This window comes from Phoxinus phoxinus (genome assembly GCF_949152265.1).
Source record: "Phoxinus phoxinus genome assembly, chromosome: 7".
NCBI classification, from domain to species: domain Eukaryota; kingdom Metazoa; phylum Chordata; class Actinopteri; order Cypriniformes; family Leuciscidae; genus Phoxinus; species Phoxinus phoxinus.
Genome location: NC_136882.1, coordinates 14,928,690 through 15,217,047, shown reverse-complemented (window position 1 = coordinate 15,217,047; position 288,358 = coordinate 14,928,690). Strand labels below are relative to the sequence as shown.

Here is a 288,358-nt window from a genome sequence, read left to right as displayed (position 1 = left end):
AGTTGTCAAGATTTTATGAGCACATTTGCATTGTTCTTTAATTTGTATAATTCTTCTAGGGAATCAGGCCCTAAAACATGCAGACAGTATAATCAAACAATGAAATGTGTGAAATTTGTTGTGAACTTTTTATTGTTGAGTGAAATCTTCCTTCCAAATTATGTAAATTATGATAGCATAAACCCTGATGATTTCTGATGCCCTGATGTGTCCTTTGGGTAGATTTTTTTGGACCCTTTTCACAGACTGTTATGACACGTTTCCAAAGTTAATAACATCATAAATTATAAAGTTTTTAATATAATCATATTAAAAAAATGTAATGTACATTCGTAACACTATACTTATTACCTTAGCAATAAATGATAGAAAACTAGTTAACGCTGCTGTGTGAGTGTTTAACGACTGAAGGAGTGACAGCAAATTTGTCTGTATTTCTCTATTCAAGAGATCAGTGCATAAATTTTTTTACATAAAAAAAAAAAGTAAAAAAAAAAAGTATGGAGGGGGGGTCATCAATAACCTGCGATACGCTGACGATACAACCCTGCTTGCGGAAAGTGAATAGGAGCTGGGATATCTGTCCCAAAGAGTCAAGGATGAAAGTGAGTGGAAGGGGCTACCCCTTAACGTCAAGAAAACAGTAATGACAACAGCAGGCAATGGCACAGGCCATATAATGGACAATGAAGAAATAGATTCAGTACAAGATTTCGTCTTCCTTGGATCCAAAATTGTCTGTAGCGGTGACTCAAGACCGGACATCAACAGAAGAATTACACGTGATGCAAGGAATGGCGAACTTCTGGAAGCAAAGATATTATCATTTCAACAAAGACCCGAATAATCAACGCAATGCTTTTACCAATCTTCATGTATGCATGTGAAAGCTGGATACTTAAGAAGATGTCTTCGAAGTTTGATCCTGTCAAACTGACCTTTGGTCATATAATGGAATTCCTTGGAAACAACTTTAATGCTTTGCATAGTCAGCCGGACAAGAAGAAGAGGACGTCAAAGAACACATTGGCTGGATGCAATCAAGACTGATACAATCATGCTTATGAAAGAACTGAAAGAAGCAGTCAAATGACCGAAAGTTGACCTTGACTGAATGGTAAATCACCATGCACATTATTATTATTATTATTATTAATTCATGTGCCCTTGTAATTTTTAATCAAAATAACTTCTCCCTCCCTCTTGCAGCGACATCTCTTCTCTGATGACGTGTTAACTGGCGTGAGGGCGGGACAACCTTTCAATCACATGGCATCACAGCAATAGCAAAACCACAACCATTCAACCATCCAATCAATTCCTGATTGACAGTCTCACCCTACATTTTTGTTTTGTTCAAGAAGCTGTTTTACTCAGATATACATCACAATATGAGGGGAAAAAGACTATCACAACTACAGCTTTAAAAGCTTACTGTGATTGTGAAAAAAGGAGATCGATTCTGGTAGGTAAACAGATGGATGTCAAATATATATTTGGGTGCATGTGTTTTTTAGATTTTTAGCTTGATAATTAGCACTTCAGGAGTAAAAGCAACCTGATCAACACCTCAGAAAACTCTCATGTGACATTTATCAGTGCTATTTATTCCACAGTCCTTTGTCACGTTCTGACAGAAATGCTCTCCTTGGCTCTAAACTAAACGAAACATCCTCATGCTTAATGAGTTTTTAAATATCGGCGCAACAGTACGCTGTCACTATGGTGAGCTTTTAATTTACCCAGCAATTAAGCACAGACTCTCATTCATCAACGCTGGTTTGTCTGGTGGGACTCACCGATGTTTATTGATGGCTACCACGGAAACACCGCGGCTAAACGAGCTCTCCCACTGCGGAGGTCATTTCTGCCCGTTTCTGGAAGTTACCGCGAAACTGACGTTGGAGATTAATGGGACTGTGGTTGGCCAAGCCAGTTACACCTTAAGATACCTGCGGATATCAGCAGACGCGACAGGGAAGGTCTTTAAGAGACATGATGGATATTTCTGTGCTTGTAGACGGCATCCACCATCTGGTTCTAAAACAGAGGCATTTTTCATGGAAGTAATAAGAAATCTGTCACTGTAGGAAGCACAAGTGTTTGTTCTTGTTTTCAAAAGGAAATCACCTCAACCTTGCTGTAAATGTTACATATCAAACAACTAAAGCATGGTTTCAAACAGGAATAGTATGTCTGGATTTCAAGGTTTAGACTAAGTGTATGAATCAGATAAAACATCCTCCATCTACAGCCCGGTCTCACCCCAAAACGTCATATACTGACGGGTCTTGACCATACGTCAACATACGACGAAAAGGGTATAACGTCAATATGAGACGCAGACATAAGCGCACCAGCAGCGCCTCCTAGCGGTACCCTAACGCATACCTAAACCCAACCATACCCGAATCGTCACACATGGACGTTATAGGGGTACCCTTTTCGTCGTATGTTGACGTATAGTCAAGACCCGTCAGTATGTGAAGTTTTGGGGTGAGACTGTGTTACCATCTACAGCATCTTAGCAGCTCTCACAGGGGCCACCTTGACCCTTTGACCTCCATGTGAATTGGTGATGCTTTCACAAAGCAAAGCTCACCAGACTTTCAGAAAAAAAAGAAAAAAACTGCTTCTTTCCAACATTTTCCCATCCCTCACCCCAACAGACATGAGATGACGGGGAAAAGTGCAGGAGAAGAATATTCTGTCTCCCTTGAGTAGCGGGTAATAAATTACACTTTCATCTACTGAGCGAATCGTTTGAGGTTCTATCCATCTCTCTGTTTTATCTCCTTGCACCCCTCGCTCTTCATCCTGACTTAGCTGTCAGGAACCACCTGGCCATGGATTCTCCTGTACTATGTGTGGCTGCAGTCTGCGCGGACTCTGTAACATTTGTCCAGTGTCACACTTGAGAATTCACTGACCTCCGTACCTACATCACTAATTGTTTCTTCAACTACAGGCACTTATATGTCCTCGGGTTTGATTTTTAATACATAACTAACCATCTTTTTGTAATAGAGTATTATGCACGTGCACAGATAGACCCCAATAACGTATTTTTACTAATTCTGCAAGACCTCACTGGCTTCTCCCACTCTAAGACATTCCTTGTCACAGCGCTGTACAGAGCAGGCGAGCAGCATTCCCCTCTCCCAGACATGCCTTCATTGGTGACAGCCAGGTAACCATCGTGTTTGCCCTAAACTTCAATAGCCTGACTGAGGGGCCATTTATACGACACCGTTTTCAACTAAAAGCGGAAAACTTCATGCGTTTTGGCTGTTCATTTCATAGACTGTAAAAAAAGATGGACAGCGCGTCTCCACTTCCTTCCACTGTAGAAAAATGAAGACAAATTATCCAAGTAACGGTAGTATATCATCAAATAACTAACTAAAACCAATATTATTTAGAAAAAGAATTCTTGAACATACGTCTAAATGATGAGAACTACTTATTCAAAATATGAATTGCCCTTGTCTGAGTTATTACTATATTACTAGATATTATAGTATAACATACTATAGTTAAGCAATATCACACAAGCAAGATTACTATTTTCTTAAATATCAGCACGATTGCAAAATACAACTCTTCACGACTGTTTTAGCTCTATTTGGCCAACGGAAATAGTTCTACCAGAAAGAATCGGGAGAATAAATGCTGTTACAATTAAACATTTATTAACAGCCCAGTAAGCAATCAAGTTATTTGGCGTAGGCCCCGTCCGTAGCTTGCAATCCGAGGGTCCGGACTCTGCATATCCTGCCTGAAGACGAAGGCCGACCCCCTGCAAGGTGTGGGAAGGGACCATCCTGATGGTGGTGGGGTGGATGGAGGGAAGAGACATCCTGGTGGTGTTGGGGAGGATGGAGGGAAAGACCCATCTTGGTGGTGGTGGGGAGCATGGAGGTGAATGGAAGCGTCAGCATCTGCGAACTCAGACGTGTGTAAGTACCGATCTTTTATACCAGAAGTATAAGAATATGATTGGATAGATGAGAATGTAATAAGTGACGTAACGATTGAGTCTTCCTGGCAGAACTTATGCTAAAGCTTTCATTTCCAAACAAAGCAGAACATTTGAGTCTCCCAGCAGCACATAGTGGTGATTCAGATTAACTGTTTTTAAACAAATCAGTTGAATGAATGATTCAGTGATTTTGTTTCATATAAAGCAGTATATTTCATTTTTCTCAATATTTTATATTTCAATATTCAAAATATATTTAGAACATTAAAATCATAACATTATTTAGGCCATTTTAATTGCCGCGTAAATGGATTTTGATAAATGGTAAGATGGATTTTGTTGATAGTGATTTCATTTTATATGTATAACAGCCATACAATATTATAGTATAGTATTAGTGTAGTGTAATAATGTTGATCAACATTTTATAAATTTATAAATAATTATAAGAGCACCTTAAGTGCCCCCCCCCCTCCTCATCCAATGTCTGTGCATGACAGAGGTCATTTTAAAACCACAATGTTATTGTAAAAAAAATTCTGAATATGAACATTTACAATTTATGACTTACAAATGAGAAAACACAATAGGCAATTTGTGAAAATCCATCACAGAAATATAGATTGATTCATTTTAGTAATATGATGATGTAAATAATGAAAGGTCTTTTCCAATCAAATACATTTAGTCAAATTGCAATATGCAAAATGTGTGAAAATATGATTTAACTGTGAATTAAATAAGCCCTAAACAAAGTGAAGCTACGCAAAAGGACATCACAGATGAACTGAATCAAATATATTAAATAAGCTCTAAACAAGTCAAACATTTTATTCACACCCAAAAAATTTTCTTTAATGTAATTTCCATCAGCTTGGTTGATTGAGTGGTCATCATTCCCCTGCACTGTATGTACATTCATTATTAGACATTATTAACACATTAAATAAACTACTGAGAGTCTGAAAAGTGTATTTTATGAGAGTTTATTTTCAGTTCACAAGTCCAAAAGCGGCTCCAGTTTAGGAAACACCCAACAAATGTATAATATCACTGGGTCTCATTTATTCATTCATTTTCATCGTTTTGTGATCATCAAGGTATTATAGATTGCTTTTTTTCCCTGTGATTCCTTCTATATATAGTCGGTTTTATGCAAACACACACTTGGAACACAGACAAAAGATTATGCGACTAATAGGTGGAAATTTGATGTGGCTAAGAAAGACAGACTGAAAATCCAAACAAAAGCCTCTTCATCCTTCACTGCACGCTTTTCCTCTGTTGCTCATTCAGGTTTTTTTTCCCCAATGCCCTCAATTAACATGAGCCGTACAAATATTTAGTTGCCAGCAGTGAATCCTCACATATTTGATTCAGTTCATCTGTGATGTCCTTTTGCGTAGCTTCACTTTGTCACGGTTTACAATAGATGGCCATTCATCTGCATCCTATCTTTCACTCCCCTCCAACCCCACCCCATTTCTATTTTCCTTCTTAACCTTCCTCTGATTCATACAGACTTATCGCCCTTGGGCAAAGCCAGTGGCATTTCCATAGCAACCGCCTGCCCCCTCAAGCTCCGTGGCTGCAGTGGATCAGCAGAGTTATCTCTCCTCCCTTTTGTAAAACTCTCTCGCTGTCTGTCACTCTCAGTCTTCCTCTTTAACTTCCTATTATCAGCGCACATAAAACGTGCATAATGCTCCTCTGTCCTCTCTTTCTCTGTGTCCCACTCTTCTCAGATGCCATTTTTCAGCAGGCAACCCTGAGGGCAGCCTAGGATGTGAAGCTTGAATGGAGTCGGTGCTGACATTTAACGAATGTCACGTCAAAATGCTGATCACAGAACAGTGCGCCCCTTCTTCAGCTTTACATACTACTATTATTGCAAAAGAAACATCATCCTGTAGGAAAAAACACTATTTACACCATATAATTCAATGTCATAATTTCATAATTTAATCAGTTAATTGCTCTAACCTGATTTTATGAAAAAATTTAACTATTTTACGAGGTGAATGAAATGTGATTTGAAATGTACGAAAATAGACATAAAAAATAAAATACAATAAAAACACTCCTAAACCTAACCATCAGTTAGGTGTACGCACGAAAATGTACACATGAGATCACACTGTCACATTCAGCAGCTGGAGTGCCCATGATCTCCACCAGAGGGCACTCCTTCCATCCGCTTTATCTCACCATGAACTACATTACCCATAACCCATTGTCTGGACTTATTATTGTTTGATCACTTCCACCTGTGTCTCATTATCTAATTAAACTCTGCATATTTAAGCCGGTATTTTCACTCATTCTTTGCGAAGTCTTGTATGTTGTTACACTGCATTTCTGAGCGTTACCCTGGTTTCATGTATCGTGGGTTTTTGATTCTCTGCCCATTTCCTGGATTACCCTTTTGTTTTCTGCCCGGTTGCTCATTTGGATTGTTTACCCGTGTGTTTGACCTTTTGCTTGGTGTATGGATTACGATTCCGGATTGTCCAAAGTCTCACAGCAGTCCGTAACACATATGAGTATTAGTCACCAATTAGCAAAAATACTTTTAAATGGCCATGACTGTCAGACTGCTCTCGTGAATAATTTTGACCACAGTTGTTCTATAATAATACTTGATAAAATGCTATGAAAATCCTTCTATTTTCCTAATTTCTTTATTCACGGTAAACATCACTCAGTAAAAATATTTTACTGTACATAATCGCTTCACATTTGTCTTATCAGTAGAAACTTCACGCAATCGGTCCTACTCGTGTAGTAAAAACAAATGGGTTATTTGGCGAGCATTTGTTGGTTTCCATTAACGGCCCACTTAAAGCGAAGTTATTAGTGATGCATTCTGAGATTGTCAAGAGTAGTTGTGTGAAACATTTTGACACCCTGTTGTGTCAACCAGCACTCACACACACGCTCACAAACAAACAAATGTTGTTATTTTGACCTCCACAAAAGTCTTGACCTAGACAGAGCATCATGCCCAGTATGAGAGCGGTCATTGTCTAGCTGTCTCCCACCCAGAGTGCTTCACCAACTTTCAAGGACTTTCAAGAGTTGCTGACACTCTGTTTTACTTTCCCCTCTATCCTTGTGCAATAAGTGGGCAGTTACCTGCTGAACACACTTGGGCTGATCATATGAGTGTGCCGCTCCAATTTCACTCCAGTGGGGTGTTGATGGTTGCCCAAAGATGGACAGTCGAGAGCCCTATCCACTCGCCTCCCTCTCTGGCCTCCTAAATGGCTATTCGCCACAGACACCTCTAGAACCAGCAGAAAGCCAAATGCTCTATTGTCAGATATTATCTTGGATACACACAAAACACCTTACCTGCACCTACGCATTGGTACAACATGCAGTTCTTGTCAGGTCTTCTCTGTAATACCAAGATTACAGCAATCGTACCATGTCATTATGAAAGTAATAGAGCTGTGAGAAGCCTCACAATTTCTCTCTTATTTGAGATGTAAGTATAACGGTGGAGAACGACCCGATGGTGTCTCTCCAGTAAAACATAATGAGCAGCCAGTTAAGGCTGCGGCTCCAGATAAAGTTAATGGAGCTTGAATTGAGCTCCTAATTGCCCTGTCTCTGTTACATTTATTTAGCTTCACCACGCTAAGCAACTGTGAATGGCTATCCAGGAAAAGATATCACAGGCTATGGAGGAGGTGAGGAACCAGAGACAACGAGAGGGGCTGCATCCTTTTTACAGACAGGACACTGGCGCTCGGAACACACTCTCCAGTTTTAGCAGTCGGTCTCCGGGAAAAACATTATATGAGATGTGACAATTGAGAAGATCGGAGAATTGTTTGAAACAGCCATGGTCTTCTCTGTGGAAAAGTGCCAGTGGCTGCATGGGGGGGAAAAAAACAGGTGCATCATTTATACTCATACAAACACACACACACATTCCACTTCCACACATACACAAAAACACATATGCACACACATTAAAACGTTTTTAGCAGATGAGGCACTTAGCTGTCTCTTAAAACGGAGTGTCACTCTCTGTGTCCCTGTGATGGGTTTGTGCACTGCAATTACACACACAATTAGCGCCACACACACTACCACATCTTTGCCATGGAGGCTTGTTAAGAGTGTGTTTTTCCTTCTGGGTGTGTAATGACAGCGAGAATCTGTATTTTTAGAGAATGTGTGTTTTTTTTTTGTTTGTTTTTTTAACTGTTAATACATATTAGCTCAAATTCTACCACAGTGTCCCCTATAAAGAGCTTGTTTTTAGCCCATGCTCATCAGAAACACGTGATTGCAAAACAAGTTATTATTTTTTCAATATTTCACATTATGATTACAGGGACAAATTATCAACAAATTAAGACAAATTTTTGCATGGTTCCTTGAACAACACATGACCTCAAAACACTCTTACAATAGTGCAGGATTAAAGGGTTAGTTCACCCAAAAATAAAAAATAAATTTTTCAGTAATTACTGACCCTAATATTGTTCTAACCCCCCGTAAGACTTTCGTTCATCTTCGCAACACAAATTAAGATATTTTTGATTAAATCTGAGAGCTGGCTCACTCCTCCATAGGCTTCTATTGTAATTGAAACTTGCCGGCCCAGAAAGTTAGTAAAAACATCGTTAAAAAAGTCCAAGTGACTACAGTAGCTCAACCTTAAGTTTATCAAGCGACGAGAATACTTTTTGTGCGCAAAAAAAAGACACAAATAACAACTTTATTCAACTATTCATTTTCTTCTGTGTGGGCCTCTGAGTGAGTTCACGTAGTGTAACAGCGCAGTGCTTCTGTGTTGTACGTCAGACCGTAGGCTAACTATTGGCCGACGCTGGTCGTGTGATGCGTGTGATGCTGGCCAATAATGAGCCTACGTTCTGACGTACAACACAGAAGCCAAAGCAGCATGGTTGGTTCCACAAATGTGTTTTTATCCCACATTTTCTTTTGTTAGGTTTGTTAAAGATTAGGTTTTAAGCAGAAATTACACGAATTTCAAACGCGATAGAGCTTCTAACTTTTTACCCAATAACCAATGTAAAAATACGTTGCCACAGTCACACTGAACTGTTACAGAGAACATTGAACGCTATTTAACACAACTCACTGGACATTTCATTTAGAAAGTGCCGTGAAACATTCTGTAAGCAATCAAATAATTTTGTTTTCAAAAATGTACTGTTAATTAATCTGCATCTGCAAAAGTGGGGGAAAAATTAAATCACTTTTAGTTTCTCATGGGAAGGGGCAAGCACTAAATGGTTGGGGAGGAGCACGTTCAGATGACCCAATCAGCATGAGAGGAGGCTTATATATAGAGAAGACTTTCCCCTGTTCCACGACAGTTTATCCAGCATCCCAACTCCTCACTCTCGGTTATTCCTATCCCAGCCAGGGATGGTTGGGGGGAGTGCTTTAGGTCCAGGTCACATTCCGATCTCGGAGCCCTCTCCTCAGACAGCACGCAAAATATGCATATTTTATACTATATCTGATTATATGTAAGTGTGAACTCATGAAAGAGTTCGATTGCCGCGGTTCTCTGATTGGTGCAGATTTCTTTTTCAATTCAACTGTTAAAAATGGAAATTTAAAAAACATGTTGAAATACCATGTCATTAATGGCTTAAACAACATCATCGGATTGTCATCATCAGAGCTTACAGTAGGTCTGTCTTTAAAGATTTGTAAGTTATCATTAAAAATCAGTTTCCCTATGGAGAAAATGACTGGATTTTTACTTCCAGGACTCAGCTGTAGCCCCGCCCACCAATACATCTCATTGGTCCAAAATACCACTCCTTGTAATTATTTTAAACATCAATATTAAATCATTAATATTCATTCCTAATTCCTAAACATTATGCTTATATGTAAGAGTTTGTAATTATTGGCCCGTGTGCATTAAGTAGGCCTGTATGAATGCTCTAGCAATATTTAGTACGCTGCTTCTAAATCAAATAATCAGCTCTTTGAGAATTTTTATATGCCCTTTTAATTACTGCTAAGTATCCTGCCTTTGCGCTAACATTTCCCAATATCCATTTACTACATTGCGTCCTAATTCCTTGTAAGCGGCCATTATTTCTCTCTCTGTCTCTAGCTGTGTATGCTGTGCGTGTGCATTGTGCCACAGTGTCATGTGGCTCCATGTTCGGTCCCTCGTCCCTGGCATGGGGTCCCTTATTTAGCGGATTAGCTTGCACAGACGTGGGCTTGAGTCCAAAGACTCATGGTTTTGTTGTTTCAAAGCCCTCTGGATATGGGGGAAATGGCCCATTGGAAGCAGTGCCAAGAACTCCAGCTAGCCTGTTGTGTCTGACATGTTGCCACAGACTCGGTAGGAAACCAATCTGACAACGCTGTTGATTATTTAGCGATTAGTCAGTCATCTCTCCAGAGTCAACAATCAGAGGTCACGTTGAGAGTGGGAGAGCTTCTCTGCACTGTAACTTTTACTCTTTTAAAGAACAAAATCACTTCTTAAGCCATACTAAACGTAGGCCGAAAGTAGCATGTAGCTTAGAGGCGTAAGTATGTTCCGTTCTCAGCAAAACTATTAACTAAATAATTACTTTGGACAGAACACCGTGTTTTTCTGCATGTCAAACAATGTCCGTATGTGGTCAAAACCAACAGGACTTAAGGGTCGGTCTTGCTGCTCCTGTGTGATAATTTGCACATAGCTCGAAGGAGGCTGTTGCTGACTATGTCAAGGGCTTCCTCCTCCACACTTGCTCCTCTTTCAGGCTCCCTGTCAATCAATATTCAGTTACCGCAGAAACCAAGGGCTCGTGAACCTGCTATTATGCAAATGCATGCACACTGATACTGTTTTCATAACAGCTCTTGGTCAGCCCACATCCGAAAACAATTGGTCATCACTTCATAGCTCAAGAAAGAAGAGGACGCGCATCCTTGTGTGCGTGTTTGTGTACGTTCATGTCAGTGACTCACTCTCTCTATGTGTGTTTGACCCTGGCACTGCCTACACAAACAGAGCCCAGCTGAGTGCCGTCTTTGTAATGGCTTTGTGTTGGCTCATCATTTGACCTTTGACCTAGCGAGTGCTTCCTCCTGCTCCTCTCTGCCACCGATTAACCTCTTCTTCGCTATTTATACAGCCAGTAACTGAGTAGCCTGCCACTGGCCTTAACCTACACATACTGAATGTAGCACAAATGCTACGCCAAACAGTTTATCATGCTAACTAATGTATGGGTAACAGCTCACAGCTGAGAGCTGAGAATAGCTTTAAGGCTAAATGTTGAATTTTATTTTTTTTAATGTGCAGCTGTTAACCTAGCAGGTGTTTTTTATTTATTTTATTTTTTTACATAGCATATCCCTCTAGGATTGGTTGCATGAATAGACCAGCCAATAGGTGGCATTATGCTGTTTATTGTGTGTTGGAGCAGAGCTGGTTACTTCTCTTCTCTTCTCTTTCACAACAATGAAATGGGGAGCAGCTGGAGACATTTCCTTAAAGTCCCTTTAAAGTCAAAATGTACTATATGTTCTGAGTTTGTCACACCACAGAAAAATGTGTTATTAGCCACCCAGCCAAATTTGAATGATAAACAAAGCCGGCAAGTACATAAAATAAGCTATCAAAATCGTGAAAAAATGAGCAGTAGTCTCTGCTCTCAAACGCTGGGGGCATGTCCGCTGGCTGCGCTGCAACTTACACTCGTTGGTGGGCACGCACTGCCGATGATGGCACCAGTTGTCGGCGCGACGGGAGGATGAAGGCCGAGGCGGGAGATAGTCGGTTCGGGCCCCATTCACCAGTAACAGCGAATCCCAGTTGTTTATAGTTTATAAAACTATCCTGTGTAAAAGGATCACTACAGAGGCGGGTTTTGGCGGTGATCCTCAGCTCTCCATCAAGGTGGCTCTTCACAAAATGAATCCACCTCTTCTTGATGTGATCGTTTTTCGTAAATTTAAATAAAGGTGCTCTAAGCGATGTCACGCATTTTTTAGGCCAAACATTTTTTTGTTGCATACAGCAAATATCTCCTCACTATCCGCTAGCTGAACACACTCTAAAAAAACGCGGTCTCTGTAGACACCCCAGGCTCCACAGACAGCAACAAAAACAAACTGGGCTAACCCGCACCACGAAACATAACAAACAGTGTTCCAGCCAATAACCGACAAGAAGGATTTGGGGGTGGGGTTTGGGGGGTTAGTGCGCAGATGAGGAGGAGGGAGGGTCTAGCTAGCCTCCGTTTTGTTTGACAATAGTTCGAACGTCAACAAGAAGTGACGTCACCCAGGATCGCTTAGAGAACCTTTAAATAAGGACACTGTTTTGTTTTGTACGTGATCGCATCCAGGTAGTACGCATTTCCGTGACGAAGGCATAGCTAGTTAGCAAACTGTAGGCTGTAGTAACTAATAGTACTGACAGTGACTCACGATTGAGCAGCAAACTCATGTGAATGTACTCTATTAATATTGTTAGGGGAGGGGCCAGCCTCAGTGGCTCCAGTGGGTCATCGACAGTAGGGGTGGGGCCAGGAGCTCAGGGGCTCCAGTACGTCATCGACAGTAGGGGCGTGTCCAGGAGCTCAGGGGCTCCAGTACGTCATCGACAGTAGGGGCGTGTCCAGGAGCTCAGGGGCTCCAGTGGGTCATCGACAGTAGGGGCGGGGCCAGGAGCTCAGTGGCTCCAGTGCATCATCGACAGTAGGGGCGGGGCCAGGAGCTCAGGGGCTCCAGTACGTCATCGACAGTAGAGGCGGGGCCAGGAGCTCAGTGGCTCCAGTGCATCATCGACAGTAGGGGTGGGGCCAGGAGCTATATTACTATATTATTTAGGTTTAGTTTAGGGTTAGTTGCTTAATTAACTATTTAAATACAGACTTTTCCTTTCCTGCTGTTCCGGTGTTTCTTCTGAGAGAAATCTAACAATGTTCCACAATCTCAACAATGTTTCAAAAGTCCTCCTACAGAATTATAGGAGACACTGTTATTTGAAGATTCAACGATATCTTTTGTTTTTGACTAAAAATTAAAAGGATGGCAAATGGAGTTTTTAGACTTATTCCCGCATATCAGATTTTTCTTCTTAGAAAAAGACCCCCAGTAATCTCACAAATTTAAGAAGAGATCTCAAACACATCTATCAAAGTAACAGAAGTCTGAGATCTATATGAAGTCAAACATTACTCATAAATTTCTCCGAAGAACAAATGGTCTGAACTATGTCATTAATGTTATAGTTCTGCTACAGTATTTATACTGTAATTGTCTCATTTGTGTCTATTTATATATTTTCTTCTCTTCTCTTCTCTTCTCTTCTCTTCTCTTCTCTTCTCTTCTCTTCTCTTCTCTTCTCTTCTCTTCTCTTCTCTTCAAATGATGTAACCCCCTTATCTAGGACAATAACCACACAAACTATACACTCAAAACACACACACATACACACACAGGACTGAGATCAGATGTAGAAAGGACACCATTGTGTGTGTGTTTGTTGCAATCCTCCTCTCCTGCGGAGCACTTGGGTGAATGCCTGGGTGTGAATGAGGGTCAGAGGCAGCCCTGGCCTCTCGTTGCATCCCGCCAAGTCTCATTTTCGCACATTAATCACCCCCATTCACAGATAATGGGCTCCCCCTCAGTACCGTTTAACCGCTCTCCCTGTCCTTTAGACCTGTTCATTTAGGGCTCAGTAGGGGGGATGGTGTCTGCTTGTGTAATTTCTATCAGAGCGATAAACAGGTTAGTCATCTTATCTGGTTTCTGGACACATCAGAACAAAGACGGGCTACATCAATGAACTCCACCCCCCCTACGCACACCCCACTGCCCCTTTTTCAGTTATGCCCATCCATTCAGTCCTTAATTCTCTACTTTGTTTGCTTTGTTTGAACCATGAAATGAAAGATTTAGGGCAATTTTCACATAAATCTGGTCATACAGACTTGACAGGAGTGGTCAGCTGCCCCGAATATGCTTATTTTGTGGACAAACATGAAACTGGAATAATGGTGCAGTTTGGGTGGTTTGTGTTCTTGTTTTGCTGTGAGAAAATTCAGTTAGCAAGGAGAAAGTATTGATTTTTTTTTTATACATATTGATTCAGAATTTTTTAAACGATTTCAATACTTATTTTCCACAGTATTGGTATACCGGTCGAAATCAAATTGTCATACAATGCAATGTTTTTATTTTTGTATTTATTAAATAACTAAATTGTCCATTGCACTGCATCTTTCAGAGTGAAGTGTGGCACTAAAAGAAAGTTGCACTGAAACAGGTGCTATCGCATTTGAGAATAACACACCACCCACACTAAACCCTACCCTAAACTTAATCGACAGTGTTAAAACGGCAAACGTGAGATAAAAACACATTTGTTGAATCAACTGTGCCATTTTATCTTGCTTCTACATGTCTTTTATCACAACTCATGTTTCACAGGACTCTTAAAAATGAACTAAAATATATTAAATAACTCTCAAAATAAAAGATTGAGGTTATTCATCTTGCAGTTGAATAAATTAAGTCATACACATTGTAATGTTACTGTTCTTGTGTCAAATGAATATACTTATTATGAAATATATCATTTTTAGGTCACACTTTATTTCTCACTATTAACTAACTACGACTTATCTCCCATCTCATAAATCTTTCCACCGCCATGTCCCCTTAGGGGCTCCGTATAAAATCTGCCTTAAAACTACGACTTTTGCCTCAATAAACTATCAATTACTGCTAATTAGTTAGTGAGGTAGTTGTTAAGTTTAGGTATTGTATTAGGTAAGATTGAATGTAGAATATGGTAATGCAGAATAAGGCATTCATATGTGATTTATAAGTACTAATAAACAGCCAATATCCTAGTAATATGCATGCTAATAAGCAATTAGTTAATTGTGAGAATTGGACCCTAAACTAAAATGTTGCCATTTTTTATTTTAAATTGCAGTTGTATTACAAACATATTCTGCCTTAATCTTGTGGCAATTTTTCAAAAAATGATTGAATATTGCTCAAGGTATTGTATCAAAATTCCAGTATACCGTGACAAGGTGTGGGCTAAAAATGCTCTTTAGCTGTAGCACAGCAAGTCTTATACAACAGCATACTCTCTCTTCATGAATGGACAGATTTCCAACTTGCTTCTAAGCTGAAAGAGGGAGAATGAGAATGGAAAAGGTATGTTTTCTGACATCAGTGTGTGTGTGTGGCGGTGCTGTAATATGAGTAATGTCCATAGGGATTGCCTCCTCATATCTCTGACAGTGGAAGCATGGTGACTAAGGGCTAATTAAAACATGCTATTAGCTGAGAGGCCACACTGACATGATAAGAAAGAACGAGGCTGAAGGAAATTAGCCAGCACAGCTGCTCTATCAAACACCTTTTCTACTGTGTCAGCAGACAGTGGGAGACAATTTTTCTCCCCAATTGTTTACTGCCTGTTCAAATTTCTGACATTTTTATGGGGCTGCTACCTACAGCAAAGTGAGCGGTCGCTGTCATGCTAATCCACAATAACATTTTTCTTTTGCCCTTTACTGTTTGCCTGAAATACAATGTGTTGAATCATTTTCTATCATAGCGATTTGACAAATACATTTATATTCCCCCCCCCCCCCTCAGCAGCAAGACTGTTAAAAAATGAAAAACATGTTCGACATTTGTAGTTTTGTTTTTATGCGTTTTCTGTTTTATGGGTTTTCCCGCCGCTCTACTGACCGAACACTAGTGCAAAGGATTCCCTCTCAGTGAGATTTGTGGTTTTCAAAACGAAGCGCACATCAGGGTCTGTGCGCTTTATGACCACGCTCACTTTCAAACGTTCGTTTCTGAGTTTATAGAAAGCCCTATAGAGCGAGATCAAAACCGAGTGCTGTGATTGTTCTCTCAATAATTACACAAGCTCTGCTAACAGGAAGAGTTAGCTGTTTGAAGAGTGAGATGGGTAAATCTCCTGGTGAAGTAAACAACCATGTGCCCCCGGAGGCAGCGCCGCCACCCCCTCTATACGCCCACCAAGCGCTCGCTCGTACACGCATGCACACCCGTACACAGAGGACGGGGGAGACGGAGACGGCATCCTTCCCGTTTCTCATCTGCTAATTCCCCCCTCAACCTCTTGTCCCAGAGATTCTAGTTTTCCAAGTTGTTTTGGATCAGACTTTGATGATTCCTCCTTTTTTTTTTTACTACTCTCTGCTCTCTCTGTACCTCCATCTCTGTCTGCTTCTCTGATGCTCTTGTGTTGTTGCCTCAATCTATGGTGGTTGTTATAAACAGTCTACGGGGTATGGAGAGGAGCAGGCTCATGCCATTTGTGTGGAAATATTACGAACAGGACGTTTACACAGGACATAAACGGGACACGCTGAAGACAGATGCATAGAAGCCCAGACAGCAACATATAGTCTCGGCCCAGATCCGGCCCACATCTGGTAAGTGTGGATTCCTCGTGCGTGTACCATATGAGGGCCGGATCTGGGCCGACACTATGTTGCTGTATGGGAGAGAACACAGACGTGCCATCAGAGCATAAAACTGTACCAGGCACAACACGCTCACTGTTCACGATACTCGAAATATAGGAAGAAAAATATAAATATTGAATTGGGGGTGGGACTTTATATGAATGTACCTCTGAAGGAAACGTATTGTCTTCAGAAAAATGTTGATGCCATTTTTTTCCCTGTTACTGTACCTCCGTATAAATTAGTAAGCGCCACCCTCTGTTTGAGACTGAGAGTAAGTTTGAATTTTCATTCAGTGCATCTGCTGTTTTTGTTTTGTGCAGGTGTCTTATGCCCGGTGCGCATTGCACAATTTTGGGCAGTCCCAATCGGATACACATGTAATCGTATTTGGACTGACAATGTGAACGTAGCCTTAGTTTGGATCAGGATTAAAATGCAGTGGTTGTCTCTAATTTCAAATGGCTACAGATTTTATTGTGTTTAAGTCCAGTTTGCCTGTTATAGAGCAAATAAACAATAAATCAATTTGCTTAATTAAAGAATAAAAAAAACGGTAACCGGTATCGGAATCTACGGAGCCCCTAAAGGGACATTGTGAAGGAAAAAAATGAAATGGGAGGAAGAACTATCTGGCAATGCTAATAAATAATATACATGCTACAGATAGCAGTTAGTCACATACCAACATTAATAGCGATGCACTGATCATGATTTTTCATGGCCGATTTAGATCTTTTTTTTTTTTACAAGCAAATTGGCCGATTCCTACGAAGCCTCTAAGGGGACATGGAGGTGGAAAAATATATGAGATGGGAGGAAAAATAAGTCAATGCTTTTGCGTTCTCTCGCAAATGTTTTGCGTTCCCTCAAGAAACTTTGCATTTAAAACGTTTTGTGAGAAAACGCAAACGTTTTTGCAAAGGAATGCAAAGGTTTTGCGAGTGAGTGCAAAGTTTCTCTGGGGAATGCAAACATTTTGTGAGAGAACGCAAAGTTTCTCGGGTGAACGCAAAACATTTGCGAGAGAACGCAAAAGCATTGACTTTTTTTTCAACCTCCATGTCCCCTTAGGGGTTCCGTAGGAATCGGCCAATTGTTTCTTAAAATAAAAGCCATTTTGGACAACACGAGGGTGAAAAAATTATGACAGAATGTGAACTATCCTTTTAATGCCTTTGATTTTGGCCATATAGTGTATATCTTGCATGAAAGACATTGTGATGCTCAATGAATGCGAGCAAGATGGCAATATTACTACATGATACTTAACAACTGCTCTAATTGGTCTGTAATGAATGAGATAATGAGTTTCCCGCACTAATAAGGCTGATATTAATTAGTCTGTTCAATGTTCACAATGTCTTACTGTCATAATCCATTATCTCTTACCCTACCATAGGCTATGTCTAACCATTTTCAACAAAAGTTTTTTTTTTTGTGTGCCTATAATTCATGCTCTTCACAGGAATGACAAGAGGAAACTTAAGTCTGAGAAAGTGGAGAATTACAGTTAAAATCAATCAGAGGAATGGCCCAAAGGAATAGTTTGCCCCAAAGTATACAGCTTATGTAAAGTAGAACCGTGAACATTCAACGTGATCTATGATTATTCATATGTATTTTTATGTAAAGTGTGGTTTCTACCACACATACATTTACTTACTTTCCCATAGACACTGAAACATACAATACTGACACTACAGAATGACAATATTGACAGCACTAAAGCATAAATGATTTACGCATGAACATCATTAACAATTAAATGATTTACGGATGAACAACTTTACAGTCGTACAAATGTTTATGAATCCTTATTTATCAATATTACAATTTTGGCATTGATATTTTGATTCTATTCTATTCAGTTGTCATATCAATGACATTGTTTTCTGTTACATTTATTAAACGATGTTCATCTACAAAAACAAATGCTTAATACTTAAAACGAAAATGAATGTTACCTGTAAATGTTACATATTAATCACCTGCTCGGCACGATGATGCAGATTTCCCATCTTCGGTTCTCCAGGCCCATGACTCCACCTCGTCCTGTCGGCCCGTTGCACTCCCTCGGCTCCACCCTGGTCCGTCTGCCCTAGGACTCCTCCAGGCTCCCTTGTCCCTCCAGTTCAGCCTCAGCCAATTGTCGCTCTGCCTCTTCCGGGTCTCGGGCTGTGCCTCAACCCTCCACCATTCCGACCGGTCTCCTCTTTCCCTCCAGCTTCCTCATTGTCCTCACTCCCTCCGATGTTGCCCCACTCTGCTGAGCCCGTCTCCACCTTGGTCCCGCGAGCCAGTGACTCCACCTTGGGCTTCCAGGCCATGGATGTCGCCCTGATCCGTTGGCCTCTCAACTCAGCCTGGGTCTCCATCACTTTTAGTTCCACCTCCATCAGTTTTAGTTCCACCTCCATCACTTTTAGTTCCACCTCCATCACTTTTAGTTCCACCTCCATCATTTTTAGTTCCACCTCCAACTTCAACCAAAGCTCCACCCTGGCTCCTCCAGCCATCAGCTCCGCCGTGGTGTCTCAGACTACTGGCTCCTCCTTGTCCATCACCAGCTCTGCACCCTCCTCCAAAGCCCCCTCTTTCCCTCCACTGTTGGATTATCAGTTACGGCATGAGGACGCGCCCATGAAGGGGGACTACTAAGGGGGTCACAGTTTGGACTCTTATTTTGACGTTCTTTTTTGTTTCCCTTAGTTCCTGTTTCCCGGCTCTGTTTAGTTTTGGTTTCCTTGGTTTCTGATAATGTCCCTGTTTGTTACTAAGGCTACTTATAATTATCAGCTGTGTCTTATTTAGTTCTTTGTTAACTCCTTCATATATATTCCCTGTTCAGTTCACTACTCTGTTGGTTATTGTCTATATGTTATGTGTTGTTTATTTCCTTGTGTTCATTCAATGATTTCCTGCATTCACCATTAAAGACTGTTAAAAATATGCCTAGTTTGTGCATGTTGCTTATGACACGTAACAGGAACATTTTGTTTCTTATTTTGTGTTCAGTAGAAGAATGAAAGTTATACATGTTCAGAACAACATGAGGGTCAATAATTGATGACATATTATTTCTAACCAGCGTAATTTACTTTGTCAACCAGCCATACCAAAAATATCAGCTAGATCAGCACAAAAACCACAACCCACCAGAAAGATTTTAGATTCCTATTTCTCTTTTTTTCCTACTCTTCAAAGAGACAGTGATTGAAGAGACAGAGATGGATATGTGTGTGACACACAAGTTCAGTGTAGCAATAGACTGTGTTTGTTTTGGAGAATCTCGGTATTCTTTCAGTTGTCAGATAAGCTGCTTCAGACTCCAGAGTGTTTTCCTACCGAAACTCCAGATGAACTGCACAGAGTGTGTCTGAGCTCCAGGCATCAACATTTTAAAAATAGGCCTGGCAGGCCTTGACGGGAAGAGCGGTGTCAGTCGCTCCACTCGTTTTTCTGTCTTGCAGCCTCACTGCTTCACTTTACTCTCACTGCATCTTCCTCACAATCTCCCTTAGGGAGCACTGAGTGCGTGTGTGCATGTGTTTTTGTGTGTGGACAGTGGATACGATAAGTGCCACACCACTGTGATTGCTGTTTGTGGAGGTGTAACTTTTTATTTAATGTCACAATAAGTGTACATGTTGAGCTGTAGCAAATAGATGTGGTGCTCATACAAGGATCTGGTTTGTGACATTTCCTGGTCAAGTTGGATTTCTTCTCCTCATGTTTCCTTCTCAATTGTATCAATAAGAGTGGCAAAAAAACAACAACAAAAAAGTGCTTTTGTCACATATGTAATTTGATAGGTCTTACAAAATTTTGACAAAAACATTTCAGCACACAATAAAACTTTGGGTATAAATGGATTATGAAAATTAGATGCGATTTAGAACCATAAACCATGCACAAGCCATATATAAAACTGTTCTTATCTGAACCCATCCATTTGTCAAATGATGTAAACTGTCTGTGTTTATTGCCACCTTTAAAGTCTACATGAAATCATAATAGGAATTGTGTGGCTTTTAGTCTATGTGACTAATATCAAATATGATGATCCCTTTACGAGACACCCCCTTCCTAAAATGTAATAATGAACGACACATTTATACTATGTGAGAAAAATAAAAATGTTATATTATGAAGACAACATGTTCTTTAAATAGGTAGGTATTGGCTTTTATGCTGTCATTGCACTAAAGCAATTTATTGTAATATTATTTTGACTGTAATGTAATGTATAGATTATAAAGGAAATGTTTTCAAATAAATTCAAATGTGCAAATTTCCGTAAGTATGTGTATGTAGATTTATTTCTGTCAAGTGTCAAAAGAATAAAACAAATAAATACGAATCTTATAATACTAATATCATATTAAATAAATACTGAATAATACTAAATAACTAATTCTATGATTTTAGACAGTAGAATTAAACAGTAATATTACACATTTGTGTTAAACATATTAGTATCATATGTACATGTTAATTTTGACATAATTAAAACAAAATTCACATTTTAGCAGATATTTGCATTTAAAATTTAAAGTGAACTGAACTACACATATTGGTGACTCATCCTGCACTACTCAGATTTTTGTCCAATCAATTGCTCTCTAATACCACCTGTTACCTACTAGCTAGTTTACGTCTGTGACGTAACAAAAACCTATTGACTGTTTAAAGCATGAAACAGAAATTGTGATGGTCTTTTCTTCCATTTTATGACATATATCCATGCAGGTAAAACAGCTTCTTGAACTAAACAAAAATGTGGGGTGGGACTTGGTTTTGAGCATTGAGAATTGATTGAATGGTTGTGGTTTGCTTTTGCTGTGATGTCATGTGAGTGACAGGTTGATCCCGCCCTCACGCCAGTTAACGCATCACCAGAGAGATGTCGCTGCGAGGGAAGTTGTTTTGATTAAAGATTATGAGGGCACATGATATTAAAATAATAATAATAATGCACAGAAAAATCGAATCCATAATCCATAAAAAAATAGGAACTGTCATTTTGATTTCACTTTGATAAAATGCAGGAGCCATTCCACATTCCCCAGCCACACTTTCAGTTTCAATAGGAAGTATGTGGACACAGGACAGAAAACTACACTTGTCAAGCGATTTCACCGGGTCTTTCACTCTTGTCTCCTCACTAATAAAAATCCAAACATGTCAGAGGTTTTTTCTTTCATCTCTCTCCTTCTTACAATATTCCCCCTCTCTCACGTAACTCTTCCTCTCTATCTCTTAATCCCTCAGCCTTGCCTGTTTCTACTGTATTTCTCCCTCTTTTTCTTTGAACATCAGACAGGCTTAGTGTGTCACTCCAGCTGGCAGCTAGTAGAGGATCTTTTAATTAGTGAGTGAGGAAGGTCTGTCAGAAGCATCATAGTTTGCTCTGTAAACATTACCTCATACTTCCTTCTCACCATGGTGCAGGGGTAGGGTGGATGGGTTGCCGTGGGAACGCAGGAGTGCAGTGCCCCTGCTTTAAGAGGGGCTCGCTATAACAAGCAGACAAAGAGGAGAATGCCCTAGCTCAGCTACTGGGTCAAAGGCACAGCCCCCAAACAATAGGTCACTCTGTCTGAAGTCTTCACGAATTGTGAAAACCCGTTGAGAGAGGTGGGAATGGTTGGGAAGAGAGGGGTGAGACGGGACGAGCAGAAAATGTAGCAGAAGTTTATGCTATTTTCAATCCATCCGTGTGCATCGATGCCCCGAATGCGGAATATCCTCCGCACCTGCAGACGACGCTGCTAAACAAGTGACCGAGCTGGAGTTTTTTTGCGAGTGTGTGTGGGACGGAGCGGTGGCGCAGAGCTCAGGAGAAACATCATTGTTTAGAGGAAGGGGGTGTGAGAAGGGGCACGGGGTCACACACGCATGAAAAGAAGGGGACACTTGTTCGGAGGAGAAAGCTCCACAAGTTGAAAGATCAGGGAAAACAATGCCAAGCCATTAGAAAGAGCCCTGGAAAGCACAATGCAATTACTTCCATTGCTCCTAGTAACCGTGTCTGGGTGGGAAGACACTATTTCACACTTGTAATGCGTTCAGTCGAGACTCACTGCGCCCGCACATTACGTTTAACATGCTCATTTGAAGCAGAAATTTACAATAAACAAACGCGAGGACACACGCGCCTTTGCTCGAAGTGAAATTCGCCGAAAGTGTCTTGAAGTCTCTGTGGAGTTGAAATGGAGTAGAAATAATCTAAAAGCACTTGATTTGAACTGAGAGAGTGCTCTCATGCGCTCTGTGTCATGCTGAGTTGTTAAGCTGTACTTTAAAAAGCGCTCTCTCTCTCTTTTTCTCTTCTTAGGATTGGGCAAACAGTTTCTTGATTTTCATACTGAGGAGTTTTGATGGAAAATAGAGAGGAAATGACAGTCTCTCTGTGTGTGTGTGTGTGCGTGTGTGTGTGTGTGTGTGTGTGTGTGTTGGGTGTTGGGGGGATGGGGTAGGCAATCTCTTCAATGCCACGATGAAAGCCCAAAAGAGGTGGCAAAGAAAAACCTCGGGAATGTTCTGGGGTTGCCACGGTGATAGAGAAGGCCCACTCACAGCGTGGCTTTCAGAAGTTTGGAGGCTTTATCAGTGAGACACAGCATTTGGCCTCAGGCCAGCACTCCAGGAGTACACAGGCAAACACACACAAACACACGGTCTCTTGCATACTCAAACCCAAATGCTATGAACGCTGAAATTCGCATACTTCGTTTTCCATCAAGGCGATTCCCAGTAACCCCACCATGAATATGCACTCATGCATTAAGAGTTACTTAACTGTTACCTGAATCAGAATCAGCTTCTTTAGTGTCAGGAGGGGCTTAAGTCAGCTACCATTAACAAAATTATGGTTTTAAAATAAAAAAAATATTCACGGAACACCAAAGTAATACAAAACTACCATGGATTTACAATGGTCTAGATAAGCAGGTAGTGTCATGGTGCTTCCATTTTTCCTCTAGTACTTGCACTCTATCGCAAAACCGAAAAGGATTTAAAGGCATAATAATCATGCTCATAAGGCTTAAAGTTGGTTCCCCTTGCAAAAAGTAAAGTGATCTCATGTGGTATTCAGCAATCATAGTTTAAAAGATGTCCAAAAAAAACATTGTAATGCCATGGTGCTCCTTTGTTGCATTTTTCTTGTAGCTCTTACATTATATTTATGAAATCATCTCATACTAGTGCTCTGTTTCAAAGTGAGCTGCCTACTTAAGCAGTATTTTAAGGCATCATAGGCGTGATAACAACAGGAAAACTGTTCCAAAAATAAAGAATTTTGGTCAAATCTTAATTATGGCTGTCATAAAATAAGATTTTCACTAAACAATGCTCATGGCCAAAAGAGTTCAGGATAACAATCAAGAAATATCTATATATAAAAAATAAAATAAAACTTAGTTCGTTTTGTGTTTTCTCTATTGAATCAAACTCAAATGATGAGTGTAGAGAGAAGAGAGAGTTTGTAAGCATAACTGTAGAAAAGCCTACAAGAGGATCATACTGTGGATCGACACTGGGGTATTTATTTAACACCCTATCATTTTAACGCAATCCAAATAACTCCCTCTCTGGCAGGGTAACTTTTCAGTCCGCATGATTTTGTGTGGCAGTAGCAGCTTCACACTGTCGTCTTTTTATTTTATAAAAACATTTTTATTTTAATGTAAAACCTGCGTTAAGGTGTAATACCACCACCCACTATGTTGGAGTATTAGCCAGATAGCTGCTGGTGCTGGATTATTTACTATATTATCCTATTAACAGTACTAATGCTATATAATTGTTTTATATTGCAAGCATCATGGTTAGCATCAGTACCAACTATATAGGCCTATTACAACACCCTTAATTCTAATATAGCACCTCATATATTCTTTGCAATGAAAGACATAACAGAATGCATTACACTCCGCTCAGTGAAAGTAAATCAGAGAGAATGTGAAAACATGGATTATCAATATATTGTTATATAGAAAAGTGTTAATGAAATCTAATTGTCACCAGCATTTGCAGTGAGTAATGAGACGAGCCGGATCTATTCGCAAAAGTTATGATTTTATTTTACAAAAACTCAAAACACTCTCGACTATAAAACATGAACAGAATAATCGTGTAAGAATGTGACGAGAACAGACAATGAACTGAAAGAAACCCAGAGCTTAAATACACAAACAAACAAATACACAAAATGAATGACAGGTGCGCATGATAATCAAATCGAACTGAAAACAAGGAAACAGAACTAAGACGTGACAAACCCAAACAAAACAGAAACAAAACTAATTACGCATAACATATCCCCCCCATCATGAAAACGCATAATTGTGCCTTCTAAACAACAATAATAATAAACAAAAAGTAAAACAGAGTACGGCAGAAGGTGGCGTAGTTGGGGACGAAGAGCAAGCCCAAGGAAAGTCCACAGGAGCCAGGGCGGAGCAGACAACATAAAGAGCTATAGGGAGAGGACGGCGGCTGCAGAAGCCAGGGAGTTAGCGGTAGGAGGAGCAGGTGTGGAATCCCCAGCCGGAACCCTACATAAGCCCACATAGTGGAGTCGAGGGAGGGAGGAGTCATGGTGAAGGCTTGGCAAACAGAACCAGGGGACAACTGACTCAGGCAGAATGTCCTGAACACAGAATGTCCTGGAGACCAAGGTGTAGCCACTGGGAGGAATGGCAGAGGTAAACCCAGGAGGACGGACAGTGGACTAAGGTGGAGCCGGAGGAAAGGCGGAGCCCATCGGAGCCAAAGGGGTGGAGGGTCACAGATGAAGTCCTATAAGTCTATGGCAAAGGCAGTGAAACGACTGACCATGGCTAAGCCACAGAGACGAGGAAGCCCGGTGGAGCCTTATGGATGACTGTCCCAGGTCGATGGGCTGAGTAGGAATAATGGGCTTGGAGGTTCAGGAGGAAACAGGTCCACAGTCCAGTTTCGAGCTGACAAACAATCAGCCCGAGACGGATACGCAATGCACCGAGCAGACAGAGCAGGAGGTGACGAAGGGCTGATAAGAGGAAGTGAGGACAGGGCTGAAGGACTGGGCAGTGCAGGCAGGGGGTTGACAAACGGTCTTCCTGGGCAATTCTGGATACACAGAGGATCTGAAAGCGGCGTCCTTGACTGATATAGAACAGGTAGATTTCTCAGGAATGGCCCTCTTGGCCAGAGCAGAACAGACCTAATTCTCAGAAACAGCTCTCTTGCACGTCTTGGCACCGGGAGAGGAGGTGGGAATGGGTGTCAGGATGGGGACATCAATGACATCAATAACTCGGTGTTAGACGATGAAACGGGTGCATCCACATCCACCTTAACTGACGGGACAGGGCTCCATTCCATCACCTCATATTCCACCAATAATCCCTCTGGGACAGACTATGTTGCCAGCTCAAGAACCTGGTCAGACTCGTACAGTTCGGGCTCTGTGGCGATAAATGGCTCTGGCTCTTGGATATCGCAGCAGGCTCGAGCTCTGCGTCTGCGGTGGGCTTAGGCTTCAGATCCGTTGGGACGGTGGCGGCAAGTGGCACAAAGTGTGTGGCATTGAAGACTGCATTGCGATCCTCCTCCATCTCACCGATGGTAAAGGGAGACCCACAGTGCACAAGACCCAGTCCAAGAAATCCTGGAAGCTCCCTAGAGGTCTGTTTCCTGACTGGAGATGGACCACGAGTGAGCTTCCAGGAGTCTATAAACATCAGATCCATTTTGTTTGGTCTGTTCTGCTGTCACCAGTGGTTGCAGCAAGGAATGAGATTAACTGGTTCTATTCGCATGCAAGTATGATTTTATTTAACAAAAACTCAAAACACCTTAGATTAGAAAACATGAACAGAACAACCGTGTAAACATGCCATGAGAACAGACAATGAACTGAAAGAAACACAGAGCTTAAATTCACAAACAAACCAATCAACGAAAGAATGACAGATGTGCATGACAATCAAATCAAAACCATATAAATGAATTGAAAGCAAGGAAACGGAACTAAAACACGTGACAAACCTAGCCAAAACAGAAACACAGATTACCTGTAACACTAACTAAAAATATACTATTTCGATTTTGAAAACATTGATTTATATGTTTTTCGGGCATCATGTCATTAGCTTAGCAACATACAAATGTAAACTTGTATGTAATAAGTATAAACTTACATTAAAAAAGCCACCATGAAATAAAAACCACAACCACCCAATCAATTCACGATGGACGAAATCAAGTTAAAGCCTGTATTCGTTCTTGTTCGGGAAGCTGTTTCACACAGATATACAGTATGTCACAAGAAGGAAGAAAAGACTATCGCAACTTTTGATCAAACATTAGCTTAGCAATACGCTAATGTTGAGTCTCCACTGTTTGTATGTTGTGCAGAGCTGCTACCTAGAGTGTTACAAATCAGTCACTTATGAGTTTCATCTAATTTGAAATGCTCTAAAAGCAGCTGCCTATGTAGGCAGTAGACAGCTTGGTTTTGGAGTTTAATCTTGGTGTTTTTGTTCATGTGATGTTTCTCACCACAGACCATAGCTTAACAATCAGTCATTATGTGGGGTGAAATAACGCAGGCGATCTGTTGAGTTTCTCAGTGCCAGTCCCTGAACATCATGGTGGATGGAGATGAGAAGCATGGTGTTGGGTTGAGACATATGGCATCATGAAGACATGCACCTTTTCTCAGGTGGAGAGACAGTTCTGATCATTCATCTTCATGGACACGGATGCTGCTTGAATCTTAAATTATTCGAGGGTGTGATGGTATGCGTACGCGTACGTGTTCAGGCCTTCTCACCCGTGAACCCCTAAAACTGCTGAACATAGTGATACGCACTGACATTCATAAAGATACACACATTCGGTTTCAATGGATTAGAGGAATAAGACTCAAACAGCTTAAAACACACACACACACACACTCGCATAGCTGATTTATATTCATTGCCAGTCACAAACTCACAGCAGGACATTGGCAGAGTGCCTTTGTGCAGTCTGCCATTACGGCTTGGCAATGTGCCAGTATCTATGGGGAGTCAGTGGGTCAAGACGACAGCGATGGGGCAAGAGCAACGGAGTCCCTGTAGAGCCAGGCTGCCCAGCCGAGTCCTCCTCCTCCTCCAGCACAGGGTGACTGCTCTCTGGACTCTGAGCATCTCTATACCCCCTGGAGGCCTGGATCTGCCAGTCCTCTCTACCCTAGAGCTGCCCTCCCTCTGCCAGCCCGGCTTTCCACATTCCCTGGGCAACACAGGCTACTAGGGCCAGCTGGCTTCTGAGTGCCATGGCAAGGGGTTTTTACTGGTAATTTCTGCGAAACACACACACAGAGTGAGCTGTGCCCTCTAAATGCATGCTGTAAATATGCAATGAAAACACTGACGCACAAAGACGCACTTTGTGTACTTAAGCTCGGTTGGACATCTTCTGTTGCTCTTACTTATTTTCAGTTACTTTAGATAATTTTGCTTGTGCAAATATTTTAATGTTTGCTTGCGAAGATGTTCGTGTTGTGCATCTACTAGAAAAGATTAACATTCCTACGTAGGATTTCTCGCAGGCGCCGCGATGCCAGTTATTCGGTGAGGTTGGCACTTCCTTTTTCTGCAGCATCCAGTGGAACACAGCAGGGATTACTGGAAAACACTTGGCAAGCCATAAATCTGTTTCAGCAGAAATGCTGTGCCATTGCAGCGTGTGAAGACGAGGCAGTGGTGATGTTTAGCACACCAGATGTCCTGCTTTCGAGAACTTTTAAAAACTGTACATCATTTCTGACCAAATGGCAAGCGTGTGTGTGCCAAATATCAGCGAATCGGCAGATTCGTTCGGTGGAAACTGGTGTACTGACAAGTCCCAGTGTCTTAAACTGTGTTGATTGCATTTGCTGCTATTGGGTGGTTTGCATGGGCTGAAAATAAAATGGGATAAGGGATAAGCATTTTAATGCAATGACTGCAGGTAAGATTGCTAGTCAGACAGTCTGCACTACAGGAAGAGAGGGAGGAGATGAAAGAAGATCCTGTGTCCACAGGTTATCAAACTTTAATACACACTGGGAGCAAAGAAGAGAGAGCAGCAGGAGAGTGAGCACAAATGCACACATACACACTAATGAGCATCTATCTATCTATCTATCTATCTATCTATCTATCTATCTATCTATCTATCTATCTATCTATCTATCTATGAAAAACTTACACGGGTCTAACAGGCTAAGGGATTTAAAAACAGAAATGTATTTTCTTCACCTACATGAATTGTATTTATTTATTTAGTTGTTTTTTTATTTGACCTGCAAATGTAGTTTGAAGTATGCGTCTCAGTCCACTTCGTATTTCAGTAATAATGTAAGTACACTGCTTAGAGTCCCATTGTCAGAATTGTTGTAATGCACCAAACCGTTCTCTTCGTAGAAGTTCCCAGAATGTTCTGTAAACAACCAGTGAACATGCACACCATTTTCTCACTTCCCTGAAATTTAGTACAATTTTCCATGTCCCTTCTAAACGGAGCTTGTTCATTTTGTTTTAGGCGAGTTAAATAGTTATGTAAACTTTGCATAACAAGGTTGGAAATCTCATTCAATCACATGTAATAATCAAATGTGTGCTGCTCCCGTCTCAGGTGGATTTTTCTTTTTCTATTTTAGTTTACATTATTACAATAGGCCTATAAAAAGGTCTGTATCACAGGTGAGATGTTCTAAAACAGTTGATAATAATCTTAATAAACTCTCTTCTCTTTGTCTGTTATCTTTAATAATCATTTTTTTCCCCAGGCTGAAGGCACATGTACATTTGGGTTCTGTTGTTGTTGTCCAGAGTGGACTGTATTCAGTAAGACTATCCACTAAACTCCATCAGTTGTGAAACTGCATTACTCTAGTGAAATTAATCATCTGGAACCTTTAGCATTAGGATGTCGGGAACATTCAGTTTGAGGACAATCAGTGTTAGAACAACAAGAATCAGCAGCCGCGACAGGGACCATCTGTATATAGAGAGAAACACTAGAAACATTCATATTTAGAGCAAAACACTTCATTTTTACAAATGAACAAACAAATGCATTAATGTTGTTAATGAATGCATAACATAATATTTGTCTTACATCTGTAAGGTGAAAACAATAAAGTGATATTGATTTTTTTTGTTATAATTTCTAGTTAACAGTAAATTAAAATCATGACACAGACTTGAAATTCTTCTGTCTGAAATATAATGTAGTAATCAAATGGGTGATATGTATGCAATAGTCAAATCCACATGACTTACAGTATTTGTAATATATTGTACATATACATATACACACACACAAACATCACACTATCATTTCCCATAAAGGAAACACATAACACTCTTATCCATGTGTGACTGACTATATAAACAGAGCTATTTTTGTTAGTTTGTATGACTTTAGTGTCTATGGGTAGATGTGTACATGTTCCCATACTGAGGTGTGTGTGCATGCGTGCGTGTGTCTGCGTGTGTGCATCTGCGTGTGTGTGTCCTGGTAAACCCTACATTACGGGGTAATTATCCCTACAAAGATGGCAATATCCAATGTCTTGTTCTCGTGGGAACATTTGTTGGTCCCCATGAAGAAAACAGCGTATAAATCATACTGAGTGATGTTTTTTGAAAATGTATACAAATGCAGAAAGTTTTGTGTGATGGGTAGTGTGAGGGGATATAAAATACAGTATAAAATTCATTATGTCTATTGAAAATCCCCATAAAACATGGAAACCAGGTGTGTGTGCGTGTGCAAGCATGCGTGTGCACGTGTGTGTGTGTGTGTATGTTTGTTTCTGTGTGATGTTGGTGCTTTTATGAAGCAGTGTTTGAGCAGTGACAGCCTGTTGAGCACGACAAACTGTGGAAGCTCTTGTGAGAAAGAGATAAGGGATGTGAAGAAAGACCAGAAAAGTGAGGGGAGGGGAATAAACCACAGAACAGAAAGAGTTTGCTAGAGAAAGAGAAGGAAAGCTTTATTTCAACAACTTTTAGTGCAGCTTTACAACTGCAGTTGATCTTCAGAGAAGTTGTGTTGCTCTGTCTGAGACGGGTTGATTGGGAATCTGCCTCCACACATTCACAGAATTGACATTCTCGGGAGTTATGAGTGGAAGGGGGTAAAGGAGATGCTTCATTGTCCTAAAACCTCATAAAGGATAAAAAAAGCAATGAGCTGCTACAGTTTCAAGCATATTTACAGAGAAATGTTTTGGTTTGTGATGAAACATTGTCACTGTAAACAATGTTTTACATTCATGCATTTGGCAGATCATTTTATCCAAAGCAACATACTCAAGGTAATATTTAAAAAATAAAAAAGAAGAAAAAGAAAATACCGAATCAGCAGTAATATATATATATATATATATATATATATATATATATATAGGCTATATATTCAAAAAAAGAATGTATGTTACATACTGTGTATGTATGTATATAATATATATTCATTTAATAGATGCATTTATACAAAGGCACAAATTATATTTGTCTAGACATTTTTTTAAGCATTTAAACATAGTCAAACATACAAGTGCTTAAAATTTTACCTCAAACTGTATGCGTAGCTGTCAACTTGAAAGAAGAGTTAGTAGATTTTTGATAATAGTTTTACAAAACATTTTTCAAGTAAAAAAAAAAAGTGCTTCTTGTGGTAAAATCTAATTCAACGTCTCATTCTGACTAAATCAACCTGACATATTAGGCTAGACAAAGCCATTTTCATCAATCTTAGAAAAGAAGGTTCTCACCCAAAGTTTCTTGACTCAATATTAAATAACCCTATATGCCAAAGAGGTTCCATATAAGGATAAATGTCTAAAATGATTGCATAACACGTTCATGTTTATGAGCTGTTTCATTCATAAAATCTACTCAAAATAAAAAAATGAATTACAACTAAATGAATTCATTAATACTAAATCCCAAGATATATAAAGCACCTGACAAAACCCTTAAATATTCTATATAGAACCCTTTCTTCCAAGAGTGTAGGTTAGGTCAAGTAAAAATAGATCGTTGAGGTAACATTGCAACATTGTTAATGTGCTTTTATGATCTGTGTTACTTATTTAGTCTCTTTCCCCAGTGTTCCCCCATCATCCTTCTCCCCTCAAGTTTGCTGAGGAAAACCGGTTCTCAGATCTTGACACAGGACACATTACATCCCTCTTATCGATGAGTGAAGAACAAAATTCTGTCCTCTTCTTTAGTCTTTTAGGCATTTGTTCCAAGTGTCCTAATGTTGTGATCACAAAGCACCTTTTCCCTTCCAAAGCTATAAAAGGTCACATGTTGAGGCACATGAACTCACACACACCACATCCAGAAGTAACAGTGGGAGATCAGGAGTGTATCGGGAGTTAATGGACTGTGTGTTAGTCAAACTGCACCTTACTATTCTGAGAATGCTACGTTGTCAAAACAGTCAATGTGTTTGAAGGGATAAACTCCTTTATGCGCATTAATCACGCAGGCACAGCAAAGCTACGATTTGGCACAAATTACCCTCAGGATATAGTCACTTGAATTAAGTTAAATCTTACTGCATTGTTGAAGGTTTTACAGGTTCTGCTTTTATCCCACACAAATAAACATCTGATAGGGTTTGAGTCATCCATGCGTGAAGTAAATAAATAAAATAACGGCGTTTTGGTTTTGAAAGTATTGCTTTATTCTTACACAATAAGTATTCGTGATTGTTATGGATATGAATTCATACCATACTGCCTCTGGCTATTTATATTAGACAGATGTAGAGACTCATTACGAAGTCAGACAATTCTGGAAGAGTGAAAGCTTGGCGTCTCTCAATAATGCGAAGACGCACAAAGGTGTGTCAGCCGACATATCTATATTTTAGAACAAAAGGAGACGTATTCCTGTCCTCTCTTTCGTGTGTGTGCGAGTGTGTGTGTGTGTGTGTGAGAGAGAGAGAGTAAAGATGAGAATCATCATCTGGCTTTGACTGGCATAATTGGCTCTTTTCTTCCCCGCCGCTACTTAGCGCTGATAGCCCAATTTAGCCGCCACATGCTAAAGACACTTTCAGAGTGTAATCAGAATTAAAGAGAATGGGTTTTACTCACTTTAAAGGCCCTCTGTGGGCTGAAACATTGATGGGTCCCTTTAGTTGTCAGAAGAGATGGGGGGGGACACATACGGTTGGCAGGGTCTGGGGATGATAACACGCCTGCGGTGTCCTCAGGTAACATGCGAGGACACTTCTCTGAGAATGACCCCGTTCCAAAAGACGGGCCCGCGTAATGCGTCTGCTCTACTGTAATAATGCCGGAGATCTGTAAATTGGTCTCGAGATACCATCAAAAGACTATTTAAGACTATCTTAGAGTGAAGATATCCATGGTTAGGTGACAAAAGAACGAGTGGATTGCACTTCGTCTGGCGGCGCATGCTGATGCATTTTTCCCATTACGGATGATGGCTTGTGACTATATAGGAAATGGACAGTAGCTTTGAGATTATCTCTCATTTCCTTTCAGTCAGCCTGTCTGTGTTCTTTTTCGCGTCTTTTATTCTCTCGTTCTCCCTCTCCTTCTTTCTTGTATGCATAGTGGATAGAGTTTTCTCGCTGCAGGCTATTTCTTTTGCTAAGCTGAGTAAAATGCAAATGCCGCTCACGAGAAATAAAGGAGGAGAGGACAATTCTGTGATTTTTGCTCCAGCTGCTTTGAGCTTTACTGACAGAAAACCTTGCTGAATGGCACCTTTGCAAGAGCCCTCCAGAGGCGTTAATGTTATTTCTAAAAGAAATGATTAAAATCTCTCAATGAGTCAATGTCGACCGATATGTGGTCAATAATGTAAACCTCTGTCCAAACCTACAGTGTGACTGTTTTCTGTACATTGCTAAAATACCTAGCCTACCTCGCTGAGATGCCGCGCTCACAAGAGAGAAGAGGACAGGAGGAAAGATAATCCTAGCCATCCCACCCCTATAAAGGAGCTTTCACTGAAAGAAGGCCTTGTGTGTATTGTGTTTATCAGAGGGACTTGCTCTTACCTGCAGGGGGAAAAGAGATTTGAATTGCAGTCGCTTGCGGAAGAAAGCACAGCACATTTGAAACTTTCCTCAGACTGAACGTAGAGCATGGAGACGTTGGTGACATCGCTGTGATGTCATTTAAATAAGGTGAGTCATCTGAAATGGTTTAGCATTCCTAATCACGCAACGCAACTCAACAAAATCGAAGCGGCAAATTCACTATAGAGCACAACATCAGGGAGAAATGTAGTTCCTGTTTTCAAGGGAGACATGAGGCTGTTTATAGCGATGCTAGCAAATGCCTTGTTTTAGCGAGGAAGCCCATTTATAGCAGCTTATTCAGTAGTGAATGTCAATAGGTGTAAATATTTCCCATGTATTCTCTTACAAGAAATCACTCAAAAATATGTATGGAAAATAACGGCCGGGCCGCTGAGGTAGGACTCTGTGATGTGATTCAATTTCACTAGGATTTACTGTGATCCATGTGTGGATTCCCTTGGGAAATATGTGCTTTGATTAATGTAATACAGGGACTGGGGGAAATAGGTGTGTGTGTGTGTGTGTGTGTGTGTGTGTGTGTGTGTGTGTGTGTGTGTGTGTGTGTGTGTGTGTGTGTGTGTGTGTGTGTGTGTGTATAAACAGCTTATAAATCATATAAGTGATGTTTTTTGAAAATGTAAAACTGCAGAAAGTTGTCTGTGATTGGTTAGGTATATCGGTAGGCAGGGCTGGATTTGTGCATGGACATTCAAGTCACAGGCCTACTGTTTTATTTGTTTGTTTGTTTGTTTTTTGGGGGGAGGTGAAATATATATATATATATATATATTCTAATTATTATTATTTCACTCTATTAGAAAATCAATGTAAGATTACTAAATCAACACATTTTTTAATATTTAAATACATTTAAATAAATATTTAAATATTGCCCCCCCCCCCCCCATCCCCCAATCCCCCAATCCTCCAATCCCATACATTTACATCTTTGCCCAATGAATAAATATTTAACCAATGAAAAAAAGCTAGTGACTAACCTCGTATCTCCACTGGAACAGTCACACCTCATTACTCCATAACCAGGCCTCTGTCGTGAATATAAGTGTGGCATGCAGTTTGGACCGTCTCTGCTTGTTTGCAATGCAAGGGTAAATAAAAAACTGGTTGTTTGAATAAGTGCAGCATTTTCTTTACTCAGGAATCTCTCTCTCTATAAATAAAGGCTAATGTTTTATTTGAGGAGCGCAGAAGACTGTTTTAGAATAGCATTTGTCATCTAGTCATAGCTAATACTTTCTTTAGTAGCCTGTGAGAAGCTCTTATGACATGAGATTTTGGACAAATTAGTGCCCATACACTCTAAAAAAAAAAAGTGTATACAATAAACTTTATAATCTGTAAAATTATGAAAACGTAAATTTTATTTTGAACTTGATATAAAGCCAAATAAAGCCACAATAGGCTATCATATTGACAACACAGTGTTTAAGTTTTTAAAATGTTCTTGACTTTTCCTAATTTCCTGAAAAGCCGGTTTGGACATTTGAGGTTTCCGCCCCAAAAGCGACGATTTATGGTTTTGTACAAGCTACAGGGGGTTATTAATCAATAGGTTGGCCTATATGATTTAATTTATTCATATATTTATGTAAACAATAACCCTCCATCAAGTTTCAGAAACTAGGAATGTGGTCTACAAAGTTACCTTATAATCTTAGATATCCCGTCAGTTAGGCTATTTTGCTTTGTCATTTTCTTAGAGTTCCCATTAGGTCCCTTACACTTTTCTAACTTGGTGATGGATTTTTAATGTTTTTGTATGCTAAAAGAGCATATAACAGCAGACATACTATACTATAATCCATGCTTATCATCATACCAAATTACATTAAAAAAAAAAAAAAAAAAAAAAAAATTTGGGGGGGGGGGTTGGGGGGGGGGCGGGTGGATATGTTTGTATGTGAGTCAATGACAAATAAAGTCAGAGAGTATAAAAATGACATGTACAACTTTTTAAAAAGGGTTTAATGTCTCTAAAAAGGTCAAATGGCATAACCATTAAGTATGAAATAAATAATTAAAAAAATTACTTGAGGTGGTTTCTTTGTATATTAAATATTTATAGGTTGTCCTGTTACTCCTTTAGACCTAATCAAAATGTGCATTTTTATAAAAAGATAAAAATATGCGATTTATTTTAGATGGTTAAATACCAACAGGCGGTGTAAAGGCGTCCACTATTTCATGGCTACTTTCATGCAAGACACGACTTTAACCACAAGTAAAACAACCTTTCTATAACAGGCGTCAATTAGTGCGCAAAATGAAGGCGTAACAAGAAATAAAGTATCTAAATTTACAAACGGCACACTGGGCCATTGTTGAGCATGACTTAGGACAGTGATTGATGGATCATCTGTGTACCAATGCCAGCTGATAGACTACATATTTCCCGTTACAAACTTATTGCATGACCTGTTACAGAGAGGGTCATGTTAGTCTTTGCAAATTAATTCAAAATGCTGTTCCGGCAAATATCTCACTGACACTTCACGTGGCTTTTTGATTGATCAACCTTATTTAACGTTTTAAGAAACTGATTTCATAAGCGAAAGAAACAAACAAGCAATTGAAATTAGCCTACAACTCGTCAACTAAATACTATTTTAACGCGCAATGTTATTGTTTAAAGACTTTTAAATAGCCTACATTTGACTGTGCTCCTCGTGAGAAACTGTCTTAAAACACTAACTTATTTGTTTTCAAATTGCAGATTAGAAAAAAAAATAAAACTCGATTAACTACCATTTTAATAACTACTTTGTCATATCTTTGGAACCTAAAATACAGAATAAGAAGCCTACCTTATAAGTCCATGATAAAAAGTATTAGAAGTCTTTGCTTAAGAAACTAAGAAGCTTAATGAAATTGTCAAGAGTTGATGTCATTAAACTCCCTGCATCCTTGTGCTATTATGCATTAGGAGCCTCTATTTGGCCCTCGCTATTCCGCATTTATTTATTTTTTATAAATAATGTGATTGTTTTTAGATTCTTTAGGCTATCAAAGTCAGCGCAAGGCCCTCACTGAAGAACACGATCTCAGATTTTACTGCCGATTTTACAAACGTGCAATACAACACGGCTCTTAAATTCAATATAGGCTACAAATTAAAACAAAACAATCAGGCAGAGAGAGTGAGAAAGAGAGGGAGAGGTAGATTTCTTACCGCAGGAATGAATCCAGCGCAGCTCCCTCTCTCTCTTCCTCCGTCTCGAGTGAATCCCGCTCTCCTCCGCTCCGCTATTATTTTCACTTAAACATATGAAAATTTATGCAAATGAAAATCAGCACTAACTGTTCATCGCTCGCAGTGCACGAGTGTCGCTGTCATCGACCCTTTTCAATAGGTTAGCCTATATAGGCAGGGTATATCAATGGTGGATCAATCCACAAATAAACAAACAACAATAAATCACCACCCAGGGATTAATACGGCGGGTTTTTTTTGTATTCACTATTCACCTGATATTTTTTGTTGTTGTTTTTTTCACGAAAGGACTAATATAGCCTACATTTCTTAAAGTTAGGTGCAAAGGATGTAGCCTACCAAAGTTACCAGTGAAACCAATAAAACAATATGAGATATTTGGTGTTTATGCGCTTGTGTTTATTTGTGCTTTGTTTTTGCATTTTAATGTTTTATTTATTTGACCTCATTAGGTCATAGATATTACTTAATCGAATAATTACATCAGTTTAAAAGTTTACAGTGCTGGTGCTTGAAACGGCTCTTCTTTATTCTAAGAATAAATCTGAATAGGCTAATGCTGTCCGTGAAGTTGTCAGTCACGTAGACATTTTCTGGATACAAATCTAATCTATGCTCACTTCATTTGTAAGCAATGCTTAAAATGCTTAATGTTTTTTTTTTTTTATCTGCCTGTTATTTGCTTTGCTTTATCTGTATCACATCTATTGTGATTTCCATGTTTGTTACTTGCCCATTGGTAAAAAATCAGACACAATTAGACTAAAATGAATAATCATCATCAGTTTCATTTCAACATTAAAATGTTGCGTACAAAAGACCGACATCGGTAAAATAAAACAAACGCTGAAGCGAATTCAAGCCAAACAGTTTCCTCTGCAAAAAAAAGAAAAGAAAATCAAAACAAAACATCTAAAGCTTCGTTAACCGAAGCCAATAATGCCGTACACTGCAATAGAATTATATAAGCTTCCTGTTCAGAGAGAAGGTCTAGTCACTTTTATTCGTATGTTGACATATCCAAATTAGACATAGCAAATTGCAACGCCTTAACGTGATTTCTTAGCTGTGCCCTAAGATCTGTCACTCTCCCGAAGGATATCCAATGAGCATCAATCTCGCAGAAACTTCCTCGCGGTAATTGGGTGAAGGATGTGGATGGTGTGCGCACGCAGGGGCTGAACGTAAACATTCGCGTGCACTCGCGCTCAGAGAGAGGAACGGAGCGAGCGAGGACAGTGAAAGTCTCCCTCGCGCGTGTATTTGATAGAGTTGTGTGCAGTGGAATGTATTGAAGATTAACGTCAGATGGACTCTGTGAAAGGAAGAAATATGAGTGGCAAGACTCTGTAAGAAAGGACCGGGGATCAGAGAGAAGTTTACAAACGAGCGTCTTCTGACAAGCCTCTACATAAAAGTCAAGAGAGCGTGCGATGAAGTTCGGTGTGGGATTTTTGTAATCGTCACGTGAAGTTGATGTGAAGAAGAAAAAGAAGAAGAAGCAACACTTTTTTGTTCTCATAATTGGTCTTTAAGACAATGAAATTAACAAATGGAATTCAATTGTAAAAGCAACTTCCATGCATAATGTGGATTTCTACGCTGAATGTATTTCTTTCTCCTTTTGCTTATAAAAGGAGGTGTTGACGGATATATTTTTTGCCATCTTTTGCTGTGTTGTCGGTGGACCAAATCAAAATACCACGCATATTTTTTCCAGCTTGAATAATTCATGAAATAGTGCGTGCCTTCGAGGCTTGGACAAAAAGTTACGACAATACGGGGAGGGGGGAATAATAAGTAGAATTGTTCAAAGTGGTGAGGGGGGATGGCCACAGCGGCTTCCAATCCTTACCTGGCCAGCAATAGCATTCTCTCATCAGCCTCGATCGTGCACTCGGAGTCCGGAGGTGGTGGCATGCAGCCGGGAAGTGGTGTCGTAACATCGGTGTCGGGAGGGTACAGAGGAGACCCCGCGGTCAAGATGGTGCAGAGCGACTTCATGCAAGGAGCCATGTCGGCCAGTAACGGGGGTCACATGCTGAGCCATGCCCATCAGTGGGTTACCTCACTGCCCCATGCCGCTGCCGCAGCAGCCGCCGCCGCAGCCGCAGCAGCGGCAGAAGCGGGCTCGCCTTGGTCCTCCAGTCCAGTTGGCATGGCCGGTAGCCCACAGCAACAAGACGTGAAGAGCAGTTCAAACAGGGAAGACCTGCACTCGGGCACCGCGTTGCACCACAGACCCTCGCATTTAGGGGCTCACCAGTCGCACCAAAGCGCATGGGGTGGCACCGCAGCCTCACACATCACCGGAGGACAGCAGCAGTCCCAGCAGTCTCTCATTTATTCCCAACCCGGTGGTTTCACAGTCAACGGGATGTTGAACCCTCCTGGGAGTTTAGTCCACCCGGGGCTGATGCGAGGAGAATCTCCAGAAATGGATCACCATCATCACCACCATCATCATCAACAGCAGCACCCTCATCACCACCACCACCAGCACCACCACGCCGGAGTGAACAGCCACGATTCGCACTCAGACGAGGACACGCCGACCTCCGACGACCTGGAGCAGTTTGCCAAACAGTTTAAGCAGCGTCGGATCAAACTGGGTTTTACTCAAGCCGACGTCGGGTTAGCCCTGGGAACTCTTTACGGAAATGTTTTCTCTCAGACCACCATTTGCCGATTCGAGGCTCTCCAGCTGAGCTTTAAAAACATGTGCAAACTCAAGCCGCTGCTGAACAAGTGGCTGGAAGAGGCCGACTCGACCACCGGTAGTCCCACCAGCATCGATAAAATAGCAGCTCAAGGCAGGAAACGAAAGAAGCGCACCTCCATCGAGGTGAGCGTGAAAGGAGCCTTGGAAAGCCATTTTCTGAAATGCCCAAAACCGGCAGCGCAGGAGATTACCTCTCTGGCGGACAACCTCCAGCTGGAAAAGGAGGTGGTTCGGGTCTGGTTCTGCAACCGACGGCAGAAGGAGAAGAGGATGACACCGCCCGGGGTTCCTCAGACGCCCGAGGACGTGTACACCCATGCCGGCAACGTGAGTGCAGACACACCGCCTCCGTCCATGGACTGCAAACGTATGTTCACTGAGACGTAGAACAAATAATTTTATGTACAATTCAAGACAGCAAGATATCATAAATATTCTATGTATATATTAGGCTACGAGATAACCCAAAACTGAAATCTTTAAAAGCTTTTCGTTTTTTTTAAATCCTCCAATGTCCCTAACGTTAAATGACTGTTTGCTCTGTGTTTCAGGGGAGTTTTGTGGTAGATTACTTAAAAGGTGCAAGTTTGAAAGATGAACCAGACAGCAACCACAACAACGTGACAACTACGAGCTCCTATGGCCAGGAGATTCTGGTGCACTGACACCGAAATCATAACCAGCCCAAAGCCAACATAGACTTTATGGATTGAAATCACAAAAGAACTCCCAAGGACATGGATCAATGCAGACGAACATTAAATATTAAACAGTGGAAGAATTTACCCCAGGACACGTATCAATTTTACGCACAGGAATTATATTACTCATTTTAACTAAACGGAATTGTCTTGTCTACTCTCTTGGAGCATTATGTGCAACAAACTACACCTTTTATAATTCATAGTATTTTTGTGGACTACACTTCTGTGAATAGCTTTTACACAGAGAAAACTCTTAAGAAAAAAAAAAAAAGAAAAAAAAAAGATTGATTACTCAGCTGCACTTATTTTCCAATTTCAGCCGACCCCTTGTAAACACTTTTTGTTGTTGTTTGGCTGAATCATCGTGGATATTGCCCTCTCTTCACTGCTTTTTCCCAGGCAGAAATTTTTTGGTGGGGTTTTGATAACAAGTCTGTGTAAATTTGGCAATATGAAAAATTAATGTGTTGGTTTAAATGATTTGCTTTATATTTTTCACTAAATCAATTTCAAATATTTTCAGGAGCAATTACAGATTTGTCGCGCGCTGTGATGACTTTCAACCTAGTAGCATCTCTTGTAGGCCTCCCCCCCCCCCTGCCATTTTAAATATTGATTATATTTTATACTGTTAGTATTACACTTGTTATTATATACAGATATTGTACACAAACGCATTGACGAAGCTGAAACAAACCGTTGTCAAACCGTTTCCCCCGTGGTTGTTATTTAAGTTCAGTACTGACTCAGCGAGAAGTGAATGAGAACAATAAATCTGATATAGCTTTCAGATGCATTGGTGCAACTTACTTACTTTTTTTTCTTTCTTTCTTTCTTTCTTTCTTTCTTTCTTTCTTTCTTTCTTTCTTTCTTTCTTTCTTTCTTTCTTTCTTTCCCAATTTGCTTAAATATTAAAACTAAATTCTAAATGAAAATTCATTTCTGATATTTGTTTGATTTGATTTACTGAGACTTGTTTCTGAAATGTATAGGCCTACAAGGGGAATTTTGAAGAGTTTCCTAAAATGGGCCTAAAAATGGGAGTCGAATTCACTTCGCAGTGTCATATTGTTGTCTTATTTTCCTTTGTACTGTATATGTTTTTTAAAAGAAACAATCATAACATGTAATTGTCTATTTAATATACATCTGCTATATTAACGGCGTTTAAGTAAAGATAAGCTTCACGTCATCGTTCCAAAAACAAATAATGTAATACATTTTATATTTGATTATAAAACTTTTTTTTTTTTACCCCCGTCAATGACTTACAGATTTTCTGAGACTCCAAATAGGCTAGTAGCCTATTTTGGTATTTTACCCATAGGCTATTATGCATTAGCTGACACCCACTATGCTGATTTAGATTATTTTCTTCTCAACTGAATATAAATGATCAAAACATTCAGAGGCCTTATTGGTTCTAAAAACACCGAAATGTCATAAATCATATTATAAATCACGATAGCATCAAAGTGACATGGAAATGTGTTACAGTATTCAGAATACGCTTCATCTCTCGTCCTCATTAAATCAGGGTAATAATTTCCATATTTTGCTTGACATGCATAACGTCCCACTAGAATGCTTTGGAAGTTTCTTTTTCTTTCTTGTTTTAAAACAAACACTCGACACAAATAGTTATCAGTAGCGACGTGATATTTGCCTTAATGGACAACTCATTTACCGCTTTCTTTGTAGTATTTTATGCAAACATTATTTTATTGTTTAGTCCAAGTCATTTCAGTAAATAGCCTAACTGATGAACACAACAACTGCAATATCTTAGCCTAAAACAAACAGCAAAATTGCATGTATTGTAGGCCTAATTAAAATACATCATATTCAATTCGCGTGCCTTCAGCAAAAAGTTGATTTATTTGGCTTTATTATAAGAACGTTCGTTTCGTAAAATTCCTCTCTTTATTTCCTCAAATTTAAATTTGAAAAAGCACGAGCGTCCCGCTCAGCGAGTGACGTAATTTGGAATCCATTCCGTGCACGCTCTAAAGCAGTAGTGCATTTGTATGCATGGAAATTCGTATGCTTGCCACGTAGCTCTCTGAGTGCAAAAGGGCCTAGATCCTTCCATCAGATTGCAATGTAAAAGCGTGCAAAAACGATTGTGTGACTGAATTGCCTTTTTCTGTGTAAACCGACCGTTACTACTGGGGAATAGCACAACCGTTGGCCCTTAATTTTCATCAAGACAGGTTTGGCAATTTCTCCCATTTGTATTCATTTCTGCTATGTTTGAAATAGCTTTGCACTCTTAAGGCGCAACACCAACCTTCCAGCTGAACGACGCTTCTGTTGAGACTTGAGAGTGCAGCTGATTTTTTTTTTTTCTGAAGAACTTTTGTGTGGTAGTGACTATTCAGCTAAACACACGGTCCTTCTATTGAAGATTTAAATTTCGCGGATGATTTACCGTACATCCGTTGCATGGCAACGAAATTCAACCTGTGGTTATAAGCACGCGCCCCACCCTTCATGCAATATAGGCTACTCAATGTTAATAGCACCGCTCACACACCCAGAATAACTGAGTTGTGAAGCTTGCCGTTTCTGTCTAAAATGCTGTCTAAAATGCACTTTTACTGAATAAAATAAGACTTTGATTATTTTCTAGTTTTAATTTTTAGCTTTACTTTGCATAAAATGCAATATAGCCTATTCGAAAATGAAGAAGCCTATATTTTTTGTAAAAGTATATTTTCACTGATTGCAAAGTAAACAATCAATTACATTGACTCAAAACAGTCAACCTTCAACAGAAGTATAGCCTGTCTGTCCACGCTCAATGATAAAGAGTATGACTGATGATTCTGAGTGATAAAAGATGGTTTCTTCTTCTTAGGTGTTAGACCCTGAATTGCATAATATAAAAACTCACTTACCTTAGGCCTATATCTTTTAAATTGAAAAATATGTGCGTCAATCTATTTATCGTTTTTGAGCTAGACTAACAAAAACAAAATCCAAAAACTATAAGCAACAACAACATCATCAACAACAAAAAACTGTAAAAACACGTAACTATAGCACGCAAAATTATTATTTTCTATTCTTTTTATTTAATATTTGTTAGCTCTGTTCTATGTGTGGATGATACGCATAGCCTAATGCTTTATTATGTTGTCATAACATATATATGCATAATATATATGTTATATATATATATATATATATATATATATATATATATATATATATAATATATATATAAACTCGGGCTTCTCTTGACGTGCCAAATGTGTGTAACTGAAAGTAAAACAATTAAAATGAAGATTCGAATTTAAATGTTTTTATGAATCGTTTTTGTTTTGTTTTCACACTGCTCTTTTAAATCATTTGTATAAACGTCAATTTTACCCAAATAGTGGATGGACCATAGAAAATAAATCATACCCTCTCATATTTCTTTAGCGCCATCTTTTGGAATTCCCTCCCGCACGAATTTAGAGCAGGCCTATCAATATCAAACCTTAATTTTTTTTATCGATAAAACAATACTGAATGAATGTTTAAAAACTACAATAATTATAATTACGAAAAACGTGCTGGTAATACTATCTCTGAAAACGTTTGAATTAACATTAGCCTACTATCTTTATTTCCTTTATGCATGTAATTTATTTGTTTACACAATAAAAAAAGAATAAAAAAAAGATAAAATTGGAGTTGCAAAATTATCGAAGATGGTGCAAAGGCTAAACATAAACCTTTAAATGCCTCTTTTAAAGATATTAAACTACATATAGTGTACACAAGCTTGGGATTACACAGACACAGAGAGATAGCCTAATTAAAATGTTCATAGTGATGCATTTATTTCTAATTTCTTAAAATCGGCTGTTTTGTTCCATGCAGACTGGCCTGGACACCTAACTGTGTCTCACTACGCAGCATAACGTTTGCTTTTCTCGCAATTCCCTTCAGTCCTTCATCCAATGGATGTGGTCCGAGGCTCATACAGGACGGCTGAATTAGTGGCCAGGGGACCTTCACTGTCCCACACCTGCTGCAAGCCCGTGGCACACTGCCAGCTGAGGTCAGTTAGCCCGCCAGGCACATTACCCTGGCAGCAGTTGCCAAGGTGACAGCATGTCAGAGCCTGCCCATTGAGGAGTGAATGGAGGGCTGACGGCCAACGCATCGCTGCCTCTGACCGGCCCCTGGAACTTCAGGAAGTGGGGGACCGAGAAGGCACGCATTCAAATGCTCAGCAATAAACTGACTCTACACGTGGCAGGGGCCTAAATCCTTAACCTCTATAATCTCAACATTAGTGCTGATATGTGATACTAAGTGAGTTAAACACACTTTTCCATCTCAGACTTGGTCGGCCTGGAAGTGCTTCGAATGACGGCAGTTAATTCTGTATAACAATCACAAATATGGATATGAGAGTGTGTGTGTGTGTGTGCGAGAGAAAGCAGGAGAGGATGAACAGCGATAAAAGACGCTAGTAGAGAACAGGAGGTGAAAGGTGTTCCTGCTTTTGTTGTAGCTATCACATTAAATGGAGGATGTGAAGCAGAGGGGAAATAAGCTGTGGGCTCTGTGGTTTAATAGATTACTTACAATTGGACACAGGTATTTGGAGTTAGCCATTATACCCTTGAGGCTCAAAAAAAAAAGGTAAAAGACAGATCACAATTCAAGAAAATCTGCCGCTGCTTCTCGCCTTTGTGTTTTTTCGAAAACAAACATATTCATTTGGCGTACTGTTTTGTGCTTTCAAAATGCGGCTGCGAATATTTGCATTAGCATGTTTTTGCTGTTTCTGAAGAACACTTACACATTATCAAGAGCCCTTTCAAGCATAAGCTCTTTTAAATTCAACTCATTGTAGTCACGGCACAATTTGTTAAGGTCAAATCTTTGTCTGAATGGATTGAGTCAGAATTGTATTGAGGTCATCAAAAAGCACAAAGCCATATCTCTTCAAGGGCACATCTGAATTTCAGCTAAGCTCTTAGAGCCTCAATCTCCCTCGGAAAGAAAGGGATAAAAATGTAGACCCAAACCCACGGAATAAGGTCTCGGCATTAGAAAACGGCCCCGGCAGGCCTCTCCTGAAACGCTATTACAGTATGCGGAGACTGAATTCAATATGCACGTATACGACGCGCCATTTGGCAGCTCGAGAAAATCATCCTCAACACATATTTCCAGGATTGTTTGGTTTTAATCTTCTGTTTTCGAGAACTCGCAAGCCCCATAGTGAAGGATTCGGTTGGGATGTCAAATCCAAATTGTCACTTCAGAGAGATTTCTCCTTGGACCACGTCATTATTAGCAAAAATGGCAGAACAACAAAATCCTTTCATAGATGAGAGGATACTTTTCACTTTCTCTCTGCTCACATTTCACTGTACTTATAGAGGATAAGTGCAGGAATTCCTGTTGTTCAAGCCTCTCCAAACATGTCACATACGACGTAGCGTAGAGTTTGCGGGCTGAAATAAAAGTAGCTAATTGATGCAATACACCAAGGACATAATTATCTCTTTGAATAACTGGCGGTGGTTTAATTGCTGGTAATTGTTCTCCAAACCTTGTTCAGAAGTGATGAACACAAGACTGTTATTATGCATCATGTGTTAATCCTGCTAGTCTGGCTTAGTCATTAGGGCTTCTGTATCAAAGCGCCACGATAAGGGCGGCAGAGAGGGGAAAATATCATACGCACACACACAATGTACACGCATAATTGTGACATAATGCGTTATAGTCCCGCATTTCTTCTTGCTAACCCTAGCCACACACTGCACCTAAATGCAAACAGAAATAAACAGGCAATGTGTGTGCCAACTATTCACGGTCCTCTTCTTTGTGCTGTCACACGCTCCGGTGCGAATTTTCCCTCAGATGTCATATTTATAACAGTGGGGTTTCTGTTATCCTGTGTTTGCTGTTAATTATTGCCACATTGCAACACCAGACTCCGAGCTCTACAGGAAACAAACACTGATTAACGTGATTGGGCCTGCTGAGAATTGCGGGTCCGGTTGAAGTGTGTTGATTGTTGAACTGTTCCCACCCTCTCACCCCAGCAGTCTTGCCCTCTTGCCCTCTGAGCCTTGTGAGGCCGTTCAGTGGCAAATACTTCAAAAGATGTCTGGGGTTTGCATAATCTGAAGTAATCCAAGATCTGATCGCAACTGCTCGTGTTTTTTTTAAATTACAATGAGAATGTCAATGAAGGAATATTCTGGGTTCAGTACAAGATAAGCTCAATCGACAGTGTTTGTGGCATAATTATTAATTATAAAACTAATAATTACTTTTTAACTTGTCCCTTTTCTTTACAAATGGCAAGAATCTGGGTTACAGGAAGACAACAGTAAAAAGACAGTAAAAAGTGAATGGGGCCAATACGTAAACGTTCAAATACGTTTCCACAGTTTAGCCACAAGATATACAGGTGAAACTTGAAAAATTTGAATATCGTGCAAAAGTTCATTTATTTTGCCGCATTGAGGCAGTAATTCATTCAAAAGGGGCCCAAACCAAATACTGATTATGCATGATTATACTTTTCAGAGGGCCGACAATTTCTGTAAGCTGTAAGACATAATCATCAAAGTGATAAGAAATAAAGGCTTGAAATATCTCACTCTGCATGTAATGAGTCTATAAAATATATAAGTTTCACCTTTTAAGTTGAATTACTGAAATAAATTCACTTTTGTATGATATTCTAATTTTTCGAGTTTCCCTGTAAACAACAGCCATTCACTGAAGAAAAAGAAAAAAACAACAGTTTCTGCCTTAAATATTTAAGTACAACCAACTTGGAAGTTTAAGTCATTTTAACTTAAATTACATTAGACTGACTTTAAAAACGGAGTTGAATCTAGTATAACTTGAAGCAAAAAAGCAACTTTATATGATCATGTTTTTTTTTTTTTTTTTTTTTTTTTTACAGTGTGTCAACAAGATTTCAGTGTGGAAAAAGGGTCATTTAGTCACCTTTTCTGTGTAAAGTTATGTCCAACTTTGTTTCCATGTCATCAACAAAAATGTTATAGCAGCTCAAATAATACAGTTTTAAACAGAACAGTTATAGAAAAAGTTCAAAGCATGATTTTACATCAAATTGATCAAAAGGGACAGTGTATATTTTTACATTGATACAAGAAAAAGTTACATTTCAAATAAATGCTGTTCTTTTGAACTTTCTATCAAACTATCTTAGGGGTTTCAAATGCAACTTATGAAAAAAAGTTATAAAAAAGCTTAACTTATTTTGATGAGTTAAAGCAATTTAAAAACATGTTATCCTAACTTATTGATCATCATTTTTTACAGTGTACAAATGCAGTCGATTAAGCTTGAATTGTTTTGATCGGGGAATATTTATTTAACATTACTCGAAATAACCTAAAGGGGAGCACGGATCTTAATAATACAAATACAAATAACACGACAGTTAAACATGAAAGAACAGAACAATAGAGAGCACAGCACGTCATCTCAACGCCCTTTTTTCTAATTCCAGTTCATCTTAAAGTAGATGGATGTGCAGCAGGCTGGCAGTGCTGTTTGATATTCAGACTCAGCACTTTGGCTGAAGGGGGAGAGGAAGTCTATGTGGCTCTTTCCTGTCTCATTCCTGAGTCTCACGGGCTCATGTTTCACCTGCTGCATCTGAAGTCTGCCACATGTGTGTATATGAGAGTATTTATCTTTCTGTTTTTTTTTTTTTTGGAGCAATGAATTCCTTCCGTTTAACAAAATAGCTTTTGACTGAACATGACCAGATGGAGCAGGGGTGGTGTTATGGATAGGGCCGGAAGTTTCCAATGAAGCGGAAGTGCTTGAATTAACATGTTCATCATACTGACAGTTGATGTGCAAAATAGATCCAGGGTTTGTATAGTTTTAATATCACTGTGATAGGGATAATTCACTGAATTAACGGATCATCACTGCCCCCTGCTGGTTTTTAAATTATTCAGACACATATTACTAAATTATTGAGATGATTTATCAAGATTAACACTTCCTTGGTGCAACGCTCTAGTTCAATTACAAGGAAAAGCAAATGAACTCAGTGAGAACATCTAACATGAATTTTCACCAATACAGTCACGGAGTATTTTAATTCAATTATTCTTTCATCAATCTTTTGAAGATCAAATATATCTGATCAAAGCCATCTGGACATATGTAATGTATGACTCTAAACTGGATTTGTGGCAACCTGACAAAGCATAACGGTTTATTCATGGTCTTATATGCCACAAACTGTAAGAATATTTGTACAGGGATTTGTATGAGAGGCTATGCTGAATAAATTACATTTAGGCATGATGGTAATATTCAGACCGATCTGTAATCCATGATTCAAGCCACCAAAGCGGTTAGAGAATATGATAGCAATGCCCACAGAAGAGAATAAAAACTCATATAAGCCACATCATGGATTGATTCTAAAAGATTGTCGCTCCAAATGCGCCTCATGCTGCTATTTTTTCTTACAGTCGCGTTTTATTTCACTATATATTCAGAGTATAGTATTTAGTAATACATTTACGGAGACAACCATTCATTCCAATTGGATTACACTTAATTTCATTAAAATTAAAGACAGCAGTTTGCAAATTTAGGCTATACGTGTTGAAATTCTGGCGTCATTTACTCACCTATATCAAATGGCATTATAAAATGTAAAATTAGCACACAAATCAAATGGACTATACATTTTTGGAGCTTGGAAAAAATGATGATTCTTCTTGCACGTTTCGTGAGATTTTCAAAGTGAAAGTGTAAAAGCATTTTGAATAACGAATACAAAAAACGGATAATTGCTTGTTGTACGTATCGCAGCAGTTCGGAAATGAAATACCCGTTGAGTAGCGTTAAAAGATTCATGCTCTATCGCGCTTGAAAATAACGTAGCCTACCACCTACTCTAAACCTAACCGATAGTGTTAGCAAAGGCAACCGCGTGCACTTGCTAAAGCAGCCATGTCATTTTAGCTTGCTCTACAAGCCTTTTATCGTGACTCGTGTTTCACGGACTCGTACTGCTCCACATCACAAAATAAGCTCTTATTATTGAGCTGAGCCAAATGATCTGGTTCTGGTCAGGTTGAATCCACATGTACCAGATGTGGCCCGGATCTGGGGCGACACTCTTGGCACTTTTCCACTGCATGGTATGGCTCGGTTCGCTTCGGCGAGGCACGTTACGGCTCGCTTCGCTTTTCCACTGCGTGGTACGGCACGGCTTGGTTTGCTCGGTTTGCTTTTCCACTGCAGTTAGTACCGCTTCAAAGTGGGTTATAGACTAATCGCTATAGTTTATCCGCTTGGCAACCAACGAGAGGAACGTTCGCACTTCGTCCACTGACCACGATTCAGCCATTTTTTTTTTTTTTTTTTTAGTTTTTCTTCTTCAAGCAAGTACTTTATAAACAGGTGCTACAGCGGTGGCTGTTGGCTATTTAAAGGGGTGGTAAAATGCCCTTTTCACAAGATGTAAAATAAATCTTTGATGTCCCGAGTGTGTGTGTGTGTGTGTGTGTGTGTGTGTGAAGGTTTAGCTCAAAATACCTCACAGATATTTTTATATATAGCATGTTAAAGGTGTCACTTTTTGAGGGTTAGCAAAAACGCACCATTTTGTGTGTGGCCCTTTAAATGCAAATTAGCTGCTGCTCCCAACACAGAGGGCGGGTTTTCAAGAGCTCGAGTGTGTTAGCAGCTTCGATTACCTCACGCAGACACACACTAAAATGACATTAACTGTTCTACATTTTCTGTTTAACCGGAATGATGGAGATGACTCAGACAATGATGGAGAGACTCATGAAGAAGTGACAACACGTAGAATGCAACAGGACGTCTCTGGATGGTTAGTTGATAAATTTATGTAGCTGATGTGGCGTTACAGTAACTATCTTCAATTAGCATATTCTGTCATGATAATCTATAAATCGGTCATATAGGAACTGTTGTGAGATGCACACAGAGTGACTTTCTATTGCATGTGAAAAGACGGATGCTACAGTTTGAGCTGACTCACAAACAACTCTTCTCAACATGGACGGGGGCGGGGTTTATGTAAATTTTAGGATTGGTGATGTCACTAAAGGCCATTGCACACTGAGTCCGAAATTCGCATCCGAAATTTTCGCACGTTAAAAAATAAATACGACCTCACGTTATGTCAATCACGCTTGCACACTGCCTCCGAAACTTTCGTTCGTCATAAAAAAAATCTAAACGGGTTCGATTTTCTGCGTTTTTCGTATCCGTAAGAAGCAGTTTGAATGGTGTTTGAATGGTGCTTTGACAATTCAGAGCCACCGAATCACGAATACGAAAAAACGCATACGAAAATTTCGGACTCAGTGTGCAATGGCCTTAACCCGTGAGGAATCTCCCTTTGCTTTGAACTTTGACCGTTGTAACTTTGCAGATTTTGTTTATGCTCAAACAGTAACATTACACACTAAAGTTAGAAAAGTGAAATCATACTCAACCACCCGATTAAATCTAGCGGGTTTGGTGTCTTGTGTCGCAACAATGCCGCTGGTAGTGACTATTCTGTCTGACCAATCAGTGATATGCAGTGTTTTCATGTCACATTTTAGTATCGGTACGGTACCCTTGGAACCTCAACAGAGGTGGTACCATAAAGCGAGCCGCACCGTACCTTACCAGTGGAAAAGCGCCATTGTTATTGTTTTACTGCCAATGTTCATTTCAGATGGAAACTTGAGTGAACTGTATAGGTACATTTTTGTAACAATGGAAATATAGTGGCACGTTTTTCAAGTGACCCTATGTTTCAAAAAGAGAAAGAAAGTCATAGAGGTTTGGAAACAATATGAGGGCGAGTAAATGACGACAGCGTTTTAATCTCCGGATGAACTATCCCTTTGAAGGAGTTTTAAGCTTTGAACTGTGAAAGTCAAGTTTTCACATGGATGTACACAGTCATGGCTCCTCTGTCTGAGATTATGCTACAGGTTAAGTCATTAATGAGTTTCCAACTGAGGGCAAAGATGTCTGCATATGTCTTTTAACTGTGAAAACAAGCTACAAGAGTGCAGGAATGATTAACCTGCGCAGCCACAACAGGCAGGTGTCCCTCCGGTGGTTTGTTAAACGCTGAATTACACTTCCTCGGCCAGCACTCTATGCCTCTAATCACATCTGCAATTACAGAGCAGAAATATTGCCCCTAATTGATACGGCCCGCCGATTTGTTTCGATTTCTCGTCGCCTCAAGTCATTTTCTCCCTTTACCCGCTGGCTTCTAATGAATGGACTCGTTAGGAGGGGGCGTGTCTAAGTGAAAGTGACTCTAAGCACAGCTTTGCCAGATGTATGATGGCAGGGAAAAGGGACAGTGTTAAAACAGCAGGAGGTGTAATGGCACCTCAGAGCGGGATAGACGGGGAGGGAGTGGGCACCTGTCCATTAGGCCCTCCTGAGGGTGGAAGTGTTAAGTGTCTGGGTTGCAGTCAAACTCTAGAGGGACAGTTGTCATAGAGACACAGCTGTCAGCCAGTGACTGAGTTTGGGAACTGTGGCTATACGCTGATGAAGATCGCAGATTAGATGGTGCAAAAGACTGACTAATATCTGCACCTCTCCTCGCTTTCACCCACACCTGAGAGAGACGTTTGTCTTTTGACGAGGACTGTGAAGAGGACTGATAAATGAGCACCAGATGAGGGACAGATGTAAGTGTGGGAGTTTGGATCCTCTTAGCGTTAGATTAATCCTGGATATCTGGCCGCGTTTGGACCGTTTCGATTTGTGAACCTAGTCCTCTGCAGCATATCTTCATCCCCTTCCAGAACAGTTGCAAAAGCGAACTTAGCTCATTTAAAAACAAACGCATGGGGAGGTGTCACATACAGGTGCAGCAGATGCAGGTGCACTTAAAGTCTGAGACTACTATTTAGCATTTTCAAATTTTAATACTTTTTCCACTACTAATTACATTATCAAACATTTTGAGTGATTGAGGTTTCAGACTTTAGAACATACATAGAAATGTTCTAAATCCTAAAACTTAAATAATTTGTCTGAACAGACATTAAATGCCAGATTTTCAGTGAGGTTTTCAGACTTTTGGACCCCATTGTATGTCCTTCAGAAAGTAAACATTTTAAAAAATAAATAAATAAATAAACAAACAACAATTCACATGCTAGCATCTTCATTTATTGAAAGTGATAAATCACTTCTTCTTCTAAGGCCATTTCCATGTTAATTTCCATGTCTAAGTAGACTTTAAATTTGAGATTACAATGATGTTTCAGACTTAGTTTTTTTTTTTTTTTTACCCCATTGTATTTCTTTAAAACAATAAATAAATAAATAAAACAGTTCTCACGCTGTCTTTCTTCATTTATTGAAAGTGCAAAATTCCTCGCTTTCTCTTCCTAAGACTATTTTGTGTATACTATTCATGAGAAAATGCTTTATAGGTACAACATCTTGTGAGAGACTAGAGAAAAACTATCGTCTGTATCTGAATAAGTTCCCAGCATAATCAATTGTATCCCTATTCATTGATTGCCATTAAAAACGACATCTCATTCGGTTATTCATAAATCTATCATTCAATGTCTGCATCTCTTCACCTGTATCCATTTAAACTGAGGGAAATTCTTGTGTTCCTCAAATTGGCATTTTTTTGAGTGCGGGTTGGCGGATTAGAGCGGCTCTGTTGAGATTGCATTAGAGCAAACATCTGAGAGGTAATTGACAGGGAGATGAGCTCTCGTAGTGCCAGTGTCACTCTGCGTGATCAGCATACCTGTACGCCAGCGCCTTGATGGGCATACCAGACTGCTGGATTTGATGCCAATTTAGACAAGTGTGCCTTTGTAGTCACCTCACACACACGCAGGTATATTACACCCCACACTAGGCTATATGAAGAAGAAAAATCACCTTTTAAATTCAGGATTCAAGTGACTTATATTTCTGTACACTTATATATTTATGGCAAAGGGAGAGGAGGGAAGTTAGTTTTCATAAACACTTATCGTAATGCCACATTTATTCTATAATTAAGGTAACACTATATTTTGATGGTCCCTTTTGAACATTCTGTTGACTATAAGTTACTTTTCAACTAGGCCTACTTTTAAACAAACTCTCATTAGAGTATTAGTCTGCTACACTTTATTCTGATGGTCCCCAACAGGCATTACTATACATGTCAACTTAGTAAAGTGTATACACACACACACACACACACACACATAATTGAATATATAAATTTGCCATTTTTCAATGACTTTTGGAGTTCAAGCCTTCTTTACCCTTGTAGCCTACTGTATAATTGTGGATGAATTAAACATTGTGAAATACATTTGAACAGAAATAAACATGGACTCTTAATAATAATGATGAACAGAAAAAAGGAAATCTTGCACATGAAATTATATCAAAGTATGAACTAGTGTAGGCTAATATGCTTACACTACAAGCCTAAATCAATGACAAGGTGTGCTGTCCCATTCACCCGAAGGTTGTGTTGTGTCCCACAATCACCCAAATGTTACAAAAAAAGGGGTTTTTGCTCAGTTTACATAAAAGTGTATGTCACGCATCCTTTCATTAGACTATAATATGAACTTGTTTCCTTTAGAAATGGATAGGTAACATCTTCAATTTTACAGAAATGTTTCATGGGGTGATGTTTTTAATTCATGACAAGAAACCTTGCAAAAGGCTGAAATTCAAAAACACAATCACCCTTAATTCCCCCTTGTATCTTTCAACATACCTGTCCTGATGGTCAGTCATGTTTTTCTCTTGCTATAACTTGACTTGAGCTCCGCGTTGCCACTTGAACTGATTGCCAACTGAAATGCGAACTATCACGTCACATTTTTTCCAAAACACCATATGTTTGAATTTTGTGATAAAATTGACATATTATGAAAGCTAATACTTTGTTTCACATCACAAGTAATAAAGCACAAATCGCTTAGCTATTATTGGATGGGGGGAGCGCTAAAAAATAATGTTTGGTGTAGGGAAAAACTTTGGACCTGGCAACCTTGGATTGAACTACCAACACAGTCTCACTCCCTTCTCGTCAAATGTCTGCACTGGGTATACCTTTGGCGTCATTTTTCAACGTGCAGGGTAGTCCGATAGACTTCTATAGAACCCAACAGCGTTGAAATTTGACGTCTTGGGTCAGCACACCGCAATCTGTTTATCTGCATTATGGGTCAAGACTACAATAAATACAAATAAACATATCAACAGTGTCAGGAGGACAGTAGTTGGTTATCTCAACGCTGCTTTCCAACATCCTAGTATGAGCACCAGTCTTCCGACTGTAGCTGTGACTAGCTGTAGCAGAAAATAAAACCCAAATCAACCTTTAACAGGATTACAATTCCATATATTTTGACAAGCTAATTTTATTCCACACAATGATACAAACTTTTATTGGCCCAATTTCGTTGTCTATACCACTTTGGATGAGTATGTAATAAAAACCTCATATCTCATACCAGACACATGGCTGATTCATGTATTCAATCCCAAGTGGTAAAACAATCTATATCTCCGTTTTAGATATATGTGAAAAATCCTTGAGTTATCCATTAAGTAATATGACTGAAAAAAGAAAACTGACCCGTTTGGTTTCGGGATGATCTTGGTCTGCCATAGACACCATTTCCTTCACTGTCTCTCTTCAGCCACCTGACTGGTTGATGGCTGGTGGATGGTGCTGCCTCCTGTTCTCCCGGCATCTTATTGATGGAATCTTCCAAGGTCTGGAGTTCATAATTTAATATAGAATGTTCAACAAGCTCATCAAGCTCATTAAGGACCTGTTCCAAATTGGAATTGTCACTCATGATGAACCAGGACAAACAAGACAACACTAAAGGGATAGGGGGGAAGAGCAAAAGAGCAAGAACAACAGAGAACCAGACGGACTGACAACAATTAACTAGACAAACGTGGCTCTTAAAAGTGCCTTTGTTTTTGCTTTGTAACGAAGCTGAAGTTTTACTGAAGTAAATTATGAAGGGACTAGGGGACCTGTTGAGAGAAGGAAAATTATATAAATTCAAAATTGAAGATCATGCTACATAGCCTACAACTACATACATACTGCTTAACTGAAAGGTTTAAGAACTTGAGAAAATGTTGGTCTAGTTTGCCCATGCTTTGGGATGTGGTGGTGACCAACCATTCAAAATGCCAGTTTGGCTGATAATCAGTGGCATTTTTTAATCTGTTTATGTTATTAATTCTAATTTTGTATTAACAAGGAAGCACGTTTCTTTAACTGGATTATTGCCTTTTCCCTGGAATCATTTTGATCAAAAACTTCCCTCAGCAGTCATAGTAGTTTAGAACACTAGCTTTTAATTAACACTGAAATTTTGTTAATATGCTTTTTTATTTTAATGTCTATGCTTTCAATAGCACAATTATAAGTTACACTGACAAGCATGTGTATACATGGCCACAAAACACTGGGCAAAGAGCACAACCACAAGAAGAATCCCAACGCAGATACAGCTAACACTTACCATTGTGTGGTATGTCTCATGAAAATCTTACATTCCCCTATGATTGTACATTACATGATTATATGCGACACAAATGAACTTAAATTCAATTAGCTAACTTTGCTAGCCTGCACATTTGGTGCAGAAACTAAGCTTTATTTTTATAATGTCTTCTATCATTTATATCGTCATAAGAAATGGCCACATTACAAATCTAAAGTTTCTAAACACAACTTCTTGTCCAGATTCAACAGTTTTTGATGTATAAATGTAAGAATAGTATCCATCTCTATTAATTAACTCTACTTACCGAGTGGAAAATCGCAATGGTCCTTGGGATCGCCCATACGGTGACGTCAGCGTTATTAATTTAGAGGATTTAATAAAAAATAAAAAAAATAAAAGATTAATTGAACACAATCGTTGCATATTTATTATATATATTTAGTAAAATCAACAAACCAGATAAAAAAATACGTTATCCAGATGCTATAGTTAAAGCAGTGTCCTACCTATAACAAGAAAACGCTTAAACTGCTTACTTGCACGCGACTGGAGCGTTGTTAAACTCACCTTTTAATGCCGTTTTACCTGCAGTTGAGCGTTTCTTAGGTCAAACTCACCTCTGAATGCCGTTTTACCTGCAGTTGAGTGTTGTTTAACTCTCCGCTGAATGCGGTTGCACACCATGTGCGTTGTTAAACTCACCGCTGATAAACGCGCTATAAACCTTTGCGCAGAGGGCACTTTGATATCAGATTGCGAGGGTTTTTAAACATAAAAAAACAGTTGGAGGGGCAGATAAAAATGATATGGGGGCCGCCATTTGACTCGCCCTGGCATAGATCATTTTTTTGTAGCCTATTCCTTTTTATTTGCATTTATTGTAGTCTTGACCCATAATGCAGACAACAGATTGCGGTGTGCAAGACGTCAAATTTCAACGCTGTTGGGTTCTATAGAAGTCTATCGGACTACCCTGCATGTTGAAAAATGACGCCAAAGGTATACCCAGTGCGAGGTATTCCCTTGACCATGCGTCAGACATTTGACGAGAAGGGAGTGAGACTGTGTTGGAACTACGGGTGATTCATAGGGTCAAACGGAGCCTGCTTTTAAAGTGTTAATGCGTTATATTGTCGCGTTAATTTGCTCTAAATTCAACAGGAATTCAACAGGAGAGAACACACACACGCACGCACGCACGCCCCCCCCCCCACCCCCCACCCCCCACCCCACACACACACACACACACACACACACACACACACACACACACACACACACACACACACACACACACACACACACACACACACACACACACACACACACATTTTACATACTTTATTTGAATCCACATTACAAGGCAGCAGCCATATCACCTTGTAGCCCAAGACTGGTTTCCCACTAAAGCTAAGCAGGGCTGAGTTTGGTTAATGCCTGGATGGGAGACCTTTGGTTGCTGCTGGAAGAGGTGTTAGTGAGGCCAGCAGGAGGTGCTCACCCTGTGGTCTGTGTGGATCCTAACATTAGAGTTGGGGTACTCGAACTCGGACTCGGACTCGAGTCCGGTCTCGAGTCCAATTTTGAATGGACTCGGACTTGTCACGCACTCGAATGAATTTGTACTCGGACTTGACACGGACTCGGGACATTTTAGACTCGGAAAAATGTCCGAGTCCAGTCGAGTCCGGGCACTGGATGACACAAAACGAAATTTTGTGAATTTTTTTTATTCAAAAACGAAACGAAACAACGTTGTTTCAGCGTTGAGCATTGTAACCAATCACAGTTAAGTGCATAAACACAGTGGCAAATCAGAGGCGTTTTAGAGTCCACATGCGAATAATTCGCTCAAAATGTATGTTTAGAATCAGCACGAGCTTTATCCTTTCGCAAATCCCCTCATAAACAACAAAGTCTCTCTAGACGCAATATAAATAAGATATTCATGTGCAGTGCGGACAACTTCAGTCAGTGTTTATGACGAGAGTTTTAGGGAGAGTGCCGAACGCGGTAAGTGATGGCTTAAAGGGAGCGCTGTTAGTTTTGTTTTTCATACTTCTAGAGGACCAGTGGTTACGTTCACACTGTAAATTATAAAAAATGATAACTGCATTTAAATGTGGGATTGAATCCACTTAATTTTTGTCCTTTGAGTCATGAAATTGCGATGATTTGACACATAGCAACATAAGAACGTGTTAACCATAACAACATTTTGGCGTCTGATAATGTTATCATTTTTGTTGCATTTATACTTTAGTCATAAGTTTACATACTCCTTGCAGAATCTCCAAAATGTTATTTTTATATGTTTTTTAATAAGACGGATCATACACATTGTTTCTATTTAGTACTGCCCTGAAAAAGCTTTTTCACATAACAGATGTTTAATAGCCTAAATAAAATACAAACACAAAATAAAGACAAATTACATAGGCTCGATTTTAATATTGTGTCATTACCTGAATGATCAACAACTTTTTTTTATTTTCTTTTTTTAATGGTTGAGGAAAAATCATCCAGCTCCTGCACATTCTTTGCTTTTCCAGCATCTTCTGCATATTTGACTCCTTACTAGCAGTGACTATGATTGTAAGATCCATATGTCCACACTGGTGACAACTGAGGGACTCATACACAACTATTACAAACCCTGCAAACATTTAGTGATGCACAAGAAGGAAGCATCCGTTAAGAGCCAAGAGGTGTAAACTTTTGAACTGGATCATTGGTGTAAATTGGTCTTATTTGTTTAAAAATGCATTCATTAATTTATTCCAACCCTTCAGAGGCTAAATAAGATATTAGCATGTACAACACAATAAGAAAAATTTAAACATCATCATCTTGCTCAAAAGTTTACCCCTGGCTCTTAATGCATCGTGTTGCATTATTAAGCATTACCTTGCAGATTCTAAAAGATGTACAATAGGTAAACGTATGACTGTAACTATACATTGCAATCATTTTGTAAGGTTTAAAATATTAATTTAAGAGCTCAGTGTTGAGACCTTTCGCCGGGATTTGATTGACAGGTGATCTGACCAATTATAATGCAGATACACGCCATTTTTGTTCGACAAACAAACCAAATCAGTTAGTAGATTAAAGGCAGTGGACTTGAACTTGAAAAATAGTGTGTATTGATTTCTTTTTTAGAAATTTGTGCTATAACTAGAAGAGATTATCAGTTCACGTGCTGCTTGAACTGAGGCCTACACATTAAAGCACCACAAAACAGTATTTATCGTTTGAATTTCATAAAAATTAAAAAAATTTGAAAGCTGAGACTTTATTTCAAACCAAAAGTACCCTGCTCTGTCTTGTCTGTTGGCACATTGTTAGTGTCCTCTTTGCTCCGACCGAGAACATGTGGAGTGAGAGAGGAATGGCTTGTCGGACGTAGCAACAGTAACCAAGAGGGGCGGGTCTTTGTGAAAGGTCAATTTCAAATCATTTAAATCTTTGTGGACTCGGCCGGACTCGACTCGGACTCGGATGTTAAGGACTCGGACTCAAGTCCGACTCGACCCTCTTTGAACTCGGACTTGGACTTGTACTCGGTTATTAAGGACTTGGACTCGACTCGGACTCGACAAAGGTGGACTCGGACCCAACACTACCTAACATATTGATGGGAACACTCAAAGTGCACCGTCCTTCGGATGGGACTTTAAACCGAGGTCCTGACTCTCTGTGGTCATTAAAAATCCCACAATCCCAAATTCTGGCCAAATTTGCTCATTTGCTTCTAGTTGCTGAGATTTATCATACCTTGCCAACTGTTTTTAGAAATGGCCCCTATTTTAGAAATCCCCACAATGCAAAGTCCACGGATCACCAGCCTGTGTACATGACCTAGTCCTATACCAAACACTAGCACAATAAACTGACATACCCATGGTTCTCGATATTAATGACTGATATTTTAGAATCTTAGAGCAGTAAGAGTCCTCCATAAACTAGTCAAATGCACATGACACCTCAAATAGTGTAAATGTTTAGGCATTCTGAGAGATGTTAACAATATCTGGTGTATTAGCAATTCCTAAAAAAGTGTTTGCAGGTGAGTTGAACCATTCAGACTGTACAGTATGGTGTTTAAAGATCTGCTCATCAGCCACACAGGGAATCTGAGCAGCAATGAGGTCCACAAGTCTGTCATGACTCATGTCTGGCATAGTCCTTTAAGTGATGAACAACTGTTCATGATGTGGGCTACTGACCCCAGGTGGGTCAGTAGCCCACCTGGGTGGAGGGAAACCACAGTGAGATAAGTTGTATTTTGTAGGAAGAACCTGCAGACGTGTTTTTAGAAAGTGAGGATCTCCTCACTCATGGTGGCATTACTATATGGTGTGTGATACAGAGTGGTCCGACTTTTGCCAACTTTCCTTGGAGTTTCAGACTGGACCAATACTCAATATTTTGGGCTCTTTGAATAGAAAAGATAGTCTGCCTTGATGCTCTAGGCTTGAGCAGTTGAACAAAGTTGTAGCCTGGCTTCCACGGTGACAGATGGGTCCTCTACGACTGCATCAGAGACCTCTACAGGCTGTTAGTGAGAGGTCCACTTCAGTTCAGTACCTGTCCTCCAGCATAGGTCGTTTAAGTCTGGCCAGTGATGATAGACCAAATCCCTGTGCCTGTCCATCCAGCTTTCCATTGGTCTTTCTCTTAAAACCCTGGAAGCTGTCTTCACCACCTTCCGTCTTTTAAAATCCAGCAATAAAACACACACACACACACACACACACACACACACACACACACACACACACACACACACACACACACACACACACACACACACACACACACACACACACACACACACACACACACACACACACACACACACACACACACACACACACACACACACAATTTTCTTGTTATTTAGATATTTAAGGATGCTGAAAATTCAGTAATGATTATTATTCAATGATATTATCTGTGTCTAATACAATGCATTGTTCACCATACAGATAGAGAAGCTTCCTTTAAACTGTTCAGTTATAAGCTGGACAATGTTGCCATCTTCTGTTCTGACATAGAACTGCATATATTATGATTCTGAGAGCATATTCCAGGTCATATATTTAGGCTTACTTTAAATTGATAGTATAGATAGTAGCCTACATAACACGTACATTGGCATCATTTATTATAATCAATCAGTGAAAGTTATTAATTCTCTAATAATCTGCTGTTTCATTTTTAGAGGCTTTGTTGTAGCAGCATTTTACTCGAGTTATATAGACAATGGTATTTTAGAGTCGCAATACTTTTGGCATACGCAAAAAAAGGAACAGTTTAACACAGTGTGAGCATGCAGCACCTATGGATGAAGGTCATGTTTATACATATCAAGTCTCAGTCATTTTAATACTTAATATAAATGAGAATGAGGAGCAGTTTCATTTGGCTAGAGGTATTTGAGTTTTTCAGAGAATCTCATTCTCATGTGGGTATTGCTGTAAGTGTGTGACGTGACATCTCAGTGAGCATCAAAGAGTGAGAGAGGGTCTATAGAGTACAGAGTGTTCCATTATTGACAGGCCAGAGATGGAGAGGTTACTGTGGTGACAGGCACAACACAATCATCTCAGAGGCCAACAGCAATGTCACTCTCACTCCTGCATCATCCAAGACATATTAATATTAAACCAAACTGCAAGTGGATCATATTTTCTGCCTGCTTCTTTGCCTGTCTCAACTGTTACAGAATGACTGACCATAATGGATCCAGCGCCAAGTTAAAAGATCATTCGAGGACCGCAGCCGAGAATTCCTGGACGTTGCTTATCTAACGGACTTGCCAGATTTTGCCCTCATTGACTTTTATTGTTACTTACAATGAACAATACCAATCTAAACTCATCGTGATGGTCCTTGAGGATGTTGGGAAAGTAGAAGAGGATGCTTCCGCTAAACATTTTTTGGGGGGAGGGCAGTGTGCAGAAAGCTCTAAACCCTCTGTCAGCCCAGATATGACCACAGAGGTCATTCTTGAACCGCCTGTCTACTTTGACTCGACCACAGAGGCTGTTCATGAACTTCCTTTCTGCCCTGAGATGACCACTGAGGTCCACCTTGAACACCCTGCTGGTCCTGTTAGGACCATGGAGGATGCCCTTGAGCTCACTTGACATGGCCCCGGAGACCAACCCTAGCCTCTCTGTGCTCTGTATTAGAGTTTGGCCTGATCCGCCGTGGTGGTCTCCAGTTCCGCCAGATCTGTCCTGGGGGTCTTCGGCTCCACCTTGGTTATCATCAACTCTGCTGATTCTTCAGTCTTACCTGCTCCGCTGTGGTGGTCTTCTGGTCCTCCGTGTTATTCTTCAGTCTTATCTTCTCCACTGTGGTGATCTTCAGCTCCTCTGTGGGGATCTTCAGTCCCGTTCGCTCCGCTGTGGTGGTCTTCTGCTCAGCCGTGGGGATTCTTCAGTCTTACCTGCTCCGCTGTGGTGGTTTTCTGCTCCGCCGCGGGGATCTTCAGTCCTGTCCTCTCTGTTGTGGTGGTTTTCTCCTCCTCTGTGGGGATCTTCAGTCCCGTCCGCTTCGCTGTGGTGGACCCCCCATATGCCTGTGGTGGTCTTCTGTTCCTCCGTGGGGATCTTCAGTCTCATCCGCTCCACTGTGGTGGTCTTCTGCTCCGCCGTGGGGATCTTCAGTCCCGTCCGCTTTGCTGTGGTGGTCTTCTGCTCCTCCGTGGGGATTTTCAGTCTTATCCGCTACGCTGTGGTAGTTTTCTGCTCCTCCATGGGGATCTTCAGTCCCATCCGCTACGCTGTGGTGGTTTTCTGCTCCTCCGTGGGGATCTTCAGTCCCGTCCGCTTCGCTGTGGTGGACCCCCCATATGCCTGTGGTGGTCTTCTGTTCCTCCGTGGGGATCTTCATTCTCATCCGCTCCACTGTGGTGGTCTTCTGCTCCTCCGTGAAGATTATTCAGTCCCGTCCGCTTTTCTGTGGTGGTCTTCTGCTCCTCCGTTGGGATCTTCAGTCCCGTCCGCTACGCTGTGGTGGTCTTCTGCTCCTCCGTGGGGATCTTCAGTCCCATCTGCTTCGCTGTGGTGGTCTTCTGCTCCGCCGTTGGGATCTTCAGTCCCGTCCGCTACGCTGTGGTGGTCTTCTGCTCCTCCGTGGGGATCTTCAGTCCCATCTGCTTCGCTGTGGTGGTCTTCTGCTCCTCCGTGGGGATCTTCAGTCCCATCTGCTTCGCTGTGGTGGTCTTCTGCTCCGCCGTTGGGATCTTCAGTCCCATCTGCTCTGGTGTGGTGATCTTCTGCTCCTCCGTGGGCATCTTCAGTCCCATCTGCTCTGGTGTGGTGATCTTCTGCTCCTCCGTGGGTTTCTTCAGTCTTATCTGCTCCACTGTGGTGGTCTTCTGCTCCTCCGTGGGGATCTTCAGTCCCATCTGCTTCGCTATGGTGGTCTTCTGCTCCTCCGTGGGTATCTTCAGTCTTATCTGCTCCACTGTGGTGGTGGTCTTCTGCTCCTCCGTGGGGATCTTCAGTCTTATCCTCTCCGCTGTGGTGGTCTTCTGCTCCTCCATGGGGATCTTCAGTCCCATCCGCTCTGCTGTGGTGGTTTTCTGCTACTCCGTGGGGATCTTCAATCTTATCCTCTATGCTGTGGTGGTCTTCTGCTCCTCTGTGAGGATCTTCAGTCCCGTCCGCAACGCTGTGATCTTCTGCTCCTCCGTGGGCATCTTCAGTCCCGTCTGCTCTGCTGTGGTGATCTTCTGCTCCCCAGTAGGGATCTTCAGTCCCGTCCGCTCCGCTGTGGTGGTCTTCTGCTCCGCCGTAGGGATCTTCAGTCCCATCCGCTCCGCTGTGGTAGTCTTCTGCTCCTCCGTGGGTATCTTCAGTCCCATCAAGTCAGTGACAGAGTGCAAGCATATTCATCTAAAATGATTCTGTATTTTCAGCTTCAGAATCATGAATATTTGTATGGTGTCACCATTGTCCTGTGCATTGGATTACCAGCACAAGTTCAAACCTATTTATTTACACCCACAATGTAATATCAAATTTAGCATTTTAATCACCAGAACATTTTTTGTTAACCTTTTATCATATGTCTTGGAGTATGGCAATAATATCATATCGTGAGTTCAGAATCGTGATATGTATAGAATCGTGACATGAGGGTATCGTTACACCACTAGTGTAACATGATCCTTCGTAAATAATTCTAATAGGCTGATTTGCAACATTTGTTTTGGGAAAACATGATACATCAGGATTCTTTGATGCATACAAATTTCAAAATAACAGCATTTATTTAGATTATAATTTTTTTAACATTATAAATGCCTTTAATGTCTCTTTTTATTAATTGAATGCTTCCTTGCTGAATAAAAGTATTCATTTCTTTTAAAAAACATCTTACCGACTTGTGATAGTGTGAACTGAAGTGTGTATTTGTTATTTACAATTTATTTTTTAATTATAAGCTACTTATTTATTAAGTAGGCTAGCTAAATATGAAAATAATAAAAATCTGTATGTCCCCATTTAGCCGTACAAGTGTGGGTGTGAAAATAGAGCTGAACAAAAAATAAGCATGATGAATGATCAAATTTCAAGGACAGCAATTTGTGTTGTTTTCAACCCAATGATCCAGCAGCAGGTTGTGTTGACATGTCTTTCACTGAAAACGTTAATATTTGAATCGTCTCTACGAAAAAAAACGTAGCCTATAGGTTATTTAACCCAACAGTCGGGTTATAGGCTACTAAAAACTACCCAACGATAAAAATAAATAACCCAACATATTGGCCCAATATGAGTAAACTAACGGGGTTGGGTTGAACAAATAACCCAACGTTTTTTTACTGTGACTTTTCTATAGACAGACTCAAAAGCCCAAAACATTTTTGATAAGAGGCCTGTCCTTGGTTGAACCATTGAGCTTTTATTCTTCTGAGAACGTCAAAGACCTCCTGATGCAGTTTGCCATCCGTGTACCTCTGAAATCCTCAAGGATGAAGCTCATACTAGCCGCCTGTGATTGATTGCCGTTGTCACACCTCCAGAGCTCCACACCCCGACGGATGTGTTTCATGCAGCAAGAAATCGCATCAGTGGAAAAACAATGGCAGTCCTCTGACTGAAATCAAAACTACAACGGGCAGCCACTACAACATCTTGTCCTTCATCTATTTTGGATTGTTACGGCTCACCGCCCAACAGATACACGGACTTCAGTAGATAAAGAGGTAAAATCACACAATCTGGCTGTGCAAATTACATCACATCTGCTTAGCGCGCCAGTGCACGTGAACTGTAATGTTTCATCAGTGACATGTATCGTGTGATAAATGCATAAATCACAAGGGTGCGATAGTGATACCAAATGTCATGCATATCACGCTTAGACATTATTGAAATAATTAAATTCTAATATAAGCCTATTTGTTTCCTATCGTGTGATGCAGATGCAATTGGAAAACATTCAGTTCTTAATGTTTTGTGCATTTGTAAACAATTATTCTAGCAGTTATGCCCCAACCTTCCACATATCCGCTGCTTTATATAAGAATTGTGTTGTGAATAACCCATGAATATCTCTCTGAATGCATTTGTTTGCTTTCTTTGTATGTGAATTTCTTCGTTTTTAGTCTTTCTATGTGAGATTGCCTTTTTTGTGTGACTGATATTTACACTAAATCGGTTCTGTAGAATTAGCTGCACCGATGAATTCCATCTTTTTTTCTAAAAAAAGAATTTTTTTTCTTTAAAAAAAAATAGCACCCAATATCATCATTAACGCTATTGTTGAATAGGAAACAGCTTGGATAATGTTTGTACGCATAAGCATTCGTGCTTAAATGATATGTCATGTGTGTTCTAGAAATGCTGTAGCCTACATATTCTACTTTATAGCATGCAAACATTGCCTATATTGTGCCATGATCGAATAGGATTAGTAATGTAATAGTGTGGAATGAATATAAACAACAATTTCAGGGTCATCAACCATCTTTGCAACTAAACAGGTTAAACTAATTATAATAATAATGCATATTATTTTATTGTTAATATTATTATTATTATATTATTTATCATTGTGTTAAGTAAGTCAAGTCACCTTTATTTAGTACAGTTTGTTTCAAAATCAGATTTACAGTGATAACAGGAAAACGATGCATTTCGGCTGTTGTTCAGCTCAAGTCAGTTCAGTGTTGATTCAGTTCCAGATCATCAATTATTAAATTAGTTCATTTCATCTATAAAGCAGTTCTGCAACAAATGATGTCATCGCCCAGCTCAGTTCAGTTCTCATACAACAGTCAGTACAGTCAGATCAATAATATTGTTGAATATTAAGTGTCCCCAGCTATAAGCAAGCTAGAGGCGACAGCGGCAAGGAAACCGAACTCCATCAGGCGGCAGAATGGAGAAAAAAAAAAAATATTGGGAGAAACCAGGCTCAGTCGGGGGACAAGTCCTCCTCTGGCCAATGAACAACACGGTGTGATTAGGATTCTGTCCAAAGAAAAACAGAAATAACACAATCAAAAAATCTGTTTTTGGACACTTCAACATACAATTATTCATGATCGGCATTGGCCAGAAAAGCAACATTGGTCAATCTCTAGTTTCTAACACTTAAGTTGATGGCTTGTATGGGTGACAACATGGACACCAGGGTGAATTAACACATTGAGGTCTGAGAAACAGCATGACCAATACTTACGTGTGCAACTGATGGATTTAGATCAGTTTCCTCTTTGTGCACAAGTTGCTGCTAAACATTTGACTATTTACCAGGTTGAAAACACAGGTGTTGTTATTGTCAGCTCATAGTACATAGCTTGCATGAAGTATACCAAAATATGGTTTATTTGTACACATACTGTATATCATAATATATTTATTCTGGTTCCATTTTTATTCCACTGGTCCATTATTATATATTTATATTTTTACATATTTATATCTCTTTCTACATAACACCATCCTGCATATTTCTATTACTTAATTCATGCTTCTGTCCTCAATGTCTCGCCTGTACCCATTATCTGTCCACACACCCCAAAATCTTTAACAATATATGCTGATAATTGACTATTATTACCAAAGTAGTGGATTGAATATGTAATGGAATTGCATGGGAGTTTTTAAATAGATTGTCACCAGTATTTATAGACCTGAATGAGAAAAACCCAATATATAACACTGTCCCTCTCAATTTGATAAATGGACATAGACAATATATTTCATTAACCTTGTGTAACTGTGTCCTGCTATGTGTCTTTTCTAGGGCAATGGAGGTGTCAGATGATGACATGAAACATATGATGAATTTTTGGAATTTACGTCCCCCTTTATATCTGCACTATCCTTAGCAAAGAACTACCCAGAGTAACCATGGCAACAGCAGCATCCTCCGAGTGAGCATCATTCCCTCTTTCATCTCTAAACATGATGATTGTGGTTTGTAGATGCTCACCATATTGCTCATTTTGTGCTGCTCACAGATTGCTCTGCAGATGTAGATGTTCATGGAAAAAAGTAATTATTACAAAATTGTTTTAACTATGTCTGAGGCATACCATTGAATGTGCCTGTAATCGTTTTATTGATTATGCAGTTTTCAACTGGTGTGAGAAAAATGTCCATTGCTGAAATCCTATCACAGATAACCTCGTTGCTCTTAAAGGGATAGCACCCAAAAATTAGCATTCTGCCATCAGTTACTCACTTTAATGCTGTTTCAAAAAGTGAAGCACAAAATAATATATTTTTAAACATCTTTTAGCTGATTTTGTTTATGTAACGAAGGTTCATTTGTAATATTTTACCTAGTAGCTTTTTAGTTTTTCAAAATCCTAAGACCTGTGCAAAAGTTTGAGGTCGGTAAGATTTTTTCAAATATTTTTGATAGTCTCTTCTACTCCCCAAGACTGCATGAATCGTCGAAGGTCAAAAATACAGTAAAAACAGTAATATTGTGAAATATCATTACAATTTAAAATGACTATTTTGTAATATATTTTAAAATGTAATTTATTCCGGTGATGGCAAAGCTGAATTTTCAGCTTAATGTGTTTGTTTGTGGAACCTTTTTTTTTTTCAGAAACTGATTTCTTTTGAATTCAGATTTCTTTTGAAACATGAATTTTACAAATAAATCTTTTGTAAAATTATTTACCGTCACTCTTGATCAATTGAATGTGTCCTTGCTGAAAAAGGCCATTCACACCAAAGATGATAACTATAACAACAACTACCACTATAAAGTTTTAATACTTGTTCTAATTCTATAAGAATAGTCCACACCAAAGCGATAGTGAAACAAAGGAACAATATTATAGGAATCACTGTTTATTTCCAGCTGAAGAACGATAAAAACCAACAAAGAGCCAAATAGAATCCAAACACTTTAAAGAGCTTGAGCATTTAAAGCAGCACATACTATAGTTATATATGTGTGTGTGTGTGTGTGTACACATACATACACACACACACACAATGTATATTAGTGCTGTCAATCGATTTTGATATTATAGATATGTTTTCTGTAATCGCACATAACATTAAAGTTTTTAATATAATTGTATATTGTAATAATTTCACATTTAATCTCCAAATGAATGTAGAAACAACATAAAGACAGTAGCTTATTTTAAATATTTGTTTAAATGAATGGCATCTTTTTACGAAAGAAGGCCATTATCACAGACACCAATACTGCTACTATGATATCTCGATGTAATCGTAATTAATCGTATCCAAAATAAAAGTTTGTGGTTACATAATATATGTGTGTGTGTACTGTGTATAATTATTTTGTAGATATAAATATACACACATATGCATGTATATATTTAAGAAGTATTTGCATGTATTTACTGTATATTTATACATCATTTATATTATATATAAATAAATAAAAAATCTTAAATATACACATGTACAAGAACACACACATATATTATGTAAACACAAACTTTTATTTTGGATAATTTGGCGATTAATCGTTGCCCAGCAATATACAGGTATACGAGTAAAAGTATACAAACTTTATGTTAGATTTGATTAATCACGATTAATCGATTTGACAGCATTAATAACTTTAGTAGGTAGTGTAAGTTTGTATTGTTATTAATATACCTCACACTTTTGGTCTTCTGTTGCAGGTAATGTTTTACAGCGTCTTCAGTGTGGAGAGTAATTCTCTTAACGGGAGCTCACATAACCATTGCAGTGGTTTAGCTATGACTTTCCAGGCTTGAATGGATGATACCCGGTAACAGCTGCCATGTTCGCCTGTAATGGCAGCTCACTGGAGGGGTGTGGCCTTCTTGAACCAATAGAAACTGAGACGCAAGAGGCTGATACTGCCCTCATGCCCACCACTCTCAGGGTGGCACTGGCTGCCATCATGATCTTCATGATCACCATCGGTTTCCTCGGCAATGCCATTGTGTGTCTGATAGTGTATCAGAAACCGGCCATGCGTTCAGCGATTAATCTGCTCCTGGCCACGCTGGCCTTCTCCGACATCATGCTGTCGTTGCTATGCATGCCATTCACCGCCGTCACTCTCGCGACTACGGACTGGAGCTTCGGAGTGGGATTCTGCCGCGTGTCCGTCATGTTGTACTGGTTATTTGTTCTGGAAGGTGTGTCCATCCTTCTGATCATCAGCGTCGATCGCTTCCTCATTATAGTTCAGCGGCAGGACAAGCTAACGCCGCATCGGGCGAAAATTCTCATTACCGCGTCATGGGCTCTGTCGCTCTGCGTGTCCCTACCGTCCGTGATCGGCTGGAGGACGGCCGGGATCGGCGCACAGGTGCCGCAATGCATTCTGGGATATAGCGAATCGCTGGCGGACCGGGGTTACACGGTTCTGCTAGCCGTCGCGGTGTTCTTCGTGCCATTCGGTGTGATGTTGTATTCCTACCTGTGTATTCTCAACACGGTGCGGCGCAACGCGCTGCGCATCCACAATCACACCAGCGAAGGCAGTGTCGCCATCAACCATGTCAACAAGTTGGGTTTAACCGGTCTTCAGCGACCACAAGTCAACGTGGACATGAGTTTCAAAACCAGGGCCTTCACCACCATCCTCATCCTTTTCATCGGCTTCTCCGTGTGTTGGTTGCCACATACGGTGGTGAGCCTGCTGGCGGTGTTCAGTAGACGCTTCTATCTCAGCCCGGCGTTTTACCCCGTCAGCATCGGGGCGCTGTGGTTGAGTTACCTAAAAGCGGTTTTCAACCCTGTGATATATTGCTGGAGAATCCGAAAGTTTCGTGAGGCCTGTCTGGAGTTTATGCCCAAGACGTGTCACCTCTGTCCCAAGATTCCCGGACGAAGTCGTAGGCGGATAAGACCCAGCAACATCTATGTGTGCAGCAGCGAGACCCAGTCTTCAGTCTAGCATTCGCACCAAAGTATGTTTAAAATTGACAAGCCAAGAATGAAAGATGATGTTTAGATTTGACACACTTGGTTTCAAGGGACTGTGTCCTTGAAATCCCGTGGAGATGAGAACGCTTATGAATTGAGTACTTGATAAATACCTCCTGCAGTGATGAAGGGAATGCATTAGCTGTCTGAAATTCATCAAAGCATTATTCTTATATATTCCTGAACTGGGTCCTGAACTGAATTTCTTTTTATTTCAATTGGAAAAGATTTTACAGGTTGGCAAATAAAGTATCTAAACTGGTGATTTACTGAACATGTTTGGTAGAATTTTTTCATGCTTAGGTGAGGGAGTTTTGTTCTTGTTCATTATTTACATTCACATTTTGTAATGCCCAAAGTGAAACTGCATCCATGCTGAAAAAACAAACAAAAACCGGACTAAGTTGATTGGCTGGTCTTCCAGCCGGGTCATAGCTGGTTTAGAAGGCTTGTTTTAGAGGGGTTTTGGCCAATTCTCTAGAAGGCCAGGCTGGAAGACCAGCTTAAACCAGCTACATCTAGCTTAAAACTACCTTAAACCAATACCATTTTCACATGTTCTACCAGTTTGACTGAAGAATTTTGCTTTTGCTTATACATATCGATACTGAGATATTAATGGAACCGTATGTAAGAAATGTATTTCAATTAATCATGAAATGGCCCTGATATGTCAGTAGACATTAAGAAATCATGTTCATTTCAAATACTTATATCACTGACAAAAGTAGTCTGGCCAGGATATTGTCATTTAAAAGTGAAATTGCAGCCCTCAACTGATGTTGATGTTGTCATCTCCACCTATCTACCAATCACGAAGTCAGTAGTGTTTCGGCATCCGGGTTGCCAGCTCTGCTCTAGTCTAGGCTCCTTGTAGCAGCCTACGTTCCTGCTGTATCCTGCAGCCTATCTGGCAACCTCGAGTCAGGGGGAGGGGGAGGGGATACACCGCTCTACAGTAATTTGAAAGTGATTGCAGTACCAGTTTTGGCCACCACCTTAAATACGGTTCCTTAAATATTAAATTCTCCTTTTCTGCAGTATCAATACACCGCTACCAGCTGTTAGGGGCGGACTGGCCATCTGGCAGACCGTGCACTTTACCGGGGCGATATGCTTTTTGGGCCGATTCATCTCGACACAAAAAAAAAAGTGTTTTGTCTGAACGGCCCATAAAACTCGTACATAAAACATCAGCAGCCCATCCGTTTTTGTTTTGCTTAACTGGCGGCGCTGGGGTCTTTGTGCCGGTGTAATGCATTGGTAAAAAAAAAAGAATCAATGGTCAAAAAAGTCAATGCACAAAATTTTCTTCCGGGGGGGGGAACCCCCTTTGATTGAACCCCACCCCCCTAGACGGACAGAGGTCCACCCACCACAGTTTTACTAAAAATCATGTGGGAAACACTGCTATTGCTATACCAATGCAGCTTATAGCATGTTTTAGGATTCATCACTGTGGAGCATAGTTCAATTGTATTAATAAATGACAATTTTGGAGCTATTTCCTCTGTTAACTCTCACTCATTCCTACTCACTCATTGCATGGCTTTAGTAGTTTTAATGAATGGGAGTTTATATAGGGCATGCATAGATGGGTGGTGTTTATATGTAGTGCCACATGAACATGCCAGGGCCGATTTTTTTGTCCCAGTTTAGCCCTGTCAGCTGTACATTCTCTCTCTTCTCTCTGACGGCGAATTGACACACAAACCCGTCTCATCTCATTCGCTCCCGTTGAATAGTGTTGATGGTACAGGTCCTGAATTTCAGCACGGGGGTTGCATGTATTTTGCATAATTCTACTCATTCCCGCAGGTTAAGTGGCTTATATAAGCTCTTTTTTTTGTGACTTATTGCTCTTAAACGGTCAAACACACAAAATTAAGTCAGAATGCCCGTCTTGGTGAGTATCCTGGTGAACACAGTCAGTTTTGAAATGTAAATAGTTGAAAAACAAATCACATGTGGTGTAACAGTATAGGATCTGTGCATATAAGTTATCTTATATGTTATCTTAAAGTGAAAGAAATGCAGATTGTCCATTTTAATGGGGTTTCTTAATCAGTAATTTGGGAACTATGCCTATATAAAAGCCAATACTCAATACTGAAAATGAAAAAAAGTGGTTGACAAGGCTGATATCAATGTCAAAAGAGCAGAGTTGCAGATGGCTGATAAAATGTAAACAGACACAATTACACAATAAATGAAATGTTTATTCAAACAAGTGGACATGGTTACCAGCCAGTGCTAATCGTTTGTAAATGGCTAAATATTGGCCTGTTAATTGTCTGGCCAGTCATTGATATAGGTATAATTTATTTCAGAGCTGTAAATCCATGTGCAAATCCATGTGTAAATATGATATAACTTCGTCAGGTTACTGTGTCAATTCTGTTTGAAAAAGAAGTACAATTGCCCTAGCACACTGTAGATGGCAGTAATGGTCATGTGATGTTAAACGTCTCTCGCATAAGCGCAGAACAAGAAAGCTTTTTCCTGTGCTTCCGGAAATGGACTGAGAAATATGGCGTCGCACAGGGGTGACAGAACGAGAAACCCTACATCAAATGCTGGAGATGTTTCCAAAATCGACCTTCTGCTTCACCCAGAGCTCCTTTCTCAAGAGTTCATTCAGCTCATGTTACATGAGGTGAGACTCGGAGCCACAAGAAACCAGTCGGGTTACTGTAGGCCACATCGCATAACCTGCTTGTTCCTTATATGACAATAATAATTATAATAGTTGGGTTATTTTTGTTCCGTGCGTCTTTTTCTGTATAGTATAAATTTACCAGACAGTAAATATACCTGAAATCTGAAGAATGAATACATCAACAGTCATTAAACAGCAGCAAACGAGTCATGCCTGCGTTGTGTTTTAGAGGAAGATAGCAGTGGGTGATCATGAGGACCGCGACCGGCTGACAGGTCTGTACCTGCGACATGTGCTTCCTCTCCCGCAGAGAGATCTGCCCAGCAGCCGCTGGGGGAGGAGGATGGAGAGGAGCAGAGCGCACAGGTAGTCTCTCTCACACAGGTTATGATGCTGTCCCGCCTCTCCCGCTATTAATGCACTTGCATGAAAAGAATGATGTGTGCGCGTTCACTTTGAATAATGCCGCTAAAGCGTGTGCGCGCGCTTCAGATGATCAATACAATCACAGTTCTAATCGCAGAACGTGTCAAAATGACGATTCCCAAACTTTAAAGGGTTAGTTCATAGAAAAAATTAAATTCTGTCTCCATTTACTCACTCTCATGTTTGCTTAATTGCGTCACCCATGAATTTTTAACGTCCGTGTTTGTTTATCCTGACTAATAGTTTACACCACCGATGCATATCGTCGCATTTTGATATCACTATTTAACAATTTATCGTTACACGGTACCTCCCGGAAATGAGTTTATGCATTATTTATTATTGTTATCATCATCATTTATTATAATTTTAGTTGTACAGAAGGAACACAAACACTTTCACAGATGAGTGATCAGTTATACAGTGTTGCCCTGGACACCAATTAATTCCAAAAATATTTTGCTTTGTAATAATCACATATACTTTTCCTCTTTGCTTAAATTCTTAATGAAAACAAAATGGTCAATTCTTTTTTTTAATGTAAGTTTGCAGTATTTATTATAAGTAATTTAACCATCTAAATCTATTTATTTATTATTCTTTTGCTTTCGTAATCTTTAATCAAAGATTTAACCATTTTCTGATGATGTGTTTGTTGGCGTGAGGGCGGGATCAACCTGTCACTCACATGACATCAGCAATTGCAAACCACAATCATCCAGTCAATTCCCCATGGACGCAATTAAAGCCCCGTCCTACAGTTTTTTGTTTTTTTTTGCTCGAGAAGCCGTTTCAATTGGATAAACATCATAATAGGGAAGAAAAGACTATCACAACTTCGGTTTCATGTATACTTAAACTTGCTTCACATCTGGTTTGATGACATTTGGTGGCAAAACTTGTTTACAGTACATATTTTTGAACAAATCTCAATACAAACTGTATTGAAATTGTAATGTATTATAACTCTGTTTTGTTTCAGTTCAAGCACCGATAGTGGCAGGAAGAGGCCGCTGATTGTGTTTGATGGCAGCTCTACTAACACTGGCGGTGTGAAGCTGAAGAAAGCTGATGCTACAGCAGCACCTGTCACCACAGACCGAATAAAGCCGCCCGTTTCCAGCGTCAGTCTCACAAACCCCATACGCAAGCTCACTGGGACCTCTACAAACTGCTCTTCCTCAAATTCCTCTAACAGGACGCCAGTGTCATCGCCGGGGGCCAGCAGTCCCAAAAGCCCCTGTAACCACTCGAACACTGCCAACCCCTCGCTACATTCAAACAACACCACGTCTAAACTAAAGCGCTCGTCCCCCAGCGACGGAGAACACGACACTGCTGTGAGTATGACACTGACACCATGGAGATCTGTGATGTATGTGTAAGAGTGAGATTTGGTGGCGAATTGTCTTGACAGTAAGTGTGAATTAAAATGTTCTGATTTATTTGTATTTGTTTGTGGCAGAAGGACATCAAGTCACCTGATTCAAAGAAAAAGATTCAACATGTCACATGGCCATAATCTCTGATGTCATCTCTGTGTTGGCCAAGAAAGACACTCCTGATGGGACACATGAATTTGAAAGATGGGTTCTTGTCACACACCTCAAGTTGTCACTCTTTACTTACCAGCCTCAGGAAAAGTGACTTGTGCAATGTGCCCCTCCGGTTCATTTCACACCAGGAAATGCTTTGGCTTTCGACTATATGGAGTGGTGAAGGACCTGACACATTCCTAGCAGTTTTATGTTGGACTGCACCGATTTTCCCTTTAGAAATCTTTCCTGCAATGAATCAACTTTTCATTGCACGTGAATCATGTTGACGGCAAACCCACCGAGAGGAAATAGACGGACATGCTCTTGGTTTGTTTTAGAGATGTCTGCTGTGTTTTACTGACGGGAAGAAATTGCTCTTTTCTCCAATAAGATGTTTTACAAGTTGATCTGTGATTTAGATCGGAATAGGCCCATTCAACTTAGGCCAATATCAAATAAATCCCTTGATGGTTTTGTATTTATAGCCCCTATAGGGTCAAAATGCAGTTGTGATGTGTGTTGCATCATGCATTGATGTATTTAAGTGAGAAGGCAAAATGAAGGGTGTTTCACATGCCAGTGTTTTAGTGAAGGTTTTTCTAGGCATTATGAATTGAGTTTTTTTATTGAACTGCATGGAAAGTTCCTCACTGACAACAAGCCTGATGAAATAAACGGCTGAGAGTGTTGATCATGGTGTGTTTGTTTTAGTTTTTTTTAACTAACACTTCAGTCAATCCTAAGTACACTGCCGAAGTCCATAAAATAAAAGTTAATTAAATATTAATGGTGTTTGAATTTCATTCCATTCATAGGTCTGCTTTGTTACGGATACAGTACTGTTGAAAAGCTTCTTCTTTTTTTTTTCTTCTTTTTTTTTTTCAGTTTAGAAAACAGTTTTGTGGAAACAATGATACATTCTTTTTTTCCCCAGGATTTTTGGGATGAATATAAAGTTCAAAATAACAGCCTTTATTTAAAATGAAAATCTTTTGTAATATAAATGTCTTTACTGTCACTTCGATCAATTTAATGCAACCTTGCTAAAAAATTTTTTTTATATATAAGTGTTAAAATATTACTGAATCCAAACCTTTGAACCATAGCGGAAATTCGAATGACAATTACCCAAATTATTCTTGCATTTTTTTATTTATTAAATGGGACCTTTTATGCAATATTCACTTTTATGTGGTTTTTGAACAAATATGTCAGCAGTGTGTGTACAAATCCACCGACTCCTTTGAATCCCATAAATCATGTCGTTGTTGGCAGAGTATGAGAGGCACCAGCTGTAAAGGCTCTGCCCTGTTCTGGAAAGCCAGCAGCTCATTTGCATTTAAAGATACATGCACAAAAACAGCATGCTTTTCCTTCCACTAAAAAATGGGCATTTACAACAAGATATAATGCTATTTTGAGCTGAAACTTCACAGACACATTCTGGGAACATCTTGTAAGTGTAAGTGGCATAATAGGTCCTGTTTAATATAAAAGTGAACAATGATGGAGACAGTAAAGGTTATAATGAGGTTAACAGCCTTTTCACCATTGGTTTGTTCTCTGTAGTTTATATTAGAGATCAGAGGACTTCTACTTTGTTCTTTCGTTCTTGTCAGCTCACACTCTCTCGCTCATTCTCTCTCTATTCAACTTTCAAACACCCCACTGCCTGCTATTGGAGATGCTTATTTTCCATGCAGTTGCATCTCCGGTTTTTGTCCCAGTGGAGTCATTGAAATCCCAGAGCTTAGCTTCTCTCCTTCCCCACTGTTTGAGAGTTTTCCTGAATACATATAAACATCTCCCACCATTACAAAATGCACTATACCTGTCAAAAGTTTGGAGACGTCTACTTATAGTTTTATATTACTTTTACTCTAAAATGTTGAAAATAGTAGTCATCAGAACTATAAAATAATACAAATGTGTGAATTAATGGCTTCTGGGTCACCCTTTTCTAGATTCCAAAACCAGATCTACTCTTACTCGGCCCACTTCATGAGGTGCATCCTGGGATGTGTTTACATTGGAAATTGAAGGAGTTTCCATGTATACTAGAAACTTCTTGACTGCATTTCCTTCACTATCAACTCAAACTCCAAGAGATGCATACCTAGTAGTAGGCATACAGTAATTTGCATTTGTCTGCAAAACTAATTTCAAGCATTTAATCATAAACCTTTCCTTTAAAAGCTTCATACCACGACTGACAAACTGATTGCATGATCATTTTTAAACACTAGGTGGCTCTATTGTCTTATATTTGCTTGCTAGTCTTCATTCGTGAGAAAAACACAACACATTTTTTAGTAAGCTTTATTGATTTTTCATTACTATTTATATTTCATGTATAACTGTTAGATACACAAAAGGGCCAACATTATTTTGTGTGCAAGTTAAGACATGGGTTATGCAAAACATCCGATAATAATGCATATTATTTTTATTATTCAATTTGATCTTTAGAACTAATTCTTTCTTCAGTCTTCAAGTTAAAGCAAACTCAAATAACTCTCTTGAAATAAAGAAAATCGGTCTCTTGTTAATCTATTATAATCTTTGCTTTACTATGTTTCCATGGAGTAGCTACATAAATCTATTCATTGTTTCATTTTAAGCGTTGTGGATGCTTGGTTGTTTTCTCCATGCACGCTTTCAGATGTCTTTTCCACACTCGGGACACAGGATGTCATCTCTCTCGGTGAGGAAACCTCTGCCCACCAGAGACACTGAGCACTTCTTGCAGTTGAAACAGTCGTTGTGCCACTGGCGTTCCTCAAAGGAGATGTACTTGCTTCCTCCAAGTCCTGCGTGCGATGACAAACATGTTATGAGCACTAGCAACAAGCAGATGAAGCTGTGTTCCAGAGAAGTTCATGGAAAGCCGGTAGATTTGAGCTCTTTGAAACAGGGTTGAGCGAAATTCTGAATTTAAAAAGTGCCTCCAATTCAGTTTTTTTTTGGAATTCGAATTGGCCATGTGCCACAGGATGTTGAACAAGGTGAGGAATTTATACTGAGTTTTGCAACTTTGGGGAACATTCTGGTCCAGTTGATTTATTGAATATATTGAGAAAATGGATTATTAAAATGATCTAGGCTGAAATAGGCCCATTCAAATGGTTTGGCCAATATTAAATATTAGATAGTTGATAACCCTTGATAATTTTGTATTTATAGCCCCCATAGGGTCAAAATGCAGTTGTGATGTGTGTTGCATCATGTATTGATGTATTTAAGTGAGAAGGCAAAATGAAGGGTGTTTCACATGCCAGTGTTTTAGTGAAGGTTTTTCTAGGCATTATGAATTGAGTTTTTTTATTGAACTGCATGGAAAGTTCCTCACTGACAACAAGCCTGATGAAATAAACGGCTGAGAGTGTTGATCATGGTGTGTTTTAAAAACATTTTTTTTTACTAACACTTCAGTCAATCCTAAGTACACAGCCGAAGTCCATAAAATAATTATTTTTTTGATAAATGAGGCATGATGAAATGATTTTAGTACAATAAAAGTACTATATAAATAGGCTACACAATCATATAAATTAAACGTTTGGTGGCACTTCAAAATCATCAATGTTTCTGGAAATACAACATTTGTTTTATGGTGACACGTTTTTGAGTAATTTAGAAAGAAAATGAAATTTGTTATTAAAAATAACAATAATAATTTTAAATATATATATATTTTTTACATGTCTGCATCCTGTATGTTCCACCAGTATTATTTTAGTATTACTTATGTAGTAATATTATAGTATTTAATATTTTATTTTTATATGAGTTTTTAGTTTTTCCATTTAATTTTTAGTTTAAGTTTTAATAATCTTGTTATGTGCTTTTGCCATTTTATTCATTTTTTTTTTATTGTTCTATTTAGCTTTCATTTAATTTGATTTCAAGTTAATATTAGTATTTCAGCTCAAGCTTATGGAAATCAATATGAGATTTGAGAAATCAAATCCACCTTGATCTTTGACATATTTTGTACCATTAAAACATCCTCCAAGTTTCATAGCTTAAAACCTAATTATAAGCAAAACTTTTATTTAATCAAGCTCCAAAAATGGCTGGTTTGGATATTGTGGGATCTGTAACGTCACATGCGCAAATATATTTGTCCGAAACCACGCACTGTCTGTGTAGGTATACATTTGAATTTACTTTGTGACCATTAACAAAATTATGATATATTGTACGAAGGAAATTCAAGCTTACTACATCCGCCATATTGTTACGAGTTACATATTTTTGTTACATATGATATGACCTACCAGTGTCTGTTGCGTCAATTCACTTTCATAAAAAAATCCTCTCCTGTGGCCTCATGGGATAGTAAAGTGTCTATTGTATGCACACTTCAGAATCTCATCGGAAGTAGGTCATCTGGGGACTTTTACGCCTACTGTTTTTCTAATACTATGTATACTACATTTTTGGCGTACTGTTTTTCCGCATACTATACAGAAGATAATTATTCAATTTCAGACACAGTGTATTTGCACATACCACTGATGGGGGTGGTGCAGGAGGCACATTTCTTGGCGTACAGGTTGCAGAAGCAGTTGAGGCAGTAGGCAAAGTCGTCACGAGAGGTGAAGCGCTGGCCAGACAGCTGTTGCTTACAGCCAGTGCACAAGAAACAGTCCTTATGCCAGGGCTGGTCATGGTACGTCACACCGCCAGTGGTGATGGGCTAGACAGAGATTAAATATGATCAGACTACCATGTTTAATTTCTGCACAGTATGCAGATTACTTGTAAACTCTAAAAATGCTGGATTGTTTCAACCCATGTTTGGGTCAAATATGGACAAACCCAACTCAAAAACCACCTGTTGGGTTTATTTGACCCAAACATGGGTTGAAACAATCCAGCATTTTTTAAAGTGTATGCATAGAATAACTAGATTTTCGCAAAACGTGCACCACTGCATGGAATACTGTATCCCATAATGGAAAGTGATCAGCTCATAGAATGTAGTGCACATGCACTCTAAAAAATCTTGGGTTATTTTTTCTACCCAAATCCTGGGTTGAGCCTTTTGGGTAATTTTTTTGGGTTATTTTTTCAGTGTTTGGGTAGTTTTTGTGTTACCCAGATCCTGGATCAGATATAACAATCCAGGAGTTGACTTATTTATCGCAGGCTTTTTGTGACCTCATCAGGAGAGTTGGTGCGTGTCTTTGTTAAAATACAGGTTTGTGTCCTGTATTTCACAAGTAACCTACACAAGTTTAAAGCAGAGCTATGCATTTTCGGGAATTTCTTCGCTGTATTCTCGTTGCTCGCAGGTTTCTCTATAGAGCTCCCCCTACAGCTTCGGAATAGATATTTGACAACACTGTCGTAAAACTCGTTGGCGACTCTCAGATACCAGAGTTAGTAGATCAACGACATCAACGCAGATGGGACATTCTTTAAAACGTCTTCTTCATTCGGGTTCGAACAGCGTGAGGGAGCGGTATAATGACAGAATTTTAGCAGATCTTTTTTTGCCGTAAAGCAATTCGTTACATCGTGAGACCTGATATCATGCGATACTTCCTGACGCTGAGGCCGGCCCGCCGGCCCACCGGCCCAAAGTTGCAAGGGTGGTTTTTCCGCTCACAGGCACCAGGGGGAAGCGAGACAACCACAATTCAACCTGAAAAATGTCATATGACCATTCCAATGTCTCTGAAGCTGTACCCCGGCATAGTTCCCCTTTAAGTTAATCCAAAAACATTAATTCATGTATGAAGTAAAATTAAATAAAAAAGCTTGTACTGTAGTAAAAATTTATCAACCCAGTATGATGGGTTAAATTAACCTATTATGCTGGGTTAAATAAACAACCCAATTTGTTGGGTAAAATTAACCCAACATGTGTGTCCTATATTTACCCAGCCCAGTGTATTTTAGAGTGTGTATTCAGTAAGTAGTAAACTACATTCTGAGCAGCACTTTATGCTTAATTAAAGAGTTTCTGGAGTCTTACAAAGTTTCATGTAAGTGTATACTTGGTGTAGCCTATAAAACATTCAAAGTTTGTTTTAGTTTCCTTCAACTGTGGAATCTACCTTCTTGCAGTGAATACACTGCATGGCAAACTGCTTTTCGTAGCAGGGCACGCAGTAGTTATAGTTTTCTTTGGGGATGAAGCTCTTGGTGCCAATTGGCTGCTGGCAGCGCTGGCAGGTGAAGCAGGTCTCATGCCAGCTGTTTCCTTTATGCTCCATCTTCCTCGAGCCTGAGGGAGAAGAAGAGAGCCATCTTATCTCAAATACAACAACATTCTGCTTATGAAGAGATGATGGAGGAAGTTTGTGCAGAAGGTATAAGTCCTTGTCCAAAATATCAAGTCATGTTAGATAATCAGATACTTTCTATGTTCTTATTATATACAATTCTAATATCTAGCCCAGATATTTTGTAAAGTACACTACAGTTGAATTGAATTGAATTGAATTGAGTGGGCTGTGTTTAATTGTGTCAAAAAGTAAAATAGTAAATTCTGTAAAGCTGAATTTTCAGCATCATTCCTCCAGTCTTCAGTGTCACATGATCCTTCAGAAATCATTCTAATACGCTGAGTGTGTGCTCAAGAAACATTTATTATTATTAGAAAGGTTGAGCTGCTTACTATTTTTTGTAATCTTTTATAAATAGAAAGTTTAAGAGAATAGCATTTATTTGAAATGTAAATTTTGACATTTTTGTAACATTATAAATGTCTTCACTGTCATTGTTGGTCTTTTAATTTATCTTTCTTGAATAAAATAATTACTTTAAAAAAAACTTTTAATGGTAGTGTATGTGTAGACAAACATAAGTTTGATTCATTTGATATTGAATGTAAATTAGTATTTATGCATTCATACAAATATGCATGTGGACTTAATATCCATTTATACATTTGCTTAGTTATTTTTTTCTTTATCCATTCTGCTTGTTTGCATAAGTGAGCATTTAGTCACATTCAAATGGCTTAGTAGCCTATTTTTATATAAAATATTTTCATGAATAGAGTTTTACAGAATAGAATATGTTTTACAAATTCTTCATCAACACATTCTATACACAGTAAATAATCTTTACAGGATAACATGCAACAGAGAGTAGTCTATTCTTATCAGATTCAGATATCAAACACAGATGATTTATTATCTTCAGGATTTCATATAAACTGTAACGTAACATCAAAGTTGAGCTGTTAAACAGGCATAATTCTCTTCAACACATCCAGATGAAAGTTCAATAAATACCAGCAGTGGTGCAGTGTAAACAGACGCAGGACAGAGTTTCATTGTTTTCAAAAGGCACATATCTTTTAAGTCCATGTGTTGACATTTTACGTTTTAAAAGCATAAAACATACTGGGTCAAAGAGAGTCCAACACTTTCACATAGTCATGAGGACGCGTCTTTAAAGATTTATGAATTAACATTTATTACCAGTGTGCAGATCACTTAGTCTATTGCTTTGACGTCATTATGGGCCAGTAATATATCGTTATAATGACCGTTATTCTTTCTTCACAAGATCTGGGCAAAGATCGACCCTGCGTGAAAGGAAGGAGTTCTCATTTGCTTTAATGGAAAGAATGTGGTGCTGAATGAATTATGATTTTATGGCAGTGCTGAGTATAAAATTGTTGAATGTTCCTCCCATGGTGAAGAATCTCTTACCAGGCATAATGGTCTTCTTGCAGTCATGGCATTTGGAGGAGTACTCATTAGAATAGCACTCGGTGCACAGCAGCTGCTCGTCTTTAGTGGAGAAGGGCTTGTCCACCAGTGAGCGCTTGCACTGGAAGCAGTGGAAACAGTCCTCGTGCCAGTGACGGTCCTTGTAGGACAGATCCTAAAGCAGCAAAAGACGGCAGTCCTGGTTGAATTTGATTCATTTTGAGAAATACCGAATCTGTTTTTTTCTGCAAGTAAGATGAGTAAATGCATGCTCAGGTCTAGAACTATACAATAACCATCATGTTTACACAGCGCACACAACTCCTCGGCACTTACTCCAATTTCTGTCGTAAATGTAAAAGTAATGTGTTACTTTAGTTACTTGAAAAAGTAATCTGATGCGTTTCCCCAAACAATGAGAAGTATGGTGCATTTGATGACAAAAACACTTTCTCGATCTGCAAGCTCTAAAACGATTGGCTGGTTTTATGCAACTTCATACATGGTACTATGACTAATGTTACCCTGCAGTTGCAGCCGATGGGTTTCTTGCACTCCTCACAGGTATTGGAGTACAGGCTCTCATAGCACTTCACGCAGTACGGGTTTTCCTCACGAAGAACATACTTCTTCCCAAACAGAGACTCCTTACAGTAGTGGCAGTCATAACGCTCTGTCATCTTTACTTCAGCCTTTCAGTCCTGTGATGGAGAGAGGTTGAGGAAATTTGAGAAAAATGCTAGGCATTCTGATAAGATGATTGTAATCCGTGTTGATATAGTATTTCTTTAGCGCAAACCATCATTGCTGTGAGATATTCAGAGATAATATACATGTGTCCAGAAATCTGAGACCACCTTGAAAATGGAATCCTGTTGATAAAATGATTTTAATATATATATATATATATATATATATATATATATATATATACAACAAATAGATATTATGACTAAGACATATACAAGATTCTGCAGCATTTTAGGTCACTAATCTTGTGAAATCATTTCCAGATGTTCTTGCCTCCACTGAAGTACGAGATGCTTTTTGGATCATTCTCAAATCATGCTGGAGAACAACAGGATCATCGGGATTTACTTGTGGAATTCATGAAACATTAAAGCAGTGTTATTTTAGTATCAATTGGTCACACTTTATATTATGGGACTTTAACTATGTAGGCACTTACATTAAAATAATAATAATAACTACAATGTACTTATTGTGTTCATGTTGTATTGCAAAACACTTTTTCTGGTATTGAGGCGATCTGGGTTTAGGGACAGGGTTGGTGGTATGGGTAGGTTTAAGGGTGGGTTAAAGGAGAACTCCAGCGCAAAATGAACCTTTGGTCTAATTACACATTGTTACCTAGTCAACCGTTATCTGAGATTTGTTTTCATGATTATCGAATGTAAATAGTTTTATCTCTAAAAACAGTTCAGCCTATAACGCTAGTATAACGCCAGTATATGGGGCATAGAGTAATGACAAATACAAATCACTTGTTAATACCACTAACAAGGCTCAAAATAGCCCCACACTAACACGGCAGCATAATGAGGGTCCCTACCTTTAAACCGAAGCATTGAGAACTTTGACAGTGTCCAGACAGTTTAATAAGAAGATATTTTATACATACAGTCGTATACAAGCAGAAGCCATCTTTGAAAAACAGACTCGATCAGTCGATCAACGAAACGCCGATCTAAATGCGCTGAACTGTGTAGAATCTCATATGGTCCAGCGCATTTAGATCGGCGTTTCGTTGATTGACTGATCGAGTCTGTTTTTCAAAGATGGCTTCTGCCTGTATACGTGAAGTTGACTGTATGTATAAAATATATTCTTATTAAACTGTCTGGACACTGTCAAAGTTCTCAATGCTTCGGTTTGAAGGTAGGGACCCTCATTATGCTGCCGTGTTAGTGTGGGGCTATTTTGAGCCTTGTTAGTGGTATTAACAAGCGATTTTTATTTGTCATTACTCTATGCCCCATATACTAGCGTTATACTAGCGTTATAGGCTAAACTGTTTTTAGAGATAAAACTATTTACATTCGATAATCATGAAAACAAATCTCAGATAACGGTTGACTAGGTAACAATGTGTAATTAGACCAAAGGTTCATTTTGCGCTGGAGTTCTCCTTTAAGGTGTAAGAGAAGGGTCAACAGTCCAATTATAGATGCAATTAATGAAATCAATTTTAAATTTTATTGATGAAACATCTTTACTCTTAAAATATTGAGTACATACTGTAGCAGGGTAACACTTTATTTTGATAGTCCACTTTGGACATTCTACTAACTAGAAGTAACTTTGCAACTACATGTCAACTAACTGTCATTAGAGTATTAGTAGACTGTCTGTGGACTGTTAGGTTATGGTTAGGTGTTAGGGTTCAGGTTAGGAGAATAAGTTGACTTGTAGTTGCCAAGTTATTTATGGTCAGTAGAATGTCTGTTGGGGGACCAACTAAATAAAGTGGTAGCAGATATTAGACAGTCTATTAATACTCTAATGACAGTTAGTTGACATGTAGTTGCAAATATACTTATAGTTAGTAGAATGTCTAAAGTGGACTATCGAAATAAAGTGTTACCCATAGCCGTGAAATCAATTAAACATAGGCTACGTTATGAATTAATAGGAACAAAATTCAGTAGATCTGAGTAACTACATCTGGTAACAAATAAAACTGAGTAAAGAAGAAAGAAAGAAAGAAAGAAAGAAAGAAAGAAAGAAAGAAAGAAAGAAAGAAAGAAAGAAAGAAAGAAAGAAAGAAAGAAAGAAAGAAAGAAAGAAAGAATAATTTTAGGAGATGTATGTCTCTTGTTTGAGAAGATATCAGATGTTGTTAACCATAAGACCAAACTTCAAGCATCAGTCAAGTTCACTCACTGCATGGGCAACAGTGACGCATCAGTCTGGAATTCCACAGTGTATCACATCATACCATCATAACCAGTCTGTTATCTCACATCATACCATCATAACCAGTCTGTTATCTCACATCATACCATCATAACCAGTCTGTTATCTCACATCATCCCATCATAACCAGTCTGTTATCTCACATCATACCATCATAACCAGTCTGTTATCTCACATCATACCATCATAACCAGTCTGTTATCTCACATCATACCATCATAACCAGTCTGTTATCTCACATCATACCATCATAACCAGTCTGTTATCTCACATCATACCATCATAACCAGTCTGTTATCTCACATCATACCATCATAACCAGTCTGTTATCTCACATCATCCCATCATAACCAGTCTGTTATCTCACATCATCCCATCATAACCAGTCTGTTATCTCACATCATACCATCATAACCAGTCTGTTATCTCACATCATACCATCATAACCAGTCTGTTATCTCACATCATACCATCATAACCAGTCTGTTATCTCACATCATACCATCATAACCAGTCTGTTATCTCACATCATACCATCATAACCAGTCTGTTATCTCACATCATACCATCATAACCAGTCTGTTATCTCACATCATACCATCATAACCAGTCTGTTATCTCACATCATACCATCATAACCAGTCTGTTATCTCACATCATACCATCATAACCAGTCTGTTATCTCACCTCCAGCTTACAGCGATTATATTGTGTGTCAGCATGTGCTAGTGTGTCTGTGCATGGATGTGATCATCTATAAACATCATATGAATGGACTTTTTCTGTCCTGTAATAGGCCAGATAAGTCTGATTCTAAACCTCATCTGAAATATCTCTGAACAGTTCTTGACAGAGAGATTGTGATTTGGACCAGATTGTTCTTGATATCAGAATGCCATCTACTCACGCAGCTGTCTGAGTCCTGGACCTGTTAAGCCCCTCTGCGTATTGTTCCCATGAGTCCACCTTAGGGGTCCCCTGTGTCCCGCACACGCCGTCTCCCTGCTATCCCGTCGTGAGTGTGTCTAACTGAGCCCGGGCTTCACTACAACACCAAATCCCCCTCCACAGTTTTACCATAAAAGGTAGCAGATGAAAACCAGGAGAAGCACGCTCTCTTGCTTAAAATCCTTCTAAGAAAATTCTTTGACTTGCACAGTCAGTCCTTCACTCCCCCCTCCTCTGCTTCCTGTTTGTCTTGCCCTTTTCTGCTGTCTCACTTCTTCAGGCTTGCTCCCCTTCTCCATCCAACTGGCAAGCCCTCTCCATTCTTTCCATTAGGTTCCTTCTACGTCTTTTCACACTATCAAAATAGCACGCAGGTTTTTCTGAGCATATTTTCTTAAGGAAGTAAGTTGTCCGAGGCTCTAAACACAAGCCTGACAGTGACTGGTCAAGATATTTTTACTAAAATAATGTCACTAAATACTTATATTACTTTTTCTACCTTCATATTGAACCAGATAAAGTATGAAGCATCATTTAATTTTTTTTATGAAAAGGAATTATTAAAGACTTTAAGGAATATGTTTAACTTTATACATATATAATTATTTCATTATATAATAAAAACAAAAGAGCTTGGAATAACTATATTAAAAGGTAATGCTCATTATAAAAATGTCAGTGGCGTTAAAATTTCCAGTTCTATAAATCACACTTTTAAAATTAGGCTACCTCATAGAGCCGAGTTTTCCAAGACTGTGGGAACTGGGAACTCTAGTTCTTATTTTCATTTTTATTTCAAATCATCTTGAAATAACAGCACTTCTGTTAGCTGTCTAATCCAGGGCTGTTGTGCCGAAGTGTTCTGGCACTTTTGCCTTAGACTTATCCACTTTAAAATGTATAGGGCAACACTTTTATTTCGATGGTCACTTTAATTTCACATTAGACATTATACTAACTATAAGTAACTTTGCAACTACATGTCAACTAACCCTCATTAGAGTATTAGTAGCCTTTACTGTCTGCTTAATATCTGCTAACACTTTATTTTGTTGGTCCCCTAACATATATTATACTGACTACAAGCAACTTTGTAGTAGTTAGTGAGACTTAGTAAGAGCAACTTAGTAAGAGTTAGTTGACATCTAGTTGCAAATTAATGAGAGTTAGTTGACATGTAGTTGCAAAGTTACTAGTTAGTAGGATGACCATCAAAATAAAGTGTTACCAAATGGATGAAGCAAAAAAAGAATGTCTAACAACCAAAAAGGGTATAGACTGGAGAGAATACAAACAAGATAATGAAGGTTTATGGGATTGAACAATTCTTGATTTTGAATATCATAATCCCACTAATGTGCAACAGTGATGCGCTAAGGCCAACAAAAGAAAACACTGGTTGGAGCTGTTTTAATTTGTTTAATATCATGCATTAGATCTAAATATAAGAATTTCCTTTAATATTGTCAAAGTCAGCCTGCATGTATGTCAACTGCATCATTCTTGATAGATCATAAAACCCTCTTTTATAAGCTAATAAGCTTTTGTTTTTTGAAATTTTGTCACCAGCACACTTGAAACTGATCTCCTCTAACAAGTTCTCCTCTCTTGGGCATGATTTGGTATTTGTCGAATCTTTCCTTTTATAATCCTCAGCTGTGTTTGGAGTCATTTGCAAGTGCCATGACACAAACATATCACACAATGCTAATTAAAAGTATAGCGGAGGTCTGAAAGATAGATGGAATGCTTTCAGACGACACTAAAAAGAGATTGCAGACAGGTGGATGGAAGACTAACCCTCCTGAGATTAAGACCTTGTGTTTACACCCCACACTCACAACCTTCACACACCCATTCCTGCTCCAGCACAATCTATATCCATGACAAGAGTGTGACCACCCATCATGACTCTAGAAATGACTTTTATCTTCTCTATAAATGCTTTAAGAGGGACTTAAAGCTTGTCATAGATTTTAGGGTGTCATATACTATGGTAACCTGTTAACACAATACCAAGCCACTGTGAGATGAATTCTTTAATGTTACAGAAGTTTGTTAGTAGATTAAAAATTTTGGGCTGAGTATATGTATTATTATTATATTTTTTGAGAAAAAAAAAGAATACTTTTATTAATCAAGGATGCATTAAATTGATGAAAATTGACAGTAAAGACATCTCTAATGTTACAAAATATTTCACTTTTAAGTAAATGCTGTTCTTTTGAACTTTCCATTCGTCAAAAAAAAAAAAAAAAAAAAAAAAATGAAGCAGCTCAACTGTTTTCAACCATTTGACACTGAAGACTGGAGTAATGGCTGCTGAAATTTAGCTTTGCCATCACAGGAATAATTTTTTTTTTTTAATATATTCAAATTGAAAACAGATATTTTGAATTGTAATAATATTTCACAATATTGCTGTTTTTACTGTATTTTTAATCAAATAAATGCAGCCTTGGTGAATAGAAGAGAAAGGTAACACTTTATTTTACAATGCCAATGGTACATGTAGTTACTATAGTAACAAGTAACTATAAATTATGCAACTAAACCAAACCCTAATCCTAACCCAATGGTAAATAGTAATGCATGTAGTTAGTTATTATTCTCAGTGCTTAAATGTATAATTAATACTCAGTACTTAAATGTATAATTACACTGTAACAAAAACACCTTAAAAGAAAGGGTCACAGTATTACAGTGTTATTATACATTTAAGTACTGAGTAATAATAATGAACTACATGTAAATACCATAGGGTTAGTATGAGGGTTAGGTTTAGAGTTAATTACATGTAATTATGCATATAGTCTTTAGTTATTACTACAGTAACTACATGTAACACATGTAACAATGACACTGTGAAATAAAGTGTTACCAAATATAGTGTAACTATCTTACATACCCCGAACTTCTGAAAAGTATTGTATGCAATAACATAGTAGATGTTTTCACACAATGACGGAAAATGTCGATGTAACGGCAAATAAAAACGATCATATTTCAAAGCATTTAAAAACGTACATTTATGAGAATAAATCTTTTATCTTTCGAACATAACTCTTTGTGCATTTTAGAAATAATGCTTCAAAACTTTATTTTGGAGACAACAAAAGCATATTTTAGTCTAGAGGAGAAACATATTTGCTTAACTGTTACAAAAATCATTAAGAATAAGACATGCTCGCAGACACGACAATATATTAGTATGTGTTATTTGTGTTACACTTTATTTGATCCACTTTAGACATTCTACTAACTATAAGTAACTTGTCAACTACATGTCAACTAACTCTCAGTAGAGTATTAGACTGTAGTATGTTAGGTTAGGGTGTTAGAGGGTGTATAGTTACTTATTGTCAGTAGAATGTATGTTGGAGGACCATCATGATAAAGTGTTAGCAGATATTAAGCAGACAGTCTATTAATACTCTGAGAGTAAGTTGACATGTAGTTGCAAAGTTACTTATTGTTAGTAGAATGTCCAAGTGGACCATCGAAATAAAGCGTTACCATTATTTGTGTAATTTTGAGAACACAGGATGATAGAGTAGCAGTGAGGTTAGGTGTTAGTCATCTGTCTGTATAGTCTCAAGCGCTTGTAGCTCTTACCTCAAGAGAAAAGCTGTCTGTGTGTGTGAAGAGTCTGGCCAGACTGAGCTCGGTGGCCCTCGACTGGGGCTGTATGTTCTATTAAATTACTCCACCTATTGGGTGACTAATTGGAGTGGTAGGGTTTGGGCAGGCTTTTTCTATCAAGAAGAGTTATAAATACAACACAGCAATGCCAAATGCACCACCACAGAAGATAACCCCCTCCCACACACACACACACACATATACATTCCCTCTTACCTCTTCAGTCCTGTGTCCTTTTAAGGCTTCATATTTTTTTTTTTTTATAACATTCATGTTAAATATTAACAAATAATTGGTATTTTTGTCTTGGTTTCCAGAATGTTTTAAAAAATATATCCCTGAAGCATGGTTGAAAACAGCCAGTTTTTTCATTTTGTTCATTTTTATGTATCAGAGTATTCAGTCTCACATTATAAGGGCCATTGTCATATAATTAATAAAAATAAAATACTAGCATGGACAGAAAGGTGAACGCAAAAGCACATTGTATAAGATGTTCTGTCTCATATAACTCTTGCTTGATCATCTGCCTGTTTTTCCCTCGCTTCATTTCTTCCCTCAAGCGTTTGTGAGAGAAAAGGGAGCCAGAGCAAACAAACATCTTGGGGAATGTTTACAGACCTCCTCTCTTGCACTTTTATTCAGCTTGTTACTGCTATTGTTACTGAAACTGTTTTCATGTGACAGAAACACATTCTTATGCGTTTTAGTTGCATTTAAGGAAACACTTTATTTTGATGGTCCACTTCAGAAGTAGATAGACATTCTACTTCTAACTACGTAACTTTGATGTCAACTACAGTTTGAGTATTAGTAGACTTTCTGCTTAATATCTGCTAACACTTTAGTTTGATGCTCCTCCAACAGACATACTGACTATAAGTAACTTTGCAAGAACATGTCAATTATATTACTTGAACCTAACAGTCTACTAACAGTCTACTAATAATCTAATGAGTGGTAGTTATGTAGTTGCAAAGTCACTTATAGTTGGTAGAATGTGGACATCGAAATAAAGTGTAATCATCTTGGACTTAAATCTGGAATCTTATTATCAAATGCAAACAAATTTGTGACTGGACATTTAAACTCATTTGTACAAGGACCCTTTTTCTCCTGTTTTGCTTACAATGAATCACAAGATGCTCTTTGGTACAGTACATTCTTAAATCTTATTAGGACTTAATGGATCTTGTGAAGTTCATGACAGCTTAAGTGCATGTTTTTTAGTTTGTGTGTGTGTGTGTGTGTGTGTGTGTGTGTGGGGGGGGTGATATTCAAAAAGAATGCACGATGCACTTTCTTTCACTATAGTGCTCTCAGACTTTAGGATATAACTGCGCATATACAGTAGCCCCCAACACTATATGTCACAGTCATGTCATGTTTCATTTCTAGTCATGGTTTTGGCCGGTTTTCTATTTCATCATTAGTTGTCATGGTTTCTGATTATTCCTCACATAATCTCCCTGTTTCGTCAATGATCATTCCTTGTGTATTTAAAGGATTAGTTCACTTTTAAAAAACCTTTGGCTGATAATTTACTCACCCCCATGTCATCCAAGATGTTCATGTCTTACTTTCTTCAGTCGAAAAGAAGTTAAGGTTTTTGATGAAAACATTTCTCCATATAATGGACTTCAATGGGCCCCAAACGGTTCAAGGTCCAAATGACAGTTTCAGTGCAGCTTAAAAGAGCTATACCAGACCATACCAGACTATGAATAAGGGTATTTTCTAGCGAAGCGTTCGGTCATTTCAAAAATAAATAAAAAAGTTTAAGTTTTATAAGCACAAATGCTCGCCTTGCTCTGTTCTGTGATGCGCGTTCGTGACATCACGTAATACGCAATTACGTTGAAATTACGTTGGCACAATCACATTCACTTTTCAATGAAACTTCACAGTAAAAAAGTGTGTCATTTAAATAAGACAAATAAAAAATCATGACAAATTACAATTTGAGTAAAAAAACATGCAAAAAAATTAAAAGATCAATTGTTTTGAAATGTATCATTCGATATTGTTCAAAATAAAGTATTTGGGCACTTTCTGGTTCTCAGACGTCAGTGGATCATGTTCCGAGGCAATGCGATGAACTACACCTGTGGTTACTCTGAACTTATGGAGAACTGACTTCATGCATCCCACTGAATAAGCATGGTTAGATGCAATTGCAAAGAAAATAAAGTTAGTTGAGAAAAATCAGTATTTGTTTGCATATTCCACTTCATTTTGAAATGCCATTTATACGCATTTATTTAAGAATGGATTTTTGGGACCACTCTATATATTCAATCGAAAGTATTCTTTCGAGAATATCTCTCTCTTCACCAAATACCATACACTTTCACCCTAAATCACGCCCTCGGCCCCTCTCCGCCTCTCTGTCGCTATAGGGGATTGTGTTGAGGATGTTTTCCATGAGTCCTGATAACAGACCCTCTGTTTGGATTCTAAGAATATTGTAGAGCTATTTTCTGCACCTTTCCATCTCTCACTCTTCACCTCTCTCCTTTCTAATCATACACCCCCCCTCCCCCCTCCTTATCTTTCTCTTTCAGTTTTGGAGTGGTCCTGATTCATGGAACTTTGGACCACTTCCAGCTCTTCTACTGAAAATTATTTTAGAAATGTATACGTCTGATTCGTCAAACACCCTGCTGTGTTGATTTAGAAGCTGCGATATTTAACACTGATAAAATATAAGATATTTGAGAGTTGGGGATTCCCTCTCTTGTAGAAGGAAAATGATTGTGGATGATATTCAATAGGATGCAAGTGTGGAGTTTGGGAAGTCATCTCATCATCACAGCAACAGATGGACTAATGACGGCAAACACCCTACACATCTGTCATCTCAAAGCTTAAGCTATTACCAGCCATCCAGCTTGTGTTTCATATGCAGAGTGGATATTCACTGCCATCAATGTTTAAAATTCACATTTTCAGAGAAGCTGGTTCTATAACCTTAAGTGCGGATGATGGAAAAATCTGGGGGTGATATTTGAAGCAAATTTAACATTTGATCCTCATGTCCAGAATAATGTTAAATTTTTTTTTTTTCATTTGTATTTCCCTGTATTCGTCATTGCAATGCTCTACTAGTCTCTAGTTAGTCTCTGGTCTCTAATCAACCCTAAATAAATTGCAGTATGTGGAAAGCTCAATATCAGGACAACATCACTCCTCTCCTGCGGTCCAAGCACCGGCTCACTGTCAGGTTCTGGTAGATTCTCAAATTCTCATGTTTAATTTAATCAATTAAATTAAATATTTTTATTTAATCGCTTTACATGGTTTGGCACCACAATATTTGTCTGAACTTTTAACCCTCTAACCTATACCCCAAGGCGTGATCTCCGATTCTAGCTTGTTAACTGTTCCTCCTACTCTTTTTTCAGTCTAGCTTATTTGTGATTATTTTGCAGTTGTTTTATTTCAAATTAAGTTTTTCTTAAATTATTTTTGATGAATGTTTTCATTTTGATACATGTTTTGTAATTTTGTTTTATCTTTGTTAATTGCTTTGAGATCCGCTATAAAAAAATAAAGTTAAAGTTTTTAAAAATACAATTATTATTAATATTAATATTATTATTAGATGTGTATTGCTATATACTGGTATCATTCAGACCCAAAATTACATCCGATGTGTTCAGATAATAAAATAAAAAAAAGCATATTAGGACTATCTGAAATGAATGTTATAAAAGGAAAACTCAGGACTTAAATACACAAGGGAACGTTAGTGGACGTTATCGGGTAAACTCATTCAATCCCACAATGCACCACATTAACCGTGTATAACCAATGTACGCTCAACGGCTAGAGAACACCCATAATGCACTGTGAGAGTCGAGCACCAAATGATTCCGGCACACTAAGTGTCAGAATTTGCTCGCTTATTTCATTCACTCCCTCAAGTGAACTATATTAGTGGACTAATGTAGGGAATGTAGGGTGATTTCTCAGGCAAAGGGGAACTCGGAAGACCAAACTAAAGCACAATGAAACCAAACATAACCATTACAGCAAAATGGAGGGGGGGGGGGGGGGGGTTGATTAAAGATTAGAGGGAATGTGAATAAGATAGATAGATAGATAGATAGATAGATAGATAGATAGATAGATAGATATATAGATAGAGATGTTTGTGATAGATGTTTGTGTAAATGATTTCAAGGAAGATGTCATTTGAGGAGAGGCTCTGTAAGGTAACCAGATCACACTGAACTTTTTAAGGGCAGGAAATTTAAGTCAGATGGTTGTCCTTAATTCAGCATTCTTCTCTAGGTTGTTTCATATAGACTCACTAGGAAAAGCGAGTCCTGCATGTGTTTCTCTGATCTAATTTACTTTTCTATTACCCTTTCTTTTTCCATAGAAGGAAGCCATATTTGACCCAAACCAAGTTTTATCTTGAAGGAACAATGGTGCACTGTAAAAAAATTGCTGCGATTATTTAGCACAACTTAAAATCCAACATTGTTTCAACTTTAAAATGTATGTGTTCAAGCTTGACTTAAAATATTAAGTTTAGTTAACTTTAGTTTAGTTTGGTTAAGTTGGATATTTAAGTTATCTCAACAAATTTTAACTAATCGCAGCCACATTTTTTACAGTGTGTATATATTGATCAAAAACACTACCACCTTGTAGTTGTAGTTGTGCAGAGCAGAGACTTTGCAGGGTGAATTTCAAAAGTAGTTTTGCCCTGGATAAATCGGTTAAATCAGCTAGAAATAGTTGTTTGTAAACAATTGCAGGCTGCCACTTTTTTTTTTTTTTACTGTATTTTTACATTTCATATTACAAAGAGTGTACTGTCTTTGAAATCATAAGTGCAGATGGTAAGCTTAAATGGAATCCATATTGGTTTGTTGTTTCTCTTCCTAATCATATCATCTTTCCGACCTCATCAATAAATCTAGCATACCCGAGCCACTGCATCAACAAGAAATGCTCTAATGACATTCTCTTTCCATTAGGCAAACCCGTCTACATTTTATTCCTCACAAACACATATTTCATATAAACCTCCTCTGCATAACAAGAGATCAACAAGCCTTTCCAATGAGTCTCCTCCAGACCGGGCCTCACTCAATCTCCCAATCTTGCCTCCTGTACTGATGAGTCTATTCATAGAGACTCATTTCATGGCAGGGTTAAGAAAGGCTTACCAGCCTAATGGTAACATTACAAAAGACTGCTCCCCTCCTCAGTGTACCAGCAAAAACTGACTCAACAAAGCAAAATCTTAGTTACACCTACTCACAATTTACCATGAAACAGTTGCTCATTGGAACCTCAAACCAACCAGGATTGTATTGAGGCATATCCTCTGTCAAAAATATATGCAAATGCAGTATGTAAATACAGATTCAGCAACATGCCATGTGCAAAGCTGACAGGACTAATATAAGGACTTGAAGAAACAAAAAATGTTACAAAAAGTGGTGGTACGAACATCGTGAAATGAATCAGTTGAGCGAATGATTCAATGACTCACCCAAAGGCAGTCACTTGTTTTGTTTCTGAATGAATCAGTAATATAAATCACTGATATAAACATTTTTTTAGTAAATGGTCTTTTAGTTTTAGTTTTACAAAACACATTTCCATTTTACAAAAGTAATGAGTTACTTAAGACTGTGGGCCCTATTTTACATTTACATTTACATTTAGTCATTTAGCAGACGCTTTTATCCAAAGCGACTTACAACTGAGGACTACAGCAAGCGAGTCATCGTGAAGAGGCAAAAATAACGCAAGAAGTGCTCAAAATACAAAGTTCTGGCATTGCTTAGAGTAGCATAAGCCAAAACAAAGGAGGGTTGAGTTTTTTTTTTTTTTTTTATGTCAAGTGCTCACGGAAGAGATGAGTTTTCAGTTGTCTTTTGAATGTGGTCAGGGATTCTGCATTCCGGACGAGGGTAGGGAGATCATTCCACCAGCATGGAATCGTGAATGAGAATGTTCTGGAGAGTGATTTTGTGGCTCTCTGTGATGGTACCACGAGCCGTCGCTCATTGACCGATCGCAGGCTTCTGGTAGGGATGTAGACTCGTAGGAGCGAGTGAAAGTAGGAGGGAGCTGAGCCTGTGGTCGATCTGTAAGCAAGCGTCAATGCCTTGAACTTGATGCGAGCAGCGAGTGGTAGCCAGTGCAGAGAGATGAACAGAGGAGTGACGTGGGCCCTTTTGGGCACGTTGAAGACAAGACGGGCTGCAGCATTCTGGATCATTTGTAGAGGTTTAATTGCACATGATGGAAGACCGGCCAGAAGAGCATTGCAGTAATCAAGCCTAGAGATAACCAAGGCCTGGGCGATTTTAACGATCTGAAACGCAAGTGTCAAAGCGCAAAGCGCAAGTAACTTTGTGGGCGGATCCCAGCGCTGTTGCTATTTTCCCAGTGGGATAAATGCCTCTTGCGCCCGGCGCAAATCTAAAAGGGGTTGGTCTGAAGTAGCTTCATTATTCATAGGTGTGGTTTGGGCGTAACGCGAAATAAACCAATCAGAGCGTCCTCTCACATTCCCTTTAAGAGCAGGCGCGCTTGTTCCAACGCGGATTGCTATTATAACGGCGGATTTGCCAGGCGCACGCCAGGAACGATTCACAGCCGAGGAGATCGACGTTCTCGTCAGGGCCGTAAAAGACAGAGAAGTGAAATTGGGGATGATGGGAGAAACCCACCCAAATTAGCTTCGGTTAAACAGGCGTATAATTTGGGTAAATGTGTACAAAGTCAATTGCGCTGGGTGCAAGATAGGGCCCTGTGTCTTACCCAATGAAATGGCTTGCTGAATGTGATTTTTCTTTCCTGTGTGGGCTTCCAATTGAAACAGGAAAATATTCTGTCAATTCAACACTCCGCTAGGCTGCTATTGATACAATCAGTTATTATTTATAAAATCTACATGTACTTGTGATACTCAAGTATAGTTTAAAACTAGCACTACTGTACTTTAAAACATTGACTGAAGTATTTTCTAAAGAGCTCAGTTATATTTACTTGAGTCAATTTCCATAAAGTTTTTTTTTTTTTACTTAAGTATGACAATTGGGTACTTTATAATACTAAAGTTTTTAGTTGTTGATGTTAGTACACTGTACAAAATAATAGAGTCTGCTGTCCTGACCCACTTAGAGCCTTAGTTGCTCAGTGAATGCGTTATTCTGAAATGAAATTTGAGATGTGTTGTTCTTTATCAGCCTAATGTAATAAACTGTACTGTAAAACAATCAGCATTACTAAAGTATGACTATATTTTATTTTATCTCTGTAATTGAATTAATTAAATGTGCATATAGCGGTTAAAACTGCAGACATTGTAGCTCTGATCTTAGAGGGTTTTCAAAAGGGCACTGGATTTTATAAGTCTGTAAAATGCAGTTCACTTTGCGTGACCATGCAGAAGCTCATGTTTCTTCACTTGGACGAAAGTAAAATCCGGATTCCCTAGGCCATGCATTGTGCCCAGGCCTCTAAAGCCCTGTGGATGTTTGCTGCATGTTTGTGCTGCCTGGTATCCTAGCAGAGATGGTTATTTTAGGGAGTAGGCTTGGAGAAACTGCTTTCACTCCAGGGTTCCATAGTTCACTTCATCCATGGAAATGTCCAGGATGTTTTTGTGTCAAATGAACAATGACCTTGAGATTATTTTAAGATTTAACCATAAGAGTTAGCCATTAGCAACAAATGGCCAGTTGTGATGCTGTCTTAGAAGGCAGCATATCTAGGCAGGAGACAGTCATTTTTGGAACAAAGCTGTCTTCTTTCCAGCAGTCTCACCGGAGTGATCTGATCTTCTTTATTAATAGTGCGGGGGGGGGGGGGGGGGGGTTAGTCTGTCTCTCTAGTGTTTATCTGGCAAATCTAGCACTGCTGAGGTGCAGACAGCTGGGGCCGAGCATTTAAACACAAAGGGGCCTGGACCATGGACACGGATCCCCGCAAAATCCTCCACTGTGATTAGTGACTGAGTGGGACAGGCCAACTGCTCCAGATATCTAAAGGGTTCATTGCTCTGCCGTTCCTGACAAACTCACCCATGCACCGGCTCTATCATTAAAACTAGCGGCTACTGGACGGCATTCAGAAATGCTGACTTTGTGGAACAAGCCTTTATATAATTACTCATAGGGTCTGCTGATGCAGTGATTTAAACAATTATTTACTCTTGTAATGACATTTTAGGACTTTATTGGCACCCTGTTATTATTACATTTGAAAATTATTTAATAAAACCGTTAGAGACGATGAGAATGCGTTGAAAATACTTGCTGATACAACACTGATTTATACTTTATTAGTATTATTATTATTTAATTTAGAACTGTACCACTGTTAGAATTTCAGCATACCAGTTTACATGTTTTGAATTACTTTAAGCTCTAATTCTGGAGATGTATTTAGGCAGAGATAATTACCCTTTGTCATCATCTTGACTTGATGTATTTGAAATGCATCATCCATCATATCATCATCAGAAGCACCAACGTCATCATCATAATTACTGTTACAATATGAAACCACTGCCTTTACACACGACCCACAGGGAGTATCAGTAATGTACTGGTATCTAACTGTACCACTGCAGAGTCCATACATACTTTGACAAACCTTGAGGGAATAATGATGCTATTTTTATTTTCATTATGTGACAAAAAACTGCACATATAATGCATTGTGTGTGCTTGTTTGAAAAAGCTTCACAGCATGTTTGGACTTTCAGATATAAGACCTCCAATCTCATACCTCAAACCAATCTCATAAATTGAATGATTGCAGATGGTGATCACCATATTTTTCAGCATCTGTTCTCACTATTTTAATTGATGTAGGCTATACAAAAAAACAACACTTTTCTATTTTACAGAAGAGCTAGGCAGAAAAGATTATATGGGCTATTCAGTTCATTTGTCTGATAACACTTTACAACAAGGTCTTATTTGTTAACATTAGTCAATGCTTTAGAAAATCTGCTATTTGTTAGAAGTTCCCAGGAAATCAAGGCACTATGATAACACAATTGTGTTTAATATGGAAGGCCTGATCTTCTATACATAGGATTGAGGGCAGGGCTGGCATGTCTTCCCTATAGACCCCCATTTACAATAATCCAGAGTTTACGCCTAGCCTTTCAGATTCCCTAAGTGATTTGTTTAATGAAGATTCCCTATTATCTTTTGAAGACTTGGTTATAAAATGCAAGCTGCCCAGACCCATGTTTTTCAGATATCTCCAAAGCAGGGATTGTATTTTTAAGTACTGTCCTTGTCACTAACCCCTCCATGTTGGCTATTGAGAAGATTATCTTAAATCGCCCGCTGAGTAAGCAGATTTCTTCATTTTTTTTTAACGCCCTTTGCGTATGAAGTGGCGAACATGCAAGGACTTAGAAGATTATGAGGGTGAGTTACAATTGACTATAACAGAGGAGGATTTGGAGCGGGTCTGGAGTCAGGCGAATAAGATCTCTATTTGCAACAGGGCCAGAGCTGTTCAGCTCAGGATTATGCATAATGCACATCACTGCTCCTTAGAAGTAAATTTGACACAAGCAATTCTTCACTTTGTCTTAAATCCCTTGTTAATATAAGATAGATACAATACCTTTTAATACCGAAACATTGTTAGAAAGAAAAGGGAAAAGGAAAAATCTCTACCTGATAGCAAAATGACTACAATGCTGTTTTGACACCAGAGCACAAACTGCAATACACAAGGCCAACACACCAGTTTTACACTCAATTGCAGGAACACAGTCTGGTGCAGGGGAGAAGTGAACCTCTCTCAGGCTACGTTTACACGTTGGCTGGTTATTTTCAAAAACGGACATTTCACCCTCTCCGTTTTCAGAAAAGTGTTTGTTTACACGAACCCGTGTATATGCCGTCAAGAGCATGCCAAACCTATAGGTGGCAGTGTAACGAGAAGCTCAAGCCCACGTTAGCCAATCAAAACCCCTGAAAATATAGGTCGCACTTTTGACGCAGTGCAAGTTCTGTCACATACTGTGACGTTGACTGCCTAAAACTCAGTTTTTCTCAGTTTACATACAAACGTGCAAACGGAGTTTTCCAAAACCTCCACTCTGGCCGGAGTTTTTAGAAAGAATCGTTTTCAGAGGAGAATTCTCTGTTTGCGTGTAAACGAGGGGCACAACCGAAGGGAAATGTCTCCGTTTTTCAAAATAACCATGTACGTGTAAACGGGGCCTACAACAGTGTTCACTCTCCTCTATAGCGGTAACTCTGCAACACTTCTTACAAGCATCAGGTGTGGCTAATCAACTACAAGGCAAGTAGAGTGAGGGAGAGGGACAGAGCACATCAACAATAACAATACTCAACACAGAGTTAAATACATATCAAAAACCCTTTGCACAAACGTAACACGTATATATGTTTATAATCAATCAACATTGTGACCTCATCTGTCGACATGATGTAGATGAATTGCAGAGCTGGTGCAAACATCCACATCTCTGTGATCAGATGCTTTCTGAACTGCTGATTTCTCACCGCTATCATTTTTGCTGTGTTTGTTTTGTTTGATTGTTTGTTTTTGAGAGAAAAAATTTGCACAGGACATATTTTATTTACACATTCATCTTACTCTCAGCAGCGTGGACGGCGTTGTGACGTTTGTCAACAGCATCGCTGCAAAGGTATTTCCAAGTTCTTTTTACATCTAAGCAAAGAACGAAAAATAACTTTTCCATGAATATCATGGCTTTGAATCAGTCTCTTGTACGTTACGTGTGCCCCTTTTTACAAAATGTAGCTAATATAAGTCTCAGTTGTCCCCAGAATGTGTCTGTGAAGATTCAGCTCAAAATACCCCACAGATAATTTATTATACTATGTTGTAAATGCCCATTTTATAGTGGAAGCAAAAATATGCAGTTTTTTTTCTCGCATGTGTCTTTAAATGCAAATGAGCTGCTGCTCCCCACTAGAGTGCGGATTGGGCCGAATTTTTCTGTCCGAGCCCGACCCGAGACCGACAGTTAAAATCCCATTTTTTTCTCATACTAATGACACATGTACGTTTGTTTGTGTGGAAAGCCCGCTTTTATTAAGCAACTGTAGGAAGGCATTCGGAAATATCAACAGATGAGTGCATCAGCGCGCACGGAGCAACCATAGACAGTATATAAACTGGACACAGCGACCCCATAGGTTTCAACGGAGAGAAGTGAAGTCAATTAGAAGCACTCACTTCCTGATCGCCAGGCGAACTGCGCAGGCTCAAACTGAGCTTGACGACGTAGATGTGACGTGAGCAACCTGTAGGTCTTCTAGTAGCTGTCCCGAGAGAAATCTGAATCATTCCCTTCCAAATCTCGCAGAGACGGAGAGCGTGAGTATTAGCTGTCCATGAGCTAGCAGCGGGAGCAACTTTATCACTCTCTATGGGCTTCTCCCTTGACTTTGTGCCTCCACGTCCCCCCGATTGCTTGCGAGCTTCTCTGCCTGTCCATACGGTAATTTCTCGACTTGTGCGACAGAGTCGCACGGTTATGACGCAATCGTTAGCCTATTTTTACAAAAACTGCTTCTACGGGGCCATAACGTAAGATACAAGGTAATGGAGCCTTTTATACATTTTCGTGTTTCTTTAGAAATAAACATTGGAAAAAACGGTGTCTTTAAACGCCTCAGATGTAAAGTTATTCGCTGTCAAAGTGACGCCAAAATGAATGGGAGTCAATGGAATGCTAACAGCAGGTGGGGGTCCGCTAGCCAATGGCGGCATTTCATTCTTAACTTCTGATATATGCTTTTCTGAGCGCACACATCCGAAGCACGCACACAGATGTCAGACTGTGTGTCCTGTGAGTATTAAACTAAGTTCTCTTTCACATCTTATTGCGCTTAAACTTGTGTCAAAAACTCACAAAGTTCACATAAAGAAAAGTTCACAGTCGGTTATGTCTTTGAACCTAAACTACAAGTAAAGAAATCACATGTGTATATTAGATTTGTGTATTAAATTAAAAGCAGTGTATTACCTACTGCTGCTGTTAATATGAATCAAACAACAAGAATAACATAAAATCACTCACTGCTCTTGATTGAATAACTTTAGTAGCTTTAATAAGAATACATTTCTTACTTGAATGGTGCTGTTAAATGCTCTGGCGACTTGATAAACATGGCGGACTGTGTACAGCTCACTCAGGACCGAGTCTATGCTAATAGTGAAGAGTCCGTCAGGAGTTGTGGGGAGTTCTGAGACACTGCTTATAATTTATGGGTGTATTTTTTTTTACCATTATAGGGTGGTTGTTTACACACACTGCTGACACACATTTATGTTCCATTGTACAAGGGAATTTTGCATAATTGGTCCCCTTTAAAGGCCACCAGTGTCGCGAATAAGGGTTTCTGAAATCTATATACAGACCATTTAACATAATACTGAATGTTTCATGCTGTTTTAGAACGCTTTTATAGTCACATCCACTCAAATTTATTTAGCATTTTCCTCCATTTTATAGTACATCACAAGTAATTGTACAATATAACGTAATATTTTTTTGCACAGATCCTTTTACTACTTTAATGATGCATCCGCTGGCTTGAAACAATAGTTTGCTCTTTTAATTTGATCTCATAGTCTTAACAAAGGGACTGCCATGGAGACTGACATTCACTTCTCTGTGTCTGGGCTTTGTTGAACAACCCCATTCAGCCGTCTCCCAGGGTGCAAAGAGTCCTCATTTTTTCTATTCTCCCTTTCCCCATAAAATGCAGCAATCTTCCACGTGAAAGCAGAAAGAAACAGGTGGATCCCAGTAGGAGAGAAAAACAGTTTCTTCACTGGTAGGTTAAGCAAGTCTCTTAAGAAATATGTGACACCATATCCTGCCAGTTCTAACCGACAATGTGAAGAAGAAAAAAAACAATCAGGTACATGAATCATGAATGGTGTGCTGGTGATTAAAGGATAACAATGGTGCTCTGTCTTTATCCTTGTGATTCTCTTTTGGCCTTTTTAGAGAACAATTTAAGGCATTCAAAGAGGTATATTTGCAGGACCACCCGGGAAAAGATAATTTGGGACGAAAAATTACAGGCAATCAACTCAAAAGAACAGTAAAGAGTAAAAGAAGACCAAAAAATCTTACAGGATAACAAGAAGCATGTGAGTTCATGAATTAAAAACACTGGCATACCGGAATTACATTTTTTGGCCTTTAATTCTTCATTATTATGTTCTAAAACACACAATTTGATTATATGTCTTTGTCCAAACTGGATAGGAACACGGACTTTATCAACTGTTACAGTCAAGGCTAGTTTTGTTGTAGTAGCTGCAGCTCCGGTCTATTTATTAGACTACAGCACGGCTTAAACAAATCTCACACATGAAAGACACATTGCCTGCCATTAAGCAGATAAAATAAAACATATTTGCCTCTTCGAATAGTAGGCTAAATGTGCAAATATGTAGAAACGTTTCAAAACAGTGTCTTTGGTCACAACTGAAAGCTCCCTCTGTTGGTGCAATTGCACACTGTAAAACCATCATCAATCACTTGGGGGCGCTAAAATATCACAAAATATCACCCATATCATATTAATACGTTGATATTATACGTAGATATTTTTCAGCAAGTTGTATCTTTTTATTTCCTTACTCGTTTTACCAAATGGAAGTTGTAGCTTTTAACAACCTGAAAAATGTAATCTCTAGTCTAATTCTCCATGATAGTGCTTGGCTTGTTGACTTTTCACAGTTAATGTTGAATGTACTCCAATCTCCTTTAAAATTCTCCTCAATTCCCATAATCCCCTTTTGCCTAAGAGCAGATTTTAATGCATAGTCCATGAATGGAAACACTCGTTATGATGCTAGTGTAAATAATCCTGTCACCTTTCCTTTCCATGAATAGGGATGTTCTGAATTTTGTAGAGGACCTCCACTTCTGCTTAAACAGACAGTATAGCCTACTACCACATGTATGTTAACAAACAAAGGTAACCACTATGGCCAAACATTTAAAGATACATTCATTCGAAACTATTAACCATGACTGCATTTAATGGGTCTTAATTGTGAGAAATGCGCTCTTTCATAATCTGCAAATGATCTTATTAATCAGTCAACTTTGTCACTTGAATTACTTTGCTTCTGTGCACAGCCCCAATAATTCATCACACAGAGAAAACACTGGATAATTGACCTCAATTACTTTGTTGTCTTCCCATTAGAGGAATGACAACATCCAAACCACTTCTATTATTGAAATTGATTTTCTATTTGAGGTCGAGTCATTGTCATTCTTTGTTGGTAAACTTAGGCTGTCACACTATCATTAAAATGGCCATCAAAAGCACTGCAGAGTAGGCTATATATATATATAGGCTAAGTCTCAGTAAAATCGAGTAGTTATTATATCCAGCTTGCCATCAGTGTTCTTATAGGCTCACCAGTGTTTGCTGAAGCAGCATATAACCTGTTTATGCAGGCTAGTTTGATGAATACGCCACGCAAGTATGCAGCTGTGTTCAGAATTAGCTTACTACTTACTGAATACTGCACACTGCATACTATTTTTTTTAAAGAATAAATAGGTATGCAACAATAATTGTTTAAATTGCTGCTCATCCTTTATGCAAAATATTAAATATTAATATGTAATAATCAATCAGAGTCTCTGGTCCATGGACAGCCATGTACATGTGCGCCGTTTACCAGGGGAAGTGATGGCACCAGGATCCACTGTGGGATGATGACAAGCCGCTGGAGGGAGTGTGATGCTCCGCAATGTTCTGCTGGGAAACTCCAGGTCTGGCTATTCATGTGGACGTCGGTTTGACACGTGCCACCTTCCTAAACATCGTTGCAGACCAGGCACACTCCTTCATGACAGGTGTGTTCCCTGGTGGAAGTGTCCTCTTCCAGCAGGATAAAGCACACTGCACAAATCGTCCAGGAATGATTTGAGGAACATGATGAAGAGTTCAAGGTGTTACTCTGGCCTCCAAATTCCCCAGATCTTTATCAAACTGAGCATCTGGGATGTGCTGGACCAAGAAGTTCGATCCACGGTGGCTTCACCTCGCAACAGGACTTGAAGGATCTGCTGATAATGTCTTGGTGCCGGATCCCACAGGACACCTTCAGGGGTCTTGCAGAGTCCATGCCTCAGTGGGTCTGTGTTTTGGCAGGACATGGAGGACCAACAGCATAGGCATATATTTACACCAAAATGTAAGATTATGTATTTGAATGGCACAAGTTTAACATAAACAAACTGGTCACACTTTATAGGTGACCTTAACTACTATGCACTTACATAAAAAAATGTGTGCAATGTACTTGTGTGCATGTTGTATTGCATAACACGGTAACACACCTGAACCTACCCCTAAACCTAACCTTAACCCTACCCAGTACTTAGGTAACATTGTGTAAACAGAAACATTAGGCTTACCAATATAGTTAGATGTAATTACAGAAATTATTTGCAGCGGTAATTATATGCAGATTTTTTTTTTTTTTAAATGTAAGTGTAATGTAAAAACATGTACGTATGTACACAATAAGTGCATTGTATCAAATTGTTCATTTAAATGTTGGTAGAAGTTTAAAAACACAGTAATATAAAGTGGGACCAACAAACTAATGAACCTATGTGATGCATATTTGTCAGTCATACAAAGCCGAAATGAAAGATGTAAAACAGGTAAGATTTACTAATAAACCGAATATGATTATATACATATATTATATATTGTTGGGATCTCATACATTTTAAGTAACTTAACATTGTTTGTTCCACAGCCATGATTTAACCATGTTTCTATTTGTTAACTGACCATATTTACCCTTATTCCAAGCTATTTAAACTCATGCATTTTGTAAAAATAAAATATATTAAAGGAACACTTCACCTCTGGAAAGATGAATGTGTATTTAAAATGGGTCATTTATGTAGAAGAAATGTGAAATTATTTTTGAATTTGGAGCCTTCTAGACTGAGAAAAGCCAGAAAATGTATTTTTGGCTTATGGGGATGAAAGACAACAACTCCCAGAATGCACTTGCTTCGTTGCCCTAGGAGGCCACGCCTACCGGTAAGAGATCGCAGTAAACAACAAGGCTATGCTACTAGTGAGTCTCCGTGAGTCTGCCCAGTATTTTGATGTCGCCCAAAATGTCCAGGATTCGGCTTTTGCGTTCTTCAGTCGCCATTCCTCATGTTTACTGTGACGAGCAGGAACGAGACTGACGGCCGCGGAGAACGATGCGAGCCCGGTGGCGTGATTACTGATGAGTGGCGCCGGCGCCTGTGAGACGCACCGGTCTCGTATCTCTCACGGAGGAGCGGGAATTTTCCTAGCAATGTTAAAACGCACATCAAACGATCACTTGTTTAGCGTTCATGTAAACACTACATTCAGATTCACCAATCGGAATGAATTCAGTTAGATTGAAACAAAAGGTGTGCATGTAAACTATGAATGCGACTGCAGAAAGCAAAAGCCGAATCCCGGACAATTTGGACGATCTCGACGGCCGGACATGTCCCGGGAAAAAGAGGATGGTCACCGGCCGCTACTACTCAGCTTTCTCCACAGAATAAGAAACTGATAGCTTAGCTTCCAAATAAAGAATGGCTGACACTATATGTACAGTCTGTGAGTGAGATCCCTCTATGGGCGGGTTGAAAACATGCGGAACAGCGCCTTCTACTGGATAAATGATGAGCTAGTGTTTGTAGTCTTACCCTTATTCAAAGAAATTTGACTTCCTGCTTTTTATGACGCAAAATGACGATTTTTGCGTCATAAAAAGCAGGAAGTGGAACACTTAAATCCTTATTTCTCCCATCTCAGGGGAAAATAAGGGAATAAACCATGACCATTCGAAAATGTGACTGGGTTTCTAAAGATACAAAGTCTAATGCAAATGGGTGAAGTGTTCCTTTAAATGATTGTTTGTAAAATAAGATAAATGCACATTTGTAAAGATCTATGGCACTTTTTTTAATAGAGAAATATGACCATGTTTCATTTATGTAACACATTTGTGTGACACGTATGCATTATTTAGATGTTAAAATACATATGCATTATAGTTTATGTTAAAACAAACTTAATTCTTAAATTTATATTTTTTGAATGCAGCTTTGCCATGTGAAATCAGAATCCATGATTGGAATGTGCCGTTTTCCATGTTTTCAGTCGGTAACATGCAGAGGATCACAATGATGTTCTTCAAACACAGGACTAGGCATGATGCCCAGTTGTGAGAATTTAAAAGAGAGAGGGAGAGACACAGATGCTATATATAAAATAATACATTGGTTTAGATAATCCATATTGTGTTTTGTAGACATGTCCAGTGATTTCTCCATGTTGGCATCTGCTTAATTTGACTCGATTCTACTAAGTGGAAGGTAATTTTGCATAAGTGACTCATATTTTGGGTCACAACCCAACAGAACCAGCCTTATAGGTGAAATGTTGTGACTTTTGTGTATTAGTTCCAGGATATTACATTCATAGTTCCCTAAACTTGCCTTTCTTTGCACCGTTCATCTTGTTAACCATCAGCTCCAGTTCAAAATGTGATGAACTTTGTCCATCTCAGACAATTTCTTGCATTTTTACCATAAACACTGCATGATTTAATCAAACTAAAGGGAAGAAGCATGATTAAACTGCCACAGAAAACTACTCGGATGAAAGCACTTTCGGTCATTGCATTGCAGTCAATTATTGAGCCAATAAAACATCGTTCTCCAGCCTGAGAGAAACTCTCATCAAAATCCAATAAATATGTGTGCTTTCCCCCCCATCTCCTGAGACTATAAAAATCCCAGTGGTGAATCAGACTTATAGTCATTCTTTCATGTGACAACGACGGGGTGACATTTTACTACAGTGTAGTCTGCAGTTCCCGTCAAGTTTTGGCAGCAGACACGGTAGTTCTATGAATAAAAATGCTCAGTGCAATGATACATTGCTGAAAACATTTACAGCTTTTACTAAAAGCTCGGAGGAAAATAGTAGAAGGATATAGCCTGTCAATGTCACCACATGACCCCATTTTGTGCCATGAAGGACTTTATAAGCCTGTGAAGCATCCATGTATCATTTGCTCTTCGGCTGTTTAGTACACTCTTAAAAATAATGGTATGTTGTTTCATGAAGAAATTTGAACACTCTTGGAATCTTTCCTTTGCACAAAAAGGTTCTTCATAGTGGAAAGTCTGGAAAGTTTTTTTTTTTTAGATTATTAAAAAAAGGTATTTTAATAAATGTCTTTTGAAACTGAAAGGTTCTTTCACAGAATGGTTCTTCTGGCATCACTGCAGGGTTAAAGGCGCAACAGGGTAAAAGGCGCATTTGACTTTATTATCTTTTTAACCACTAGATGGCATCAAATTCAGCCCAGCACAGGGATACTGTTTTTTTTGTTTTCATCACTCTCCCTAAAGTAGTTCCAAACTGAGTTTCTTTCTTCTGCTAAACACAAGAAGATTTTTTTAAAGGTGGTAACCATAGAATTGATGGGTCCCATTGACTTCAATAGTATTTTTTCCCACTATTGAAGTCAGTGGATTGTCAACTATCTGGTTACCAACATTTTTCAAAATACCTTCTTTTGTGTTCATCAGAAGAAAGAAACTCATACAGGTTTTGCACAACTAAAGGGAGACGATGACACAATTTTTGGTTTGGGGTGAAAGTTCCCTAACAACTGGTTTTAATGATGAACATTATCATTTGTCCTTGGCAATTTTGGACTAGCCTGGCTCCGCCCTCCAACGTACTTCCGCTCAATTTTCATTTTCCTTCAGGTCTGGGGTTTGTGGTGTAGCCTATTCTTTGGTTTTCTCCGGTAAATTTTTTACCGGCCCAATCAGCGAACAGAGGGAGTGGCGGAGAACGATGACGTCGAGATCGTGCGCTAGTTTGAGTCGTCATACGTCACGACCAAACGTTAGCGATTGGTTATGGCAGATCCAGAGGGCTCTGGGCAGATCCAATAGTTTTAAACTTCAACAGAGGACCCGCCTACAAGGAAGTTAATAAGGCTTGTCAATGGAGAGAGGCCAGACTCTCTGTACAAATTAAATGCATGAGAGTCTGGTATGACCAGGCTAATTTTGGACAGCAGCGCAACGTTGATTCTGCGCTAATTTGATCTCATTTTTTATTTTTTATGTTGTAGATTTAGTTGCAAATGAGAATCGATAAAATTACTGAATATATTTTAAGACAAAGGTCTTGTTAATGATTTTCAGTTTTGTTCAAGGAAATTAAAGCAACAGTTTTTTTCAATAACGGAAGAATATGTAAAAGGTGGGAAAAGGTGCCCATGATGTTGGGGCTAAAGGCACAATAATTAACTGATAATACACAGCTGGCTGACTTTTATTTGCTGACATGACATATTCACAAATATCATATATTAAGTTGGTGTCCACCTTTGGTGCACCTTAATCACAATATTTATAATGAAACCATCATAGCCTATATCAAAATATGATATTCATAATATATAAAATGTCATATTTATTTGTTACTACTGTATAGCTGTATTCAATTATTATGGGATATGGGATCTCATTTAATGGTTTCAGAATCTTTACTTTTTCAAATCATTTTGTTTCTGCTTTTTTTAAAATTAACATTTTAATGACAATAGCCTATTTATTGAAGAAAAATTCATACATTTATTTAAATAAATCGAAAATAGGACAAACTTTGCTAAAGTAATCGTTTTGAACAAGTATTAACTTATTTCATCTAAAGTATTTGTATAAATTGTGCCTTTTCCCGCATGCTGGTTTTCCTCCGTAAAAGAAACAGCTTGCCACCTCATATATTTAAAGCCTAAGATTTTTAAACAAACAAACAAACAAACAAACAAACAAACAAACAAACAAACAAACAAACAAACCACTTTTATGATTTATTTTCACACAAAATCTGTTGCTCCATCAATGTTCAGTAAAACATTTTTTTTCTGCAATCATACACTATTGAAAAGCACATTTTTCTTAAGGTGTGCCTTTAACCCGGTTGTACCCTTTCATATGAAATCTTATCTAATGTACAACCATTCAGCATGCAGCAATTAGGCTACCATATTTTTGTAATAATAAAAAAAAATATATATAATAATAATAATTCAGGTGCACGAAAATGGAAATATCAAATTTAAAATCCCAAAATGTAAAAGTTATAGGGAAACTATACCATTTTTTAAAATAACTAAAATATTTGTGGACCCCCCACAACTATAATTGTACTAGACAAAATCATATTTCACTTTCATTTTAAATGTATTGCAATGTATTAGGCCTAAACTTTGGTAAACTTGACCATACTTCGTTAGTATTTAATATACTGTAAGTGTTTCAATAATATTTGAGAAGCCCCTCCATCATCATCAGCACCCCCAGAGGTCTCGCGCCTCCCTCCTCGCTCGCTCGCGCGCGCTGTGCCATGGCAGCGGTGACGTCACCCGTGCATTGACTCGCGCTGCTGGCTGAGAGAGCGAGAGGTTGAACACAGACCGAGGGTTAGAGAGAGAGAGAGAGAGAGCAGCAGTCTGGGCCCACGGACAAAAAACTCACCGAAACGGATTTACGTTCTCCACGCATCGTCTTACCAACCCAAGTCTGCAAAGAGAGCGTGTTTTTCTGCGTGTCCTAAAGCCAGATCTACCAGGAGTTACTGCAAGGTAAGAAAAAGAACACACTAACATGTCAACTAGAGTAATAAAGGCTCGCTTAAAGTTGCCTTGGTGTGCTTTCCTGGCAAAAACTGTGTTCAGTTACGCGTCTACGTGAATATTGCTTCTATATCGAGAGGATCGGTGTATATGTTGCAATGTAAAATGAGAAAGAAACAGGAGCACTTTGAGTGATTGTCTCTCTCGCGCTCGTCTTTTGTCTCTACCAGCTCTGTTGCCACAATAGAGATCCCAACCGCCTCCTTAAAGTTGCTGGATTTGACACATCCGTGTTACAGTGAGGGTCATCTGTTGATTGATAGCACAGTTTAAATGCCGCTTTTGTTTTGTTTTTGTTTTGAGAAATCATATTAGAGAAAGAATGAAATGATGGCTGCTGAGAATGTCCATTGTCATTTTCTACATGTTGTGTGCTCGCGCCATTGAGTCATTCCACATTGTAAAACAACAGCTTTCCCTGACATATCCAGTGGCTTAAGGGATATCTATATTATTGTTATTGTTTATATATAAATGCAATTCACTGAGGTGAGAGTGCTTTGAATGAATTAGCATGGGAAGAAGTGCACATTAGGCTACTTCTCTGGAGTGAATGAAACTTGGACCTTGATGTGAAGTGTGATTGTTTTCAATGGTATTTAAAAGGTTATTCACCCAAAAATGAAAATTCTGTCATTAATTACTCACCCTCATGTCGTTCCAACCCCGTAAGACTTTCATCGTTCATTCTCGGAACACAAATGAAGATCTTTGTGGTGAAATCTGAGAGCTTTCTGTCCCTCCATAGACAGCTACGCAACTACCACTTTGACGATTGCAAAAGTTCATAAAGAGATCGTAAAACTAATCCATATGTATTGAGCGGTTTAGCCCAAATTTTCTTTAGATACATCGCTTTATAACGATGAACACATTTAATATTGGCTTTTGTTCACATAAACATTCATCAATTTACACATCAGTGTGGTAAACGAAAGCACGTTTGCTTGACGTGCGATAACCAATGAAGTTCATTCTCGTGTTACGCGTTACGCAGCACGTTTGAGCTTCTGCAAGAACCAATGAGGTTCATTCTCGTGTTACGCGTTACGCAGCACGTTTGAGCTTCTGCAAGAACCAATGAAGTTCATTCTCGTGTTACGCGTTACGCAGCACGTTTGAGCTTCTGCAAGAACCAATGAGGTTCATTCTCCTGCGTAAAGCAGCTGGTTTGGTTGAGCTTCTATGTTCGCTGATCTGTGTTAATATGTGAATAAAAGCCTAAATTGAATATGTTCATCATATAAATTGATCAAGTCTCTTTAGAAAATTTGGATGACTCTTCTTAACTTAATGGCATGCTTTAAAACATCCTCAATGTAAAATTTGACCATGTTTCATGTTTTCTATTAGGATTTCTGCTATAGAAATCTCTTGTTTATTGAAATTGTATGTTTCAATAAACAATGTTAATAAATATAATATCAGTCACATTCTACTTTGTGATATAACAGAGGGGTTAAAGTTCAGTGAAATCTGCCTATTGGGTTTTGATGAAGTATATGAAGCAGATCCTTGAGTACAGCAAAATACACAAAGCCTCAACAGAGGACCTCACTTAAAAAACTATGATGGAAAATGAAAATGCTTAAATAGTTGATTTTATGACACAGTTGAAGATCATTTGAAAAGGGCCCCAAAGAAGGATTTAGTTAATTTAATACACTGTCTATTTGCAGGAGTTTGTTTAAAATAGTTTCTTTCATGCACAAAGTAAACATGAAGCATCATGTGATTTAGAGTCGTTGTGGATTTTCTACATTTATGGTCAGGTTCTTGACACTGTATTCCTTTCCATCTCCCTTTCACAGTCTCTCGGTACTTGCATACTTACCAGCATTATGATAATTGAATTTTACACCAGTCAGGATTTCTCCTGCCCGGCTTACTGAGTAAGTGGCTCAAATACTGGGCCACTTTGAAGAGAATAATCCTATTTTTATAGTTTCTCAAGAAACATCCTTAGAGGATTGAAAAAGCTAACACTTACTTACAGCTTATACTTACTACACAGCGCTGGTAGGCTAACTTGTGCTAATATATTCCCATCACATTCACAAAATTCCCAAACCGTATGCATTTCAACATATATTGTATTTCTTGTCTGAGGTACGTATCGATTTGAATGCATAATATGAATGAATGCATAAGATTTTCAGTTTCGACCGGTTCAAAGTTTCGCTCTGATCACACCCACACTTCTGACGTTTCTTTCACGAGACGTGATCTGTGTGTTGCCTTGCAGTGACAGGTATGTGGAATCTAAGGTATGACGTCTGAACACTGTATCAACTCTGGTTGCATTTTCTTTTACAAAACTCACGCAACTGCCACGTGGTGTCTGTCATTGCGCAACGAAAGACAACATAATTGAGCTTATGTAATGCACCAGGAACATTCTGCCATAAACAGGGTCCCAAAGGCAAGGAAAACCCCAAAGTGTTAGGTCATTTCTGGAACTAATTTTCAGGAATGGAAAAATTATTGAAATTTATCGATTTGTAAAAAATTATATGATTAATATGTTATGACAACATGTTTTTTTACATCGCTTTAACTCATCAAAATAAGTTAAGCAATTTTCAACTGTTTTTTATAAGTTCTGTTAGATTCAGTTTAAGTTGAAATGACTTAAACATCCAAGTTGATTGTACTTAAAAATTTAAGGCAGCAACTTTTTTGTTTTGTTTTTACAGTGTAAAAATGATTGTCAATCAAATAATTTTTTTAACCATTTAGTATTTACTAAACAAATGTACAAGGCTTGGAAAATCATTTCTTATATAGCTTGGGAACTTTTCTGTCTAAAAAATCGAATACAATACTGTCATCACAGTGTTTTCCTTTTATCTCTGTGACCAAAGGAGGGAATCTGAATAGTCTTTTAGTGCAGAAATGGTCTAAAAATATCCCAAGCGCTCTTTTTTTTTTATTATTATTATTTTTTTTTACTGATCTCATTTACAAATGTGCTGTTTTCTGGACCGAGGCTCTGGAATGTGCTGTGCACACGGTACTCTCTCAGTACCAGCCACCAGTCTCCAAACAAAAGACTGTTTAGTCAAAGCGTTTCCCTCCATCTGAGCTTTGCCATTTATTTGATCCACGGGCATAACTTACGGTGTAAGTTCATTGATGTGTATGTCCACCGTCTCCGAATAATGGAGCCCGCCATCATTTCTGCTGTTTTTTTTTTTTTTTTTGCATGTTATTAAGTTACAGTCTGTAAAGGCAAGATATATAAATCTATTAGTGCTGTCAGCCCTTGTTCAGAAATGATGTACTTGAGATTTACAGATGAATCAGTCAATTAGAGACAAGCTTGGTTTTGCAGTTCCAGACATGATTTGTTTGAAATTATAGTTTGCGCTTGTTGGTAATTGCGTCCTGCTTAGAAATCTTGCAAGGCAAGTGTTTTCTGCGTCTCTCAGCTGGCTTACGCCAACGTCTCCGCAATGGCTGCCTCAGAACTTTGACCTAAATGTACTTTAACTTTTCTATAAAAGGCTGTAATTATAGTGTTTATGGATTTGGCAGAGTCTTGCAAGTATTCAGCGTGGCCGCAGATAGTTTGTGGTTTAGTATTTTGTAAATGTATTGATTTATCACATACTGGTGGTTAAGGCTGCCCGTTTCCCCTTGCTGGGTGGATGTCCGCTAAAATGTTGTCAGTTTGTATAGTAAATGTTCATGGCGGACTAGTGTTGTCACGATACTAGAATTTCTAACTTTGATACGATACCTTGAAAAATATCGATATTCGATACCATTTTCGATACCACAGAGAGAAAAACTGCCACTATATTAAGGGGATTTTTTTTTTATTTAAAGCTAAATATAACAAGTCTAGAACATGACAATGAGGTATATTTTACATGAACAAAAATTTCCTGAGTTCTTGTTAATATTTTTTAATTGGACCAGGGGTAACATTACCCGTTGTATTTGTATAACCTACTGTTATCAAAGATTAAAATATAGCCTACTGTAACAAAAAAGCACTTAACAGTATCAAATTGGAGGATAGAGTGTCAGTAATGTATAATAATAAGATTAAACATTACATTTTCAGTTAAAGGCATTTCATTATTGAATTCAGAGATGCCATTGTCTAGCGGTTTAGTTTAATTAATATCTGTGTAATCAAATTGATGATAATCGCTAATGAAGGCAAATTGCAGAATTAAATAATAATTTTCTGAATAAAGTTAAATAGGCACAAGTTAATTTACATTTGACCACAGTTAAAATATTTACTGATTCCTCAGTCAGATTATGTTAACTTTAAGAATTACGGTGAAAAAACGAGACAACACAGACTCATTTCAACAACAATACTAGGCCATCTAGGTTTATGTTTCAGAAAAGTTAAAATGAGAAGAGTTACAGTGTTTCCTTTAGGATTTTTTTAGCAGTGGGGAAAGGTCTGTCCAAACAACAAACACCCCTGATGCTGAGCGTAGCCTATGCTTGCTAAATGGTACCCCTGGAGCCTGTTCCTTAAGTCTGTTTTCACCTATAAAATAATTTTAAAAAATGAGTGATGTGAGGGATTATTGATTGTCAAACAATCTTTTGGGTGCCCGCAGCCCGCTCGCAGTGTAAAGCGCGTGTCCGCGCTAATCTCCGACATGCCCGCTCGCGGTGTGTAGCGCGTGTCCACGCTATTCTCCGACTCCGACATGCCCGCTCGCGGTGTTCTTTATCAATCAACCAAAGCCGGTCGCGGGGGCGCCGCCCTCGCCATCTTTCCATTCACTTCACTTGCTATGTAACCAGAGCGAATGAGACGAGTGCGTCACGTGTGGCGTTTGTCAACGCGCCTTTGGAGAGAAGTGAAAGTGAAAGTGACCGCTCGGCTAGTATCGATACTTCGGGAAATTAGTATTGGTACCGTTCAGATATTTCAGTATCGATATTTATCGAAATATCGATATTTTTGACAACACTATGGCGGACACATTTTTTTTGTGTGAAATTGTGACCCTATTTAAACCCTCTATCTAAAGCTGCAGAATGGATCTGGATGGTATGAATAAAAATCCCACGTGTCATCGTCTCCATAAATTTAGATTGTGGAAATCGTGTTGGGAGGGAAAGGCTCGCATCTGCAACATCACGTCACAGCAGAGTTTGTGGTTTGGAGCTGGAAATTGCTTTTTTTTTTGTGACGTGCCGTTCTACAGCAAATTTTAATCTTTCCCAAAATAAGAGCCTTCAAAAAAGGCCCAGATTGCCAGCCCCGGAGACAGCCGTCTCGTCTAATAGAGCGCACAGATGACGGTTAAAGGTCAGGCTGGAGTTTTGTTATTTTTACCATAATCATTTGTAATCTCAAGCGGGCATTATGCATTCAGCTGATTTAGCGATGATGGAACTGAATTGGTCGGCGTGCCTCTGGTAAGAAAGAGGATTTAGGCTATCCCGCGCATCACAAGCGTTCCTACAATGTGTCATTCCTCAGCTTGAATGGGATTGAAAGGCTGTGTATGATATTTTCTCTCTCTTTAGCACTGTTTTTTATAGGTCATATGTGTAGGATAAAGAGATTTGACTGTGAAAACGATCATCCACCACGATTCCAGACTGTTCCTCCAAATCTGCAAAAAAAAAAAAAACCTCCCTTTTTCCCCACATGGAATATTCAGTGCATGCAAAGCCACTATGAAAGATGACAGTTTGTGAAGATCTCATCTTGGAATGAATTTTCAACAATCTCACAGGTGCACATAAATATTTTACGAGATGGCGATTTCATATGAATTTGTACAATGAAAACCAAACGAAAACATGATTTTTAGGAAAAAAGCATGAAAGTCCACCCCTGAACATAACCGTCACTGAGTCATAGGCGAATAGTGTGAATAAGATTGTATAAATTCATACGAATTAGCCACCAATTCGCCAAAACGTAAAATAGCCCAGTTACGAATTGCCATTAGATTGTGTTGGATGATTTTAGAGCATTTAAACGGTGTTTGCTGGTATGTAAGATTTTAAATTTGACAAAAGTCTCAATAAAAGACAAATGTGATTGCTCAAGATCTTCAGGCGTTTTGTGCGTTTGCACAAAGCCTCATTTAGCTTTGTTTTCCATGCAGACTTTGTTTGTGTCTGTTGCAATCTGGGTGTTCAGTGCTGTTGCGGTGGCATCCAATTAGAAAGGGCAATTTATTTAACGAGGGCATTGTTTGGTTAATTGTGTTTTCATTAAGGGAACAAGGTTTGTTGACCATGGGGAACGTTCTCATGAGTAACTATTAGCAGTTAAGCAGATTTTTACTGAGGAGCTGTTCATCGTGTGAAAACTCACTGGAAAATTGAACTAGACTTTGTCCCTTGGCTGAACCTCTTCCTTTCACAAGCTTTCCAGGGACTATCTCCGACTTGTATAGCGGCATAGAGCATCTTTCTCTTTATGGCTTTGTTCTGTCTTTGCTGGATTGCAGTCCTGGCTGCTTCTTCCATCTATCCTCTTATCACTCTTTTTTTCTGTCAGACCTCCTGTAGACAGAATTATGACTTCCCAGGTGTGGTGTAACGATACCCTCATGTCACGATTCGATACATATCACGATACTGAACTCAGGATACGATATTATTGCAATACTCCAAGACATATGATAAAAGGTTAACAAAAAAATGACTATTGATTAAAATGCTAAATTTGGTATTTCATTGTGGGTGTAAATGAATAGGCTTGGACTTGGTACTGGTAACCCAATTCACAGGACAATAGTGAAACCACAAGAAAAATTTTCATGATTCTAAAGCTGAAAATACATAATTATTTTAGACGAATATGCTTGCACTCTAACACTGACTAGATATATTAAAAATAATGTAGGTCACTTTTTACTGGTAACATTAGACATTTGGCATTATCAGGACCCACAAATATTCCCCCATTGAATATTATACACTATATTCAAATTATATATAGTGGTTTAATGTAGTACTGACACTAAAACTCTGTAATAACCTAATTAAAAAAGTACTATACTAACTATACACAGTACACATTGTCACTATCCATGATACATATTGTTGTGCATTTTTGTATTGCGATATATATTGTGACACAATATATTGTTGTTACACCCCTTCTTGCCAGCTTAAAGTTTGGCAGGCTATTTGACTGACATGTAAAGCAGCCAAGCACTGGATTTGTGCATCCGTGATAGTTACATTGCAGGATGTAAGATGTACGAACTATAGATCGTAGTTGATCTGTGATCCGGACGGACTGGCACCATGGTTTGAAACACACATATATACCGCCTAATATACCCTCTGCTGTTTGTGTCATTGTCATGTTAATCAAATAACAAAATTCAAAGAGAGAATCTCTTTTGTAGCTGTAACAAAGATACATTTTATTTATTTTTATTATATACACTGTATATTTCATTATATGGTGAAGACTATGCAGTGCTATTTTACATTTGATTATTCAATTTCTGTTCCTAAATACTGTTAGACTTACCTGAAAAACATAAAGCACTGTTTATTTCATTTGTATCTTTGTTCTATTGTATTTATGTATGCGTGCAATTGGTTTATTATTTTCTATGCAGCCCTAGTTTTAATGTTTATTAATTCATTAATATTAAGAAGTGTTTTTGGCAGGTTGCACCACGTGACATTACAGCCTGAATTAACCATAACCTTTGATAGTTTAATGATTATGATATTCTAAGTAACTTACCTTGACAGTCAAGCTATGTGATATCATTTCCTGTATTTGTTTGTATGTTGGTTGCACCACATGACTTTGATTGCAAAGTTTTTAAATATTTGTAGTATTTGTTTTTTTTACAAAAATGCTTCATTGCTTACTTTTACTTCAAGAATTAATAATAAAGTATAATGCCAAACTACTAACTACTTGTTTTTAATGATGATGTTTTGTTTGTGATGTCACGACAGTGGATTAACCCTGACATATTTGATATTATATCCCAACAAATAATTAAACAAAATGTTATTACAGAAATTAAAAATGTACAAATCATAGAATAGGTATATTCAAATAATTGCAGTAATTAATTAATCAGCATTAATAAATGAATAAATCAGCATCATATCAATGACACAGTTTTGTTACCTGCGAGATTGATTAACTTCTCGGCCAACCTGGTTAGATCCTGCGATCTTTGTAAGGGCTTTCCAGTAGGTTGGAGGTCTGTGGGCATAGAGATGCTTTATCATGTCACTCCATCAGCTGCTCCAGCAAGGTGATTGTGTTTTCTTGTAGCAGATATCAGACCTAATCTTCCTTATGAAAGGTTCTGTCATCTCTCTCGGTGTAATATAAATGCTCTCTCTCTTACGCACACACATCTTCTTGAAAGTGCACAGATTCATCCCTTCTGAACATGATCAGACACAACAGATTCAGCCCTTCTCTTTCAGCACCCTATTGCCATGCACACTGAACGGATCATTAATTCATTTTCCAGTCATAAACACCCTGTGAAGGGCTTCTTGGGCTGTAATTAAGGGTCGCCTGCATGGCTGGTTTTGAATTTCCTCAGTGAAATGGCCATTCTGGACTGGACAGGGCAGGAGTGTGAAATTCAACACAGCCTCAAAGTGCTTCATTGCAGCTCGGACTGAGCAGCAGATTTGGGCCCTGCTTGCCCCTCTCCCCTGCTGATTCAGAGCCTTCTCCAGCCCTCCCCCTCGCTCAGACAGGACAGAGCAGAACGCAGGCTCAGGTGTAGCTCAAACAGTAGAGCGTTGGCGCTTGCAACTCCAAGGTCATGGGTTCGATTCCCAGGGAAAGCAAAAACTGATATGAATGTAAATGTGTACCTTGAAATACAATGTCGCTTTGGATAAAAGCGTCTGCCAAATGCGTAAATGTAAATGTGTAGCTAGAAGTCGTGGGGATTTTATGAAGATGGCTCTTGGGTATGCATTTAAAAGAATAGTTTACACAAATGTGAAAATTCTATCATCATGTGTTCATGTTGTTCCAAGCCTGTTTGATTTTCTTTGCTCTGTTGAACACGAATTATTTTGAAGAAACTTTCAGCTGTTTTTCTCCACACAATGAAAGTCAATGGTACTCTAAAAGTTTCAAGCTCCACAAATGTGAGTAAAAGTAATCCATACAAATCCAGTGGTTTAACTTAGTTCTTCTGAAAACTCTAAAACATTGATCAAGTACACATGCCAAAATCGGCAACGCTTCGCTATATCAAACCTCATTCGGTTCCTGGATGTCACGTTACTTAGTGTCATAAAGACAACTCACAAGAAGATGTCATTCATTGGACTTAAATTTGCGATCGTGGAGCTATCTACGTTTGCACACTATCTATGGCTTTGGAGTGGTATTTATAGTTTATGATTTTATTGGTGCAGAGATTATTATGTGTTGCTTATTTTGTAAAATACATCTTTTTTGTCGTCTGTTACATATAGAGTAATGAACAGACATTTAGAAGTATTAGATTTTTAATAACTTACCAAGACAGCAAACAATTCCAGCAGTAAAGCTTTAGCTTCTTGGTTGATGCTTTCATCCAGGGGTATCGCTTTAACTGCTGGGGTTGAAATGCTTAAGCTCACCAAATTAAGCTCTTGTGTACAGCTTTTAATCGACAAAGTAAACTCTTGAATCATGAAAAAGGTGTGGATAGTAAATTAGCAACGGTGTCCTCATCATTAATGTCGTTTGCGGTTGCTATAGCGCTAGCTAACTTATCAGCGTTTTTTTTTTTTATCGTGTTCCCACAGCAGGAACTTGTCATAAACTTGGTGATAACAAGCCCGGCCCATTTAGAGTTACGACATGATTGGTCAATTTTCTTGTCATTTGAAATGAGTCTCTCATTGACTTGCTATTGTTTGGCCCTCTGTATTTTCACAGCTGGACCACCAATCACAGAGCTGAAAGCGTTAGACGAACAAATCCTAATATGGAGAAAATGGACGTCTACACAACACTCACTAAATAAAGGCAGATTTGAAGGGTTTATTTCCTCAAAAAGATTTAGATGTTTATTGTCAAATTATGAATCCGTAAAATAACGAATTATGAATTATGAATCCGTAAAATTTGTTCAGGCCCTATCTAAGGCACTGACACTTCCCCTCTTCGCATTCTTCAAAATTTCCCCATTTGTGTTTTCGTGTTGTATTTTTGTGCAATAAACTCATATGAATTTTGTTAATTATTACAGAATTAAAATTTTTGACTGAACCATCTCTTTAAAATTTAAACCAATAAGTTAAGCAGCAGAAATTCTTATATTAAGTGTTTTAGCAGCTAGAATATGGGTATTGGGTATTGGGGGTATATATATATATATATATATATATATATATATATATATATATATATATATATATAGGTATAGAATATGTGCTGACCATTGCCAGATGTTGGAGACAGTGAGGTTAATTGACTGAGTAGGTGACCAGAAGCTGTGTGTGGATATCTGTGACTGCTTCAAAGCTCCACAGCCCAAGGCCTGACCATTCACAGTCAGCCTCTCATATAAAGGTCATGGCAACAGATTCGTGCTGTCAACCACATAGAAGAAGAGACAGGAGATTGAGCTAGAGGGAGGATGAGAGAAAGAAGGAAAGGAGGAAGAAAGAGAGAAGAAGAACAGAGGAGTTCACATGAGAAATTCACAACCAAAACAAAGATGCTATGTACCAGTGGGAAGTTGAGCTTTATGTGCTTTCATTGTCAAGTCTGATTCTGTTTTGTGCAGTGTTTGCTGCTTTGTTTTGTCAGAGGGTTTGTTTGGAGCAGCGTTGGTGGCTGTTGCTCCAGTTAATTTAATTAACTTGGTTTTCTGCTTGTTTGAGTCCAATTGTGTCAAGTGCCTGGCATCTCTAAATAAACAGTTGTGCTTTTCACTGTGTGTGTTGCTGAGGTCCATTACCCACTGGGACCTGACGTGAGATCCACCAATCAGTGAGTTTCTCGAATCTCATTCAAATGTTTGATTGGTTAAAATGAATGGAGAGTATCTCACATGTTTTTCCTTGAATGCGCGGCCGATCAGCGACTATGACATGATCCATCAGAAATCATTCTATATGCTGATTTTCTGCTTAAGAAACAATGTTGAAAAGAGTTGTGCTGCTTAATATTTCCGTGGAAACCCTGATACATTTTTCAAGGTTTGGTATTTTAGGAAGTTCAAAAGAAAAGCATTTGCTTAACATTTAAGACTTTCGTAACATTATAAATGCATTTACTGTTACTTTGGATTAATTTAGTGCATCCTTACTGAATAAAAGTATTAATTTATTAAAAAAATTCTTACTGACCACACATTTTCTCTTGTTTTCATTTTTCGGTAAAACATGTACAATGCCACATTAAACTTCCATGAACCTTTCTGAGTGATGACAAATCTTTAAAACAGACAGTCTATTAATTCCCTGAAATGGAAATAATATTTTTTTTTTCATTTTTAGCAGGAGCAGGTATGGAACTGGCCCATCCACACAGGTTTTAGAAAAGGCATTATAAATGATGACCAAATAAAAAGCTTTTTAAAAATCATTACAATGATGTGTAACTTGTATTGTTAGTAAAATAATTAATACATCATTAATATCTAATATCTTGCTCGACCCTGTTCCCTATACACACTCATAAACACACGCATATTAAGAAAGCCGTAGCAAAAATTGAGGATAACTGAATCCCTTCTCAGAAGGCAGAGTACATGTATATACACCATAATGTGAATCTGATACCCCGGAGTCTTTCCTTATCTCCCCTTTTCCCTCAGTTCAGGGAACGGATGTAGAGTAGGACGTGTTAAGCTGTGTTTACATCAAGAGTTACGTGATCCTACACATTCTCCATCTCCGGACCTGTTCTCTCTCTTAAGTGAACTTTGAACATGGGTGAGGTTTCTGTGAAATGTCTCCTCTAGTAGTTCTTTTGTAAGACAATACAGCTTGCCTTGAACTCTTACCCAATTTCTTAGAAACTGTGACGGGCCTGATAGACAATCCTATTATCTCTTCTTTTATCTTACTTTCTCTCTTTCTTTTTCCCCCTCTGGGTTTTTTTACTCTCTCCACAGTTCTCCCCTTTTACCTTTCACTCATTGTAGGAGACGGTGCTTTTTAAACCTTAACATTGTGACTCCAGCAGTAGAATAAATGCACTTTTTCAATTTTCTAGATTCTTTCAATGTCTTCTTCAATCCTTTATTTAGTAAGTTGACTGATTTTATCTCATCAGCATGTACCCAAAATTCTGGTGCATGAGCCGTGTAGTCAGGCTTTGACTATTGGCATGAAGTCCGGTCCACTTTGCAGCTTATTCTGCAAAATCACCAAGTTAGACTCAAAGCACAGTTGCCTTTGACTTCATGCTCTTAATGGGGCAGGAAAATCTGCACTGTTAAAATGTATCATAATTTGAATGTTAAAAGACTTCTACAGTAAAAACCTAGGCTAATCATTGGTGAACATTAAGTTTCCTTACACTGTTCAAGTGAAAAACTATAATGAATCTAACAGGACATTTCAAGTAATTTTACAGTAAAAGACGTTTTACTAAACAGTTTTTGGAAACGAAAATCTTTGTCTCAAAATTCAGTAAAAAGCCTTAAACTGACATTCCCAGAATTCCCTCAGTCAAGTCAAGTCACCTTTATTTATAGTGCTTTTTACAATACAGATTGTATCAACGCAGCTTCACAGTGATAACATGAAAATAATACAACACAGTTGTTTCTAGAAGAAAATTGCTTCATCGTCCACCTTATGTAACAATAATATTGTGAATATTAATGTCTCCAACTAAGCAAGCCAAAAGCCAAGGCAACAGTGGCAAGGAACCAAAACTCCATCAAAGTGTCAGTCTGTGTGTCACTTCACATTTTTTTTCGTCTAAATAATTGCTTCATCTTAGTATTTTTCTTAACACTTATTTACATTAGGTGTTTATGTTACATCTCATGTTATTAAATTAATGTTTATTGCATTATTTTTGTTATGTGTAGGAATGCACCGATATGAAAATTTTCCTATACGATAATTCTTTATATTTTAAAGCCGATAAACCGATATATTGGCCGATCAATCTAAATCCAAATTTTGTTTTGAGAGCCTGATTACAAAAACAAGTCTCATTATTAAAAGCCACATCCCAAGCACACAATTATGATGTTCTTATTATAATTTTATGTAGCCTAAATGGCAGACTTAACTGTTGCACTTAACAGTATTTTACTTTTTTGAAGTGATTCCAATCATATTTCAATGATCCATTATTTATCAGCTTTAATATATCGGCCAAATTTTCTTATCGGGCCGATAACAATATGGTGGCTGATATATTGAGCATCCTTAGTGTGTTACCATGACTGTTTTGTATTTGTGTGCATCTTCTATATTTTAGTATTTACATCAGATTGTTGAAAAGATACTTGTGATAAACTTTGATTCACCGTGTGGCTTTCACGTTACCACCTGTTTTTATTTATATTATATATGCCTAAATAAATTCACTTTAATTTAAGTTCAATTTGTAAAACCTAAATTGCTATATCCACAGGTGCAAACTCAAAAAAATTCAAACAAACTTATTATTATTATTGATGAACTGCGGGTCCGTAAGAATGTCTGGTGATTATTATGTGTCTGATCTAAGTTAAACTGTTAAGACTGTTCTTCTTTGTCTATGTCCCAGTGGTGGATCCCATCAGCCCACCGCTTTGTGCAAGTACCCCTGCATTGTGTCCACTGGCCTTGCTCTGGTTGTGCCGCAGTGTGAATTGCATGTTGGCTGAGTGTGCAAAACGCTCCTCCTTTATTCACAAAGGGGAGAGATAGTCCTAAAGAGAACACACACGCTTCCCTCTCACGGCCCTCTTTGGAGGAAGCACGTGAAAGTATTTGCTGATGAAGCTATGGTGTGTGTTTGTTGGACGGATGCCACGGGTGCTTGGGCCATTGACTCTAGGCATGGGTCAGTCGTCGTCCATCAACCGGTCGACTAAGAGGATAACAGAGATTTGTGTCTTTTAGTTTTTAGACCTTTATCATGGTATAAAAACTCTGAAAGCCATCAAAGGACCACTTTTGTAACCGATTCACCGAAATAAAACTGTTTCAATTGATATCATTGAAAGGATCCCTGCAGAGTGCAGACCTATTGAAGTCTCTTAAAATATCAGGTCATTTAACAGCTAGATCATTTCAGGTTGTTAAAGGGATACTCCACTTTTTTTGGAAATAGGCTAATTTTACAACTCCCCCAGAGTTAAACAGCTGAGTTTTACCATTTTCGAATCCATTCAGCCGAACTCCGGGTCTGACGGTACCACTTTTAGCATAGCTTAGCATAGATCATTGATTCTGATGATTCCAGTAGCATTTCTTTCAAAATGACCAACGAGTTTCAATATTTTTCCTATTTAAAACTTGACTCTTCTGTAGTTAAACCGTGTACTAAGATCGACGGAAAATGAAAAGTTGCGATTTTCCAAGCCTATATGGCTAGGAACTACTCTCATTCCGGCGTAATAATCAAGGAACTGTGCGGCCGTACCATGGGTGCAGCAGGCGTAATGATATGACGAAGCACTTGCCGTCAAGAACGTGACAACCTGCTTGCACAGGGATGCCTTGCGGCATCTTGTGGAAGGCAACGAATGCCTTGTAGCATTCGTTGGTATTCGGTGTAACATTACGGTAGAATATACTCTCGACTTACTATCACAGCCCTTTACTACGCACAGAACCATGGCTAATCGCACTGGAAACCTAATTTGCCACCTAAATACTACACAAACTTAGTCCCGGTCATGTTGGAAGTTACCGAGCTGGGGACTATTTTCAGGTGCTTCGTCATATCATTACGCCTGCTGCAACCATGGTACGGCCGCAGAGTTCCTTGATTCTTACGCCGGAATGAGAGTTTTTAATGCTATAAAAGTTTTTAAAAACCATATGAACCCAATATTTAGAATAATTTTAAAACGTGTTTTAAACAAAAAAAGATTATTTAAAAAAAGAATCATTTTCTTTATCATATATATCATTGACCGTGTAGTTTTGCACATCCATAATTGCCTCAGACTCTGGCCTTGCCTTCTGCCTCAAATGGAGAATCCAGCTTGTGTCGTTGTTGGTGGGAATTTTCCTTGATTTTCTACAAGGGGAAAAAGGCATGCATCAGTGCTTTTTTTTTTTTTTTTTAGATTTATGATGGGAAGTTTTCCTGTGGTGTTTTTAGATGTGTTTTCAGACAGCTTTTGAATCGCAGTTCTAGCCTTGGAGATTAAACACCACAGCATCAGTTGGCAAAACCTGGAACTGTTCAGCTGTGAATGCGAGCATGGGCCACAGCTTTGATGGATGTAACAGATTGGATGCCGAGGGGTTAATCTCTGTAAACCCCAGTGCAGTAAGTATAAATGAGAATGGAAAAAATGAGTATGAATGGCAGAGAGACGAGCGACAGGAACGACCTGACCTGAACCTTAACTGCGGAGACGAGATTCTTGGGCTGCTGCCATCTCTCCTGTTTGTACTGTATGACTGGAGCCTGAGCGGTGTGGTATGTTAGCATATTATTTATTTGTACATGTGCTGACACATACTCGGTTACAAATTTAAGAGCTTAACAAAACAAACTCAGCCAAATGACTTCCTTATAACTAGCATTGTGTTAAGGGTGTGGACAAGCACAGGTTAATGAGTAAAGCTTTTATGGCCCATGTACACTCATAATGTCATTATTAATAATCCGTGTGGTTAAAATGCATTGGCTTTTGTATTAGCTTTTTAGTTTTGAGAGACCTTTTCTAATCTGACTTTTCAGACATTCAGTCAATCGATACAATTAATCCTGATAATGCATTGTTTGTGCTATCTACAGAAAATGTTTATACAACATTCATGCAATATAGGTTACATTATTTTCAGGGCTTTTTGATAATGAGTTTGGTTACCTGTACTAGTGTCGACTAGTCAATAGTCAATCATGTTGTTGTCTTTTATTCCGTGAAGTTGAAAAATTCACTAAACATTATTTCTAGTGTGCCTGCCATCCAGTAATTGCAATAAGCTTTCGGTATCATTACTTTTGATATGAAACGTTTTCAGCTTTCAAATTCTGTCAGTTTTATCGTGAAATTCAAGCAATGAATGTTGTTTTCACACACTTTAATGTGGCTTGACAGATCACTGTATCTCTATTTGCAAGTTATAGGAAGAAATACACATGAATGAACATCACAAGGTACGTTGAAAGAAACGCTACCACACATTACTAAAATGTTGCATAATAATAAATATACATTTCTCAATTTTTATCAATTCTCATTTTGATGAATTGATTCTTAAATCCCAAGATTCTGATATGAAACAAAGTATCAGCTTTCGAATTTTGTCAATTTTATTTCGAAATGCAAACAATAAATTCCGTTTTGACGCGGTTTAATGTGGCGTGACAGATCGCTGTAGCGCCTCAGGTCAAGATTTTTTTTTTCATTTTTTTTTTCTTCATTAAGATGATAATAACTTAAATTTTTGTAACTGTTTGTACAAATTGTTTTAATTAATTTTCTGCTTTGTTTTTTGGCTAATTGAAAGCTGAAAAAGGTTTTTATTATTAATTTATGAGAAAACTCTTGTCATCAGCGTAGCGCCACACGATATCTATAAATGTACCAAAGTATAGCTGAAAACAAAACTGTCAATTTGGAGAGGAAGATGTTTTGATCCCCAATACAATCTGTGTGCAAAATCATATAATTAACATTATTAACATGAATAATTCCATGATGCAGCAGGTTTCTTGAGGCTGCAGTAATATCATCCCAAATAACATAACCATTAATAGCAAAATAGCAAAAGTCCCAGGTCTTAATCCATAACCTGTCAATTAAGAAAAGTTTATGAGATTTCATCTTATAATTTGGAGACCATTGACCTTTTGTTTATTTTGAGTGAAGACTCCAGTTTGGCTCCCGAACGTGATAGAAAGAGCAAAGAAACTTGACTGATTTTCAGGCTGCATCATTAGACTTGTTTGCCAGAAAGAATCCCCTTTGCATTTCACTTTCTTTTCTTTTTTTTCAATTGCTGTCCATCTATTCTGTAAGCCATTTCTGAAATGCATCCCTATGTTTACAGAGGAAATGATGTGCACTCTGACCCGACCATTTCCTGTACAAGAGCATGTTTGTCCATTTGGTTGAGTGTCACATTCCTGTGCTGGATTTGGCAGTGTGAGTGTGTGCTGTTATTATGTCCCCAGCTCTTTATTCTTTTTTTTGTGCCTTTTTGCATTAAAGGAGAACTCCGGTCAATTTTAACATTGAGCTCATTTTTTTGTAAATTTGGAGTGCTGTCAATACAGAGAACAACGACAAAAATCGGTGTTATCCTCTTTTTAAAATTTGCACCCTATTGACTTGAATGGGGCAAATTTTAAACCTGCTTTTATTTCTCTTATCATCCTTGATGTGTCATTACAAGTGCCCAGCCATGTTGAGTGATTCCTTCAGAGTGAACACGAGTGAATCCGACTGCAGTAGATGTGAAAGATATGAATAAAAATGATGTTATTTCAGCCAGCGCAAATACCTGTATTTACTTCCTGTTTTCGGTCGAAGTCCAAAGTAGTCGATTGTCGAGTTCACGCGCATAGGTTTAGTTACCTATGATCACAATCGACTACTGTGGACTAAGACCGAAAACAATAACTAAATACAGGTCTGTGCGCTTGTTGAATTTATTGTCAAATTTAAAAAATAGGATAACACTGTGTAGGCAACACCGATTTTTGCCGTTGTTCTCTGTATTGGCAGCACTTTAAATTTAATAAAAATTGAGTTCTCCTTTAAGTTGCGAATGCAAATAAATGCTTTATCGGGTAAATAAAATAGAAGATAACTTTATTAGGAAGTGCAACGCAATTCATACTTTACATGGAACTGTAAAAATTGTAGTCTGATCCTCAAGCAATTCAAAGACATACAACCATCTTCTAAAAAACATCTGTTATCTTTAAAATTTAGAGAGACTGAGAATAGACTGAGACCAAATGATGCTATGACACGGTGAGCTCCACTTTCTGGCACACATATACAAGGAAAAAAGACAAAATATTTAAATAGTCAAAAAATTCTAGAATACACTACACTTGTAATCGCAAAGCTACATTTTCAGCAGCCATTATTTCAGTCTTCAGTAGCTGTTTCAATCTACCTATTTATGCGCAAAAAAATCCCTGCACTCTAAAAAATGCTGGGTTGTTTCAACCCAATTTTGGGTAAAATATGGACAAACCCAAACTTTGGGTTAAAAATGTAATGTAAAAATTTAACCCAAAGGCTGGGTTTGTCCATATTTTACCCAAAATTGGGTTGAAACAACCCAGCATTTTTTAGAGTGTGTATGCGCTCACTTGAGGTGAGTTTATGTGCATAAATTATGATGGAAACACATTTACCAAATGAATCCCTCGATGCGCAAAAAAAAAAAAAAAACTCACGTGGCTTTGCCTCAACAGTTGGATGTTATTGGATAACTGGACTAACTAGCTGACCAATTTCATTGCACAGCATCTCAAATGTTGTTTTAGTTATTCTGAACGAAATGCCTCAAAGTCTGTCATCAGAATGATTTGGTTTAATTCCCTCCCAGAAGCGTCTCACAAACACCAGGCATCCGAACGCAAGAGAACATGACACCGTGTATTGTGTTTTGCTGCGGGCTCTGAGACGCAAATCTTCTTTTAAGATTTAAAAAAATAAAAATAAAGAGCCACAGTGGCTTCCCTGATTGCAGGAACATACATTTTTATTACAAATATTTTGTGGCAGTTTTTCCAGGAATTGACGATTTTGTTCTTTTGGAAAAGGTGCTTTAATCGCAAATGTTTTATGCGATATTCCAATTATGCGCATATGTTACATTCGCTACTTTGGATGGAAACACAGCCTGTGTCACATGATCCTTTAAAAATCAATCTAATATACGGATTTGCTGCTCAAGAAACATTTTTACTATAGTATATATCAGTGTTGAAAACGGTTGTGCTGCCTACTATTTTTATGGAAATGGTCATGCATTTCTTTCATGAATCTTAGATGAACAGAAATGTCAAAATTTGCAACATTATACATGTCTTTACTGTCACTTTTGAAACCATTTAATCTGTAATTGGTGAATTAAAGTATTTTTTCTTAAAATCATTTAAAAATATTTTTTAATATTTTTCTTTTTAAAATAACAATGCAAAATACAGTTTCATGGCTGGTAAAATGTCCTAATTCACTCACAATACAGTACACTCTAAAAATGTTGGGTTGTTTTAACCCAAATTTGGGTCAAATATGGAGGAACCCAACCGTTGGGTTAACATTTTTAATTAAAAAATGTAACCCAACGGCTGGGTTTGTCCATATTTGACCCAAATTTGGGTTGAAACAACCCAGCAATTTTTAGAGTGTATGTGCAGAGGCAAAAAGATTTTAGGTGCTAATTGTAGTGTTTTAAAACTGAAGGGTGGTTCTTCTAACTTTACTGAAAGCGCCCTGAAATGAGTGTTTTATGTTAAGTTAATAAACTGAAACGCATACATTGAGTTGTAGGCCAACTGAGCTTGCAAATGTAAAGCGTCACCTGGGTTTGAGTCATCTGCATGCTAACAATGCTGGGCTCTTTACGGATCTCCTGGTGGGCTAATTGGATGACACATTAATTGCTTGGGCCGGTACTCGGTGAAGTGGAATGGTAATTATTGGGTGCTGCTTCTAATAAAAAGTCTCCCTCATCCATCACAGACGTTTGGTTGGCAAAGAGTTTTTTTATATAGAGATTTTTGCATTACTGGCTTATTAAGCAATGGGAATAAAGCCTGTGACAGCTGCAATGCGCCCCCAAGCTGAGCGAGAACATTTTGAGGAGGGCACAGCGAACAATCATGGAGCGAGTGTCCTTTCTGCCCTAAAACCTCTCTAGCCAAACCAGATGACTGTGTAATTGAAGTTCTGTTTCATTGCCTAAGCCATCTCTGTGCTGAGTTGATGTCGACAGAAGTGGACATGCAGTGAACAGAGGGATGTGTGAATACATGGTAGTGCTCCATGCTCCAAAATCCCACAATCCTGTCCCATGCCAGCCCTTGTTTAGTTGGCACATGGCTTTACAATGACATCATCTGCGGGAAGATAAAGATGGAAATTGAGACCCAGAAGGAGAGTCAACATAAGCCAAGGACAGTCTCTCAGTTGTACATGTTGATAGACTGAGATAGTGAGGGATGAGGTTGGATGAAAGTCTCTGCAAAAATGGTTGCAAAAGACGGTGGCAACCATTTAAAAATGAGTCACTATTGATTGCTGATGCATGATATATCAGTATATCCAACGCATTCTCATCCTAGGGCGTCATATACTGACACTTTTGACATTTCGTCTACATCCAACGCACATGGCACCCTTTAGCGCAATATGACACGCACAGAGCTTTGTTCGGTTATGGTTGGGTTTAGGTCTGGGGTAGTGTTAGGGTTAGACCACTAGGAGGCACCTTCTGGCCCATATCTATTTGCGTCTCATATTGACGCTAAAGGGTGCCATGTGCGTTGGATGTAGACGATATGTCAAAAGCATCAGTATATGACGCCTTGGGATGAGATCGGGCTGGGGATATAAACTGATAATTTTTTTTATCATTTATTGCAATCATTTCCTCTATTTTTACATTTAGATTATCTTTTACTGTCGTCAATCACATGTAAACACAAAGCAAATCTCATTTTTTCATACTGTACTTTATAAATCTTGTGATGCCTAAATTCACTTGTAGCATTTAAAATGTTTGATTTTAGTTTAGGATTTTAGACAATGGTATTTATTGGTTATCAACCAGAACATAATGTAATCGTCATCTTAGTTATTACTATAGTTATAGTTATAGTTATCTATTGGTATAGGCCAGAATGTTAATATTGGTGCATGACTGTTGGGAAATCTTTTTCTGAGGTTGTGCTAGAAGTTATTTAGTTGCACTAGTTGATCTTTGTTTCCTTCACCGCTCTCTTTCATGTTCAATGGACACAATGTTAGTCATTTGGTTTGCAAACAAATGACACTTATGAAACATTCAGAGCTGTTACTGAGTTCACAACTGTCTGAACCATGAGTCATTTTCCTGGTATGTTCACTTTAGAAAATAAAGCAAGACACATTTATTATACCTAATATTTAAGGCTGATTATTTTTCAATCGGTTTATCTATCGATTTTCTTTGGTTATTCTATCTTTTTTTTGTGGAAAATCTTGTAATTATTTGCTGATTAGTCAATTAATTATTTGGTTAACTTAACATATATAATAACCCTGACTTGCAATTAATCTTTAAATGTTTTAACAGCACATAAATCAACACATTTGTGTAATAAATGTCATCGATTATGTTTTTGCATTGTTCTACATATATTAGAAATTATATATAATTACATATAAACTAGAAAAACAGTTTGTCGTTTATAAAATGTCAATTGTAGTCTGTATCTTTAATTTAATGGCTCCTTCATCACAGCAACAGTGACTGTTATTAAAGGGTTGAATAAATTAAGAAGCTTTGCACTTTCCCTCGTTCATTCTCAATTACCCCCCTACCAAACCCACCGCATGCTTTCGGGGGTCTGCTAAAAGTCAATGGGCTCAGGGGAGGCAAGAGAGACGCGTCGTCCCGCTGTAACTTTACATGTGGTGTCGCTGTTGGACACTGTTACTTTAGAAAAACAAGTGATGTATACACTTTTCCATGTCACATTTGTAATATTTGCATTATTTTATTTTTGTATTATGGATTATTTTCTCATCCTTTGCCTCCTCGGAGGAAACTCCCATGACTGAAGCACTTCGGAACAGCCAATTTTATCGAGAGATGATACTAGCAGAAAAAAAAAGTTGCACTGGAGAAGCTGATGGCTCCCTAGTCATTTCTTTTAGTTTGCATCCCTGTTCTGGTATAGTTTTTGAGTGATGGATGGAAAGGTAGATGGATAGGTGGAGGTAGAGAGAGGTGAAGGATACGTTTTTGATGTCTCAGCCGTAAGTGCTGTTTTGACTCGGCATGACATATGCTGTGCGTTGACACGCTGCCAGGCTCTGCCCTTCAGGAGCCCAGAACACGATCTGCTCTAGTGGGACGCTTCCTGCCTTTCCTCTGGACACTAACCTCGTTTTCCAGAACCGCCTGCTCTGTCACGATAACGCCATAGGGGTTACATAATGACCCACCACCCCCTAAGCTCGTCCCCCGTCAGGCAGCATGGAAGGGCCAGAGTGACACAAACGCACTGTTGCATTGTGGGATGCGGTAGTCCCCTGCCAGATTTTGTGACTTAGTAAATGCATCGTCAATGCGCTGACCTTCAAGCATCTGCTTGGCGACATCATTAACCTTTGCCCTTCGCATAAAAGCCCCCTCACTTTCCTGACTGCTCAGATTCTGCCTGAGGAGGGACATTTACTAAAAATGGATCTTCCCAAACATTACGCTCATGTGATCTCGAAACTGTAGTGGTCTGTAGGGCCAGAATAGTTTACAGTGTTAACAATAAAACAATCAATACTTACAAACACAAATAATACTTTAAGTTGAATAGTTATTGGCTGTTTAGGTTAAAAAAATTACAAAAGCACCATAAAAGTAGTTTGACTCGAGCTGTATTTGTGTTTTTAAGTTTATTCTGTGGTGCGTTATTTGTATTTAGATATTTTTTCTATAATATAGTATACTTTTATACTTTTATTACTAAAAAAATCTTAATTTTAATGGTAAAAAAACTGTTATAATTGGTTAATGGTGTTTCCTTACTATATAAGGTGAAACACTGTTATAGATCCAATTAACGTTTCATGTAATTTTACATTAAAATGCAGTTAAATGTACAGGTTTTGAAGATGAAAAATTTAGAGTGAGAAAAAAATATTTAAATTGACATTCCCAGAATTTCCTGTGTGATACATTGTTTTTTACGGTAAATTTAAGTTAGTCTGTCCATATTTTTTTACAGTAAAGTTCTGTAAACAACAGTTGCATCCCCCCCCCCCCCCTTCTTTTACAGTCCAGATTATTTATAAATATATATTTATTCATAAAAAAAAATATTCAAAAGAATTCTACAAATATTTAGGCTATATGAATAAAAAATGTTTTGCTTGTGATTGTTATTGTATTAAAGGGTATTTTCAAGATATTTCCTTTCATATTGTAATTTAAAGTATATGTCATTTTTATGTCATTTACTTTTTACATTACTGTGTACAATGGAGGACACAACATACCGTAATAATGCAATATTAATATACAAAATTATACAATCTGCAAAACAGGAGAAATCTGTGCACTAGTTAAAATTTTGAAAAAATAGGCTATGATGATACCGATTCGCATGTAAACATGGGCCTTAAAGCGCACCTGAGGTGTAATATGGTTACTCTACAGATGTTTATTTAGCAGCCTGACAGCTGTTGGAAATGAACTGTTCTTTAATCAGGAGGTTTTAGATGTTAGTGATCCCAGGTGTCTGCCTGAGGAGAGCAGATGAAACCAGTTATGTGCTGGGTGAGATGGTTCCTCAGTGATCTGCGGAGTGTGTGTGATAGTGCGTTAGATGTGAGAGACGTTTTAAGGCCCCGCAAAAAAAGAAGTTCGAAATACATGACTATCTGTATACAGTTAGCGTTTTATATGTTTTATATATACAAAATAATTATACACAATACATACATATATTATGTAAACACAAACTTTTATTTTGGATTCGATTAATCACGATTAATCGTTTACAGCCCTACGTTTATATATACAATCTATTGCTTTAAAGCAGCTTTACAGTATTAAACAATGTCAGTGTCTTTACATTAGAATCACATCCATTCATTTTCTACTATAAAGCAGTGCTTTCATGTTTTTACTCCTGTCTAGGGGTGGAACGGATGAGGATGACAATGAGGATGAGGGTAATGAATGGCGTCCCGGGTCACTAAAGACCCGAGGTGTGCGTTTAAGGGTTAAATGCTGTTGATTACTCCTTGCATTAACTGATGAATTGTCCTAATTATCATTAGTTGAGATTCTTATCAGAATAGCACTTGTTAGTTGCAGCCGTAGTCGTTTGTAGTTACATTTTATCATCTGAACTTTGGCTCTCAACCAAGTGATGTCTATATATACTTGGAAAGACACGCGCTGCATCTGTCTCCATGAATTCATCTCACTGATAGCTACAGGGTAAGTGCGTTATATTCTCTTAACGGCATCTCTTCACTGACAAGTGCACATATCTCAGCTGCGCTTTTTGAAGTCCTATCTTCATTGTCACAGCGGAGCTTAGAAACCGGTTTTATTTGAGACTGTTTATCTCTGCGATAACTTCACAGTACTTTGGTTTCTAAATATACCACTGCGTTCTTTAATTTGGTTCAGTCTTTAAACATGTCTTTAAGCGCACCTTCTCTTGTTTTAGATCTAATTGCCTCGTTCCCGTTGCAGCGTGCTGTCATCCTAGTTCTTGTACAAGTGTGCTATTTTTGGATGAGGGTCGTATTGTAGTGGAGGTGGCTGAGAAGAGATTCGTCGAGCAGGTGAGAAGGGGTTCGCTTTTAAGAGGCTTGTGGATGCCAGTCATTTGTTCACGTTTTGGAGGGTGAGTGAGTTTTCAGAGCCTTTGCCTATACTTCCCCTGTGATTTGATCAATCAAGGAAAAATGAAGGGGAAAAACTCTATTCCGTTCAAATTGGAGCTGTCATGTAGCTGATGTGCTAATGGAGGACTGTGTGCCTGAATCTAGGCTTTTTGAGGACGCTACTCTTTCACATCATTTGTGTAGATGTTCAGCTAATGCCACTGCATACTTGTTACTCAAATTTCGACCAATTTTAGCAATATGGTTATTATTTGTACTATCATTTCAGCACTACGTCGAAAGCGTGTCATGAAATAATCACCCTTCCATCATGATACCATTTGCATGACTATTTGCATGATGCTTGTGGTGGAATGTTGGGTAGAGCCCTGAAGTCATGTGAAAAGCACTTGACGGTGTAGTTCACACAAAAACAACAATTCGGTCATCTTACTCACCCTAATGTTATCTAAACTCATGACTTTCTTTCTTTCTTGGAACACAAAAGGAGATGTTTAGCAGAATGACAGTCTTAGTCACTGTTCGCTTTTATTATACTGATAAAAGATGCAATGAAACTGAAGGTCACTGAGCCTGTCTATTTAAACCTTTATTACACAAAAGAAAGAAATTCCTACACGTTTGAAAAATGAGGGTAGGTTATTGACGACTTTTTCAGAAAATGTACTTAACAGAACCACTCATGCTATTGGTTAATGACCGATTTGGATACTCGAACAAACAGAATTAGGACCGTTCTATTTCATCAGATACGATCTGTAAACAGGGCTTTAAGTGTAAAATACCGAACTTGTCCTTTAAGGTCGTAGTAAGAAAAGTTGAAGATCACGTAGGATAGAAGCAGTGAGGGTAGAGATGAAGAATATAACACCGTGTTCTAACTACACACAACGCAACGCCGCGACACGCGATTTAAGGCATCTTTTCCATGTTAATCAGAGTTGTTGTTGCCCTAACCAGCCGCGACAGCGACACGCGACAATTCTTTTTTAGAAACGGTTTCTATTTTTCTGCGACGTCACGCTGGAGCAACAAACACAAAGTGTGACAATGATAATCTCAGGTACTGTTTATGTGCTTTATTTAATGTTAAAAGCGTGTCATGTGACTTTGAATATCATTTAGTGCTCCCAGCTTTGTAGCTGTAAAAGCAACAATGGATAATTCACCTCAGAAATGAAACAAATGGAAACAAGAACGTTCAAACTGTAAAGAAACAAATGTATTATTTGACAAAGATTGTTTTAGTAACTCAGTAGCCTATGTATTTGAATCGTGTTTAAATGGTGTGATATTTGTGCATTTGATTATGTAGCCTACTTATCCATTTAGGCCTACTCTCTGGTGCTGTGCGCTTGCCACGAGAGCCCGCCCACACACTGTTCTGATTGGCTGTGGGTTTTGATTGATTTGTACGCATCTCGCAGTCGCGCCGTGTCTAGTGTGGACAGACAAATTATTTGTCGCTGGATCTTATCACATCGCGTCTGGTTAGGACACTGTAACTACAACCTTGTAACTACAACCTTGCTTCATTTAGTATACGTGCCATGGTTCTATGAATATGCAAATTAGCCCCGCCTCCACTCACTCACACCAGCTCAGAGATCCACTCGTTGAGGATCACACGTTGATCTGATTGGGGGCTCGCAAAATCGCCCGCCCGACGTCCCGGGGCTATTGTGTTTTCCAGTCGGGCTACCAAAATGCATAACCGGCCTGCCCGACGGGCTATCTAAAATAGTGTTCGCTTCAGTCTTGTTATAATCAGATTCAGCACGTTCTTCGTCTTCAATCCGCAGTGGCGCCGAACAGAGCGCACGTCAGAAACAGAGGACAGTGTGTGTGTGTGTGTGTGTGTGTGTGTGTATCTGAGCCTCATTGGTCTGTCACTGCTCGTCAATGTCAGAATATTAGAGATTACCAATCAAATCAAAGTAGGCGGGATTTATATTCACAGAAGCTACTGAGCGCGAATTTGAGCAGAGCGACTCGACACTTCAGTTTATGGTCAAGTTCGATAATGTAAGTAGCTAAATGTAAGTAAACTAAATATTTCACATTTGACTTTTTTTTTAGGTCATAAATGTTAAATAAATGACAAATTATCAGGCAAACGAATTTACTTCGCCATTTTGAACTGAAAATAGGCCTTTTTGTAACGTGACTCGTGGAATGTAATTCGTTTACTGTCATTGTGAGGGGACGAGAAACAAAGCCGTTTTCATCTTGTTAGGCACAATATTAATAACGAATGTGTACATGTTGAGAATTAATATAGTACAATTTGTAGCCTTCAGTAAATTAAAAATGTTCAGCTTTAGGAGGGGAAGAGACAGGGCAAGATGAGGAGACTGAGAGAAAAAGAAAGAGTGATGGATCAGAAGTGAGAGCAGGTAACGTTATTGACAAATACTGCCCGCTGACATGGGTTTAAGCTATTTCTTATCCTTTTTTTGGCCTTCAAGCGTCTTGAAATGCATATAGGCCTATCAGAGAAATAAAAAATGTGAACAACCTTACATTTAGGACCTATTTGATTATAAAGCCCTGTCTACGGCCCTGTATTAAGATCAATAATGAATGTGTACATATTGTGAATAAATTTAATAAACTTAATTAGGCTACCTAGCTTTCCTAGCTTTCAGTAAATAAACGTGTCTGAGAAAATGATTCATAAATCAACCTATCAGCTGACCCCAAGTTTACTTTCGTCATTGACAGACAAAAATGAAAAGCCTATCAGTCAAAGCTCAGCTTTAGGACGGGAAGAGCCAGAGCAAGAGAAAAACAAAGAGAAAAAGAGTGATGCTGATGAGGAGAGAAAAAGAATCAGCTGTGTGACATGGTTTTAAAGCTATTGTTGTCCAATTTTTTTGACATTCAAAACATCTTAAAATGCACATATGTAGATCAGAGAAATCGATTTTCTCGGGCCCCCGAGAATGAAACTAGTTAATTGTGAGCGTTATACCCTTTATTTAATTTTTTATCATACCCTCATTGGGGGCTGAGCCAGAGACAGATTCATGTTCCATACTGGTCACACACATTTCACTTCAGAAAACCAGATGTATATTTGTATTGATGATTCTAATTTGATTATTTTATATCCAATTGTTGATATTTGTGTTTTGAAAAAGTTTTTGATTCATGTTTTGACTCCTAACCAATTTTCTACATTAAAAATTGACTTTTTATGTGGGCTAGTAAAATTCATTTCGGGCTACCAAAATCTGAAGGGTGCCTGCCCGAAGGGCTACCAGCGATTTAGAAATTCTGCGAGCCCTGGGTTACAAGGCAGTTTATGACGTCAGGAACACAAGCCATTTCAAACCGCGTTTTTTGAGACTGTCTTTGGTTCACTGCATTTTAAAAGAGAAAATACTCAGCAATGGTGCTGACTTGTGAATTTGTACATGCTTTGTCTTCAAGCACATTAAAAACACCACATAGACATAAACTACATTAAAAACTTGAATTTCACCACAGGGGGACTTTAAAATCAAGTTACATGTGGAAAAGTGTTGGCTACACTGAAAAAGAAGAGTCTTATTGATTTTCACTTGTGCTACAATCATCGATTTTGAAATCCAAAAAAGAAACAATGTTAAAGTAACACCATGTAGCTTTTGCTCTCGGGGTCCCCCTACAGTTAGGAAATATTATTGTCTTCTACTACTGTCGCAAAATCTGTCATGGTTACACCAGGGGATATACGTGCATTTGTTGACAAGCCGATACCCCCGAACTCTGCAGGAGGAGTTCTCACGTCGTGGACAGACTGCCTGCGTTGCGTATGAAATGTCTTCATCCCAGGTACAGTGGCATATGTCAGCATGTCATATGAATATAATTTCATGGGTTTAATTTTTTTCAAACGCCAAAAGATTGCGTAGCTCACGTTTACAAGCCAGCGTCATTATAGTAACGTTAGACTATTGGCTACTGTTTTACAGCCTTTGATTTTATCACTCTCCCTTTTTCTCTTCCTAGTCTCCTCCGACGAAACCTTTGCCTCCTTCGGTTTAGCTTCGGCCGTGACCGCAACATACAGACGCTATACCAGCCGGCAAACAAATGCTATTTGGGCTCTCACGTCCGAATTTGAGGAAGTGGGAGAGGGGAAGTGAGGTATGCCGTAAAGCAGTCGAATATTGTAGTTCTTTTTGTGCTCGGGTTACTCCCCGAACCCCGAAGTTCCGTAGTGCCAGTAAAAGCGATACAGACCCCGTCAGGCTATGGCAGACGTGTCATTCAACCTTTTGTAAGTCGATGTACCATCATAAGGGTCTTGGAAATATATTATGAATGTTGAAAAACTACTTGGTGTTGCTTTAAAGATTGTTTTAATATTTTTTGAAACCTTTAGATGTGCCTTCACTACTTTTCAGTCAGTGAAAATTGCTTCTGAATTTGTCAAGTTTCAGACCATTTGCCAAACATAATTTACCCTAATAGGACAAAATCAGTTTTAAATGGTGTCAGATGTAGAAAACTAATTTTGGAAAATGATTTTAGTCTTAGATAAATGTAAAATATAATGTCATTTATTATTCTTTTCTGTGATTTCATAATTAGTCTTGTAGAGTGTTAATTGACTGCACATCCAACTATAAAGGGACAGGTTCAACCAAGTTTTGTCCGCATTTATACACCCTCGTGTTGTTCTTTAAAGCTATTTGCTAACCTATTGTGATTTTTAGAAAGCGCACATGAGATGAAAAAAAAAAAAAGCACATAATATACTTGAAGGCTTGATAAACATTATTCACGGTCAAGTAATCATGCACTGATGTGAACACATGATTCAGAGATGCAGACCCTGAGGTCTAGCTTGTGAAAAGGGAAGAAGGACCCATGGCAGGTCTGCACTGTGTGTGTGTGTGTGTGTGTGTGTGTGTGTGTGTGTGTGTGTGTGTTTAGGTGCATCAAAGGGAATAATTCAGCAGTGAGCAGAGAGGGAACTCTATAGTACAAAGGGAAGGTGAAGGACACACTCAGTGTGAGTAAACAGCAGTTCTCATCGGACGGCTCATTAATGTCTGCTCCATATGCACATCTGTAGAGAGCTGTGTTTGCATAAAAGAGCCTTACACTATTGACAGTTTACTGTATCTACAAGAACAGTCCTGTGGTTATCTACGCTTTCTCTTTTTGAGATGTTGACATCTTCCATCTGTGAAGTTTTTTTTTTTTTCAGCTTTCCAATCAACCTTCTTTACTTTGTTCATCAAGTGAAACGGTGTTGGAAAGCAGTTACTTGTTAGTGCATCTACACTACCATTCAAAACTTTAGATAATTTTTATTTTTATTTTTTTTAACGTTTCTATTTCCATTACAGGAATAAATTAGTGTTTTAAAATGACTAATTTTAAAATATATATATGACTGTTTACTAGTCTTTCTCTAGCATTGTGATATATATATATATATATATATATATATATATATATATATATATATTTGAAGTATCGACTTGGTACCAAATAGCCATTTTTATGAGCAGAAAATCTAATTTTATGAGCAAGATAGACACCAGAGAGTCCCGAAACCCCCCTGGGGTTGAACATACATCGCATACATTTACATTGCATGCATTTTTCTAGCCAATAACCCGCCTTAAAGTGATCACATTAATAAATTATAGAGTGATTTGATTAATTCTTCCCATCCGGTTATTAGGGAAACATGAATATTCTATCGTCCTCTGGTTCAGTCTCTTAATATGCATACTGATGATATTTGAGGGTTATAGTCGAAGCTCTCTCTGGATTACCCGATGAGAGAGAAAGAGATGTAGAACCCAGGCTAACCTATTAAAGAAAATACCCACGTGTCTGATCCAGGGATTATGCCCAACATGCTCCAACCCGGGGTTTACTGTACATGGAGTAATGAGGAAGAGAGGAAGACTGCGAGAGACCCTCCATGTGGACGTCTCAGAGGGACTGGGATGGAATGAAATGAGCAGCTGTCGGTACCGTGCCATAAGAGACCTGCATATGGAGCGAAGATGAAGAGAGAGCCAAACGCACCAGTTCAAGGGGGTTTATGGTACCACTGATCATATCACACAGGGGTTTAATTGGGCAGAGGCCAAACAGAGCAGCTGCGGTACACCACATGCGAGTCATCCGAAAGCTCACGCCTCACTGCTTTATCGTGGAAGTTGGTGATATGAATGGGTTTCCTCAACGCCTCTAGTATTCTAGTTAAGCATTATTTACTCTTGAGCTTAATAGGTTTTCAGAAGGGTGGGCGGTAGTGTGTTTATTAGCAGGTATCAATTCATCATTCAAAAAGGTAAACCGAAACTTGGACTGCAGATATACAAAGACGTATTTGCTTTCCATTTTCAGTGCCAATCATGATGATCTCTTTCTTCAGCCCAGACGGTTCATGTCGTGAAAATATTCGCACAGTGGAATGCACAAGTAAGATGACTGTGTCATGACATCTTAGCTCGCTTTCATCACTTTCACTTTTATTCCCGTTCACCTTACTCATTTGCTAAACTGAACAGCCAATCAGGGGTGCGTTTCCCAAAAGCATCGTTAGCCAACTATGGTCGCAAGTTCCGTCGTTATCAGCATAGCTCAACGAGTCGGTGTTGAAAACATAGTTCTATCGAACATTCGCAAACAGCATCGCAAAAGTTTAGTGGTTGGATCGACAGCTCTCGACTTGAGGTTAGAAGAATAGTTTCTTGTTTGCATGGCATGTGGACTCAATTAATCCTTATCTTGAGCCAAATAAGCAAGCTGACATTCAGTACAATCTTCATATTTTATTTAGAATACATACAAATGTCATTTAAGTTTGTCAAGAGATTTAAAGCGTTGTTTTTGAAGAGTGCGCATGTGCTAATGTGCTGGAAATAAAGCAAAATAACTGAGAAAAATTTGAAATAGTCATCAGATGCCATATCCGTATTTTATAGCAAAACATCTAGCATTAATTCGAACTCAAACAGATTCATTAAAAGAAGTTATTACTCCACCACCTGCGTGACATCATTAACCAACGTGGTTGAACGACCAATTTGCTACTAAGGGTTCGAGAAACAGTCGTGACTGGCTACTTAATTTCTTCAACGATGTATCGCACTATGGTAGTTAAGCAGCGAGTTGCGTACGGGAAACACCCCAGAGTGATCTCTCTAACCGACGGCCCCAACACCGATTCCACAGCCGATCATCACATCGCTGGTGTGTCACAGCCCTAATATTCAGATTTTGGTGCTCAAGAAACATTTATTATTATTGTCAATGTTGAAATCGCTTGTGCTGCTTAATATTTTTGTGGAAACCATTATCATTTTTCAAAAGAAAGTTTTATTGTCTTTTGCAACATTCCACCAGTGGACTTTACAGTAATTTTTAATCAAGTGTTGTAATCTCATTCATTTTAAAACAAGTGGTCCATTTCTTACTTTTTAAAATGTCTCTAAGTGGATTGCAGGGATTCCGTATGCTCATGTCTTGCTTCCCCAAGAGTCACAGTATAGCGTAATATAGATGTAGCTGTGTGTGTGTGTGTGTAGCGCTGCTGTTAGATAGGCTATAGATTGAGATTTATGGCTGTAGGCCTATCACCGCCATGATCATGCCAGGCTCCGCAAAACATCCTCTCCTCTCTCATTCCTGACAAGCCCCTTTCTCCCAGCCAGAAGACTCATGTTCACTAGCCCTTTTTCATTACCTCAGTGAGAGAGAGATATGCCTTCAATCTTCGTGAATGAATTCTTCTCCGGCTCTCGCAGCTGCGGGCTCTCGTTCGTCTCCATCCCCAGAGCGTGTGCCCGTAATCTTGTGTTCGATTTGAAGCCCCTTGTTTGATCACGGCTGTCTGTTTAGCTGCCATCTCCCCGCTCGTATCATACACACACAGAGAAACCCGACGGGATCTGTAGGCATGTGTGCCACTTTGGATGTTTGTTCATGCTTCGGCTTTGGACCGCAGGTATCCTATTTTCTACGTATTCATGTACGTATAATAGACCACTGGCTTTTTACTGTGTGTGTGTGGGAAGATGCGTGTCTGTTCTAATTTAGAGCTGTAGAGATACTTGTTTGTTTTAGCGTGTGTGTGTGTGGGAACATCCGTGAGAGCTGTATGTAAGTATGCAGTGGATACATCGCCGCTGGGGCACAGAGTGAGTCATTAGTTGTCCCAGTGGAAGCAGCTGGATGACACACACACACACACACACACACACACACACACTCACGGAGAGCCTGAAGTACATTTTCAGGCCAGTCTAGTTAGGGCTGCCATGCGGTTGGATTCATTAGCATCTCATTTGTGTCTTTAGATGTCTTATTTTGAAACTTGTACCTGTAATCCTGAGATCATTGCAGCCTAGGGCTAAAGGTTGTGAGGGAAATCTGGGATTGGTGGTTTCTAAAGCTTCAGAGAAAAGCACTCCTCCAATACGCACTATGACAGCCCATTTCTGGTGCTTATTACGTCACATATTAGGGGTGGGAATTTCAAGCACCTCATAATTTGATTTGAGTTTGTTTCATGAAATTGATTAGTGGCCGACCATTATAGGATTTTTATTGGCCGACATTAATATTGATGTGTAGAGAACATGGTGATTTTAGCAAATTTTGATAATCTCAAAATGGCCAAATTTAGTAAGATCAACCAGTAACCATGATTTCAGAATAATTCTCAATGATTTATAATAGTCTTTTTTTTGTGTGTGTGTGTGTAAAAAATTTGCTTTAGTGAGACATATATGTTTGAGTTTAAAAGAATAGTTCATCCATGGAAATTATGTCATGGTTTATTCTGGTTCTTATTGTTCCAAACTAAAATGTCTTAAGAACCACTTTTATGATACTTTTATGGTGCTTTTTTTTTTTTTTTTGGTCAATTTGGAGCTTGACAGCAGCCATTGACTTTAATTGAATGTACAGTTGTTGAATCGATTGTATAATCATTTAAAAAAGCCCGACAATTCATCTGTGAATCAATTCAGATATACAGTACCTTATCATAACTGCTTGTACACAGAACACCATGAACAGCTAGAGCCAAGCCGAGCGTTTGTGAGGGGTAAAGTGGACTAATTGTGTGGGCAGGCTTGGGTGTCTCGTAAAAGAATTCATTGTGTGGCTTGACTGAGATCTCTTCTGGTTTGACTCAGCGGACATGTGTGCCGGGCATGTTTGTTTTGACAGGTGCTGAAGCCCTTTTGTAGCACTGCATTTGTGCTCAGTGTAACTGTAGCTGAGAGCCATGCGGGTTAGCGAATGCTGGTTAGCCTCGGTTTGCCTCTGGCGCTGTGGAAGTCACGAAGAGCGCTTGTCAGAGGCTTGCCCTGTAGCGGAGGCAAGGTCAAACCCTCGCACAAGGGAGATGAGCAGGTAATGAGACACCAGAAACCTGTGACATCCTTTCTGTAAATGGCTCTCTTTGCTGAAGGGCCTTTTGTATTTTTGTCCGTACCTGTTTTATGATTACACTGTGGGTGAGTTAATGTAAGTTTTTAACATGCGCATGCGTTGCTGCAGGGCATCGCCGGCATGCTTGGTTCCCCGTATATTCCCCTTTTGATCACAGCAGGAATACTTGGAGATTGTGTCATGAAGATTTGCAGCACTTCAGTTTAGTATGATCTGATTTACTGCAGGCCTACGGTGAACGGAAGACCTCCTTGACTGTAACTGCTGAAGGATGTGTGTTTATTCTCTCAATTAATCCATCAAACCAAGTCTTGCATGATGTTACACACTAGAAAGAAACTCATGTGGACTATTTTACTGATAAAGGATGTATATGATTTATTTGTTTTGATGTGGAAGGGCGGGAAAACGGCAAACTGGATTTTTTAAAGCACAAGTGACCTACATCCAATTCATCAATGTATGCTTAAAGGGGTAATTCATTACTGGCAAAATGGGCTTTTACTAAAACTTGGTTGTCTTAAACGCTATAAAAAAAAAAGTGGTGCTACGTGGTTGGAGAAAAGAGATGTGGCGTTCTCTTATGCTAACTTTAACACATATAATGCACTTTTGATTTTGTCTGTGGACTGTTTAACATTTTTGAATTAAAATTCATTTTGATATTTATGTAGGGACCAATATGTAGAATATATTTTTTTTAATTGTAACTGAGAAGACTTCTGCAGACCCTCTTAACTGCGTCAAGGCCCCCCTTAAAATACCAGATAATTTGAACGCTAGGTTAATTTAAATAGTAACATGTCATGTGGTGTGACCCCTCAGAAACTTTTGGTATAGCCTGTAAACCCTAATGCTCAAAATAATTAATTGGTTTGAGTAGGACAAACTTAAATAAAACTAATTAGTCAAACCGAGCAGTCAAATTAACTTTTATTTAGCACTTTGTTTTTCTATCAAGTACACAGAACTGATATATTTTAAGTGAACTGATATATTTTAAGTAAACTGAACTGTGTCATTGTTTTGAGTTTATGAAATTATTTATTTTAATTTAGACAAACTTAAGTTTAACTGAAAGGGCTGGGATGTTTATTTCCCAGCATGCTGTGCCGATGGCACTCGAAAGGGAGAGTAAATCCTAAAATTAAGTGTAATGAAAGTGTTCGCATTGAGATTACATGAACGTTCTAAGGTAAATGTATGAATTAGTGTACTCAAACATTTCAAGTTAAGAACAATTAAAATGTATAAGTACAAAATAAAATCTGCCACTTCTGCTTACTTAAACTTTGAATTTCATTTTTTTTTTTTAAATTAAGTCAACTGATTGCCCTAAATGTTTTGAGTTTTGCCAACTTATTCGAGTTTACAGTAGTTTGTAATATTTGTAAAAAATAAATAAAATACATTAAATACATCTGATATATTTTTAAATGTTATTGAAAACAATTATTGTGGTCTGTTTAATTTTTTTCCCTTTGTTTCACCACATTTTTTATTTAATGTAAAACCAACATAAATATAAAAAGTACCTTCCATTTGTCCTGTTGTGGACAGACTCAGGTGCGTGTAGTTGAACGTGCATCTGTATCCGGTGTAGACAGCGTCATATATTTTAATGAGCTCTATTTTGCTTTCGCCGCTAAGCGACGCTCACATCCAGTGTAGGCCAATGCCAGTCTAGGGACTGAATGACAATGGGCAGGCCCTATGGTGCGGTGATGTATATCCATTTGTTCTTGCACTGAAGGCAGACATATGCAAATGTATTTGCCTTTGTGACGTCACAGATTCCGCAATATCAAAATGAGCCATTTTTGGATTAAATCTGGATTAAATAAATGTTTTGTTTATAATGAGGGCGGCGTTTTAAAGCTATGAAACTTGCAGGATATACAAATACCTCGTATATGTCAAAAGATCAAGGCAAATTCGATTTTTCATGTCATGACCCCAAAAATTTCCTCAACGTTTGGTCGCAAACGTTTGTTCTTTCTCAATGTCATTTTAACACCATCCCCTTTGAAAAATCAGTGGATTCTCCGAGTTCTTTGATGAAGCGTGAACTAGTGTGTAGGCGCCCTTAGCTTTGTATGTAAAATTGTTCTTTTTAAATGGCAGCATGTTGTTTCTTAAACCTCAAGGAATGTCTGCGTTCAACCTCGCCTTTGTCTAAGGCAACAGTGCTCAGACTGATGGATTCCATTCAGACTAACATGGAAAACACCCTGGGGCGATGCATCGGGACGATTTGATTAGCGACTTTAAACTACTGAGGAAATAAACACCACAGGGAGGGAAGAATCTCTGAGCTGAATTTGCAATACATGCCAAATGCTCTACTGAAAGCATGTTTAATGTAGCTTGAGCGCAGTTGGTTTTCTAGTTGCATTTGTGGGCTGTTTTCCGAACTATGTGTTTAATTGTAACGGATAAGGAATCCCTTGCAATGCATGTCAGCGCTGGGTTGTAGAACAGGATGGGCTTGTCGACCTTAGACAATATCCTGCCTGTTGTGTGTGATATGTGACCCCAATAGAGCTGAAAGAGATAACATGCCATAGAGCAAGTGTTCCCACAAATGTGGGCTTTGACCTCTCTGTGACATTTTCTGTGAATAAACCATACAACATCGTTTCTATAGGGAGAAGACAGACATCATAAGTGGGTAACACTTCAAAGCTTTTGTTCTCGGCGTATCTCTTCTTTCCGGTATGTTTGTGTGTGCAGTGGGAATATTGTTGAGCTCGCAAACAGGAAAATAAAATAAAATAAATAACCTCATTCTGAGGAGCAACCAACCAAACAAGCAGCATGAGAGGGAATTATGAGTTTGAAGGAAGTGTAGGAATCTCAGAAGAGCAAAACCAAGAGACTCAAGAAGTTGAATAAGGGAAAGTGAGTGTCATCTTGTTTTCTTGTTTCAAAGCATGGAATATGATATCCTATACACTTTAGTTCAAAAGTATGGACATTTAACATTGACATTTTATAATGTTACAAAATATTTGTATTTCAATTTCAAATAAATGCTGTTCTTTGCAACTTTCTATTGAAAAACCACAAAAATACTAAACATCACAACTGTGATGAACACAATGACAAGAAATGCACAAAATCACCATATTAGATCATAGGACGTCTGGAGGATCATGTGACACCGAAGACTGGAATAATGATGGTGAAAAATAAGCTTTGCAATTACTGTAAAATAATTACATTTTAAAATAAAACCGGAAAGTATTATTTTAAATTGTGATAATATTTCACAATATTGCTGTTTTCATGTACTCTTGGTTAAATGAATGCAGCCTTGGTGAGCATAAGGTACTTCTTTCAAAAACATTCAAATAATCTTACTGATGACAAACTTTTGAACGGTAGTATATTTTCCCCATTGAATTTCCAGCAAAATGAATTATACTGTGATATATCCTGCCATAACTGTCATTTGAAAATACTCATATCATTATATAGCACCCACCCCTAAAAGCGCTGATAAGAAAAGAAATGATTAACAGTTTTCCTGGTTTTTAGAGAGTGAGCAAGCATTTTGGAAAAGGAATCCAAACTATGCGATTTGCCATTCAGGACCACCTGTTCAGTGCATCTCTGGTGTGCTGGGCATGGCAAACCCTTTTGTTTCAGTTTGTGTGGGCTTCAGTCTCCTCTCTCTGTTCAGCTCCAGACACCCGTCCGCCTGTCCGTCCCTCGCTACAGAGAGGGTTTGGCCACTGCACCCATAGAAACCTGCAAACAATGGCCCACACTCGTGAAAGAGAATGCTTAGCACGGGAAGGGATATCTGTGTTGCACGGTAATCTGTCCTGGGGAGATGAGCGTGAGAGCTGTCAGACCTATGACATACATGGAGGTTACCCACGTTCCTGTGTGGCGTAAGGAATGGCAGTGTTCATGTGTATCCCAGGAAACAAGTGTCTGATGTTTAATTGTCATCTTAATCTGCGGTCTCATTTACCGTTTTATTTTTTTGGTGAATTTTTACTGACAATATCCAGCCATTTCAATGAATTAACGCGATCTGGAATCTCACGTGAGGGCGAAATATTTTCCCAAACAGATTTTGCTACGGGTTCAACTCAAGATTGTCACGCTAATTTGACGTATTGACCAACCAAAAACTACTCGGTTTGAAAGTGTCTTCTGTGTGAGATGTGGAGCTTTTATATGTTTTTGTTTCATAGTCCTACATTTGGTCATACAAGCACATAGTTGGTGTCATTATATTTTAGTCAGGTGATTTTTTTTTTAAATAAATGCATAAGAGATGGGTCAAGATGATCAACATGTGATCCAAAAAGAGGTCTGGGCTTAATTAAGTCTTTTTTTTTTTTACGTATCTTGCATATTTTAAATGCCTTGGCAAGTTATAAATTGTTTTACGTAGAGCGGCATGATTTTGGATAAACTGAGAATCACTTTTTTTTTTTTTTTAAATAGAGATCACGATTCTGATCAGACAACAAAATAATATGTAATTTACTAGGGATTCTGACAACAACAACAAAAATCGGTTTGAATGAGTGATTCTATGACTCACTCATAAATACTTGGCTTGTCTCATTACTAGATGAATCAGCTTTCTAAATGACAAATACATTTTTAACAGTCACTTGTGGCCACCTTGGTGGCATAACAATGTAACCAATACAATCGCTTCCTCCCATAGATATCACTTTCTATCCGAACTAAACTTTTATCCCAGTACTTCTGTGATCATTTTGAATATTTGTAACCTGTGAATGTGATTTTGTCAAAGGTTTAATAGACATGGCCGAATCGTTGTCATTTAGGAATGAGATCATGTGGGTGTTTGAATCGAGATTGCGATCTTTTAAAGATTAGTCGTAAGGCTCTAGTTTGACGTTTAAAAAAATGTGTCGAAACATTCTGCATTCTGTTGCTTTCCGTTTCACCCCATCCCGCTGTGCTGAAAAACACCTCCTAAAGCTTGTCTCATCTGGGTCAGGTAAACTCGAAACCAGCCTAATTGTTCGGTTTCTTTAGGTCAGTGTTTCTCAATCGGTGAGTTGGGTCGCATGACCATTATATGTGATTGCGGAGTGTGCAGTCAAGAAAACAAAACTTTATTTTTTATTCCAAATGTTTTTCTGATGCGAGACTTTTATTTTGAAAGACATGCGTGAAAGCAGTTGACTCTTCTGTCAGACGCACTTAAAGTAAAGTGCCTAAGAAAACCTTGTTGCCTAATTCAGTATCTGCGGTCAGATGAGATGTTGTCGTGTCATTATTTGGTGCATTCTGTGTTTTATTTACCATGGTAACTAGCTTCCATAACCTTAACCCCTTAACATTTTTCACTTTGTGTTGTTTGTAATATTTTTGATGACTGTGGTGCTAACCATATAATACTGTTTATTCATCAGTGTTAGTGATATTCTTACAATCTATGTGAATGTTAAGTTAAGTGGGATGGTACTTGTGTGTGTGTCTCAATGACTTTTGAGAAACCAATTTGATTGATTTAGATTCCTAAAAATGTGGGTTGTGGCTTAATGACCACGGAAAATGTGCGTCCCACTGCCAAACCAGTTGAGAAGAACCACCACTTTAAGTCCTAGTGGTCAAGTAATCATTCAGACAACCCATCAGCTGGTTGATATTCAAAATTTGTAATTTTTGCACATCCCTAGAACGCATAATATTTATTCATAGATTTTGAATATATTAGATGATCTTTGATGGTTTCTTCAAAAGTATTCAGATGAAATCTGATATCTGGTGAACATTTGTGTGGGTTTTTCTTTAGGCTATAGGGTCAGGGTTCAGGGGTCATTTCAGGATCAGCGGGTTCTTTAGATTATTACGCTGAGGGCTGAGATGCATGTTAAACAATGGAAAGATTGTTTGCTGAACAATGCCGAATTCATTTGTGGGAAAAGCATTGCTGGAACAAAGTAGAAGAATGACATCAAAGACAAACAATGCTTTTTCACTGCACTCAGTCTTAATTCAGATCATCCTCATTATGCAAAGCGATGACAGAAACCTTCCTGATTCGGTTGTGACACAAACAAGGTTGCTTTTTTTTAGTGTAAGCTACATGAAGTGTAGCTTACAATCGCATTGGGACCTGCTGAAAGTCATGTGCTGTATTTTTTTTTTGTTAGTAATGTGGTTTAATCAGTCACTGAAATACAATTTTTCTATTTTTTCTGTTGTGATCAAATGTTTGTAAGGAGAGTGGGACTTCAGTGGAAATCTGTTCACCATTAGCCATAATGCTTTTGCGTGAAAGCTTCTATGTTGTCACCGAGCAGTCAAACAGTCATTCATTTTCTTTTTATTGCTTACCGGAGAAGAGCAACCGCTAACCCCATCAGAGACATTACAGCGTGCGTCACCGCAAGCACAGCCCACTGTATTGGAGTTCGGACTTTAGGATGCTTTGGATATTAGCCGAAACAATAATTGTGACATATTTAACATAACATAACTGGCGAGTCTGTTATTAGTGGTACACCAATCAAAAGTTTTAGATCAATATCACTAAATGGTATTTTAACTTTAATTTGCTGATAATACACAATATCATGGCAATTTGTAACCATTTTACAGTTTGTAGAATTTGTTGTGAATTCCAATGTATTTGTATGTTTTTGTAGGATCTACACAAACTGTTATTACTGGTGTTGTGACGTACACATGTGGTTTGTCACAAACTAGTTTTGAAGAGCGACATGAGTACAAATTGGCGTTTTTTTTATGCAAATGTATTAACTTCTGCTAAAAGATATAGAAATGCATTATTGTAGAGGTTGTTTAGGGACATACATTTTAAATGTGTATCTTAGCAGGATTGGAACACTGCATCAATCAATGAGCATCCATGATTATTACTAACTGTTTTAAAAATTGTATAGTTCTCATTGCGTACCATGTGAATGTGCTTTTTACTGTAAATCTCTCAAATATTAGACATTTTCACCTTTATTTTGAATACAGATTCAAGTAGTTGCTTTGTCTATATGTAACATATCACAAGTTAAGTCATCCTTTAGCATAACTGCTGTTGACAGTCTACCGCCGTTTCATCATCTTCCTAGTCTCTCATTTTCACAAATAACTGGTTTGAAACTGGTCTCGCCATGTCGCTGTCAAACTTGATTCCTTCTTACCACTTTCTATTTTAAGCTGCTCGTCCATTTCTCACTGTTGTATGATGTAATGTCTTGTGTTTTTGAGATCACCCGGTCGGTGTGTGTGTGTGTGTGTGTGAAAGTTCATTCCCTGGTGGAGGTGTGTGTTGAGTTTACTGCTGGTTCAGACTAATCATTAACACCAGCAATGGGAAAACGCATGTATCTGCCTTTTAAAGGTCCTGACCTGATTTCTCTCCCGCTTTCATACCGGGACAAATTCACTCTGTCCCCTTCTGCACACTCCACAACATTAGCTTAATTCTTGAGCCTGTTTGATTCTGAATGTGTCTGTGTTAGCGCCAGAGATGTTTGCTGGAGGGAGATGAATGTGGCAGTTGCTACAGACATGACCGGAATCCAGAAGAGGCCAGGGAAGCATAAAATAGATGATTGGTAGATTCATTCTTAACCTCTGTACTGAAGAATCCGGTGGGCCTTCTTTTTGTCATCTCTCTCTTTACTTGTGCTCCCTCTTTTCCCCTTTTCCCAGTGTTTTTGTGCTGTGTATAAAGCTCGAGAGAGTCTCTATAGAGTGCTGATTCAGCCGGACAGAACCCTTTCTTTAATTCCCACTCAAAATTCCCACTTGAGGGGGAAAAGCCAGTCCAGCTGGATTTTGGGAATGGTACATTTTTATGGTACATCTACAACGTCCTCTTTCTTGATTTCTCTTGTGCTCTCTTTCTCCCTTTCTTTCTCCCTTTCTTTCTTTCTTTCTTTCTTTCTTTCTTTCTTTCTTTCTTTCTTTCTTTCTTTCTTTCTTTCTTTCTTTCTTTCTTTTCTCTCCTCCCCAGGATACTGAAGCAACGTTTTCCATTTGTTCACCATTTTTTTGTCATCTTATCGCTTTCTAGTACAAACAATTGAGACATTGGAGAGAATGACTTGACTTTGACTTTCATTTATTTGTATAGAATACAAAAAGCATGATTTCAGCACAATAAAACCCTAAAAATTATGTATTGTGATTGTACATTGAGATTATAGCAGCAACTCTGATGACTAATCACACACACACACACACACACACACACACACACACACACACACACACACACACACACACACACACACACACACACACACACACAAGGGTGTTTTGCTATCCTTGTGAGGACATTCCATAGGCGTAATGGTTTTTATACTGTACAAACTGTATATTCTATCCCCTTACACTGCCCCTATCCCTAAACCTACCCATCACAGGAGACATTCTGCATTTTTACATTTTCGAAAAAATATAATTTAGTATGTTTATTAACCCGTTCCCCTCATGGGGACCGCTGGCTGGTCCCCACAATGGAGGTGATTTCAGGTTTTACTATCCTTGTGGGGACATTTGGTTCCCACAATGTAATATAAACAAAAGCACACACACACACACACACACACACACACACACACACGTTTGTTTTGCTATACTTGTGAGGACATTCCATAGGCGTAATGGTTTTTATACTGTACAAACTGTACACACTGCCCCTATCCCTAAATCTACCCATCACAGGAAACATTCTGTATTTTTTAATTTTTAATAAAACTTTGTATGTTTTTTTTAAGCTTTTTGAATCATGAGGACTCATGAAATGTCCTCATAAACCACGTTTTAAGTTGTAATACCAGTGTATTTATACATTATATACATGGCATTATACAAATTTGTGTCTCCTCATAAATCTAATAAACAAGAACACACACACACACACACACGCCCTCCATAAGTATTGGGATATTAAATACAAAATTTATATGTTTGCTGTGGAGTCAAGAAATCTGTAAAAGTACAGAATGTCACACTTTATTATTGGCTGATTCAACACATGTTTGACTAAGAAGAACAGCACATTTAGAGTTTCATCCCTCTATCTAAAAAGGTTCTTCAATGGCATTGCTGCAAAAACACCTTTTAGGAAGCTTTTAAAAAAAGGCAGTGAATATATTTGAGCCAGATATTTGACATCTGCTTTGCGTGTGAGAGATGTTTAGTTGGGTTAAGCGAATGTTAGCTGGACGATTGCCTAGCGGATGTATTAGTCGTATTAAATGCTTTTTCTCCCTCGAGAGCAGGGCTCGGAGTGCTAAGTGCTTCTGGACTATGGGAACTCATCTTGGCTGAGGATAGATCAATTCAAGGTCAGAGAGTGGCTTCCTTCCCTTCGTGTCTTCACAAACATTGTACACTGAGACATCATGGCTGCCGGACGTAAGATCTGAAGTGGAGTATGAGTGATGTTCTGCTTGTGGTGAGAAATGTTTATAACCCGGCTAATTGCCTCTTTTTGGTTAAAAGGCTTCTCCGGTGCGTATGTGTAAGTGAGCGTAAGCTGACATTGAGCCGGGAAAGATTGATCATTACCAAGCAGCTTTCCGGCGTCTGAGTGAACGCCGAGCCTTGAGGATTGATCTGCTTTCCCGCGGCAGAGCCATCGCTCTTCTTAACAGCCTTGATTATGAAGGAGGTGGGCTAAGCTGTGTGGATATTACAGGGGGCGGGGCTCCGATTAGCTAAATGAGTGTCATCTATCACCGCACTGACGGGACAGAGACTGAAGAGGAGAGAGGGGAAAGAGATGGACGGGCGACCTTTAACAGCGTCCTCCGACACAACGGCCCTGATTCTGTCCTGATTCGTAGAAACAACGAGTGATGATAGAAACGCAGTGTTTAGTAGATGTGCGATTATATCAGAAGCTGGTATCCGTAAATCTGTCACACATTTCTTTTTCTACAAACAAACTTTTTTTTTAATGGTGTAGTTGATTTTATCTTGGCAGATGGTAGACAAAACATTATGTGGAAACTGGAAATGTGAAAGTTTTTCTGATATCTGTTCTCACTGCACCAGAATATTCTGCATGCGATGCCATTTATTCGTGCGCATTTAGTATCGTTTTGTCATGTTGCTGATAAAACCATTGCAAATGCTGGTATCTGACATGGATGATAACGTGCTGCTGTTCGGCACAGCTGGCATTTCACGCATAAAGTTGTAAAAAGGGTTTTGCTAACCCTTAAATATTTGTTAACACATAAATAACTGTATCTGTGTCTTTATCTATCACTCAAATTCAGATGAGATGTTTAACAAAACCAGTCGACTAGTCTTAAGTCAGCCCTGTATAATAATTAGTCTGTCCACATGACTCTGATCAGAAGTGTTTCTTAGGGATTTGATATTTCAGATGAATTTGTGTATATAGCAGCTGTGTACAATAGCTTCACACTCTGAGAAGTTACATATCTTAATCATTTTATAAGTGTTTATAAGCGCATTAAATCCGAGGTTCTCATCTAATGCATTATGCATTTAAAATTATGATTAGTGGTCGACAAATATATTGCCATTGCGATATATTTACTTTTTTTTTTTAATGATCAACATCAACATCTTTATTTGAATATGGCTGAATATGATTCCCTCTGCACATATTTACTAGATTGAGTGCACTGGTGGTTACAGTAATTACTTCCTTTTTACACGTCTTTTTATTTCAAAATGTCTTTATTTTTGTAAACGCTATAATAAGATTGCAGAATCAAGAAGTTAATATCTAATTTTAAATGTTTATTTTACATTATTTAACTGCACTAATGAATTTTTGTAAATAGATACTCATTTTTGTATTGATCCATCCCTATTGCCCTGCCAATTCCATCTTTCCCTGCATTCTTTGACAGTGTTCAGTGACGAGCTTTGGTCTGCTCTTCCCGCCTTTATCTCCTGCCTCCCCAGATAGAGAATCCCGTTTAGCAGCTCCTTGTTCCCCCGTGACTCTCTTTCCCCACCCTGTACTGAATCACGGCGAGTGAGGTCACACACTTCTGGTAACCTTCTGAACCTGAAGCTCGCTGCCAGCAGAGTGGAATGACTGATTTAAAGCGTGGACATTTCTATCCAGCTGCTGCGCTGTCTTGGCCAGCCTCTTTCCTAATTGAACTGTCATTTAACGACCGCTTTTAGAGAAAACGAGCTCTGCCTTTGAGCTGCCATATTTGCATTTATGAAATACAGCCCAGCGTGGATAGATACTCATCTCACCAGAGGTAATGAAATCCCTTATGTGGTGTAATTGTGTGCGGCAGGCATCTCTTGAGTTTTATGCTGCGGTGTGATGGCTGTTAATATTAGAATTGCCGCCTCATTAAAGAAATAAAACAAAGGTTATTTTCTATAAACTAAATCAGTTTTTTTTTCTCCATTTTAATTTTTCTCGAATCCGTTTTAATGTCTAAGTTAAATGGTAGTAATTAAAACATGTCTAATTAATTGAAATCACAAAACAATAACAATTTAAAAATTCATGTTTTTTTTAACAATAATAGGACCCTTTGACATTTTGTTGTTGTTTTTCTTCTGGATTTATGATTTGATACAAATTATCATTAAAAACGGTGGTAATCAAATGAAGACATAAAACATTAACAAGTTAATCATTTTATTATTACTTTGACAAGTACATTCTATTATACAATAGAATTTCTGTCACAATTTCTTCAAGTTAAACCTAGCCTACATGTTTATTTTGACGAGTTGTAGTGAAGACATTTGAGTTTCTGTATGTATATGATGTGACGATAGTTTTTATCAAATGAAAAGGTAAAATGCTTGGGAAGTAACTCTCAAAACTGTGGTGTGTTTATTTGCGTTTTAGTTTTTTTAGCCCATAATTCATGGGTCAAATTAGTCTTGTGTAGCCAGACTTGGGCATAAGGTCTGGTCCACATTGCAGCTCGTTCTGGCCAAGAAGCAAGAACCTCCCATTTAGATAGAAAGAGACCATCTGAACCACAGTTTGTCTTGTTTTTACTTGCAGTTTGAACAATTGTGCAGTATTTGCCAGTTTAATGTGCAATATGCATCAGACGGTCAGTGGACGTTCTGTGGGCGTTCAGCTGTTGTGCTGCCGGAGGCTGAGCTACTTCACTTTGTCAAAGCAAATGAAATACTGTAGCGACCTTCCGAGGACAGTTACATGGATATCATGCAGGGCCCGAAGTCCTAAGGGAAGGTCTGTTTATTCTATAGTCTAGGGTCTTATTGCTATCATGAAGACCCTTTATATACGGGGAGAAAAACGTAGCTAGACAATAGAAATAGATTCACAACAGCATTTAGAAACCTGAAAGCTTTGCATATGGGATCTGCATCACTTGAGCGTTGTAGGCAAAGCGTGAAATGAAAGCTGTTGCTCACACATACACACCCACATGCGCATACACTCTCGGGCTCACTAGGTCTGCCCTTTCCTTCTAATGGCTGTGCATCTGACTTAGTACCCGTGCCTGAAGCCTCTCTCAGCAGGAGCGCAGAGCTTTAAGTGCGCTTGCCTGAAACACCATCAATACTTAATCAGTCCATTACTATTCAGTGCATATTTAATCCTTCGGCAACTCTCTCTCGCGTCTCAGGCAAGCCGTTTAAAATTGGCCATGCCAATAAACCCGCCTACTTATTCATTTATGGGTTTAGCAATTGCCTACTATCATTTCTGTCATTTTGCTCAGAGGAACAAGAACACTCCATGTATTTTGAAAACTTCTGCTCAGCCTTTGACAGTCTCAGTCATTTTTAATGGCTTTTCTGTTTGAAGGTTTAGCTCTTTATTTAATGAGACCAATGGCATGGATTAAGTGGCTTAACCTTCTGAGCGAAAACACTTTTTTGCCTATATCGTTTTCCCTTTATCACTTGCATTTTATTACTCACACTCTCTTTATAAGTCTTAAGATTCATTGTTTGCTCTGTTTTTTAGGCTTGTTAGTGCTGTTGTCAGCTATATTTATATATACGGTCTCAATGTTTAATGTAATGAGGATGTATATAATTGTTAGCGGTGAACCAATATAGGTTTTTAATGGTCAAGACAGAACAGAACAGGCTGTCCGATATAATGCCTTAATGTGATATAATGTATGTTAGTGTTGGAATCAAATTAATAATTATATGCACAAAAAATTCACCAAAGAAATTGTGCTTTGTTAGTCTAAGGGAGGCAAATATCCAAGCATGCATGGTTATGATTTGCTGATCCTAATATTGTCTTTCACGATTTATCAACAATTTGGATCTAAACTTGAGGTGACATGTAATTATGTTTTTGCCACTGACTTGTGTCAACAAATGGAATTACAAATATAATGTTTTCAAACAAATTGACCCTTTCTGCTAGCTTAGTAGGAAAATAGTTTCTTGTTAGGATGACATGTGGACTCTGTCTATACTTTAAACTGTTTAAACTTTTATACGTGTGTCCCAATTCATGTACTTGTGCCCTATTCTATGCCATTTTGTATTATGAAGAGTGCGAGAAGTGTGTTTTACCCTAAAAAAAATTCCAGAAAAAAGTGTACTTCAAATACCCGGATGAGGCACCTAATTAATGTGGAATGTTGGACACTTCATGCACTTTCGCATATTTATTGCGTACTGGAGTAGGAAAGGCTATCAGACTCTGATGTTAGGTAAAAAAAAAAAAACGTATTGTAAAGTCATACACTAGACTAGATAGTAAGAGTACATAATGCATATTGCATAGTGTATAATTTGGGACAATCTATCTTTTTTTTATTAGCCTTTCGGACAGGACATAGTGAGACAAAGATTAGCCTTATAGATATTTGTATTGAATATACTTACTAATAATCACATGTAAAACCCAAAGTTAAAGAGAATAGAATATAAACAAGGTCATTTTACGGAATGAAATATAGGGACAATATAAATTTCAAAGATAATGAAAGAAGTGAACATGGTTTAAACAGATGGTTCAAAGTTACTACAATTTCAAGAAACAGTTGTGACTAGCTAGTTAATTTCTCCAACAATTAATTATGGTTGCCAGTGATCCTTGTATGGGAAACGCTGGCTGGGATTTTCAAATGAACAGAGTAATGTTTTGATAGCACTATAGAGCCAAAGTTACACTTTTCTGAGAAATGAAACTGTAAATGACTATTTGTGTCATCTTTAAACTGTTAAACTAAAGTATTACTGTATCCTCCAAACTCCCTTTTGTTTCTTGACTCCTCCGGTTTGTCATGTCTTCTCTCCCTCGCTCTGGTATATTGGTTGGGTGGAGGGAGTGTGAGCTCACCTGCCGATTAAGATGTGTTAAATAGAGCATATGTAATCATGTCTGTCTCTTGTCTGAGTCATGCATTTGCCATAGAGGGCTTGACTTACCGTCTTACTGCAAAGATATTGTCCAGACCTTTGTAAGGGTTTTCAATCTTATCTGTACATTTTTCCTTGGCATTTAATGATTGTAATAGTTGGTCAGATAATGGAGTTAGCTCTTCTACCATAATTGATTTCTTTCTCTCTCTCTCTCTCTTGGTAGTGGGACTCGATGAAAGATGACAGAGGAGGTGATTGTTATAGCCAAGTGGGACTACACGGCTCAGCAAGACCAGGAATTGGACATCCGGAAGAACGAGCGCCTGTGGTTGCTGGATGATTCCAAAACCTGGTGGAGAGTCCGCAACGCATCCAACCGCACCGGCTACGTCCCCTCTAATTACGTGGAGAGAAAGAACAGTCTGAAGAAAACCTCACTTGTGAAGAACCTGAAGGATACTCTTGGTAAGACGGCTCGCAGTTCAGTGAAGCATTTCACCAGTTCAAAGTCCCTTTAGGGCAAGTTGGTTCATTCTGCAGCCATCTTGGCAACACCCTCATGAAGCTATTTTTTTATTTAGGCAAGTAGAAAACAGAAATCCCCTGAACCCAAGTTTACATGTCCATAGCATATGCCAAATCAGTGAAATCTGTCAACAATTGAAAGGCTTGCTTTCCCTTGTTTTGGTTCAGTGTTGAATTTGACAACAGGGATTTTCATGACTAAATCTCCTTAGTTTTTGCAAAGGAGACCAGTCAGATTTAAGGCTCTGCTCATTAGCTAATGGTGTTGTTTGGATCTAAATGTCTTTCTGAAGAGCTTGTGCAGGTCTAGAGCTCGTATTCCTTCAGTAGGAGATGACGTGTATGAAACACCCTCACAGTTGCCATGCCCTACTTCCCCCATACGCCTCCGGAGCTTCATGCCTTTAACGCTCAATCTGTTATCTCAAGGCACTAAGGAAGACTCTTGGGACTGTCGTTTTTTTACAGCGAGTTGTGTACAAGCCAACAACACAAAACAAACACTGGGATTTAGGAAGCAACTGAAGCAGTGGAGTGCTTTTGATTGCATGTGCTATGCTTTATAAAAAATTATTTAATTTATTGTTGAGGTACTTTGATCTAAAATCAGCGTGCGGGGCCAGCCTTCATTCATTCTAATGAAACATCTTAATGATATCATATGTATCACAACACTGAGAGCAAGTGAAGCTTCTAACAATCACTTGCCTTAAGTTTTTGAGGATTTTTTATGGTTTGAGGATTTTTTATGATAGGAGCAATGAAAATAATTGAAAATTGTCACTGTTTAAAAATGTATCTCATGTTCAAGATCAGTGTGGCCCTTGGTCAGTGTGGCCCCCTGCTGTCCATTACCAAAATCATCAATACTCTGTTACACTATACAATTCAGACCTCAAAGTAAACATTGATGTATTGTACTTTATATTTGGACATTTTCAGAAATGCTTTTTATATTTTGTGTTCTCTTGCTTAGATTATTTTTTATTTTTTAGATCTGTTATGTGCAGAATCATATTTTTCATAACTGGCCAATATTTTTTTTCACAAGTGCAAGTTATCCATCAGTTCTCCCATGGGTCGTCTCAGGACCTACATTTAGGTAAGACACTACAGGTGTGGAGGATTAATGGATTTCTAGCTCCAGTGCATCCCAATTTCTAGGCCAGAGCCTAGAAATTGAGTCTAGCGTTTCCATTTTCATGTGCTGCAGATGGAGAAAATAATTCATGGGTTCTGGTTGAGAATGTAACCTGGAAATTTTGGAAAGAGTTTTTAGAAATCCATCCACACTGCACTGACCATGCAAAACATTGGAGCATGATTATCCCCGTCTATGCTTTTGTTTATCCCATATGTGATTACCAAGAGTTAATGAGCTCTGAATAACATTTTGTTATTTTGTTAATGAGCACTGATCACAACGGGAAGCAGGGAATCGATAATGCCTCCTTTGCTGCGGGGGGTAGAGACGCAGAGAGGTTTAATAGCTACTGAAGTTGTTAAACGCAATGCATTTTCCCTGTGACAGCCAATGCAATTGGAGTAGGCTACCATTCAGCTTTCATGAAAACAGTGTTACATTTTACCTGCTTCCTTTCCATTGTGTTCCATTGTGTGTGAGTGAATGCGTGTGAATTCCAGGCAGGTTCAGTGGAGAACTGTTAAAGCAGGTTAGGCAAGTGTTGAAATGAGACTCCTCATTCAGATTTTATCGGTTCATCCAGAGCAAAATGTTCAGCTTGGGATAATGAACCGTAGAGATGGATCAGCGTAGTGGGAGTGACTTGTTCTTAATTTGTGAAATGATTATGATTACATTAGTATTCCTCCATAATCTGTGAAAGAAAGATTACAGGGGACCAGTTACTTGTGTACCAAGCGGAAGGTCATGAATATGCTGCAGTGACCTTCTAAGTTAATTCTGCATTGGGAGTTAATTCCCACTGAAAGGCCACAGGGGACCTCTGATTGGTGGTTGTCACGGATACCTGCACTCGAACCCTCCCTCCATCCTGTTGAGCTCAAAACCTGTCACTCTTTGAAGATCAGAGGATCTCACTAAAGAACTGTCAGCATACCCTCACACAGACACACTTCCTCTTGGCACCTCTGAGTTCCAGAACTCACACCTACCATCATTACACTTGCATCTCACGAGAGTTGTGCTTTGAATTGGCATTTCCTAACCATTCCATCAAGAGGACAAAAAAGTGCAAAGAATGTAGCTCTGTGGTGCTAATAGCTCTATTTGTTTATGGGTATCCCAAACCAGCAACATTAGCTTGACTGAAAAGGCCTATCCTTTTAATTGAAGTTGCTTGGCTGGTGCATAGTAACTTTTAAATGGCTGTCAATGGAGAAAGATGCTTTGAAAGATGTGGCCATATTGGTGCAGTTACAGCATCAAACCTTGATCCCTGGGATTCTCCATCTGTTTGTCTAACCAGTGGCATATATTTAAGTTAAACATAACTTTAGTTGGTTAGTGTCTTTCGTTATTGACTTTTGCTTTGTCTGCTGTGGATTCCACAAAAGGATGCATCAAGTGTGCATAGTGACCTCAAATAGGTTCATGAGATGGGAAATGGGACACCCTAGGGTCTCATGGACTTCAAAGAGTAAAGTTCAGCATTTGAACAACCAACCGTGTTTACATTAAAACCACATTAAGCCATTTTTACCAAGAAATGCATTATATCGTTCACAAGCACATTATTGCACAGCATGGACACTCTTCACAGAGCATGCATGCACATTTTTTCTAACTTTATTATTGACTTGTTGCTAAAGTACTTGCCGGTTTTATTTTCCTTTTTACTACAGCTAATTCCTAACAGGGGGTTCTATCCACTGATCTATATAGAGAACTGGATTGCTCATGACGTCATAAAAAGTGAGGCAACCGCGCCAACATATTGGTATTCACTAGTATTGCCTCACATTCTATTGAGTTAATAGGAAATCATCTGATTTTAATGAGACAACATTACCTAACGAGTCAGCGTTTTTATATCTGAAGGAAGGCTATACATTCTTACAAGGCAAACGTCTTAAACGTTTAAAGTCGGGAATTTACCCTGCTTATTAAAAGTTACGTTCATCTTCATTATACAGTAGTGAATATCAGATCAGGGTGACGGACGGGGTGTATATGTATTACAAATGTCAAAATGATTCTGTGATTCTATTCACTGTGGTTGTATAGATATCTTATATTTGATTTTATTCATACAGTAACTTTAAATGATTCAATTGTGTTAAAATATTTGTAATATTTAATATATATTTGAATCAATTTCTGTTAATAATCCCAGATTAGTTCATGCTTAATATTTCCAGCATAATTACGTTCATAAAGAAATCTATTTCAGTTGTGTGAGCAGTGTGCGGAAGACAACACCCATCTTATCGATTTCTATATCGCTAATCCTGCCCGAATAGACCATAAACGTTACAGATAATGTTCGAAGTATCAATTAATGTCTTGTACATACATATCTTAAAAACTATTTATGTGTGACTGATCCATGGAAAATGGGGTTATTTTGGGTCAATGTTTTGGCTATAAGTCAATGAATGCCCCCTGTCGGTTGGGAATAGTAAGATGGCCGCTCGCACTCTTCCGGTGGCTTCACCGCCTGCTAGCAGTTTAGAACACAATGAGCAATCCAGTCATTTATATAGATCAACGGTTCTATCACCTTCTAAAATATCAACACTGCATTATGTGGATGTGGTGCTACGATATGAACAATCTCCCTGTCTAAAACATTCTTAATGTGCAACATTGTATTTCCTTAATAGAGGCAGGACTCAATGAATGGCAAATGGAGCCTGCAGGTTTACTGTGGGATAAGTTCCAAGCTAATCACATAGATGGGGAGTTAATTGAATGAAAAGATATTTGGGTAATATTGTGGTTTGGATCTTAATGCACAGCATAATGGAAGGGGGAGCACCATTATTGCAGCTTTGATGGTTGGATGATCTTGCCTCTTAAGAAGTCATTTTTATATTGGACAGAAGGCCGAGCATTAACCGAAGGTGTAAAGGTTAAGAAGAAAGTGGTGATTGCTTTCCGGAAATGTGAGTTGATGGACGGTTATTTTGCCAACTTGTAAAAGTAGGAATTAGGGCTTTGTGGGTATACAGTTGTGTGAGTGCCTTTGTGGAATAGTGTAATAATACTGTCTGGCTGTGTTAAAATGGATGTGTTGGAACGGCCATGAGGGAGTCTTTGTTATTGTATTACTTGCAGAATGGTGTGCCATGTTTTTGTCACTTGAGATGGATAAAATCAGCTCTTTAAATCTCTACTCAAATCAACAGCTTCATCTTTCTTTGGGACTTTTGAAAAGAGGTTTCACATTGCTTCACCTCAAAGACTGCTTGCACTCAGTTTTCATAGATTTTTTTTCTGTCTTCATTCTGCTCCTTTTTTAAGCCTTCTCAGGCGTTCCTCTCACGTATTTGTCACTGGTGTTGGGACGTGCTTCTATTTCTAGATTTCCCAAAAGGTCTCTGTTCTGTGTGTGTTGCAGTGTTCATTCCCTGTCAGCCCGAGCCTCAGAAGCACACAGCACTATCAGCCAACACAGTCTCAGAGTTCCAGCATAGGGGAAGTTTCTGCTCCCTTTGAACTGGAAGATTGACTTTTAACTGTTCTTGTTTGCAGTCCTGGTCACTCCCTCATTGTAGAGATTTGAATGCTGCTACTGCTCCAGACTGCAAGTCACTGTTTAGAGCACTGATGCTAACTGACGCTTTGCTAGGCCCCACGTTAAAAATGTTACTGACCAATCGTATCTTAGCAACTATTCCTATCCATTATATTATCAGACAAGCTTTTGCTTAAGATCTAAGGATCTGCACATTCGGATAGTTTAAAGTTTTTAACAGACTTGTCCTGAAATTATCTACATATATTGTCATTGCCGGGGCATGTATAAAATTTACGCAGTTCTGTGTAACCCTTATTCCGAAATGAACATGTATAGCATCAGTAAGAACAAATACATTTGCTTAAATTTTAATTCACGTTAATAACTTTGTATCATGATTGATCATTGTTCCTACTTCAGGGTACTCAGGTACTCAAGCCCATCCCTATTTTCTAGACTGCAAAGGGTTGATATATCTTACTTTAAAGTCCTGCCTGTTACTTCTTACCTCAGAGTTGACAGAGGTATTTCCAGGTTAATGTGCAGTGTGGTGTGAGACTGACATTCCTATGGGAATTACCTGTTAAGTGTACTTCAGTGGTCAAGGACCCAGGAGTTGAGGACTAATGGAAAATGGGGCTTCTTTTTTTTTGTCTTCACATATATATGTTAGTGCCTAGTCATGCGACTCGCGTGCAAGAGATGTTTGTGTGTATGTGTATGTGCAGGCACGCATGAATGCATTTGTGAAAGCTTTGCAGTTCATTTGATAGGCTCCTAGAGAATTGTGACAGACATTAAATGTTCTCTGTTATTCTGCGCATCATTACTTGCCAAACTGACTTCTCTTTCTCCTGTCAACTCACGTCAAGATGAGTTTCTTTAGAGATTTTTCTCATCCTTCCCTTGCACCTTTCCAAGTCTTATCAGTTTGAAGCAGCTCCAGCGTACTGCCCCCTGTTGCCTGGGAGGCCCATTGCGCTTTTTGTTGCTCACAGACAGCTGGGGTTTGTAGTGTGCAAGGAGTTACCAGGCCTCAGCTCAATTGACCGTCCGCAAAGACCCGTCCCCTTTAGTTACTGTTACTATGTCCGACAAGCTACGCCGCTCTCACGCCACACCATGTTCTCACACAGTGAAAAATACATCGCGGAGCAGAGAAAACACTGACAACACGCTGACAGACAGGACAGACCGGGTTACTTTTGATATTAAACAAAGTCTCACCTTTCAAATTTGGTAATTTTTTAAAAGAAATTTAAACAATAAATACCGTTTTGTGGCTCTTTAATGTGTCTGACAGATCGCTGTAGAGCACCAGTTAAAGCTGCTCGTGAAGCGATCATCTCTTCCTTCTAGTTAATTTATAGCATCAAATAAACATGAATGAACATAAGAAGGAATGTCGTTGTAACCGCGGAAAGGCGTCAGTACACTCCGTTTTTCAAGTTCAAATCCTCCCATGTTTATCTACTAACTTTCCTGACAGCTTTGTCAGACAAAATGGCGGATGGTGAAGTATAATCTGGTGAAGAGATCGCCTGTCAATCAAACTCCCTGCGAAGGGTCAATTTCCACACCTCAGTACACTACAGTATGTACTGGTGTTGTCAAACATATTGATACTTTGATATGTATCGATACTGAAATATCTTAAACCGTTCCAATACTCCTTTTCTGCAGTATCGATACACCGATACCAGCTATGCATTCTCGCTCTCTCTTCTCTCCGATGGTGACACACACCTGTCTCCTCTTATTCATTTGTCTCATTTGCTCCGGTTGAATAGTGTTGGTGTTGGCCATAATTTCAGCATCGGGTTGGGTGTATTGTGGACAATTTTACTTGCAGGTTTCGAGCTCACACCAAAAGCACGCACACCATTAATCTAAGTGCCGCTCGCATGAAGCCGCCTCTCAAACAGCTTGCGAGTACCAAATTTACTTATTTTCGTGGCTTGTTGTATTTAAATGGTCAAATACTGAACATACAAAATTGTCAAAATGTCTGTCTTGCAGAGTATTCAGGTAAATATAGTCAGTTTTGGAAAGTAAATTGTTGAGAGAAAACACACATGGAGTAACAGTATGTTGGATATGTTGGATCCGTTCATACACTCTTAAAGTGACAGCAGTCTAATAAACCTGCTGCTGTCTGTCAAAATCACTCGCTGCTCTTGACTGAATAGCTTTTGTAACTATAATTGTAAGCATTAATCGGTGTTCAGTTTTTACAATGAAGACTATCCAGTATTATTTTACATGAATTACTTTCATTTCAGTAGAAGGCCTATTTCTTAACACCTGAACAACTTAAAGCCATGTTTATTTCATGTATATTTTTATTCTATTGTATTTATTTGAGCAATCGTTTGCAATTTGTTTATTTGTTCTTATTTTATTACTGACTGTTTTTTTGTTGTTGTAGATTCAGTTCAACAATTAAATAAAGGCTCCCTGTTCTGTGTGTATGCTATAAAAATTCCAAAATTATCAAAAAATTATGAGATAATAACAAATATTCTGTAAGACGCTATATTTGGCAGTTTTCCCAGTGGTATCGAAAATGGTATCAAATATAGATATTTTTTCAAGGTATCGTATCGAAGGTGGAAATTCTATAAATATAAAAGTTGGAAATGTACTCTGCCTGCAGTGACAGCACACTGAACGCGCACATGCACACACATGAAGCTTTTGATTATGTGTTGTACGTGTCTGCATGGGATCAGTAGAGGAGGCAGTGGCAGATCTCCTCTGTTACCTGGGAACAAGTGAGAGGGCTTATTTTTGGCTGCCTGTCAAGACACTGAGATGCAAACTGGGGTCCTTCTTAGGATACGGCAGGGTCCCTGTCTATTTCACTGGCATTTAGAGAATGAATGTATTGACATGCTCATTATAAAAACCAAACAACAACATTTTTAAATCATAAGGCTTTTTCTTGTTTTGTCACCAAAACATGCACAAGACATTGAATACGCAGGCAGAATGCTGGTAAACGTGTTTATATGCAGAGCAAAATTGGAAAATGGGTAAAGACCTGTGTGAGCTGATCTGGTTTTGCTAACACAGTTTTTGACCTCTATCATATAAAAGAACACTAGATTTTAACCTTACACACCACCAGGTTATTAATAGGGACGAGTCACTGGTTTGACCCGTTTTTATATTTTAATTGTCATGAAAACCATATTTGATGTGTGTATCTGTACTTTTTGTATATTTCCATCACATTTTAACAATACCATGATAATATTGATAACCGTTATAATTTTGGTCACTATAATTGGGATTTGAAATTGTCATACCGTTTAGATCTCATCTCATCTTTTTTGTGATAGTGATGAACGTGCATGTTTTTAGGATCTGTGCTCAAACCATTGTCTGTTTTAGGTTACTTGTTCCTTTGTTAGATAATCAGATCATAGTAATCCCATTTCTCTTTAAAGCTGAATTTAAAAGTCTTTAATCCTTAATCTCTCTTTTCTTCCATGGTTCCCAATGCACCCCCAGGACTCAAGTGTTTACTTTCCTCCTTGGCCTTTAACACAAACTGCTCTGTCAGATCACTAATCTTGAGTAGATCAGCTTCTATTTGCTCAGAAGTGGTGGTATATAGTAGGAGAAAATGTAATGCTTCAAGACATCAGGGAACTTCAGGGTACTTGGCAGTCTGTGCTTAGAGAGTAGGAATGAGAATTGTGAGGAATTTAAAGGAGAAGTCTGGGATTTCTGCAACAGTCGTATCGCCAACAGATTGGCAAATAATTGTGTCCCATTTGGCATTAAAGGTGCAGTAAGTGATTTTTGAAAATGCTGTTGAATGTGTATCGTACCCAGCACCACAACAAGCGTGTAGCCAATAAGCAGAAGGAGGTGTGTCCACTCATGATGGGAGAGGAGAGAGAGTGAGCCAATCAGCAGAAGGGGGCGTGTCTACTCATGATGGGAGAGGAGAGAGAGTGAGCCAATCAGCAGAAGGGGGAGTGTTCACTCATGATGGGAGTGGAGAGAGAGTGAGCCAATCAGCAGAAGGGGGCGTGTCCACTCAGGATGGGGAAGGAGAGTGAGCTGAGCAAGAGGGAGACTTGAAGAAAGGAAATGACTGAGAGAGAGAGACATTACAAAAGAGAAAAGCTCAGAGGAATATCACTGTAAAAAGAAGGGAATATGATCAGGCAATGATTTAAAATATAGGCTAAACAGTGTTCAACAACAATTTTGAAAAAACACATACTGTACCATTAAAGCAATACATTTTCTGTCTTTGTGACCGATTCATTTGAAAGAACCATTCAATTGTTGTCGTTCTGATCACTGAATCCAAGTACATTGCAATAAAAAGGCATGTCGTCTGTTTATCATCAAATCAATGATCTGTAGACTCAAATGAATCAGTCGTTTTTTGCAGATTCTCACTTCCTTATTTTTCTGCTCTTTCTATTCCTCTCAGGGCTGGGAAAAACAAAAAGGAAGACCAGTGCTCGTGATCCATCTCCCACACCCAGCACAGAGGCAGAATACCCATCCAATGGCAGCTCAGGAGGGGGTGGAGGGGGCGGGGCCGAGCGGATCTATGACCTGAACATTCCCGCACTGGTGAAGTTCTCTTACGCAGCCGAGCGTGAAGACGAACTCAACCTTGTTAAAGGGGAGAGGGTGGTGGTCATGGAGAAGTGCAGTGACGGCTGGTGGAGGGGTAGCTTTGCCGGCCGTGTTGGTTGGTTTCCATCCAACTATGTCCAAGAGGAGGTGGGGTACGCAGACAATGACGGGGTCTTTGGGGACACTCTGGGGGGCTTCCGGTCTTTGAAGGTTGGGCAAGGTGTGGCGATGGCCAACGGCCGACCAGGAGGCTCCGGGAGCTCTGTTCTGCATGTGGTCCAAACTCTGTATCCCTTCAGCTCCGTTACAGAAGAGGAACTGAACTTTGAGAAGGGCGAGACTATGGAGGTTATGGAAAAGCCAGAGAATGACCCAGAGTGGTGGAGGTGTAAAAACAGCCGCGGCGTGGTCGGCCTTGTGCCCAAGAACTATGTGGTAGTGCTCAATGATGGGCCAGTAGCGAAGGGCTTAGGGTCAAGTCACGGCTCGCCTCACATCAGTCACATGGTGCCCTCACGCACAGGCAAATTTGCTGGAAAGGATTGGTATTATGGTAACGTGACACGGCATCAAGCAGAGTGTGCGCTTAATGAGAGAGGAGCGGAAGGGGACTTTCTGATACGGGACAGTGAGTCTTCGGTAAGTTAAAATGATTATGAACAGTTCGCTTACATCTATATGCCAAACTGCCTGTTGCAAACAACCTTTCACGTAGTAATGCAGTCTTATTTAGCCCCAGGATAGTGGATCTGTTTACTTGCACAACCCACTGACTGTATTGTGTGACGACAGATCTATTTGGACAGTGCTGAATAAACCATGAAACTTGCACAACTTATTTGAATTCCATTGAGACTTTGACTTCAAATTGTGTAGGGGTGGCCAGTATGACCAAAATCTTACACCTAACCTCCAATCGCCCCCCAGGCGCCACAGTGATTGGCTGCCCACTGCTGTGTGCGTGTGTGTGTGTGTGTGTGTGTGATTTGTCTGCCCACTGCTCCGTGTGTGTGTGTTCGTTCGCTACCCAACACTCCTAATGTGTGCACTAACTTGGATGGGTTAAATGCAGAGGACAAATTCCCTTGTTTGGATTACCATACATTTACGCACCTGTGGCCACATGTTATTTGAATTCTATAGTAATGCACCAAGTTGCAAATCTTGGCAACCATAAGTCTACACCAGATGTGAGTGGATCGTAGCAACATGAAAATCTAAATCACTCCAATTATAATTAACAAAGCTGTCTGAACGGTCCTTTACTGTGACACATTTTCAATGCCATAGTTTTCAGCATGTGACATTTTAATTTCAATTTTGTTGCTTTGTGCTCTCAAAAATAATTTGTCAATAACTATTGTGCATATAATTTGTCGTTTTGGAGCAGTTATTAAAAAGAAAGATAGAAAAAAGCATTTCACATAAAAAAAAGAAAAAGAAGCTAGCCATCAGCTTTTCAGTGATCAGTGATTTAGGAAGGAAAGAACTTATAAATCAGAAATAATAATTCAAGATGGTGTTATTATTATTATATTTCATTAAAGAAATCTTAGATCAGATTCTGGTGCCCAAGAATGCTATGTTGGCTGTTATGTGGCCTTATTTAAATCAATGCTGCCATCTGGTGTTAGGCATGTAGAAGCAGCAGCAACAATCTCCCATTAATTTCTCTCTCCGTATCTCTCCCTGTTGTTTTCCAGCCCAGTGATTTCTCCATTTCTCTGAAGGCTGCGGGGAAGAACAAGCACTTCAAGGTGCAGCTTCAGGACGGAGTGTACTGCATCGGCCAGCGGCGTTTTAGCAGTATGGAGGAGCTGGTAGAGCACTACAAGAAAGCGCCCATCTTCACCAGTGAGCAAGGAGACAAACTCTACCTTGTCAAGCCCCTTGCCTGAATCTGCCACTGTTTTAACGGACGTTACCTCCTCCCCCGTGCACCTCTGTTTTCTTCTTCTCTATCTTTTCTTTTCTCTTCCTGCACACTCATCTGACTTCACTGAACCCTTGACTGAGGGGATGATGAAGATAGGCTCCTTTCCCAACCAACTTCAAGGACTTCTAACTCTACATCGCCTCCACGCTAGTAGGGAGCAGTAGCAACTTTATCCTTCTTTTGAAAAGAGATGTCCATCCTTGATATATGCGTCCTGTTTCGTTTAAAAAAAAAAGTGATTTACAGCCACCTTGGAGATTTTAGTAAAGACAGACAAAATGCCATCCTCACTAAGCAACATCTGTAGAACTCTCTTTGGACAGCTGTTCTCTTGCTCTTCCTGTTGCTGGTAGAATCCACAACCTCAACCCGCATTATATTGGTTTACATTTCTCTGCCTGAAAGAGCATTTACAGTACGCACAATTGTAGCTATTGTACTGAATTATCAGAGGAGAATAGATTCATGTCACATGTGCATGTCTTAACCTTGATTCTTCAGAGCAGATGGCCATGTGAAGAATGAGGAGTGCGATCTGGTTCCCAACTGAAGACTCCATTCATAGAGCTCATACGAAGACCACGCTACATTTCAGTGCGTTCACACTGGTTGAATCCAAATCCGATCCAATAGTTGAAATGACAGTCCGATTTCGCCCTGAAATAAAGCGGTGCTGTCCCATCTAATGAGCCTTTACAGACACTGGTTTTGCATCTACAGTCCGTCCAGCATTCATGAAGGCAGTGTTTGGACTTCTACAATGCGAACATACACAGCTTTCCAGGTATTTCTCTTGGATCCCGAGTCACTTCAGGGTTTCTTCAGAATCAGGGTACTTCATAAAGGGAGATAAATGCCGCAGTTACGACAGGCGTTAAAGGAGACCGGGATGAAACGAGATTGTAGCTTCTAAGAGAGAGTAGTTTGAGAGTTTTCGAATGCGTGTCCTTTCAACCAAATGTGCCACCCACTTCCAGTTCTGCTACTGTTGATGTCTTATCGCACCTCACCAACACGTCTTCTCTGCTCTCAGTAACACATAGTTGATTGTGAACACTAATTCAAGAGTAATAAAACAAAAAATATGATTTTATTTCTGTACTTTTGTCAATTACTCTGTTTACCAATAAGCGTGTTGGTCAAGGGGTTTTCAGATTTTTAAAAAAAAAATCTATTTGTCTGAATGTTATTGAGCAATGTTATTTAATTCTTCTTTCCACTGTATGTACATATATATATATTAAAAAAAAAGATATGGTGCATATATGAATCGTTTAGATCCAGCATTATGGTACTGTATTGAGGACAGTGTGGTGAGAATTGAAATACTTTTGTTCAATAAAAGTTTTGCAGAATAACGTAAAAGGACCTTCTGTGATGTTGCCTGCTTTCTTTTCTCATTTTTCCAGCAATACTGATTTCTGTGGTGCAGAGAATGAATGTATCTGTGCATCACGACACCTTCTGATTGACATTTTAAGAAAAGAAATATCACATAGTTTAAAAATCTGCATGTGTGAGGTTCACCAGTAGATGTCACTATTAGACAGCTCTAGAGTAAAGCAGAAAAAAAATGTATTTTCAGACCGTATGCCCATTTGTATCCTTTTAGACCCATTTCCTCTATCTTTGACGATAATGTCAAAGCGCCTTCATTCCTACGCATAGTAACATAACATCCATTATCATATTACCTAACTGTGATAAATACACCTTGTGGAATATTTATTCACTTTTGTGTCAGAAATTTTGAGAGAAATTATTATCAGAATGATTGCTGCTTATGGTATCTGACGTACTGCAGGTCCTGTGACGTTTGTTGTAAGTGACGTTTGTAGTACGGTAAACTTTGATGATGTGTGACATGGGCCACTTGTGCTTTAAGGGGGCATGTATAGTTCACCTAAAAAGGAGAATACTTTCATCATTGACATTTACACCCTCATGTTATTCCAAATATGACTTTCTTCTGTTAAACAAAAAATATTTTGAGAAAGGTCTCATTTCGTCGTTCATCGAAGTCAATGGGTACCGAAGTGGTTTGGTTACCAACAATCTTCAAAATATCTTATTTTATGCTCAACAGAAGAAAGAAACTCATACAGGTTTGGAACAACATGAGGGTGAGGGTAAATGATGACATTAATTGTGTGAACTATCCCTTTAATCTATTTTTCTGAAATCTCTTGAACTAAAATGTTTAATTTGTTTATTTGACAAATAAGTAATCTTGTATTGTAGTGTGATAATGACCCAGACCTTGTGAGTCGGTGTCAAATACATGAAGTACCTTCGTTACAACCTACCCCAGGTTGTAACACATGCTGGGGTAAGTTGTTACAATTACACAAAAAAAGCAAAAATGTATGCCACACTATAAGATATGCTTCAAAAACAGGTGTATTGACATAAAAGAACAATGTCTCAATCCCTCTCTGGAACAGAGTGTCTGATTAAGTGTGTGTGTGTGTGTGTGTGTGTGTGTGTGTGTGTGTGTGTGTGTGTGTGTGTGTGTGTGTGTGTGTGTAAATGTGTCTACTTGAACGAACTTACTTAACAGTATACTTGATACACAAACTAAAATTTCTAACAAAAAAAGAAATATCTCTCTCTCTCTCTCTCTCTCTCTCTCTCTGTGTGTGTGTGTGTGTGTGTGTGTGTGTGTGTCTTCTTAATCAGAGTCACAGTGCTGACAAATGAATGCCGGTAACCCAGGAGTGCAGGCTTTGTGGGCCCAGAGACTGCATAGGGCACATTTTACCCAGACCTCCTTCGGCTTTGAGTTGCCATATGGCTCCATAAAACTCTATTGCTGCTCCGGTAACCTACACTGGGAAGATCACTGACTGGACCCCTTGTCTCTCTTATAAGAAGTGTTACAACCCACCCCACCCCTGCCAGTCACTGTTTAGCTAGCTGTATTAGCAGCATACTAGTTTGAAATTAGCAGGGGAAAACTGTATCACATTTTGCCTAAGAAACTAAATTTTAATCTAATATAAATCAAACTTATTTATCTGCAATAGTTTAGATACTAGACAAAAAATAGTCTTGGTCAAAAAATGTACTTTCTTACCTCAAAATCTTTTTAGTTTTTTCTCGATAAGTTCAGATTGTGTCAGTTTTCAGACTTGACCACCACCATGCGTTGTCAGGGAGACAGTAGGTAAACATTGAAATGATCACATGACTCCTAGCCTGGGAAAACCCAGACCCTCTCAGTTGTAAGTGGTCTGGGTTTTCCCAGGCTACATGACTCCTATCTTCTCCCCAATTCACCTTTGGCTAAGCCAAAGAATTTTGAGTAGTGTGCAAAACGCCATGGTAATACCATGATACTTTTTGGTACTTTTATGTATAGGTTATGACAATGTGTATAATGTGAATGGTAAAGACTGCAGGTGAGTCTATATTTTTGGAAACACACAGTAATAATTTTTTTGTGTGTGTGTGACATTGCTGGAAAAAAAAAACTTTATTGCTTGAGCCACCTTAATTAAAATTATTATAAAAACAAAACAAAAACAAAAAATAGTTTTTTTCCTCTTCAAAACCGAATAGCCTATGTTTATCAGTGATTGTATCAAGCAGAGACACGTTTGTGTGCATTTTGTTTTGTGATTTCACTGGAACGAATACTACGCCTACTATTTACTGTTTATTTTGATAAATAAAATCCTTTTTGTTATAAATATACTGTCATTAAAATATAAAATATGTTCTTCCTATCCTCTTGTGTTATATATGCATGTATGGATATTCTGTAGTGAACATTTCTTTTAGGCCTCTGATTACCACTTGATGCCCTGAATTTGGCTTACTGTACCACCGTCCTGTAATAGAACATAACAATTTTTTGGGGGGAAAAACCCAACATTTCTGCTAATACAGGACAGTTTTCAAACCTATTTTTGGGTTGGATCATTCGCCATATATAAATAAATAAAAAGCGATCCACAATCCTCATTCACATGCACTGTTTGTACAGATGTGTGGTTGGCGAGGTGTTCTCTTTGGGTGATTTTGTCAGACAGGATGACCGTTGTGCTGATGAATGCAGGGAAGATGTGAAGGTACTTTAGTCTCTGTCTCTCTGATGACATGGGGTTTCACTCCCACACCTGAAATCTGTCATGTAAATACAATCTTGTAAAAAAATGAATGTCATTTGTGACCATTAAATGTCCCACTGATCCTTTTTTCTTCTACTTCTGCTCGGCTATTTCTTCTGCCGGTGCCATCAAAAACAGTCCTCACCGCTGAAGTAACAAGGAGATGTTGTGTCTGGCTTGGAAGAAGAATGTGCCGTCTTTTCTTGCTGTTATTTGCTGTTCGGCAGCAGAACCCTGATTTGAGGAGGACAGAGAAACTCAGTCATTCGAGTTTAGTCTCACTCGTACGGGTCTTTCTCTGCTTCTTGCCTCTAGGTAAGTTTCCTCTCATGGTTCTGACAGCATTATTTTGAAAACTATTTCTATTCAGCGAGATTGATAACAAAAAATGACAGTAAATATGTTAATAATCCCTTCTATCGTTCAAATAAATGTATTATTTAACTAAAGAAGACTTTAGAAATGTGAATACTCAATCAATACTTCAGGAAATTACATTGTTGTTGCAATTTTCACACTTTGTTAGAACCAAAATGTACTAATCGTATATTTTCAAATCGCACTTAGAATGATGTTGTAAGGGTTACACAAGATGCATTGAGTAATGCCTGCGAAAAATGGAGCTTTCACTGTATTTTTTCCAACTAAAAACTTCAGAAACTTGAATTCCAAACTTCTAAATGATTGTGTATTGAAATCACAGAGCTGCATTAAGCCTATTTGACTGATAAGAGCTTATTAATGTCATTATGTGATATCATAAACCTAATGAAATGGCACTTTTGCAATCATTCTCTCCCATGATCAGCAGCACACAGGGGGACGTGATGTCTCATATGCGTATACTTGTGCTCCTCTGCACCTTCATGACCATTCTCTTCTGTGCAGCAGGTAAGATCTCACTTCTCCCATCTGCTGATGGGATTAACCATTCTTAAGTATTTATTTGATTTATTACTTATTTGGTCTGTTCCAGCTTTAGCCAGATCCATTAACACCACCGGACTAAAACAATCCAAACATTTGGCCAGCAATTCTGGCTCAAAGCATTATGGGAGCTAATTACACAGGCCTTTTGCCAATAAAAAGTTTAAAACTAACTGTGGAAGTATAACTAAATGTTATGTAAGAGTGCAATATCAGTGGAATCAGCACATACTGTACTTCACTGTGTTGAAATGGTTGGTCAGTTGAAGGTTATTCCTTTGCAATTGCTTGATTGGCTTCGCAGCGGTCTTAAATATTTGAGATTCTCTCACTGATGAGAAATTATGTCTTCTCTCGTTGTGTGTGTGTGTATTTGTGTTAAATATTTAAGGGTTTCTTCAGTTATGAAAACTTTAAGCCCTGTGGACTTAATAATAAATAATACATTTTAAAAAAGCATTACTTGGGACAGAATAATTTGTTGACGCCACAACTGAGGGACAGTTGTTTGGGAAAAATTTATATTTATATTATATAATTTTCACGCAATACATAATGAAATCGTTTATTTCACTTAAATTTGCATAATTTAACAAAATAATATGTGGTTTCACTTTATTTTGATGGTCCCTTTAACACATTCTGATGCTGTAACCTTGCACCTACATATAAATAGCGTATTAGTAGACTGGTAGGGTTAGAATAAGTCAACATGTACTTGCAAACTTACTTATAGTTACAATAATGTCTGTTGGAGGAGCATCATAATAAAGAGTTAGCAGATATTAAGCAGACAGTCATCTAATACTCTAAGTTAGTTGACATGTAGTTGCACAGTTACTTATAGGCAACAGAATGTTCAGAAGGGACCACCAAAATTAGGTGTTACCTAATATTTTTACGATGGACTTTCATCACATGTCTGGGACTAAGACATTTGAAAAAAAAAAAAAAAAAAATTAACATAAATGTGCCTGAAGTAGAAGATTCACCCTTGTTGTTTCTATGTCTGGAAGGTGTTCCAGCTCACAGGGAGATCCGGGTGAAGAGGAGCCTACCGTACTGGAACCTGTGGTCCTCTGATTTCTACGGCTGGGTGGACGAGTTGCGATCTCAGAGCGGATATGACACGCTGCGCTTGACCAGAAACTACTGGGCTCACTTTCCCATTGCTGGTTTTCTAGGTTACGGAAGCACCCCAGGGCAAGAAGACCATCCAGTGCTGGAAGTTGAAGACTTAAAATAACATGCCGTTGTCTTTTCCCACTGGGCTTCCTCTGTGAAAAGTTTCCCCTCCTTTAGATGCCTGGGTTATACTGTATCTATTACATGTCTTTTCCTTATGGAGCATCCCCTTGCGGCCTTACTCTCACCTTTGAATCATTTTTACAGGTTTTTCTCTCGCCCTTCAAAGATGTTTAATGTAAGCACAACATTAAGCACATTTTTGCAAATCAGTACAGAAATAAATGCACTTTGCAAAAGACATTTGTATTAATTTTGCCAGAGTTTTGGAGCCTAAACTGTTTTATAATTACATCATTAATTATGATAAGGGCTTTGACATTAACACCCGCCAACCCGCCAAATGCGTTTGGATTTCAGCAGTGGTGTGTAATGCAGTCACTACTGGACACTTTGTTGTGTGGAATATATATATATATATATATATTATTATTATTTATTTATTTTTCAATTCCAGTCTTTTAAAAAGGTATCTGAAATAATAAACTAAGTGCGATGTAGTGTTGTCATAACTGCAAACTGAAATATCTGAAATGCTTCCAATACTCATTTTCCGCAGAATAGATCGTCGATAAGCTGTACGAGTTGACACACAAACCCGCCTCTCCTCAATCTCGTGTTTCATTTGCTCCGGATGAATATTGTTGGTGTTACAGGGCTTGAATTTCGTCATGGGATTGCGCGTATTGCTCATAATTTGATTAATTCCCGCTGATTTTTTACTCACACACTTTGCCCGCACATAAAGCCGCCTTTCAGTACTAAATTGAGTTCTTTTTCACTGCTTATTGCACTTAAACAGTCAAATACACACAAAATAATGTCAAAATGCCTGTCTTGGTGAGTATTCATGTAAACACAGTCAGTTATGTTTTAAGTGAACGTAAATAGTTGAGAAAGAAACTGAATGTGCAACAGTATAATGGGTCTGTGCGTCAGATCTTAAAGGTGAACTAAGTAACTTTTTTACCTTAACTGATCAACTTCTGAGTCACTGGAATGGTTATATTACTTATTTTGGGTTGAATGATGTTGGTTTCGCACCCCCCTGGTGCCCGTGAGCGGAAAAACAGCGTTTGCAACTTTGGGCCGGCGGCGCGCCGGCCTCTTCGTCTGGAAGTATCGTGTGATCCCAAGTCTCGCGAGGTAAAGAATTGCTTTACTGCAAAAAGAAATCTGCTATAATGCTGTCATTATTGCGCTCCCTCACGCTGTTGGAACCCGAATGAAGACGACGTTGCAAAGAGTTTCCATCTGCTTTGATGTCGTTGATCTACTAAGCCTCTAGTGTCTGAGAATAGCCAGCGAGTTTTTAACAGTTGTTGTCAAATATCTATTCCGAAGCTGCGGGGGGAGCTCTAGAGAGAAACCTCCGAGCAAAACGCGAGGATACAACAAAGAAATCCCGATCTTACTGAGGGCTGCTTTAAAGTGACAAGCAGCCTAATAAACCTGCTGACAAATTATGAGAGAATATTAAAAATATCTAAATGGCAGTTTTTCCCCATGGTATCAATGTCAAAAATGTGGCTAATGAAACTGCTGAGTGGCTAGTGTCTTTGGAAAACCTCAGTGAGCAAAAAAGTTAATATCAAGCCCTGGTTATGATCATATAACACTATTCTCCAAATTAGTCATGCTTTGACACCAGTGACATACAAATTACAATAAATATAATGTAGCAAATTAGCTCAAAGGGAAATATGAATAATTAAGCATAACTCGTTATAATTAATTATACATATATGGATCAGTTGTAAGAATTAGATTGAAGTAGCAGAATTAACATTACAATCAATTAACCTGTTCGTGTAGCGAACACTCTTTAATAATGAATTTTATAATTACTCATTCAAATTAAGTACCTACTCAAGAGAGTATGCGATTTCGGACGCAGCCAAAGAATAGAGGCAGGGTCACTAAGATATTGCCCTTTTAACTCTTGCAGAGGACCCCTGCAAGAGTTAAAAAAGGAGTAATTTCAAGCGGGACAAGGTATTTGTTTGGAAGCTGACTCATTTGGATAATCAAAATTTTAAATTTGTGCGTCATTACACTCTGCCCAACTCAGCACAATTTTCATGAAATTAATACAGGATCACTTTGAAATGAAACATGATATTATATAAAGTTATATAAGCTAGTAGTTCAATCGTAAACCATGCATAAACGAGTATACACTACAACGACAATGTAAAATACAGTAACAATACACACAATGTCCTGGGATGCATGTTAATTCATAGAAAGGTTTGTCTTTTTATGGGCATTATGAGTCTGATCCAATAGGGAATGCAGATATAAACTAAACATGATAAACATTTTGCAACCATTTTCTTTCAACTTTTATGTTTTGAAGCTTTCATCTAAAACTGACGTTTATTAAGATCTGAGTTTATATGTCCACAACAATACAATCATGAATCAAGAAAGTGTAAATGCTGAAAGACAATACTAAAAGATTTAAAATGTCAAACACACAGCCCTTTAAAGATGTTTTTAAAGATGACTCTTCTTCAGATGATTTGCCATCACTGCTGTGATGCAAATTGTTTTCTCACAAGCCTGAAGTCTAAAATTGTGATTTACTCCCATGCTGAGGGAAAAGCTCAGTTGCAGAGTAATTGAATGGCATTAATGTTACATGGTGGGTTCTGTCGACTGATTTACTTGTCTTCGTGTTCTTTTATGGCCTCCTATACAGCTCCATGTTTCTAGGTTTAATTTTCTCATCAGGCTCTGTTATCTGTCTTGAACATCCGGCTCAGAGGGCTTTCAGTGAGTCATCGTCCAATCACTTTCTCCCCATTTGATCATCTACTGCGAAATGTCATCATTTTAATTGAATATTCCTGAGGTTAAGAAGGACATGATGACACCATTTCCACTTTTGAGCTGACTACCAGTATTCCTTTAACGTTTGCCTTCACTCAAGTGATGTGTTATAATTATATGCAGCACACATTTTCCTCCACAAAGTCATATTGTCCCTTTTTCTCCCATTTTTTTTTTTATGTTTATTGTAAGTACAACATTAAGCACATTTTGGTTACACTATTGCAAGGTGTCCTAAAGGGTTATTCGACCTAAAATGAAAATGATCCCATCATGTACTCACCCTCAAGCCATTCTAGGAGTATATGACTTTCTTCTTTCAGCCAAAACACAATCGGAGTTATATTACAAAAGATCCTGGCTCTTCCAAGCTTTATAATGGGAGTGAATAGTATGAGATTTTGAAGCCTAAAAAAGTGCATCCATCCATCATAAAAGTATTTATAACTCTATAAACTGTAATGACTAACTTCCGGTCACATCCGCCCGCATGTTCACAAGAGACTCAGGTTCTGACGTATGACGTAGGATGTAGGAGTTGCGTATAAGCTTAGGTGAGAGTAGACGCTTCTCGCGGTTCAAACATACAGGGCTGGGCAACAAACTCAAGCTCCTCCGACATTTCTCTTTAAAATTCTCGTTGTAGACTTCTAATTCGTGACCGCTTCCGCGTTCGTCAAAATGTCATAGGTCGGGTCAGAACTCAGAACCCTTCAGCCAGAACTCTTTAGTACGGAAGCCAGTGTTTCTAGTTTTTAGTTTTCTATGTTTTTCTTACAAAAATGCCTTTATTAACCCCCTGGAGCAGTATGGATTACTTTTATGATGGATGGATGCGCTTTTTTGCGCACCGGTCGTGGCAGAGGTCTTGCTGTTATTCATCGCATAGACTGTTTTTAAACCGCCTGTTACTGTAGCACTTTGAGATTTCGTGGAAATGTAAAGTGCATCATAAATAAAATGTATTTTTTTTTTGGGCTTCAAAATCTCAGTTTCAATTCACTCCCATTATAAAGCTCGGAAGAGTCAATATTAGGGCTGTGAAACGATTAATCGTAATTAATCGCATCCAAAATAAAAGTTTGTGTTTACATAATATATGTGTGTGTACTGTGTATAATTATTTTGTATATATAAATACACACACCTGCCTATATACATTTAAGAAAAATGTGTTATTTATGTATAAAATATTTATATTTATATATAATATAAATTATATATAAATCTATATACAGAATATACATGCAAATATTTATTAAATATATACAACCATGTGTGTGTGTATTTATATATACAAAATAATTAATTATACACAGTACACGCAGATTTATTATGTAAACACAAACTTTTATTTTGGATGCAATTAATCGTTTCACAGCCCTAGTCAATATATATATTTTAATATAACTCCGATTGTGTTTGGCTGAAAGAAGAAAGTTATATACACCTAGGATGGATTGAGAGTGAGTAAACTATGGGATAATTTTACTGAGTAATCTTAATTAACATCAGGTACGGGTTCTGATTGGGTTTAGGGTTAGTTGCATGTAATTAAGCACAATTTATAGTTATTATTACTAAAGTAATCACATGCAACATTTAACACTGGTGTAATACAGAGTTACCCACATTTTGTAAATCAATGATTCAAATTGTAAGCACAGCAGTAAATACATTTTGTGAAAAGACATTTGGATTTATTTTACCAGGGTTTTGGAGCCTACACTGTTTCATTATCACATTGTTAGTGTGTTATGACGGTATTACAAAGTAGACAATAAGCTTCCCCTTATGTGGTGGTGATGGTTTTGGCATGAACAGCAATGATGTGACTGCTATTTGAAATATGTGAAATATCCTCAGTATCACGCATTGCTTCAAACTAATTGGTCTTTTTCACTTTTTGCCCAGTTGCTCAGAAACACTGTTTCATTATTATTTCTTGAAAGTAGAATACCTTGTATATATTTGTGGACGTGTCACAGGACAATGTGAAAAACAAATCAAAACAGTTTCTGCTTGATGCTTTTCCTCTTTCCATCACACTCAAACATTTGCTCTGTCACTCTGTTTAACCCGTGATGCACGACATTCAAAAGCGTATACAGATCTTTTACATTTATTTCCGTATGGGTGAGGACCTTTTAACCCATTCCCAGTATTCAATATGACTTTCTTCTTAACGTCATTGTGTTTTTTTATTGATGATGACACAAATTCAACATGAATATGTTGTGGACTTTTTTCTGCTTTTCAGTGACTATCTTCTTGCATTCAATCAATGTACTGCCTAACAGCCAATGCAAATCTCTGGTAAATACTACTGACAATATCATTTTAGCAGGAAAGTCTATATTGAATACGTTTTGCATTATGCAAAATAAGGCAACCTTGCCTGTCAGAGAGGAATTGTGAAAAATGGAACATTCACAGCATGGATCTCATTCTCATGAAATGTGGTCCATGCTGTGAACCGCATGGAAATTCAATTTGTGAAATAAAAACCATTACTTTTCCTTCCAGACTGTGTTTCCTTTTATTAGAGTGATGCAGTTCTGAAAGTCGCTAAGTTCTGCATGTGCAAGAATATTTAAAGCATTTATAAATCACTGACTTTAATAGTGTTGGGTCCGAGTCCACCTTTGTCGAGTCCGAGTCAAGTCCAAGTCCTTAACAACCGAGTACAAGTCCAAGTCCGAGTCCAAAGAGGGCCGAGTCGGACTTGAGTCCGAGTCTTTAACATCCGAGTCCGAGTCGAGTCCGGCCGAGTCCACAAAGATTTAAATTATTTGAAATTGACCTTTCACAAAGACCCTTTATCCTCTGAAGGGTTGGACTAAATTAATGAATGCATTTTTAAACAAATAAGAACAATTTACACCAATGATCCAGTTCAAAATTTTACACCCCTTGGCTCTTAACGGATGCTTCCTTCTTGTGCATCACTAAATGTTTGCAGGGTTTGTAATAGTTGTGTATGAGTCCCTAAGTTGTCACCAGTGTGGAAATATGGATCTTACAATCATAGTCACTGCTAGTAAGGAGTCAAATATGCAGAAGATGCTGGAAAAGCAAAGAATGTAAGGAGCTGGAGGACTTTTCCTCATGAACAACCATTACAAAAAGAAAGAAAAAAAGTTGTGGATCATTCAGGTAATGACACAATATTAATATGTAATATGTAATCTGTCTTTATTTTGTGTTTGTATTTTATTTAGGCTATTAAACATCTGTTATGTGTAAAATATTTTTCAGTGCAGTAGGCTACTAAATAGAAACAATGTGTGTATGATCCGTCTTATTAAAAAAAGTATAAAAATAACATTTTGGAGATTCTGCCAGGTGTATGTAAACTTATGACTAAAGTGTAAATGTAACAAAAATGACAACATTATTAGATGCCAAAATGGTGCTATGGTTATCAAGTTTCTTATGTTTCTATGTGTCAAATCATCGCAATTTCATGACTCAAAGGACAAAAATTAAGTGGATTCAACCCCACATTTAAATGCAGTTATCACTCTTTATAATTTACAGTGTGAACGTAACCACTGGTCCTCTAGATTAGAAGTATGAAAAAAAAAACGATTTAGATTGTCAATAGCGCTCCCTTTAAGCCATCACTTACCGCGTTCTGCACTCTCCCTAAAACTCTCGTCATAAACACTGACTGAAGTTGTCCGCACTGCACAGTGAATATCTTATTTATATTGTGTCTAGAGAGACTTTGTCTTTTATGAGGGGATTTGCGAAAGGATACAGCTCGTGCTGATTCTGAACATACATTTTGAGCGAATTCTTCGCATGCTGACTCTAAAACGCCTCTGATTTGCCACTGTGTTTATGCACTTAACTGTGATTGGCTACCATGCTCAACGCTGAAACAACGTCGTTTCGTTTCGTTTTTGAATAATATTGTGTCATCCAGTGCCCGGACTCGACTGGACTCGGACATTTTTCCGAGTCTAAAATGTCTCGAGTCCGTGTCAAGTCCGAGTACAAATTCATCCGAGTGCGTGACAAGTCCGAGTTCATTCAAAATTGGACTCGAGACCGGACTCGAGTCCGAGTCCGAGTTCGAGTAGCCTACCCCAACTCTAGACTTTAAGCAGACTAAACATTCACTTGTGCAAACTTAGGATCTTTCTAGTTTCAATGTGTCAGCCAGTCAGTCTACATCACATATTTTCTTCTCAAAAGAGTGCAATGCAGTTAAATTTGACATTTCTAAAATTCATTTTCAGCAGTGTAACAATCCTGTGATATTATACACATTGTGTAATATTAAATACCACTGCTGCACTAAAAGGCTAGTCTCTAAAGACATGCAGAGTGCTAGAGAGAAGACAATAGCTTTGGGAAGAAACACTCCAGATAATAATCACAATCCAAGCTTCAACCACTCGTCTTTAATTAAAAAGAGCATTGGAAGGAAATTTCTACCAGTGATTCATCAGATACACGATATGATACTCTAGAAATTCATGCATATTCACAATCACGAATCTGAGTGTTTAAATAGAGCAAGTGAAGCAACAACTCCACTGTGCAGAACATCAACTCTTCACTCAAACTCATCATCCGGAATCACAGTGCTGTTATTATGTGAATATTTGAATCACAAAATCTACCTTGCTTTACCTTCCAGTAATCCACAATAAATCAAAGTAGCCATCTTGTTTCCCCCCACCTAAACAACAGATGTATCTCAGGATCTGAATAACTTTTTTTGTTAAGTGTTAGCTGTGTGGGTAAATGCCTGTGCCCGGTTTCTGTTCTCAATGAACACCAATGGAGAGTGTCTTAAATAAAGTGGACAGGGGCATGAGTCATGACTGATACTCCCACTCATGCAAGCCCATATAATCCTGCAGTCAGAAAAATACTCTAACAAGGTGTCTCGGATTTCCTCGGTCACAGCTAACAACCAGCAAATTAGTGTGAGCTCGTACTTCTCCTCCTTCACCCTCTGGGTTTGTAGACTTAGCCTTCTGACCACAAATTGCCATTGCCTGTTTCCAGGCCCATAGGGGGTCGGCTTGACGAAAGGGGCCAACTTCACCTCCACGATCTGAAACAAACAATTCCTACAACTCTGTTCAGTCCAAACAACTAAGTAAGTTGTGGATAAAACAAAGATTATTGGATGTAGTGTTGCTTGTTGTTTCTTTGTAGTTATTTGTGAAAGTTACAAGCAATTTCTGAGTGAAAATTGTTTAAACTAATCATTCAAAGTAGACACCATTTTTTTTTTCAAATCCTAAAAGCTAGTGAACCTTGAGGGTTTGGTCATTTAAAGGTTTCGGCAACAGTTACCTAAACTCAAAATGATTCAAGATGAGAATGCTGAAATAAGTCAAAGTAGTCAACATTTGAGGTGGATCAAAAAAGTGAATCAAAGTTGTCCTAAGACAAGAACGGCTATTGTATGAATAACTTTGATGAAAGGTTTTGATCCACTTCTCTATAGAATCAAGGGCTGCAACTCCATTGAATGTGGAAAACTACTCGCGCTGCACATGTGTATTCGCTTAAGTTTACAAGGAAACGGGGTCTTTCTGTTGAGCGACTTACAGTAATTTGCCAGCTGCAGTTTCCGTTGGGAATGTTTGCGTGGGCTTCCCTCGGGCTCTCTCTCCTCCTCTCTCCTCTCTCCACGTTTGCTTGCAGACCAGCACCGTTGTGCAAATCGACGGAGAAGAAGACAAGAAGTCATGGTTTCTGAGAAGTTTTACTTGCGCCTGCTCACCTTTGTGGCCCTACTGACTGTACTGGCTCTCTCAGGTCATTTTTTCCTCTCTTTTTTCTCTTGTTCGGTCTTGCACTTTGCACCTCACATTTTTTTTCTGCTAACAAAATGTGCTTGCTCTTTAGTTATGTCTGAAGTATGAACGTGGGTGATTTCACGTAGAATTGAAATGGAAAAGGTGGGAAAGTTCAGTAAATGTAATATGCGCAGATTTTTTTTTCTTTGTCATTTTTTCAGGGTGAACGTGTATCTTTTTTTTTTTCACGTCACAGCATGTTAAATGTGTGAAAGGAACACTAGAGAGAGTAACAACTGGAGAGATTCTTGGAGTTTGCAGGAGTTTTTGCACAGTTTACAGTACAAATGTGTTACATTTTTCACTGTATACGGTAAGGTAACTTAAAGATGTTTGTACTGCAGCATTTTTACTGTGAATATAACAGTTTTACAGTGTATTTTTTAAAATACTTTGACGTCGTCTTTGCAGGTTATTAGGACCACTTGTTTTTCATCTTTGCATAGGCTTTTTGTTTGTTTATGATCTCCCTCCCTCCCCTATCTATAGTGTCTGATTGAGTCACACTTTCCACAGAGAGTTTGAATGCATGAGAATCTGTTCAGTCCTTGAATGAAGGCTTGAAAATATTAGACGTAGTTGAATGTTATTCACTTTTTTTTCATTTGTGATGCTATTTGTCTATTTGTACTGTTGAGAGTTTAAATGAGATGTTTTGTAGACTCGATTAGGTATTACGGGATGGTCATTTGCTTAAATTTATATAATTAAGTAATATTATATCAATATACTAAGCTATTTAACCAATCAAAATCTGCTTTTTATGTACTAACCACCACGATAAAAGAAGGTAAAACAGAAAACCACATGATGAGTTCATAATTTTATTTATTTTATTTTTTATTTGACATGGACATACAATTACATTGGACGAACCATATGCATTTGTTTAAAGGGGTCATGACATGAGAAACCAAATTTGCCTTGATCTTTTGGTATATAAGAGGTCTTTGTACCATTAAAACGTCCTGCAAGTTTCATAGCTTAAGACGTCCTCCCCATTATAAACGAATCATTTATTTAATCAAGCTCTAAATACAGCTCGTTCTGGATTCATGGTAAGAAGTGACGTCACGGTGCGAAGTGACGTACCAGTGTTTGCATACGACCGCCTCCAGGACAAGACAACTACGCTTTAAGCGCAAGACAACTACGCTCATTTCGTATCGTTGTCGAGCCCGCGCGCTGCGCGCTCCACAAGTGTTCAGTCGACGGACAGCGAGTCTGTGTACAGGGAAATTACGATGCCGCAGATGTGCTGTTCCTGGCTGTGGACAAACAACATCTCTGAATACGCTGCGAAAGATCCAGTCGTCAGGGAAAAATGGATGCACTTTATTTTTTGCGGACGTCTCAGTCACGGCAGTGTTAGTTTAAGCGTGTGTTCTGTACATTTGAAGGATGAATGTTTTGAGAACAAATCCCAAAATGATGCTGGCTTTGCCAGAAAACTGTTGCTCAAAGATAAGTCCATGCCGACTATTCTGGGCTCAACAACGACGACGCAAACTGTAAGTAATGTGTTTAAAACTTTAAACTACTTTTTAAATACGCCAAATCCGCAAATGTTCTGGCTGGGGGCGTTAATAATTGATGCATAGGCACTGACGTTAGCCAATCATAACAGTGGGCGTTAACACTGAACTCTTAAAGGGGAAACACCCCCAAAACAGACTGTTTGAATCAGAGGATGAGAAACAGGGTGGGAAAAGGTCATAAATCACTACATTTTAAAAGTTTTTTGTAAAAAAACCTATAGTAATACTATATTTGTACCTAAGGGAACATAATAATAAAATAAAAAAACCCATGTCATGACCCCTTTAAGTGTTTTAGCACACATGCTAATTTTCAACACCTGTCCACGGGAGGCTTTTGGAGATAAAATACAGTAACAAGACTTGTAAACAAAGTAATACTAAAAATACTAACAGAAAAGGATAGCTAAAATATACCATATAATTACAGAGAAAAGAACAAACAAATTGCATACGTAAATTATAAAGCAGAAGCATTAGAGTATCATTATTATTCATGCGAGCACCGCTGTTTGGTTTTTAGCCATTGTTTAAGTCCTCTGTTAAAAGCTTTGCCATCGGTCTCTAGTTTTAAATCAGTAGGCAAAGCATTCCAGAGTTTTGGCCCCTTTGCAGAGAAAGTAGACATGACCAAAGGAGGTCTTACACTTTGGGACTAAACAGTCACCTCTGATAGTGGCTTGTGTCTTCGCCCCATGAGAGCTTTGGCGTCTACTGACTAATTTAGAAAACAGTGGTGAAACATGATTATTTAGACATTTGTGAACCAATTTAATATAATTAAAATCAATAAAACTGTCAAAGCCAAGAAGCTTATGCTTTCTTAGAACATCACAATGATGCCATCTCATAGGTTTACGGTCCATGATTTTTATTGCCTGTTTGTAGAGTGAGAGAATCGGTATTCATTTATTTGGAGAGATTTGTGACCATGATGTGACGCAATATGATAGGTGTGAAAATATCATTGCATGCATGTATAGTTTTGCAGTGTGACAGGACAAATCCCTCCTTATAAAACGAAAACAATTTATATTTGGTCTGACCTTCTTGCAGATGTACTTAACATGATTATCAAATTTTAAATTTTTATCCAGAATAATCCCAAGGTACTTGACTTCATTGACTGCTTCTATTGCTTCATTTTTTATTTGTACCTCAAATATATCGCTTACCGACCTATTTCGTATAGAGAAACACATGGAAACTGTTTTCTTATCATTTAGCGATAGATGAGATAACTCGAGCCAGTTAGAGATATTCTTTAATGCTGTTGTCAGGTGTTCACCTGCCAGACTGGGTGTTTTAGTGGAAACATGGACCACAGTGTCGTCTGCATACATCTGACATTTTACGCCCGGACAGCATTTTGGTAGGTCATTTATATACATTGTAAACAGCAAAGGGGCAAGTACAGACCCTTGCGGTACTCCCATGTTGTTGGCTTGCAGAGGTGACTTCACCCCGTTGACTCTGACACATTGCTGTCTCCCGCCCAAATACGACCTAAACCACTGCAAAGCTTCTGAAGACATTTTAAATTGATTTAATTTATGTAGCAAGATACTGTGATTAATAGTGTCAAAGGCCTTTTTTAGGTCCAGGAACACCGCCCCAACAACATTTCCTTTATCCAGTGATTCTTTAATTTTATTGATCAAATAACAGTTAGCTGTTTCGGTGGAATATTTGTCTCTAAATCCAAACTGTAATGGATAAAGCAACTGATTAGACTCTAAATGTTCCGCTAATTGCTCGGCGACAATCTTTTCCAGAACTTTTGAGACTACAGGAAGGATAGCAATAGGCCTATAATTGCTTGATATTTCCTTATCCCCCGATTTGTAGACCGGTGCAATTATTGCTGTTTTCCAGCTCTCTGGGAACATAATTTGTTTGTATTGACAAATTGACTAAATAAGTAACTGGCTCTAACAGACAGCTTTTATATCTCTTAATTAATAAGTGGCCTATTCATAAAACATGGCCAATATTTTATTTTAATAATATAAATGCAGGATCATCATACACACAAACACCATCAGGATAAAACACAACACAAAACTAATGCAATAAACATGAAATAAATAACAAGAAATCTAACAGAAAGATGTTCATTACCGTTAAAAATTTGAAGAATCTAAATTATTGATATAAAAAAATGTGAAGTGATTCTTTGTTTTTCACAATAAATTAGACCGTGTTTTACAGTAAAAATAGGTTACACTTTTCACTGTATATGGTAAGGTAAGGTAACCAATTAAAGATGTTTGTACTGTAGCATTTTTACTGTTAATATATATTTTTTTACTGTGTATTTAAAAAAGAATAATATTATGTATACAGCTCGCTTACACTTAATGTATAATCCTTCTAATTCAGTTTGTAACATTTTCTAGATGTTGCTACTGAGAACACCCTGGAAAAACTCTTGATGAAAAGAGGTGACTTTTTATTTATTTATTGCATGTTTCATTTTGTCAGCAACAAACTGAACAAAATCACCAATAGAGTGGTGTATGACGTCACTTTGTGGGCAGTTATCAATCACGCTGGTTCCCTTGTCAAAAACCTAATGGGATTTTCCCACAGCTTTTGGATTATGGCTAAAAATAAGCTCGGGACGATGTAACCGGAAGTGCTAAAATGCTAACTCGCTTCTCCGATTTGGCCTACAAAGTGATTTCATACCTGCACCCCTCTACTCCCCTCCTGTGGGTGCGCTTTAACCATATTTGTGTCCTCCTGTCCCGTTGCTTTGTCTCCCACTAGTGGACGCTGGTGTAAAGCCAGCTGCAGCTGCGTCTGTGTCTGTGACTCCCTCCAAGGCCAAACAGTTCCTGGCCTCCCTTAAAAGGCCCAAAAGAAACCTGTGGGACCGCAGCCGGCCTGACGTTCAGCAGTGGATCCAGCAGTTCATGTACATGGGCTTTGATGAAGCAGTGAGTACTTTCAGCTTTTAATATACCATAAACCAGTTTGATATATAAAAGGTCTTAAAATAATTGTAGGTATAGCTACACCTTTATGTCATTCTTTACTTCTCTCTTACATTAATGTTAGACAAAATGATGCCACAATTTAAGACAAAGTTAAGGAAAACAAATAAGAAATCTCTGTCCAGAGGTGTTTAAGAACTTAAAAATACTTCATGATACTTCATGAAGATACTTCATGGATACTATAAAATACTGTGTTTGTATTTGCTTCTTTAGCACCCTGTTTCAAGCCAGTTTGTTTTTGAATAGATATTTGTGAAAATGTCTGTCTTGCATGGTTTTGTTTTTCCAGCCTGCATCTGAAGGGATTGATGTTGCTTGCACTTAAAAAAAAAAAAAAAAAAAATTCCCCTCGAGATCCACTTTCCTGACGAGTTTAGCGCCAATCAAACACACTTTCATCAAGCTGATAAATAAATAATGGCCATAAAATATTGATTTGTCAGGCAATTATCTTGTAACTGTGGACGCCCAAAACATAAGAACATCTATTATGTAAGAAACAGCGGTCAGTCGAGGGTTGCATAAGGACATTTGACTGCTGAATTTCGTAATTGACCAATCAGAATCAAGAATTCCTCAGGTCGGTTTGATTTAGTTGTCCAATATGGGACCTGTTACAAAAAGGCTACAGCCAACTTAATGTCCAACTTTTCATAAAAATGTATGTACATTTGAAAATTAAAGTGTGTGTGTGTGTGTGTGTTATCAATTTTGAACTCTCTTATTGCTCTACTCTTACCCCAATGCAGTTCAAAAATGAACATTCTTCACCAAAAGTAGGCTTTTTTCTCAGTTTCTCTGTCCTTGAGGGATTGAACCCAGCTAACAAGGAACATTCACGGTTGTCTTAAAGTAATTAACAAACGTTGTTCCAGTAGAGTTAATACATTTCATTCAAAGTTATCTGGTTCTTAATAATGTTCTCAAAGCACTTTTATTATCTGAGCCCGTTCCTCATAGCCTTTAGTTCAGTAATATTCTTGTGTGTGTGTGTGTGTGTGCTGCAACCGTTTTCTTCAAATCCCACCAGATATTTTACATGGGGTTCAAGTCAGGTGAGTGTGATGGCTACTGTTGAATCTTCCAGGACTTCTGCAACCAAGCCTTGGTGGAATTTGAAGTATGCTTGGGTTGTTTGTCCTGTTGTAAGGTCCAATGATGCCCAAGCTTCAGTTTCCTCACTGACGGCATGACGTTTTCTCTAAGATTTCCTGATACTTCAATGAATCCATCTTGCCTTCCACACGCTGCAGGTTTCCAGTGCCAGAGGATGCAAAGCAGCCGCAGAACATCATGAGCCACCATCACGCTGAACTGTAGGCAGAGTGTTCTCTTCAGCATATGCTTCTTTCTTCGTCCTCCAGACATACCGCTGATCCATAGGGCCTAAAAGTTTTGTTTCATCGCTCCACAGAACAGAATCCCAAAATTGATGTGGCATATTTATAAGATTTTGAGCACTTTTCTTGTGCTCTTGTCTTGGGTCAGTAGTTGTATAGTCTTGGAGTTCTGGCATGGAAACAGTATACGTTTAGGAAGAGCCTTACTGTGCAAGCTGAGACTTCAGTGTCTGTTGCCACCAAGTCTTGCTGCAGGTCTTTTGCAGTCACTCGAGGGTTTTTCTGAACCTGCCTTCTCAGAAACCTGGTTGCAGCCGTTGATAGTTTCCTTTTTCTGCCCTGTCCAGGTAGTGTAACCACTGTTCCTTTAACTTTGCACTTGCAAACTATGCTTCCAACTGTGTCTCTAAGGAGCATTTAGTGCCTTTGCTATATTTTTGTATCCTGTTCCTTATTTGTGAAGTTGATCTTCTCTTAACTTTTTGGGCCATTCTTTTGATTAAGCCATATTTCTAACATGCAGTCAAACGTGACACACAAGCTTATCCAGATTTGTGATGTTGTGAGGGATTCTATTCAGGGGGTTAAATAATTTTGAGACTGCGGAAGTTATGAAAAGTTGCATTTTCAGTTGAATTTGGGGAAACCACTAGAAAGATTTGTTGTGTTGAGCTATTGCAATTACTTTTGTTTGATTTGTTCATTGCAAACAGCTGAAAGCTGACAATTTTGCCAATGAACCTGATTTGTAATGGGGGTTGAATCGTTTCAATTACAACTGTATATCGTGTGCTTGATTTAATTAAAATGAAGGAAAAAATTAGTAAGTCGTGGAAACAAATAAATTTGTGGCCACAATATACATATTTTTTTGGCTGCCGTCATGTGCGTAAAACAGCTATTATGCGAAAAATTTATTTCATACATTATTTACTCATTGTCCTTGACCCTTATCATTCACAAGGGCATAATTAGGCTCACATATATGATCACTGTGATGTTGCCAAGTAAGACATTCCCGGGTCAACATATTTAGTTGATTCTGGAACAACATTCATGTCAAAAAATCAGTCCTAACTCCGTCCCTATAATCAGAGGGCAATGATAGTTGAATAACACTGACTGAACCCTGGTTGTGAGCCTAAATGTGTGTGCGTAAACTGTAAATTTGTCCCTCAAATCTGATTGGTTGATTAGATTGTAGTTCCAGGAACATGTTGTTGGTAAAATCACGTTCACCCACAGATTTCAAAAAAATCTTAAAAAGTACATTGATTAAACAATTAATTATACAGTGTGTAGTAGTGAGTCAGATGGTACAGAATGCCATTATTTAGTTGTGACATCTTATTTCAAACTTTGATTTATCTCATTGATTGAACCTTCTTTTTCCCCTCAGAGACTTGAAACTGATCTCGCCTATTGGATGGACCAGCACCGATCCAGTGACCAAGGTCGCCAGCATCACTATGACGAAAACTCTCCCATAGGGCCTCGGAGCGCTGGGTCATACAGGCATGGAGCAAATGTCAACTATGACTATTACTAATACACCATGTCCTCCACGAACCACGTCACTGCTGCCAAGAATACAGTTCTAAGACATAACCGCTCTGATTTACTGTACAGTGATGTAAGCTTTCTGCTTTTGTAGCTTGTACTCCTTTTGTAAATTGTAATAACATCAAAATAACGTACATTTTTAAGTAATAGTTCACAAATAAATGACAATTCTATCATTACTTTTACTCCAAAATGACAACAAATCCCAGAAAAAATATCATACAAGAAGCTATATGATACATTTGTGATAAGAAAAGACTTAAATATAGTTCATTACTGATAATCTTGTCCTCCATTGTAGGATTGTAAAGCTTTATAGTCTTCATTCGCTTTCATAATAATGAAAAGAACAACAATATATTTTTTAAAAACATAATGGGTTGGGAACATGGGGGCGAGGAAATGATGATGGAATAATTTTTGGGTGAACTATCCTTTGTAGTTGCATAGACTGTCAATGGAGCAACAGAAAGCTTTCATTAAAACATTAATTTGCGTTACAAAAGTCTTACGTGTTTGAAACAACTTTTTTTGGTGAACTAACCATTAAGGTTTTCTATTTGGATTAGTTTTCAAAAGTCTGAAAGCAGTGTCACAGTAAAGACCAAAACAATTACATTTTACATAACCTGTTTTTTTCTTTCTCTTTAAAAAAAAAGGAATTAATACTTTTATTAATACTTTTATTCCGCAAGGATGCATCAAATTGATCAAATATTGTGTTACATAAGATTTATTTCAAATAAATGCTGTTCTTTCGAACTTTCTATTCACCAAAACTTGATGTATTTAGATTTATAATATCTGTCCAGTCCATTTAGACAAAATGTAGCACGGCTTCCACAAAAAATATTAAGCAGCACAACAACGCTTTTCAGCATTGATAACAATCAGAAATGTTTCTTGAGCAGCAAATCATCATATTAGAATGATCTATGAAGGATCATGTGACACTGAACACTGGAGTAATGATGCTGACAGTTCAGCTTTTTAAAATGTTAATTATATTTGACAAAATTTGTTATTGTATTTTTGATTATATAAATGTAGCCTTGGTGAGCCAAAAGCGACTTCTGTCAAAAACATTAAATATACAGACCTCCATGTTTTTTTGTATGCATCCAACAGTGATGAAGGGAAGATTATGAAAGGAAATGCAACCATGAAAAGATCCGCCACTGAGCAGAAGGACAGAGAAAGTAACATTAAAAAGGGAATACAGTGAAAATCACAGTAAATATTTTATTAAAATATTCTTTTCACCTGAAATCAATTATAGATTCAAAGTTCTGTATGAAGTTTCACAAAGGTAACAACAGATGTTTACTCAAAATCATCACAAAGAAGATTTTCCAAAGCTTTTCTTTAATCCGTGTGCTCAAATTTCCGGACAGAGCTGGATGAGGTTTCCTGCTCCAGACCAGACATTCAAGATCTTTAAATAATATGCAATAGCTAATTTTTCATAATTTCCTGCAGGCGTCCATTCAAAAAAACAAAACAAACACACTGCTAGCTTTGACAATGAAAAAAAAACCCAACAAAAAAATCCTAGATCACATCAATTAAAACGGCACAGAATGTAAACACAACAAAAATGCACTCGATGATCTAAGCTTGCTTTAAATAACAGACAGACGACTGACAAACCAAAGTGCAAGGCAAAGTTTGTAAATTGGATATCTTTGAGGCACATTTGACTGAAAAACAGACTCTTTAGAGACAGCTCTTTGCCTGAGCCGCTTTTCAAAACATTTGCGCAAAAAATCAAGCAGAAAATTTCCTTTTTTTCTTCTTCAAAAAGATGTATCAGTAAGTGGGAGGTGGGAAACCCACACTGTACAATGGCTGCTGGATGTCTAAGGTCCTCTAGTATCCCAGCATTCCTGAGATGAACACAATTGATCAGTTGTGTCTGGGTCTTCCTTTTTTCATCCGTGCAGCTTTGGGTTTGGGTATATACTGATTGTTGGCTTGATGCTCCAGCTCTCTGCTGAAGTACTGGATGGTTTTGTTCAAGCCTTCCTCCAGTGGCACCTGCAAACACACAAATTACATTTGAATAAACAGACTGTCAACTCTGAATTATGATTGGATCAACCACAACTGAGACTGTCCTACATACATACTATTTTGAGGGGACAGCCATTTATAGTGGTCTCTGAAACCATAGTGGACATTATAGAGTGCACGCATTCAATCCCACAATGCACAGCTAGATAATACCCATAATGCACTGCGAGGGTCATGCCATTCAATCGCAGATATATTACTTTGCTAGTTTTGGATCTGGAGATGCTGTACCATTGCAGAAGAACAGGACCCCTGACTGTATAACCCCCGTTTCACACATACTCCGTTTGCAGTGCGTATTTTTTTCCGTACCCATGTTAACAGGTTAGAGCTTTCACACTGCACACGGATGCGGTCCGGCAATCCGTTCCAGTTGCGGTGCGTATACAGCAGTGCAGCGATCGTTTACGTACAGAGTCTATTTTCTGCTGTGCTGCACCGCACTGCAGCGTATTGTTCACATTGAAATAAACATAGATTGACAAGAAACTGTAATAATTTGATCATATAGCATACTCATAATTACAGTTAATGTGTTCTACATTTACTAAATTACAGGATCAAGAAAAAAAAAAAAAAAAAATCAGTATAGTCCCAAGAGTTGCAAAATGCGATCAAATATGACTTTTCCCCGTCAAGAAATACATGATATGGGGGAGGGGAGGGGGGCACTAGCAATCACAGCAGACAATCACGTGAGAGGCTGGTGGAGAGAAAAGTAACTCAAAAACAAGGTGACATGGATGACAATCGTCTCATTGTGGAGGTGGAAAAATACACAATTCTGTATGGTCCACAGAATATGTTGTATAAAGATTTAAATGCCAAAGAAAGGGCATGGGAAGCAATTCCCTCGGCTATGGTGTCGATGGTAAGTTTTAAAATGTTTGTTTCAAGTGCGATGTTTATAGGCCTTTAGTTGACTAATGAATACAAAAAGTTATTTATATGATTATTGGTTTTAAACGAGAATATAAATATATTATTGCTGCATGTTGTTCTATTTAAACATGAATTTGTACTGTGTTGCCCTTTTTATTTATTTTGTTTATCGTCACATTCAACCTTCATGTCATGCGAATTTATTAAATGTAAATGAACATAAGAATATGTAGTTGTAGCCTATATCTGAATTCATAAAAAACAGAAACTGCCTATCAGTAGCGCACTGCAAACGCAGCATATGTGAAAGCACTATAGCGCGTGCTCCAGTACCGCACACGCACTGCAACACGCACCGCACACGCACTGCAACACGCACCGCACACGCACTGCAAACGGAGTATGTGTGAAACGGGCGTAAGACTGAAAACAAGGATTGCCGGAAAAAAAACTTCTCAATGGCGGGGAAAGAGTTAACATGCATGCAGTACTGTATGTCTTAGGGACGTTAGTATTGCTGTAGTTTGTCAGTAGAAAAATATCAGTTTTACATTTCCAAATATCCCTTTTGCCAATAATTGTAGTAATCCAGTGAGATTTGTGTACGCACAAGGAGTCTGACAATAGCCGGTGTATGATCTGATCTCCAGAAGAACTGTGGCAATGTCTCCAAGACGCTTGAAGAAACCTGTACAGCTACAGTACTGTGAAAAGTTGTAGGCACTTGTGTAAAAATGCTTTTAAAACTAATGTCATGAATAGATTTGATTTATCAATGGACTTCTATGAACTAAATCAAATCAATATTTTGTGTGACCACCGTTTGCTTTTGTCCTCGGGACACTTGAACAGTTTTTCAGATTCTTTTGCAGGCAGGATTCTTCAAGCGTCTTGGAGACGTTGCCACAGTTCTTCTGGATTTATTCTGTCTCAGTTTTTTCTGTTTCTTAATGTAATCCCAGATGGACTCGATGATGGTGAGTTCAGATCTCCGTGTGGATCATACCGGCTGTCGTCAGTCTTTTTGCAAACAAAAATCTCACTGGATTATTACAATAATTGGCAAAAGGAATGTTTGGAAATGTAAACTGATGTTTCCTTCTGACACACTACAGCTTTTTTTTGTGTGAAAATAGTAATGTGCCTAAGACTTTTGCACAGTACTGTATGTATGCATGCATGCATGGAAGAATGTATGCATGAATGGACGGATATATGGAAGAATGGATGGAAGAATGTGTCTGTATCAATGGAAGAATGTATGTACGCACGAATACTGTATGCATGTATGTGTGGATGGATTGAAGAATGTGTGTACAGTATCAATGGAAGAATGTATGTAAGTTTGTATATACTGTGCATGTATGGATGTATGCATGTATGATGGATGGATGAATATGTAATAGCTGATCATAAATCAAAAGTGCAGCAACTCGAGTTAAAAAAGTAAACCAAAATAATAACAAAATACAAGCAGAAACAAACAGCACCCCAGATGGATGACCAGACACACACATCGGCACCATCTTGGTTGAACTTGCTGAAAGCTCATTTAGTGTTGGCAGCTCATAACAGTTCAACTCTATGTGGTATATGCGTCTCTGTGGTGTCTGATCTGTCAATATGTGTGTTTGTCTTTTTATTTTTTATGTAAAGCACTTTGGTCAACCACGGTTGTTTTTAGCAGGACAAGATGAATATGGATTTATGGATGAAAGAATGTATGCATGTACGTATGGAATATAGATGTCATGGAATAATACGCATATATGGATGAATGGAAGAATGCATGTATAGACGTATGTATGGAAGAATGTATGGATGTGCTTATGAATGGATATCAAATAGGTATTGAATGGGTAAAACAGTGAGATGTTATGATCAGTCTGTAACTCACCACAGGTTCCCAGCCCAGAAGCATTTTGGCCTTGCGGATGTCTGGCCGTCTCCTCTGTGGATCATCCTGTGCTTCTGGAAGGAACTGAATATGACTGCGGCTCACTGAGGAGACATTCAGCGGCTGGGTGTTAATTCAGATTCTAACACCATTTGCAATTTTATAGAATTTCTACTTACCAACTAGACTCTTAATAAGTTGTGCAAACTCCAAAATGGTGTGTTCCTCTGGATTGCCCTAGAAGAGAGGAGCGAGCGGGCATGAGGAAGAGAGATCAATAGTGTTAGGTGGGAGAAGGTCTTAATATAGTCTTCATAATTGAATGACTAAAACGGAAGGCCAAGCAATTCACCCCTTGGACAATGTGCCCAGGGTCAAATGCTATCAGTTCAATTTAATATAACACAAAGGCAGAATCTTTCTGTAAAATGGGCTTAAAATAACTATGAAATGTGGAATGATGTGACAGGCAATAGATTGGCCTTTTTAGATTTTTAATATCTGTCCAGTCCATTTAGAACAAACAGACATTTACTAGCTTAACCTTTTAAGCACTGAAGGCATTTTTAGAGTAGTTTTTCTTTCTTTCTCAGTGACATACACAAAAGTAAAGACTCATAACTCCAAAACTAGAGCAAGGAGACTCAAAAGGTAGGTATTGATTGAAAATATTTTTAGATGTATAATTTTTTTAGATATATAAAATATACATTTTAATTACATTTGGACATTCTGAGACATGCTGAGAATCTGCTGATAAAAGACAAAAAATCGTTTTAACCATGATAATCTGCTGTAAATGTATGCACACTTTGGGTTCAACATATTATCATGTAATCAAATAACCAAAAATCCGATGTGTTTTTGGTTAATATTACAACGTATGCAAATATTTGTAACATTTCAAGTGGTATAAATTATTAACGTGCTATGAACGAACAATAACTAAAAATTATAAATAGTATATTTGTACATTAACATTAATGTAGATTAATAAATGTTGTAACCCCCCCCCCCCCCCCCCATTTTTTTATTATTATTATTTTTAGATGCATTTATTTACATTGTGTTTCTGTCATTTTAATTTGTTTTTTCAATGTACAGCCGTGGCCAAAAGTTGAGAATAACAATTATTAATTTTCTGCCTCAGTTTTTAAGATGGCAATTTGCATATACTCAAGAATGTTATGAAGAGTGATCAGATGAATTACAATTAATTGCAAATTCCTTCTTTGAATGAATGAACTTAATCCCCCAAAAAAACACTTCCACTGCATTCCAGCCCATCACAAAAGGACTGGGGCTAAAGTTATTTCCTCTGATGAATCCCCTTTCCGATTGTTTGGGGCATCCGGAAAAAGCTTGTCCGGAGAAGAAAAGGTGAGCGCTATCATCAGTCCTGTGTCATGCCAACTGTAAAGCATCCTGAGACAATTCATGTGTGGGGCTGCTTCTCAGCCAAGGGAGTGGGCTCACTCACAATGGTGCCCAAGAACACAGCCATTAATAAAGAGTGGTAAACAAACATCCTCCGAGAGGAACTTCTCCCAACCAGCCAAGAACAGTTTGGTGACGAACAATGCCTTTTCCAGCATGATGGAGCACCTCGCCATAAGGCAAAAGTGATAAACGAAGTGGCTCTGGGAAAAAAACATCGACATTTTGGGTCCATGGCCAGGAAACTCCCCAGACCTGTATCCCATTGAGAACTTGTGGTCAATCCTCAAGAAGTGGATGGACAAACAAAAAACTTTGATTATGCAATAATGGGTCAGTCAGAATGGCAGAGGTCTTGAAAAAGAAGGGTCAACACTGCAAATACAGCACTGACTCTCTGGATAAACTTAATGTGGGTAATTGTCAACAAGCCTCTGACACTTATTAAATGCTTGTAATTATACCTTAGTATACCACAGTAACATCTGACAAAATATCTAAAAACACTGAAGCAGCAGACTTTGTGAAAATTAATATTTGTGTAATTCTTAAAACTTTTGGTCACAGCTGTATAAAGTTTTTTATATATATATATATATATTTGTATTTGAGTACATCAAGTTAAACTCTTGCCAACTAGCTGAAATACAAAGTTTTAATATTTAATTTAAGTAACAATCTTTCATGATTTTAGTTCCACTTAACTGTAATAAGCCCATACTATTTTTTGTTTTCAATTGTAGGGATAAAATGATCATTATAGCCATTCAACAATATTATAACAACTCAATATGTGAATGTCCTGTAAGACTTGTTAATTTCAGCAGAATTACAAACTCACCAGGTTAACTGGACTACTGATGTTACTGTTCATCAGGGACACCAGACCGTTCACCAGATCACTGGGGGGGAAGAAAAAGAAACAACGGCATCACGACACAGTGAATGTTGCAGATGTGATGACTTAATGTGAAGTGACGGGGAAACGAACGAAAAGAATGAATAAAATGATAAACTTATTGAAACTCATTAATTCAACAGAGGCATTTGGCAATTTGCAAATTCACTTGTATGAAGGAGTCACCGTTAATTTTCTCTTCAGGGCGTTAGGATACGCATATATGAATTCCTTTAGTGTACGTGTGTGTTTGTGTGTGTGTGTGTGTGTGTGTGTATGTGCGCATGAACACAGTGGGGCAGCAGAGAGCTCGCTAACACACCAGCACAGCCATTCAAACATTCAGATGTTATATTCAATGTAGGTTTTTCTACAAACATCCAGTCCATTCAGTCTCACACGCTAAGACTATTAATACCACCGCCTTTCATCAACACCTCAAGAGCTGTCATCTACACATCTACAAGGACACACCAAATACACCCTAGTACAAGTCCATTGAAATTATGATGCTTAAGATCTCTTCGTTTTACATGATAAGGCTTAATTGGATGCCATGGAGATTGTGAATAATGACGTGTCGAGGATTGGAAGGTCTGTTCAGGAACTGGGTTCAGAACTTTTTTGACGAGCACATTTATATTTAATAAAGGGCCTTGGGAGTGCAACAAAAAGGGGGGAGGGGGGTAGTGTGCAATTTCTCTGAGGTGTCTGCCTCCAATCCATTCACTAATAAATGCCCAATTACAATGAGAAGCGACAAAGCATTTATTTGAATGCTTTGTTAGCATTTCTTTTGCACTGGACCCGGTAGCCCTGCCCACTGTGTGATTACATTGGCCCAAAATCACTGTAGTTGAAACACCTTTTCTTTTGATTAGCAATTACTGTGTCAGGTGGTGAAGCAGTTTTGTGCTTGACACAATAGTGGCTCAGTGTGGCTTGTTTTTCGATTTACGCCTGGTTAGAGAATGGAGTTATCATTCCAACATGTCCTAGAATTTTAAATTGAACTTTTATAGTATGATGTTTTTGTTGTTGTTGAAAACATGCCTCAAAGGATCATTTCAATATTTCTTTATCTGCCTCTTTTGCTCTGCTCTGGTTCCGTTGTCCCCCACTGATATGAATGTGTGATCTGGTGTGCAGATGCATGCAAACTTCTAAATGCGTTTAGTCAATAACTCACTAAATGTGTTGGGGATTGGATTCTAGCAATTTTAAATAAGAGCATTCTTTCTGGGATTGTTCCATCCTTTTGCAAACATGCTATGGTGAAACCTTTGTTGAAAAAGCCAGGTCTGGATACAAATATCTTATCACATTTTAGGCCAATCTCAAATTTACCTTTCATGGCAAAAATCTTAGAGAATGCTGTATCTGTGCAATTACAGAGCTTTCTAGAAACAAACAATATTGCAGAAAAATTCCAATCTGGATTTAGGAAAAAACATAGTACTGAGTCAGCACTTCTAAGAGTTTTAAACGATATTTTATTATTCGTTGATTCCGGGAACTCAGCAATTTTGGTGCTATTAGATTTGAGTGCGGCATTTGATACAGTTGATCATGAAATTCTTTTAACGCATCTTGAAAAGTGTGTGGGCATTCAAGGAACTGCCCTTAGTTGGTTCCGATCTTATCTTAGTAATAGAACCTTTTCAGTGGGTATTGGTCGCGCTGTATCATCTGTAGCACGAGTTGCCTGTGGTGTTCCTCAAGGGTCTATTCTGGCTCCCATTTTATTTTCACTATATATGCTACCACTAGGCTCAATTCTTAAGAAGCATGGAGTGTCCTTTCATTTTTATGCAGATGACACCCAAATCTATCTCCCTTTGAAACATAATGACAAGCAAGGCCTAGAAACTTTGCTTGCCTGTTTAACTGATCTTGGATGTCTTTGAATTTCTTGCACTTAAATGAGAGTAAGACTGAAGTAATTGTTTTTGGCCCCTCTGTGGGAAAAGCAAACCTGAATACTGATTATGATTATTTAAACTCTTATATCAAACCCACTGTGAGAAATTTGGGAGTTCTTTTTGACTCATCTCTCAAGTTTGACCAACATATAAATTCTGTGGTAAAGTAAATTGGACTATTGTAATTCTCTGTATATTGGATTACCCAAATCCTCCATGTCACGGCTTCAGATGGTCCAAAACGCCGCTGCCAGGTTTTTAACTGGGGTTCGTAGACGAGAACACATTACTCCGATATTATTATCTCTAAATTGGTTGCCAGTGTGTTATAGAGTTGAATTTAAAATTTTGCTGCTAGTTTTTAAGGCTTTGATTGGTCTGGCACCATCCTATCTGTCAGATCTTATAAATGTAAAAAAAGTCAACAAGATGCTTGCGATCCTCAGACAGCATTATACTGTCATATCCAAGATCAAGACTGAAGTTGCGAGGTGATCGTGCGTTTTCAGTGGCCGGTCCTAGGATATGGAACAGTCTTCCCTTATCTGTGAGGTCTGCAACGTCTGTTCATGAATTTAAATCTAAGCTACAGTCTTATCTTTTTACTCTTGCATATCACTCATAACTTTGGAATGACTTATAAACCAATACATTACAGCAGAGAGCTGCCACCACACAGACCTTTATATTGTGCGAGGCAGTCCTAAAGCCATTATTATGTAGGATGGAGTGATTGGTAAAAATAGCAGGAAATCAGTGGGATTGTGTTGTGCTTCTTAACACAAATTGTCTCAAGCTATTTGCTTTATAGTCTTGCCTAATGCATGGGGGAGAGGGGGCGGGTGAGAAAATGTTCGGAATAAACAAGGGGGTTGACGGAAACATCAAACATCACATTTACTCATACTTACGGTTAGCGATTTTTCAAACCCCCCTAAGTGTTAAATACTTCCTACGCGTTGTTTGTGCTTCACACATGAATTAGACCTCAGAATCACATCAAAGTTTGCAAGGCTCATGAAATCAAATGTCTATTTGATATTCAAAGACTTGTTTAAAAGATTTAGATTTGCTGTATCGTTTGCCTTTCGTTATAATGCTTTTTTCACATAACTTTGTGTCATAATATTTAATTATACAGAACTGTTAAACAAAGACTGTAATCTAATGAAGACAGATAATGAAAGCATATGTGCTCAGACACTGAAGTTCTTTATTAGCTGTCAAAATAAAAGTCTCTTTGCTTTCAAAATAAAAGCCCACTTCTGACACTTATCACAGGGTCTAAAACGAACGGTTTGCCTCACCTGACAGCGGCCGCTGACTTAAGAAAATGTACGGGCCATAAATAGTTTTTTTTTACCGGCAACAAAACGACACCAAAATTTAAGATACCAGTGAAAAGTCACAATCATCTATTCCAATTTCAATACAACAGCTAAAACTACTAGCCTATACATTTAAAACATTTTTAAAGACAAGTAAACAGTCAGTAATAAAATAAAATAAACAGTGCTTTTCAGGTTTTTCCAGGTAGGTCTGAGTTTCCAGGTACAGAAATTGAATAAAGTATGCAAATGTAAAATTACACAGCATAGTCTTCACTGTATAAATTAAACATCCATATTAATGAATCCTTATTAAAGTTACAAAGGTTATTCGGTAAAGAGCAGTGAGTGACCTTTTCTTTGTACTTTGTTGTTTAATTAACATTAAAAACACAGACAGCAGCAGAAATATTAGGATGCTGTCACTTTAAAGCTCCCCTGTAGTCAACCATTTTATCTAAAAATTACACATTTAAATATTTTTCCTGTGAAAAAAAAAATATTCATGCCTTAAAATAGCTTGAATACAACTCTACAACCTTGCTTCATTTAGTATACGTGGATATATCCAAGTATACCATGAATATGCTAATTAGCCCCGCCTCCACTTACTCATGCCAGCTCACAAATTCACTCTTGCTAACTTACTGCGGTAAACTATGCACAATGGTATCACTCTTTACAACGTCGGACACATAATGGTATTTAATATGATTAGCCTTGTGCTTGACTTTGTTATCAAACAGCTAATGATGTGTTGCTAATGTTACACAAACCATGTTCCTGTTCACCATCTCAGAGTCAGACAGCTGCTTTCTAAAAATTGTCTTTTTGTGTTCCATGGAAAAATACAGGTTTAAAATAACATGCAGGGCGAGTAAATAATGACAGAGGTTTTTATCTTTGGGCTGAACTATTCATTTTAGTTGTGCATTTGAGCACTAGCCCCAAGAATTGCCTTTGATCTGTCAATACAGTAGGAAAGACGGATGGTGAATTGGTCTCTTTATTAACACTATGAGATCAATCATACTGGTCCATCTTCTCTTCACGGAGTGTACACTGCTTATTTGAGATAACACTCTCATATATATCTTTATGATGAATCAGACAAGGGCTGCAAAGCTATCTCCTTGAACGGTGTGGGCTCTGACCCTGGGAGGTATCAGAGCCTGTGAAGCTCCAAACTGAGTTTTCCTCCAATCATCTCTCCCATTCTTTAGTGTGATGGTTGAACCTCCAGAACAAATGTTTATTAATATTTAAGTTATTGAAACTAAACTGGTAAAAAAGATTGTGAAATAAAAAAATTGTATCAACTGCTTTAATTTTGGCATTGTAACATCCTTATTTGTAAAGTAGGTAGGCTTCATCTTGAGTGTACACACTTGGCATGTTTGGTTTTATTAAATTAATTGAATAGGTGCGATTGCTCTGTTTGTTTTAACAAGTGTGAACGCTGCCATCTGAACCCTGGTGTGCACGAACCAGCAAACCGAGACCCACTTTTCCAAACGAACTGGTGCAGCTTGAGTGAAATATGAACACAACACAGACTAAAGCTTTCTAAAGAAACCATAAACAGGATGTGATACTAAAAAGGACAGAATGCTTAATGTGGTTCTTTTTGTCAAAGGAGTTATGTTGCCCATTACAATACAGGCGTTGGAACCGCTTCTCCTTGCATCAGATCTTTGTTTGTGTGCAACTGAGGAATTCCTGGAACTGTTTTGACTCATTTACTCATTTTAAAAGCTCTTTCTGATTTCTTAGCTGGAAAAAAATAGCATCATATGTACGCACATATAACAAGAGCGTTTAGCGGAGCACCCAGCATTGTTTTGGAAGTGCAGTAGGTTCAGTCACAAAAACGTCATAAAAGCCGTTTTGTTTTTTATCTTTAAGAACGATGTTAAAAAATGACAGTGTGAATACTAAGTGAATCAGGACTAACTGTATCATTTTCTTTTTTGGTCTGGACCAAAAGCAAACTAAAAGTGTGAACACACTCTGAAACTGACTTAAAAAATGTAAAAAAAAAAAAAAAGTGTCTTGATAAACAGAAGGAGAAAAAAAGGAGATGTTTATAACAACTCTAGTAGACATGTAATGTCTATAATTTTTTTCTTTATTTTAAGAACATTTTCAGACCATTTTTTTCTAAAAGAATTGCATGGATGCTATCTTTTGAACTCTTGGCATGAAAACAAACTGAGGTTTCTACCATTCTTTCATGATTTTTCATGTTCATCACCATTTCAAAATAAAGGTCTGAACACGCCTTAGGGAGTATAAAAATATTCTTGTTGCAAATTGATAAATGACGGCTCCTCTGTAATTTATTTTGAAAATCAGTCACCAAATATGTAAACTAGAGATTGTAAGCTTTCAAATGATATATAGTTTGTCAGGATTAGTTTAGGTTTAGTATAGGATATTACTGTTTTAAATATGTAACAGCTGTGGGTGCCAATATAAGGGGAAGAACATTTATTTATTTACGATACATTAATTCATTCACAAAGAACATTGGTGTCCTGAAAGGTTGGAGTTTTCCTCATTTTTTAAATTAAAGGAGAACTCCGGCGCAAAATGAACCTTTGGTCTAATTACACATTGTTACCTAGTCAACCGTTATCTGAGATTTGTTTTCATGATTATCGAATGTAAATAGTTTTATCTCTAAAAACAGTTTAGCCTATAACGCTAGTATATAGGGCATTGAGTAATGACAAATAAAAATCGCTTGTTAATACCACTAACAAGGCTCAAAATAGCCCCACACTAACACAGTAGCATAATGAGGGTCCCTACCTTCAAACCGAAGCATTGAGAACTTTGACAGTGTCCAGACAGTTTAATAAGAAGATATTTTATACATACAGTCAACTATATCAGGTCTATAGTATACAGGCAGAAGCCATCTTTGAAAAACAGTCCCTACCAGTCGATCTACGAACGCCGATCCAAGTGCGCTGAACTGTGTAGAATCTCATATGGTCCGTTGTTTCCAGAAGGAAGCACTGAGCGCATAAGAGAACAGAGAAAATATTTTTTTTTTAAATAAAATTTCCTTCCGGAAACAACAGACAGATGACTTCTGCCTGTATACGTGAAGTTGACTGTATGTATAAAATATCTTCTTATTAAACTGTCTGGACACTGACAAAGTTCTCAATGCTTCGGTTTGAAGGTAGGGACCCTCATTATGCTACCGTGTTAGTGTGGGGCTATTTTGAGCCTTGTTAGTGGTATTAACAAGTGATTTTTATTTGTCATTACTCTATGCCCTATATACTAGCGTTATAGGCTAAACTGTTTTTAGAGATAAAACTATTTACATTCGATAATCACGAAAACGTTCAGATACTGTATCTCAGATAACGGTTGACTAGGTAACAATGTGTAATTAGACCAAAGGTTCTCCTTTAAGGCATTAAGATCAATTTCCAAAAGATGATTTTTATTTCTCTTTTTAGTAAACTTTAGCATGTGTTCACTTATGATGAGCACTGTATAGGATGTATTTGATATAGAAATATAAACAAGTCTTTAAAATACTCTAGAAATCATTTGCAGTATGTGTTTGATAGATAGCCATGGCACTGCTACTGAACATTGAATTGAACTACAGGAACTTCTTTCTCAAACTGAAAAAAAAACATTCTCTTAACCCACCTCATCAAATAAAAACTAAAATATTCCAAGATTCTTGAATAAAATAAAATAAAAAGTCAAGAGGTAAAAATCTGAAGAATTTTTTTCTTCAGAAGAATGTTTTTTCTTTTTCTACCCAGTAATTGCCTAGCTACTTTGTGTTTAAAGGATTGGCCTGTACCCAACAGTTCAAACCAGTGGCAAAAGTTAGGATTTACAATTTAAGCTGCTCTATGGCTCTGAAAAATGTACAGCATGCTAAAAAAATATATATATATATATATAAATATATATACTTTATAAGAAACTAAAAAAGACTACCGTATATAAAGAAAAATGTCCCTCTAAATATCAAACTCACTCTATGTAGTGGTAAAATGGCTTTGCAACATTACCAGGCAGTACAAACTCACCCTTAATTTCCTTCTGAATTATTATGCTGTTTGAATTTGCCCGAATCATGACTTTAATGAACTCCCCGGTGTCATCAAAGCCAAAAACAATTCCCTCAGTAGAGTGGCCAGTAGTTTACATATGAACAGATGGTTAAAAACTGGGTAGAGCTTTTAGCAACTCTTTTTTTAGCTTTTAGCCAATATCTGCCATTTAATACGGTGACTTCAAAGAAGAGTCTGAAAAAGATTCAGAGAGCAAAGTTGGGAGAAATTCTGCGGTCATTCCCGTGTCTTATATTGCATGATCCTAATTAAGTGAACTTTGCACATCCAGGAAAATGTTTGATCTGCTGAATTAGTGAGACTTAAAATGACCCACGATGGCTCCGTTCTCTTACCCCACTGGAGTGTGGAAAATAAATACCTATAGATGAAGCTGGCTTGATTAAAGTACAATCAAAATGTCGACTACAAACATTGCCGTAATTTCTTTTGAGATCATTTCTTCCTTTCTGTTCCCTGGAGGTGGAAAAAAATGATGAAATATGTGATGGTCAGATGAAAAAGGTTTAAACAATTCCTCAAACAAATGGTGAAGGTCATACAACACTAACAAGGTGGCTCTGCCAGACCACTACCCATTCTTCCAAAATGTTATATTTAACCAGACTATTTTACTGCCATATAAAAGAAAAACACAGTAACTATGCCAACAAACCAGGAAAAGTGGATATCCTTTTCCTATGAATCCGAGCATAGTTAAGCCAAACCTGTCTGCCCCCAAATATATGCATCTAAGTTACCCCTTCCTAAAAATATAAAGGCAGCTAGGCTATATATTTCCTGTATAAGAAGCTATTTATACCATACAAATATTATCCAAACTACATGTGTAGAACATCTGGAAAGAATGATTTTGAATGTGCTGCTCTTCGCAAAATGACAGCTTTTCACTAAGACACATTTATATGTGATATGATTCGAAAGCATACCAACTTTTTAACATAACATCAGTCAATGACGCTTTTTTTTAATGAGCTGGTATGCAACTTATGCTGGTAGTGATGATTGGCACATTACTAATAACTGATACATTTGCTTCAACAAACCACCACATCATCAGTCTGTAAACAAACACCGCAGCCGTTTAAAAAAAAGAAAAACAGAGTTCAGCCTTTGAAATACCTTCAATGCAATTACCAGAAAGCATTAGTAATCCCTTCAAAAGCAGACCTCCGTCTTTGAAAACGCCATGGAGCAATCTGTCAGGAACATCTGTTTTTGCCCAAGGTTCATTTCATTTAGACAAAAGATAGGACCGCGCTGATGCAGTCAGGCTCATTTTAATACTTTTTTTCCCTGTTGACACGTATCATTTTTGCACTTTTTTGACATAGCAGAGACCAGATGGGCTTTCTCACTACTCTTATCAATCACATGCACAATACCATTAGAAAGAATAATACACAAAACTAGAGGCGACAAACACAGATAGAAATGGAAAGAAAAAAGGGACAGATGGATGTGTTGCATAATTCTTTGTTCGTGGCTGTAGCTTTTAAAAAAAAAAAAAAATCCATATTGCTTTAAACACTCCAAATGCCTTGAAGGTTACAAGCATGGAGTTGAAGCTTTCATTTCAACAAGCGAAATTCTAGTATATTAGGTTCCTATATTTCATTGTTTTTGTGCTTTCATAGCATTTGTTTAGCTGTATTGTTGTGCTAGTAATTACATATCATAATGTCAACACATAAAAGAGCTCTTGGGAGGTACGAAACAGATGAAAACACCGCGATACTTCTATTTTAGTTTTATAGTAGCGCTTACCTCACATATTGGAACGCTCTTGTCTGAGAGCCTGAACCGTAAACCTGAAAAAGGTGCAGGAGAAACACACAGAATTATAATCAGAGTCATCAGAGCACATGCAGCAAGAGCTGCTACAAAGCGACTGAGGAACAGTCAATCCGTAGGTGAAATCCTCATGCTTGAGTGTTTACAATAAGGAAGCACGCACATTTAACAGTGTTTCTTCAACTAGGCACTTTTAAATCCCTGGGGTGCATTTCCATATAAAAACAGGTTTAAAGTTTTTTCTTTTTGTTATATGAAGGTCTTGGAAACATTTACCATGCCTTCATAATTTTCCATTACTTTCCAATGCCTTATATGCATAAAAATAATAATAATAATAATAATTATAGCATGACATTATGCATAAAATGTGAAATATTTAATTGTGGGTATTTAAAATGAAACAACGTTTTTAAAATGTCATTTCCATCACTGTCATTTTCATCATAAAATAATTGGTGATTTGAGATGACAGTTTGTGATGGGTGAGAGAAAAATGTCAGAATTCTGTATAGATGCCCACTATAAATTAATTGTAGATTTGATGAAATAAATGAAGTGTTTTGTTCATTTCACAAGGTTTTCACCCTCTTTCTTTACTCCACTCAGTTCAGCTTCACAAAGTAACACCCATATGTGTGTCTGTGTGAAGTTGAAATGAGTTGAAGTGAGAGTTGCCGTAGAGTTAGGAGGTGTAATTAACACTGCACATGGTTCATCATTTTAATGAGGTGAACGGCTCTTACCGTCAGCGGCTCTCCCTGTAAAGCCTGCAGAATGAAATTACTGACCACTCGCCCGTCATTCATGTGCATGCGAGATCCGAAGGTATTGAATATCCGAGCCACCCTCACCTCCACTCCTTCCTGTGAGACACAACCACATGCAAACCTCATCAAAACGAGTTCGGATGCAAGATTAAGCTCAAAATTTATTCCTTTTTCTTGAAAATATTGTATTGATACTTGAGATCCTTGCATCAATACTTCCACATTTTTGTTTAAAGGCCTCTAGTGAAAATGCATCTATATTGGTTTCTTTTCTGATTGAATCAAAATATAAGCAACACATTTATTGGACGAATTCATGTAAATGTCCATGCATTTCAGAACGCATTATTATTTGGTCTGTACACTGTAGTACTTTTGCTTTATTTACAGCAGCACTCGAGAGTCACAAACATAAGTGTCAATCTGTAAACACACTCAGAGGATGCCATTTGCAATTTAACAGTGTCATACGGCATCTTATTTCAAGCGAATGTGACATTAATCATTACATTTCCTTGGTCCACCTGTCAAAATTGTTGAAAATCTCCCATTAAAAAACACGTGGCCACACTCAAACATTTCCAAGGTGTTGGTCATTGATGGAAAGCCAGTAGCTCTGTAAGCAGCACCACAGGGGAAGACGTGCTTTTGCATCATGCAAATGTCAGTGCTTCTGAATGGCTAGCATTCAATCTCACAACATATTCTGGGCAGAAAGTGCAGCTATGTTCATTTCAGTTTAAGACTTAAGGCAGCTTTACGGTCCTTGGAACTACTAGTTCTGCCTCTCTGAAGTGAAATGATAAAACAAATAGTTTTCTAAGATAGTTCAAAAGGTTTGGAGTATCAAAAGACGGTGTTTCTCATTTCCACACTGATAACTACCAATACGCAGCTTACTGAAATAACCAATTTTACTGGTTTACAGGCATACCAGTAACACAAGAAAACCTTGATTACAGGAAGAAAATCAGGTTATTCCCCAGCAGCGTCGTCAAAACCTAATCATCCGTGTATCTGACTCTGAGTGTTCCACTTGTGTAGTCCATGTGAGCTGTGATGTTAAATAAAGCATTCAAAAACCCAGGGTATTTCAAAACGTTAGCAAAACACATGTACAGACTCGTTTTCCTCTCGCTTTTACAACTGTACCACTTATACATCGGCTGGACGAGATGAGAACACATTTTTATAATTGTCTTGGGTCATGTCAGAGTCAGAGTACACATCCTCCTTTTTCTTCCTTTTGTTTCTTCAATGCCACGTCAAACTGACACGTAACAATTTAGGATAACTTATAGGCTTGTTATATGAACGGTTGTGAGGGACAATACAAGTATGACATTTTATACCTGTTCAATGGAGAAATATTATGAATAAACAACACGTCCAATATCAATATCCAAATGAATAGAATACCCTTATATGATGTAGCCTATATTTACACATTTAGGATGACGTATTGGTACACGCCAAGCCTTTCTTGAGATTGTACTGCTTGTCATCTGGACAGATACTGTTCATATACAGTGGTAACACACAGCAATACCTTGAGGTGCTGATTTGATTTGATTCTGTTTTTGATTCGGTTTACATTTGATTTGTAATAGGCTACTGATGCAGGCCCTGTTTACCGTACACCTGGTATTGCGTTTCGGTCGATGGACGACGCTAAATACAGGTGTAAATGGGGTCTAAAATGCTTTGATCTTGTCCACTTTTGACCGCTTCCAGAGGTAGTCGAAAATGCATTCAACTGGATTGCTTTCGCAGTGTAAACACTCATGTGATCGATTCGAATGCACAAACAGACCGCCTACTGACCTAATGTATAAAACATTATTATGGGAAGGAATCCCACTAGACAGGTGGAATTTAAACTTTGGCTGGATACCCAAGTTTAGTTTACCCGAGTTTACACAAGTTTACCCCCCCCCCTCGAGCAAATCAGGACAAAATTGGACAAAAAGAGAGGATTAAAACACCAGGTGTAAATGGGAATGTCTCACTCGTCTACTTTAGTCGTCGACCAAATTGCATCTTAATACCAGGTGTAAACAGGGCCTCAGTTGATTTTAATAAAAATGTCTACATTGGCTGATGTTGATTAAGTGAATGCTTAAGTTTAATGTACAAAGACCATAATAAAAAGGCAAGCACATCATTTAAGACCTATTTCAGCGGCATTTGACTGGTTTGATTCATAGATTAGGCTATTTCAAATGGACAACAATCAAATGGATACAGACTGCTTTTCAAGGGTTGTTACAAGTCGGTTACAAAACTTCTGTTTAAATGCTAATGAAATTAGTTGTTGGCATGGCAATTAAGTATTGCATTATTATTATTATTATTTATATAAATGAAAATAGTATTAACATTACATTCATTTTTCCTGGACTTTGATGACCACAGCGCTATTTTTCAACTACTTACGACAATGTCTGTTCCTAAAATGATTATGAAATAATTATGTTGACGTACATGTGGACTAAAAGTCGTCCAGTTATGCTGACTCATGCCTGTTCTTAAAACCCAGAAGATGACCGTACAAATCTAGTCAAGTCTAAATTAGTACTTTAGTGTTCCGCTGAGGAAAAAGACACGAGGAACAACATGATGGTATGTAAATGAAGACAGATTGTTCATTTTTTAACTGAACTATCCATTTAATGTTTGCTAATGTTAATAATAAAAGTAATGATGTAGTGTCAATCTGACATGTTTATTTCATGGCATCCCTATAGAGACTAAAAGTGTGGTGGGGCATCCGAAATGGTTGACCACTTCTGCTCTAGAACACTCTGGTCTCCATCACAAAGTAACAGATCACTATTGTCCACAATGGTTAAAAGGCCAGAACACACGGTTACACACATTTAAAATATTAAATAATAATCAAAAGAGAGATCACAGGGAATAAGCAAAGTGAAGAAAAGGTCAATGATGAATTATTTCTGCACTACTAGCATTCTCATTCAATGGAACTGCAAAAATAACGCTTTCCAAAGACTCATAAGGACCCTTCTGCGCCACAGAGCCACAGTGTTTAAACTTTTCAGGGAATTTAAAATATGAATGGCTTACTTAGTCATCTCTGCACAATAAGCTTGTTCAGGGCAAAATATTTTAACATGAATATCTTACCAATTTTCACATGAGCAATACACAGTACCCAAACTACAAGAATGTCTATGTAATGAAATTGACAATTCTTATTTTTTATGAAATGTTGCAGTGTTTATTAATGATTTATCCATGAGCTGAACTAACAGCTCTAATATGAGCCATGCAAATAAAACAGTACAGCTTATAACTGCAAAATATGATATTAGCTACATAAATCATTAAACATAGTCCATGTCATTGTAAAGCCTGTACTGGTGCCAACATCAAGCATTGGCCTTGGAACAACGTAAGAGATATATAGAGAGTTTACCAAGAATCGTTGAATGTTTTAGGTTCAGTAGTTCTATAATTATCTCAGTGGGCATGAATAAAAACATGAAAACTCTCATAAATACCATTATAAATGAAAGATGGTTGGCAAAAGTGCCAGACAACACATAACAAGGACAAAACGAGGACAGCCATAAGTGGGCTTTTTAGCAAGGAAAGGCACCCGCCTGATTGCAAGGCTATCATGTGATTGCATGGCACGCTTTAGGTGCGATGATGAGGCTGTGTGTTACCGTGATTTTACCATTGTTCAGACACAACGCCTAAAGCAAGTGTGTGATGCCAGTGACTAAAATGTTAGGTAACTTGAGTAACCTTGAATCTTTCGATGAAACAAATAAAATAAATAAATAAAATTAAATCGCAAACCAAGTTTGAGTCCAGCTCAAGTCATTTTCTGATCCCTGGACCACAAAACCAGTCATAAGTCACACTGGTGTTTTTGTGGCAATAGCCAACAATATATTGTATGGGTCAAAATTATAGATTTTTTTATGCCAAAAATCATTAGGATATCTAGTGAATATCATGTTCCATGAAGTATTTTGTAAATACCATAAATATATAAAACATTTATTCTTGTGAGTGACTGCAGCACAATCGCGAACATAAATGGACATCAGATTCCAGATTTTCAAATAGTCATATCTCGGCCAAATATTGTCCTATCCAAACAAACCATACATCAATGCAACTTTCAACAAAATTCAGCTTTCAGATGATGTATACATCTCAATAAAAAAATTAAAAAATTGGCCCATGTGACTGGTTTTGTGGTCTAGGGTCACATATGCACTATTCCTAAATTGTCACATTTGTAAATGAAAGTCGGAAAAAATAAAGAACAGACACTCACATTAAGGACTGTAAAATATCATTAACGTGTGTGGAAAAGCGCATTACATTTCGACCCAAATTGTCAAAATCTTCAAAATACCCTGGAGCAATATTGTGGGGGATACTATGCAGTAAGAGGCTTTAAAACAACACTTTCAATTAGTTTGAATATGGACTAAGAGCTCTTTTGATTAATGATGGGTCTAAACAACTCCAGAACATCAAAACAAACACAGAGACAGAGCTGAAAAACATGTAATGCCAACCGAAGGAGGAACCCCCTAAAGGAAAATTCAGTGTTTGGTGAAGGATGTTGATGTAATGGGAGGAGGGACTGCAGAAGGGACTAAAACTAATTAAGTAATTTAGAAAGAAAGACAGATAGAGGTCAAAGGTGACAGATCAGTGTTTTACCAACCTCGTTTTAATACATTTATAAATGTGAGGGATAGAGATGAGACACCAGAGGAAGGAGATTAAACCACATATGAAATATCTACAAAGTGGATTTCCAAGATAACCACTCCAACTAAAAATATCAAGTGCACACATCGTGTGATTTGGTGAGTTTGTGGTAATAACACAATGCCGTCAGAGCATATCGCACATGCTTTTGACGCACTGTAGCCACGGCTTTCGCTCGGGTTAAAGTTTCTGAATTCCGCTCCGCTACATTTATTCTTTTAGCAGACACTTTTTCCCAGTAACTTACAAATGAGAATAGTAGCACGGAATTATCAGAATACTACAAATATACAAATCATGATATGCATATTGCAAAAGCTTGCAATAATTGAATGATTCCAATACTTCAAAAAGTTAGGACAAGTCTGTTTTAGGTAGCAGAGAACGGTTACTTAGAGTTGTGTGTGTGCACTACCGATGACTTACGCGAGACAATCAACAAGCCGGTGCTCTCATAGTAATCTAGTCTGAGAAGATAAGTTGGCTGCTGTTGACTTGTTAGTGCCAAAATAATGCGAAACGTACATCATTTGTTTTTTGATTTAATATTGAAATTTGAAAACGGTCTAACGGTGCCTTTTTTGTGTTTCATTAAAAGATAAAAATAAGAATTCTGCATCATTTCTTTCAGCTTGATAATGGTCTGCGCTTCACTACAATGTAAATACATCCGCTCCATGCTGTCCAGTGCGTCACGCAGCTTTGCCACACAGATTTTGATAGTTTGTCAGATTATTAAAACAGGTGATGTGCCAAAGATATAGGCTAGGGAGTAGTTGTGGGAGCAGATGGGAAGTAAATTAATATTTATGAGATAAACTAATATTTCACGCATAGGTTGCCAAATGTATGCCTACACAGAAGAAAGACTTGTCTAGGATCTGCCCCAGTACGGTTTGTGTCGAGCCATTCGTTCCGTTTGGTTGTTTGATGAGAAAATGTAGTTGCAACGAACGCTTGAAGAATGCTTGCAACTGTAGCAGCGGATGACTATTATTGCTGCGCGGAACTGAGGAACAACTGATGATGGCATGGTTTAATGTTTAGTTATTCCAGCCCATGCAGAGGTTGAATATTCTAAGCTGTTTATACATTTTCTAGCACTGAATGTATAAACTAAAAATCAAGTCGAATTCTTATTTTTTCGGGAAAACTAAGAAACCTTTCCTTTTGCACATATTCAACCGTTTTAATTAACTAGTCATGTTAATATAATTAATATCATTTATTGTCATCAACAACTGATGACGGCACAGTTTTATGTTTGGTTGACCAATCAGTGGAAAGGGGCGTTTAATTTCCACCCATGTAGAGATCGAATATTCAAGCTGTTTATCCATTTTGGTATTGTGTTTTCATTTGGTGATAGTGTGATGAAAATTAAAATAAAAATATGACCAAAAAAAAAAAAAAGTCCAAAAAACACGGACCCCATATTATGTACATTGGTTATATCGGTTTTAGTTTTTAAATATATTTAAATTTAATTTACACACTCAAAAAGCATTATCGTCTTACATACCACATTTCACATTATTTAACAAGTTATCATATTTAAAAACAATACCATGTAGCCCTAGTGAACAGCATAAGCAATCAGTAGCACTACCATACCACATGTCTACTGAGCATTAATATAGTATCTAGATAAACAATGTATGCTTAACAACAACTTTGATAAGTATGCTTTTGAAAGTGTGAAAGTAAGAGATTTAATTTCAAAATCTTACTCCAATCACAAATGAGTGTTAATGTGTGGTCAGAGGAGAACGGAGTCTGTCTGCAGTCAGAAAAGAAAAGAGCAATCAGATGAATAGGGAAGTCAACTGCTATGGATGGAAGGAAGCACATCATTTCAAGAGTGAATAGACTGAAGAGCAAGTCTATTTGAGTGAGAATGATTGCAGGGAACAGATGGAGCACTTCCATCAGCCAAATTTTGCCTCAGACACAGATGTTAAGACAGGTGAGAGAAAGATGGACAGATAATTATAGAAAGGAGGAGTGCAGTCGTGACCCATAGTGCAGGAAAGCAAACAACTAAATGGAAAAAATAATGAAAAATAATGAAATAGCTAGGGGAAGGAGTGGACAGAAATGAGAACGGTAAATTTCTAGGTTTACCTAATCTAAACTAGCTACTAGTGGCTGATATTGGTGAGATACTTCCAGGTGAAGTGCCATTTAATATTTTGAAGTACAGGAGAATATGTCAGAATGGCTTGCTTCCCACAAATAAAAAGTTTTTATCTTAAGAGGAATAATCGGATGCTATTTTTTTCAACAAGACAATTCTCCTGCCCAAACTGAGAGTAGAGAATAATTGTTTTCTTTTGTTATTTGATTAACATTAACAACAAGCTTATATGAGGCTGCTGTCACTTTAAGACCTTATGCATCGATCCAATATAATGATAATTTCACCAAACTGTTTACTTTCACTTTAGACATAACTGATTGCGTTTATGTGAATACTCACCAAGATAGGCATTTTTGACAAAATGTGTGTATTTGACTGTTCAAGTGAAATACCGGTAAGTCACGAAAGTAAACTGAATTCAGCACTTGTGCTATTGTTAATATTTGGTCTCATATTAAACTCAAAAGAGCTGGGAGACATTTTTCAACTACTCATGACTATACGACTCATGCGTCTATTGAACTACTCATGAACTCATTTTTGGGTGAACTATCATTTTAAGTTGTGTTAAAACAAAACATCAGAAAGATGTCTGAACAAAACTGGCCTATTATCCTCAACTTGCATTAAAAACAGATTATAAAAAATAAAAATGACAGTTTTAAATAACAGACAAATAAGTAATTTTTCTCCAGTCAAACAGACTTGATTTTTCTCAAATGTCACTGAATTTCCTTTTTAAAAGATGTCAGTGTCAGATGCCACATTTGCCAGATGCCACACGTCACTGATGATATTCAAATCAAACTTGTGAGGCAGCATTTCTCATGTGGTGACATGTAGAGCGACGATATGTGGATTGGTGGAACAGTGAATGCGATAAAGACAATCTGAGAGTGACACCAAGTGAAGAAAAACAGATAAAATCAACTGCACCAAAGGGTGGTGCCAATCAATCATATTAGAATGTTCAACCGGAAGACACAGGCAGCAAATGAAGCTGTCACAGAGAACCAGAGCCAGATGATCATTGTGATCTTGCCTATGTCTCAGAGCCCAAATATATCAACCTTTAGATAATGCAAAGGTGTGCAAGACTTCATTTAGTCCTAATTATGAATTGATTTATTATGTTTAGCCCCTAAATGTAAGCATTAGGCAGTTTAATTTTGTATCTAATACTAATCCATTTTAAACGTACACTATAAAGTAATTTTTATTTGTTCAAAATGTATAATGAGTGAGTATCCATACTCAAAACAGTGTTTTTGTCTTATCCTGAATCACTATGGTATTCAGACTTTATAACTCGCCATTGTGAGTTTTTTTTATAGCAATTCAGACTTTTTAACTAGCATTTGTGAATTTATATTGTTTATATCAGAATTGCGAGATGTAAACGTGCATATTGTGATATAAAAAGTCAACATTTTTATGTTTTATTCAGTGATGGAAACAAGCTTCCATAAAAGTCTGATTCTCTCACCTTGTGTTGACATTGTGAAAATTCAAGGTTTATAAATTATGCGTGGTGGGCCACATGTAATATGTATACGTTTATATGGCACCTGGAGTATGTGATTTTTGCTTTTTGCTTTTTTTTGTGTGAATGTAGATTACATTTTAGTACAAAAATAATCGGTGGATCATGATTTCTTTTTGTGAAAACATTCATATGTAGACTTCACACACAAATATGTGCATACGAACGCTTGCTGAATAACAATAGCCAAAAATGCTGCAAATGCTTTGGCTCGCCATTTATGTCTCTCATTCAGTTTTCCAGCTAACCGTGCTGCTGTTGCCAAGCTCTCTTATTTTTTCCCCACACAAATATTTGTCAGTCCTCCAAGCATCGAAATGCTAGCCCTTTGATGTACAATCAATAGCTGCAATTCTTGTATCATTATTTCAAGTTCTTAGCTTCTTCCTCTGGTAATTGGCTCTTACACAATACGTCTACCGGTACTTCTATGGTATGCTGCTCCGGTAAGAATGTGACAGCAAAGAACAGAATAGACTAAAATAAGAATGTGATGGCACATTTTTCAGCTCAAACTCCCAGGTGGCTAATTCTCTACATTAAAACACCTAGAGAGCACAGTGAAAAATCAAGTGCAGAAATCCAGTTGTGATTGTTAATTTTGTCTGCCATTTTTAAATTTAGTGTCAAATGTACCTTGTCCTCTTTTTGTTTGATCAAGTTTTAGTCACTAAAATGTCACATATTAGTCCTTCTGTATAATGGTTCAATTGATAATAATAATTATTTTGTCAAAATTATAAAAAGGTACAATTACCGTAATGTAATTTGAGAAATTAATTTTTACATTTCAGCAGAATTATTGGACTATCACCTATAAACAAAAATGAAGAGAATGTCAATCCATACTCACGATTTACCATCCACTTTCCTGATTTATTATGTGCTGTTTATCACATAAATTAACCCACTCTCTACATTATTAAAACTGGTAATACAAGAAACTTCTCTCAAAAATGAAAACGGTGAAATTCCTAATAGTAATTCCTAGTGCTGGGCGGTACACTGCTTCATACTGAATACCAGTGTTTATTTTTGTTATGATATGATTTTTTAATATACCACAATACATATACGTATATCGCTTTAACAATGATCGGAACGCGGCGCGACACTGTTTGAGAGGGGTCGCTTTTCACTGTTGCACTGCGGTATGCGTTTACTAAGCGTGACGGTGAAGATGGATAGGTTAAACTGTAATTGATAGCTGTCAAATTATATTACATTGTTTCCCATACATTGGTTCACAATATCAACACAGCGTTTTGGAAAATCTATTTGTGGTTGGCATCATATAATGTGCAAAAACGTCATATAATGTGAAACCGGTATAATTTTAAAAACATACAGTGATATGGATGTTGGTAATACCAGCACTAGTAATCCCAATAATTCCAAATGACATTGATGTTTTTTTATTTTAAAACAACAGCTAAAAAGACGTATTCTCACACAGAGGTTGCGTAAGTGCATTTATTGAGTTATTGAAAACAACATACCGGTACTTCCATATTTGGATTTGTTACAGTTCATCGCTGAGAAGGTTTAGTCGCAGCAAACAACGCAAGCGGCTCGTGAAGGAACACAGACTGACTGAATGAGACTGAATGAAACTCATTTAAGCAGAATATGTCAAATGAGAAACGCTGAAATCCAGCTTGTTTGGTGATGTCATCTGTGTTTTCAGATCATCGCCTGCGCTTCCGCAGTGCAGAGAAAGTGTGTGCACATGGATGCCAGATTGAAATGATTAAGTAAAACAATGAGCAGAAAAAGTAAAAGAAATGCTCTGATTGGGGGATTTCAACTCTATAATTAAAATTTGGCAACTGCAAGCATGAAAGCTCGTACAGCTGCAATATTTTGTCGACAAAAATACGAGTTTTTGCTAAGGTTTATATTTTTCAACTAAATTTTAGCCTTGTCCTTTTCTTTAAAGGTGTTGCATGCTGATATAGTCACAGACATTGTCTAATGACCTTGGTATCGTCTAGTCATCGTCTTGTCTTAGTCAGAAAAAAGTTGGTGAGTCTTAGAAAAGGTCGTTGATGAGTTTTTTTCCCCTCAATTTCACTCCTACCTGTTTCATGTAGGCATAGCACATAGTCTCAGCAACACGCTTTCCCTCATCATAACAGGCCCGGGGACCAATAGGGTTCACATGACCCCAGTACTCCTCATTCTGGGGGTGCACCTCTGGGTCTAGCAGATGACACAAACACAGAAATACAAACATTTAAATATTTAAGTACACAAAATATTTAAAATTTTAAAACAAGAGGGAGAACTATAAGTAATGAAATTTAAATATAAACTAAAAAAATATAAATCCTTCACACTTCTCGAGTTTGCATTATCACAAAAACATTTTGACCAAAATGTAAATCTATGTAAATATTTTTGTGATGATGCAAACTTGAGTAGCGTGCTGGATATACGTTTAACCCTCTGGTATTGTTCAGTTGGGAGTCACACTTGTAACAGAAATGTTTTATTTTCAGTAAAATCAATGTAATATATTTTTGTTCAGCATTTTTTATTTTAAGAGAACTGTAGGTCACTAATTAATATTTATGCAATAATTATGTTATATTTTTTTCTTATTGAAAATAATATTTGTTTTTCTATTTTTTATTATTATTTTCAATTAAAGCTGTATTTTATGTTAAAATACAGACAAGGCCTTTAAAATCCAAATTTTGAATTGGCGTCATCTGGTGGGAGTAAAAAAATCTAAAACATCTGTAATGGCATGGTGTAACCACTAGTTTCCTATATACAGTGCTATGCATAAGTTTAGACACCCATGCTAAAGTTGCCTAAAAAGAGGTATAAAAAAATTATCTTTTGGAAATTGATCTTAATGCCTTAATTAAAAAAATGAGGAAAAATCCAACCTTTAAGGACACCAATTATTTTTTGTGAATGAATAATGTATCGTAAATAAATAAATGTTCTTCCTTAACATACGGGGTGCATAAGTCAGGACACCCCTATGTTAAATTCCCATATAGAGGCAGGCAGATTTTTATTTTTAAAGGGCAGTTATTTCATGGATCCAGGATACTATGCATCCTGATAAAGTTCCCTTGGCCTTTGGGATTAAAATAGCCCCACATCATCACATTCCCTTCACCATACCTAGAGATTGGCAATGTTTTATTTCAGTTAGCCTAAAAGCTGGTTTGTTTTGCATTGAGAGATGATCTTAGGGAAAGTACCCCATGCCAATCTCTAGGTATGGTGAAGGGTATGTGATGTGGGGCTATTTTAATTCCAAAGGTCATACCATTACGATGAAGTATACATTTTTCAACAAAAAACAATAATACAAAAAGTAATAATAATAATTGAACAAAACCAGAGGGTTAAAAAAAAAGATAAGGAAAAATGTAACATAATACATAGTCATACATGATACATCTGAAATATATATTTAAATATACATTTCTGGGTTAAGAAACATTTTACAAACAATTTTGACATTTTTATAAACAGTCAAAATGCATTTGTTTGGCCTTAGAACAATACACACAAAAAAAACAAAAACATATTTGATCTAGGGCAGTCATAATGGACTACAATTCAAACTCAATGCTGATGATCAATTGACAAAAAGAGAGAGCTGTCATGCTCTCAAGCTAGATAATTGCAAGTACTTCTAAAGAACAATGGGTTCGGGTTAGGGAACAGTGGCCTCATATTTCTCTTTCCATCTGATGTGGCTTTTAAAGACACTACTATCAAAATTACTGAGATTATGTCAGACTAATACACATAGTGATTGCTGTGAAACAGCCTCTTAGATCAGATTGCTGTCCCCAGCTGTGGTATTTCTAAGGAATCTTCCACACCGTACACTGTTCATTAAGTCAGCGCTCTCTGCTTGTAACACATGTAATTGTGGTGCTGTGAATTCCTAATGGCCTTCAGCGGGTGACACTAAGTACTCGGGATGTGCATTTTTGTCAATTTTTCCATTCGAGTATTGATAGATCTCTAAAATGATTACGAGCAGACACTGAAGAGTGAATGAAATGCTTAGCTATGTGTTCATAAACTCAGCCAAACGCATATAATTTGATATACAACATAATTGTACAACTTGCATCAGCACAAAAGGACGCAATTGCGTACGTGAACTTGAATGTGCTTGTCTCAATGTGTAACCTTCAGTTGTGGATGCGTTCTCTCCATGACAACACACTTAAACACTGAGCAACTAAGACAGAACTAGAGAACTAAGTCACTAAGTAGAGCGTTGGCGCTTGCAACACCAAGGTCATGGGTTCGATTCCCAGGGAAAGCAATAACTGATAAGAATGTAAATGTGTACCTTGAAATGCAATGTAAGTGGGCTTTGGATAAAAGCGCCTGCCAAATGCCAAATGTATATGGCAGATTGGCGCTGCACATCTTGTACTTCATGATCAAAGTGATTCCAGGCATTACTGCGCATTTCAAATCCATAGTTTCACTTTATTTTGCCAGTCTGGACTGCATGCTGTCCTAACCAATCAGACATCAGCAACCACCCAAAATGCTGCCAAAATGTCATGATTGATCGGTGCGTGCATATCCCTACTAAGTAAGAAAATAGCTGCACCATCCAGGTAGGTCAATACAATATACAGTACGTCGAACAAAAGAGAGGTAGCTGTAGAAAGGATCTGTTCACTGTACGGATAACTCACAAAACCAGAACTGTATATGGTCTGCTTAGGTTTACCAGGACACGAGCGTGACTGTGGAGAGGGGGGCGTGGTTTAGCGAGGTCTGCAATGGGAGAGAGGCAGGAGATGAGCAGTAAGTAACCAGACAAATACAGTTGGCATGCTCTTTGCAAGAAAAGGAATGTTTCAACTGATGCAAATGTACCATTTGTATACCACTAATGTATACACTGAAGAAATATTTTGTTAATGTGGATAGTGGATTGTAACATGTGTAAGCATTAGGTATACAGCAAGTTTTTCGACCTTACAAGGAAGCTGAAAGTCTCTCTGCGATGTATATAAGCTCAATCTTACTGTACTACAGCAGAGAAACACGCAAAAACGCATAGACCTGGCATTAAAACAACATCTTCTCAAGTTTCTCTCCTAACATTATAAGAATAAAGATTTTTCTTGGCAAGATAACTGGTGTCCGGTCCGGTAATCAAATAATAACGGGACAAAAGGCTTAATTCCAAGTCTACAATACCTGTGAGTATAAATCCTATCAGGCTTTGGATGGATTCAGGTTGTAACCAAACCTCCAGTCATCAAAGCCTGATTCAGCCTGGGGCATTAGATAAAAGCTGCATGGTTCAGGTGAGGAGTGTGCACAGGGATGTGGTGAGATATCCCCTTATGTCTTTGGCTATACAATTCCTGGGTGAAAAACAAGGTAGATGTGGCAGTTAGTTTCCGCCTCAGACATCCTAACATACCTAATTTTCGGAACGAATTGGCCAGCTTTTAATCAGTTATTGGGGTGTTTAAATGCAGATGTCTCTTGGAAAAAGGAAGAGAAGTATAAGATGGCATGCACGCAGGTGGGAGAAGCTGATCCGGGACCGGTGAGATTGGATTCAGGGGCACAGACGCGCTGGATAGGCTGAACCTCTCAAGCCGCGATGACTTTCCCCTGGAACAGTCCCAGGATGACACGCTGAAGAACGCGTTTGAACAGGTCTGTTCTAACGGCAGACAGTTTCTCAAACAGGCTCGACCACCCTCCTATCCTTATTTTTAAATTATAAAAAACAGGTTGTGTCGAGTGACCCAAGACGCTCAGTCAAAGCAAGATACAACACAATTGTTGGTACCAAAAAGCCGTCGGGAAATGCTTTTCCAGGCGGCTCAAAGTAATCTGATGGCCGGGCATTTAGGACAGGCAGCAACGTTAAAACGTTTAATGACCTCATTCTTTTAGCCGGGCATTCACAAGAATGTGCGCAGATGGTGTGCAGCTTGTCGTGAATGTCAGCTGGTAAATCCACCGGCCTCTCCAAAAGCACCATTGCGCCCTTTTCCACTTATGCAGGTCCCCTTTGAGAGAATTGGCCATTAGAACGATCGGCATGTGGGCATCGGTTTGCATTAGTCCTGGTGGATTATGCAACGCGATGCCCTGAGGCGGTTGCGCTCTACAGCATTTCTGCAAAGAGTGTAGCGGACGCACAGATTCGTTTAATCTCCCGAGTGGGAATCCCAAAAGAGATTCTCAATGATAAAGGCACAGCGTTTATGTCACAAACCTGACCAGAACTGTACGAGTTATTGGGCATTAAGTCGATTCGCACCATCGTCTACCACCCACAAACAGACAGTCTAGTGGAACGATTTAATCGCACATAGAAAAACATGATTCAAAAGTTTGTTCACGAAGACGTTAAAAATTGGGACAAATGGCTGGAACCTCATCTTGTTCGCCGTGCGTGAGGTCCCATAAGCATCCACAGGGTTTTCCCCCTTTGAGCTTCTTTACGGACGTCAGCCCTGTGGGGTGCTGGATGTCCTGAGAGAAACTTTGGAGAAAGGACCTTTGGATAGCAGTATGTAACACAATTCAATATGTGATGGGCCTGAGAACAAAACTCCAGCTCTCTATGGATAATTTGTTACAGGCCCAGACTAAACAAAGTCAAAGCCTAACCCTAACCCTAAAACAGGGGAACCAGACAGTAAGAATTTTCAACGGTAGAGAAAGTACTTGGTATTAGCCCCCTACATCCAGTTCTAAATTATTAGCTAAGTGGCAAGGACCGTTTGAGGTCACACGGCGAGTGGGAGATCTCAATTAGGAGGTAGTTTGGACGAACAGGTGAGGGGCTCGTCAGATCTACCACCTCAATCTCCTAAATAAATGGACGGCAGTGAGCGGAGGAGGAGGATCTCAGGCCAGAAGTGAGCACCAAAATCCAATCTCTCGCTCTGGCCCACGGTGGAGATCACCTCTCACCCTCGCAGCTCACTGATGTGGCCAGGGTGCAAGCAGAATTTGCGGACGTGTTCTCGCCCCTGCCCAGTCGAACAAATCTTATTCAGCATCATATTGAGACAGTGATAATTCGCAGCCGGCCGTATTGGTTACATGAACACAAAAAAAGGTGGTTCAGACGGAATTAGAGGCGATGCTGGACATAATAGAGTCGCCGTACAGTGATTGGGCGAGCCCGCGGTTCGGTTCTGTTGACTATAGCAGGAATTCTGTTTCCAAAGAAATAACAGCCTTCACAACGCTTCAGATTGCACCAATTTGTTACACTTCCTTTCGGGTTGTTTGGGGCATCGGCCACGTTTCAGCGCCTCATGGATCGAATTCTCTGGCCGCATATGCCGCTGGCATAATGACTGGCAGCGTCATATGGCGTATCTGCATGCTGTTCTGAGGGCGCTGATAGAGGCCGGGCTAATGGCCAACCCAAAGAAGTGTGCGGTTGGGCTTGTGGAGGTTTGGTATCTGGGTTTCCACTTGGGTCATGGACAGGTGCGTCCCCAAATAAGTAAGACAGCAGCAGTTGCAACCTGTCCTAGGACCCAATACCAAAAAGGAGGTGAGACAGTTCCTGGGTTTGGCGGGATATTACAGAAGGTTTGTGCCTAATTATTCGGACATATAATAACTTGGGTCATGGACAGGTGCGTCCCCAAATAAGTAAGACAGCAGCAGTTGCAACCTGTCCTAGGACCCAATACCAAAAAGGAGGTGAGACAGTTCCTGGGTTTGGCGGGATATTACAGAAGGTTTGTGCCTAATTATTCGGACCTCACCAGCCTGCTGACTGATCTCACTAAAAAGGAAGCACCCGATCTGGTCCGGTGGATGGAGCCGTGTCAGCAGGCTTTCACCCAGGTAAAAGCTGCTCTGTGTAGCAGGCCGCTGTTACATTCCTCTCCCTTTTTTGTTGCAGACTGACGAGTCGGACAGGGGGCTAGCGGATGACTCCCTAGCCTGAGTCGGGCAGTGGGTGTATGTGGCGAGGGGGGTGTGGTTCAGCAACGGTCTGTAACGGGAGAGAGGCAGGAGATGAAAGGTAAGTAAGTGGGTCAAGTGGCAAATGACACACCTGTGTCTCGATGCAGTAATTGGCGTGAAGGGAGCCGGATAAAAGCCACCTGCAAATGGGAATCAAGGAGAGAGAGAAGCTGTGGACTCGTGTGTATGCTTAATGCTCAGGAGAGCTGCTTGTGAACTAAGTTGGACTGAGTTGGAGAGAGCACTGTGAGTGTGACTTTTGTTTGAAAGTTTAAATTGTCAAAATAAAACACAAGTCTCAGCAAGCCGACCGTCTTCTTCCTTCCATACTTTGAACATTGTAAAAAAAAACTAAAGTTGTTTTACGGAGTGACTGTGGCTGACTGCAAAACCTTGAAAACAAAAAGTAGACGATTCAACTTTTTGCTTTCAGAGGGGATAAACTGGGCACAATTTTAAAGGCCTGTTCACACCAAGAACAATATAAAGAAATCAACTATGAAGATAGTTCTTACGATAACTATATTAGCATCCACACTAAAGGACGATAACGTTTTGTTTATTATAAGAGAGTACTGCAATTATGTCTTCTGCAATTTAAAAGCTCTTTAACGTCTGATGGATTCTGATTGGCAGTCAATGCTTTAATTGTTTATAACTGGGAATTTTTTGTTTTTGTTTCATATATTTATTGATTTGCACACAAAAACAAGAAAGAAAAAAGGTTTTCATGTGATTCCAATTATATAATGTTTTATTTTCAAAGAATTAAAACGATCGATTATTAAAATTTTACAGTTATCACAGTTAATCACATCATTGATCACATCACGCCCTTAAAGGGATAGTTCACCCAAAAATGAAAATTCTGTCATAATTTACTCACCCTCAAGTTGTTTCAAACCTGTTTGAGTTTCTTTCTTCTGTTAAACACAAAAGAAGATATTTTGAAGAATGTTGGTGAACAGACAGTTGCTGGACCCCATTGACTTCCATAGTAGGAAAAAAAGATACTATGGAAGTTAATGGGGTCCAGCAACTGTCTGGTCACCAACATTCTTCAAAATATCTTCTTTTGTGTTCAACAGAAGAAAGAAACTCAAACAGGTTTGAAACAATTTGAGGGTGAGTAAATTATGACAGAATTTTCATTTTTGGGTGAACTATCCCTTTAACACAGAGTAAAACAACTCAGTTAGACAGAGATACAAATAAGATACAAATAATCAGAAGAATAATATTTGGACAGTCTGCAGCTTTGGTGGAAACCCAGTGGTAAGAGCGCTGTGATCCATAACAAAGCTTGGTAATGAACACCCTTGGACACAATCGTAAAGATTACAGAGCACTGCAATAATCTAAAAAAAGACTGGGAAAACTGCAAACAAATTTATCTGGATCAAACTGAAAGGTAATTGTTATATGTGTCAAAATACACTGAGTTGCGGAGCCATTACAGCAGTAGTTATTGATGCAGCTGTATAGATTAAGAAATTATGTTGCCAATTTTGGTCAATCATTTACTCAGGTGAGAAGAAATTATTTGTAATGATCAGTCTATACATGTAAAGTTAATTCATATTAAAAAAGTTTACATTCTAATTATATAATTCCCTCAAAGTAGGTTTATGTTCTCAAAGTCAAACCAATTGTGCCATTCAGAGTAAAAGTGGTTCTTGGATTTCAATGCAATTCAGTGTTCTTGGTTCATTAAAAAGGCAGATTTTGAAGGCTTGAGCAATAGCTAGGGTGAAAGCAGGATCAATTTTTTTGCACATTCAAACAAACAATCCTTTAAAGCAGCCATCATGAAGAATAGTAACTATTAAGCAGTTTGAAGGCAATCAATAGCACAACAAATGAATTGATGGCGTTGTCACTTTCTAGTGATAATGGTTTATTTTCTTACATGTAATAAATGGCATTAGCAAGAGAGCAAACAGAAAAAAAAATCAGCATGACAAAAAAAAAAAAACATTAACTGCACATAACCAATTACAGCGGCTGGGTTGAAAATATTGATTTCTCAATTTTAATCGATTCTCATTTTAATAAACCAATATAGATTCTTAAATACCAAGAAACAATCTATTAGTCTATGACGTTTTCAGATGATGCCTGAACAAAACTTCACTAATATATATAGCGTGCCAATAAAATAAATCACAAAAAGCTTTGTGCTGTGATAAATATAAGTGTCATATCATATTTACTTATGATATGAGACAGTCTCAGCTTTAAAATTTAGTCAAGTTTTATTAAAAATTTCAAATAAATACCACTTTTGCGCTCTTTAATTTGGTGTGACAGATCTGTCCTATGACAGTTATAACAGCCACTGTTTAAATATTTATTTAGAAAAAAACTAATTGGAGAAACAATTGTCATTAAAATTATTATAAAAAACTGCCTTCTTTGTGCAATTAAAATGTATGTATACGAATTTGTTAACTTTAACCTTTAATAGAGTAATGTACCAACTGACAGGGAGCCCTAAACAGTTTACAGCATTAGTTGAAAGAGATTTCTTTCTATGAGATTTTTTTTCTTACTGTACCTGATATACATATCCAAATGAACTGACATTGGAATTGAATCGAAAGCTTCTAAAACAAAATTGAATCAAATTATGACATTTGTGTCAATGCCTAGCCCTATTAATTACTGGTAAGCTTTATTTCTCTCGTGGATAGACATTACTAATTCCCAAATGAGCTGATTATCCAACCATCACAATGTTGAAGACCAATTGCAGTTTCCTCTCAGTTGTTCAAAAAAAGAAGTACCGGTAAATATATTCATTTCAAAGAGATGTGGGATCACACAGAGAAGGTGTGGGTGAGATGGGTCACGTTAGGTAATCTGGTAAAGTAGGTTTGCTATTTCAGGTGCCACAAACTCTCAGCAGTGTAAGTATTGCTTCATTTAGGGGAACTGTCTAATTAATTGACATGGCCATAATATTCCATCACCTTTTAGGACAAATTATTTGTGTTGTGACAATTCAAGATTAACTCAAAACAGGTTCTACTACATCACTTCTATCACCATGCTTCACAACTGGGATCGGGTTCTTTATTATTACATAGATCAGCCATAGAATCCTACATTTACCAAACTCTTTTCAAATCCCAGACTCTCAAACTGCCTGAAGCACTTCATCCCTGTCTCTTCTAGCCTTTGATCTCAGCTCACATACCTTAAGCCATATACCTAAAGTGCTAAAACTACTTGACTACAGGTCTCTGATGCCTACAACCAGGTTCACACAGATTTAGTTCTGTCAGTGTCTGAAATTTTAGGTCGCTGATGTGACTGCGCGATTATATGATGCAAAATGCTGCGATTTTATGAAATAAATAAATGCATGTGTGGACATGACAACCCATTCTCTATGAGAGCCGTTTGCCCATTTTCTACACCACTAATAAAAAGAAGACCAGTCAGTTTCAGTTTAGGCAGTGGCGAGTGTGGCGCCTAAGGTCACGTGGTGACTTTTTCCGGCAGCGAGGAGAACAAGTGAAGATGACGCCGAGCAGACGTACACTGAACTGATGGCCATAAAAAAAAATCTACCGGTACCTCTGTTATATGCCGATATTTTGGCTATTAGATAACCGACACTGAGCAGAGAGAGCAGGGCTGCCAACTCGCACTCATTCAGCTTGAGACTCATGCAATTGACACTTTTCACACGCCACATTCATTTTCAACGCAGATAAAAATCCCGAAGCGAAGAGGACACTGACACCAACAGAACAGGTTACTTTTGATATGAAACAAATCATCAGCTCTCAGATTCTGTCAATTGTATTACGAAATTCAAACAATAGCGTGTTGGCGCTTGTAAATGTGACGTGACAGATCGTGGTCGTGAAACGAACATCTCTTACTCTTTACTAGTTAATATAGTAAATAAACACGAATGAACAATATGTATTGAAGAATACAGTACAACTTACCGAAATGTTTATGCCTCATACATAATATCTATCAATCAGTGTTTTTTAACCGCGGACAGAGGTCAATAAAACAGTTGGAGAACAATAGGCTGTGTCACATAACATTACATTTACCTCAGGATAGCACGTTAGTTGGCTAGACAAATTATATAGAGAAGTATTTTTCTAAATATGTGCACTATATTAAATATGTATTATATTTATACTTATATCATTAAAATATTAATTGTTATTATAGCCTAGTAAAAACCTAGTAAAAATATTAATTGTTAAAACATTGTTATTATAGCCTAGTAAAAAAATAATTATATTTAATTTGAGTTGTTATTTTTAACCTTTAATAATAATACCGGCTCTCTGTATGTTTACAGCATTAGGTGAGTTTTTTGTTTTTTCTTGAGAAAAATTAACATGCATCTACTGTCCCTAATATTTATCCAAATGAATCGATATTGAATCAAATCACAAGATCAAGCAATAATAAAAACAGCAGCCTACCAGTCATTGTACCATGTAAACATTGTAACATATTGTAACTAAACTTAAAAAAATTCAGTTTACAGGTAGTTAGCAAATGTTTTGACAATCACAATACACATCCTGCTTAAATGTCCCTGTTTGTCTGGACAGAATGTTCCAAATATCTTATTTTCATGAGCATACAAATGTTCTTATTTATTATTCTATGTATTTTATACTATTGTAATATTGAGTCAATAACATTATTTTAATTTGAAAACAGTTGAGAAATACACATTTCGGCATTATAACTAATATATGTCTGTGCATTTTCCTAAGAACTAAGCAAGTTGACTCATGAAACCATTTGTTTATTATATCGCAATCACATTATTGACCTCAATAATCACAATATGACATTTTCCCCAAATCGCGCAGCCCTAATTTGTACACATACCTCCATACACTTCTGAAGTGGAGGCAAGGAGCAGGCGAGCTCCGACGCGCTTGGCCAATCCTGTGGACAGAGAGAGACATGAACAAATCAGTTGTTAAATTGTATCTAACCAGATAGAGTCTGCCTCATCAATCAATATGTGACTCCCATTGGGTGAGTCAGAAACAACCAAACCAGACATCAATCAGAAACAAGGTTGCAAGGGAAAAGCAAAGACCATCACGATCAGGATATCAGCCAGAGAAAAATAACATTCAACAATTCACCTCTTTCACAGCTTAATGTATGAATTGAGGTGTTAAATTCTCATTATTTTTTGAAAAAGAAAAAGAAAACATTTAGATTACGAAAGGACGTGCAGAGGATGTACAATATGAACGATTATCTACAGACTGAGGTCTTGAGATTTGATTTAAGCTTATGTTTCCCTGACACAGCTGGTTAGCTAAATTAATTTCAACGTAGTTAAAACCGAAAATGAAATGCTCAGTGAGTGGAGCTAAAAAGTTAATGCTCTATTGCATTTGAAACGTACCGGTATGGGGCTGGTTATGTGACGCAAACGTCAAAATGTATTTGTAAATTAAAAGGTTTTGAGGTCTTGGTACGGTGCAAGGAATTGTGTATAATTAATAAGTCTTTATTAATGGAAAATATGTCCCTGTAATCACAATCGGAGTAAAAATGGCCAAATATATCGGTATATTTTTGCTGTTTTGTGAAAAATATAGCCAGTCACTTATCTCCAGTGAGCATGGGTTGCATTATTTTAATATGTGTCCACCTTATAGTTTGTCCTAGTTGTCTATTTTTAAAATGTGGCTGGTTGTATTTTTAATATGGAAAACAGTTTAAAGACCCTGCAGTTTCTTTCACTTCTGAGCACCCAGGTACTACACTTTAGCTGGCAGCTTAAGGCAAAATCAAAATATTGATTTAAAGGTGACATATTATGCCTCTTTTCACAAGATGTAATATAAATCTTTGGTGTCCCCAGAATGTGTCTTTGAAATTTCAGCTCAAAATACCACCCAGATGATTGATTATAGCTTGTCAAAGTTGCTCCTTTTTGTGTGTGTCCCTTTAAAGTGTAAATTGCAGGTTAACCACCACAACCAATTAATGTGTTAATAAAGTGCTAAATATGTATTTAAACATTTGTCTTAAAATGCGTTAAAATAACATTTATTGGGGTTTCTTCAAAGGTAGCATGTTGTTTTACAGTAACTGGGTGATGACGTCATGGCAACACATACTCTGCTAGATTCCCACTGTTTGTGGCTTGACTATGGAGAACGACTGGGAGACTGAGGAGGTGGGAAACCATCAAATTCTTGATGGACCACAGCCCTACAATTTTGAACCAGTCAGGCGTGAGAGAGGGGAGGAAATTGCCAGAAATCATGGCCCTCAAATAGTTATAAATGCTTGGTGAGAGGAAAATGAGTGGAGGGTTGGCCAGGTGTCCTGGTGAGTAGCTAGAGCTAGCCTAGGTTAGCCTGGAGCTAACCCGGATAACATTAGGGAACAAGCCAAAGTCTTTTCAAAATCTTGCCGTCATGTAGAATAGCAAGGAGGGACAACGACTGAAGACATTATTTACTTGCATGGTGTTAGTAGTCCTAATCAGAGCTGTAGAGATGCACACACTGCACAGGAACAATGGCGCTTTTGCTGGCATCTGCTGACAGAACGCGATATTGCCTGTGCTAAAACGCAACTAATTAGCGATGCTCATTGTCAAAGAAAAAGAGAGATCGATGTCCCTATCGCTGTGTTTGACGGGTATTTGTGTGGGCTATGCCACCCAATGGAATCAGCAGTGGAGAGTATGTGCTGCCGCATGTCTCCAGGGTCATAGTGTCTGCAGTGAACTGTTCGCCGCAAATGACGGCTGGTCACAGAGGCAGCAGTGAAATCTGCCCGCTTCGTACCCACAAACCTCACCCAGGCACGAATCAACCGTTTGTCCTTGGGGAACTTGTGGAGCCTCTCCCCTGTATTTGATGTATTCGTACATCCCGCACAAACACAATAATTAACCATTTGCAATTTACACTTTAAATGCGAATGAGCTGGTTTTCCCCGCCTCCGTTCAGAAGACACGAGCTTTGGACACTCAAGCAATAACACATTTTCTCTCATTTCACTCATCCAAAATCTTAGAAATAACCACAGTGAAGCCTTACGGACTCAGGAAGAGGTTGCAACTTTTAGACGCACCTGCACGTTTCTGAATGGTTAGTGGATACATTTATGTAGTTGTGGAGTTACATTGATTCATCTCATCGACTTGAATGGACCGTCGTGTTTAACTTTTACACAAGTTGACAGTTCCTTGAGGTCATTAGATAGCTGTGAAATTTGATTTGGTCAAATAGTGTTTTGTGCTCGTCTGTGCAGCCATTGACGGGACAGTTTGCATGCTTTGCTTGAACCTTTGCCATTTAGTTAGAACTGATTACGCTGTTGTCTCTTCTGAAAACCAAATGGCGGCGCCGTGGGTGGAAACGTGCCGTTTAAGGGGCGGTAATATTATAATTAGATCCCCTTCCTACGTCAGAAGGGTCTGCTTATTTTTTGACATGCTTGCAGAGAAAGGCTTACCAAAACAAAGTTACTGGGTTGTCACTTTTCATGTTTTCTGGGCTGGTAGATGCACTGGGGACCCAATTATAGTACTTAAAACGGAAAAGGTCAGATTTTCATGATTTGTCCTCTTTAAACAAGTATATTATGAAATACTTTTGAAGTAAAGTATTTTATGAATGACAGCCGTTGTACTTCTGTGAAACAGATTCCACAGACATAACCAGGCAATAACCTGCAAAAGCAATTTTATGCAATTGCAGGTAGAAAATAGATAATTTTATGTCAACAGAAATAATAACCCAGAAAACAATCACCCCACAAAACCCCCATAGATTATAGTCTTTAATGGCCACTACTTACAGACAGTAGACATCTGCTAGAAGAGTGGAAAGAAAGTGTACAATGGATGATAGAAAACAGGCTAACCTTTTCAAACATAACAGACAAAAGATCAAATTGAAGTAAATGGTTTTTATACTCCCTGCAATTTTCTGACTTTACTCCCACAATACAATTACCAAAGCCAGAGGCTGTTACACCTTGTTACCTGGCTGGTAAACAGTACCTGAAAGCGTTTAGTTTATATCACAGCTCGTCCAGAGCCGCTAAGTTCGGTAAAGCCGCAGTTTCCTCTTAATCTCTAACCGTTTCTCCTCCATTTCACTTTAAACTGCATTCTCTGCAGAATTCAAATGGATCCGGTACGTTTTCTGTGCTTTCGCTGCGGCAGTTCGCATGACTAACGTGAAACCAGACTTCATTCGCCCCAATGGAAAGCATATTTACACTGTCTGAATCATTCCCTATCCTCTATATCAGGGATAGGCAACTCCGGTCCTGGAGGGCCACTGTCCTGTAGAGTTTAGCTCCAACCCTAATTAAACACACCTGAACAAGGCAATCAATGTTTTCAGGATTACTCGATAGATACAGGCAGGTGAGTTGTTATCAGGGCTGAAGCTAAACTCTGCAGGACAGTGGCCCTCCAGGACCGGAGTTGCCTATCCCTGCTCTATATGGTGCACTCATCATGTACAAGATAGTAAATGTGTAAACAAGTGCCCAATTTTTGCTACTATTGGGTGCGGGGCGTTTTAGTTTCTAGAGAGCATTTGATTGTACAGAGAATCTGATGAGAAGCTAAAGTGCAGAGTAATGTTATCAACATCATTGATTCATATTGGTAGAAGTGAGAGACTGTAAGTTTTGAATGCTTATATCAATGTCAATGTCATCGTTTTGGAGTTATTCATACTAAAAGACAAAAACAAAATCAATTTCGATTTCATGGGTACTTTAAAGATTTGTTAACACCAGGGCCCGTATTCTTAAAGATTCTAAGGGTGCTTTCACAACTGCCTCATTTAGTTTGGTTGAATCGCACTAGAGTTCGTTGTCCCCCTTGGTGCGGTTCGTTTGGGCAGGTGTGAATGCAGCAATCGCATTCGGGTGCGCACCAAAAGCGGACCGAACAAGCGGTCTCAGTACGCTTTTAAACGAACTCTGGAGCGGTTCGTTTGTGGTGAGAACGTGATCCGACCTCGAACAGACCCAACTGCCAAATAACTGCGCATTTTTGGACTAAATCAGCTGCCGTAGTCAGCTGCGCTGTGTATTATGTCAATGTTTAGCAACATTAATGCATGCGTTGCCTCCTCCTGAAGTGACTCGCTGCGTGCATTGCATAAAACATTATTTTCAAGCCGCATTCTCGCTTCATTCTCAAATGTTATTGTTTGCCTAAAGTGGTGTAGACAAACTAATATAATAAACTATGACCAGGGATACAATCAGCCCACAAAGTCGTTTAAAAGTAAAAAGCAGCGTGTTGTCTGCCGGATTTTCCTCCTCTTTGTTTACTTCCGTCAGTTCTGTTGGAATTTTCCTTCACGTTAATTCTGACAATCAAAGTGCAGTTATGAAATTACGTTCAAGACCCATCTGGCCAACGAGTGATGTGGATGTTGTCACGTGACTGCATTTTGGTTCGTTTCATAAACTGATTCGGACCAGAGCAATCAGTGTGGTGTGAAAAGGAACCAAAACGCCTGAAAAATGCTACAAAGTATAATTTTTCTCCCTTGGTCCGGACCAAATGAACCGAACTACAGATGTGAAAGCACCCTAAGAATCCTCTCAAAAAGCTCCTAATTTAGCTTGAAAAATTATACGTGGATAGCTCTTAGCTTAAGAGCGATTCGGGACCAAACTGAGAGCAACTTTAAGCGAGGAAAAGAAAAAAAACATTAATCTTAGTGAGAAGGCAGGGCTGACCCCATTGCTAGGCATGACTTTTGAAGTCTTTTTAAGACTGTGATTGATTGGTTGTCCAAGAAAAACAAAAAGAGCACTTTTAAGTGAAATTTAACACTTTGAAATTCCAGGTGTCATTTTTCCTGTTTTACCCAACTCACTCACAAACACACACACACACACACACACTCACTCTCACAAAGAATGTCAGCGCTGTGTCTGAGATGTTAGCGTGAATAAGATCTAACATGATCCCTGCACAATCTAATGTGTAGCATCTTATTAACTGACTGACATGCATTGTGTGCAACACATTTCTTCTCCCTCTTCACGTTTTGTCCATTTTCTTGGCTGCTAAAGAAACTCTTAAGCCTCTTAAAAGTCCTTGTACGTACTACTTACAATTTTGGACCTTTAGACCTCTTTTAAGTGTTAAGATGCTCTCTGAAAGGACTTTTTTATTTATTTTATTTTTATAGGAAACACCCACATTGCCAAGTATTTTCTTAGAATTTTGTCACTAGGAGCAACTATTTGCACTACGATTTTTCATGAATACCCAGGTCTTTTGAATGGTCATCACAGATGAGACAGCTGAGGTACAAGATTCGACCCAATCAGTAACAGTAGAAGAGTATGTGACAACACAAAAGTAAAATGGTAAAGCAAAGGCGCTGGTGAATCATGCTGAGTTCAGTTTGAGGCACAAGACAACAGAGAGCCTAATTTTTACAGAGTAATACCCAAAACATTGGAAGTGTCTTTTCGTCATCTTTCCCTGCATTTTACAGCATATCAGATGGTGGATGCTAATTGTGAACGTCTTATGACAGCAGCCATTGGAATCGCTAACAGCTGTTACTATGGAGATAAAATTACCCTTTTCCATGACACGCAGATACCCTTTTCCATGACACGCACACACAAAAAATGGCTTTGCACTATCCCCTAAAACCTGCTGCTCTTGAACCCGAAACCACTAATGTCATTCCACCAACATTTCAAAAGTTCACAATAACTTTGTAAAAGTAATATATATGAATTGAGAAGTTTAATCAAAGAGGCACAATCACTTTATATAAAGAACAGATTTATTCACATCTAAACATTAATCAACACACATACACATAGAACATAAAATACTGAAAACGGAAGCTCAAATGTGCTTGCTTGACTTTCAAGAACTGATGAGGTTTGTTATCCCAAGTCACACAAGCATTTCTTGGGCATTTAGCAAGTACGACTGATATTTGATGTGCTCTATATGTATGTGCATTGATCCACGTTTATGTGAATAAAACCCTGAATTAAATATTTTCTTCAGAATTGAATTAAGCAGCTCTATTTCATATGGATTACGTATGATAGGGATCATGGACATTTTAAAGTGTCATAATTTTGATGAAAATGGACTATCAGTGGAGGGACATAAATCTCTCAGATTTCGTTAAAAATATCTTGTGTTGATCAGATTGGTATAGGGTGGTATAAAATGTAAAAATGCAGTTTTGCAACAATACAAATTCTATGATAAAAAGTATATATATATATATCTTGTGTTTTGAAGATGAACAAAAGTCTTATGTGTGTGGAATGACATGAGGGTGTTTTGTTTACTGATGACAGAATTTTTATTTTTGGGTAATACTCACCAAGCATGTTGAGAGTACCAATAGTATTCGTTTTCAGTGTCTTGATAGGGTTGTACATGTAGTTGGGTGGCGATGCAGGCGAGGCCAAATGATATATCTGGTCAACTGAAAAAGAGGGGTAAAAAAAAAAACAGAAGTTGAAAAGTGAGAGGGGAACTCTTTATTGAGCGATTTTCCATTTAGAACCAATCCTCTTGCCAGAGGACAGATTGGACAGATAAAAATCAAACACATACTTACATGTATACCAATATAAACATCATCCAACTGTACAGTGATTACAGATACTGAGTATGGCCTAAAGCTAATCCAAAACAACAGCCCAAATAGATGGTAACCATCTGCCCGTTCATATGCCCAAACAAATGAGCGGTCTTGTTAATGCAAATTATTGTTTAAAGAGGGTTTTATGGCTAAAGATCTTAATCAGGCTTTGAATCTATAATTAGGAACCAAATTTTAAAAATGTTGTGCTTTTCCAAGAGAAACTTATGAGTACTCAGCCATTGGACAAATGCCACAAATATGAAGGCTTACTGCAACTCAAACTGGATGCATCATCCTTTGGCACACACACAGACCCATTACCATTAGTCAATGTTCTGTCTACTATAGGCAATCTGATGTCAAACAGACCAGGCATAGGCAAGTCAATATAATGGATGCAGAACATATAAACAGACACGTTCTCATTCAACCTCCCCCAACTTAAATGTAGCGATTGGCAGGGATCAGTTTTAGAGGGCTAAGGAAGGAGATGAGTCAAAAGAGTAGCTGACTGAGGCTCAATAGGAATGAAAAATCAAAGAGCAGAGACACACTGGTCCTATGGTTTAGTTGGCATGGTCATTTAAGGTCAACCCCAGGAGTCTTCAAACGGTTTCAGGCCAAGGACTCATTGGTAAATAGAGAGATGTGTTACAAACTTTATAACATTGAGTGTTGCCATTTTTAGCCTGTCCTATGAAGTACCATATTAATGTAATCACATACTTTGTTTAATTTAAAATTACAAAGCCATTAAAGTAATCATTCATAATAAGCAATAATCCTGTACATTACATTTAAAAGTGAACTTATTTTTTTTTTACAAAAATTAGTTTGCGTAATCAAACTAGTACATAATCAACACCTGAATAGCTTTTAAAGACTCAATGACATGAACAAACCCTGCAACTAGGTTCTTTATCAGAAGGGCTCATTAGCTGCTCTTCCACTGCCGGAACGGTGTGAGCCAGGGCTAACAACGTGCCGGGTGATGCCAATAGCCTCGTACCTCAAGTGCAAGGCCAAAATCAAGCTGTATTTCCACTACTGGGCCAGTAGCCATGTGGCACTACATTACAACTAGCCTTTAACATGCCTGCATAGAACAACGTCACAAAATCCCACCGTTTCAAAATGAGCATGACAGAAGTGAACCATTGATCTTCGATTCCAGCATCGATATTTAACCACTGATCAGGCACTCGGTCAGGAAAGGAGCCAGAGAGTTGGCCACCCTGCTCACGACTGCTGTTTCTTTCTTTTTTATCTTGACCAGAATTTAGTTTATTTAGACATAGAACTCTCTTGTCTCTTTACAACCACAACAGAGAGACACTTTTCAGGGTTGCATGCAAAACTTCGCCTCCGTGTCAGGCACAAATCAAACAAGAGCGCAAAAAAAAAAAAACACAAAACAGGTGCCAAAGAAGACTCAGCATCCCCCACCGAACAGTAGATATACCAACTCCCTGAACAGTTGTGTAAATACAACATTATTAAATGTGGAGATGACTAAAGCAGCATCAAAACTGTAAAAAATGCAAGTATTTGTAATTTATACAAGTATGTGTCACATTTATGAACATCGCCCTCAAATGTATACTGCTATGTGAGCTCACAACATAAGGCACAAATTAAATGTAATTTTTATCTGTAATTTAATGCAGAAATAAATGTGAGTCCTGTTCATTTGTAATTGAAAACAACGCCACTTGATCTATTGCACCTCTAACTCATTTATTATTAAGTGCAATGTATTCAGTTGGGTTGTAGGCACTAAAACCAACCAGTTCTTATAGTCAAACTCATTTTTTACGCTGATTAATTAACATGTCTGTGCCACCCCACTCAGACAGGTTGCTGGCCCCTGCTTGGCCACCTCTAGGAAAATATCCTGGCTCCGCCACTGCTAATTATTATTACAATGGTTAGCATAAGTCGCCTTTAATATTGTATATTAATATATTTCTGCCTCATTCAGTGATTTCAGACACTCACTGGTGCCTAAAAAAGTGAGTTGAGCATAAAATTGTTTTAAATGTCTTGACGTAATGCTGAAGTTAGCTGGTAGCCTGATTTGAAAACATGGGAAAGGAGCAGTGGTGTTGACCCTCTCCATATGCCACCGTATGAGGCAGATATATATTTATATACAATACTAAATGTTAATGACCACTCCTTAAGACCCAGTTGGCCCGCTTTGGACCAAGGTATTCAGTGGGCTAAAAAGGTCTGGCCGTTGGCCCCGGGGAAGCCCCAGGAGTGACAGTGGTAATGCAAATGGCCCTGGCATGCGGAACACAAGCACGCTCGCTTTTGGCCTGGATAATGCAGCTATTGTAACAACCTGGTTACTTGTAAACCAAATTTTGACAGGCTGAAAAAATCCTGCTCATGGAAGCTGCCAGACAAGTATGAGACAGTCTGGGCATGCTGTCAGAGGCTGAAAGTGACATCTAAAGTGCCTGCTGGCTGACTATCTGCTAATTGACCTTTACGTCACAGTAATTTGACTGGCTTTATTAAATACAATCCAGTCAGTGTGACATCTATTTAGCATTTCCTGTGAAGCACAAATTCCTTGATAACATATTACTATTAAAATCTCAGTACAAATGTCATATCTAACTCTTAAAAACAATTAATTAAATGTCAACATATCTGTGACAGATTTTAATTTGTATACAATGGCACCACAGTAACAAAAACTAAACTAGGCATTTAGTTTGCTAAACGTTCGACCATTTGTTAACATAACGGTTATATGGGCTGCCAACCAGAAGTAAAAATATGCCAGAAAAAAATAAAAAATAAAATAAAAGTGGTTTAGCATATATAACCTTTAGGCCTGGTTTCACAGACAGGTCTTAAAATAAAATTAAATAAAAAAGCCAAGATTAGGCCTTAGTTCAAATAGGATATTTAAGTAGCTTTTATAAACGTGCCTTAGAAAAAAAGATTACTGGTGTGCATCTTGAGACAGAACAATAGCACTGACATATTTCGAGATATGAATGTTGATTTCAGTTAAAACTTAAGCCTTAACTTAAGTCTGTGAAACTGGGGGTTAATGTTATTTTTTAAGTTTAGAGGTCATGTGTGTGTGTACAGGACCCCATTGTGCCGGCTACAGATGTTGTAACACTGCCAGAAAAAAGTTTGTGATCAAAGAGATTCGCAAATCATAAAGTTCTCAACGAACTGAAGCAGTTTCGTTCATGCGCTTTTATTGTAGGCCTATAATGTGAAAGTCAAAAATTGTGAATATCCACTCTAATCTAGACAAACACTGCTGAAGTCACTGAGTAATAATAGTATTTTGGTGGAGAATGAGATGTGCGCACCACTGCGATACAGATAAAAGATGGAAAGCCATTGTGTTTGTGAATAGCTGTGGTACATTTACAGCAGATTTCAAACAATTTGACTGTAATTTAACGGTTTTCTTGTGTGAATGTGTCAACCCTGTACCCATCAGGGGTTGAAGCACACTGCTGAGATTTTCCATTACTGAGATAGCGGTCATTGTTTTTTAACTAGCCGTCCTCCAGCTTCTCCTGGTTAGATTAACAGAAGTGGCAGGAGGTGTGATGCTGCCTGACAACTAGGGGCAAAGAGATACTGTAAGTCTCACACCTGAGCCAAAGGAATGACCTGAAGGTCCTCTAAGCTCTACGTCACTTCATTCAAGGATCCATTGTCGAGTCTAATCACTGACAGTGTCTGTCCTCAAACCGGACTGAATTTATGAAAGCAGCCTCCCTTTAATGCTAGTCGTTTTTGTCAGTCCCCAACTCTTGAACTTTCACATTAAATCTAAATAATTTCCTTTCTTTGACAGTTTTTGACAGTCCTCTTTCAGTTCCAATAACAGTGAACTGAAACTTCACTGTTATTGGAACACTCTACTCTCATCCTTCAAAAAAATAATCAGTAAGTGGATTTCACAGACAGTCATTGAGTAACAAGTAGTTTCTATTATTATTATTAACTTACTACTCTATGTACCTACTTTGTACCTTTCACATTGCCAAGTTTGCCTTCTATTATCCGTCACATTTCATTTCCAGGTTTCACTATATGTATTTACTTACACACTAATAGGTCTTAAACATTTTGCATGTTCACAAGTGAATTATCTAAGGATTCTTAATAGCAACCAGGGTTTGTGTAGTGCAAGAGAACAAACCATACATATGTGTTTTTTTTTATAATAAATATCTGTGATTTTCATTTATAATAATTTAACCATAATCAATTATCATTCAATTATTCAATTCCTCTTGTCTGGTTTCCTCTGTCATTCCCTCAGGCTCATAGAAGACTTTTAGTTAATACAGTTAAGAGTTTCGTCAACTGATTTGGTATCAGAAAAGACTGGCTGTTAACTGGTTTTGGATATCAGACAAATCCCTGCTGGCTGGTTATGGATACCAGACATCACTGAGGTCTGGTAAAGAGACTGGATCCAATATTCATGGTGTGGAGATTTGATTTAACATTTTACATTTGTAGTTGGAAGGATGTCGGCATGATCTAACTCAAGGCAATGCTATAATGCTCTCCAAACTCATTGCTATTAATGTGTGTTTAACTAGGGATGTTAATGATGAATCGATGATACAAATTTGATCGTCCATTATCCAAGGTCATGCGCATGCCACGTAAAGCAGACCCGAGGAAAAAAATGAAGAGGGCACTCCGGAGTTATGTTTGGGACCATTTTACTTTGAAAGAATAAAGTTACACCTTCATAAGCCTACACCTTTAAGTTTGCATGTGTATTCACAGCCTTTTGTTTGTGCAAATGTAAGTTGTAATAATGCGTTTATTTTGTGTTGGCCTATATATATATCCGATTTATGTCATATATGATGCATTTGGTTAAGAATTAACGCTGTATAAAGGAACAATCCCGCTCAGACTCGGACGGCAAAAAAACAGGCCCAGTGTAGAAAAACCCTGTGTCTTTATAATTGATTATCTGTGATGAATCAAGCATTAAAAGCAATTGGTGGTGCTCACCTTCAATATAGAGTGGCTCCACCACATCATGGTTGATCAGCTCAAAGTTCTCGTGGCCGATCCAGTGCTCTACGTTGCGCTTGCGGCCAGTGAAGAAATTATCCACAACAGTGACCTCATGACCATCCATCATCAGCTTATCAGTTAAGTGGGAGCCCACAAATCCTGCCCCACCGGTGATCTACCAGAGGAAAGACTGTATATCATTTCATAAGCCAAAATTATTGACGTATATAGAGGCATGCATGACTTTTTATTTACTTAAATTTGAGAAACGTTTTAATAAGTTGCAATCAGGTGGGATTAAATAACAACATGGGGCTAAATCAGCCCAGGGAGTAATCAGAGGAATTTGAGCAGTGTCTCTACTCCCTACGGTTTCTCGTTTCCTCAACGTCCACTCTCAATTATCTGTGTGCAACACAGCCTGTTGAAAAGCTCCCTCTGAAATAACTCTAGTTATTTCACAGCTGCCAAATTGGTTATGCTTCAATCTGACACTGTAACCTTATAAACGCAGGAGATTTTATTTAATAACATTTCAATTGGAGGAAGAAAAATGCCAGCGATCTATCAAAAAGTGGAAAATGAACAACGAAATGTCAATAAACTATGATGAGCACCTGTATGCCATATATATATATATATATATATATTACAGACAGACAGACATGCATTATTGAAGAAGCAGTTCTGTACACCGGAGAAGATTGGAGAAAAAGAAAAAAAATCCTCACCAAAATCCTCTTGCGGTCCTTCTCGGATAAGAATTTTACAGGTGGGTACTTCTGGGTAAAACTGTAGAATAAAAGAAAACCTTAAATGAGCAGGATTCAAGAGTATTTAGTATTTGTCTTCTTTATGTCACACTATTCAATCACACACAAAAGCATAATAATAAAAAAAACAAAGCTGATGAAAAATATCCACATTTAAACATGCCATTCTTCTTGTTACTCTATCAACACATTCCACTACAAATTCACTTGTCAGTATTAAATGTGTCAGTATCTGAGCACAGAAACTCAACTCCTCAAGAATCTAGGGGGATGACTCTGTGCTTGTGATTCTCTCATCCAATTATTCTTGAGTTTCTCAGCTCAGACACGGAGATATTGTAGATGCTCTCCCTAGTCCCCTGACTTCACTGATAACGTCATCACTGATCATTTCAATTGTCTCACTGGTCCCAAAGTGGACAAAGTCCCATAGAGATAACTCTGATCTGGGTTTCTTTTCTTTTCTTTTTTGTATGCACTCACAGTGAAGCCTCATAGAAAAACCTGTACCAATGCATGTATAAAATAAGTATGTTTCTCGATAAGATCTGGTTTAATATCTATTCTGTAAACCTGATTTCATGTCTGTAGCTTGTGTTGCTGTTGCTATACTAGTGTCTTTTGCATGTGGAGATGCATTATATTCATTAGTGTTATACGTGATATTCGAGCGAGCGTCACTTACAGTCAGAGAACCTATGTACACTCTCTACACACTTAAAATATAATTTTTTCTTCACAATAAGAAAACAATATAGTTATTTTAAGAACTGTTCACTGAAAGATTCTTTGGGGAACTTTAATTGTTCTTCTATGGCATCACAGACTGAACAAAAAGAAAAAAACCTTGACTTTTAAGTGGCTTACATTATCAGAAATAAACTCAAGAACACACCCAAATAAAATACAAGGAAGCTGTGAATTGATGTTTTTGTTGAGCGATGCCAGAATGAAAAAAAAAAAAAAATGGACCACAGCACATGCTGATAATGCTGGTGGAACCCTGTTACATATCATGTCTATCAAAGAACTGTTTTTGTTACTTTGGCCAAACTAATTTGAAATGTAGATTCATTTCACACTGCTGCCATGACACTAGCGCCTGTTTGATGAATCTCCTAACACTGGTAATATACTCTGAGATTATGTCAGAGCCGGGTTTAGTCTGGGCCCGGGGCCAATCAAACAGCATCAGGTGATCTCTCCTTTACGTCTGGCTGAGATGCGGCAACGTGAAGAGAAAAAGACAGCCACTCTCTCCGCAGACCTCACACCTCATCATCACTGAGGACTGAAAAAAATATCATGGTGCAATTTGAACCCCATCCTGACATGCCAATCAAAGCTTGACGCACACTCTGCTCCAGCTTCCTGTCTCTTCCTCTATTCAACCCAGCTTACACTTCTCCAGACTGGCTGTTTTATGACACTTAGCCTACCTACTGTGTATTTTTTTCCCTTCGTAATTACAGGCTGTGAAATGTGCTCATGTCATTTCTAACCTATTCAACTTATTACTTGCTCATCAAGGCTTTTTCTCACAATTGCACAATATATCTATGAAGTTTGCTTTGGATACATTCAAAAATAGCAGGTATAAAAAAAAAAAAGGAAATGTACTGAAATCTCAAAGTGTTTTATTATGTGTAAAAGACCACGGTGTGATACCAAGCACGGCAATACTTTTTTGGGTGCAGATGAAAAACATACCTAAGCTCAAGTTCCCGTATCTTCTCCCTGAGAGGTGCCACTGCCTGTGTATGACAGCGAGAACGGGACAGGATGAGCAAAGCAAAGATACATGAAACCAAGAGTAAGAAACAAAGAGAACGGGAAAAGAGGTGATCAGAGAAATGTATAGAGACTGAATTAATTACACAGTTGAGACTGGGACATGTAAAGCCTAAGGAAAACAGAACAGATAAAATTACAGAAATGTATGTCTGACTTAGACACGGTCGTGAAGCGCGATCAGCCCTCAAAATGATGTACAGATTAATCTGAGAGCAGCTGTAAGGTTATGTGAAAAGAAGAATTAAATTGAATTACTTTTTTTTTTGAGGGAACAGAAATAGTTAAAGTCCCCCTGTGGTGAAAATCCAACTTTTAATTTTGTTCATATTTCTATGTGGTGTGTGTAATATGCTTTAAGACAAACCATGTGCAAATTCACAAGTCAGTCAACACCATTGCGGAGTATTTTCACCTTAAATCTGCAGTGAACCAAAGACGCGGTTTGAAATCGCTGGTGTTCCTGATGTCACAAACTAGGCCACCTTGAAACCAATCACGTCAACGTGTGATCCTCAACGAGTGGGTCTCTGAGCTGGTGTGAGTGAGTGGAGGCGGGGCTTATTTGCATTTTCATATAACCACGTATACTAAATGAGGCAAGGTTGTAAAGTTACATTCGAGATATTTTAAGGCATGAAGATTTTTTTCAAACCGTTTAAATGTGTCATTTTGGTGATCAAAGATGAGTTTTAAGGGATAAAAGTATTGACTACATGGGGACTAACTGATTATTAATCTTTTAATCAGTACTCTTTCTTTAATTAGGCTAAGCCACTAATAAGAAGAAAGTTAGGCCTGCACTAAAGAAAAAAAAATGCAGGACTGACTACAGCCTTTACAATGTGTTGCTGATACTTGTAATTAACTTTGATCAATTTAACCAATTAGCATATCATGTAATTCATGATTGATTTAATCAATTTAAGCACTATTCCTAATTATAAGTCATGTTCGATAAGTAATCCTAACTTCATTAACATTCCGAATGACAGTTGAAACATCAGACATTTGCCCCAGAACAAAAAGATTTAGGATCTGGGTCGAAGGACATTTCCAGACTGTAACACTTCTTTAAATGAAATATCAAACATCAGACAGGAGAATAAATGTCATCGTTTCTAAAAGCTATCGGAGATGCTGACAAACAAGCCTCGGTAGGTGTTGACACGCTTTGAACCTTAAGGTCAGGCAGATATGAGAAAAGCGGTTTCTAATGAGCTTCTGCAGGCGATAAGCAGACATTTGGGATCTATAACGAAACGATAGAGATCGCAGTTATTATAGCACTGACTTTTAATGTGAATGTATGTGCAAACAAATCAGCCTCAGTCAAATTAAATGGGTTTCATCCAGCTTCAAACACTTTCGCAAACATGCTGCATGGAAATAATAAATATGATAAACTAAAGATAAAGCAATCTACACAGTGGTTTGCAAACGGTTCTGGGTGGTTTCTCACAAGCCCAAGTCTCTATGATATTCTGGTTGCTAGTTACGGTTCGGTTCTCTCCTTCAATGTAAGCCAATGCAATATTTTCACCTGATTTGTCATCCACCAGGTGAAAATGGTACATCTGATCGCTCATAAACAGAACAGGTTAGCTCACCTCAACAAGCCGCTTAATTTAAGTTATTATTCACGTCAATAGGCCCTATGCACAGCTGCACTACTTCCTGAACTTATGCAGGCTCCTTTGTTTCCTGTCTGCCATTGTCTGATTATTGTTGTTGGTCAGACACACCTGGATGAATCAGTTTGGCCAATCCTGGCAGACAGGAAACAAAGGAGCCTGCTTAAGTTCAGGAAGTAGTGCAGCTGTGCATAGGGCCTATAGCACTACGGTACGGGAGGAGTTACAATGAGTCACATTTTAACCCTTGTATGGTGTTTGGGTCTGTTGGACCCGTTTTCATTTTTTATCAAAAGAAAAATGACTAATGTCCTGTGAAGAATATATATCAGAACACATTTTCAATGACCACACACTGTACACCCCCCCTACAGATAGGATGTTGGGTCCACTGGACCTGGGGCTAATAAAAGTGTGGAAATTGTAGGTCCTGTGTACCTTTACTCTGTCCTCCGCCTGCTGTTAGTGTGTGTTTGTGTGTTCTTGTATATGGTTTATGAGGACACAAATGTGTATAATGACATGGGTATTACAACGTAAACATGGTTTATGATGGCATCTGTGTGGCAACATACTAAACGGTGTTTTTTGAAATTCAAAAGAAGTTTTCTGTGATTGGTAGGTTTAGGGGTAGGGTTAGTGTCCATCACGCCTATGGAGAGTGACCGTACACCACATATCCAGCAGTGTGTGTGTGTGTGTGTGTGCGTGCTTGTGAGAGAGAGATTGTGTGTGCAAGAGTGAGTTTTGTGTTTGTAAAAGGTTGCCATTCTTAAATGTGATCTAACAAAGGTAAAGAGAAAATATTACCCATATATGCTGTTTATATTGCTTGTAATGGGATGAAGTAAACATCTGTTGAGTACTATTTTAACATCAAATTGTTTGATTGTGTTGAATTAAAAACCCAAAAATGCAGCAGGTCCACCAGACCCACAAACACTGACTGAATAACAAAAATATGAACACCACACAAGGGTTAAAAGCAACATGAAGAGTTGTTCGTATTGTACTGTTGAGTGAACCAGGATATTTAAAGTGAAAAATAATAATGAGGACTGGACTTGATCCATCTGAAACTAATTGGAGAGTAAAAAGTTGATTCTGTATGCACTGACATATAGTTATGTCTATAGTTAGAAGGGCTTGGTGACGTCAGATCAAAAAAAAAAAGTTTAGCATTTTAATGAAACCTTCTACATCCAATTTTTTTTTTGAGTACTGATGAATCATTAATATGCATTCATTCAGAAATTATTTTTTTGTTTTGTTTTACTTAATTGAAAGTTGGTGATTTGTGGCAGCTGTTATGTGTGTGAAGAAGAAAAAAATGCATGACATGAATAGAAAAGGCTAAATGGCATTACAAAATCCTGATAAACGAAAGCAATTATCTCTAAAAAGACTCTTACAAACAAGCAGGGAATGCACAGATGTTTAAACTTGACACTAAAGTAAGGAATAACAGAGGGTTAATGTTCCAGGTTTTATCAAAGCAAGCACCAGTAAAAATATCCTCTTTGGGCTTTACATCACGCACATCACGTTATTTTAAAATTATTTTTTGTATGCAGCAGTGGCAAAAAAATAAAACATTTAAATATGAGGAAAGCACAAAACACTAAACTTGGTTAAGGTTTTTATCTGACAAAATAATTTGGCAACTACAGCTACAGATTTTATTTTAATATTTAAAAAAAAAAATGCATAGTTGCATAGCTCACAGGGGAACAAAAAACATACATTTACAACAAAATAATTAGTAATATTTAATTGGTTATCTCTTGTTTTTGCATGCATTCATAAATGCATTTTGTATGAGAGTCTGGTCAACATTTATGTCCACACAATTTGGCAGGTTTCATTGCGTTATCACAAACAAAACAATTGACTCAAAGCACAGCTACATAATATGATTACATAATCTTTAACCAATTTTAAGTAATATTTGAATAAAGGTTGAAGATATAATTTTTCCTAAACCTGACATCACTTTTGGCCACAACTGTATGTTGTATGTATGTACATAGTACACACACAACAAATCTGTTGTTTTTACAAAAAAAACAGGGTCCATTAAAGGTCCATTCACACCAAGGACGAAAACTATAATGATAAAATCTAACATATGTTCACACCACAAACATAATTGAAATCACTTTCAGAACGATTTTTTTTCTGCAGCTGGTGAATGTAAAAACTTTGACAGCCAATCAGAATCCATCCTGCTTTAAAGAGCTCAAGCATTAAAGGTTTTTACCTTAACTGAACAGCTTCAGAGTCATTGGAATGGTTGTATTACTTTTTTCGGGTCGAATTGCTTTATGGCAAAAAAAATCTGCTAAAATTCTGTCATTACTGAGCTTCCTCGCGCTTTTCGAAGCCGAATGAAGAAGCAGCAACACCGGTTACATCACTTGCCCACCACGGCACCGCCCCTCACCGTCGATTTAAAAATAAAAATACAATTTTGTTCAGTTAGAGAACAAACACCACAACTAAAAACTGAACGTGTTTGCTTAATAAATTGTGAGCAAAACGAGAGTCACAACACAGATCAGCAACGAGTCAGATTTTATTTATCACGAGAGTTAGGAGCTGACTAACAAGATGACTAACAAAATGTAAAATCGCCTATTTAAGCAAATTTGTCATTGTACTGCTTTGTTATTGTGTTTTTCATTAAGAACAATAGGCTAATGAACTCACCATTCAAGCAATCTGCCCCCAAATTGGCGCTAATTTAAAAGCGAAACTAAAATGCGCAAAAGTGCATAGTGAGAAAACTGCGAAGTTTAATGAGCATAGACTCGGATGACGTAAAATATTTTGAGACAATTTTAGAACACATTGTTTTCATTTGTAATGCGTCTCCTAGCAAAGAGGATCATATTCATGTGTTTGGAGTTTGCTGTGTCCGGAACAACTTAAAAGTCTGGTAGTGTGTGATCTTCAGTCGTTTAGTGTATGATGCCCAGTTTCTCTCTGCAACCACATACAAAGTCAGGAAGCGCTTGAAGCCTAGTGTTTTAAAATAAGTTAAAATTCTAAAAGTTGTGTACTCTTTTTAAAATAACAAAGACTGGGAAACATCACACATGTAGTCAGGACAGCATCACAAGCAGAGAAACGGTATTTTGGGGGGTTCCAAGCAGAGCGTAACAGCATAACATAAGATCACCACAGCTTGTTACTTGCCCCCTGACTATGAAACGTAATTGCTATCGAAGGCATGAGTAATTAAAATCTTAATTATATTGCGCTCTTGGGTAGCTGCACAATGTTTCCCGAGAGCTTGAAGTGTAGATATCACCCGTTAGGTTTATATATAGTTTAGATCATAAAAAAATTGTGAAAAGCTGAACTAAAAACACACAACTGTGTAAAAAAAAAAAAAAAAAAGCATTGAAACTTGATAACAAACATGGACCGCTTGTGCTAACAAACCTCATCTATCCTCTGTTCAATCTTCATTTCTCCGTGTTCCTGTATAGACCTGTGGGAAACAACAACAGACGGCTTTATCACAGCCACACAGATACACAAACATTCACACTTGCACAGCAGAGCTTACTGAAGCACACAATACTGTCCCTCAGCTCAGTCTGGACACATGATGAAGACGCTCAGAGTCAACAGTACCACATGCCTGAAGTTGATCTATAATAAACCTTGCTTTCAATCAATCTCTCTCTTTGGTTTCAAGCCACGGCCCAGTGAACAGGTCTAATCTCGGTTTCTGATTAACGCACAGTGCAGTGGTCCTTCACAGGGGGCTTGAGATACGTGGGCTTTGCAATACTTAAAGACAAGGGCCGCTCAGTATCGATGCCCACGGAAAGTGACGGTTTCAAACACCAGTCACCAACAATATACTACCAATGCATATGATACGAAGATAAGATAAGAAGAAAAGAAAGAGCAGGATTTGATTGTATTTTTCTTGAAATTATTTGAATGTGGAAAGTGCCTGTTGCATTAAATGTCATTGGTCTGAATCCCTTGAAACTAATATTTTAAAAGTCCTCCTGTGGTGAAAAGCTTTTAATGTTGTTTATATGTCTATGTGGTGTTTGTAATATGCTTGAAGTAATATACAAACCATGTGCAAGTTCATAAGTCAATCAACACCATTGCTGAGTATTTTCACATTAACACTGCAGTGAACCAAAGACAGTCTCAAAAACGCGGTTTGAAATCGCTGGTGTTTCTGACGTCACAAACTACCTTGTAACCAATCACATTAACGTGTGATCATCAAGTTAGTGTGGAGTGAGTGGAGGCGGGGCTAATTTGCATATTCATAGAACCGTGTACTAAATGAAGCAAGGGTGTAGAGTTACATTCAAGCTATTTTAAGGCATGAAAGAAAAAAATTAAGGAAAAAACATTGCAATATGTCATTTTTGTGACCAAAGATGAGTTTTAGGGAATAAAATGATTGACTACAGGGGGACTATAAGGGTCAATATTGATTTCATTTTTACTTTGTTTACATATTTTACCATTTTTAAACCTGTTCTGCAGAATACTTTCCAGCACAATCAATCCATTGCAACTAAGGGTGTCGCAATATACCAGCATTGACGATAACCAGGATATAAAAAATAAATAAAAATAATAATAATATTTATTTTGTGCTTATACTGTACAACACATTTGATAATATCATAAATAATCCAACATCAGTCTGGTTGACACTGATGTTGTCTGGTTGACATAGTAGGGGTTGCTATTGCACCTTGGCGCTTGTTGCCAGCCATCACAATATAGAAAAAAGAAGACACAGTGTGTACCTATCACACAAAATCATGTCGAAGGAATTGACAGACAAAAGCGAGACACTCTAGCTGCACCTGAAAAAAGATATCTCGCCAGTGTGGGATTTTTTAGAATTCTGTAATAAAGACACCCCATCGACACACAAGTATGCAGGAAGTGCATATGTGCAGAACGACTGGTATATCTGACATCTACTAGCTTTTCCAACATTTACAGAAGAGCTAAAAAAATTTAGCAGCAGACTGAGCTTGCAAATACAAGAAAGAACAACAAAATATATCATAATTACCTCATATTTGTGTAGGTTCCCCAGACAGCTAAAAGAAGAAGACATGAGACATCATTACCAAACCTATAACAGTGATTCTCAATACACAGAGACAGTTTTACATTCATATCCATCACATTATTAATAAATACACATTCAAGTTGTTAAGGCCGGGACACACCAAGTCGACGGTCGGCCAATGTCAGGCCGTTTTTTTGGGTCGATTCGGCATGTTGAAACGGTGTAGGGCCGTCGGTGAGAGAAAGAACTGTGATTGGCTGTTCAGCTTAGAGAACGAGTCAGTGCACGAGAAAAGCAAAAGTGATGAAAGCGATCAAAGAAGTCAAGACGTCATAGTTTTACGTCATCTTACCTGAGCATTCAAATGCACTAATATTTCAATTTAATATTTTCATAGTCAACTGGAATGAAGAAAGTGATCAGTGTGATTGATATTCAAAATGGAAAGTAGAAAATAGACTATTGATACAGACAGATATTGACTTACACGCAGGTGCAGAACGCACATGCTGCTTGATAGTCGCTTCTAGTCCTTTTGGTGTGTTTAAGCGGACAGCTTTTTTTTGCCGAGACGCAACCGATGAAAGGCTGACATGCTCTCATCGGCTTGGTGTGTCCCGGGCTTTAGACCCTTAGCAGGGGCTAATAAAACTTTTCAGTTGAAAAGTGAAGGGATATGTTATCAAAATACAGTTCATGTTCAATATGTATATCAGAGAGTACATGCAAGTGAAAATATGTGTTACTTTAAAGGGTAATGAACCCCCCTATTTTAGCACAGTTTAGAAAAATGCTACAAAAACAAAAAAACTGACCGTGTTAAGCTGCGAAGTGGAGAGGAAAAAGGGGACAGACAACAAAACGCATTCGGAATCAGTTTTTGTTTTTGCTCTCACGGAGTTAAAAGCATCAAAGGTCCCCCACAAATATGTGCTGCAATTCACCACTGCACGGATCAAGATGAACAATTAAATAAGGGTTTTGTAAGCTCAGTAAATTACACAAATATACCCTATAATTCAAATGCACACATAAATGCACAGCTTTTGCTGTTTGCTTTTACACGCTGCATCGATAATATATGAATGTAGCACTTTTAAAAAGTTTTTCAGCATTTATATGCCGTTTGATCGGCTACATCAAGCTCTAAAGAAGCCAAGCAGAAACTCGTACAAAACGAAAACAAACACTCGACACTTGAAATTCATGAAAGCATCTCTACTATTCATGATGATCTCACAGTTTGAAGCGTCTGTTATGGGAAGGCAACACATGTTGGCGTGAAAAATTAAGAGTCTCTCATAGGATAAGAACACGCAGTCTAATGAATAATTATGGACACTGATGAGTCGCTGATGTACTATAATGTGGCACAAGGACGATTTTAAACCCTGAAGACGAAAATAGCTAAAATTTAACCAGTTTTCTCCTGCAATTAATGAACCGATGCTAACATTGGATTTTATAATGTGCAACACATACACACCTGTTAAAATCTCAAACATGTAATTTAGTGCTTCATGTGCCTTTAAAGATCTATTTACAATATTAACATATGTAATAATCACAATCAAGTACCTCTTCAAGATCGGGACGGGCAATGACGGGCCGTTTTTGAGCGTTGGTTGGCTTAGTTTTTCGGTGCGTTCAGCACCGTTGGCTCTAGGCAATCAATAAACTATCCAATCAAAGTACACGCATGTAGAAAAATCAAAAAGAATCAGAATTTGGTATGTGATGTCTAACCTTCATAAATAAATTATTATTATTATTACATTAATAATGTAAACATCTGCCCTTTACTCATTCCTCTCTAGAACATGCACAAGGATATATATCGCAAAGACAAATTACTCGCACCTGCCAATACACATCAAAAAGCTCAGTAGAAACTGAGCAAGTGAAAATCACAACTGTAAATAACAAACCATCCTCCCTGCACACTTGCTCCAGGCGAGTTTCGTCAACAACAGAATACTGTTCTATGTTTCAAATGAGGGGGTGAACTTGACAAAGAAAAGAAGAGAAAGAGTACGATAGATAGAAGAGGAATCGAAGGAAAAAGGTGAGTGTAAACCGAAAACCTGCTCTCCAGAAGAGAGTTGGAGAGGTAATTATGCAAATCCCTCTGTTCTCAATCTGGTCAGTTCTTGCCCAGTGGCCTTGCTGCTGTCACCGCAGATTCACGGGTGCAGCGTGATTTACGGCAGGCTGTTTTGTGCATGGCCAACTTGCTGTGTGCCACCTGATGCCATGCCAATGCAAATATGAAAGGAGAAAAAAATAATCTGAATCACACAATCTATTTGAGGGGGGCAGAACTAGGAGCCTGATAGAAAAGCCTGATAGAAATAAATGGGGGGACCGTAACAATCGAGGAGGAAAATTGTGGTAATGCAACTGTTCACTTAAAATAAAAATTGTCATAATTTACTCATCCTCATGTCGTGAACGTCTTCTGTGTTGCATAAAAGATGATATTTTGAGAAAAGTCTCAGTGAGACTTTTTTTTGTCCATACAATGGAAGACAATGGACACCAATATTCTTATGAATTTCTTCTTTTGTGTTCCTCAGAAGTAACTAACGCAGGTTTGGAACGACATGACAGATTTTTAATTGTTGAGTGCCCCATCCATTTAAAGTGGAAATTAAGCAGTCGGTCAATTATTTAGTAAACAGATTTCCACTCTAATAAAAATGATATAACAAACATGATAAATGTAACCACAAAAAATGTGTTTTGTTTTGGCTTTTGTAGCAAGGGCGCCGCCATCTTGCAAATACGACAACCGTCACAGGCTTGGTTGTCTTGCCTGAGTTCAACAGATACAACAATAGAAAGACAGACAGTGGAGGACAGACAGTGAAAGATGAAAACTGGAAAGCCACAGGGCATCAGAAGACAAAAGGGATGCCATTATTGCATTACTCCTGGATGTAAAAAATTGTTTTACAGTGTTAAAGGCAAAGGACAAGAGTCCATTTTCATAAACTGCCGCTGAAACGAAGGACGGTACTGCTTCACTTCCCAATAAACATTCAGACACGTCCCATTGCCTCAAGATTTCCATAGTCAAACTTGGATATAAAATATGTTGCAAAAATCACTGTCAAAATAAACCAATTTTATCATTTTGCATGTGTGTGCAATTATGTTTTTCAACTTTTTCTTTTCTTCCTGGACTTCCTGCCTATTTATTTATTTTCAGCACATTGCCTTGAAAATAGCACTAGAGCCCTCTATTAAATGCTTTTAACCCTGGGAAAAAGGAACGTTTCACATTTGTAATTTAAAAGGTTGGTTTGCACCACTTTTTACCCAGGGTTATTAAACCTGCTCTTGCTGTGTTAACTCTGCACTGTGGTGCCAAACTTGTACAGTGTGAAATGATGCAGTGTTAAGAATGTTAAAACTATATGCTTAGCAACCAACAGCCAATCACATGCCTTATATTCACATATCTTGGGCAGTCACGGAAACAATGTGCGATGCATATAAGTGCGATGCATATAAACAGTCGTTTCTGCATTTGATAGGAAAAAATGGCAAATGACAAATGCTACATTTGTTGAAAACATGCGGCACTATCTCCTACTACTGGCTGCAGTTTTTAGCCTCTGGCCAAAAAAGACTCGCTAAATGGCGATTTTTGCGTCATAGGAGGATTTTTTCCAGACAAAAAATACATAAATCTCTCATCTCAGGAGGACATGAGGGAGGGAAGTGCGGTCTGTCACTCAAAAATACTACCGGGTTTCTACTGATACAAAGCTTAATGCTAATCTGTGAAGTATCCCTTTAAATGACACATTCACAAATTGAAAGTTTTTTTTTTAAATAAAACATAAAATAAAAAACAGTTACATAATGTCTCAAATTACAAAAAAAAACTAATGAAAACACAAACAATACCAAGGAGATTGCTGCAAAAGTTCATTTTATACTTTCATTTGCTTTCACAAAAAAAGTCCTTGATTCACAATACGTCTCAACACCAATTAAGTTCTTTTTAACTCAGTTTTTGTAGAAAGTATTACATTTCAACAAAAGAGAAAGGAGGGAAAACAAGAAAGAAAACAACTACAACACGCGATTGACTCGCTCGGTGTGTGTGTGTGTGTGTGTGTGTGTGTGTGTGTGTGTGTGTGTGTGTGTGTGTGTGTGTGTGTGTGTGTGTGTGTGTGTGTGTGTGTGTGTGTGTGTGTGTGAGAGAGAGAGAGAGAGTGTTGACTGCGTGAAGCAGGCTGCGTTGCGGCCACACCACAGAACCTTCAGGGCCTGGAAAAGAGTTTGGAAACTTGGTGTGGGGTTAAAAGATGATGGACATCAGTGTTAATACCTGTGGCAGGTGAAACAGGCTGGAGCTATGAACTGCTGGAGCTGGAGTTCACCAGGCAGGTGAACCATGCAGAGGACAATATCTCCGTCACTTTGCAATCGCACCCGGTCAGCGCGCACAGAAAATCCAGCAACAAGTCAAGTCAAGTCACCTTTATTTATATAGCGCTTTTTACAATACAGATTGCATCAAAGCAGCTTCACAGTGATAACATGAAAATAATACAAAAAACCGTCAATATTGGAAACCGTAAAACCGTCCATCGGAACCAAAACTCCATCAGGTGACAGAATGGAGAAAAAAAAACTTGGGAGAACCCAGGCTCAGTCGGGGGCCAGTTCTCCTCTGGCCAACGAGCGAACAGTGGATGATTATGATTCAGGAGCATTACAGGTCAGAAGTCAGAATGAATCAGAGAATTTGTCCAGTTCCGGTTGGTTGAAGTCGGAGTGGAGACTTCTAACAAATAGCAGCAACTGGCCTTCAGGTATAGCGTGTGTCCCACTTAGATAACCTGCGCATTTTGATTCTCTCTCTCTCTCTCTCTTTTATATAATTTGCTCTTTACTTCCTCATTGGTTTTGGCCCATTTGGAAAAGTGAAAGAGAGACTGACTGTATAGATTTTTTTACGTATCGCAACAACTTTTAGAAATGAAAGCTTTTGAAAGAGCTTAAGTGGACAGGACTTAAAACATGTCCAATTACAACTGGTCAAGTCCTTTTTTGTAGTGGCTGAATTATTTTTAGTGCTCCCAGTCAGTAGGCATGAAATTTGTGTTTTGGGGCAGGTGGGCGGACTGGTTTGTCAAGGTCACTCTCTTTGTGAACAACTCTCTGAGTCCTGGGGCCTCTTTAGGGATAAAAAAAACTGGAACAGTCATTTCTCAAAGTAGCATTCCACATGACCCAATTGCAGCTTTCTGAATTTCTCCATCCTGGTTTTGGGGTCTCTAGTGATGTTCGGACTACATAATACATGTAAGTGATTGCAGTTGTGTTGTGTGTCTAAAGTCTTGGATGAGTATTAACTAATGATCTGGTTAATGAATGCATTACTGTATTTCAAAGCAATGTACAACAAAGTTTCCAAGAGCCTTAAAGTGATTTTCATAAAGGGATAGTTTTTCTAACCCTTTTAAATATGTCATGTTTTGTGTCAAATTCTTAAAACTCATTCATTTAATTATTATCTATCAATAAATGGGGCAGGATGATTTTCACATCATTTTGAAGAAAAAAATTCAAGGATACAAGATTCAGTTTTCTAAAGTCTTGTGAACATATGGGTTTTGTGGCAATATTTCAAAAAAAAAAAAAAAAAACTTATATCATGCATAAACAATTTTCTCAAACCTACAATCTTTTACACATTATTGGAGATTGTAGTGCATACAGTGTAATCCATCTTTAGCCATGTAAATGTTATAAGTAACAGAAATAAGCACAAATGTCAGGACAAAATATATTCAGGGCCCAGAAAATCCCTCCGACCCCATAGGCTTCATATAATTTAAAAACCCCAATGATGAGTGTCCACAAATGTAGCATAAAATAAAAATAAATAAAAAAATGCAGCATAAAATAAAGGAAAAGCCTGAGAACTACTGATCTAAAATTTTTTAGATATATCAATTAATCAACCATCATTAAATATACCATAATTAATTCAGACCAATAACAGTAAAACTGATGATACCCAAAACCGTAATCAAACGTTTCTTTCAACAAATCAAATTAAATCAGCCAGACAATCTGAAAGAAAATCGCCCAAAGCGATAAACATTGTGACAACAACTGAATTCTCATCAAACAGGAGATTTAAGGAATATTCATAAAGTGGGAGGATCACATAGAGGACCAGATGAAGACCACCTGCAGCCCTCAAGCGCAAATCTGATGCTCTGAATGACAGGAAATAAAAGCATCCTTTTGTTACATTCAGATTGAACAATGTGCTACCACTGCAATATGCAACCTCCAGCACGGCCATTTATATGCGAAAGAAGTATTCCTAAAGAAGTCAGGAAAACCATAGCCTACATGACCTTGACAACCTGCTCTGTGCGAATAGTCGCTGATGTTCAGCATCATCACCAACCGATAAACTTGATACAATATGCTAGTTCACTGGAGTGCCTTCGATTAAAATGTACTTGTGAAATTTATCCATGTTATGGCAATTTCAACAGGTAGGATTTTCAGGGATGGGGGAATGTGACACCGCAGTTTCATCTAGTACATAGTCAAACACGCATGACATGGTTCATGGCGTTTTCAGCGTCTGCCATCTCGCTATATGAGGACGTCATCAACTTTATTTTGCACATTACAGTTCGGTACAGGCATCAGAACCATGTCTCCTCGGAGCAAATCTTGTGTGTATGTGACGGAGCCACGGAGGGATTCCTGCCGCTGTTTTGACTCCTCTACACATTATATAAGCTCTTCACAAGTTATCAGCTGCTCAAAATACCATCAAATGCAGATACAACGTTGCCATCATTGCACATACAACGAGCATTGATTTCGAACAGAGATGGCGACAAAAAGGGAAAAACTACAGACAGCAGCTTTAATGTGATAGTTTAAATAGGCCTACGTAGATTCACATTAAAGATTTGTTTGTCCTAATGGACTAGTGGTTCTGGGTTCTAATCCACCATCGTATAGGCCTAGTTCTTTTCTTTCTAATTAAAACTAAAGATGTTCAGTGATTATAGAGCAGGGACACGTCTGTGTGTATTTTGTTTTGTGATTTCACCAGAACGAATAGAGAGTCTCCGCAACAGCCTTAAGTGCTAGATTGAAGAGCTTGTTTGTGAAGCACGAGTGCCAAGAGAACACTGTTGCCTTCTGCCACTAATAACAGCGGCAACAAGCACTCGGCATGAATTCAAAAACAACACATTCCAGCGCCAGTTAGCCTCTTATTTAACAAAAAAGAATGAATCACTAATTAACTAGAGGTGTGTCTTTTGTATTAGGCGCATCCGTGCTGCCAGACGTTTAAAAAAGTGGTGGGGACAATATGGACCATGGTAAAGTGGTGGGGACATGAAACTGTCCCACCAGCAAATTACACTTATGGCAATTCTTTTTTTCTTCTTTTTCTTTTTAAATCAAAGAAACTTTTACATTTTTATTTAATTATATTTAGAAAGTTTAGAAGATTTTAATTCTAAAAAGAGTGTGGTTATGTTTGCTAAAACCAAAGAAGACCTTAAGCAAAATGTTCCTTCATTCTATGGGTGACCAAAGTATTAAATGTGGTGAATACTTTAAAGTACTCGGGTCACATGTCATTAGAAATTATTTAAATGATGACAATGACGTGCAGCGCCAGTGCTGTAAATTGTATGGACAGGCAAATATGCTGGCTCATAAATTTTATATGTACAGATACAGATGAAGAGCTTCTTAGATCGTACTGTACTTCACTTTATTCAAGGCAAGTCAAATATTTCAAATATTTATCCAAAGCGACTTACAAATGAGAACAATAGAAGCAATTAAACTAGCAGTAGGACAACAGAATGTAAGTGCTATGACCCTTCACAGTTCAATCTAACGTAGTAGATTTTTATTTTTTATTTTCTTTGGATAGAGGAGAAATTGATACAAGTACAAGATATTTCTCATGTTTTTGGAAGTGCTGAAACGTAAATACGTTTTTTTCTGAAATAAAGAATGGATTGAGATTGATTTGTTGATATTTCGCTTCATTTGACAGAACACAGAAGCCCCCCCCCCCCCCCCCTTCCAAACAATCTTTCATGACCTTATCATTGCACAAATTATATAACTTGTTAAATTGCTTTATTTAGTAAATTTAGTTTTATGAATTCAATTAATTAGACATGTTTTAATTGAACCATTAAAATAGGAAAACACGGAATTTGAAAAAAAAATGGATTTCATAGGGCTCTAAAATGTTATTTTTGTTAAACTTTTAATAAATTAATGTTAAATTGATTTCATAGGGCTTTAACTTTACATCTAAAGTTCTAGAAGTTGGCCACTATAAACCGGTAATTACTGCAGATTGAAGCTGGCACAAGAGAGCTGTTTTTGAGAGGAATATTCCCAGAAAGGGCATCGAATCCTCTAGAGATGTGGAGCGTGGACAGAGGAAAGATAGGGATGGCATCAGCAGGTTAGGACAAAGACAAAACCTAAATAAGAGTGACCCAAACAGACAGATTTTAGTGAAAATAAATCCCTGTAAATCCCCTAAATGGCAGAAAAACCTCTAACAAATTAAAAAAAAAAAAAAACCATCTTAATGCAATCTTAATAACAAACTAATTCTGAAATTAACTGCATCATATGCAATTCCATAACTAGGTCAAATTCCCTGTATTCCTTAACAGCCAGAAAACTAGGTTACGGGTTCTTGTGGCAATTTTATGCGTCCAGTGGCAGCTCAGATGGGCTTCAATGATGTCAATGAAAACTCCAAAAGTCACAGGTGATCTGGGGCTAAAATTTAAATATAGCAAAGACTAGCAGTGTTCAATTAGCATGGAGGAGATGAATGGATTGCATTAGTGAGGAGGAAATTGTCAGAAGGGAAACATGTGAGTGTATTACCAATAGTGGTGCATGATGTCCCTTATGTCTCTCAGGAGCCGATCTAAGGACATTGCACAGGCAAAGTAAAGGAAACGTTCGAAGGAAAGGAATCGTTCTTTTTCTAGTGCTAAGCTAAGCCTCTATGGTCTTATAAACACAAAGTTCTGTGGCCTTTAGGTGACTTCTGCTCTATGGTGCAGAATGTTTAAAGATATGTGTCCTGGTTGTGCGTGCTCATGCTGTGCGCACTGCTGTGCTTCACTAAGAGATAGCCAGAGCACTGACCATTAGCCGATTGATTTTTACTGATCCTCTGTAATCTCCTGCTTTAATCTCCATCTCTGGGGCTTTAGACACATAAACCAACACTTCACAGCATTGACCCCCATAAAGCCCCATGGAAACCTCAGCTGGTAACTGGTCTCCTTCTTTGTCATACATCGATCTTACTCAGGATTAACATGCAAATCATTAATGGCTGACTGAGAGATATATAAATCGTATAAAAGGACTTATTAAAAATAAAACAAAGCACCATGATTTCTACAAAGCCTGCGATGTAATTAAATAAATATTGGGACACCTTGATGCATTTTAAAAAATATAACCCAACAAACTCACAAAATTTGTATCACTACAGACTGCTAACAACCATCATGAAAAAAGCAAATAGGCCTATGGTTTTGATAAAAAAATATATAAAAATCAGCTTTATAACTTTACAGAGCTATTGGTCGTGATATATGTCCCTCTTCACCGTCTTTTGTATGAATTCAACTAACAAAAAGTAATATACTCAAAAATGTAAAAGATATACAATACTCAACTTTACTGCAAGAATATTGTTTTATTAATTCAACCAAGAAGTCAAGCCACGACGCATCTACTACTTGTCACACGTCTTCACGTGATGTGAATTCGCAGCTCAGAGTTCACCAAACTTGAACTGGAACGCAGCGAAATGCCAAACTTTTTGCAGGAGCTTGTGTTTGTGGTCTGATGCATTCGCATGCGTATAAATGGAAGTCAATGGAACGAAAAGTGTAGTGACCGGCCCTTTAACACAAAGAATAAAGTCATAGTTCCTATTTTTATCCATTCTTCTTTGAATTTTCAGTCTACATCATTGTCTTCTGTGTATCAAAAAATTCTGTATTAAACATTTTTCAAGGCTTGTACCTTGGAACATATTTCATGGTCTGCAATCTCGAGCCACCAGGCACTGTTTTGAGCAAATGAGCGGCCGGATCGCTTTGGAGGTTTTCTGTTATAACGGTGTCATGTTAGCGGCCCCTAAGTTAATAACTAGGCTAATGATCATTGCGAGGGAAATGAATCAATCAGACTAACTTTAGCTGGACAATAACTTTATTCTAGAGCTACTGTAAAGCCAAAACAATCTCAGTTACTTTAATTCCTATTATCACTGTAAAGCTGCTTTGAAACAATCTATATTGTTAAAAGCGCTATATGAAGGTGACTTGACTTGACTATCAGAATAACTCATCGTGTCATTGCGTTCATGATCAGATGTACCGCTGTATCAGTGTCCTTATTTTGCACCAACATTGACCGCCACAAACAGATTTCAGTGCTTCCAATTCATTAACTAGCAGTGGCCAAAAAATTGATTGAAACTTGATTAAAATCGAAAGCACGATTAGACTTTATGTCCTTATCAAAAGGCTTGCGCTGTCCAAATACCCACACTTGCGGTATTGGCCACTTGAAAGCGCATGCACGCGACAGGAAGGAAGTGTGCAAGACTGTACCATGTCTTAAAAATGCTGAAGAAGTGCACTTAATGCACACTAAAGCCACACTTTCTTGTACTTCGGAGCTAATACACTACCCAAATTATCAAAAAAAAAATTAGATAAATGATCTATATAGCAGTACATATGGCAGTTTCCCCCGTGGTATCAAAAATGGTATTGAATATCGATATTTATCAAAGTATCATATCGAAGTTGGAAATTCCAGTATGGTAACAACACTAGTGAGAAGATAGAAAAGGGGATAGAAAAGTACACTAACATGGTTTATCCAGTGCACAACATAATAATATATTTATTCAGGCCAATGATGGCTACATAATACTCTTTCAGAACTGATTTAATTCATAAAGAGAGCTTATCACACACTGAAATGTTCCAATCTCATCTGTCATGTATTACGCTTGTCCTCCAAGCAAAGCTAATAAAGTCGGTCAGATTCTTCATCTAATTGTGTCTCTGCTGGACAAAGGTCATTGGAATAATTGGAAAATGTTTTTATTGGATTATTATTGGTGTTGTGACCCATGGAAGCTTATCTGCAACTTGCCCCAGAGCTGTCACAACACAAAGTTGACCATTTCATATTACAGATCCAAAAATAGGTTAACAACACTCTCTAACTCTCAAGGAGACAAACACACAGACTCAACAGCACACTTTATCGACACAGTTTAGATACAATGAATGGGCTTGACTAAATTCAATGTCCTCTGTATATAAAGCAGCTGCAGACATAGCCTATAGATACATGCAAAGCCTGATGCACAGTCCAAGAACATGTATGACACTGCCAAAACAGTAACAGCTGCTAAAATGTTAGAAACTCTCAGCTGGCCAGCACTTTAATATTGGTCAGCACATTTACCGACACAGATATGAGGGTCAGACAGAGACAGAGAGAGCGAGAGAAAAAGAAAGAGCTAACAAAAATGACCACGGTCAGGATTCCCACACTTTTTGACCAATATACTGTATTTACATGATTATTCATGTTGTTAGTGATGAGACCAAGGAAGATGGCAGCAGGGTTATTAGTTAGGTAAAACTATAGGCTAACCATAAAAAAAATGACCGTTAGCCTACTTGAAATAAAATATAACTGAAATAAAATTATACAATATTTTTATTCCAAATCGTTGGCAATAAAATAGGCTATTTTCTCATCTTTATTTTTATTTTTACTTGATGTTGATGTATTAAAACTAACTGAATTAGAAATAGCCTAAATATTATTATTTTTTAAATGTTTTTAACTAATAAAAATCACAATACACAACAAAATTGCTAAACCTTTATCGAAATTAAAATACAAACGGATATAAAATTGAATTTAGAATCTTAATAAACACATACAATGTCTAAATAATACTAAAATAACACTGGCTGCACTCAAGAGTAAATCATTTAAAGAAGGGAATACATTGTTTCATGATTGTAAAGGCCTGGAGATTACAATTTTAAAATGAATTGATATGATTCAGTGACTGTGGGAACCTTGCAAAGTGCCACTATATATATATTTGTTTGTTTGTTTGTTTGTTTGTTTGTTTGTGGTGGGGTGGGGTAAAACCATAATACCATGACATGTCTGACATGTACCAATGTCTTCTATGAAGTGTCATTCAAATGCCATGCTTCAGTTGGGCCATGGGCTGAACTACTATGGTACTCATAACTATTTGGGAGGGAGGCAAGATATACATTTCCTTAACTTTCCATTATTAAAATACACTTTTCGAGATGTTATCAAAGTACATTTTCAAGGAAATATTTCCAGGTTTCCCATTATGTAGAAACAAAGTAGAGCAGACACACAGCCAGTACGTAGCCTATATGTTTCATTTCATGTCAGACAGTGCGTCTGTTATTGTAATATACTCACAGGCGATGTAAGCAATGAGAGCGAGGGCGATCAGGATCTTCATCATTCTTCTGTTAATGATTGTGATCATCCAGCTCATCCGCATCATCCTCCAGCACACACGGCATTGAGCTCTTCCTCACATCTATCACATACTTTACATGAGATTCAAGCCTGATGCCTTCAAATAAACACTGGGGACGCGCTTCAGTATTTACTTCCCAAAGCCGATAGCCTACACACGATAACTGAGTTATAACTTACTTGTGTGGAGATAAATACTAAAGGTTTTTTATATATAAACAGCAGCTGCACAAAGCTAACGTTAAATAGGCTAAGTTATTCTCAAAACAATTTCCGCATCAAAACAAAATATGTAAGTAAGTTAGTCCAGCGCGTTTATGTTCAACAGGTGAATCCAGATTATCGCTTAAAGAAAGTAAAACGGCATCTTTGTTAACAGTTATTTCTCTTAGGTCAGTTAGCAATGTAGCGTCATGACTGTGGACCTGTAGCTAGAGATGCTAACTAACTAATAGCATGCAGTATAACTGGGTTCTGTTTTAATCCTGTCGCTAGTCCAATGCTTACTTTTTATCGATAATTTAATGTAATTTTATTCCATTAGTCCAGCGGTGTATATATTTAGCGATAGAGCGATAAAAACGTCTCCACATCAGATGTTCAGAGCAGGATAACATAAGCGATGCTTTCTGCTGTCGATTAACCACCCTGCCGCGACAGCAAGTAATTACAACTATTTTGTTTTCTGCTCAAATAGATGCATCTGTCTGACGAACTCGTGTACAGATTTTTATATTTTATTTCTGGTATGAGTAAATATAAAAAGACGTAGGCTTTATCAGTATGCTTTCTTGTGCGTTTTCAGGGGAAAGTAATCGAGCACACATTTGTTCACCATGAGAACAGTGGCCCATTCATGAATAACATGAGTGGAGCGATGGTAAAAAATAAAAAAGTTCAGTGATTTTCCACGTTGACTCATACCCTTGTGCTTCATTTGCCTATTTGTTGGTCTTTGTACTGCCCTAAGAGAAAAACAACACAACGTTTACTTTCCCCCCCCCCAGCACTTTTTACAAAGGCACTTTGCATAAACAGTGCATAATAGCCTAGTTATTTAAGTTCTCAACTGAAAACTTAAATTCCAGATTTCACATTGGAAATCAAATGTCTTTAAAAAATTCAAACACTGACATATATTGAAATCATCATGATGGACATAAACAATAGCCTAGTATGCAAAATAATTGAATAAAAAAAATACAGTTTTGTAAAAGTGTGATTTTCCTGCCAGACAGACACGGGGCTAAAAATAAATTGAAACCGGGAATGTTGGTAACATGGGTAGAGCTGTAACACCACCAATTGGTGAACATATGATTCCTCTGATCATTTCAGTGTTTACCCACTTCCTCAGATCCTGTATGAATTGTTGTCAAGGCTTTTTAATGAAGATTTTATAAAGAAAGAAAAAAGATTTTTAGGTAAGAGGTTTTTCTCTTGTTTACTAAAATTATATTTTGTTTAGGTCTTAAACACTTTCTCTGGCAAAATGTGATGCATTTTGTAACTGCTTATTTCAAACTATTATGCTAATATGGCTAGCTAAACAATGTATGAAAGGGGTGGTGTGGGGCTGGTGTAACACAACCATCCCAGTACATACAGTTTTTTTTATCTAGGAACCATTTTTGTCTAATTCTTACAACTTACCTCAGCATGTGTTACAACCTACGGTGGGTAGCCTACTTTGTAAAAGTTTGAGCACTTTAGCTCAACGAATTCAGTGAGTTACAGATGCTGAAGCAAAAAGTGTTACAATATCTGCCTATAGCCATGTTACCAAGTAGCATGTAAAGTGTGCACACAGTACAATCACTTGCATTTTTGAACATGGATGAATGTCACAACCCTAAACAGCAACATTTGTGCTTTTAGTTTTCTTCTGTGCATCACAGTATTAACTTTTCCTAGTAAATTTGTACCTATTGTTGAAATTTGTATATAAAAAGCTCAGTGTGTACGAAGTGTGACAGTAAGCACAATGCTGAAGATTCGGAGCAGTAAATCCAACATAAACATGTAAACTCAGGAGCTAGAATAATCCACAACCACATTAAGCAAATAACGTTATAACACGGAACACTGAACACTTAACTGAGGACTTAAGCCTGTTTTATGCTTCTGCGTCGAATCGACGGCGTACCCCCGTAGACCCTTCTGCGTCGACGCAAACCCCTCTCCGCCCCCTCCGCCGTAGCTCGACGTGCACCTCCAAATTTCTTTTACTACGCGTCGAGGTGACGCAGACCACAAGGGCTGTGATACCGCCCCCCTAGCGTTCTCGCGGTGAACTGCACCGCGATGCAACACAACCCGACGCAGAACCATAAAACGGCCACGACGCCGTAGGAGTGACGGACGCAGAGCATACAACAGGCTTTAAATACAATGGAGAGCTAATGAACTGAACAGATGCGTAATTAATTAGGAGCGATGGAAACTAATAAGCACAGAAGAGGGAAAATAGAACCGTACAGTACAGGACGGACAGACAGACAGACAGACAGAATCTACGGATGGACGGACAGACAGACAGACAGAATCTACGGACAGATGGACGGACAGACAGAATCTACGGACGGACGGACAGACAGATAGACAAAATCTACGGACGGACGGACAGACGGACAGACAGACAGACAGACAGAATCTACGGACAGATGGACGGACAGACAGAATCTACGGACGGACGGACAGACAGATAGACAAAATCTACGGACGGACGGACAGACAGACAGACAGAATCTACGGACAGATGGACGGACGGACAGACAGATAGACAGAATATACGGACGGACAGACAAACAGACAGAATCTACGGACAGATGGACGGACGGACAGACAGATAGACAGAATATACGGACGGACAGACAAACAGACAGAATCTTCGGACGGACGGACAGACAGACAGAATCTATGGACGGACGGACATACAGACAGACAGACAGAATCTACGGACGGACGGACGGACAGACAGACAGACAGAATCTACGGACGGACAGACAGACAGACAGAATCTACGGACAGACAGACAGACAGAATCTACGGACAGACGGACAGACAGACAGACAGACATAATCTACGGACGGACGGACGGACGGACGGACAGAATCTACGGACAGACGGACGGACAGACAGACAGACAGACAGACAGACATAATCTACGGGCGGACGGACGGACAGACAGACAGACAGACAGACAGACAGACAGACAGAATCTACGGACTGACTGACTGACGGACGGACGGACGGATGGATGGATGGATGGATGGACAGACATCATTTTACAGAAAATCTTAATAGATCATTTCTCACCTGTGCAGAATGAGGAACAGAGTTCGACCTCTCCAAGCTCAATATTGTGAAATATTACCAATCTCTCTTTGACATTTGGAAATCAATAAATCAGTGTTTTCTTCAACTTGATTGCAAGTAATGCTTGCTATATCACCTTAGCACAATGATTCATTTGCAACCTTTTGACCCTAAGGCTCTATGCTGTGCTACAATAACAGCTAAATATCATTTTGGAAGGTTTTCTTTCTTTTAGAGGAGGTGAAAGGCTGATTACAGTATACTATCCACTGGAGCTAATGCTTTGCTTTAGTACATTGTCAGGACTTGATGCTCTACTGAAATGTATTAAAACCAGAAAAAATAATGGGGGGCCAGAAGAAAACTTACTTATTTTAAAAACTATAATTTTGAAAAATATTGGATATGAGGGTGAAAATGATTATAGATAAAAAGGTTCTGAGAACTGAATCTGAAGCAGTACAATTATAGACTGGCATTAAAACAAGTTATAAAACCGTGCATACTTATGCTGTATTCTCAGAAATCCATGGGCATATGACTAATTAAGATGAAATTAATTTGTGCCTTGGTTAATTTAAGTTCAGTTAAGCACTTTAAATCATATTTAATTGATTAAACACAGCTTTTCTATCTGGAAAATATCTAAACATCAAATATCCTGGTGTTTTTACACACACACACACACACACACACACACACACACACACACACACACACACACACACACACACACACACACACACACACACACACACACACACACACACACACACACACACACACTAATACATAAAACACGTCATTTTTTGATGTTTTTATGACCTCTGTTGACAGTCTCACTTGTTTATACACTCCTTTTGGAAGCGTTTAAATGTCTTTGAAGGATTTATCATTAATTATTTCTTCTGATTTAATACCAGAATATCTAAACACCTGTGTTTTGGGTAATATATCATTTCACTGCTGAGTTGCTGTTTGAGTCATTTCACTATTTTACATATTTCCGTGTAAAACTATAAACAATAAAAAAATGTAGGAAATAACTTGAACGTATCTACCTGGAATTGATTGGATGGTGAAAAGGGAGTGTTACTGTAATAGAGGCAGTAACTTTGCTAATGATTTTAAAGTAATTTGGCTATTGGTTAACATTCTCCAATAAAGCTTGTGCAGGCTATATTAGAGGAATAACACTGGGGGGGGGGGGGGGGGGGGGGGTTTCTTTCCCCAAATATCTAAAATCAAGATGCATTTACTTGAGAAGCAGAATTACTATTAAGCTATTAAGTCTTGTTTTCCAAACTAAAAAATGAATCACAATTAAGTGAGTTTATGCATAAAACAAGAAGGAAAAAAAGAAAACCTAATTCAAAAGGATTTTTTTTGCAGTAAGGGATTATTTTATATTGAATGTTATTGTATCGGTTTGTAGCAAACACAAAAATGAAGACGATGATGAAGGATCAAAAGTACTTTATATAACTCACAGGTAACAGGAACAAAGATTAAACATCCACAAAGCATTGCATGACAAACTGAACAGAAACAGAGGCTGCATCTGAGAACTTAGGCAGTTGACTCGTTGCCTCGCGCTTGCGCACAAACAAAGGTCTCACGAAACTCATTTCGGACAGGCTCAGTGTTACGGTTTAATGATCTACAGCAAAATAGGGCGAGCTTAGTTGAAAACCAAGTCAATATTTAATGACTAGTAATTTCTCGCTAGAAATGACATCATAAGTGGAAAACATTGAACTGTACATTTACACACAAACTGACGACCAGTCGCAACTTTCAGACGCCATCTTTAATTTTCTAGCTCAACTGTCACAGAACGGAAAGCACAGGATTCTAGTATATCAAAGGCAATGAAGGATTCATCTATGCTGCCTTCGATCAGATGAAGGTATCTCAGGAGACAGGAAGTGAAACATTGCATGCGGATGTGCCATGATGCCTTCCGACCTTGGAATGTGTCCTCCGAAGGCAGACTTCATCAGTTTTTTTGGTCGCAGCCATAGAGAACTTAAGTACTAGTGATAACCAAGTGCACACAGCTGAACTAAATGACAAATCAATTAACCACCATGACAACAAACTAAGGGGAACGGTGCAAACTGAAAACAAGGTCCAAACAGTGTGAGTGTGACAATAATGCTTTATATGATGGGCAAAGAGGGAACACATGCAGTGATTCATTCTTAGATTTGTACTGCCATTATTAGCCTATTTGTAATTATTTGGAATAAAACATTAAAAAAGCCATATATATTAGTGTGTTTTTAAGAACTTTAATTACATTCTCAAAAATATATATTTTTGCATATGTAGTTATGATTTCAAGGCTTGTTGCAGGCAGCAAGGATGAATTGAGGCTGGATCTAATCACAGCAACTTTAATAAATAAATCATAATAACAAATACTGAGGAGAACAGAGAACGCAAGAATAAACAGCAAACCCCCAAGCAAATCACAAAGAACCAACTAAAATGAGGGCTATTATGCACCAGAAAAACATCTTTATAAGTTTGTCTTTGATTTTTTTGTTGATTTCTATGGCATCGCTGTCGAGGAGCAATTTCTAGTGAAGTGGATTTACTTATTGTAGAGTTACCGAACGTTATCATGAACATTGTAATGTTTAAAGCGGATTTCATAACAAATGTCAGTAGAACGGGAAGATTTCAAATCGAGTGCTAAATTAATAAATTCCTAAAATCCTTCATGCTGTGGAAATACAAACCGGAAGACAACACAACGAGCGCAGCGCTGACAAGGTTAACTGAGGAGGAAAACAAGGCACAGGTGGGGACTAATCAATCGACTTATTATGAATCACTATGGCAACAAATGCAAACATGCTTAGAAAGCAAAGAAAAAGGAGGTAACAACGAGAACCAAACTAAAAGTCCATGAAACATTAAACTGAAAGAAGACTGCACGTTACAGAGGAAAGCATGAAATCACTGTACCTTTTCTTTAATATATATTTTATATATTATCTTTTTAAATTTCAGGTTGACATCACATCTGTGAAAGAACTTGTGTATTTTCAGCCTGAAAATGTGATACTAAATTGCAGTAAATTATGCTAAAACAGCCCACATACGCATGGTAGAGTTCCTAATCTAGACAGAAAACTCAGTTTCACTTTATTTTGATGGTCCCTTTAACACATTCCATTGACTATGAGTGACGCTACATATAACTCTCATTAGAGTGTTAGTCGAGTAGGGTTAGAATGTAGTTGCAGATGTACTTATAGTCAACAGAATATTCAAAAGGGACCATCAAAATAAAGTGTAACTGAAAATTCTTCCCCACAGCACAAAAAGCTGCTGCAGTTGATTTTTGTTGACGTGGCTGTAACAATAAATTAAAGTGGAATGCACAATTGCTAGAGAATGGGCAACAGCGAAATTGTTGACAACAGCAAACGAGTGAGACAGCAGGGCAAATACTGATGCTGAGATACAATAAAGATACAGAACAATCCATCTACACATCAGAGCAATGGAATGACAGGAAGAAAAAAAAACATTGTAATTTGAGATGCACTCATCATTAGTGTTAGAAAATGTTGTTCGGTCTAAAAGCACATCAGGGGTAAGCTGAAAACGGTGTCCTGACAGTTTAGAAAGTATACGCTGTTGTTCTCTAATTAATACACTCTCACAAACACACATGCTTGCTCATAATGGAGGGAGACAACGAGAGCTGTTTCTGACATGGTTGTGATTCAATCCTTTAAATCCAAAGCGAAAAGCAACTCAGCAGAATGGCAGTGTGACTAAAATACTTTTGCGAAGAATGGACAGAAAGGCTTGTTCACCTTCCATCTCGCCAAAGTTCTCATATTGCAAGGAAACGGAAGAATTACTGAGAAATGACTGAATGTTTCCACATTCAAGCATGTATGTTTGTGTGAAAGTAGACAAAGTTTGGAGAATCCAGTAGCACTTTATTTTACAGTCCTGTTCCGCATGTACGTACTTATTATAGTAATTATCGGGTAATAACTAGGTAATAACCCTGAAACCAACCCATAAATCTAACTTTAACTCATGTTCACCTTATATTACTGGATACATTTTCCGTTAAGAACACTGTAAGTACATGCACGTGCATATATACTGTAAATTAAAGTGCAATCAAGAATATACATTTATTTGAATCAGCAATAGTCATTTCCAACAGTCTAAATGTCTATGCATTCTTTTTTATCAATTAAATACAACTTTGGTGAATTCTTCTTTCATAAGAATTCTTCTTTCTCATAAACACATTCACATAAGCATACAATTCCATGAGTATCATGGATCATTGAACATTCATCATCAATAACACTCAATAACTAGTGATGAAATAGATGGCACATCACAAATTATTAACATTGAAATATGTAATACACATGGTGTTGATGAAAAAACCCTCTGTGGTGGACTATCATTAATATATTTTGATCATATGTCAATTTCACACAGGTCCAACCTCTTTTTCTTTTCTTTTTTTCTTCTTCTTCAGGTGTAAGTCAATCTGTGCATCAATACTGGCATTTGTACCGGGCATGCCACTGTAAACATTCATTTTCTCAGAGAATTCTCTTTGAGTTTCTGTTAAAGCTGCATTCTTTCACAAACCAATAAATCTAATTCGCATCTGTGGTGTAGTAACACTCCACCGCACAGCATTACTCTAAAGCAACACAAAATCATTTTGAGTTATAAGGTTTAGAAGTAGATATGATGTGTTGATTGTTGATTGCGTAGGAGGAAAACTGTTGAGACCATGTGATGAGAACAAAAGTAGGAATTGTTTTGCATTATCTTTACTCATTAGAATATCCAGAGTTTCACATTAAAATTATTAAAAAACATCTTCAAATGCTTACTTTTTATGAGGTTTCTGGGTGTTTTGTTGCTTCAGGCAAATATTTTTGTTGCTCCATGTAAGATTCCATTACGTTCGAAATCTTAAAATGTCCAAAGAGGAATGAGATGTGGCAGGGCAAGAAAAAAGGGCATTTGCAGGTATCAGCAATTTCCTTTAGAAATGACATATTTGTCAACAATGCAAGAACTATGAAGAATGAACAAATTTAGTCATTTAGTGGGTTAATTTGAGCAAGTACATAGGCCCTTTTTGTTAAATGGTGTCTCTTGGATTGATTCATGAAGAGGATTAATTCTCCTTTTGCTTAATATACATACTATATATGAGATACTGTAGTAGAGCATTTAGAAGATGTTATGTACATTTTCTAAGTTTCCACAAAAAGAAAAATACAAAAAAACTATTTTTTCTTTTTCTTTTTAAATCTGTGGCTTTATGTGGATCGGCTTTGGAGAATGCTATAAAAGTCTGTGAGATAAAAAGAAATGAAGAAAAGCTTGTCCTTCAGGCAGCATTTGAGGGGCATTTAAGGCTATAATACAGAGTTTCTAAACCACCCACGTATGAGATTCATATCAGTTTAAGCCGAAAATTTTACATTTGGAAATTCAAATGAAAATTGTAGCCAGAAGCCAAACATTGCATGTGATAATATTAGACATGGATCAAGTAAATGTGTAGGCTATTGCATAAAAGGGATAGCATTTATTTTAATATGGCTGATATGAAGTACTCATTTCAAAGGCAGTGCTAAGTGATCGTGATTCATTTTAATTTGAACGCTCTTTATATTCCTGTTTTTAACGCCCTTAGCCTGCAATCACGTGGAAATAGGGAGTGTGGCCTTAGAATCTTTCTTCTTCAAAGGATGGACACAAAGCCTCTTGTTCGCCATCAAGTCTTTACGAAAAGTGGACTTCTTCAAGAAGAATCCCTATGAGCGTTCTGGCGGAACCAGGATGAGCTTCAAGCTTTGTATGACCCATAGAGCTCCCAGACGACCACGAAATGTGTGTTGTTGCCTGGGTTGCACGCAAGCAGAAGCAGCCATTGAGGAAACCAACTGCCCTCATTGCAACGCTATGAGGAGACTCTCCGGAGATGGATAGCTCTCCTGTTCAGCAAGGAATCAGCCTCTGGCCAGCCGTCGCTTCCCCCTGCCACCCCACCAGAGTCCGATGACGCCATGTCTGCGGTGGTGTCCGAATCTGAGGATTGGTTGGCCAGCCATTTTGTGGACTGCAGTGACGCTGTTGAGTCCTCTAGCCACATCGACAATGAGCTCCTGCATCTCATCTCCAACTAGGCCGAGAAGCTCGACTTGTAATGGTCTCCTACTGCTGAGCCAGAGCGCAGTAGGCAGGTTGAAGGGTTTCTCCAGCCTGGTCGCCATCAAGGGGCCGGCTCTCAAATGCCCACCCCATTCTTCCTGGAGGTGCACCACAAGGCTACCAAGATGTGGATTCAGCTCGTATCAACATCTCTGGTTTGCTGCTTCTCACTACTGTGGATGGTGCCAATATAGGGGGTACTCCAAGATTCCTCCAATCGAGGACGCTGTTGCTGCTCACCTCTGCCCTCATGCATCACTCAAGGTGAAGTTGTCAGTCGTGCACCCTAAAAAGTCGTATCGCACGATCGCTAGTGTAGTTGGGAAAGCGTACACGGCACCGGGCCAGGCAGCATCAGCCCTCCACTCGATGTCTGTCCTGTAAGTTTTCCAGACAAAGATGCTGAAGCATCTGGATAAAAATGTCCCCGACCTGGAGGTCTTCGGGGAGCTTCGCAGCTCCACTGACTTGGCCCTACAAGCTACCAAGACAGTGGCGCCGCCAAGGGGTGGCCAGGGGTGGCCGTGGCCACCCTTGGCCGACTCCTGGCCACCCCACTGGCCACCCCACTGGCCAGTATACATTTTAGTAGCACTAGCATCAGTTATGCATTTCATCCCTAATGCACAGCCAGGCAGGCAAGCCGCTCTAGACTTACGATCGCACACAGTAGCCCGCCCCTCCCCCGCCCCTCCGTACATGCCGCTGTTGCGCGCTCAGACAGCAACATCTCAGCGCGTGCACGTCGGTCAACAATTTTAAAAGAAGAAGACGAAGACTACCGGTAAGTAAATAAGTAAAAAATATTCTTTAGTAAAAGAAGACGGGGAATTATGTGTCGTGACGTGCTTTTTAAGTGCCAAATGGTTACAGTATACTGTTACAACAGCTTTTTTATGCGTCTTTGACACGTTTTGATAAGAGTTACCTAGCTAACGTCGTTAGCTGGTGCATGTATATGTGTAACAGAGTTTAAATAATGCTGTTAAATTCATGCATTAATTGGGAAAACTCGACATTGGCTGTTGCATCACTCGCATTTGTGTGCGTGATATTGCGGGTGGAGCTACGTCACCACCAGCAGTCTCACATCTCTCGTGCTGGTAAGTCGCATCAATAAGAGCTGCGTCATAAAAACAGAGTTTAGATTGTTTTCAAGTGCAAGGTTGGACTTTATAAACTACACACAAGTTTACTTCATGTGTCTGTTAGTTCCAAGTTCTGTCAGTCGAGTCATATGTGTATTTGCAATGATGAAATGGAGTGTGTGTATGTATTAACCTGCTTGTGAACTCTGTTTATTTCATTTAAGAAATTTATGCAACGTGATGCACTGTCCGTTAAATATAACACAATAAACCCAAGTATATCAGTAGGAGTTTCCTTAAGTCTTTCTGATAGTTTTCTTCAGGCTAGTTTTCTTCAGGCCGGTTTACTACAACAGTAGAATACAAATCTGAAATTATGGTTTATTGTTTTGGTGTGCCACCCCAAGATTTTAAGTGGCCCCACCTGGCCACCCCTATGAAAAATTTCTGGAGGCGCCACTGTACCAAGATGAAAGAGCAGTCAATCGGCTCCTCTATGGGAAGTCTGGTTGTGCTCAACAGACACCTCTCACGTTAATGACCATGAAGGACACTTAAAAGTCCATCATCCTGAATGCTTATTTTTAAGCAAGATGAATTATTAGTTAATCTTCATTAAAGATACACTGTGTATGAATTTCTCCCATTTAGCGGTGAAATTGTATTTTGCATTCAAACGAATTGTGCTCTCTATCGTCTCGCTTTTTCAAATGTGTGTTGCAACTACGGTAGCCAGCTATGTACCAAGAAGCTATGACAACATGTCTTCCAATAGCCCTTCATCGAGTTTTCTGTCGGATGATGAGGTTTGTTATTTCAAACAAACTGCAACTTGACACAAAACGAACAAACAAATGTTACAGTATGAATCACAGACTGTAAAAAGCATCTCCTGTGGCTCGGCATAAGTATGATCATGTATTATGAAGTACCGTGAAGTGCAGCCTTTCAAATTTGCCGGGACAGTGACAAGTGCCTCTCACTGATCCCCTTGTCCGTTTCAGATGGTTTCAGTCACGTGAGACTGGCTCTGAGCGAAAACGCGTTGAGGTATGCTAGTGCTTTTTGTCCTTCTCTGCTATTATAGTTTTTCAAAATGGCGGAACGACATGGAATCCTCCTTGGACTTACCCGTCCAATGTAAATAAAGATAAGAAAGTCTTCGCTTATGAGGATAAGTCAGATCATTGGCAGGGGTAATTTTACACCAATGAGGATATATTTATGAATAAAGACATTGATTTTACCTAGTAAAATACTCAAAAAACTACACAGTGTACATTTAATGTTAGTCAATAAAAATACAGATTTTCATTGTTTGTTCACAGTACATTAACTAATGTTAACAAAAACAACTTTGATTTTAATAATGTATTAATAAATGTTGAAATTAATATTAACTATGATTAATAAATGCTGTAGAAGTATTGTTCATTCTTAGTTCATGTCAACTAAGGTAGTTCACTAATGTTAACTAATGAACCTTTTTGTAAAGTGTTACAGTGTATTTGAATAATTTGGATATTTGATCACTCTGGGCATCCGCATCCCGTATTTTCAATTAATCTTTTATCCGGGACTCGAGGCCGCATAAAGTCACAGGCTGGTGGAGTTAAGTGGATGTCATGGACACAAATCAGCCATTCTGCTCTCAGTCATAAGGTGCAGGGTTAGCTACTGCCTTTGTAGTTAGTTGCCTTTTGCTCACTCGTACAAAACGTGTATTTTTGGGGAGCCACTTCCGTACTACTTGCTAAGTCATTGATAGACAGGAATCAGGTCTCAGGTGACTTCATTCATTTTTGAGCCTTCAGTTTGCTCTATCCTGGACATACATTTCTGGTAGCATCAGCCTTCCTCTTGATCTCCTGGTCATAATGATTTCAGGAGAATACAGAATAAATCAAATATAACATTTTATTTGTCAGGTAAAAATGTATTTGGGGCAAGCAGAATGAGGCAGATGGCCATGAGAGAATGGCGCAAGGCCGGTGGCGTGATTACTGATGAGCAACACCTGCGCACCGCACTGGCCTCGTATCTCACAGAGGAGCTACGGAAGCATATAAGGAGTAGCAACGACAGTGAAGGACAAGAGGACCAGACCTGGAATTACTCAAAGAATGAATAAGAGTAAGAAATACATACATGACATGCTCGAGAAATGCTTGAGACAATTACACACCACTGTGTGGGGGTTTTCTGGTTACAGAATACCAAAGACTATTTTGCCAGTTTCCCTTAAATACCAGGACAAACGATTTGTAAATATGTATCACACAAATATTTTTGGACTTGTGTTGGGCCTATTCATGTGCCCCAAAGGGTTGTACCTCATTTCGGGGGAGAGAAGAAATGATTATCAAATATCTTGATAAACATAAGTCTTGATAAACACAAGTCCGCTTGATAAACAAAATCCAGTTGGTCCAAAACGCAGCAGCTAGAGTTCTCACTAGAACCAGAAAGAATGACCATATTAGCCCTGTTCTGTCAACACTGCATTGGCTCCCTATTAAACATCGTATACATTTTAAAATATTGCTGACTACTTACAAAGCATTAAATGGTTTAGCTCCTCAGTACTTAAGAGAGCTCACATTATAGTCCTTCACGTCTACTGTAATTTAAAAATTCTGGCCAGTTGATAATACCTAGAATATCAAAATCAACCGCTGGCGGTAGATATTTCTCCTATTTAGCACATAAACTTTGGAACAGTCTTCCTAACATTGTCCGGGAAGCAGACACACTCTGTCAGTTAAAATCTTAACTAAAAACGCATCTCTTTTACCTGGCATTCATATAGAACATTATACATTTCTATTATTCAAATTAGTTAAATGATTATTAGGCTGCATAGATTAGGTCAGCTGGAACCGGGGACACTTCCTGTAACACCTGATGTACTCGTTACATCATAAGAAGAATGGCATTTACGCTAATGCTAGTCTTTCTGTTTATTCCGAGGTTTACTGAAGTCAGCCGGATCCGGGCCGGATCCAGATCAGATGGTGGACCTGCGCCTGGACCCATCCACAACGCATCCCTGAAGTGTCAGCCTCATCAGCCCTGTGAAGGCCTCATCGACACGACAGCCATCGGCACTGATCCTCAACATACTCGTCTCCATACCGGCGTGATGACTCTGACTTCCAACCAGATGGAACTGGATAAATATTCTGTTCTGATCCAATCTGACTTCTGACCTGTAATGCTGCCTGAATCATAACCATACACTGTTCGTTTTTTGGCCAGAGGAGGACTGGTCCCCCGACTGAGCCTGGTTTCTCCCAAGGTTTTTTTCTCCATTCTGTCACCTGATGGAGTTTTGGTTCCTTGCCACTGTTGCCTTGACTTTTGGCCTGCTTATTTGGGGACAAACTTTGTTGTATTATTTTCATGTTATCACTGTGAAGCTGCTTTGATACAATCTGTATTGTAAAAAGCGCTATATAAATAAAGGTGACTTGACTTGACTTGACTTAACTTGACTTGACACCACCCAAAAAGGAAAAACAGAAACTCCAAAGTTTTAAATTTTTCACATCTAAGTGACTGCTGTGAAATTGAGACCATTTTACCAATCATAATTTAAAAGGATACATTTAAAATGATACCAAACATGAAAGGGAAAAAATAATAGATTCACGAGATACATTTACGTTATCAACATTCTTAGTGAACTTTCAGTGACTTGAGTCAGGGGGGAAGAAGAGGGAGCAGGAAGAGGGGGATGCATAACTCTTTCTTTGAGATCTTCTCTCCAGATAAGTGAGTATTATTGTTTTTTTTGCTGGGTGTTTTATCTAATTTTCTGTCATAGCAGGGAAACCAGTCTTACACTTCTACAAGAGCATCTGGATGATACTCAAAGTGGATGTGGCCGCTATATCAGCTATTCACACTGAATTTGATAAACTGTTATTGGGAAGAAATAATCTGGTGATTCAATTTCTATGAGGCGTGAGGTGACCTGTTCTAGCCAACCTGGAAGCATGATGTGTCTAGAGACACAAGGTGTCCAGAGGAAGAAGATTCTGTGTATTGTCTCCCCATGTAAGCTCCACAGCTGTGTATCTATCTCTGGTGAGAAGCTGTTGTAACAGGTATGTGCTACTTATGCTTTGTGGTAGCACCATGCATTACTGATGTTATACTTAAAGGGCCCTATCATACACCTGGTGTGTTTTGCTAGTTTCAGCCCGACGCATTTATCATTTTCACGTCCTGTGTTGTTTAAATGGCAAATGCATTTGCGCCCATTGGCGTGCTGATCTGAAAACGAGGTGTGTTTGGGTGCATTGTTGCCACGTTGCTATTTCGAGGAAACTGACATAGACTGTGCCATTGATTGATTATGTTTATTTCATTCATGGATATTTTTCCAAAAAAACTTACTTCATCATCCCCATATATATAATTTATATTACCACGCTGAAACCTTGCGCACGAACAGATCCATTTCCGCTCTGGCGTTCAGTCTTAGCGCTTGCAAATTCCGCCATGTAAACAGCAATCTGCCATTGTGCAAGCCATTCCGCCATGTAAATAGCAATCCGCCATTGTGCCTTTTAAAGGGAATGGGAAATGCAACTCGGATTGGTTTATTGCACGTTACGCCCAAAAACACACGCGTTACTCATTAAGAGAATAGGGACAACCCTTTTAGACCATGCGCTGGGCGCCACGCTGGGCGCCGCACCGACCATCTTTCCTGTTGTTAAACTATAGCAAAAGGGGATACAGACACGCTCTAAGTGCACTTGCGCTGTGCGCTTTAGACCATGTGCTTATATCCTTAAAATAGTGCCCAAAATGTCTCCCCTTATGCTGAGCATTGTTCATGTTTTTTTCCATATCTCTAATATCACACATCTTAAACTTAGTCTCTAGTGGAGTATTACATTTTGTAGGCTACAATTACTGTAACGTGAAATTTGAATGGTGAAAGGGTGATGCATCAAACTGTGGGAATCCATAGAGCACTGCATCACCCTTTCACCATTCAAATTTCACAAATTTCACCATTCAATTATATATATTCCAAAGGAGTATCTACTTTTAGCTCAACTTCGTCTTTCCATTTGAACTGATTTAATTGCGAAATACAGACTAGATAGAAAGTCTGGAAATAGATACTCCTTTGGAATCAAATATTGCTGTGGAATGAAGGCAAACTTTCTTATGAGGACATTAATCACTGTTTAGTCCTAAACCCATCTGCTTGAGGCTTTTGAGGACACCAGTCTGTTCATGAACCATGCAGCATCTGCTAATGATATAAGCTCAACTTTCGTATAGTAAGGACTCAAGTTTATAGCGAGGCTATAAATCTATAGATTCATCACAGAATGAACAGACCGTATCTGTTTCCTCTGATTGTGGTAATAAACTCTTTTTATTTAATCTAATCAGTAAGAAAAGCTCAATGATACTTCTTTAGTATCTTTAACAAAGATCCGTGTTTCTATGCAACCCAGGCTTGGGGAAAAAAAATCCAATGACAACATTTTTCATGCATATTTCACAACACTTATAAATTGAAATATGACTAGTGTTACAAGTTTTTTTTTTTTTTTTAATTGATGAACATGAATCTGGTAACATTTTATCATGTTGGTTGTTGTACGTATCGGAGCAGTTCAGAAATTAAATGTATAGTGACTGGCACTAAAAGGTACTGTTTTGAACATATAAAAATGTAACGTATAGTCCACGCTAAACTTAACCGATATGATGTTAACAAAAAAGCTATTTTATTGTGACTTGTGATTCATGGGATTTGCATTCAAGCGCTCTATATCACAAGTGCAATGCTGTACCAGTTGAGTTAACTAAGCAAGTTTAGTAAGAAAAGCCAAACATATGGAGCTGGTTATGTGATGCAAACGTAAAGTGTTTTGAGGTCAAAACATGATATTATATGACAAAATAAGTCTTTATATAATTATATAAATTTTTATATATATAATTATAATATAATTTATATTATAATTATTTATATATAATTAGAATGTGCGTGAAAAGGAATTTTTACTGTTAATTTCAGCTGGAAACAAAATTATATGTACTGTCTGTACGTTTTTGGAGTTTTGCAAAAATGTAAAGTAGTGCCCAAAAGTGATGTCCGGCCAAGGGAAAATTAAAACTTATTCACCCTGATTTTGTTGTGCTGGGAGTCCATTGTTTTATTTGTGATTACGCAATGAAACTTGTGCAAGATACTTTTTGTCCAGGCTGTCATTCAAAGTAATGAAAAAACAACAGAGAACCAACAAAATATATTAAAAACGGATTATGTCGTAGTCAGTGTACTATGCTTTTTCCTGTGAGCTATATTTAAAAAGTACTATATGTGAAATGTGTGCAATATATGTAGGCTACACAATTATGAGGAAAATATATATTGTGATGTACATGATTGTGTTTCTATTTCTGTTTATAAAATCTCTCACACCACACCATGCCACGACTTTAACAACTACATTTTCCAAAAGTTTTAATATTTTGCGGATGATGGACATTTTGTACAATTACAGAAACGGGTGCAATTTGAATGATGAAAGGGTTACACAGTGCTTATTTCAAATAGAATAGAAGTTTACTGTGTAAATAATCACTGATTACATCTGAATTTAGAAACGAGCATTTTCTATTTTTCCAGCGTGTGAACATATCTCCGATACTACTCTCTATAAAAAACAATCGGATTGCTTTGATATCGCTAGTTATATCCAACTTTCCGAACTTCCGTTACTATCTCTAACGATAGCCCGCTAGCATTGCTCGCGTGGCCTCGCCTATCGACCGTCTTATTTACACTCGAATCACTGAAATCGCTCTGTTTGTGTTGGAGTTTGTGTTTGTGCTTCTAATCGCTTGTTGTGTTTGAAGTTTGTGTTTGTGCTTGTGCTTCGAATCGCTTGTTGTGTTTGAAGTTTGTGTTTGTGCTTGTGCTTCGAATCGCTTGTTGTGTTTGAAGTTTGTGTTTGTGCTTCTAATCGCTTGTTGTGTTTGAAGTTTGTGTTTGTGCTTCGAATCGCTTGTTGTGTTGAAGTTTGTGTTTGTGCTTGTGCTTCGAATCGCTTGTTTGTGTTTGAAGTTTGTGTCTGTGGTCGAACCGCTTTGGTTGTGTTTGGAGTTTGTGTTCGAATCGCTTAACTGTTAACGTTAGTTTGTGAGCGTGTGAACATATCTCCGATACTACTCTCTATAAAAAACAATCGGATTGCTTTGATATCGCTAGTTATATCCAACTTTCCGAACTTCCGTTACTATCTCTAACGATAGCCCGCTAGCATTGCACGCGTGGCCTCGCCTATCGACCGTATTATTTACACTCGAATCACTGAAATCGCTCTGTTTGTGTTTGAAGTTTGTGCTTGTGCTTCGAATCACTTGTTTGTTTTTGAAGTTTGTGTCTGTGTTCGAACCGCTTTGGTTGTGTTTGGAGTTTGTGTTTCGAATTGCTTAACTGTTAGTTTGTGAGTATGTGAACATATCTCCGATACTAACGTTACTCTCTATAAAAAAACAATCGGATTGCTTTGATATCGCTGGTTATATCCAATATTCCGAACTTCCGTTACTATCTCTAACGTTAAGTTAGCCCGCTAGCATTTGCACGCGTGGTCTCGCCTATCGACCGTCTTATTTACACTCGAATCACTGGAAGGATACGGGTTCTATCCATGATTTCAGTCCTAAATTAGTAGTGATATTGGTAGCATCACTGCTAATTTATTGTTCATCTGTCATAATGGCGAATACATCGGATATGTGTCTACCTCTGAGTGCAGGTGAGGACACGTTTGAGCTGCATTCGGTGCGGTTGGAGCTGGAGTCCGTGGAGAAGCAGATCCGTGATCTGCTGGGGAGGCAGGCCGAGCTGCGAGACCGACGATCAGCGCTTGAAGCATCACGCGCCGATGCTCACAAGTCAGTGGTTAGTAACTTTTCGACTCCGGCCTCCTCTACTCCGTGTATTTCTCTGCACAGGACCCGAGCACCCCTGGTTTCGTTTACCCCGACACCGACACAGCACCATGGACCCTGGATGATGCCACAGCGGAAGACACGAGCCAGGACCAGAGCAAGGACCTCTCCGCCCCTCCCGGTCTTCGAGATCTCCACCCGGAACCGCTTCTCCCCTCTTCGCGAGACGGAACGCGACGACGCTGTGATCATCGGCAGTTCCATGGTCCGGCATGTCCGCGCTACCTCAGGTAAAGGTATGGTGCGCACTCACTGCTTTCCTGGTGCTCGTGTTCTCGATGTCGCTGCGCAGGTCCCCGAGATCCTGAACGGTGACGAGCGCGTCGGAGCTGTCGTGCTGCACGCGGGGGTGAACGACATCAGGCTGCGGCAGACGGAGGTTCTGAAGAGGGACTACAGGAGCCTGATCGAGACGGTACGCAGAACATCGCCTGAAGCAAAGATCGTCGTGTCTGGACCGCTTCCCACGTACCGACAAGGACAAGAAAGGTTCAGTAGATTGTTTGCACTAAATGAATGGTTGATGTCATGGTGTAATGAACAGAGACTGCTCTTTGTAAATAATTGGAATCTGTTTTGGGAGCGACCTAGGCTCTACCGTGCTGATGGCCTGCACCCCAGCAGAATCGGAGCGGCTGTTCTGTCGGACAACATCTCCAAGACGTTACACACCATATGACTAGTAAGTCAAAGTCCAAATCACATTCTTTGCTGTCCCAAATTAATTGATATAAGTACCAGTGTAGAACACTATATAGAAACTGTGTCTATTCCTCGTTTAGTGAGGCCAAACAATAAATCTACTGCAGGATCTAAGAAAAATCTAATTGTGATTAAACCAGAAAATCTCAATATTAGTGAACAAAAACAATTTCTAAAGCTAGGTCTTCTAAACATTAGATCGCTTACACCTAAGGCGGTTATTGTAAATGAAATGGTCACTGATAATAGCTTTGATGTACTCTGCCTTACTGAAACCTGGCTTAAACCAAATGATTATTTCGGTCTTAATGAGTCCACTCCACCAGGATACGGTTATAAGCATGAGCCCCGTCTGATTGGTCGTGGCGGCGGTGTTGCAACAATCTATAGAGATATTCTTAATGTTACTCAGAAAACAGGCCACAGGTTTAATTCGTTTGAAGTACTTGTTCTAAATGTTACGCTCCTAGATGTAAGAAAGAAATCCCTATTATCTCTAGCCTTGGCTACCGTATATAGACCGCCAGGGCCTTACGCTGATTTCCTAAAAGAGTTTGCAGATTTTCTCTCAGATCTATTGGTCAATGCCGATAAGGCAATAATTGTTGGAGATTTCAACATACACGTTGATAACACAAATGATGCGTTAGGAGCTGCGTTTACAGATTTATTAAACTCCTTTGGGGTCAAGCAAAACGTTAGTGGTCCCACTCATCGTCTTAATCATACTCTAGATTTAATTATATCATATGGAACCGATCCAACCGATATAGATATTATACTGCAAAGTGATGATATCACTGATCATTACATGGTAACTTGCATACTACGTACGGCTGAAATGTGTCATGTTGCTCCACGTTATCGACCAGGCAGAACAATCCTTCCAACTACTATAGATAGATTCTTGAATAGCTTACCTGATCTATCTCCGCTCCTCAGTGAACCCAAACAAACAGAGGAACTAGAGGAAATGACTAGCAGTATGAGCACCATTTTCTCTAGTACATTAGAAACTGTTGCACCAATTAGATTAAAAAAGGTTAGAGAGAAAACTAAAGCACCATGGTACAACAGTGCTACGCATGTTATCAAGAGAGAAACTCGTAACTTAGAGCGCAAATGGAAACAAACTAATTTAGAGGTCTTTAGAATCGCGTGGAAAGACAGTATGTCACGTTATAAAAAGGCTCTAAAAGCAGCCAGGTCTGAGCATCTACGCAAACTAATAGAAAATAACCAAAACAATCCAAGGTTTTTATTTAACACCGTGGCTAGATTAACAAATAAACAGACATCACCTGAACAAAATATTCCGTTACATTTTAATAGTAATGATTTCATGAATTTCTTCACTGAGAAAATAGAAAGCATCAGAAACACAATTGTAAATGTACAATCTTTGACAGCGTCTTATGATTCAGCCTCAATTATCGCCCCTCAAGAACAACTACAGCGCTTTACAACTATAGGACAGGAAGAGCTAAATAAACTTATAACTGCATCTAAACCAACAACATGTTTATTAGATCCAATACCCACTAAACTACTGAAAGAAGTGTTACCTGTAGTGGAAGAGCCTCTACTCAATATTATTAACTCGTCTCTATCTTTAGGACATGTTCCAAAAACATTCAAGCTGGCAGTTATAAAACCTCTTATTAAGAAACCACAATTAGATCCAAATAACCTAGCAAATTACAGACCCATTTCAAATCTTCCATTTATGTCTAAAATACTAGAAAAAGTTGTGTCCGCTCAATTGTGCTCTTTCTTGCAAGAAAACGATATCTATGAAAAGTTTCAGTCTGGATTCAGGCCACATCATAGCACAGAAACTGCGCTGGTTAAAATTACAAATGATTTACTTTTAGCTTCTGACCAAGGCTGTATCTCAATACTAGTTTTACTCGATCTTAGTGCTGCGTTTGACACTATAGATCATAAAATACTCTTAGATCGACTTCAAAATTACACTGGTGTTCAGGGACAGGCATTAAGCTGGTTTAGATCGTACCTATCAGACCGTTACCATTTTGTCCATTTAAATGGGGAAAAATCAAAGATAACATCAGTAAATTATGGAGTGCCACAGGGATCTGTATTAGGCCCCCTGCTATTCTCAATTTATATGCTGCCACTTGGTAATATTATAAGAAAACATGGAATAAGTTTCCACTGTTATGCTGATGACACTCAATTATATATTTCATCTAGACCAGATGATAACACTAAATTATCTAAAATGACAGAGTGTGTTAAAGATATAAAATATTGGATGACGTGTAATTTTCTTCTATTAAATTCAGATAAAACGGAGGTATTACTGATTGGTCCAAAAAACTGCCCACAAAACCTCTTACAATACAACCTTAATCTAGATGGACGTCCTGTTACTTTATCCTCTACAGTAAAAGACCTGGGTGTTATACTAGACCGCAACTTGTCTTTTGAAAATCATATTTCAAATGTCACAAGAACAGCCTTTTTCCACCTTAGAAACATTGCTAAGCTACGTAATATGCTATCAGTTTCTGATGCAGAAAAGTTAGTTCATGCATTCATGACCTCGAGACTAGATTACTGTAATGCTCTATTAGCTGGTTGTCCTGCATCCTCAGTAAACAAGCTACAGTTAGTCCAAAATGCAGCTGCTAGAGTTCTTACTAGGTCAAGAAAATATGATCATATAACACCAATTTTATCATCTCTACACTGGTTACCTATTAAGTTCCGTATCAATTACAAAGTATTGTTACTGACCTATAAAGCCCTAAATGGTTTAGCTCCTGTATATTTAAGAGATCTTCTATCGCCATATATTCCATCGCGCTCTTTAAGATCGCTAAATTCGAGGCTTCTGGTCGTACCTAGGATATCTAAGTCCACTAAAGGAGGGAGGGCGTTTTCACATCTAGCTCCTAAACTCTGGAATAGCCTTCCTGATACTGTCCGAGGCTCAGACTCAGTCTCCCAGTTTAAAACTAGATTAAAGACGCATCTCTTTAGCCAAGCATTCACATGATGCATCTCATACCTTTTATACTACAGTTAAATCAGATCAAATGCATTCGTATTAAGAACAGCAGCTACGCTAATTATTTCCCATCTGCCTTTTTTTGTTGTTATCTCGGGACGCCTGTCCCGAGATAACTCAAATAGAGTTTGTCAGCTCCAGTTAGTATCCAGCCTCTCATGGAGACTTCAGATGCCCCAACGCCTGTGATGAGACGACTCGACGCCTGTGAAGAGACGACCCAACGCCGGCGATATGTTATGCCCTAAATTTCATGATTAACTAACTGTATTTTTGTATGTATATTTTTGAAATGCATTTTCTGTAAAGCTGCTTTGAAACAATGTGTATTGTGAAAAGCGCTATACAAATAAACTTGAATTGAATTGAATTGAACATCATATTGTCCATGGCTTATAGTAATAATCACAATAATCTTTATATATTGGTTGTCATCTTTTGTCATCAACTGCTGGAACCAACAATTACTTTTTTTTATCTCTTGAGACAGGATGAAATTATCTTCACTGAATATCACCATTATATAGCAATATAGCAATCAGATTGAAAACACACTGATA

At 38.4% G+C, this 288,358-nt stretch overlaps 7 protein-coding genes and 2 long non-coding RNA genes across 18 annotated transcripts; 6 read left to right on the top strand and 3 right to left on the bottom strand.

The window, feature by feature from the left end:
* Positions 1-30,543: 30,543 nt before the first annotated feature.
* On the bottom strand, positions 30,544-36,843 carry LOC307002038. 3 transcript variants are annotated; one of them, XR_013798402.1, is made up of 3 exons: positions 33,405-34,063; positions 32,606-33,280; positions 30,544-30,653 (listed from the first exon to the last, which is right to left on the bottom strand). It is a non-coding gene; the product is annotated as an uncharacterized lncRNA (long non-coding RNA). The 3 variants fall into 3 exon arrangements; XR_013798403.1 differs by having other exon boundaries at positions 30,545-30,660; XR_013798401.1 differs by lacking the exon at positions 30,544-30,653 and adding an exon at positions 36,755-36,843 and having other exon boundaries at positions 31,178-33,280; positions 33,405-33,540.
* Positions 36,844-37,990: 1,147 nt separating this feature from the next.
* Positions 37,991-41,011, top strand: pou3f3a (POU class 3 homeobox 3a). Of its 2 annotated transcripts, none has more exons than XM_079618190.1 (2): positions 37,991-39,845; positions 40,070-41,011. In XM_079618190.1, exons 1-2 carry the CDS (start codon positions 38,625-38,627, stop codon positions 40,181-40,183), a joined length of 1,335 nt encoding a protein of 444 aa, XP_079474316.1. In that variant the 5' UTR covers positions 37,991-38,624; the 3' UTR covers positions 40,184-41,011. The 2 variants fall into 2 exon arrangements, with proteins under 2 accessions (XP_079474316.1, XP_079474317.1); XM_079618191.1 differs by having other exon boundaries at positions 38,593-39,885; positions 40,070-40,477.
* Positions 41,012-64,352: 23,341 nt separating this feature from the next.
* gpr45 (G protein-coupled receptor 45) lies at positions 64,353-70,465 on the top strand. 2 transcript variants are annotated; one of them, XM_079618899.1, is made up of 3 exons: positions 64,353-64,987; positions 67,036-67,165; positions 68,915-70,465. In XM_079618899.1, the coding sequence occupies exon 3, from the start codon at positions 69,037-69,039 to the stop codon at positions 70,162-70,164; it is 1,128 nt and encodes a 375-aa protein (XP_079475025.1). In that variant the 5' UTR covers positions 64,353-64,987; positions 67,036-67,165; positions 68,915-69,036; the 3' UTR covers positions 70,165-70,465. The 2 variants fall into 2 exon arrangements, with proteins under 2 accessions (XP_079475025.1, XP_079475026.1); XM_079618900.1 differs by having other exon boundaries at positions 64,678-64,987; positions 67,036-67,208; positions 68,915-70,459.
* Positions 70,466-71,783: 1,318 nt separating this feature from the next.
* cUnh2orf49 (chromosome Un C2orf49 homolog) lies at positions 71,784-75,505 on the top strand. Of its 2 annotated transcripts, none has more exons than XM_079619234.1 (5): positions 71,784-72,099; positions 72,674-72,849; positions 73,082-73,218; positions 74,261-74,618; positions 74,744-75,505. In XM_079619234.1, the coding sequence occupies exons 2-5, from the start codon at positions 72,724-72,726 to the stop codon at positions 74,798-74,800; spliced, it is 678 nt and encodes a 225-aa protein (XP_079475360.1). In that variant the 5' UTR covers positions 71,784-72,099; positions 72,674-72,723; the 3' UTR covers positions 74,801-75,505. The 2 variants fall into 2 exon arrangements, with proteins under 2 accessions (XP_079475360.1, XP_079475359.1); XM_079619233.1 differs by having other exon boundaries at positions 72,052-72,099; positions 72,679-72,849.
* A 1,607-nt stretch (positions 75,506-77,112) lies between these two features.
* On the bottom strand, positions 77,113-90,228 carry fhl2a (four and a half LIM domains 2a). 2 transcript variants are annotated; one of them, XM_079618232.1, is made up of 7 exons: positions 89,993-90,032; positions 86,337-86,474; positions 83,017-83,193; positions 82,493-82,667; positions 80,885-81,054; positions 79,332-79,518; positions 77,128-77,626 (listed from the first exon to the last, which is right to left on the bottom strand). In XM_079618232.1, the coding sequence occupies exons 3-7, from the start codon at positions 83,170-83,172 to the stop codon at positions 77,475-77,477; spliced, it is 840 nt and encodes a 279-aa protein (XP_079474358.1). In that variant the 5' UTR covers positions 83,173-83,193; positions 86,337-86,474; positions 89,993-90,032; the 3' UTR covers positions 77,128-77,474. The 2 variants fall into 2 exon arrangements, with proteins under 2 accessions (XP_079474359.1, XP_079474358.1); XM_079618233.1 differs by lacking the exon at positions 86,337-86,474 and having other exon boundaries at positions 77,113-77,626; positions 89,993-90,228.
* Positions 90,229-110,457: 20,229 nt separating this feature from the next.
* Positions 110,458-172,300, top strand: nck2a (NCK adaptor protein 2a). Of its 3 annotated transcripts, none has more exons than XM_079618229.1 (4): positions 110,458-110,746; positions 159,422-159,663; positions 168,844-169,634; positions 170,699-172,300. In XM_079618229.1, exons 2-4 carry the CDS (start codon positions 159,438-159,440, stop codon positions 170,891-170,893), a joined length of 1,212 nt encoding a protein of 403 aa, XP_079474355.1. In that variant the 5' UTR covers positions 110,458-110,746; positions 159,422-159,437; the 3' UTR covers positions 170,894-172,300. The 3 variants fall into 3 exon arrangements, with proteins under 3 accessions (XP_079474355.1, XP_079474356.1, XP_079474357.1); XM_079618230.1 differs by lacking the exon at positions 110,458-110,746 and adding an exon at positions 135,294-135,411; XM_079618231.1 differs by lacking the exon at positions 110,458-110,746 and adding an exon at positions 154,171-154,324.
* Positions 172,301-174,211: 1,911 nt separating this feature from the next.
* LOC307001751 lies at positions 174,212-175,352 on the top strand. Its single transcript, XR_013798313.1, has 3 exons — positions 174,212-174,332; positions 174,920-175,004; positions 175,182-175,352. It is a non-coding gene; the product is annotated as an uncharacterized lncRNA (long non-coding RNA).
* A 10,167-nt stretch (positions 175,353-185,519) lies between these two features.
* On the top strand, positions 185,520-194,424 carry ecrg4a (ECRG4 augurin precursor a). The gene is made up of 4 exons (XM_079618449.1): positions 185,520-185,837; positions 189,816-189,860; positions 190,189-190,358; positions 193,158-194,424. Exons 1-4 carry the CDS (start codon positions 185,768-185,770, stop codon positions 193,305-193,307), a joined length of 435 nt encoding a protein of 144 aa, XP_079474575.1. The 5' UTR covers positions 185,520-185,767; the 3' UTR covers positions 193,308-194,424.
* Positions 194,425-194,543: 119 nt separating this feature from the next.
* uxs1 (UDP-glucuronate decarboxylase 1) lies at positions 194,544-266,080 on the bottom strand. Of its 2 annotated transcripts, XM_079618447.1 has the most exons (16): positions 265,935-266,080; positions 265,365-265,488; positions 252,789-252,816; positions 251,165-251,213; positions 246,003-246,046; positions 244,251-244,311; positions 243,514-243,694; positions 238,222-238,326; positions 231,725-231,784; positions 220,962-221,083; positions 210,414-210,533; positions 209,641-209,684; positions 200,452-200,512; positions 198,353-198,410; positions 198,174-198,277; positions 194,544-195,358 (listed from the first exon to the last, which is right to left on the bottom strand). In XM_079618447.1, exons 2-16 carry the CDS (start codon positions 265,450-265,452, stop codon positions 195,227-195,229), a joined length of 1,257 nt encoding a protein of 418 aa, XP_079474573.1. In that variant the 5' UTR covers positions 265,453-265,488; positions 265,935-266,080; the 3' UTR covers positions 194,544-195,226. The 2 variants fall into 2 exon arrangements, with proteins under 2 accessions (XP_079474573.1, XP_079474574.1); XM_079618448.1 differs by lacking the exons at positions 251,165-251,213; positions 252,789-252,816; positions 265,365-265,488; positions 265,935-266,080 and having other exon boundaries at positions 243,514-243,709; positions 246,003-246,023.
* Positions 266,081-288,358: the final 22,278 nt, after the last annotated feature.

Bases quoted from the DNA above. Each gene is read 5' to 3' on its own strand.
- pou3f3a (XM_079618190.1), top strand. From the start codon at position 38,625: ATGGCCACAGCGGCTTCCAATCCTTACCTGGCCAGCAATAGCATTCTC. The intron at 39,846-40,069 runs GTGAGTGCAGAC...TCTGTGTTTCAG, and splicing joins TGTACACCCATGCCGGCAAC to GGGAGTTTTGTGGTAGATTA.
- gpr45 (XM_079618899.1), top strand. From the start codon at position 69,037: ATGTTCGCCTGTAATGGCAGCTCACTGGAGGGGTGTGGCCTTCTTGAA.
- cUnh2orf49 (XM_079619233.1), top strand. The intron at 72,850-73,081 runs GTGAGACTCGGA...GTTGTGTTTTAG, and splicing joins TTCAGCTCATGTTACATGAG to AGGAAGATAGCAGTGGGTGA. The intron at 73,219-74,260 runs GTAGTCTCTCTC...GTTTTGTTTCAG, and splicing joins GAGAGGAGCAGAGCGCACAG to TTCAAGCACCGATAGTGGCA.
- fhl2a (XM_079618233.1), bottom strand. From the start codon at position 83,172: ATGACAGAGCGTTATGACTGCCACTACTGTAAGGAGTCTCTGTTTGGG. The intron at 79,519-80,884 runs GTAGATTCCACA...ATCTCTGTCTAG, and splicing joins AGTGTATTCACTGCAAGAAG to CCCATCACCACTGGCGGTGT. The intron at 77,627-79,331 runs GTATGTGCAAAT...CATCGCACGCAG, and splicing joins CTGCACCACCCCCATCAGTG to GACTTGGAGGAAGCAAGTAC.
- nck2a (XM_079618229.1), top strand. From the start codon at position 159,438: ATGACAGAGGAGGTGATTGTTATAGCCAAGTGGGACTACACGGCTCAG. The intron at 159,664-168,843 runs GTAAGACGGCTC...TATTCCTCTCAG, and splicing joins GAACCTGAAGGATACTCTTG to GGCTGGGAAAAACAAAAAGG. The intron at 169,635-170,698 runs GTAAGTTAAAAT...GTTGTTTTCCAG, and splicing joins TACGGGACAGTGAGTCTTCG to CCCAGTGATTTCTCCATTTC.
- ecrg4a (XM_079618449.1), top strand. From the start codon at position 185,768: ATGGTTTCTGAGAAGTTTTACTTGCGCCTGCTCACCTTTGTGGCCCTA. The intron at 185,838-189,815 runs GTCATTTTTTCC...AACATTTTCTAG, and splicing joins GACTGTACTGGCTCTCTCAG to ATGTTGCTACTGAGAACACC. The intron at 189,861-190,188 runs GTGACTTTTTAT...GTCTCCCACTAG, and splicing joins AAAACTCTTGATGAAAAGAG to TGGACGCTGGTGTAAAGCCA.
- uxs1 (XM_079618447.1), bottom strand. From the start codon at position 265,452: ATGATGCGGATGAGCTGGATGATCACAATCATTAACAGAAGAATGATG. The intron at 246,047-251,164 runs GTTTGTTAGCAC...TGTCATACACAG, and splicing joins TTGAACAGAGGATAGATGAG to GCAGTGGCACCTCTCAGGGA. The intron at 198,411-200,451 runs GTGAGTTTGTAA...CCTCTCTTCTAG, and splicing joins TCAGTAGTCCAGTTAACCTG to GGCAATCCAGAGGAACACAC.